Source organism: Vespula pensylvanica, chromosome 5 (assembly GCF_014466175.1).
Source record: "Vespula pensylvanica isolate Volc-1 chromosome 5, ASM1446617v1, whole genome shotgun sequence".
NCBI classification, from domain to species: domain Eukaryota; kingdom Metazoa; phylum Arthropoda; class Insecta; order Hymenoptera; family Vespidae; genus Vespula; species Vespula pensylvanica.
In genome coordinates, this window is record NC_057689.1 from 6149119 (window position 1) to 6381618 (window position 232500).

The window sequence follows — 232500 nt, forward strand, 5'->3', positions numbered from 1 at the left end:
ACGATGCTTCTCGTACCATTATGCGACGGCTGGATCTAGCTCAACGGGCTTTGAAAGAACCTAAAAGGTACGAAAAAAAGAGGGAAAGAAAGAGAGAGAAAGAAAGAAAGAAAAAAGATGAAAAAAGAGAAAGAGGGATAAAAAGAAAAATGGAAAAAGAGAGAAGAAGAGAAAAAGAAAGATAAAAAGAAAAGAGATTCAAAAAAGAAAAAAATGGAAATTCCTCCAACATACTCGAAAAGCTAAGAACCAAAATAAAATATCCTAATAAAATTCCTATGATAATTACTTCATTATTTAATCATAAATTGAATATTTCCTATTGACGATTGCCTTTACTGCTTTAAGAACAGTATGATTAAATACGTAAACTGAAAATATTACAACGATTAGCGTCGTCCCGTTGTGTTAATATTTTCGCTGCGAAATTTGTCTTTCTAATAAAAAAATAAAGGGAAAAACAAAACGAAAAAAGAAAAGACAAAAAGAGAAGACAGACAAAGTCGTTCGAAACGTTTCTCGATGAGTCTGCGTTTTATACATGCTTTCGTAAAAACATTCGCTAACGATGTCGATAACCAGCGTGTGTACGTATGACAAAAGTTTAAAACGAACAAATGCATCATCGTGTGAATGCAACGAGAAATAAAAGGATAGAAAGAGAAAAAAGGAAGGGAGGAAAGAAGAAAAAGAAAGAGAGAAAAAGAAAAGAGAAGAGAAGAAATAAAACGCAAAGCTGTACGTGTTACAACGCGCACGGAATGTCCGATTCGTAACAAAATCGAATTATAGATAACAAAGAGAAAAGAAGAAAAAAAAAGAAAAACAAAGTTTAATAATTTATAAACTTCGGAGAAGAGATTGTATATACACGTGTATTAGACGACCTTAAAAGGACGTACCGTCCTTGGCGCAAGGAGAAAATTCACAAAGGAAAATAGAAAAGAGAGAAAGAGAGAACGTAGGAAATCCTACGCACGCGCACGCGCATCGAAATCGACTGTCTCTTTTCACATTGAAAGCACGTGATCTCCCACGCGTTTCGTATCGTACGAGTTATCTCACGTGAAAGTATATTGTTACCTTTATCAAAATCAATCGCTTTCCTCCCTTCGGTGAAGATCTGCGATGTCCTCTTTGTAGTCCACTTTGTCTCTTTGGAGTATCTCGAAAATGAACGAAGAATTATGGACGAAGGAAGAAGAACGATTTCTTCTCGGTCTCTGCTTGGCTGCGAGGGTAGAACAAGTTTCTTCTATTTTAATAATACGATCAACTATTGTGTACGGTATATCTACGGCAAGGTATTAATATCGTATCCTTCGAATTCGGTATCGAACGCGATGCTCGAATAAGGCATTGAAAGTACCGACACGTTACCGACAGAAGGCCGCTTTACACTGACCCCCCTTGGAACTCCGGAGTCTCTATGTATACTACACCGACTCTACATTCTCCTACCACGGTTGCCATATTGCCTTCTTCATTGTGTGTACGTCTCATATACGTGTGTGTTGTTGTATATGTGTATACATATCTCTTTCTCATTCTCTCACTATCTCATTCTCTCGTTCGCTTTCTCACTCACTCACTCATTCTAAACAATTCGTTGGTGTGTGTGTGTTATGTATGTGTGTGGATTGTATATGTGTATGTATACGGTCGAGAGCCGGTCGGCTCGGTCTCGTGAAACACGCACTGTTCGCACTTACACTATATTATACTGTATATGGTTCGTGTTATATGTGCATGTGTATGTGCACGTGTTCGTGCTTGTTCCTACATCGCGTGCGGCGAGCCACACGCACACACCTTTGAGCATGCCGACTCAGGAGCGTACTTCGTACCGCAAATATAAAGTCAAGAAGTTATGGTCACTGTGGTTGTTTGATTTTTTCTTTCTCTCTCTCTGTCTCTCTGTCTCCGTCTCTTTTTCTCTGGTTTATTCTTGTTTTTTTCCGGCTTTAATATTAATACTCGCTTATCTATCCGTTTCTATATTTGTTAATTTTGTAATTTTAAAGTATACCTAAGTTTAAAGTTTGAACAGAGAAATGTCCGAATAGATATTAAAATTCGAAATATATACGGCTCTGCAATTTTCTCAATTTAACGAGGAGTTATTTCTTAGGATATATGATTATTATGTAATCGCATCGATAAGACGGACGATAATGAATGGAATTGTACATACTTATTAACGTACATATGTAACTGGACGATAAAAATAAGATTATATGTCTCTTTGACAATGAAATTCGTATATCAATTATTTAATAAACGATTCACAAACACGTAAAGCTTCGAAAGTCCGAGAGAATCGGAAATTCGTGAAATTGGCGGAAACTTTTTCGCATTTCCACGACACGCATTTCGTTAGAGGAAACGTGAACCGGATTAATCCGGAGATAAGCGGTAACCCAACGGATATCGAGTATGCGAGCCATTGTCATCCCGCTATCTCTCGCCTACCGTTGTCCAATTATCATTGTCCACGGTGTGTTAAAAGGGACGCTGAGAGAGATTAATACTCTCGGAGGTAATTTCGTCACAGTCGACTTAATACTTGACCCTACGAAATATCTACGTTCCTGAACTCTCTCTATCTCTCCCTCTCTCTCTCTCTCTTTCTCTCTCTCTTTCTCTATGTCTCTTTCTCTTTCGCTTTCTCTCTCTCTCTCTCCGTATCTCTATCTATCTATCTATCTTTCTCTTTCTCTGTCTCTTAAATACACACGCATATAATGATTATCGCGTGCCATTAAAATTATATTTCAATGTTATCGAGAGACGAAGAATGTAACTAGTTCCTTTTAATTCGATCGATTTTCCTTGAGAAATGACTTCATTTACAAAGTCGTTTTGATAAACGATTCGCGATGATTAAGCCAGTAAACCGCACTTATGTAAAATTCGTTAATAGTACCGTCTTTTAGTTACGTAAAGTTAATCCGTGAATCCGCCTTTCAGTCATTATATATAATAAATACGTTGCGTCTTGTAATCACGAATGTCGTATTAACTCGACGTTATTTTTATGAGATAGAAATGAGCACGTCCTCTTGATTCATTTCCCAAGGATCTCACGTCAATTCGAATCTATAAATCTCGATCGTATCTCATCGATTCTCTTTTGCTTCGTTAACTCGGAAAGAGAAAAACTTGAACTATCGTACCGTCGATAAAAAAAGAGAGAAAGAAAGAGAGAAAAAAGGAAAATTAAACTAGTATTTATCTTCGGAAGTATCATTGCGGTATAGCAATCATGCGTCATGGTGTATGGATATCTTTTCGCAGATACGGCTTACGGATACGTAGATAAGCGGTTGGTAACACTCGATGACATATGGTACGCATGTGTCAGACCTTGTATTCGTAGAACGTTTGAATTCAACTAAGTGTACAAAAGAAAATGAGACTAGAGAAATTCGAGTCGGAATACAAGGAAAAATGAGAAAAATAAAATAAAATAAAATAAAATAAAATAAAGGGAGAACAATGAGTATCACCGTAAACCAATGTAAATTCCAAAGTATTACGTTTGATCCCTGAGAAAGGATAAACGAAAAAAAGAGAAAAGAAAAAGTAAGGGAAAAAAGAGTCTATGGAGAAAAGCTCTTTTCAATTTCCCAAATCACAGCGTAATCCAGCGGAAGTTTTCGATCTTTTCCTCCTTCGCGTAGGTAAGTACACGAGAGGATCTCTCTCTCTCTCTCTCTTTCTTTCATGAAGGACTTCTCGTCGTCCTGCGTCGCAAGGATCTTCCCCCTTAGCACTCGCGTAATTTGCATACGATTAATCTTGATCAGAGGCACCCTCGTCTGAGTCTCGTCTCCTTCGTGATCCGAAGGAAAGCAGGTTAAATGGCGAACACCTACCGAGCCCATGATGGATCGTTATGTCTACGGAAGCGGAGGTTCCCGTCGGAGCCAGAACTACGATGGCGAATCGATCTAATTAGACGTACCTCCATCGATTTCTATCTACCTACCTACACCTTCATCCTTCTCGCCCTACACCTATCACCGTACTTATACACCTACGTACCTCCAAAACCGGCGCCATTACCATCAGACGCGCGCATTCGAGAAATTTATGCGAGAATCCATCGTATCCCTTGTTTCTCGAGTAAAATAGAATTAGATTCTGTGCGGTGCGTTCTATTACCAATGAAAATAAATAGACCCTTCGGCAAGGGAAAAAAATTCTTTTCTCGCGTGAGATTATTTTCTCGGCCTTTACCCATTCTCTTCTTCGGCTCTTGTCTCCTCCTCCCTTCACTCCCTCCGACCCATTCACCCTCCTATTCCATCTCTTTCCCTCTTACGAGGAGAGCAAATTTTTCCTACACAAATCCAATAACGTATATATTATGGTAATCGAGTTAGCATTCAACGCTATAATATTATTCAAGCGAAGCAATCAACTCAAAGACCGGTAGTCGTCCGGAGCTAAACCGAGAGGCGCGCGTGACTGGAAAACCAGATCCTGGCGGGAATTTCGAAATTTCCATTATTAACGACGAACGCGGGCGGTCGCGCGTCGTTCATGATTTTCCCCCTATGAGATCGTATAGTGAATAGGAGGAGCGAATTCGGCGAGACCGGACGGAATTTGTTCGGCCACTTTTTTCCTTTCTCTTTTCTCTTTTCTCTTTTCTTTCCTTTTTATCCTTTATCAGCACGAGGCGAATGGGGATAGGGGGTGAAACGGAAGAGAGACCGATTTAAAAACGCAACCTTTACGTTCTCGAAGAGAAAATTCGAATTCAAGGCCGTTTTTAATCCATTCCTCGTATGAATCTTTCATACCATATCAATTCACAAAGTTTAGATCGTCTTATCATCGTATAATAGGATATTTTACGTGAGAGAGAAAAGGTGCCGAAATAAATTCGACCGGTTTCAATTTCCGATGGTAATACCAAGTCGGTGCACCGTCTTTCCGTATATAACGGGCATATAACGCGAAATGCCGCGTTTATTCTCGTTTCGTTCGGTATGAATTATTCCGACGGTCGAACGATTTTACCGCCATAATTTTCATTTAACTCTGGCAGCCAGAGTATACGAACATATTACGTATTTATGTGTTACGTACATACGTGCATACGTAACACCTTTTGTTTTCATTTTTCCTAGCACGATTCGATTTAACGAGTTCGAAGTTTCGAACGAAAACACGAGGAATAAATTTAAATAAAAATAAAAAAACAAAAAAGAAATAAAAAAAATAGAAAAAAAAAAAGATATATCGGTTCGAACGAGTTCGAAGAATTATCGAACTTTTATCTCTTTCTTGCTCGTTAACTTTCCGAGAGATTTTCACGAACGTTAGAATCATTCGTTCTGTTTTCAACGATTTACCCATTAATAAAGTCGTTAATGGCTCAGCGTACGTGCTGACCGGCTTTGTTTCGTTTCGTTACTGTCCAATTTAAGCTGGGATAATTTGTCGATAATTAAAACTCAATCCGAACTCACAATTTACCGTATCGCATAAAAGTCCCCATTGAATAGATTACGTTTTATCTGCATAATTAATAATATTATTAATAACAAGGGATCTTTAAAACGGCATTTATCCGTAACAAACGAGTCACTCGGACGAGAATAATCCGATATGTGATCTGTGATGTATAAGAGAAAAAGAAAAGGATAATAAAAAATAGAAAGGAAAGAAACTCGAATAAGAAACTCGATAAAAGACTTCAAGGAAAGCTTGCGTGTTCGCCTTCGAAGAAAATCCCAGTGCAATGTGCTCGATGCATTATTCGATAATTCCTTACTTGATATATATCAGACATCTCAAGTTTCGAAAATCAATGTACTATCACTACTAAACGTTCCGAGCGAACAATATCGATTCAATGATGTTCCAATAAATCGAATCGAGAACAGTAACGACGATGCGTGTATGTGTGTATATATATACATACCTATCTGCCTACTTATCTAATTAGATAAAGGATGAAAAGATATCCGGAGCAGAACTTACGCGAAGAAATCGAGAATGACAGAAGAGAAAGAGACAGAAATAGAATAGAGAGAGAAAAGGAGATAGAGCGAGAGAAACTTGGAAAATAAATCGTCTTCATTGTTTTCTCTATCTCTTTATATTTATGCACCAACATACAATTAGCCGAGAAAGCTCGAATAATTTCGCCCTTCTAATTCATGTTAGTGACGTTTATCGTTAACGAGTATGAGCAATAACGGCAAACACGATCGAATAATTAATGATACCAAGATGACATCGATTCAACGGATGGAAGGGTTTGAATCCGTAGCGATTTGTCGTTCGGTTTGCCGTTCGAATCGAAACGCGTCGATTTCCGGACTAAGGATTAAGAGCGATATGTAATTTGACGTTCTCTCGAGTTAATTTCAGATTCGAAACTAAATGAGACAGAGAGATAGAGAGAGAGAGAGAGAGAGAGAGAGAGACAGACAGACAGACAGACAGACAGAGAGAGATAGAGAGAAAGAGAAAGAGACAAAGAGAGAGGGAGGAGAGAGAGAGAAACAGAGATAGAGAAGTATCTTGAATTTCCACAAGAAGCCAAGCGCACAACCACGGCCCTCCAAGATTAACCCTCTCGACTTATTCCCTCGGTCCGACTCGCTTTGAAGAGGGAGAGAGAGAGAGAGAGAAAGAGAGAAAGAGGGAGAGAGAGAAGGAAAGACAGTGAGAGAGTAACCCTAGAGGAAGCACTTGAGAGACATAACGCTGATAGAGGATCTGCATTCAAGAGAATAGACTCGTGCCGTGGCTACGAAGCCAAGAAGAGAGAAAGAGAAAGAGAAAGAGAGAGAGAGAGGGAGAGTATCCTGCCTACGTCTACGAGAATGCATCGGAGACATTCTGTGTACATTGTAACGCTGCCAAGCTAAGACCCTCCTACCGAAGGAAATCACGCTGATGCTATGGGAGAACTAAGACCTGCATACATACATACATGCATACATGCATACTTGACTTCCTTTACTATACGATGCTCTCGACGAAGAAAATCCTTCCGTTGCTACATCATTCTAATCGTTACTTAACTATTATGAGTATTAATAAACTATAAAGCGTCATAAATGTTATGATATTAATGGGAACAACGAGATAATATTTCAAAAGCTTACTTAAATCAAACGATGAACGAATTTAATCAAGAATAAATGAGAACATAAACGGATATGATTATTCTTTATCGTGTCCTTTTCCTTAGATACTTTTTTTCTATATTTAAGATTCAAACATCAAATATTTTAAATAGGGCTATATGCATGGCAGTCTTTCCAAGAATTGTTTGAACTTCTAAATCGTTTTATCCTCTATAAAAAAGAAAAAGAAAAAAAGAAGAAAGATAAAAGAAAAAAAAGAAAATGTTTTCTTTTCTTTTTTGTGAATGCAATAAAATACTTGGAGAAAACATACCAATCGAATCCCAAGCTAATCCAGATCGTGACCATGGGTACGATCCGAGTATCAATGGTGTATAATACATCACCGTACATACACAATGCGTTATTCCACATAACCAATACATTTGTCTATACAAATCAGTTCCCCTTCCCCTATTATCCCCTTCCTTGAATTTCCTCCAATCACCCAGATATCCTTCAGAAAACACAACTTCCCTCTTGAAGAATAAACTATCCTACTCGTTGGATACAAAGAAGTCAACTACAAATTCCTTCCGAAAGAAGTCAGTGTTCTTTTCAACGTTCAAACATAAAATGTTCTATCCAAACTCAGTCGAATTCTACCAATATTAATCATTACGATTCGATACATACATATATATATATATATATATATATATATATATATATATATAAGTCTAATTCATCAAACTAAACCTACACGAGCATTCAGTGACCTAATTCGACATATATATTTAATTCTCAACGTATAACATAATATTTATGATGTTTTTAATAAATAAATGTAATTGGAATCCGTAATATTACAATCACTTCGTATCAATCAACCTAAAATCATATCAATCTAATTCATCAATCCAATTAATTAGTTAAGTGAAAATACGGTAATCTAACAATATACTCTATCACGTTGACCAAAAACACAATCATTTACTTTGCTATTATTCACTTTACGAGATGTAGATATTACTTATAGAATTGATTTGCTTATAATTATTGTAATAATGATAAAAGCTTTTATCAAAAAGTTTTATATTTATAACATAAGAACTAAATAGGATTATGTGAGAATATTCAATCTCAAAAAGAACGATAAGGAAAGGATTAAATATCGATCTTTGTTTTTCTTTATGTCATCTAAATTTCTCTTTACGATTAAAACTTCATATACTGTTTAAGTTTTTAATAATAACATGTCAGTGTAATTTCTCTTCTTCTTTACTAAGTTAAGTCGTCTAAACATTTCTAAGGACGTGTTATCCTCGCAAGCATTAAAATTAGCAGGGAAAAGCAAGCGAGCAACCACTGGCACGTAGCTTAAGAATACGTCTCCGAGAGAAGCTTCTCTCTTTCTCTCTCTCTCTCTCTCTCTCTCTCTCTCTCTCTCTCTCTCTCTCTCTCTTTCATTCCTATTCTCTTTAGAAGGCTTCAGGAAGATTCTCAATGCTCTGACATACCGGGGTACAAGGATATGCAGGTATATGAGCCAACATCGTATTCTCTTCTCTTTCTAAGCCTCTACGAGAATGTGCACGCTCAGTCAAGGAAAGTAAGTCGTCGTCATCGTTCTCGTGGTGCGCATCTGCAAATGACAACAGTTGTTCTCAAGTTTCGGAAGGAATATCCTTTACACGCCGTACTAACCCTCACCACTTTAATATCTTCGGCCTACCAAGAAGAAACAACTCAGACGGAAGAATCACGGTAAGAATCTTATTTCGTATTACGAGAGAAACGTAATAATCCTGGTTTATTCGATTCGGTAAAATCCTTTAAACGATACATTTCTTTTTTTTTTACTTTTATCTTTTTACATTCAAGAGAAATAAAAATCCTATGCACGATTTAACGCTTCCTTTTTAAAGAGAAAAAAGGAACTGTTATTAACCGTAATTTGATTTTCCTGAGAAGATTAAAGTTGACACGTCTTACAATATCCTATTTTTGCTTTTTCTTATCTATGGTCGTAAAAAATGTAGATACACATAGATAAAAAGATCGATTTCTAAGCAAGCCCGCATACCGTTTTCTTTCACGCTCCATTTCGATCGTTAATTGCAACCCGTTTTTCGTTTCTTCGTCTCAAACCAACGAATGTTCCTGAATTCTAGAAATTCAACGGGGAAATGAAAAGAAGAATTTTCCCGAAACATAGCGCTGTTTATATCTCCAAAGACGATGCTACGAAACGTTCAAGATTTCCGATATACTTTAATCAAAGCGCAAAATGAACTCGTACTATACCGACTCGCATTCTTTCATTCTTTCTCTCTCTCTCTCTCTCTCTCTCTCTCTCTCTCTGTTTCTTCCTTTCTTTCCTTCTTTCTTCCTTTCTTCATTTCTACTTTCATTTCTCTATCTTCCTCATAGTCCGTAAAGCAAGAAACATTCGCATTCGTGGCTACGTAATTAACGTACTTACTCCAAAAAGTAATTAGACGCTCGTGGTGCGTCTCGCTGAGAGGAATTAGTGGTCGAGAAATGCACTATCGTACGGAATGCGCTCGAGCTATAACGAAGTTTTAAATTGGCCGTTTTCAAGTGCTTTTACGTCAGTGAAAGGTGTAAATATAGTTTTAGAAAATCTAAGAGGAATGAACGATGGAATATAGGAGTCAATAGCCAATCGTAAATTACTGACGTCATTATGATCAGCGAATAAACATCGAGAATCGATAGATCGTTCTAATACATAAACGTATATATATACACGTACGTATGTACACGTAGGTATGTATATAGGTATACTGTACACACATTGTCTCAGCTGAGCGAAGATAATGGAATTGCTTTCGCTTCGTATATGCATACAAGAGAGAGAGGGAGACAGAGGGAGACAGAGAGAAAGAGAGAGAGGATCGATTCTCCAAACGATCGAAATTTCTAGCAGAACGATATGATATCGTCTATTACCTCTTAGCACAACGCTGCAGTTCCTCCATCGTACATCGAAATGTTCGCAAATCCATATACATACCTCCTCTGGCAATTAAGCGAAACCTCTAGAAGATCCTCTTAGTGTTTCTACCAATTATTCTCAAACTTCCTCGTTTTCCGACTTGAAATCAAATACCGACCACGTCGGAAACAAGCCATCTTCGTGAGTTTATGCGGTGCTATTTACGCTTAAACCAAAATTTCGAACAACGATACGGAATATCCTATTTCAGTACGATCCGATCAAATCTCGCATTATAACGTTATTTCATGACACCGATCAAAACTACGATACCGAAGGCTGATAACAGAAATTTGTTCTGAATGATCTTATAGAAATACATATTCAAGAAGGAAATTGGATTTCTCTTCGTGCGATATTATAAAGATCGGATAGAAAATGAAATATAATACTTGTAAATACTTATGCGTGTAGTATTTGTGTAACGATATGCAAACGTACATACATTTATTTACATGTTATGTATTTAAGCGTCGGACAGAGAAAATATGAAGGATCAAAAAAGAAAAGAAAAAAAGATGAAAGAATAAATCCTGTATGCACAAGTGTAAATGAGAGAATGAAGAGCAGAAGATTAATTTAATCCGAACGTTTCGTCGTCCATGGGAGCAGAAAGATCTCTCTTGCGAACATTAATTCGGACTTTATCGGGCATGAGGAACATCTCGTAATGTAATATCGTTGGTTGCTGCGTGTTCTCGACAAATCCACGAATAATCATTATAAATAAAACAAAGGTAACGAGGTGAAAGAGAGAGAAAGAAAGAGAGAGACAGAAGGGAGAAGAGAAAGAGGGATGAAGATGAGAAAAAGGAAGGAATTGTAAGGCTGTAAGAAATAATGAGAAGGAACGAAAAGGTGGGCAGACGAGAAACGTGCGAACTCATTTGATAAATTTATTGTTCCTCGTTTAACGAGAACGAGGAACAAGATGGAAAAAGATTTTTCTCTTTTCCTTTTCTCCCCCTCAATCATGATATCACATCTCCTCGTACATTTTTTCCTTGCCCGATTGAATTTTACTCCAAATTTAAGCAACGAAAGTTATCCCCAATAGCTTATTAAAAATTCTTCAATGAAAATAATTTTCTGTTTCGTATGTAAAGAGATATCGAAAGAAAAGAGAAGAAAAGAAATAAAAAAGAAAAGAAACAAACAAAAAAGTATCGTCCAATTTTTACGAAATATCCTATCCGAAGATTAAACGTGAGATCGTCCTTTAGAAACGGATCTATTTTTCGTTGGCTACCTCGAACGAAGGGAATTCTATTTAACGAACTCCGACTTAGGGATGGGTAGAGGAAGAAGGGAACGTGATAAAACGCAGGTAAAGCCATGAAATGGCGAAGATTCTTTTACCCCTTTTGGATAGGAAGGTTACCTTGCTCGAAAGAAAAAGAGAAAGATACTCAACTCTCTTATTTTAATTTCCTTCGTGGCATTTGTCCTTTATCACGGTCTCTTCTTTCCCTAGCTATGTACTCCTTAAAAGGACTATCACGCTACTTACTCCGACGTCTGGAGACGACTGAAAATCTTATTCTTCGCGACGATAAGAAATGCGTTTTTAGCATTTCTCCTGCTTGGATTAAATCGTTAAAGAAAAAAGAGAGAGAGAGAGAGAGAGAGAGAGAGAGAGAGAGAGAGAGAGAGAGAGAGAGAGTGAAAAGAAAAGAGAAACAAAAAAAAGAACATATCTATTAAAAGAAAAGATGAAAGAAGCTAGAATATAAAGTTAAACGGAAATATTCTTAATCTTAATCTTAATTCCTTCTTCTGCGAGATAGGAAGAAATATAATCGAATGTTTTCCATTTTCGTTTAAGTTAAGTCGAACGATTTGGGTACATTCGATAAATACAACGTATGCATACATATACACGTATAACGTAATACCGGTGCTTTTCATCTCAATTTAAGACTCTTATCGTCGATCCATTCACTACAGTTAAACGGATACTTAAGCGATCGACCAATAGAATTCACTAATGGAGCGTGTCGTTCACATTCGTTTCGCTATTTCCGTGTACTATCGATCCTATTGCTTTGATTTCGAACCAATGAAATACTTTCTGATCACAAATTAGAAGAAAAAATTATGATAATACAATAATAATAATAATATAATAATAATAATAATCCGATACATAGAAAAACACACGTGTACGACATTACATCATTTTGTTCATACAAACGTTAAATCTAATTAATCAGAAGTAAAAGCTAACTAGTTTCTAACTAATAATTAGAAGCTAATTAAATTAATTACAGAAAGACAAACTTCCAAGTAACATTCTTTAAACTATCATATTTAATACTTACAAATCGTTTTTATTGGAGAAATACTTTATCTAAATCTTAAGTACTTGAAGTTGTTTTGTAATTACAAAAAAGAACAAAAAACGAACATAGAAAAACATGAAGAACACCACTCTGAGAGAAACACAGTATAGGAACTAAAATGCATATACAAAAATCATTTGACTCTTGAAAATAATCGACGAAGATAAGTTGTGAAGCAACAATGTCCTGGCATTTGTCGTTGCTCGTGGTACGTCTATTGACCCGTAATTGTGACCTTTTAACAAGAGATGTAAAAAAAAAAAGAGAGGAAAGAAAAGAGAAATAAAAAGAAAGAAAGAAAAGAGAAAAATGAAAATTTCGAATTATCACAGCAATCATTACGAGAAGTCGCTCTTTAGAAACGAAGAAGAAACGAATTCGCTAGGGACCACGAAATAAAAAGCTATTTTTTAAAGATGGAAAGAAAGAAAAAGAAAATAAGAGAGAAAAGAAACGTTAGATGGTATTTTCTGTTCCATCCTTAAAGCGTATCCATATGAATGATGTCCATGTTGAAGCAGGCGTTGGTGTAACCACTTCTCGTAGAATCGATCGTAGATTCGTCCTCGAGTTCCTCCGAGAAATTCACGAGAACCTGCATCACAGAGGAATAAATAGAAAAGTAAGGATAAAGTCCTATTTTTATAGTCTCATCTATATACTTCTCCTTCTATCTTTCTTTTTATTGTTAGCGATAGAAACTTGTTCGAAAAGTAGAGTTAAAAGAAAGGCCTCTTAGATATAAAACCAGAAATTGGCCATCGCAAAATCGGTTCGCGTCCATTCTCATAATGTTTTCCGAGTTGACAATTATTACACGAGTGTAGATTGTGAAATTCGAGAAACGGCGCGATGCGTAAACTTTTGGTCGTTATATCGTTGCACTCGCCGTTTATCGTATTCCCCACGCGTTCACCCATACGGTGAATACCAGGGGTGAGAGAACGAGAAGCGAGAGAAAAGAATAAAAAAAGGAAAGAAGAGGGAGAGGGAAGGACAGAGAGAGAGAGAGAGAGAGAGAGAAGAGAGATGGTAGTGGAAAGGAACGAGTTTTCTCCCGCTCTACGAGGACTCCCATAAAAATCTCGAAACTTTTTTAACGAGCCGACTTTGCCACGCGGTTTACATGAAAACGTATAAATGATATGTACGAATATATATCCTCTTGATGTTTAAATCGTGGAACAACTTTAACATCCAAAATCTATTTCTTTCTCTCTCTCTCTCTCTCTCTCTTCTTCTTTCTTTCAAAATTATACATAAATTATATGTAAAAAGGAAAAAAGAAGGAGAGAGAAGAAGAGACAGGAAGATATGTTTGTGTCGTTTCTTAAATGACGCGTGTCTCCACTTACGTTACTCGACTAAATCCTGACATTGTCAAATGTTTGCCAAAAGTTGTCTTACGTGTCCTGGGAAATATTCGCCCAAGAGGCTTTAAGCGTTCGAAGAGATTTTAGAAATTAGAGGATGTGAACACGTTTTTGCCTCTGCCTAGTATTTTGGTCACGTAAGAATCTCCATGGAGATCCCTTTAGGAACTTTGGATTTTAGTGTATCTCTCGTTAAGTTATGGGAAGAGAGAAAGAGGGAGAGAGAGAGAGAGAGGGGGAGGAAAAGAATATACGAATTTGTTCTTGGAATCATTCGATCGTGTTACCTCGATCATTTTAACCGATAAAAGCAAGTAAACGATCCATTTCAAACTACATAAAATAAAATGATAATGTTTAAAAAAAATCCTTGGACTCGAGATAGTTCATCCAGTCGAAATTTTATTCAAACGACTTCGAAACGGCGAATATGCTGAATTTTTATTCAACGAATACGATCCAACCGATCTATCGGAAGCTAGCACTAGTTCAACGAATCAACGATCATCCGTTTCAATAGCGTTCTTTCTACTCAATTCGCCCATCGGAGGATCCTTCCGTTGGAATTTTCAAAGAGAGTGGAAGAGAAGATCGTGCTCACTTTAGGTACCATAAAATCTACATATCTACACCGGCAATCTTGCTCTCGTGAAAATCAGACGTCTGATTTACGATCTTTGCCCACAAATGGCCTGTAGAGGATATCTCACGATTATTCGGATAACGCACTTAGATTCTCTCTCTTCCTCTCAAGCTTTAAACGAAGAAACAAATTTTAATAAAACGTAATAATTTAAAAGGAGAGATCTTCTTAATCGACCTAATGATCTTTCTTTCATCAATTCGATCAACGCCGAATAATCTAATGAGGAGGAAAAGAAAAAGAAAGAATTGAAAAAGTAAAAAAAGCAACAGAGAAAAAAGAAAACGTCAAGAAAAACTGTAAAAACTATCCGATTACAAAGAGAACGCGACGCCTCGGCTCGCCGTTTTTGAAGTCCACGAACTCCACCGGCCGAAGAAGAAAGTCTAATTAAAGCCTCAAAGTGGTGAAATCGGATAAAACTCCTAGAGACATTTAATTACCGAAGCTCCTCGTCCTCGTCGTAATCGTTGCCTGGGCAAACAACTTTAATTAATGACGCTTAATTAAGCCTCAAAGCGTTTGAAATTGGTTATTATGAGAGTAACAGAGAAAGAGAATCTCACCGATGCCTGGAAATGGTACGGAGGTTGAAGAGAAAGTGAGAGACTATCTGTAAGGTTGTCTTAATCTTGGAGTTTGAATTCCATGCATAGATAAACATATAAACTGAATTAACGAATCCTTTGGGTGAATCTTATTGTAATATCTCCGGGGATTTTAGAAAAGATTAATACGTACACATACAACTGTAGGTGAAAAGAAATAAAGACGGAATGAAAGAAACTATTAGCCAATCTTTTCTAATCTCAGTTCTCTCTTACGCCGAGAAAGTAACAGCTACATTATAATATATAATTTATTAAAAATATTCAATTTGGATAACTAAAATATCATCGTCTTCGCACATTTCTATTTTTGACTAATTCTATCTCTATCTAATCTATTCATTGCCAATCTCTATCTAATCATCCGTTTCAAAATTAGATTATAGATTAGAAGCGATAAATCTTTACGCGCTACAAAGCAAGCTTATGTTTTATTTCAATTATTTTTTGCCGATTATTTTTCGTATTAATATTTTTTTTTAATTTTTATTATTATTATCATTATTATTATTCGAAGCCAATAACGCAATTAATATCTTTGTGAAATTCCTAGGCGATGAAGCGAGAAAGACCGAAATCAAGAAATTATTGGAGGAGAGTTGACAAGTGGCAAAGATTCGTTTCACGTGTGACAGGAGAAACTCGACTTCAAAGGCACGCTTCATTTTCCACATTAATTATCTCTCAGCAAAGCGGTTAATTAACAACAGTTTTAGTGGCTGAAAGGGAGAACGAGGAATCTCGCATAGTGTCGCGAGACAAGAACGACGATCCTAGAAGCATTTAGGTGAGACTAGGAAAGGGACAGGAGAACATGAAAGAGACAGAGTTACATATATAGTCGTAAGTGAATGTATTTGTGTGAGAGAGAGAGAGAGAGAGAGGGAGGGAGAGAAGGAGAGAGAGAAGGAGAGAGAGAGAGAGAGAGGACCAAGCCGAGTTTCTGGCTGTTCTCGGCTGCAGACTGTAAACCATAGACTATCCCACGAGCTAGCTGAGAGCCGGGCGGTTCCATTAATATCCCTCAGGATAGGTGGTACGAAAGCGGGGATCGGTCTTGGTTGAAGGAGGAAGTGCAATGCACAGGCAGTGCATCATCTGCCGGAGACAAGAGCTCCGAATATTGCACGATAATATTGCGCATATCGGACTCCATAGAGAAAGAGAGACAGAGAGAGAGAGAAGGAGAGAGAGAGAGAGAGAGAGAGAGAGAGAGAGAGAGAAAGAGAAGAGATTTCTGCTGAGTGCGAGGAAATCAATCGTGGATTTATCGTTTATAGAGTTCGCTGACACCGAGTTACCAAGAAAAGAAGGAATGACTTTGATCGAGATGATCGGGTCCGTTCTAAAGAGGAAACTCGTCTCAAGCTTGTCATCTTTAGGTACCGACCTGATCCAAGGAACTCTGAGAGAACGTGTAGTCCGTAGCTTTGAGCTCCTCCGCAAGCATCTTCACTTTGGCGATGCTGTTGCTCAGTGCCATCTCCTCGCTCTTTGGCACCAGTAAACGTGCTGCAGTCGCTTGTCTCGAGGACACAACGGCTTGTGGAAGATGATTTGCAATGGCTCTCCTGAGATCGCTGACTAACGTCGGTTTGCTGAACCTCAAGAAAACAACGTAACCCTCGCCGAATCTGAAAGGTAATGGTCTTTCGTGAATTTGTTAACGCTCTAATGGAGAAAGGGGACCAGGGAAACGCGTAAAACATTTTGGAAGCTTGTAATTTTCTGGTTGGATAGCTAAAGTACATAGAGGATTTTATCGTAAATTTTTTTTTACTCTGTGGCGATAAGAGCGAACAACCAGATGAGAGAAAGATGAGAAATATGAAAGGGGTTATAGGACCCGTCCAAGGAAAGAGGAAAATATTCTACAAGACGCCTTAGGCGTCGGTGACTGCAATGGTTAAATATTTATGGCGCAATAGGTTATTCCAAAAGGTCTAGCCGACTCGATGTGTGTGCATTACAATGGACCAGTCGCGCATAGATCACCGCTCCGTACGTAATGTATCTCAATTAGAGCAAATAGCTGTTAAAGTGCCTCTCATCCTCCTCTAGAGAGGGAGAAATAGAGAGAGATGGGGAGGGAGACAGAGAGAGAGCCACGCATGTCTACTAAACTGGTTGAGCTGCGTATAGCATCTAAAGAGGCCTAAATGCGTTTGGAATGCCAACGTAAATTTCATTTCGGTGTCGAGGGACCTCTTGAATTCTCCCTTTCTCTCTCTCTCTCTCTCTCTCTCTCTTTGTCTCTATCTATCTATCTCTTTTTCTCTTTATCGGAACAAATACACTGCGAACCGTACAATAACTTTAAAACTAGCCAAGTTTTACGAACGAACAAACGAACGAACAAGCGAACGAATGAGAAACTCTTATGAATGAAATTCTTTCTTGTTTCGTGTACTCAACGATTACATCGGTGGACGCAGAAGGTTCGTTTAAAGAGAAGAAAAAAAGAGGAAATCGAAATGAGGAAGAAGTAGAATAGGGAAGAAAAGTTCTTGATGCTTTTGGGATATCCTAGCGTAATTGCGAGAGTAGAGGGAAGAGCTCTTTTTACTTGTGCTTCAAATGTTGCGGTGTTCCTATACACCTGAGACCGGCTTTGGCAAGAATTCCCACTCTGGTACATAAACTTTCGCAATCAGCGACACTGTGAGACGTTAATATCACGCTACTGTGATTTTTCGTGACGTGTTTAACCACACATCCAACTAAATCCTTCGTCGCTGGATCCATGCCACTGAAAAATCCAAATTGTTAAATTTACATATGTACGTGTTGGATCATCCTTTTAACAAAATCAAATTTTATAAAATTTTTAAAGTTACCTCGTTGGCTCGTCCATGAGAATCACGGAAACTGGGGCCATCACTGCTACGGCTGTACACAATTTTCTTTTATTTCCACCACTAAGACTGTTCACCCTTTGATGAGCGTACTTAAGAAGATCGAGCTTTTGCAACGTACTTTCGACTACCTAATCACAATAAAAATATAACGTTAAAGTTATGATTATACTAAAGATAACGTCATCGTAATTACGTTAAAAAAAAAAAAAAAAAAAGCAATGAACATTTTTTCTCTTTTACCTTAGAAACGTTCTTCAAACCGCAAACCTCCGCGTGTATCGTCAAGCACTGATGCGGTGTCAAGAAGCCGTCCAAGGCCTCGGTCTGAGGACAATAACCAACTTCACCGTTACAAAGAGGTCCAGAACCAATGTCCTCTTCCTTTAAGACAATCCTACCAGCCGTAGCAATAATTTCCGTGGTGAGCATCTTAAAGGTCGTGCTCTTTCCGGCTCCATTGACGCCCAACAGACCGAAACACTTTCCAGGTTGCACACCAAAGCTTAAATTCTGAACAGCAACGTTTGTTCCGTAAACGCTTCGATACTCCTTCCTCAATCTAATCGTCTTCAAAACGTCCTCGTGTGCCATGCCACTTTCGACCCTCGTCCTTTCATTGATTACATCCTCATCCTCTTCTACGACTTCGTAATTTACGTTCTGCTTTCGGAAATTCGGCAAGAGTCGGCATTCAATAATGAGATTTATTAGGAACAATAGAGCACCGATAATCACAAGAAAAATGTAATGAACGCCTAGAAGATCCCAACCCAATGGTGACTTGTAAGTATCCATATGGAACTTCTTCAAGAGTTCGGCAGTGATGTCATTCTTGGATAATTCTACGAGAGCATCGCCAAGGACGTATTGTGGGAAGATCATGAGAATTCGATGAAGAACGTTTCTGGCATCGGCAGCTGCTTGAGTCTTCCCAAGAATATCGATCACCAAAATAGTGGCGAGAGAGCTCACACCTATGAAGGTGTTCACACAAAAGAGAACCATGTTGGACAAGCTGGAATCGTCGAATGCCTTCTCGGCTAAGTGGGAGAACGGAATGGCAGCCCAACTGAAGAGAACATGCTCGATAGAATTCGAGAAATCTCAACGATTTACTTATAGTTCACACGATATACTTACGCGAAGAGGAAGAGTAATAAACAGACACCGGCTAAATTATCTTTCGAAACGTAAGTGGACAATCCAAATATTTCAAAAACTACGACAGCCAAACAAATGGAGCATCCAAAAATCTGTGGAAAGAAGATTTATGATTGGAAGATTAGAAGATTATGTTATACTCGAAAAATTTTTACGAAGCTTTTGTACGTGTACTTTTCTTTTTTAAATAAAGAACTATTGAACTTTCACGTAAAAATTTCTCCTGGTTATTTCTTAAAACCACTTAAAAGCGTAAAGCCATTCACGAGAGATCCTCTTTAAGGCTCTTTAAATCTTAACTTGATAATGTATCTTACTAGAAAATCCCAGATCAAGGCCGCCGTCCAGTAAGTCACCGGGTGAACTCCAGCCAGATAAAGTATTCTTTTTTCTTCCGAGAGTCTTTCTCTAACTAATTCCTTCGTTCCTTGTGCACCAACCAGATTAAATGCGATTAAAAGAACTAAGGCAATGCCAACGTCGGCGACGCGTTGCAATCTATAAGATAAATATAACAAATCAATTTTCTTTATGTTTTTTTTTTAAAGATTTGTTCATATAATCTTTTCATCTTCTTCGAGATAATTCCCATGAACGTAAGCACAAAAAAGAGCTTTTCGATCATTGGAAAAGAAAAAGAAAAAAAGGAAAGAAATATAAAAGCACAAAATTTCTCTACGATCAAAGAAGCTTAGATACGAGAGTATACACGTCGCTGCTGGGATATCATTAGTATTCACGAGGAGTTACGAATCTACGTAGAATCGTTAATCGGATCACGAGGAAAGCTTGCTGTCGAAGAGAGAGAAAGAGAAAAATAGAGAAAGAGAGAGAAAGAGGAAGAAAAAGGAGAAGCTTGTGAAAGCGCGAAACGAGTTATCCGCGTGTAGACGGAATCATATGGAACGTTAATTAAAAGTAAACGAACCAGGTAACACGTACGAGCAAAGAGTTCTCTTCTCTCGTTTTAGAGCTCTTAAGTATACCGAATTCATGAAAAGACGTAACATTCGTACCAGAACAAATTTCAATTCATCTATCGATGAAACCTTTTAAGAGCTATTCGAGCATGAATGAAATTCGTCTTTGAATATCACACGATCTTAATTTAATCGAAGATCCGAGAAAATGCAAATATTAGAGAAATGGATGGTTAGCGTTTAGCTTCCTTTTAGTTCTCGCGTAAACGTCTAAAGCTATTTCAATCGCTATATATCGACAACTCACAATGTGGTTCGATTCAATTGGTCCCTGGAAAGCTTCAACGGATGGTTCAGGGTCGTTAAATGTCCGTTGACTCCTGAAGCACGAAGTATCGCTTCGTTGAGGGCGTTAAGATAGGACGGCATCGAGTGATGACCTTTATTGTTATACCAAACGACGAAAAGGGGATCGTCCTTCCAATGTGAAAGTGACCATCCACCGTATCTGTGTTGAAATCATGGAACGTTATCGAATCAAATGAATTTGAGATACACGGAAACTATTCTCTCTAAGATGTATCTACCTTCTCTCAATGTATTCTTGATGAGTTGAAACAATCCAGTCAAGAGTAGGTCGACCAGGTAAAGTTTGCAGAAGTCCTTCTACCGCTTGGGACACACCTTGACAAGTTTGTTGACCGTCCACGCATTCGCACGTCCCAGTATCCTAAAATAATTTTTATATAACGACGACGTAAACTTGCTTCGCGACGTACAATGATTTCTCTTACGTTCGGTAAAGTTTGCCAAGCACCGGCATAGTCGTCCCCAAATCTATCGTGTAATTGAAGGGACACGTGTTGCAAAAATGGATCGTTGCTGTTATCGATACTGAAAATGACATAACGTTCGATTAGCAATATCATGAATAATTTGGAGCTATCGTAAAATATTCATTTCGGCAGAAAGATTGTAAAGTTGAATATATATTACACATACAAGTATATAATGTAATATACCTGTAGAAGTAAGTTGGATGGATATCGTAAAGCCTCGGGTTAAGTGCCAATGGTGGCTCGTCCTCGGATGGTGGTCTTATTAGAGAGAAGCCCATCGCCACGGCAACGAAGACGGTCGGTAAAATGAGGGTGGCCAATGGCGATCTCCAATCCTTTGCGAAATGCCATAGTCGCTTTTTCAATAAAGCCTTTGCTTGTCTGAACGCTGTAGGCTTTGGCGAGGGTTCTAAATCTATCAGATCAATCCCATCGTTCGACATGGACAATCCTTGTGGGGACAAATAAAACCTTATTAAGTTGATTTCGTCGTGATATCGAGTCGAAGGGAAACCAAGTAATTTCATGATTCATAGCAATAACTTTTACTCGATAAATACTAACCGATATGATTCACTTTGTCAGCATTGTTCAGGTTGGTTCCATTCAACATTGAGTTATTATCGGCACGAGCACATAAATCTAAAAAGACTCTTTCGAGAGTGTCACATTCCAAAGAGAAATGCATGAATCCTAAAAGTTTCTGATTATCTTCGAGTGCCTTTGCGACTTGACCTATGCTATAAATCGAAAAGAAAACGTTCGATAAATTTAACGATGAATCGTACCTTTTCGAATCAGAAAAAAAGAAATAAAAAGAAAACTTACTCGTTATTATCTCCATGTTTTCCTTGTAATGGTAGAGTAACGATGACTTCGGTTTCAGAGGTTTCATTAATGTTACAGTTAGGCACGATGCCTTCGATGATGTTTCGAAGTGTCTCCAAGCTCTTGTTCTCGATGGAACCACTAGACACATTGGTTGGTGGATAAGAAACATTCAATCTGTAACCTTTGCCATGATTCACTTTCAAAGTCAACGGTGACCCGGTGCAAAGGATCTTTCCTTTGTGCATGACAACAACTGTGTCGCTTAACATGTCAGCCTCGTCCAAATGATGAGTAGACAGAAGAACTGTCCTACCTACTCGATGTTGATCGATAAGTCGCCAAATTCTTCTTCTGGCTGCAGGATCCACTCCTGCACCTGGCTCGTCGAGGATCACCAATTTTGGTGACCCTAAGAAGGCTAGGGCTACGCAAAGTCGACGCTTTGTACCGCCTGATAAACGATACACCGGCTCGTGCTCTTGTCGACCTAATTCTAACGAACTTAGCATGCTAGAAATAAAGAATAATTATTGTCATTATTATCTAAAAACTGAAAAAAAGTAAAAGAATAAAAAGAAACTTAAAACAAGAACATCGGAATTTGAATGATCCAAATGAAATTGAAAATGTTCAAAGATTTCTTTCGACGATATTTAAATTACTGTCTCTTTTATTATTTATATTATATTTAATCATGTTAAAAAAATTGAATCGATTTGAAGTAATTCATATATAAAAGAATTGTTTTCAACGTGAGATCAATACGAATAATAATTCACGCTTACTCGTTAACATTTTTTTCCATATTCACGTTGTCTTTCTGACCCTTGAGCTTCGAATAGAAGATCATATGCTCCCTTGGCGTCAAAGTGCCGATGAGCACGTTATCCTGAGGGCACACCCCTATGTCTGGCTTACAACCCTCTTCACCATTCAAACATATTTCACCGTTGGTCGGAGCGACCATACCCGTCAGCATCTTGCTGAAATGAAAGCGTACGATTCGAGGAACCAATCTCCCGTAATACTTCCCTTCGCTGATCATGTTAATCGAATCGATTATTCTACCCATATAAAAGAACTTTCCTTTTTCTTTCTTTCTTTTTTTCTTTATCATTGACAATAAAGAAAAAAAATAAACGTTATTTAAAATAATTAATACATTATAAAAGAAAAAGAAATTTGCCTACATGATCGTTGTTTTCCCGGCTCCGTTTCTTCCAAGAAGGCTGGTCACTTCACCTTCGCAAAGCTTCAAAGTGAAATCATCAACGGCGATGATTTCTCCCATGTCTGTGTTATAAACTTTACGAACGTTGTCGAATCTCACGCCAATTTGTTTCTCGTTCACCGTCAAACTACTTATGTCTGAATCGTCCTCTATATCGATTTGGAAAAACAATCATCGATTTCTTTTATATTTTCATTAATCGTTAAAGGCTATCATGGATGCAATTGTTGAGATAAAATTTCATCCACGATAATATTATAATTTTTCAAATTAAATCTAATAAAACTCTTTCGGGACATCGTCGACATGCAAAACAAATACAATCTCAATCAGCGTTCGAGATACTTAGCTGTTATTCCACGTTTCGGAAAACGCATAGAAGAAAATCAACAGAAAGCGCTGAATTGTAAGCAATGCTTGAGACACAAAATAAAAAAATTAAAAAAAAAAGAAAATACACAGAAACACGATGCATCGATAAAAAGCGACGCTCAAACAAATAATCAATACATAGGTACATATGTATTTCAATTGGCATGCACGATTGACACTAACATGCTATACACACAAAGTTAAATCTCAAATTTGCTTGAAACAACAAGAAAAGATGAAAAACAAGAAAAAAGAAAGGAAAAAGCAAAAACATGAATACAATTTTTTAAACAATAATGGAAATAACATGGATGAATATATTGAAACATGCGAACGATAGAAAGAACGAACAAGAGAGAACAAACTCTAATCGTTTTCTATTCAATGTTAGTTAAGGTAATAAATTTTGAATTGTGCATATATAGTAACCAACAGATCGTTACTCGAGTAACGAACGATCGGTGCATATTCCTCTTCTTCGTTCTCCCTCTCTCCCTCTCTTACTCTCTTACTCTCTTTGACACGGAATGCAAATGAAGGTCCCTCGGAAATACGAGGACAAGCAAGATATCCGCTTGCGGCTCGTGTGCGTCCGCAAGCTGCGAGAGTGCGATACCTTGATAAGTGGTTGAAAGGTGCAGAACGTCGTTAGTGAAATAGAGGTTGTTGACGAAGGTGAGGTAACTGGGCCTGCCATAGAGAGAACGTGTGTTGGCCCACCATAAACTACGGGACCTCAAACCAAGAAAGTCCCTGCCTGGAAAATTATCGGTAATGCTCGGCCATTCCAAAAAAAAAGAAAAGAAAAAAGAAGAAAAAGAAAAAATAAATAAATAAACGAAAAGAAAAGAAAACAAGATAAGAAACTTCTCTCGTCTCCTTGGCGATCTCTTTTCTCTCTCCTTTCCCCTTTCGTTTACTTAAAGTACGTTTTTTTCTTTTCCTTCTATTTTCTCGCGAACTTTTTAAGACCTCTTAAAAGAAAAAAAGGGAAAACAGAAAAAAGAATGAATAACACGTTTCAACCGATCCTAATGTATTCTTATTAACTATTAATGAATTCTATGCCCGTTAATATTTATTTCTGCATTAACGAAAACTACACGAAAACAGAACGTGCGTTAGGAATAATGTGAATGAGCTCTTTCCCCTCGTTAATTATGTAAATGTAATTACGCGAGAACGTGTATTACTCGCATTGTAATATATTTCAAAAAATCTACCAATTGCAGGACGAATAATCCTATTAAGCGTTACAACCGTATGACCGAACTAATTTCTTAGTAATATTTCGTTCTTCTTTATTGGACCCTTATATAGGACCCTACACATTCCCATTTGTACATTCGCTACAGCTACAACTTTACGAGAAAATTTACATTACCAACGCTAGAAAGCATTATCCTTTTGATTACGAGACCATTAAAAATATATCTTTTTTAAGCAACTCTCTTTCTCTCTCTCTCTCTCTCTCTCTCTCTCTTTCTCTCTTTCTCTCTAAGATAGTCTAGAGCTATATTAGAGGTAGTATAGTCTTTACTGTTTCTGCATAAATCTACCGAGGATTTTTTTTTAAATCATAGAATTATTATTTTTCACATAAATGTAACTACGAAAAAAATCGAATAAAAATTCGATGGAATTTAATTATTTACAACGAGAGAGTATGTTTCTTTATAAAAAAAAAAAGAAATAAAATAGGAAAAAAATAAAAAATAGAAAAGAAACATGGAATATATTTCTCTATTATCTACCTGTTATATGAATGTATGAAAGATCGCGAACAACGTTAAACTAATTCGTTTTAATTGCCTTTTACAAGCACGAGTTGATTTTATACCGATAGTAGTAATAAATGTAGAATATTACTGTATAAAAATGGAATATGTAAAACACAAGCATGTAAATTCTTATTTAAGTTGACCTTCACCATAAAGAATGTTATTAGAGATCATGTTCTGAAATTCTGAAAGATAAAGAGTGTATTAAGAATTGTACTAACATGTGTATATATATATATATATATATATATATATATATATATAAAGTTAATTTCGAATATTAGCACAGTCTCTCAACGAGATAGATAGATAGATGCTAAAAAGTTTGCATACTTGAGAAATATTTACTTGATGAGATAAAGAGTAATAGTTTCCGTATTCACCAATAATAGTACCTTCACCCAGAACATGAATTATTATAGTTATAGTGCTAATAATTTGCTCTTTCTAATATGCTTTTGTTATTACGTATATATGTATGTATTATACTATATGTATATCTATGTTTGAAAATATCAAAGTTACCTGAATTGGTGTACTTCGTGATGAAGTAACCAATTAAAGCGTAAATGCAACCATCAAGAGCTATCATAAAAAGAATTAAAGCCATAGACATTGGATCACCAGGACTGGATTCTTCCCACATATTTTTCCATGTAAGACCAGTACCTTGTACTTCTTTGCGAACAATGTAAAGACAACCATAACAGAAACTAGTCGACATACTAAGACACTAGAAAAAAGAAAAAAAATTCAACAGTTGTATGAATGATAGAAAGTGTATGTACTTTTGAAAAAATTACTTACAATTAATAATTTATAACCCAAGCCAAAAACAGCTTCCATAGCGATAACGATGATGTATGGCATGTAAGTTAATAAGAACATGACTACTGTCGTAATGGCAGAAAGACTCGCTGAACTGAACATCGTCGATATCATGTAACTAAATAATCAAAAGAAAAATGAATAAACGAATTAATCGATAAAAATTCTTCAAGATTTGTTCGACAAGTAAGGAAAATAATTTACCAGAACGTTACGATGGAAAATACATAATCGAAGAGAAGAATTAGAACTAGCATAGGATTAGATCTTGGAAGAATTTTTCCAGCCAAAAGAATCAAGCTGATACAAAGTATCACGATTGATAGCTCGATGAAGGAAGTTATGTACCAAGCAAAAGTATTTCGCCAAGGCTTCAGTCCCATAACACTCATCACCTTAAAAAACAAAAAAGAAAAATAAATAAATTTTATCAATGTAATCCAAGCGATAATTGATTTTTTTCTTTCGTACCATAGAATTCCTAGATTCTCTTTCCCAAACGATATGTCGAACGATCGATCCAACGCACATCATAAGAGCGAAAAAGAAGCATACTTGAAGGCCTTGAGACTCGTAAAGAGTCGTTTGAAAGCTAAAATTCAATTTTTCATCTTACTCTTTCCGAAATCTTTTTGCTATCTATTTACTTTAATAATAATTAATAACGAAATGTTATGGATCACTCACGGTACATGCTTCCAACAAGGATAAGGCATTTGTTGCGTGAACGTCTTCCAATTTTGTTCTTTTTGAGACTTCACTTTAATGATTGCGCGATCGATGGCATCTTGAAGCTGTATGAAACCTCGAAGATATCTAAGATCCTCTATAAAGCTGCTTTCGGGTCCAGGGATCCAAAATTGATTCTTTAATCTTATAGTTGACGGAACATAATCTACGTCCATACGAATCTTGTACGTGACATTATCCGGTAATCCGTAATCCAATGATCTTTTAGACCTTTCCGTTTCCTTTTCCAAAAAGACGATTCCTGCTAAGAACTCGTTCGTCTCCATGAGAGAACGAGCGTACGTTTGAAGTTCTTCTTCCGTTGAAAATCCTTTCATTCGATCGATTAATACGCAATCCATCAGATTATTCAGCATTTCTACCATAGTAATCAGTTTCTTCGATCTTTTTAATCTCCATGCTATCTCACCGAAATTAAAGTTCGAAAAATCACCTGCAAATATTCGTGTTAGAAATTAAAACAAAACCACAACCTTCGAAATTATCTTCGATAATTTTATTAAGTATATAATAACTATGTAATCCTTCTTACCTTCAAAGTTTCCAACGCCGAAACTCTTGATAGCTATTCGCATAATTTTCGACGTCATAATATCCTGCAATTCGTTGAGACTATCACTCATTTCCGAAAGGCTTGCCAATGATTTAAGTGTCTCCACGAAACTATACATCAGCTGACTAAAGTGATCCATCTGTACGAAGGTATCATTCGCGATGGACATAACTTTCTTAATCACGACAGTATCAGGCGCGTAAAGTATCTGACCACGTAATAATGGTTTAACATAGGACCAAATAATCTTTCCAGCACCCATGTTGATCATACTTTTGTAAGTGTCCCTGCAGAAATCACCTGCAACGATGATGATTGTTATTTTCCTTTTTTTCTTTTTTAATTGCAATCAGACTAAATCGTTTACATATATTCATATAAATTATAAGTATATTACTTGGTAAGGAATCGAGCTCAAACTGATCATTTTGCTTCGTATTGTCTTGAATACTTGCAATCATTTTGTAAAATCTATTGTTGTTGTCTATTACCATTTTACCGCAAAGCATTTTGCTCGAGTCCGTAAGAAACTCCGAACCTATAATAATAACAATAATTAAATATTATAAATGCTTCTTGTCTCATCTTTGTGAAATTTATAACAATAGAACTCACTCGACATCATTTCTTCAGCATCGGATTCGTCTTTGGATTGTAAACTCTCAGCAGAAATTAAGTTCTCTGAAAATTTATCCTTAAAAAATGGAATTAATTCGGAAACGACTCCTAAATTATCCAACACCAATTTTCCTTCGGCTTCCGTTAAATTCGCGTTTGCCATGATGTTCTTTACATTTGCGCTTAATAACTATAAACAAGACTCTTGTTATTATACTTACAGCTACTTTGAAATTATGTTAGTTTAAACTTCGTTATCAGTACTTACGGTTTTGAGAATATAGTCGAAATTTAAATTCTTAATTAAAGTGATGGCGATATTTTGCGTTTGCGTATTGTTCAAGGTACAAAGAACCGTGCTAACTTCATCTATTGTTATATTAGTATGTTCAACGTTCAACATATCTCCCAACTTAGATGGCGAACAGATCGTATCCTTCAAACTCAATGCTCGTTTTTCCTTCATGAAAACCGATATCATGTCGATTTTAGCCTGACTCAAAATCGATGCCACCTCCTTCGATATACTTATCTTATTGATTAAATAAGTTCTCACTGTATCCCAATTATCGAACATATCGCTGATGACATCTAAAAGGAAGAAGTGAAAAAAAAATAAATTAATACAATTGAAAAGTAATAAGACAAAATAATCTCACGAAAATGGAAACATTGTAAACGTACATTTAACGTTCAATAAACCCAAGTTTTTAAAAATTTCCATCGACTCCAGAGAAACCATCACGTTATATAAATCTTTGATCAAATTTTGATCCTTCAGAAACGGTTCTACGTCCTCCAGAACCTCGTACATTCTGTAACAATGGTACGATTATAAGAGAAAAAAGAAATAGACTATAGGAAAAATATTTCGATCGAGACTTCCGTCTCATTACCCCGAAAATATTTTATCGATGGTCTTGTCCTTCAGAAGATTAACCATACCATCTACGATGTCGGGCATACCGAGAACGTTGGAAACATCCTTGAAATCTATCTTGAAGGCAACGTCCAAGAGATTACCACCCTCAGCGAGGACAACACTTAAATGACGTAAGATCTGTTTCAACCATATCAGATCCCACGATGCGTCTTGACGCCAATGTATTATTTTCTGTCTTATGAAAGACAGATCTAAGCTCTTCGCTAATCGATCGGAAATGTCCATTACCGACGGATACTTGGCTGCTTTGGGATCGTATCGTAGAACTTTGCCAGCCCTCTTCGAGCTTAAGAATCGATAGAAAACGCTCGCATTTTTACACTCGAAAATAGTTCGACATAAAGAATGATTTCTGTCATTCAATATAGCATTCACGTTAATCGTCGCATTCGGTAGGAAACTGTCAACGAGTTCTACATCGGACTTCTTCACGACTTCCTTTAATGGCTTCCAAATAGGCACATTTTTTTCAGCAAGATTCGTCAAATTAATTATATTCTCATGATATCTAGCAATATCAATCAAATGGGTATTCCTTTGTAGCATATCCAACGTGCCAGTAACAAATGTTATGTATCTTGAAACGTAAATAATATATTTGTATTCCTTTGCAATTATTATTAATTAGTGCACAAAAAAAAAAGAAAAAAAATAGAAGAGAAAAAGAAGATATTATTACAAGCCAGGTCTCGAGAACGCTGGTTCTCCGATGAACTCGTGAAAACAATGGTTGATTCTTTCCTTGTATGTTTCATTTTGAAAATCAACAACGATGTCTGCGATATAGTGAAAGGTTGCCTCGATACTAGTTATATATTCATTTAATGTCCTCTGATTGTTTAAATATTTGTAATTTTCGATCTGCAACGAAATGAAAAATTATTTATCCTACGTGTATATATGTATTTCGAAAGATCGATTATTTTTAACACCCACCATGCTCGCGGTTTTGTTCCAATAAAATTCGTGGATTAGTCGATTGTGAATTTCGGAATTGTTTAATTTATTCATATCACAGATAAGTTGCGCATAAAGCGCATGTCGAGATAGCTGTGAGTTTATGATGTCGATCATAAGCGTGCTGCACCATGAACACTCTCTGAAATAAAAAACTTATACATTAATTGACAACAAAACTTACACGAAACAAAATATTGATTAAAGATAATATTGAATGACTTGCTTGGCAGTAGATGATGTTTTCACAAGATTTTTAACTAAACTTCCTAATTTATTCACGACCGAATGAGCCAACGTTCGCAAGTCCTAAAACAAATCTCTCGAATTAATGACAAAGTTCGTTGCCCTTTGGAGAAATTCCTTTTAAACGCTTTACCTTCTTTTTGTATTGCAAAGAAAAGTCTTTGAGAGTACCCTCCTCGAAAGACGTCCACCAAGTTGGAACCTTTGGATTCTTGTAACCTTCCAAACTCACGCGAGTTAAAGTAAATACCAAACTATTAACTTCGTCGACAAAATAACTTGCATTCCAATGTTTTTCCGTATCACTGTTCGTAACAAAGTTTCTCTGAAAGAAACACAAACTGTGAGACTATATCTCGAGATCTTTCTTAAAAGCATTGAAGAAGGTTTTTTACAGGATTAAAAATACATTTCATCGGTACAAAGACAATGATATTTGTTTTTTTTATAGATAAATAACGTACCACGTTATCCACGCCGAGCGATAAAAAGTCCAAAACCGTGGGGAATTTATCGTTCGCAAGGACGTTTTGGCAAAAGTTAGTGATGCTCGAAAGAAGACCCTTTTTTCTTACAAAGCTTGGTGGTATCAAATACCTGTCGATGTCACAAGGATTTACTTGACCGAAGAAAAGTTTTTCTACAAAGTCATTTAATCTTTCTGAAGTGAGGAATGTGTCTACAACGGTGACAACGAGATTGGGCATGTCTTCGATCAGTGTCAAGATTGGTTTGACTTTCGTATTCTCGTAGACATTCCGTAGCTTCTGCCAAATGTCACCACCCGACAGAAGGTCTGCTAAGAAGTTTAGCAATCGTACCAATCTTATAACCTTTACGTACGGATAACTATGCGCAATAAATGGATTCGACAATTCGTCTAACTCCTCAGGGGGCCTTTCAAGTTTTATATTTTCGTAAATCCATGAAGCTTCAGCATTTTTTATAAGACCCCACGTGTCCAACGATAAATTCCTCCAGGTTGTCGAATTAAAGATGTTCGATCTAACGATTATATTATCGCTCGAGGATATGATCTTTATTGCTGCGTCCAATAATTTCATCAACGATAAAGGTAAAGGTGTTGATTTTATAATAACGTCTGATTTTCCTTCGACAGCTTCCTGGAAAAGAATAAACGTTGCATCTATAGTATTAAAAAAAATCAAGCGTTATATAGTATATTAGTAAAATGTCTTACATAAAACTCGGTGCTGGTAATAGATTTCAATACTTGATACGGATCGAAAGTGCAAACTTTCATTATAAAATAATTTCTATTTTTAATGGTCCAGTAATCAGAAATTAAATGAGGATCACAAAACGTCGCTCTAATATTTTTGAAAGGCATAACTCGAGAAGTGTTTTTGTCTAGCGTTAAGAGTCTGGCAGTTAATGCTATCGTTTCCTCAGGCGAAGCTTCCATAATTTTCAACAACTGTTGAACATCACCACTTTTCACCGCTTGCCAGATATACATTTCATCGTCCTTTATTTCCAAACTCTCCAAAGCTTCGGCAATATTAAGCAAAGCTTCGGAAATACCTTCGATGATCAGCTTGTGGTTTGTCCATATAGTATTTAACTCTACGATCTGAAAATACAGAACGAACACTTGTTGCGTTCAATCGAATAGAATTGAACTTTAGTCAATTTTCATTGATTTACCTTAAATGTAGTGGATTCGACGTGTTCCAGAGAATCCCTCAGCTTCATTAATACATTCTTGAAGTATAGTTTAGTAAAAGGTCTCTCGATAGTTATCGTAGTATTTAGTATTTTACTTATAGCTTTTCCAAAATCATAGATATCACCGATTACAGTCAACATATACAATCGATAACGACTGACTGGTATACGAAATATCTCCCTTTCGACTGCAGCGAAATTCACGTACTCGTTGAAATTTTCTGAGTCGAGGTAACACGTAAACTTTTCTAATATCGTGTATTCCTCGACACTAAGGCCGACTCTAACGTCGGACCACCAATCGAATAAATCGGTGCAATTGAATTTCGTGTCGTTCTTCAATGTTTGTAAAATTTTATTCTGGATGCTGCTATCTGCCAAGCCGTTCACCAACGTTGATAAAATATACGGTAATTTCTTGTAAATTATCGATATCACACTCTCGTGGTTGAAACCTAATATTGGCAATAAATTGATGTCCTTGGACCCTGTAGAAAGAGAAAAGGAAAGAATTTTATTAATAAAACATTTTTGTATTTAATTCGAAATTATACGTAATTCTGGACATAATCGAAACCGACCATCTTGAAGAATATTCGTCACAAATGAAAGCATTTTGTGGAGGACATGCGAAAGAAACTTCCCAAGGACAAGTATCCTATCGATCCCAGTAATCCTCGATTTCCATATATCACGCATCGTGAGATTACTTTGAAAAACTTTGATCGCCTCGTCTAATTTCAGATCGATGTAATTCAGAAAATTCCTATTAATCATTTGATTTCTAGTTATACTTTGCATTCTACCTTTCCTTAATTTTTATTCAACAAAAAATACTATCTTTACCTCCCAGTGTCTTCAATTTTTAATAAACGATCATCAAACATTTTCTTTATTTTCGGTTCGGCTGTCTTCACATATGGCAATAATTTTGGATTTTCTGCTAAAATTACTTCCTTGGTGTCGGAGATGAAAGTATCAAACTTTTCCACTAAACCACGAAATTTCGTGTATCCCAACGTCCAATTAAATGGTGGTAGTAATACCAAGGTATCGGATTGAATCTTTATAACAAAAACACATAAAGATACATAGTACTCGTTCCAACTTAAAGAAAATTGAATACGAAACAACGAATTCGACAAATCTCCTTGAAGTCAGATTTCAAGTGAAAATTTTTACTCACAATATTTCCAACTTTCATTATAATGGGTTGATTCTTCCACTCTTTAATAAAAGCTGTAGGCTCGCAAGTTATTCTCTCGAGTTCCCTTAAAAATGATCGACTTCCATTCCTTAATTCCAAAACTTCACCGATACTCTCATTATGCACACATGGCCAATCAGGTTCCCGTTCTTTATATTTATTGATAGCAGTCATCTAAAAAAAAAAAAATAAAAAATTCAATAAACTACGATATAATTAATACAGATATAGATACAAGTAACTTACAATATTCATAGGAAAGTTCGACGAAATCGGATCGATTACATCGAAAATGATCGATAACAAATTTCGAAGGAAAGTGTCCAATAAGATTTGCGTTTCCGGTAGATCATATAAAACCTCCGGGAGCTTAACTACACGATCGTTTTTACGGATATGATCGATAGTTATTTCTAAGTTGTCGAAGATCACCGAAGAAGCCCAAGCGATCGCATTGATATTTTTCCAAAAGGTTTTCTCCTGTATGTTGAAGATCGGCTTCTCCATTACGTTGAAAAGCTTACATAAAACACCTACGCTGCAAAGAAATGTAACTTGTCATCGAATTATCGGAATCTCGATCGGCACCTCTTCATTTCGTTAAAAATTAAACGCGTACCTGATCTCCCAAGCGTCCCTTGAAGTAAGATTTGTCGTCCATGCTGTTTTAAAATTAGATTTGAGATACTCCAATCTCAATACATCGTACTGCTCGTTCTTTTGAAATAAAAGATCATCTATGTATCCGTAAATCTGAATGATCTTCTCGTTGAACATCGTCCAGTTGAAAGAATTGTACTTTCCTTTGGGGAGATCTTCGTCGTTGAAATCGACACTGGTGATATTTACCATTAAACCATTTTCCACAGATCTCGAAACACGACAGATCAATTCTTTTAAAAGCTTTTCGTCCGATCCCTTCGGAAAAGCTATTAAGTTTGGTGGATTCCTATCGATGCAATACGATTTCGTAAAATTCGAGTATTCTAATATTTTCAATGTCTGCAAGAAAGACGAACGTTACAATGGTCGATCGGTTACTTTCTCTTTGAAGGATTTTGTAAAAATAAAAGAAGAATCGAATTACCACTGACCTTTTCTTTGTCCGTGACGGTAAGATAAAACGATTCTATGAGCTGATATTTCTGCTGACGAAACTGATCGATCCAATTAATCGGTTGAGTTTGAAGATCTCGCAAAATGATTCTAGCTAATTTATTCATATCTCGTAGTTTAGGTTTTACCGTAAAGTAGGATAAACTACGTGAACCATACATCTTCGCGATACTCAAATGAATTCCTAAACTGTTAAGAACATTATAATGAATTGGCATCAAGGAATACTATAAATTTTCTAATAATTCGTGTAGCATTTATTTATAAATGAAACTACTCACATGTCTGATCTACCTTTACTCCGAGTATTCTCGAAAACTTTCGACCACTTTTCATTGATTTCGAAAATACTCCAATCTGGATCACCGATGCTCGGAGATTCCAAATAAGAAACGAAAGCTCTGGTGACTTTGACAACTGTTGTAAGATTGGCTTGTTCGATTCCAACAGTATTTTTAAAAAACATATTGACTAACGTGGCCAAAGTGTTTTCTACCTGCAATATTTACTCATTGATCAATCGATATTATATGTCATTACGGGTTAATAGATTTTTTATTCCACGTCAAGCATAATTTTACGCACGATTTTTCCGTAATCTTCAAAATGAAAATTCGCATGAATATCGGAGATGAATTTTTTTCCCGAATCACTGCAAATTATATCCTCTATATTCTTCGATTGGTTTTCCAGATTCCGATAATTGTCGAATATCTCGTTTAAAATTTTGTTCTCACAAATAAATTCTTCCAACTTCTTATCCTTCGCACCATTCATTAATCGCTGAAAAAAGGAATACATACATTAGAATCGCATATTAAATTTAATCGTAAATATATTTAAATAAAATACAAATGAATTTACCTCCACAAAATTTAATCGAGAAAAGGATCGTATAACGGTCTGGTAAACTGTTGGATCAATATTTGTTAGAATCTTTTGTACTAATTCTTGATGATTTTTACAAATTTCATAAATATTCCTTTCAGTTTCCAAATGAATGACGGCCACGTGATGAGTCATTCGTACTATATTCTGAATCAACGAACTCGCATATGTAAGTGAGTTCACTATGTGCTCGGAGAAATAGTGTTTCAAATTATCGATAATACCAGCGGCTCTGTAAACATGATATGTATAATTAAACTATAAAATAGATAAAAGAAATACCAAAGATTCGTTTTGTTTGAATCGTTAGTAAAAATATCATACGTACAAAAGAATTTCATCGGAATGGTGAGTTAACAATCTTTCGGTCAAAGTCATTCCATCCTTCAAAACCAAGAACGCCGTATCTAATATGTTCGTAACTTGTATCTCTTCCGTTGTATTTAATGAAAAATCTTTGATAGTTTTTACGAAATTATCGAACATGGAGAACAAATCGTCAGACGATTCGATAGTACGATTATGGAGAATTTCCTTGACCATTCCAAGCAACGTATTCAACTTTAAAAATCCATGACGAGCCGTCGTCCAGTCATATTCTTTCTCGAAAATAGGATCTAATAGCTCTACAGATTTGTTTATACTGTAGAAAATAAACGTGAAAATGTGTCAATTACATCGTACTAATAGTGAGAATGAATTATGTTGTCGAGAAACGTGTACCATTACTCACAAAGTAAGATCGATCTCCTTGAAAGTGACGTTTCGAAAGAGCATTACAATGTTAGGTAGCCATTCTCGAATTCTAAGATATCCCGGCACGTATTTATCTATAGATTTCAAATTCACAATTGTTTCGACCGTGCGCCTGAGATCTTGGAAAAAATCATAATCACGAAATTTTCCCATCACACGATCGAACATGCCCAACAAGCCATTAAAATCAAGATGTTTCGAGAGTTCGGATAATATATCTGGAATTTTGTCTGCATTCAAATCACAAAGGATCTTCGAGATTTCCGCATAATCCTCTTCTTTCGATAGAATCATATACTTTTTTAAATTTTCCGATGAACAAACAATACCATCGACGTTCGTCGAGCCAAATGTTTCAATCAGCTGCAATAAAAAAGTGACGTTAAAAAAAGAAAATGATAAGAACAAATTCGTTGAGTAAATCAAAGGCAAAGAAGAAACGAATCTTATTGACAATCAATTAAGAAAAAATGTAAATTTTATATAAAATGGAAAAAAGAAAAAAATGTCTGTCGGTAATTATCGTTACGTTGCATAATAAAAATATATTTCGAAATTTTTTCCTTAATAAAATTAGTCGAATCTCCTATATATTGAAGAATGAATATGACTTTAGAATTTATTTACTTTTTTGACAGATTATTAACTACTTCAAAACACATATTCATTAACTACACAGAAACATCTACAATAAATAGTAGATAGGTAACGATGATTCAGCATTCCTGTACTCAATTGTGTCAAGATGCTCTTTAGACTCTAAATATTCTAAGTATTCATTAAATTACCTATACATCATTATCATACTATATCTTACAATCAAGACTTAACGATGAGTTTCAAAGATCATATTCATTGTCTTCATATTGAGATCGATACATCAATTGATTATTTTCAAATTAGAAAGATTTTCATTGCTGACCGTTGTTATTAAGATTGTACAAGTTTCCATTGGAGTTATCATTTATATCAAAATGTACTTACGTAATACAATCTTATTGACGATTCAAATAAACCGTCGATGAAGGTAGTACTTGCTCGTGGCATCTGAGCCCTTAGAAAGCTCTTGATCCGATCATGATTGTTGAAGAGGTCGCCGAGGTGAATACCTCTGTCTATAGACATTCGAAAATTCTGTCACTCGCCATCCTCCCCTTGAAACGATCAAGAGTTTCGAGAAGCGATCGCGTGTACTTACCAAACAACGCTTTGATTTCCGGTCTGGTGAGTATCTGCGCCATTGACTTAAGAAGTTGAATACTCTTCGGTAACGTTTTCACCGCAGAGAGAATCGTCTCGTTGCTGAGTATTGGCTGCATATCGACCACTAGAGGACCTAAACTGTAGTAACCAGCAAATCCCTTCATTGTTTATCTTTTTCTTCCTCAAATTTCTATTATTCTGATTTCTCAATATCCGTACAAAAACAATAAATCTATATAAATTTAACGATGTAAACTGTACGTAAATTGCTTCAGAAACAACAAATATTTTTAATTAAAATTCGACGTTTATTCATTGAGAAAAATGTATGCTTTAATAAAAAGTAACAAGTATCTTTGATTTCTACCTATTTCTATCATTCAAATTATTTAAATCAAAATAATTTCATAAGTACCTAGCATTCTTGAACGTTGGCACTTCCTCGTATTCCGAAAGAGGATCGCAAGGATTTCCAATACTACAGATAAAGCTCTGAACGAAAGGTAAAAGTCCATCCTGTGGCATCGATCTTGATGGGAAGTGACAAGTCGAATGATATTCTGGATCGACATTATCTCGGACTGTGTAGAGTATCATAAAAACCAGGATCGGCCATAAAAATATCAACGCTAGAATACCCTAAAATTATTTTTTATAAGAAATCGATGTTAATGTAAATTAATTGAAATGAAATGAAAACGATCAAAAATACTCACTGGTTGTCGTTTGCGGATGATATAATTTTTCCAAAGAAGTAGTGTGAGCTGATCGCAGCTCATCTTGCTAAAGTCAAGGATGATTCGTGCCTGGTAATAAATTATTTAAATTTATGCATTACCAAATGGCCACACAACATAAAATAAAATTTCACATTTCGATAAATGAACAGACTAACAAAGGAACGAACAAACGAAAAATCGAAACAATCAACTCGCAGAGTGATCCTACTACTGTGCGTCGTGAAGCACGATTGAACTTGGCTCGATAATAACACACAAAAAAAGAAATAATTAAATCGACGTCATATCAAAAGCGGAAAAGCTAGACGTACTATCATATACTGACGCCCCTTGGAACTATCCTTTCCTGAATAAAACATTGTCTTTAATTATGATAGTTATAGATCAAATATCTATTAAAGGGTTATAACAAAAAGGATCAGATAACATGTACGAGACGTGTTTTTCTCCGTTGCGAAAAAAAAAGCGAAATAAAAGAAAAGAAAAAGTTGACTAATGAGAAGAAAGAAAAATTTGTCTATAAGTGTTCACGTCTCTGCGAGTTGTTATTGTAGGTGCAAATATTTCTACGGATAAAAGTCCACAAGATGCATCCAGTCAGATAAAGAAGTTTCTTTATCGCTTCAACCGGTTGACCTCCAAATCACGTACACGTACACACTCACGTTTCTCTTACTTTTCTCGTAATATTTAAACCTAAATAAATACATAGATAAAAAGATAGATAGATAAATATCACGTCGCTAATGGTGATTATGTTCATCTGACGTAACACAAATCCAAAGTAATTATTGATTTGGAAATACCGCCATAGCTTTATCATTAAAGTAATAGCAGCTTCTTCCTTGATGCAGTCGTTCACTAGGAACTAATAACGTCTAAGTTTAAGATAAAACTTAGTTGACGTGATCGTTAAAAAAAACTTGATGGAAGGGTCATCAGCCTAGCAAAAGTGTCAGAATAGTTGGCTAATTAAGCTGAAAAAAAGGAATCGATTTCTGCGAATCGCATGTCTCTTCCTCATTTATTCAATCTGCAATTTTATCTCAATCCGCAAGGTAAATTGCTTTTTTTTATTCTATCTTGTCATAATATACGTATATCGCAAGGATAACCTTGAAATTACCGAGACGAGATTTTTTATTAATAAAAGTCAATGTCAAGACCCAAGAAAGAGGAAGGACAAGTCGAGAGAGTAATGCAAATAAAGAACAAAAAAAAAAGTGGAAACGTAATTTCAAACACAACGACCTATTGGACACGTTTCCTTCGCTTAACAGGCGACGTTTGTGGTTTCAACTTTCACTACGTTTGTGCAGTTATGCGAGCTACGGCAAGTGTAAATCACGAACGAGTACGTTTCGTAAGAACGTACAATGATTCCAACTGACGTAATTAGTTATATACCTCCTGTACTTTCTGTCGTTTATTTCGAAACTAAAATAGGTCTGAAGTTCAAGAGCAATGAACGAAAAGCATTTTGATACTAGGACCTATTTAATTTTACTTTTTATTTTCATTCCCTTTTTTTTCAATATTTCCGCGTTGCACGTATCAAAGAAAATATGGACGTAATAAAAGTCCCCATAGTTTGTACGTAAAGTCGTGAGATCGAGGAAAACAAATGAGATCAACGAGGGAAGAAAAGACAATTCCATTCTTCCGTAAATTCGTCCGAAAGTTGGAGAATAAAATAAATGAATAAAAGAATTACTAGTTCGCATGTCTCGCAAAACGGTGAAATTTTTGTTCGCTCTCGTTATTAATTAATTGTAGATGTGTAGGTATATATACGTAGGTATTTATGTGGTCCCGACTTGACATCTTAATAATAGAATCCTCGTTAATACATAGGAATTGTCTTTAGATGACAAGAACTGTTACGACACAGATCTCTACGATAAATGTTTCATAACGTTTCTTCTTCTCTCCTATCTTCCGGGATCATGATAATCATATCAATGCAGAATGAAGTATTCGTAAATGATAATATCGAGATATTTCTTTTTTTTCTTTACAGCGAAAAGTACACGTAATTACCAATACTGCTTTATATAAAAAGTTATTAACAATTTTTTTATCTCCATGTTAATGATTATCGGTAAAATATATGACGTTACTATATAATTAACAAGATCTTCTACAGGAGAAAAACTCTATACAATTTAAAATACAAATATTTTAATATCTATATACAAGATGCAAATTTCTCATCTCGAATGATAATTTTTCTTGTTCTTTTGACGATATTGGATCGCTTTCTCAGTATCAAGTTATAAAAAGTGCTTAGAATGACGAAGATTAACATAGTCTGCATCATGAAAGATGTTACGTATGATAATATATATTTTTTTGTAAAATACATATAAAAAAATACAAATCTCTCTTCGAAACGATTTTTATCGTAATATATATTATCAATAAATCAATTAATATCAACGATTCGTTGCTATAATAATCGTATTAATATTAAAAATCATTAATATTGTGATTTATTAATAATACAAATAACGAACTACTAATATAATTAGTATAAATTATGAGAGAAACGAAGATCGAATAAATTTTTTACAACGAACAATATTTAAGAAAAGACAAATCTCGTGGAAGATCGCGAAAGAGTGTAGAAAGGTCGTCTTCGTTTTTCTTAGAAATCTAAACTGTTCGCGAGGCTCCCTGGCGAGCTGGTCGAACAAGTTTCCCAACAATAACTCGACGATGCTTTGGAGGTTGTGCGAGAAGAAGCAGGAATCTTTTGAAGAATCGATGCTAATAAAATATTATTATGATAGACAAATAAAAAAGAGATACAACATTATAAAGGTATATTATTACTATTATTATGCACTGAATGCACTACAATTCAATACCTCTGAGTTTTTCCCATCTACGTTGTTCTATATGTGCATACATAAATCTTTTTTCAATAAATTTCCAATAAGAGTTATCGGATGTATTTTCTTTTAAATAAAATGTCTAAAATAAAAAAATTGTTTTAAATCTTTATTGCAATAAATATTCAATCGATTACAATTATATAATTATATATAAAACATAATATCAACCGAATGGCAGCCATAGCTCTTTTTGCACGACACGATCAAAATTCAGGAGCACAATTCTTTAATGAAATAATGACGTTGTCTGACTATCAAGATTGTATAATTTATCGATTTATAAATTATCTTTTTTTAGGCTTGGCAAAGATCAAATTTACATCAACATTTCGCAAACCATTAAAAAAATTGCAAAATAAAATTTAATCAGACATTAACGAAATTGAACCACATTTATGTAATTGTGTTTCATATATGATTACAATAGATTATACTGTATGTTACAGACACGATCAAGATAAAAAAAAATTTTTTTAATTTAAATATTTTATTCAGAAAAAAATATTCTGTAAATCTCTCTTATTGAAAAACCTTTTATGTACGCAAGTAAGCAAAAAGTGCTCTAATAAAAAAGAATGATTAACGTATGAAAAAATCGATTTTGACTGTTTAATATCTTTTTATAGACAGAAATACGCTCTTTTCAAAGAGACCAATCTCAATTCCCTAGAATAATTATTGACTTCAAAATTTATAATTACACAAAACCAATCAGAGAATTCCACTGCGGAATGCATAAATTTAAATGTATTTATCACGAATAGTTGTTTTCATACGTTAACCTATATCACATATGATTAACAAACAATTATCAAGATTCTAAATTCGACATTGATTGTTCATATTTCAAAGTATATACATAAACATAAATTTCAATCGACTTTAAAAAACTCTATAAATACGAAAACTTGGTTGAAAAATGTTTAAAATAGTTTCCTATGCACGAGAAGACATACGGAGCATAAGGAAATGATAAGATTCGACGAAGGTTCGTGGATGATAGATCCGTTCAGGATACAAAAACAAAAAGGGTAACCTTTGATCGAAGAAAACTTTGAAAGAGATAGAAAAGAGGGTGGATAAAATGGGGAAACTGAAAGTTGCATGTTGAAAAAGAAAAGTGAAAAGATAGGATAAGGAGAATGGTGGCTTACCTCTTAGAAGATCGACAACATGAGAGAGAACTCGATGAACGAAAGTGAACTCGTTCTTCTTCTTCTTCTTCTTCCTCCTTCTCTTCTCCTTCTCTTGCTTTCCTTTCTCGTACACGTTCCTCTTTCTTTCTCTTTCTCTTTCTCTCTCTCTTTCTCTCTCTCTCTCTCTCTCTCTCTCCCTCTCTCTCTCTTTCTTTCTCTGTAATGACACTCAAAAAAATAAAAGAAACAGACAAATATCTTAATAATAAAATTACTGACAACGATTACACGCACTTCGAACGACGACGGTCAGAATACGACTGTTGCCGCTACGGTGATCCACGAGCACGTGGACCTTCGGTACCACGACACTCCTTCGTAAATATTCATTTACGTGCCGTGCTCGCTCCAACACACTTGCATTCAAGCAAGGACGCGAGAGACGAGCTCGTTCGCTTGGTAATCCTTCTTTCAATCGATGGATGATCCTCGGAGAACCCTTCTCTTTGAATCTAGAAAAAGAGAAAGAGAGATAGAGAGAGAAAGAGAGGAGAAGAGAGAAGAAGGTACACAATGATTTATCTTTGAAAGATTTAGCGATTCACGCGATTTCAGAATTACTAATTCGCATCTTCACGGGACGTAAAGAGAATATCGACGAGATAGACGTGCGAGAATGTTTTTGTAAAATAGTATCTAGTTTGATTAAAGGAAGTCGAGAAATAATCGATCTTTTATCCTTCTCCTCTTGATTTATCTCATAGAAATGTGTAATTACATTTCTCACACATTTCTGTTCTTTTCCGTTCCTTTATGTATGGATAGTAATATTAGCGTTAGCTCTCCGTTTAATGTGCGTTTAATATCGCTACAATAACTCGCATTGCTTAGTAGTTTCGTATGCGTGTGCGTAAACGTCACATATCGAGTAAATCTGTTTACCAAATAAACTTGATCACGACCTCGACGATCGTCGAGGGTCGATCGAACGACTGACCTAACTTGCCTTAAGTATCCGTTCATCGAAGCAAGATATCAAACGTTGACGAAGATAGAACAATCGTATTAGAATTAACAAAATGAGAGAGAGAGAGAGAGAGAGAGAGAGAGAGAGAGAGAGAGAGAGAGAGAGAGAGAGAAAGAGAGATCGTTAATCTCGTAACGATTAAATATTTTCGAGCGATCATTAATATACAATTACGAAAGCATCGATCGACAAAGGCTAACAATACAAGTCAAAGTGAAATGCATAATAACCAGAGCATTCGACGCACGCAAAGTTTCCAAACGATGCGCGACTATATTCGTGCCACAAAATCCGTCCTACCTTTGTCGTATTTAAACACAAGAGAAAGTTCATTACACAATAGGAAGAGTATAGATAAAGATAGAGAGAGAGAGAGAGAGAGAGAGTAGACGATATAAAAAACATAAAATGATGAATAGAAAAAAAATTTTATCAAGTCTGTTAATCACGGCCTATCAGATTCTCCTCTGATTTCTTTGTATCGAAGAAAACTACATATGCATATATTATATATTTATATATTCTGTTTTTTTATAAACAGGATATATATATCACGTATATCGTAAAAATCAATGAACGCAAATACGTATACGCACAAGAAATCAAAGGATCTGCTATAAGATAGTAGTACGAGCAACAAAGAAATTTCCATTCGTGGGTAATCCATTTTCCATTTTCTTCTTACATCCTTCGCCTTTTTTTTCTTGTTGTCACGATGATTTCCATAAACCGGATTCTATTATCTATAAAACTCACCGTCCTATTTTTCAATTCGATGCTTTTTATTTCAACGCTGCTCTACCACCGTTCTCGTACTTTTATTCCTTTACCTTTCGTAAACATGATCCTTCCCCTTTCCTTCTCTACCTCTCTCACTGTCTTTTTCTCTTTCTGTCTCTTTCTCTCTCTCTCTCTCTCCCTCTCTCTTTCTTTTTCTTTCTCTTGGCATGCCGCAAATCCTTTTCCCTTCGTTTTATCGCGATCCCAAGAATAATTATTTCGCTATGCTCGTATATTTCCTGGCTTTATCTCTGCGGGATGCTCGTTATCGCGAATACTGCTTGCTAGCAGCAATGCTGCATCGTTACAGTTATCAAAAAGCTTTCGCAAAAAGAAAAAAACATGAAAATAAAAAAATAAAAAAAAGGAAAACAGAAAAATGGATAAAGAAAAATTCGTTTTCTTCTCTCCTCTCTTTCGCGCCTTTTTGATTTTTCTTTTTTTGTTTTACTACAATTTTTTACTTACTCGCAGAGAAATATTTCATGTATGTGACGGAACCTTTGCCCCGATCATTTTTGTAATAGATTCCTGTTTATGTTTATATACATAGTTTATATATTTTAATTTCGTATTATGAATAAATAAATTAATAATTAATAAAATCGCTTGTATTATATATATTCCAATCGATAACAAGTTCTTATCATTCTTAATGTAATGGATTATCGAGGTCGTATTTGTATGAAATCATTTGTGATGAAATAATCGATGGTGTATTATAATCTCGTTGTTAAATATTACGTTAAACAATCATAAAGAGTTACGTTTGTATGCAAAACCACAGGAAGGTAGACGAAACATTGGAGAGAAAAAAGAGATCAACTTTCTACATTTTTTCTCATCTTTTTCGTGGTTCTGGTCTTCTCTAAAAATACGACTTACTCGTGAGGTATTTAAAAAGGGAATTAAAAAAATGAAAGGACCTGTTCGGCAAGAATCTGCAACCGAACTACGTAGTAAAGGAGAACGATGTCTGTATATAAAAAAAACTTATGTGACCTTACAGGCCAAATTTTTACTCGCAGTTATGCGCTAAGTGAAATGTTAGTGCCATCTTTCACGAAAAATGATTTTCTTGCTCGTGACAATAATCAAGATTACATTGATCCATCCCGTTGAAGAGTAACTTGAACGAAAATAATCTGCACGAAGTTTGGGAAGAGTCAATTCTATTTCCATGACCCACTTCGATTTAGAAGAAAGAAATAACGATATATAGTGACAGAGAGAGAGAGAGAGAGAGAGAGAGAGAGAGAGAGAGAGAGAGAGAAAGAAGGAGAAAGAGAAAGAGAGAAACCGCAGAACCAGGTCAGCTATCTCTCTCTTTCTCTTTCTTTCTCTCTATCTCGTTAAGAAAATTCTAAAAAAGGAAAAACGCAACATTCGCTTCGAATTACGAGAGCTAGGTTTCAAGATTTCGTCGTAGCAACCGCGCAAAATGTTTCAAACTCAAGATTTAATTCGATTCCTGATTCGACTCGGCTCACAATTAAGGACAAGTAATTTGATGCTTCGGTAAATCGTATTTACGTATTTGAAAATACTTTTGAAAGGTCTTTTCAAGAGTATTTGTATGGATTCGATATATCGGTAAAGAATCGTGACGAAAGAATGAGAATACTAAACAATTAATCGTTACGCGTTAACCGACTTCTCAGGAGACTTTCAAACAATAATCGACTATTTCCCACGAGGAGCGAGCCCTTCCCATAAAAGAGAATCGTGTATATTATAACGTATGTATATACGTGGCACGATCGTCGATAAAACGGAAAGTGATTGTATGTTTTATTCAGAAAACGCCCACTAGTTCTTATTTTTTTGTTAAAAGAATTTTCACGTAGTTCACGAGCTTGTCGAGACCACGCTGATTCACTTCGTCATAACCGGGTATCTCCTTCTTGCACGATGCTAACCAATTTTCCAGATGGTGATACTTTCCCGTCGGTGGCACGAACAGCTTGAACAACGACGCAGATACGACGAATGTTAGAAAAAGAAATAAATGAAGAAAGAAAGAAACAGAGAGAAAGAAAAAAACAATTTTTTTTTTTAATTTACCTCCAAAGTGGAGAGCGTCGCAATGTTGCAAAGATCGGCTATAGTAATAGTGTCTCCGACGAGCCACTTCGTCTCCGAATTCGCTAAAATCGAATCGAATGTCTTATAAACGTTCTCCACACGATTTATTTTCTCTTTCGTAATAATCTTCTCCCCGCCGATAACCGGGTACTAGAAAAAAGAATCAAAAGTATAAGAACGATGTGGGATATATCATCGAAACGTCTATTTTATTGGTATCCATTCAGGAAACCAACAATTTCCGAGACGATCAAAATCTATCGATCTTCGAAAATCGTTTTGTGCTCTTCGACAATCTTATTTTCTTTCGATGTTCCGGAACCGTTGTTCCACATAAAGAAGGCCTCCTTTCGATCGGAGAAAATCATAGTAACGAGTGCTAAGAAGGAAAATCGACTGAAGGTAAAAGGCATTAATTTATGTAAATTACCGTCGGATTTCTAAATCGTTGTCACGAGGAGAAAGAAAGAGAGAAAGAGAGAACGTGAACGAAGAGGAAATCAAGATATATATATATATATCTCTCTCTCTTTCTCTTTATCTATTTTCCCAATAGAGTCAGGTTCAATGTCGATGATTACACAAGGATTACGTAGGTACTGCAATGCAATTTTCAATACTATTTGGAAGTTATACCACTACAATTATAGTTAAACACTAACAGATCAAACCGTAGAATTTTCTTTTACTATAATTAAGCGAAGCTTCCTCGTTGGATGCTTCTTTGCGTGTCCTACCTTTTATTCCAAGATTGACAGTGGTAAAATCCAATTTAGAAATTCTATTCACAACATATAATACATACGAGGATTACAAAACTTTAAGATCTAACTGGATATCTTCCTGTAATTGTAACATGAGAAGTACATTTATCAAAAAGATTATCATAGATAATATACTTGCGTGACTCTCGATTGGTTCTTTATTTGTCAACGCATATGCGTGAAAAATGTTCGCAATAAAATTTCAATACTTTACCACGATATTTTTAAATTCCGGATAAAGTATTCCCGTATCGAAATGCAATCTTTGATCAACCATAGCACGTTTTTTCGAATCCTTCGGATAAAGCGTGTCAGATTTTCCGTACTCGTGTACCAAGTATCCTGATATTGCGTGACTACAAAAGAAATGCGGAAAAAATAGGATATATAAATATATAAACAACAAAGAGAATGAGATAAAAAAAAAAGAAGAAGAAAGAGAGAAAGAGAAATTAATCAGTATTCTCAAGTTATCTCTTCCGGGAAGCAGTGTGTCCGGTAGGCGGTATCAAGTCATATACATACATTGTCAAATTGTATTGGGAAGCAGTAATGTCCACTCACGAGATCACGATACTCGTATTGTTATTTCGAACAACTACGATACGCCGGTATATACTAAAAAAGTTTTGCTTCCTCGGTGTTCGAAATAAACTAAAGAAGTGCATCGTATACATATTCGTGATAAAAAAATATTAAAGATACGAATCCATTTGCGATCCTCCATCAAATCGTATTAGACATTTAATGTTTCAATGATATAATTAAAAAATTCTTTTTTATCGCTCTTCTTAAAAAAATTTTCGAAGGATCTCCAGTGTATTTCTATTGGTCGTACGAAGTTTCATTTAAAAAGTAAGTTAGTTAATGTATATAGTATCGTTCGGAACGAGATATTACGAGATTAACGATGCGAAGATCGTGGTCATTTTATCGTTTTTTTTTTTATCCTACCTATCCCATAAATAGTAATCCTTGTCTTGCAATAATGGTACCGTTCCTTGTGGATTCATCTGAAAGATCGTTCGTCAAGTTATTAAAGGTATTAATGATATCTAATAACCATCAATAGCCATACTCGAGGTCCTCCGAAAGTCTTCAAATTCTCATTAAAACTTGCCTTTAAATATGCCGCCGTTCGTTGCTCGCCTGAAATTAAATTCACTTCTTTCTTGTACAAGGGAAGACCGATTATATAAGCCGTCATTAAGACCGATCTGACAGGTGGGGATAATTCGGTCATGTACAGCGTCGGAACAGATTTGTTAACGAACGTTTTAAGACTCATAGCAATTGGAAGGTATAAAAATGCGATTTATCTAGCATACATTTTACAACAACGTCGACTTGTCTGAACTTATTCAACGATCAGCTAACTTGACGATACACTCTATACGTATAGATTCGATGGATCGATGAAACTGTCCGTTCTCACTAAACATACTTCCCAACTTTAAAGTAACACGACAACTTTTATTCAATTATCGATTACTGTCGACAAAGCGTTTAAAAATCTGTTAAAAAAATCTAACGAACGTGGTCGCCTAAAGCTTATTGTCGTTAGACTTAAAAAATGGATAAACATAACTTCATTAACGTGCAAATCAAGTAATAATTGATTAAAAATATAACAACATATTGTTCAATCGATTGGATAAATCGATTAAAAAAGTTTCCAAAAAATCACGCGCTCATGACTTTCTGTTGGAATATTTCATGAAGTTGCTTGCTTCCTGGTGTATTGTATTTCTCATAACCCGGCAATTGTTCCTCGCATCGTTTTAGCCAAGCTTGAATGTTCGGATATTTGTCCCATTGCACGATAACCTGCAAACATTTTCGATAAATTTATAAGTTTAAGATTCAATGGATTCACCAACGATCTAATAAAAACTTACGGTCAATGAGGAGATCGTGCTGACGTTGCAGATATCGGCAATCGTGTAAGAATCCCCGACCAACCACTGTTTACCTTCCAAAAGCTTATCGAAAAGTTCCAAAGCTTCTTCGAGTTCGTCCATTAACAATTTTGGAATTTTTTTCTCCGACCCATAAAATATGGGTCTCTGCGATAATCAAAAATAATCCTCGGATTAAAAATTACGGGAAATCGAATCATTTTTCTAACAATAGATACACTTACACAAATTCTTTTAAGAATATGGAAAAGGACCGAAGCATCGAAGATAAGACGTTGCCATAATGTTGCTCTCTGCTGAGGATCTTTAGGATAAAGAGAATCATCCGCAGCATACTTCTCTACCAAGTAAGCGGCGATAGCATGGCTACAAAATTAAAACACTTCCTGTTTATTTTGTACGTATACGTATATATATATCTTTTTTGATAACAAAAATCACTTACCTATCCCATAATACGAAATCATTATCCTGTATAGTTGGAATAGTATGTTCGGGATTCAACTACAAGATAAAATTATATAAGAGTAATAAAAAATCAACTTTGATTCTTTCTTAAAAAGCGATAACTACAAAATGACGAAATGAAAAGAAAATGACTTCATTTTTCTAGCAAATTATTATTTATCGCGTATTTTATTCGTTTATTTCAAGATAATTTGTTAAAATTCTCTTTTTTTATGAAATATGACTCTTTTTTTATGAAATGATAACGTTTAAAAAATGCAATTCACTCTTATCAATGATTTATTAAAGTGTATATCTATACGAACGTAAATAGAATATTTCTATGAATCAATATACATCCGTTCAAAAATATATTATAATAAAAGCTTACTTTAAGAAAATCCTCTTTCTTATGATCATTGTTGATCAAACTGATTTCGTGGACATCAAAATCAATGCCAATGGCTTCTCCTACCATAAGCACGGCACGACAAGGTGGACTAACCAGTAGCGAATACAAAGTGATCTTCGACATGATTTCTGTGCTATAAATAAATATAATATATAATGTAAATAACAAAATATGACAAATAAATTCTTATAAAATATCACGAAGAAGAAATCTACACTCACAATTAATCTGAATATTTTATGTAAAAGTAAGCAAAAAATTGATAAATCAAAGATGAAAAACGAAGAGAACGAATAAAAAATTTCTTTAAAAAATGTTCTTTTTATGAGTAAAAAATTTGAAAGAACATAACAAGACATCAAAAAAATAACTATTTAATAAGAAAATCATTACTCTTTCTAAAAAATATACATACAAAATAAATACAAGTTGGTTACATATGCTGTTATCAATGATAATGAAATCATATTGACTCAGCAAAACGTTAAACTTATTAAACAAGTTATGTATTATATCTCAGTGAAACGTTCAAAATGATAATTATTATTCAAAGAATAATTAAGAGAGTTATTACAGTTATTTCACACAAAAATTACGTTAAAATAGATTATATTTCAATATAATTTTATATCATTCGAGTCGTACGAATTATATACGAATTTATTGATTTGGAATTACATATGAATGTTATTATTACAGAAAACAAAGTATACATAATATTGTAAAATTTAAAAATTTTCTTATTATAAAATTATTTTTAAAAATTTCTTTTAAAAGTGAATCTATCCTATCGTTTATAAAGAGATGAACGAACAGATGTTTTCACTTGATTAATGAAAATTTTGTTTCACTATTATTTTTGAAGTATGATTTTCGTTAAACTCTTTAATATTTAGCGAAAGAAAATTTGCATTATAAATAACACAAAGACGTACTCAATACCCAGTATTCGTTTGGATAGAATTCTAATATAAATCCTTAGCACGTCTGTTTGCTTACTTTCTTTTTAGACCTTACATACGATCGTATGTCCGAATAGTGAAATCGATATATGTATTTCTAACGAAAGACCTCAGTAAGGTAAATTATAAAAAGTCGTGGTGATGTACGAAAAATATAAATAATAAACGTAAAATATACTATATGACAAAAGAAGAGATACGCGTTATTTCGTAAAAAGATGTAGCGTTAATATTACTCACATGATTTGGTTCAATGAACCGGATAGAAGAAAGAAAAATATAACAATGACGATGATAAAGAAGAAGAAGAAGATATTTCGCTCAAACTACAGCACGGTCGGTTTGTTACTGATAGCCTGGCCCATTCGTACTAACAGTTTTATCGTTGACTATAGTTAATAAAGCCGGTTATACTTCTTGTTTCCTATATACGTTCACCGACACTATCTCATCAGCCTATGGGAATTGATCGAGAAGGACATATCATTCAGGGCCGTAAATAGCCGGTTCTCGAATTTTTCTCTCTCTCTCTCTCTTATTCTCACTTACAATTAATTTCTTTCTCAATTCCAATATAAACGAAACATGAGCAACAAATTTCGCTCCGTATCAATTCTTTTTCATTTACATCTTCATATATTCTATACGTTGACGCGTATATATGTATAGAAACATATAAATTTCTTTTCCCATGATTTCACATACAACGAAAGGAGAGAAAAAAAACAAAGGGAAAAGAATATTTCTATAAATGAATATCGGTATCCAAGGTTCGGTCAACGTGATAATTGCATTCGTTTCGATTCTAACGAGAGAAATCATTTATATATACGTGCATGTGTGTGTGCGTGTGTATGGGATAGGTAAGGATATATACATACATATATACATTTATATACACATTTATATATATATATAAACTCTGGCTTTAGCACTGTAGATTATTTTAAAAAATAGAAAACCTCCAACCGCGAAACTGAATATATGATAGCGCGTATCTCGAGGTCGCAGCTTTTCTATTTTTGAAAATAATCTACAGTACTAAGGTCAGAATTTTCTATTATAAATCAATTCTGTTACTTTGTTTTCTGTTTATATATACGAGCTGCTGCAAACTCTCAGAGAATATTTTTTATTACTGAAGAACGATAATATAAAAATCGAATAATATTGAGTGATAACCATACGAGTTAACTAATCAACAGTTCATATTTCCATACGTTAGTACGTTCAATGTTATGAAAGTGCTGATATTTTATCATCCATAATGATCCGATATGAATTCATATTACATGTATCGCAAAACATCTAAAAATAAAAAAAGTCCGCGGAGTATAATCATCGTTTGAAAGTAAACGTCATTCTGTTCTATTGTCGTATCATTGCAAAAAATCGCTCTTCAAACTTACATCTCAATTAAAACGACGGTACTCGTTCTTCCTTTTCATCGTAAACGCTTCCCATATTCCGCAGCATTTATTCCAATTTCTTTTTTAACGACAAACCATCGTCTTTTCTCGTTTTCACTCTTCCGATTACATCATACGTCTTCCAGCGCAAATTCGAATCGAATTAAAAGACTCGAAACGTTGAGCTTTCGCTTAAACGTGTCAGAAATTATTCTCCTATGTTCTTTAACATGTTCTTACATATGTTAGTCACGAGAAAAAGAAAGAAAAGATTAATTCGAAAATAAAATAAAATTTAAATGAACACGGTAACATCAGAGATGTATCAATGCCGTGATAAAGAAAAAATGGAATCATAAAAACGGAAAAGCAAGAAAAAAGAAATTGAAAGACCAGTTCATTTCGATGGAACGTTTTACAAAATCCAATGACCTCGACGAGAACATCGAACATGATTTCCAATTCGAAAGTTAATCATCGTTACGCGAAGTCGAACAATGAATTTGCTTTGAAAATATATCGTCCGAAGGCTACCCAAGCTATACGAGACCCACTACCCCTTGCTACACGGTGCGTCCTGACTAAGCGCATACACCTGTTGCATCGTTCTAGATACAGTACTGGATTACATGGCCCTTAATCGTACATAATGTCATGGGCGTTGTCTCTCCGTAGCTCGACGATGACTCGGCTAAAACAGCATCGACAGACTCAACGCGATGTTATTTTTCTCGTTGCATAATATTTTACAAATAAGATTTATACTTTTCTGTCTATAGTTGTACATACTAACTTTGTACACCCACACACACACATACGCACGCACGTATGCACGCACGCACGCATGCTCTATGTAATATACATGTATGCACATTGATACAGTGTGCACCAATGACGTCACATGTCGCTTACATTTAATCTCGCTAATCCGATCTGACGAATAACGCAATTCTAAACCCAATAGCACCTGCTTATTAGATATGTATGGATATGTATGCATGTATCTATGCATATATCGTATTATCTATGGATATTTATGGATATCATACAATCTAATAATCTCATTCTATATTTAGCTTATATAGATTTAAGTATACGATCGTAAGATCTCGTCAAATTTCATCGAATTTGTTTAATTCTTTTAATCGTCTTCTCTCTCAAATCGACTTATTTATCTTAGTCTATAGTCGTCGAACGAATTGCTCAATACTTTTATCTTCCTCTTGAGAATTTGTTATCTACAAAATAGAAACGTTTGTAATAACGTAGCTATCGTGCGTATGTATGTACAATTGGATAGAAAGAAGAGGAACGATAGGAAAAAATGAAATAGAAATAATGAAAAATGAAATAGAGAGGGAAAAAGGAAAAGAAAATTTTGATGATACGCGCATAGGATACGTGGTTTTAACTCTTTCTCGTTCTTCTTTTTTTGTTCTTCTTTTCCAACCGCACTCCACCGACTCAGATGGGTAACGAAATTAAAGCGAAGCATTTACTTCAGAGAAACTCGTGTATACTTGAAATACTCAACGATCTTTTCTTGTCTATCTTGCGGAGTGTGAATCGACGCACGTAGCTTGTTTACATCGAATGAATAAATGTTACTCGCTGAGAAATAAATACGATATAGTAAAAAAACAAAGTGAAAAAAAATGAAAAAATTTAATAAGAAGAGCACGCTTAAATTTATTTACTTCGACTAGAAAAATTCTGTGTTTGCTTACCTTGATAATAATAAATCGAGTAAATATATCTACCTGCTTATTACGTATCTCCTTCGACAGTTTCATGATCGACTCGATTAATGCAAAAATGAAAAAGATAAGACCGTCCGCAACTGCGAATCGTATGAATAATTTCTACGTCAATCCCAACGCATCTAAATATACGGAAACATTTCTCATCTTTGCAACTCGCGAAATTTGAAACGTATATAAGATATATGAGTGAAAACTATTCGATTGATTATGTTACAATTGATTGAATCGACTGAAATGATACTTCGTACTTACATTCGTAAAATCGAAATACGAGCATCTGTAATTGTTAATTAAATTAGTAATAATATTAATTATACGATGATATCTTATAATCAACTGTTCGTATAATTTCTATTGCAGGGATGGAATTATAAATATTATATTGTTTTTCTTTCCAGTCCTTTTATACGACTTTTTTTAACGCAATTCAAGAAGGACTGCGGAAATAAGACCAGTGTATGTTTCGTTTCGTTTGTCTACATATCTTATCTGTAATTAAAATATAAAATGCACGAGATGAAAAAGTTGTGCAACGGAGAACATCTCCTCGGATGTTGCCTAGAAAAGATACAAGTAAAATGAAGTCGGTCAGCCATTTTAGTAGGAGAAATTAGAGCTATCTAGATCGCAATTACGAGTATACATTTTATACAAGTTCCTCACAATGCTTTTTTATGCTGCAATAGATGTAAATATTATGTGTACATACATTGAGGACGGGAACGATAATACGTAGAAAAAGAAAGATCGTCGCTCCCTCTATGTTCCTGAGTTTTTGATCTTTGAATGTGCTTGATAGGTTAATTTGAATAATTTATAGCAATAATATTCTTATGGTACTTCGTAATATAGTATAACACATTCAATTACGATAACGAGATTGAATTTCGTTTATCTAGAATATATTTTCGTTTATTATAAAAACACCAATGATACATACCAACTCAAATAAATTGTTCGTTTTTACGATTGTATCCTATGATAATTATTACGATCGTATATCAGTTTAATGATTGTATTAACAAATGATATTATTACCTATGTATAATCGATGTTTCAAAATTAATGAAAGCACAGAATAATACTACATAATTATATGGAATCCGTAATTGATACTCACGTCTATCCTCTTCAAATGTTAATACTCTACTGATTTATAAATAATTTTTGTGATCGGTAACTCGGTGAACCTGATAACATCGCCATCTATCGGTCCCTCGATGAGTTAATACTTTCATGCGTCATCTAGCGATAACTCTGTGAACTAAAACCTACAATCGATCGATAGAAATAAATCATGTAAAAATAAAATTTTTTTAAATATATAATAACATCATAAATTTCACAGCGCATTTCTCAATTTTTTTTTTTAATAACAATCTATGCGATTATGCAAAAACATTCATTATAAGACTCATTTCTTTTAACTCATTGAAATAAAAATATATCAAAAGAATATATTTTTGGAAAATCATTATAAACAAAATTGTGATATGATAAAATATAAAACCAAAAGAAATATATTGAACATAGATAAAAATTTTAATGTTTCATACGCTCTCATGATTCTGATATTTGACTGCAAAAACATATAATTTTTCTGATCGGTAATTCGGTGAACCTGATAACATCGCCATCTCTCGGTCCCTCGGTGAATTAATACTTTCATACGTCATCTAGCGATAACCTTATGAACTAAAACGTACGATCGATCGATACAAATAAGTGATGTAAAAATAAAATTTTTTTAAATATATGATGATAACATAATAAATTCTACAGCACATTTCTCAATTTTTTTTTTTAAATAACAATCTATGCGATTATGCAAAAACATTTTTTATAAGATTCATTTCTTTTAATTCATTGAATTAAAAATATACCAAAAGAATATATTTGTGAATGATTATTATAAAAAAAATTGTGATGTGATGAAATATAAAATAAAAAAAATATTGAATAGAGATAAAAATTTAAATAAATTATACTCTCTCATGATTTTGATATCTGACTGCAAAGACACGTGTATAGAATTGATAGGTTTTATCCGCAAAAGCCGATTCAAACATATCGCTAACATATCACAAAGTATTGGAAATATTAAAATATTTAATTTCAACTAGTGTGTATAGTAGAGCGTTGGCTATAAGAAGGATAAACGCGTGTTCTTAGTCGTTCACTCTTTAGTCGCGCGTCAACCATCTATTCGACGACTTGTATCGCATGTTGATACTTATATCAAGATCGCGGTTAAACAAATGTAGTATAAAAATCGTTCCATTTTTTTATGATAAATCCACAAAATTTTTATAGCACGCACAGTGTTTGTCAAAACATATATACGGCAGATGCATCGTAAAAAGTTAATTTCATAGAATCGAAAGAAGCGTCAACGATAACTAAGAGAGAATGGCCTGTCCTTTATCGGAAACAATCACGTAAGTAAAATTATATAAATAAAAAATATATAGAGTAGCCTAAACGTTCCGAAGTTTTATAGAAAATTTAATTCTAAATAAAAAGTTTCCTATAAACTTATGAATGAAAAATACTTCTCTAAAAATCTCAAAAATCATATAAATATGCATTTTTTAAGTATTTTAAAAAGTACCGAAACGAGAATTGTATATTTGAAATCAATTGTCTTACAACTTAAGAAACATACTACAATCATTTTAATTGCATTTGAAAGATAAATTAATTCTCTATAATTTTTATTGAGTACTTTTTAAAAACATATATTTTCCCTGGTGTTCGTAAAAATGTATAAAGTAACTGTGATTTCGGAAGTTTTTAGGCGTTAACTTTTTAAGAAAACATTATTCAACCCATGTTTATTGGAACATTTTTTGTTTAGAATTAAATTTCCTATAAAATCTCTAAGTCTGGCTGGAACGTTTAGGACCATCCTATATAATATAAGATTGATCGTAAACAACATCGTCTTACATCACTTTTCTAAATAACATTCTGTTTCTTTTTTTATCCTCTTATCGTGGATCATTTACCCGCATATATATGCTTATATTTAAAAGGATTTTTTTAGATCTAATACGTAAAAAATCGATATAACATTAGATCTTCTCCTGGCTCATACTATGTAGATAACAATGAAAAAAATCCTAAAAAAGATTAGATTAGATTAGACAAAAATATTATACTTATAATTAATCGTTCTCTTACATCATATATCTTGACCGATGTATTGAATTTCTTTTTTTATTGTTCTTACCGTTACCAAAGAGAGTAAAATCGATTTGTCATTATTTTTCTTAGAGATGATCAGAGTCAAGAAGGTACTCAATTAACTAAAGGACCAGGCTTACTCTACGGAGAATATCTTCATTTAGATAAAATTTTATCCGCGCAAAGGCTTCTCAGCGCTGAGTACAATGAAGAAGTACACGATGAGCATCTTTTTATCGTTACTCATCAAGGTATTACAAAGATTTTCCTTGATATTAAATAAAATCTATGACAAAAGAAAAAAAAAATAAGAATCGTATAACATTTCTTTCATTTTTATCGCAGCATACGAATTATGGTTCAAGCAGATTATCTACGAGTTGGACTCGGTCAGATCACTCTTCACTTCCGACTCAAATGTTTATAACACTACCAATCACACTTCGAAGATTCAAAATGGAGTTCACATCTTGAACGAATCAAGGACTTTGGAAATTCTTAGACGACTCAATCGCATCGTTCTTATATTGAAAGTACGTTTCTGAAACTAATTCGTATAAAAACAAAGAAGGAGAAAAAGACATTAATTTGCATATAACTATAAGATGAAAAAAGATAAACGATAGTGAGAATAGTGAAAAAATTATTTCATTAACTACAACAATAATGTTACGTTATTGCAAGGCTTCTAATCTAATTTTCCTTACGTCAAGTTAATCAAATGCCTCTGACAATTAATATCAACGGTGATTTCTTGCTATGCGCCGAGCTCGAGTCTCTTCTGAGGTTGAGAGCCATGCAATGGAAGAAAAAAAAATTATACGCTCTCTGCAGAACTGGATGAAATGATACCGACACATACCTGACTATCCAATCCAACACATGACCAAATTCTTTTTTCCCCTTTCTTCGTTCCCTTCCTTTCACATTAACGATTGTCTCTCACGCACAAACGATATTGTACGGGGAACCACTGAAATAATACACGCACTCTGAGTAAACTAATACCCATAGATGATACGTGACACCTCGTAGGGGTAACTATAGGCGTAAAGAACTTGAGTAATAATCTTATTGCCGTTCATTCCTTACCGCAAAACATGCATGCGGTTATTTCCTATTCTCTACCGCCTTTCGATTCAACAATAAAAATACCATTCTCCATGGAGTTGAATCCATTGAGAAATCATTGCTGAACATTTCTCTTTAAAGAAAATAAACTTGACTTTAATACGAGAGAACGAGAAGTTCCTGATGGCATGGCTTATAGAAGAAATCTATAAAGAGTCTGACACTAATTGATCCATCGATGAACTTCCGTATGATTACAAGAAAAAGAAGCGAAGAAACGATTTGTCACCTTTAAGATACTTCACTGTCGTAGTAAATCCACAGTGACGAGTACAATAAGTGGCTGCACGAAGCAACCATATAACTGCGAATATAGCTACTGTCTAATCGATAAGCAATGTTTATGTATACTTGGGAAAGAGTTTCTCCTTTAAAATTATCTTGTTATAGTATACGAACAAAGTACCGATGGTAAAACATAAAATACGTACATTATGAAATATTCAATATTTTCTTTCCCTTGTTTTTCGCAGCTTTTGGTGGACCAAGTGTCGATCTTAGAGACTATGACACCGTTGGATTTCATGGCATTCCGCGATTATCTCTGCCCGGCTTCCGGCTTCCAGTCCCTGCAATTTCGATTACTAGAGAACAAACTTGGTGTAAAACAAGAACACAGAGTAAGGTACAATCAGAATTACACGAGAGTTTTCGGAAGAGATCCGAAAGCCATTGAGGAGATCAAACGTTCCGAGGAAGATCCCAGCCTCAGCTGCTTGGTCCAAAGATGGTTGGCCAGGACACCGGGTCTCGAATCTTACGATTTTGACTTTTGGGGAAAGTATAAAAGAGCCGTCGAACGAATGCTCTTCGAACAAGAACAAACTGCACAGGTAGATGTTTATTCTAAGAATTTAAAGATGAAAATTTGAAAGGATTTATCAAAGATCAAAGAAATAAACTTATTATCATAGGAACAATCAGAAGAGCAAATGAAAGTATATCTTACGAGCAATGTTCGATCTCGTCAAGCCATCTTCGAAACGATCTTTAACGAATCTCTTCATAACGCACTTGTCTCGAGAGGAGAACGAAGATTCTCATATGCTGCCTTGCAAGGTGCTGTAATGATAACATTGTATCGGGACGAACCAAGATTCAGTCAACCGCATCAAATATTGACTGCATTGATGGACATTGATTCTCTGATTACTAAATGGAGGTGTAAGATAGTCTATATTACCGACTGTTAACTGCATGATCCTTCTTTTCTACACGAATGATTAACAAACGCATTACGATAAGATCTTTGATATTTTTAGATAATCACGTCATCATGGTTCAGAGAATGATCGGTTCTCAACAACTTGGAACTGGTGGATCTTCCGGGTATCAATACTTGAAATCGACATTGAGGTAACTAATCATTATAAGGATTCTTATAAATGCTATATATACACTGGGTGTCCCAAAACTGAAAAGATATTTCGGCTCGAATAGAGAAATAGCCGACACGAGTTGTCGGAAGCTCACAAAAACGATAAGCACAAATTACATGCTTTCATTTATTTCGTGCGTTCCTTTCGTCATTTTATCGTTCGACCAATTTAATCAAATAATATTATGCTGCAATGCATACAGAATTGATCAACTTAATCGTTAAATAACTTACAATCGATAAAAAATAATTGGAGAAAAAGTGAGAGAGACTCAAAATTTTACCTTCTTTCATACACCGTCACGAATTATGAATTTTGTGGCATCCTGTATATATATATTCTATATGCTATATATAATGAAAATTTGATAAAATTTACTAACACTGTACGTTTCAATCGATAGTGATAGATACAAAGTGTTCCTAGATTTGTTCAACTTGTCTACGTTTTTAATACCTAGACATTTAATTCCACCATTAACGAAGCAAATGAAAACAAGACTTTCAATTTCTTGGAATGGTTGGAGTACCGATAACAATCAAAACAATGCTGAAAATGATATAAAACACTCGTGAACTTGTAATAATTTATGCGGTAAAATAATGTTAATATAGTAAAATAATACACGATTTTTAATCATTCCTCAACTATATATATAGATAAATAATATCTTTATTATAAATTAAAATACCTTGTAACATAGAATAAACTTGTAAAACCTATTTGACTTGACTTTTCATTTATCCTAGATAAAACTTTTATTTTATCCTAAAATTTTAAGTGATCGCTATTGCTCGAAACAGCTTAGTTATTAATTTTAATTAATACAATAAAGTGTGTGTGTGTGTGTATATATATATATATATATATATATATATATGTATGTATGTATGTATGTATGAACTCTGCGACCTCTACCAAGACTGATCAGAAATACTGATCAAATATATTCGTATGATAAATATATTTCAATTTATTCTTTATAATCAATCACAAATTAGTCAGGCACATTAAAAACTAATTGTTAACGATAAATACCATACATGTAAGTATGGTTATCATGAACTAACGTCATCATTATACGTTCCTTTATTTATAAATGATATCCAGCGTTGAAACTTGATTAGCGATACCTGGTAATATAAAAAAAAAAGAAAAATAATAAATTATATTTTATATTTTTATAACAAATATTAATGATGTAAAAACAATCCGTATTTTCATCTCACCGCAGAGATTGCTGCCAATAGCGATGTATATGTAACCTCTATCACCAAACGTTGGTCCCCATGAATTTTTGATAATATAATACGGTATAGTATCGGATTTATCATAACCTACTATTTGTACAGCATGATTCAAACTGGTAAAAGCACCGTCGCAATGATACTGTATTATACCACCTAAATAATTCTGCCAAGATAATGCATTCACCGCGGCAGCCACAGGACCGTGTGTGGCCAACGTTATCAGAAGCTCCTCTTCTGAATCTATAAAGCTAACATCATCTATCAGATAAATATTATTCACTCTTAAGCCGTGTGCTTACGGATGTAGAATCGAATAAAGGTAAGAGTTCATAAACGTTATGATTAGACTCAGTATTATACAAACATGCTAAACAGTCAACTTATATAATGAAATCTTTTTCTAATACGCGTTACATATATATATCTCGATTCTTTAAGATTGTATAACTATTGCACGATCTTCGCTGGAAATTCTAGAATCTTTACATTTGTTTCGAAATATATTCTTTCGAGCGTACGATAATAAAAACGAACAAAAGTTACATTAAAAATTCAAATACCTGTCGCAGGTAAAATCCATCACCTTGATACCTGCTTTCGTTTTCGCGATAGCTCTAAAATATATGAATATTAAATAACGATCGTATTACCAGGATTCTTTACGTCAATATTATTTAATTTAAAAATATACCCTTTTAGTTTGCACATGTCAGTCATTCGCGTGAGCGGATAATTAGATTCCGGTAATATCGGCGATTTCGTTAATTTCAACCACGCGAGCAAACTACAAATATCTCCACCTTCGCATCCGAGATTAGTATTCCTTGCACAATCAATCATCTACAAGTATTGCGAATTAAATATTATATAAGGTAGATTTACATTCAAACGACGCAAAGCATATTATATACTTAGTGAATCGATCGCCGCAAGTGTCCGCAACATACAAAACAATATATTATTATCGTGGTAGGGGAAGTATTATCAATTTTTTTAAAGAGTTCAGTAACTTACCTCTTGTACACTTAGCAAATATAGACTGCCATTTTTTATGGCATACATCGATTCAGCTACCTCGACAGTACTGAAGGCCCAACAAGCACCACAGGATCCTTGATTCTTTACAGGAGAAATTATACCTTTCTCTCGCCAATCTACTTTCAATGGTATTCCTGCAGCTCTTTTTTCTAAGTGATTCCTTTCTTTTCTCTTACGATGTTCCCGATGATAACTCGCGCTCACGTGCTTTTTTCCTGATCGATAAATAAAAAAAAAAAAAAAGAAATTTTTTCTTTTTATTGCAAAATACATAGAATTTTATTGATACGTATAATCGTCTTAAAAAATCCTTATATGATATTCTCAAATTTGTCCGAAATAAAACATTTCGTCGAAAACAATTATTATTTCGATCTAATCTCACCTCTTTCCGATAGATCAGAATAAAGGGTTTTCTGTAGAAATTCATCTTCCGACATGTCAGAAAATTTCGTAAGTCCGTATAAAGCACTTTTCTGCGACGATCGTAAATCATTCATTTTCTCGATATGTCGTAAAGATCTCTGAAAAAGTAATATTCTTATTTGTACATTGAAAATCGAATTCTTATCGATGCAATTCGAAAGAGAAAAAAAAATTCCAAGATTCGCGATAGGCGTATTCGAAATTGGTGGAAGGAAAGATGAGTAAGCGCGGGAAATTATAAGAATAAAATTCAAACAAACAAATCGCGGGAAATTGGTCTATCGATAAAGAATTAATACAAGCAAAAAATAATGATAAGATGAAACTTATACATCTTATCTTTTACCTGAAATCGCTCGAATCTGTCACTGTACTCGATTGGATTGTTTTTATACGACTTGTTATACCGCGCGACATAATTCTCGAACAACTTAATATCTTCACTATTATTGTCAGGGCCAACGCGAATAGGTATGGCAAAAAAACAAAGTGTCACTACCAATATCGTCACTGCAACTGTTCTCCATTCCATGTCGGAAACACAACACATAATACTCAATCCCGTCATCAGAAACTTGAGACCGACTGAACGAAACGAATTTTAATCACACGACTCAATACAAAGTATATGTTTTTATGTCGATAATACTTTCAAGACCGTAGAACTACTCATTATATTTATTGATAAATAATTAAAGAACAATGACTTAGTATACTACGTATATCGATAAAAATCGAAAATATCACTTTGACACTGACATGAAATTCGATTGACGTTGTTTCGATATAACCTCTTAAATCAAACGAGAGATATATTTGATTGAACCGTAAAGTACCGGCGATGATATTCCAAAAAGAAACATATTTTTACAAAATGCACGCTTTAATAATAAATTATTAACGATGATACAATGTTTCACGTATTTTTGAACATTCTTAATATTATTTCTTCTCAACGAACTATGTACTCATATACTAGTTAGGCTTATAAATTGAAACTGCTATCGTTAATCAACAATAAAACTGCAATTATATCTAACAAAATTTTAATTAATAACAAAATAATTCTTAAAATTATAAAGCCCATTGTTATTAAATTCTAATGATTCTGTAATAATATTTTTTATATCTAAATGCTGATTTGACTACTGAGTAGGAGAGTTTTACTATTTCCGCTTTCAGTCCGGTCTTTTAGATTCTTGCCTTCTCTCGTGGCGTCGCCGTTAAATATGGGTACTCGTTCTATTTCAAAGAAAAAGAAGGTTTGTGATTTATAGTGATTTCTAATGTATATTATCTGAAAATATAATATTTCCCGTAATCTTAAATGTTGTTAAAATAAGATTTTGTGCAAATATATAACAGTGAAACATACTAGAAAAGTGGATGCCATGGATATTTTTAATTGTTGTTCGCTCGATATTTCATGAAATTGTCACCTATTGAAAGTTTTCATCCTAATCTTAAAAAGAAAAATATTCACAATATTTTATTGGTGTTACAAGTAGATACATCCAAGTTAATTATATTTTTCTTTTCATTAAAGCGTTATATTTATCCAGTAAAATGTGAATTTTTAGGTTATCTTTGTACTGATGTCAAGAATCAACAATATACTAAACCTTACATTTATAGTTTGTAGGAGATGGAGTCTTCAAAGCTGAGCTCAATGAATTCTTGACTCGTGAACTTGCAGAAGATGGATATTCTGGTGTTGAAGTTCGTGTAACACCAACTCGTACAGAGATCATCCTATTAGCTACACATACACAAAGTGTTTTGGGAGAAAAAGGCCGTAGAATCAGAGAATTGACCTCTGTGGTACAAAAACGTTTTAATTTCAAAGAACCACAAAATGTTGAATTATACGCTGAAAAAGTAGCACAACGTGGCTTGTGTGCTATTGCACAAGCAGAGTCGCTTCGATATAAATTGATTGGTGGACTTGCTGTACGAAGGTTTGTTTACGAATAGTTGTTTATAGTTTATTTATAGTTTATACTTTAATCCTATTTCATATATTAATAAATTAAAATTTTTATTTCTTAGAGCATGTTATGGTGTTCTTCGATTTATCATGGAATCAGGAGCAAGAGGATGTGAAGTTGTTGTTAGTGGGAAATTACGTGGTCAGAGAGCAAAATCAATGAAATTTGTTGATGGCTTAATGATTCATTCAGGAGAACCAACAAACAATTATGTAAACACTGCAACTCGTCACGTACTTCTTCGACAAGGTATATTTCTAATTAGAATAAATATTAAACGTGAGATATTCTTTTTTACATCAGACATTAATCAATATTTTTTCTTATTATTTTATTTTAGGTGTATTGGGTATCAAAGTGAAAATTATGTTACCATGGGATCCTAACGGTAAACTTGGTCCAAAAGATCCTCTTCCAGATTATGTTTCAATAGCTGAACCAAAAGAAGAAGTACGTCCTTTACAACCAACTTCTGAAATAAAAGCCTCAAAAGACATACCTCAACCAGCACCACTTGTGTAATTAACATTACAATAAAAATAAAAATGGTATAAAACAAGAAATGTTTTGATTTCTGTACAATATTTTTAATCCTTACTACTGATCATTAAAAAAATTAGAAAAATCAGAATATTTTGCATATCACTGTAGGATTTGTATTATCTCTAAATACTAATAAAATTACATTTTCTATTAAATAAAATATTCTCAAAATCTTGTAACAAAAACCAAAAATTTATATTAATCTTATATTAAGCTGCTTGATAAAAAGAATTACATGGAAAATTGTTTACCATAACCATGTATTTAATTGGAAAAGAATACACAAACAACAAAAATATACAAAAAGATGCTTAAAGAAAGATAATACTTGTAAAGAATGAGTAAAATTAAAAGATATAGTTTACATTACTTATTTTACATATTTGTAACAATTACAATAACGCCACAAGTTAGACAGCATTGTTGTTATATCTCTATATAACTACAGTATACCTGATTTCTGACAACTATTAATAAATTCATAAATTTTATGATAGATTATAAAACATACAAGTTCACTTTGATAAATACTAATAAATAATAGACAATTCTTAAATATGTCTATTACTGTAAGATTCGATCTCGTTCGAATGGTAAAATGTATGAGATATTTGTAATAGATGTTTTCATTTATAACACTAATAACTGTATCTAGATGCACCTATTACATTTTTCGTTTATTTAAATTCTATATATTTATTAAATTATAATATACACAATTACCAAAAATGTTGACATCAGCACTCACTGTCATTATACTTAATTTTATAAAAATGTGGACCCTACAATCCAAAAACAGTTTCCTTGAAATGTTCAAAATGGGAATCAAATCAAAATATTACTGACGTACTGGTGCCATTTGTTGAGTTAAAGAAAGGAAACCTTCTATCATTTTACGAAGTATATCTGGCACTGCAGGTTTTTTGGCTAAAGTATTCAAAATACTTCTGATTTCATAAAACATATTACGCGTGAATGGGTTTCTTTGTGATGCAAGACGTAATTTCAAGAACTGATAATATATAATTGGTGTTAACAAACCAACACGTCCTCTGTAAATAAATAAAATATTTTCGTTTATCTATCTGTTTATAAACTTTGTATTTAATATATTATTAACTTACGTGAAAATAAGAAAAACTGTATATGGTAAAATTATGATTTCGGAAAATGCACAAAAACGCAAAATTTTATGAGACTGAAACTCAACCAAAGATATCATAAGACGAATTCCCCACCAGCTATTCTGTCCTAAACACTTAAGAAAGAAAGAAGTAGTATGTATTACTTTACGTTCACAATGACTTTGTAGTATTCTTACATAATTGCATGTTTAGCTATGACAAGATGTTTTCGTACTTACATCCAGTAATGTGAGTGAAAAACTGGCAAATTGCAGCATTGCAAACAAAAATATTGGTACAAGCACAACTAATTAAAGGTTTAAGAAAAATATGTAACATGTCTTAAATAGTATCACACAGGTATAAAAAGGAAGTAATAAATAATATAATACATCATATTATATGAAATAAAACAAAGATTAAAAGGATACTTGTTACTGGAAGAATATAAAGAAATATTATAGAATAAAGTAAATAATGGCAAGAATCTTCGAGAAGTAACATTCCCAAAAATTGTCTACTAAGTTGTACATGTGGTAGTCTTTGGTGAAGACGCAATGCACTGGTTGCTGCATAGCTCATTAAAGCTTTGTAATATATATTATAAGAGTGTCTAAAAAATAAAAAAAGTTATTCATTTATATTATGATAGAAATAATATACTTGTAATTATACGTAAAAACAAAAATTTTGTTGAAAATAAATTTATTTGATACAAAAAATAGCAACTTACCCGAATATTGGAATAATATAACTTATTGTAAATATCATAGTTAGTAATCTTGTAAACCATAATCCAGCTCTAATTTTATTATCGATTACATGTTGTTTTAAAGCTAACCATCCTCTTTCTAACTGTGGTGATGAATCTCCTGAACCTGTAGTATCTGCCATCCTATATATTATAAAATAACAGAAACCAAAAATATATTTATAAATATAAATACGAAAATTATAATAATATTTAAATTATACATATATATATACATATGTGTGTCTGTGTGTCCAAACACAAAGCCAATACACACAAACAATATAATAAATTATATATATATATATATATACAGATATATACACATACACACACATACACACGAATGATAGTAAATTATTACAAATAAAAAAGCAAATAAGATAATTACAAATAACCTATATACGCAAAATAAAATCCTAATATATGAAAATCAATTTGTTTTTTACAAACGTAATCATCTATATATGTTGATTCAAAAATTAATTCTCATGCTAATCGACGTTTCTAATAGAAACTCAAATATATGCAAACCTTTAAAAGATGCACTTGTCTCTTTTGTAAAACTTACCTTTCTGTGTATTCCTTATAAGAAAATGAAAATTATTTCCTCTTAATCGGATAAATGATTCGATGCAGTTTCCTTGATCAATCACGTTTCTTGTATGTACTCTAAAATATCTACGTGTAAATTTGATGAAGAACCGTATAATCGTGCTGAATATCGTTTTTGAAGTTCATTTTTTTTCTGATAGATGGCGCACTAGTGATTCGTTATTATTCTTTATCAACGAAGTATATTCGTTTCGATTGCATTTTAAAGATATTTATATTACATATTGTAAATTTTACATATAATACTTTCAAATTATTCTATAATATATCTAGTTAATTGTACCATAATTGATTTTAATATGATCGAATAAATTTAATGACATATGACGACTTATTCTAACCAATGAAAAGTGTGGAACATAAACCACAAACGATGAAGTAAAGAATTATTTGCTTTTTTTCTATTCAATCAAATTCGATAAACATTTAATAATAATATATAACTTTTCTATATAAATTAGAGAATGATCTGAATAAATTAACAATAGAAGTTATAAATTTTCTAAATTAACTTCAAGTATTTGTTTCAATAAACTTTCATTTAGACTATCTTATGTAATGAATATGAAATTATTTTATATGAGAAAACTTACAAAATTTGCATATTATTATAATCTGATCCAAAATATCTTATGATTATTTATAGATAGTTATTGATTTCAATTTTTTATTTATCCTGCATGCAAGTATTTTTTGGTTGACTATATTATTATAAATTTCGAATAAATCTATATTTTGTAATAACAACATGTTATAACATAAATATACACAACCATATCTATTTAATAAATAATCAATGACATAGTGAATGCCGAAGTGAGTGTATCTATTTAATAAATAGTCAATGACAGAGATAAGAAAATGGATATAATTCTCTATTGCTCATTTGACTGTTTACTTTAGAAAGCAAAAAGCGCGGAAATTCAAATAGTATTTTTAAAATTATATGATGCGCATATTCACGATTTAAAGAATGTTGATTTAAATTAGTGTTATTATTTTAATAAGTTAAAATGCTAAAAGCTTTCCATTCTAAATTTCTAAAAAAGTAGGTATTTTATTTATATCATATTATAGTTCAATGTTACAATATTTTTATTCTAATTGTTTATTGATAAATAAATACTAATAATTTCAGAATCGTGGATAAAAAACCATGGTAATAGTATATGCAATTACATTAGAAAAATACATGAATATTAAAATTTTCTTATATTATATCAGTGTGTAATTTTTTTTTTTTTTTTTTTTTTGATTACTTTAATAAAGTTGAGTTTTTATTCTACATATTGAGAAATTAATTGTATTTGTTCAAGAAATAAAGAAATAATTGTTCTTGAATAAATTTGTCAAAAGCTATAGTTTGTAGCTACAGTTATAGTTTATGCTATAGTTTGTGTTTCCTTATAATTACTGATGTATATGCCACTATGTTATTTAATTTTATCGTTTTTAGTTGGATATATTATTGTCATATATTTTTTGTTCTAACCTGAAATTATTAGAATTTATTTTAATTTATTTGTCAATAAATAATTAGAACAGTATAAAAATATTATAACATGAAAATATTTCAGTATCTTTATTATATATTTATTAAGAAATCTAATTTTAGTTAAATCATTAAACAATTCTAAAGAGATAGAGCTAGATGGAATAGTAGAACTATTTAGAAGGTTTAAAGAATTACATAAAGTAAAATATTTGTTTTATATTGGTGACAGTGATAGCAAAATGTATAAAAGTATCGTTGTATCATAATCACATAATGAAAATGTTGAAATAAAAAAAAGGAATTTGTTGACACATATATTAGCTGCTTTTTTCAGGTTGTCATAGTAGTCTATCCCTTTAAATCATTAAACAGAGTCGTATTTATAACAATTGTTGATTAATACACATAAATTGAAGAGTTATATACTTTTAATTTGATCCTAAGTATTAAAATATGAGAAGAACTTAAATACATAGATACATATAAAAAGAACATTGGTTCTGATCACAGACAAGATATAATTTAATAGTATGCTCTACAATAATTCTTGATTTCGATTTTGTAAATACAAACTTTTCACTATGTAATTTGTCATATGTTATATACATACATGACATGTAAAGTGTGGCATTGAATACAATAATGAAAAACATTTATATTAAACCTCATATTTTACATAGTAGGCATAATATAATCATGATATCATATTTATTGATTACAAATAAGACAAGAGAATTACTTTTAAGATAAATATAAACACTTCTATTATACCAAATACATAGAAGTTTTTCAATGAAATGCCTATATTAGACATCACACATGTTTACATGTAATAGATACATCTACTATTAATTATTGTGATCACAATATAATGCATCTAATGATATATGTAAATAAAAGTTTCTATATCATCTATGTATTATAGTGTCTGTGTAAAATAAAATAAATGCAGAATAAAAATAAATTATTTAATGAAATTCCTGGGAGACATGACAAATTGATATGTATTTATTAGCATTTACTCAAATATGCACTTATGTCATGCATTGTAAAATTGTATACCATATTATTATAGTAATAAAATTATTTGATATTGACAAACTTAGTAAAATTTTTAAAGATCTGATTTATTTGTATAGCATTAATCTATTAACTTTATATTAGAAAATAAGATGAAATGAAATAATTTTGTATTGGTCTCAATATTTTTCAACAATATAACACATAAATCATCCATTTAAAAAGCAATCTAATAATATATAAATCCATTATTTAATAGTACTCTTTAGAAAAATGTAGCCCTTCTTATTCTTCTGTTTTTGCAATTGATATAAATATGTATTACTCAATTTATACAAATTATATGTAACAAAAGAATTAACAGGAGAAAATAAATAAATTATGATTAATGTAATAATGAGAAAGAAAGATCATACAAATTTTAGTAGTCTTAGATTCCTTATATCTAACCTGTAAAAAAAGCAAATCTTGAGACTAGAGTAATGACCTAAACAAATTAATAGATAGCTTTGACAGCAAAAATTAATACTTTGTAAATAATTTTTATGATACAACATTGAACAATACGTGAACAGAATTAATAATAAACTATGATGTAAAAAACATGATTAAAATATGGAATAAATGTAACAAAACTTTGATTACCCAAATATCAGTAATAAAACAATGAAGAACATGTGTTCTTTATATTTATAACAATGTCTAATAGAGAGAAATTTATCTCAATCATATTATTAATATTTCGTGAGCACTCTATGAAATATTTAAATATTTATATATTCAAGCTAATTCTTAATTTTTAAATTAGCATAGTAAGCACACATCTGTATTGCACATTGGATATTAATCTAGAAAATTGTCAGTATTTTGTTTTAGGGCATAAACATTATCTTCTCTATAAAAATCCATCAAAATTCATACATAACTATTTGTACTTTTGAAGCAACCAAAATCTTATAAAAATGATGACAGATCAGTCAGACAAAGAGTATTCTTATAAAAATTTAACTAATCTGATAGTCTGTCATTGAAGAAAGTACTAACTATAACATTGTAAAAATCAACTCACTCTAATAATTAAAATAGTATATAGTGTTTTTGCTATTTGCTAATATATAATATCAAGTGTGCGAATAGATTAATATTGTCTGAGCTGTGAAACATCGACTAGTATTGCATTTAATATATGTGTTGAAAAACGTATAATCTTATTCTATAATATAAATATCCAATAACTGACAGTTCTGCATTCATACAAATGACATAATATGATTGCCACAAATATTTAAGAAAAACGACTGCAACCACAACTATTAGTATCACCAATTGATGTAGTTTTTCCATTTATGGAAGTAGCATTTGTTTCATATCTAGGCAATTCCTTACTACGTGCTTGCTAAAATTAAATAATTAATTTAATAATGAAAAAATATAAAAAAGAAAGAAAAATAATACTTACATCCATAAGTTCGGCAGCTATCTCCATAAATAACCGTTCTACATTTTCTGCCTCTTTTGCTGATGTTTCTAAAAAGTACATTCCATGTCTTTGTGCAAAATCTTCACCTACATGCGTTGGTATTTCCCTATCTTCTCGATCTATTTTATTACCTTCAAATGATATAATAAAACAAATATATTACAATCAATTTTGTTATCAATGTACTAACATATCAAAATATTTTGTAATTTATTTTTATATTTACCTACTAATATCCTTAAAACTTTGTTATTTGCATATTCTTCAATTTCTCTTAACCAATCAGGTAAGCAGTCAAAAGTAGGTTGACAAGAAATATCATATACTAAAATTAAAGCATGAGCAGATCTATAATAACTTTGAGTTATTGAACGAAATCTTTCTTGTCCAGCTGTATCCCAAATTTGTAACTATAATCAAAACAAATATATACTTAGTTCATACAAGATACAAAATGTATTCATAATTTTTTAATTTTTTATACAATATGTATACATATTACGTATATATTTATATTTAATTATGAGATATTACATGTATATGCAAACCTTGACTTTCTCATTTTCTACTTCTACAGTTTTAATCATAAAATCTACACCAATTGTTGCACCTTGACCTGGAGGAAATAAACCCTGTAAAACAAAAAGATATTTGTATAAAATAAATTTTTTATCTTTTCTTTACGAAATAGCAATAATCGTAACATATGATATGCGATTGGTAAGTATATTGTTCAGTACTTAGGAAGTGAAATCATTTCTTAAAGTTAGTTCGATGATGTCATACGAAGAACGTAAATGAAAATTGAGCGAACGATAGTTTAGATAAGAAAATATACCTGCGTAAATCTGCGTACGAGGCAAGTTTTTCCAACACCGGCATTGCCCACCAGGACGACTTTGAAAAGAAATTTGTAGTCCTCCATCACATTTGCACTGTGGTTTATCCCAAAACAGTTTTACAAAAGCGAGTCTACCTATACATTTGCAAACATAACACGCGCACTTTCTACACTTTCCGATTACCTTGACGGTTACCTTCGAATTACAACATACTTTGAGAAAGAATTTCGCAATATCTACCCTTTTGATATCACGAATGAAAATGCATCACGATATTCGAATATGTACAATTAGTTTGTATTTAATTATTTCACTGCAGTGTTCTAATTCTGTGCAACTCAAAGAAATGAACGATTAATATTTGTCTTACAACAGGTTTAGAACACTCGGCCATTCTGTCAAAACGACTATTTTATCTATAGTTGTTACTACTAGATCTCAATGAGCGCTTTCTATAATTGCACACACACGTGCGTTACACGATATATGCACGTAAGTATGCAATACATACATACAAAGATATAAATGCACACACGACGGATAGAAGTGTTTTTATTAGTAAAGTATACTTGGATTGGATAAATGAAATTCACGGTAGAAGAGAACCGACAAACCTGACTCTTATTTTATAATTGGCAATCATTACTATTTGGTATACGAATTAAAGCTATTTTCAAAGCTGTTTTTATATCATAGCCAATAAAACAAATGTATCCATTGGATGACTTATTACATCGAAAACATTATATACTAAATACAATGTTGAAATATGGAAATTATATGAAACTCCATATTACTGATTAATTCGAAATAATTAATCATTTAAATTTATATTTCTTTTACCACTGAGATAAAATCACACTCTCATGAAAATATCTTTTTTACTAGCGACACGTACGGCGAGTTATCGAATTATAGTAGAGAGTAGAATAGACTGATTATATGAACTTTGAAACGAAAAAGACGATTGGTTGTTGGTCCAAACAGAACCTACACACGATTGATTTCCACCAATGGGCGTGAGCGTTACTATTTCATAATACCGTTAGAAGATACAAAGGTATGGCAGCCATTTTAAGTGAATGTCTCGTCCTGCGTAAGCAGTAGTGTGCGTGTAATTTTCGCAAAGAGTCAAAATAATTTGTCTCGTGATGCTTCTATATCCGAAAATGTTTTAATAAGGTAAATTTTAATTAATGTTATTTAATATCGAAAGCGACAGTTTTTATAGAACGTGAAAAATTATTGTTTTCATTGTTATTAAAATTTTTTGCACGGGCGTTGAGGAAATCCAGATGCGTGGTAGTTATTCTTACGCGACTAATATTTCTCTCGCGTTCTAGAACATATAATTGTGTTAATGTGAAAATTCTAAAAGGACATATAGTGTGCGTAAATTTATTAGTTTATAAAAATAATCGATAAATGTACCAACAAAATTCATCAACTTCCAAGGAGTTCCAGATATTACATAAATAGAGATACTATTGTGCTAATTTCTTTTTCGAAGTTAACTGCATAAGGCGTAGCATCATCTTTTTAAATGAAATAAATGATTTAAAGAAAATAGTGTTATTTTTGTTTTATTTATTTAAATATAGTGAAAGTGAAATTTTCTTAAATTCATTATTAAGCCAATTTCATCATATATTTATATTTAAATACATTTGGATTGTTAGTGTTTTTATAATAGTGAAATAAATTAATATTTGTATATTAATATATAAATCATCAAAGTAAAGTAATTTATTTGGAATGTACTTGTTTAGTGTACAAATGTAGATGTTTATATTTTGTGAAGAATTTATTTATATATCATATAGTGTATTATTTACGAATTGATATTCGTAAATATTTTTTTTCTGCTGTGCAAAAGATCTTATTAAAACTGTTATTACATTTTATCTAAAAAAGTAAAAATTAAAAAATCATAAATAATTATAGTATTATATATATTTTATATATTTTTTCTGTTATGTTTTTTTATCATACTATAGTGCGGTAACCGTGATTACTGGGACAAGGAATTGGTGCATTTATTTATTGGCAACTCGTCAAAATGACTTCAGCAAAATCTAAAGAAATAGCCGATGAGTACATCTCATCGCTGTCTGATCTTACGATTAATAGCAAGCCGCTTATCAATATGCTTACTATGCTGGCAGAGGATAATGTTGAACATGCATCTGCAATCGTCCAAGCTGTCGAAAATCATCTACAAAAGGTTATTTATATTTTGTAGTTATTCTAAGGAAAAATTCAATATTTTTGTCAAACGTTCTTGTAATGAAAATTATTTTCTATTTTATATTCTTGGATATCACATATCACCGTATATCCATTTGTTATAATTCATGCTTATTACAATGTCATGAACAATTAAGATAACTGTTTCTTTCTATATAATAATGCAATGATTATTTTAAAAATTTATCTAAATTATCTCCATATTTTATAATTATGTATAAAATATGGTGATGCGATATTTTTTTAATCAAATGATACAATTGTGTACATCTACTTAATTATTAATCTAGTTTCATGTTTCAAAACCTTATGTCTTTAAGGTAATGACTAATTAATTTATATATAATCAATTTAGCAAAATAAGATATAATTTTTTCTTTCTTGTCCATTCTGTGTTGAAAACAAATGGATATATTGTTTTTCAAATATTATAATTACTTTTATTAATTTTTCTATATAAATATCATAGTATATTATGTAGTAAACAGATAAAGAAAAAGTATTTTTACAATTTACAATATTTATACAATAATATTGTACAATATACATATAGTTTACAACTTTTAAAAATTTCTAGATCATAATTTGTTTCATTACATAAAAATAAACATATTATATTTTTTTCTGTGACAATTTTTTTTTTTTTGAAATATATTAAAATATTATAGTAGTGTCTTCTATATGAGAGCGAATAAAGCTTTGTAATTTCATGATTAGCTACATAATTATTGCAATTAGGTTATATGAAATGTTAGATTGCAGTGAAAGAAACAATTTTGATCTTTTCTTGTAAATGCGATAATGTTATATGTATTTAACAAGATATGAGTTAATATTTATTTAAATAAATAACAGAATACTAATTAAGAAATTAAATTATATGAAGTCAGATACTGTGATAAAATTAAAGAATATGTTTTTGTGATATTGAGTATTATGAATATACAATACTAGCATGGAAATAAAATACTGTTTTATATTATTGACCTCTATGATGCAATCATTTCATTGTGAATATTTTATGTCTTGTCTCTTTTTATAAAGTAAATCTTAATTATAATTATAAATTATTTTCAAAATTCAATATATGATAATGAAATGTGATAGTATTTATAACATATATAGATATGCATATTTCATTCAGGCTCTTAAATTTAGGTTGCTATTTGATTTATCCCAGATATAAACATTCACTTATATGTTTAATAAGTGAAAAAATTCATATCTTATAAGTTTTATGATCTTAAAGTTTTGTCAACAAAATTTTATATCTTTGGAGCCTTCTTTAATATTGATTATCTTTATAAGATGTTTAATGTATTTATTTATTTGATAATTAATATCAGAACATCTGAAATAATTGTAATACAAAAAATAGAAGGATGGTGTGTTATTGTTTCAATAGGTGAGGAGTGATATCAAGCTACCTGTACTTTACCTCATCGATTCTATTGTGAAGAATGTTAATGGAACTTATCTAAATCTCTTTACCCAAAATATTGTGAATACATTTTGTGGAGTTTTTGAAAAGGTATTGTTTTGTATTTGATTGAATTTATCTTATGTTAATAGAAAAAATGATTATAAATACTGTGATTTCAATTCTATAATTTTATTAATTTAAAGAAATGAATTGTACATATATATAGAGAGAGATTTCTTTTTCTGCTTAACCAATACAGGAAGTTAAAAAATATTTTCTCAGTTACAAACTTCTGCATTCAACTTCATAGAAGCTTCTCAAGTGTTGCACATTTTATGCTACTATAAGATAATGGTTTCATCAATATGGTATTGAACTCACAGTTCCATAGCAAAGGTTTAATATGAACTCTTGCACTAGAGTATAACATTTTTTATTGCAGGATAATATTATGAAGTAATTTCATTTCAGTTGATATTACTTTGTTATATTGCATATAATAAATAAATAAAATCTATTTATATTTGCAATTAAAAGCTTATTTTTGCTAATGTTTTTCTAATAATTCAGGTGGATGAAAATACTAGAGCTAGTATGTGGAAGTTGCGGCAAACCTGGAATGATGTATTTCCTGCAAAGAAGTTATTTTCATTAGATGTACGAGTACAAAGTATTGATCCTGCTTGGCCAATCACTGCCTCTCCTACAAGTATATCTTCAGGCTCCATTCATGTTAATCCTCGTTTTTTATCTATGGTAAAATTATTAAATATTTAAAATTGTATAGAAAATTTTCATTCATTATTCAAATTATTCGTTATTTAAAATCGTTGATTATTTCTAGCCTCAGCAAACAGCAACATCAATCGTTCAACCAATTGTACCGCCAGTTAAGTTACCACCAGGTGATCCAGTATCTACCACAGAAGCTGTAATGCGAGAGCAACTATTGAAGAAGCAAAGAGAATTGTTAGAATTACAAAAGAAAAAAATTGAATTGGAATTGCTTCAAGCCAAAGCTAGTTTGGAACAACAACAGAGGCAACTTGATAAACAAACTGGAAGCTTAAAAACAGACATAGTATGTAATAATAGATATAGAAATAAATGTTGTTTCTCTTAATTTATAAAAATAAATAATTTATATACATTCATTTAATTTCTATAGGTTGTGCCATCAACCACTGTTGGTCCAAGTACAGAAAGTACTACTCAAGGAAAGCCTACAACACCCGTTGTGTCGAATCCAACACCAAAACAGGTTACAAAACAGGTAATTTCAATCATGAAAAAATAGAAAGATAGCATCTAACTATTTAACAAAATGTTCTTAAACTTAAAATAAAATCTTTTCTTTCATAGAAACTTTATTCTATTTTTATATAATTTGCAGTTTCCAGCTGCAGCTGCATCATTGTTGAAAAATGCAGGCACGAATAATGGTCCTCGAATTGCACCAGCAAGTAGTATAGCAGTAGCGTCTGCTAGGCCAATGTCACGCGATCCTCGATTGAAGACTGCATCCGTTCAGGAGGTGACAACCGCGGATCCGCGACAGCGACAGAGTACGACCGGCCAAAAGGAGATCCGGAGTGGTGAAGGCCAAACGCAGTTAGCGCCAAATATAAACACTGTACTTTCAGATCAATTAAAACACCAATTACTTCCGAAACAGGCTGTGACTAGCACTATCAACAAGCCTCCGACAAATCTTGCCGGCTCCGATACACAAACGATAAACGCTAGTAATAACACTAATGCTAATACGAACCTCAACAATAATAATAAAAGTTTCAGTGGTAACGCAAATAAAGATGCTGTCTCGCATCGAACAAGTCAAAAGAAAGACCCTCGATCGTCTAGTAATAGTAGCAATAACCTAAACAGTAATTGCTCCAAAAGTGCCCAAAGTTCGTCAGTCAATAGCAGTTCTTCGACTTTGTCAACAAGTAATAGGGGAGGTGGAGGAAGTGACATCAAGACAAAAGATGTGAAGAGTTTAAGTTCACGAAGCTCTTCATCGTCTACAATTGACAAATCTTCCACTTCCTCTAAATCCTCATATAGAAAAATAGGTAACAAATCGCGTTCTAAACAACCTCAATCGTCCCCGAGTAAGGTGCCGAAAGTCGACAGGGATTCCAGTCCAGTTAGGTCTAAATCACGTGAAAAAGACAGTGGAGACAGTTCACCATCTTCGCGTACCTCTCCTCAGTCCTCTTTCCAAACTTCTAAAAATCGCAAGAAGATAAAATCGAGAAAGCGCAGTCCAAGTTCCCCGTATAGAATACCCCGGCGTAACGACACAAAATCCAATTCAAGCTTAAGCAGTTCAGGTGGTGTTACTGAGGAGGAACAATCCGGTTCATTAATAGTATCTCCTCCTCATCCACCGACATTTAAAGAAATCAGGCCAAACGCTAGACAAAGAAATTATGTACGTCGAAATAAGGATGATAGTCTTAGTCCAGAACGTTCACCTGTTAATTCTGGGAACGTTCAAGTTACCACAGAACCAACACTGGAGTCATCCAGTAAAGACGAAGACCTCAGAGCTACATTGCCCCTTCCTGGTACTAATACCACCGTAGCTGAAAAGAGTGAGTCTATATATTGTGTTCAATTTTTTATGTTGCTAAATTATAATTTTCAGATGATTGTATCTTAAATACTTGATACAAAAATTATACATAGTGTAACTAAAATTAATTTTTAATATTAAATTATAATTATAATGCACATTAAAGGTATCTGTAAATTTATTGATGATATAAATTAATACATTTTATTTTACAAGACAAGCATTTTTAGTGTGAGTTTAAGACTCACACTAATCGCAATTTTCAACATAATCATCTATAATAGAAATTGACAAAAATGGCCTGAAACCTTAAGCTTATATTACAACACGCCACGTTAACGTCTATTATACTATTTTCAATTCTTTACAGAAGAAGATCTAGATCTTCGTGTCTTGCCACCAGTTAATACAAATAAAAGACAAAGTACTGAGCATTTGGAACCAACAGTAATTAAAAAGACAAAAGCAGAAAAGTTTGATGCGTAAGTACTATCAAAATAAATGTCAAAAAAAAAAAAAAAAAAAAAAAAGATTTAGAACTGTTTTTAATGTTTACTTTATTATGGTAAATAGATTATTTGGAAACGAAGACGTTGATTTGAGAACATTGACGCATCCTAAGGCTGGTCGACCACCGACACCACCACCACCAGTGATTTCCGGAGAAGATGGCAAAGACAGTTGGGCAAAACTAAAAACTCCTTCAAAGAATGACAGAGAAAAACAAGTGAATAATAATGATGACAAACGCGATAGAGATCGTAATAGAGATAGATTAGGTCGTCTCAGACTTTATAATAAATTGCCAGACGATCCAAAAGACAGACGAAGAACGTTGTCTAATGAGGATCAGGATTCTCGACCTGGTCGAAGAGGACGCGAAAATGATAAACCAGAAAGAAACGAGGATCGAAATATTGAAATAATAATGAAACAAGCTGCAGAACAACTTAATCAAGGATCGATTACAAAAACACAATATAATACATTAATACAAGAGGTTTTGCATATGAGTGAAGATCGAAAATTGAGAGCAGCGCAGCGTAAAGAAAAAGAGGCAGGTTCTATAGTATGGGAAAAAGGAGTATCATTGGATATTAATGGTCCAGTTGATCGTACATCTACTTTTAGCCCATCTGGTGAAAAAGAAGTCATAAGGAATAAGGATCATCCTATTCCTAGAAATCCAAATGGTCCAAGATGGCAAAGCCAGCCATGGCAGCAGCCAGGTCCATGGGCACACCCACCAGGTCCTCCTTATGGTGGCCCTCAAGCACATTTTAATGCAGATTTTAGACCTGTAGGACCTTGGCAAAATCCAAGACATTTTGGCCCAATGAGGCCAGATTATCCGTATCATGGTGCTTATAATCACAACATTGGTCCAAATCCTCGACTAGGGCCTGGTATGATGGGTCCAATGGGTCCTAATGGTCCCATCATGTCTAATCTCTTACCAAATGGACCGATTGGCCCAATAGGTATGCCAAATCCTTCCTTGTCATTATCAGGTATGAATGGACCTGGAATGATGATGAATAATGGACCAATTCCAAGTTTAATGTCGAATCCAAATATACCACCTCTGAGTACTGGAAGAAATGTTTCACCAAATGCTACAACAACAAAATACGATCTTGAAGATGGAGATCAAAATTATAATGCTGCACTGCCGAAAAATCAAGGTCCGCATAGCCGTGAACTACCTCCTCCAGACCCGCAGTTATTAGACGAAATTGCACGAGATACTATGAAGTCTATAAATATTGATAATATCCCAAGAGAAATCAGATACTACGGTCAAACTGGTGTAGTTTTCATGAATTGGGATGATCCGAGAGAAATCGGATTCCAAGATGGTGTAAGGCGAATTTTAATAGATGATAAAGATACTATAACTTGTGCATTCAATGATCAGTATAAAGAATTCATTTATGATGGAGAAGTTCACAGGTATTTCCCAAATAAATATATTGTTAATCTTGTATTTACACGTTATATTGACATGTATTTTATATTTATATGTTATTATTATTATATTCTGTTTCCAGAATAAAATTGGGTGCACCAACAAGAGAATTGTACGTTGATGATCGTTGGTACGAATGTTATTTTGGTGGAATGCCTGTAACTATAGAGCTTGGTGGTAAAAAAGTAAATATAAAATTAGAAGGTCCTCCGCCGCAAGTAAAGATTGGTACTGTTAAAAGAACAGATTTAGTAGTTGCTAAAATTAATCTTATAATTAATGCTAGAAATATGGTGCCTGTCTTTTTGGATGCAAAACCACAAATGTAAGTAATTTTGAAATAATGTTGAATAAAAAAAAAAAACTTACACGTTCACGCCGGCGCGTACCATCGGTGGTTCGCGCTCGAATTTTATATACGCTTGATTTTCCGTCAGAGTGAGCGTATCAATAAAAATTTAGTTCGTTTAGTAACTAGAAAAAATTGTCATACTTAAAATTTCAATAATGGATGAAGAAAAGCATTAATATGAGCGCCGCCCCACAGAGAGAAACGCAAAAACAAGTGCCGGCGTGAATGCGTTAAAACAATCATATATATATATATATGTTATGTTTACTTATAACATAATTTTTATAGATTTGAAATTGAAGGCAAGCCTCATACATTAGAATTCATAGACGCTTTGCAAACGGTACTTTTAAATGGTCGACCGTTTAAAGTTGAATTTGGAGGATTACCTAAGCCGATCATTGTAAGAGATAAAAAACATTTTATTAGATTTTCTGTATTACCGCGAGGTATACGTGCTGGATACGTTAAGATAGCAGGAATGAGAGGTGAAGAACCCATTGAAGCACCATCAACTCCACCTTTATTAAATCAAAAACCTAAAATTGATACTACTCCTGCTCCTACTCAGCTTCCATCTATAGAACAGGAATCTACATCTCAAGATGGTTCAGATCTCAGAACTACACCAAAACCAGGTAAGTATTACCCAAATTTATTTGTTTAAATCTATTATCTGTTTAGTTTCTTCAATTGAAAGCTTCAATATCTTTGTAGAACGAATCGTAAGTACTTATAATATTTCATTTTTGTTGTAGTAATAAATCGAAATATTACAGATTTACAATTGGATATTCTATCTTCTGTTCTACCATCTGCCATGGCACCATCGTCTGGTTTGTCTTATCAAGCAGAACCGGCTGAAAATCCTCCTACTTCGACTCCAGCTTTATCATTGCCATTAAATATGAATGAATTATTCCAGCGTTTAGTTGAGACTGGTATTGTACCAAATCTTACAGAGAAAAAGAAACAGGAAGAAGAAGAGAAAAAGGATCCAGAAATTATTCCTGTTTCTTTTGATAAGCCAGAAACGCTTAAAGTGTACGAATTAATGTTACCTACATTTTTATTACCGATATTTATTATTTAAGAAGCATAAAAAAATGTCTTTTTTATATATTCATTTGCAGGAAGCAATCAGCCATAGCTGCTGCTTTGTACAGTGGAATGCAGTGTAGTTCCTGCGGTGCAAGATTTGCACCTGAATTAGCAACGCGATATAGTCATCATTTAGATTGGCATTTTAGACAAAACAGACGTGAACGAGATTCTGCGAGAAAAGCACATTCTCGACCGTGGTATTATGACGTTAGCGATTGGATACAGTTCGAGGAAATCGAAGATCTTGAAGATAGAGGTATATATATACTCATATATATCTTGGTTTAATTAACACGCAATCTCGACATTGACTTAATCAATTAAATTTAGCTCAAAGTTGGTTTGAAACGGAAAAGCAAACAGCAGAAATAGAAGGTATTGCTACTGAGGATACACCACAAGAAACACAACAACCAAGTGTTCCTACTGGCTCTGATGAAGATTCTAGATGTCAAGTGTGTCACGATGCTTTTGAGCAATTTTACAATGAGGAAAAGGAAGAATGGCATTTAAGGCCAGCAATTAGTTATGAAGGAAAAAATTTCCATCCGCTATGTCTTGAAGATTATAAGGTATGTTTCTCTTTTTCTGTTTGTATTATTCTAAATATTATAATTTTCAGTTTTACGTATCTGAAGACGATGATTATATTGATGTAATTTTATTAATAAATTTTCTGTTTGTTGCATTCGTACGAAAATAGGAAAAAAGTCTTGTGGTATGTGCTTCTTAATTAATATTCGTATGTTGCACTTCCTCAAGTGTTTAAAATATTCGTAGAACTAGTATGAACAATCTGTACGCCTGAACTTGTGATAGTCCAAAGCATCTTTTCTTTCCTTTACATTTCCCACTTCATGTTCATTTTATGCATATATGAAGTGCAAAACACTTTTATTTGACAGAAAATGCACTGCCTAAAATATAGATGAAAATATAAAACAGTATATATCTAAAACATTTTCTTTCTTTTTTTTTTTTACTATGTTCCTGTAATAAATTTTTTTTTTTTTTATTCTTTACCTTTGTCTGTCTTACTGTTATATTTTATAATGTCCAACTTTTATAGTATTATCTTTTACTTATTATACATATACGTGTGATGTGTATAATAAATGTAGGTACTTTTTAGATCAAAGGTAAAGCACTACACTTATATGTATTACCGGATATTTTTATTGTATATTAAAATTTAGATAAGCATCATATATAAATTTTATGTTTTCTCTGTGTATTTTCCTAATTAAAGAGTATACTTAATAATTCATGTAATAAACCACTTTTTGTTGTTTCATAACTTTAGAGAGCTCTGGAAAAAACTGCTTTGGCACTTGAGGAAACAATCGGAGAAATGGAAGATGAAAAGAAAAGTGGTGTAGAAGAATCTATTGTAGAAGAAGAAATTAAAATTCAAGTTTCAAAAATAGAAAGTAATATTATTGAACAATCGACTATTCAACAAGAAGATACAGTGCTTATAGAAGAGCAAAAAGTTTCTGGAATTGAAGATGCAGAAGATTCTACGAGTTTAAAAAATATGGAAAATCAACAAGATGAAGAAGTGGAAGACGAAAAGATCGAAAATACAGACAATGACAAATTGAAGGTAGAAGAATTAGAAAAAATAGAAATACATTTACGAGCGGACGAAGAAAAATCTCAAAATGAATCAATCGAAAGTAATTCATTCGAAAATATAAAAATCAAAGAAGAGCCATTGGACGAAATCGAAGAGCAAATAGAAGAACAATTTGACTTTACTAATATAGATATTAAAGAAGAACCTATAGAACCTGAGCCAGGTACGTATTATTTAATTATATGGAAAGGATTATCAATTCACAGAAAAAAAAAAATATTTAAATTTGTATAGAGATTGTACTTGATCGTTTCTAAAAATGGTACCTTAGTTAAAGACATTAATTTTCCTAATGAAATTTGTCTTTATTATTTTGTTGAGTCTTTAACGAGATTGTTTTATCAGATCCAGAAGAGAGCATAGTAAGTGAACACGCAACGGTAGACACAACGTATGCAGCTGTGAAAAGTTCTATTGATGGAAATGTGGAATTGGATTCTACTCCGGCAACATTACCAACAACACCATCTCGTATTAAAATCAATATTACAAAAGCCTTGAATACTAGCAAGGAACCTGAAGAACCAAAGGAGAAACAAATTGTGGAGCCTCAAGTTGAAGAGCAAACAGAGCCTTTAGTGCCTGCTTCTATCAAACCTACTTTGCTAGGTAGAAAATTATCTACCTTACCTCCCGTAGAAAAGGGACAAGAATTATCTGGACTCTGTTCAATAATGTAAATAGTATCTGTAAAATATTTTACGCGAATCTATGGACACCCTAGCGGTTTGTGTGAAGTATGTGTTCGCGAAGGAGTTTGATTTATTCATAACACCTTTTAACATTAAGTTCGTATATTGTATATCACCTTTTGTGCGGCTCGTACGACATGATGTGAAATGTTTATTTAAATATTTTAATATCGTGCGTACAATAATAGCCATATCTTGAAATTGTTATTTATATATTTTTCTTTTTTTCTTCAGTTTCAAAATTTTAGGTAAAAATTTTAATACGTGTATCATTATACACGATAATATTTCATTTATTACTGTCGACTACGAGATAAAAAACATCACGTCGTAAGAGTTAAGAATACTTTGTAATATGTGCAAGTGTGAATGTGTATGTATGAATATTTGCCGTTATATGTAGTATGAGAGAAAAGTTGCATGTGTATGATGCAAGTGAAATGATTGAAGTGAAGTAATAAGGTGATGTAGCATTCCTAATAGTATTGAGTGCAATCACAATTCGTGACATGTCAACAAAGTTAGAAATGTCATGAAGATTTACGATGGTCTGCACAAGACTTATTGAGAATTTCGTACCGTTTGTACTTTGTAAACTACAAATTCTGCATAGGTTAATTTATAAAATTACTGTTCGTTTAAGAGGTGCTTCGTGGAACTATACACAAAAATCATTGCACCTAACAGGATTATTTATAAAGAATCGAATTTGCCCGAATCAATTGTTAAAAATGTACAAATTGTGTGATATGTGATTGTCTGTTGCATTGTACATACTTTCAACAATGATATGATCACAATGAGATTAGGTAAGACACAAAAATTAGTACTAGAGTCATTATTTTGTTGTATAAAAGAAGACTTGTTGATTATTCGGGTTTTGACTTCCTCTTTCGTTACTTATTATCCTATAGTAACCTCTATAATATCCTTTATGATAATAACAGTTGCAGCGTAATTAATTAGTGATTTGGATTTTTAGCCATATCTAGGAGTACTTGGAGAAATAAAAAAAAAAAAAAAAAACAAAAATGCTAAAAAATTAGTCTAACTTAGTTGAAAATCTATCTCAATATTCAATAAAGGATTTTTTAAAGATAAAGATGACTTGTTAAATCTCATCACATTTTCCATCTTAGACTTTTTACTGTTGCAAAATAGTTATTTCAGACTTGTTATATTATGTATTGTAAAAGAAATTGAATATTATTGACAAATTTTACTAACGATGTTTGAAGGAAAAAAAAAACGATATAGTAATGGATTATGAGAGAACCTAAAATAAATGAAAATTTTGTATAAAATAATTGATAATAAAAAGATGATGTAAAATTATCGTTTTTGTAATGCATCATTGAATGTTTGTCTGTTAATGCGATTATTCGTTTTTATCCACTAAAATATTTTTATCATTTTCGTTTTACTTATAATTCATGCATCTAAAATTACTTTCCATTTATATGAAAAGTAGTCTTATCATGTGAGAAGTAAACCAACAACAATCCTGTAACTTTTATTCATAAATTGCAATTATGTGGCCATCTTGGAAAAGGAATTGTATCCTTAATATTTGTTATTCCCAAGACACATTGCAAAAATCTTTCAAAACCCATCCCAAAACCACCAGTAGATACATTGCCGTATTTGCGTAATTCTAAATACCATGATAAATTATGATTAGAAGGTAATTTTAACTTCAACTTTTCATAATTATCTTCGCGAATGCTTCCTCCAACTAATTCTCCAACAATTGGTACTAAAAGATCCAGTCCTGCAACCTTTGAATCAAATTTATAAATCCAGAAACAAGTATGTCTATCATTTCTTAATAATTAAATATTACTTACTGTATCATTTATATTATCTTACCTTAGAAGAATCATTTGAACACTCTTTCATATAAAAAGGTTTACCCTCTTTTGGCCAGTTTATAACAAAAAGAGGAACACTATTATTATATTTTACTAAAAAAAGTTCATGTTCTTTGGTCAACACATCTCCATATTTGATAGGATGCTGTAATTGAACTGCATGATCATTCAAAATATTTACTGCTTCATCATAAGTCATGTATCCAAATTTGCTATTTAACCACTGTGGTTCAGTAGCACCAATATGATGGAAATCAAGGGAGTTATGATCAAGCATATCTTTAGTTACAGTTTTCACTAAGAGTTCAATTTCTTCTGCTATTTCTTCAATATTTGAAACAAATGCTTTTTCAGCTTCTACCATATAAAATTCTGATAAATGCAATCTTGACTTTGAATTTTCAGCTCTAAATGTAGGTCCAAAAGTATATACCTTTGAAAGAGTCCTAAAAATACCTGAATATTTATAGATTTCTAAGATTTTCTATACAAGAAATAATAATAATACATTATTCATATAGTTTTAATCACCTTGCAAGAACTTCTAACTGTAATTGTCCAGACACAGTTAAATATGCTTTAGAATTAAAATAAATTTCATCTAATGACATACCATCTTTCTTCATACTCTCAAGAACTTCTTTGGAATCAGGTCTTACAATAAAAACTTCACCTGCACCTTCACAATCATTGGAAGTTATTATTGGTGTATGAATATGTATGAAATTTCTACTTCTAAAATGATTATTAATATTTGCAGTAGCTATGTCACGTAACCGTAATAAACTACTGAACTCCTGTGCTCTTGGCCTTAAATGTAAATATTGTCTTAAATATTCTGCATTATAAGGTTTCTTTGGTTGTAATGGATATCCTTTGGTAACATCACATGTACCAATAACGTGTGTCTCATTTACTTGTAATTCCAATCTACCATTAGGTGCTAAAGTCACTATACCTTCTGCATTAATACTACTTCCATAAGTTAAATCAACTGGTTTAGAAGATTTAGGTATAACAACCTGGAGCATTTCATTGGTTGATCCATCATTAACATCAAAAAAAATATTATTTTTCATTTTCCTGATTGCATACACCCATCCCTGAATAAAAAATGCTATACTTTTTGACTATTAAGAAATTCTTTCTAATAGTAATGTATTGAATATATATATAAAAAAATATTAAATATAATCTAAAAAAAATGCTTAAAATGTAGAATGATCGATGTATGAAAAATTCGTAATTAATAGGATTCTATTATGAAAGAGAATAATTAAGTACATATAACAATGGGAAGCTAACCTGTACTTTTGTACTTTTTCCCACGGGTTTCTCCAAAATGATATCTAAAATTCTTGAAAAATGACGTGCATTGCGCTTAAGAAGATATTTCTGTATAAACAATAATCGTGTTATATTTCTAGAAAACATATTAAGAGAAAAATATCTTCTAAATCACAATCACAATAAAAATCAAATTTCTTTCGTTTACACATACGCAAGTACAAGATGGAGTCTTATGACAATTTAGTAACGAGTTATTCCTGAACAATAGATACCAGATGGAGCTGTAAAATTGTGAAATTTTCCATTAGTAACAAAATTATTAATTGTGTTAATAGTTTTTTTTATAACAAAGATATGATAAAGATATAACAAAGGTATAACAAATAAGTAATAAGAAAGTATAAATGTTACAGGAACAAAATACGTATTTTATTTATCATTAGTCGTTTTCTAACACATTCTCAGGTTTGCATCGCACTACCGACAGAAGGTCAAAATAAAATAATGATTAAAACATTGTCCGCTAGATACGCTTAGTTCTTTTTTCTATAGACATCACTTCCTATGCTATTTTAATTCTATTTTATCGACCTCGACGTGTTCGCTATAAATATCTTAATTTCTTTAATTGTTTTCAAAAAGTACAACATTTATAAATTGTTTATAGTTTAAAAATAACAACTGCGATACATAATAAAAAAAACTATTATTTCATTTGTCAATAAGTTAAAATATCGATGTAATCACTTTTCACTTATTATAGTAGGTATATTTATATCACGTATTTACTCATTATGCTTTGTTCCAGTTAACGAAATAAAAAAAATTAACCTTCATAACTACAGATTGAATACATGCCAACCTGAGTAAAACTATTATTTGTTAAAATCGATTCAAAGTAATACGATAGTAACACCTAAAAACTGTAAACATTTGCGTAGTTTAAGATTCCTTGAATTAAATTGTAAACAATTTTCTCTTTTCGCTTTTTGCTTCAGTATATAAATTTATATTATGGTTTTGAAAGACTAGATTATGGTATAGTACTCATTCAACATGAGTAGTATGAATTACTATTAATGATATAACGTTATTTGACTCATGCAATATATAGAAGAAAGTATGTTTAACTTGAATCTAATAATAAAACGTAATCATTTTTGCCAAACCTGTAGGTGTCGCCTAATAAGTGCAAAGTAATGTAATAATAATCTGTAGGTTATAATATACATAAGACTGATTCTTTCCGGATAAGAAAAAATATATTATAAACATATACAACAATGATTCTGAAAGCAAATGACAATAATTATTTATGTATTTTCTCCGTGACTGGAAAATTTATGTCACAGAAAGAGTCACAGTGTAAATGAGGGGAGATAAACAAATCAAGTGGAACTAACCGACTAAAGCCGAATAAGCCCGAATAGAACCGAGCGGACTTCGAGCATGTTCGCTTCTGGACGCGAGCCTCATTCGTCGCGCCTCCTTGGTCGAGTGTAGTGAAGTAATATCGTTGTGTGGTGTTCTTTTATTTATTCGACAAATACGCATAAATTAGCATTCCCGCGTTGTGCTAGCATTGGTAGTAAGAGTATAATATCTTTATCTTTCAATTTGTTTTGAAAACAATTTTCTAAAAAATGGCGGTTGCGAGCGATGCTCTATATAACGCGAGGATGGCGTCTTACGTATCGTCTAGCGCGTATTACGGTTACGTACCTCTCTGTACAAGAGAAAATATGTTCGATCATATCAACGAGTGTAATAGCGACAGCAGTGCACCTAGTATCGCGAGTAACCATTTTGGTTCAGCTATGGAAACGGATGATGATGGATATGACTATTCTGCGGCGTCATGCCGTCTGAATAACCATTACGTGATTCCAGAGGCGTCGTTGAGGAGGTGGCACGAGGTCGACAATAGACAGCAATACCACTGTTTATCACCGACGGAGCAACAACAGGCGGTCCATGGCGCCGACACGACGCGACGCAGGAACCGGAAACGATCCAATAACGATAGTGGTTCAACGATAGAATTGAAAAAATGTCGTAAAGGTAGGAAAGTTATATATTCTTGGGAATCTCGAGCGATGAGAGTACGTTTCAAACTTTAACAACTGCTTGCACGTTAAGTGATAGTAAGGAAGAACATGCGTATATTATTAGTCGTCCGTTAATAAATAGCGATGTGTTGTTCCAATTTGTATTCGTACGTATTTCAAACAATTCTTGTTAGAGGTCTCTGTTGGAATCTATTTTCTCGACGCGGGAGATTATTTAAACAGAAGAAGTTTGTTTGAAAACATTAATATTTATTATTCAATGTAATTGATATATTTGACAAGCTTACTCAAACGCTTGCTATTACATTTTAGTCACTATATGACGTAAAAATTTGTATATTATACATTTTTGCACATTTTTAATTATTTGCACTTAAGGTTACCTATGCATATACATAGGCATATACATAGGTAAATGTGTATCAAATGCTATGCACTTAGTTTTCACAATAAAATTTTTAACATTTACCGTTTACATATTACCTTGGAAAGGAAAATATCAAATTAGCTTTCGTTTATGGGCTACTGTATTTACATCTGACTACAGATATTTGCAGTTGACCCAGACATTGAATTTATTTTAAAGCCTGTTGCATCCTGTCTTCTACTTTACAGTGGGTAAATGGTATGTGGTGGAAAAGATAGATGCAAAATTTTTTCATAACCTTGTTGTGAAACTATTAATATGTTTGGTCTTTTTGTACTGGTAAGGATACAATCTACCGATGCAATGGATGGCATAGGAGATTACTAATCAAATTAGTTGATAAGTTAGTGGGTTTCGTTTCAGAGGCAGCTGCGTTTACTATGGTACAGGGAGTGCAAAGAACTATGGATTGGCCACAATGCATTATGAGTCAACGTCATTATGCTTAAATTCCATCAACGATAAAACCTTGGATCATTCCTTGGTTATGACTGAAAGCTGCTGCAGGGCAGCAGGTAATCATAGTTTAATATGTAATGCAGATTATAGACATTTATCACCAAGCAATGGTTCTAAGTCGAGTGACAGCAGTGTGGAACTTGGGGAATTATTGTTCGAGACTCATGGATGCTCCATATATCATTATTACAGACAACAATTTGCAAAACATGATATTGAAACGGAATTTTAATTAGGTCGTTTAACATAAACCGTTTTTCATATCTTTCACATTACATTTGTACTGAAGACCATATTCTTTGTTACATATTTATACCCTTCCCCCAATATGTCATTGCTCTGTTCGTGTGGATCAAAATAAATATTTACTTTTTGATAGATAAAAGTTTATTTTTTTGTTAAATATATCCTGCAGTATACATCCTTGAATGCATACTAAACATGAAGTATTAAATATAAAGACAACTTTCACTGCTTAAATGTTACCAAAAGATTTACCTCGTTACTTAGACTGGCTTTCAATTGCTTAAATATGTGTATGTAATTTATTTTCCATTTAAATTTTGATGTTTATACAGAAAATAAAATACATACACAGTATTTTAATTAATATTTAAGCTTTTATATATTATGCAGTTTTTGCAAATTCATAAAACTCTGCAACAGTAAATATAATGAAATAAATACTTATTATACAGTCACTGATTAATAACACCGACGGTATCGTCTAGTAGTTAATTTGCCTCTGTCATGTTCATCTTTTGCAGTTGTTTCATCATCATCACTTTCTACTAGGGCTGCTTCTAAAGTTCCTAAGGCTGCTCCTAATGATAATGCTACATCATCTTGCATTTGTTCATTATTTTCTTCATTGTGATGAATCTATAAGAAACATTTAAAATCAAATTTCACATAAAAATTCTTTTGTATTAATGTAACAATAATTTACTTGTTGATTGCCAGAAGATTCAGATCTTGATTGATCAGCTTCTGCTAAGTCTTCATTGCAACCTGGTTTAAGAGCAGATGCTGAAGCAGGAGCATTGTCGTTGTCAGGGGAACTTGATGTCTAAACATTGTGAATAAGTATACATAAAATTATTTTTTATATCTAAACACGGAATGCATTAAACTTATATTCTGCATGGAATAAAAATAAACTTTTTTAGATATGTTTTAATAATTACTTACAGGTATTTCTAAGCGATCTATTAATGGAACTTGTGCCATAGGAGATGATGAAGAACCAGCATGAGTTGATGCAACTAATTCATTTAATGAACACTGATTTTCCAAGTTAAAGCCTAGTATAGCACCCACGTCTGAATCTTCGTCACTTGATCGACAACTATCACTCCCTGTTTGATCAGCTACTTCATTCTGTTTAGATATATTAATTAATTAATTTTGAGTAAATCTCGATTAATTTAACTCTTTCCCATCGTAATAGTTGTAGGTATAGATATCCTTTAGTTTCGACTTATTTTCATTCAAACAACGAGTGACGTACGTTCAATTAATTATAACTTGGAAACCTTAATCTATAGGATTGTTTGGCTTATTACTAAGAACTTTAATCTGAGACTCATCTTTTATTTATATTATACTTGGAATACTCAATTTCAACAGGAAAGAGTTAATCTTGAATAAAATAAAAAATATAGATATTACAAAAAAAAAAGGATAGATATTTTACAATACTTAAATTATAGAAATATAAAAAAATATTTATACCTGAGCATTCTGTAGTGGTTGTGTATCTTGCAAGAAACGAAGACTTATTAATAAAAGAGGAAGTCTTTTGTCTTCGCTTATAGCTGTAATCTCTTTTAAAATAGTTACTAAATTATCAGGTCTCTTCTTATTAGCTACAACGAGTGACTTAATGACTTCTCTCATTTCAGGACTGTTTAAAATATATGTCAAATTTTTATCAATTTATAAACATTTTTTATAATTCTTAATTATTCAACTATAGTTTACCTTAAATTATGTAAAAAATTCTCATCATTAGTTGCATGTGGGAGTCTAAATGAACTATGGGCTTCTTCTCCCGAATTGTCAGCTTGTGATACTTCATTTGTTATGATATTACTTCTCATTGTAGTATTTTCTCTTTCTTGTTGCTGTAAATTAGATTGTTGTTGGAGATTTAATGAATATTGTGTTTCTGCTATCATTAATGATGGTAAAGGTAAATTATCTGCTCCCTGTTCTCGATTTCGTTTATCCTTCCTGAAAGCAAAAAGATATTACAGATTAATTCAAAAGAAGGCATATATATATATATATATATATATATATATATATATATGTATGCATTATTTATTACATTATAATTACATACCCAAGAGAAGTATGAACTGCACTACTTGCACTATTTGCAGAAGTAGCAGAATTTGAAATGGATGCTGTGGTAGAATCAGTTACTGTTTTTGCACTTCCAGAGAGTAAGTTTTGTCTTGAGTAACTGAAAAAATTGAAAATGCAGTATAAGTACAATTATTATTTTTTTAAAGACATGTTTATAATGCTAGAAACTCAGTAATTATAACAGATTTAATTCTCATCGGAATTACAACACACTTCTGTTTAGTATAATGGTCACATCACAAAAATTTATTATGATTATAATTTCAATAACATGCACATTATTAATGGTTATAATTAAACTGATGGAACATCCTATTTTATGAAAAATTCGTTGGCAATTCAATTACATACCCTTGTGTTACCTACCAACGTATTTTCCTTAACTAGTATAGTGGTAATTAACCACAGTGCTTGTAACTAAACAACAAATGACAAATACTTGGTGCAAATGGTTTCAATAATAAGTAAAAGGGAGAGTAATAAGTAAAAAGTATAGATCGTGGAATTTATTATTATATATGATAATACATTAGATATAAAGAAACACAAAAGATGATAGTGTGCAACCTTGTCAGTGAGGTACTAACTCAATGGTGTTGACAAATTTCTGTTAGAAATAACATATACTTTGATGGATATTTTTTATAATGATTCCAATTCATGTAAAACTTTTCTCAAACGTTAATGAAGTCTTACAATTAGTCATTTGTTACACCATATATACGTATATAAATCTCAATAAATATAGTTCTTAAAAATTTGAATTATTTTTTTTTTGTAATGCTAAAATTTATATTTTTTCTGTTTATACTAAATTTATGTATATAAGGCTTTGATTACCTTCGAAAGTTATCCCAGTAGTTGTTTGCTCTATTTCCGGGTGGTACTTGATTGTTCAATTGTTGTTGTTGATGTTGTTGAGAATTAGTACCTACTACTGAATGAGAAAGTGCAGGAGAAGTATTAGGTAATGAAACAAGATTCGGTAAAGAAGAACTTGGCGGTAATGCTGCATCTAACGTATCAGCAAGATGATGCACACTGCGGCTTAGATTAGAATATTCTTCCTGATTTTCGGAGTTATTGCTTCTTTGTACTGTTTGAGATTGTCTTAACTGTAACTGTAGCTGAGTAATTGCTGTACGCATAGATTGCAATTCCCGTTGTTGTACCCACAATAACTGACAGCATTGCTGTATAGTTGTACCCATTACTTGAAGTTGCTGTACTTGGAGTTGCTGTACTTGAGAATTTAATAGCAAATTGTGATAGTATTCCGCGGAACCTATATTAAAATCAGTATGTGACATTAAATATTTCAGTTGATAAAAATTGTTATTAAAAATCTTCGTTATATTACCATGTTGCGATTGATTCATAGGTACTGGTGGATATCCCCAATAATTTCCCGTAAACCCATTTTCAATCGTTGTTGTTTGAGGACCAACATCCATCAAATTTTCTAACATTTCATCTATATTTTGTTCATTAGTGCCACCTATATGGATATTAAATTAAAGAAAAATTGATATTCGATTTTTAAGATATTTCATACTTAGTACCTGTAGCAGCAATTGGAGGCCACACATTTGTAGGTGTGCCTGTATGACTAATACGTGAACTAGAACTTCTGTGACTATTCAAATCTGTACCACCGACATTGCGATTAATACTAGATGTTTGACCTTGATCCTACATTTCAATACATAATTAAATTAATTAAAAAAAGTTAAACGATATCAAATGTAGATATGTATCGCTCTGATTAATAATATAACAATATAAAAAATACATAGCTTACTTTTTTGACAAAATCTTCTATCTGGCGTCTTTTTGTTTGAACTGGTTGAATATCACTAACATTATTACTTTGCTTTTTTTCAATATTAACTCCTACCAACGAAGGAGGTGGTGTTGATCCAGGGAAAATAGATACTGGTGGGGAATGAACAGTAGAAGCTACTAATGGTTGTTTTAAACGCTGTAACTCCGCTCGAGTTGCTTGCAATAATGCAGATTGTTCTTTCAGTTCTCTTGTAACAGCCTAGTAGATAAATAATAATACATATAATTTTTTTTAATATGATACTTTGCCAATGAATCACTTATTGTGTTCATACCTGAACTTCTTCAACAGTAGGTCTTTGTCTAGAATTCCTAGTTTTTTCACGAGTTACATCATCATTATCCATTTGATTTTCCAATGCATTACTCGAGCTACATAAACTACCACCTTCTTCCTGGGATTCATTTTCTTCTGCTCCTTCGCCATTAACATCCACATCAGGTTCAGGCTCTGAAGTAGAATCTAGACATTCTCTGACTCTTGTAGCTTCTTCCATCAAAGCTTTTAAGTGGTTGAGTTGCGCTTTCATTGCTTCCAATTCTGCTGCTTTATCTCTAGTCACATTCCTAGAGCCATCAGAGCTCTAAATATAAAGAAAGAAACTACAATAGGATAAAATTTTTTTTTATAATAATAAAATCACATACTAAAATATACTAACACAACTGGCTCTGTCTGACATTTCCACGACTTGTAATTCAGCTAAAAGATGGTCCATATGCTTTTTCTTGCTCTGTAACTGAGTAAGTTTACCTCTTAATGCAGCTGTTTCTGATTGCAATTCTTCAACATTTGTTGGTAATGGTGCAACCAAACGATTATTGCCTTCCCATGTAGAAGTTCCAGCAGCTTGATTTTCTTGTTGCAATAAAGCTTGTTGGGCTTGTCGAGCTTCGTTTAATCTTTCCCTAACACGATGTTGCATTCCAACTAAATTTGCATGATATTCCTGCAATTGCACAAGTTTTCTTTGAGATTCCTCCATTTTTCTACGTAATATCATTTCTCTACTGGTATCAGTATTTTCTTCTCCATCCTCTTTTCCACTATCGCCATTCTGTGATAAAATAATACAAAATTATGATTAATAATAGTTACATAGATCTTTCAGAATGTGTTGCTGCACGATGGCCAAGTGAGGTGACGAACACCTCCATTCCTTATGTTGTATATAGACATTTCTATGGAGCATTCGTGAGTAAATAGGTTTAAGGACCTGGATTGGTACAGAATAGTTGACCCGAAAGCAAAAGATCCCAATCCAGAGCATACAGGCCCAATTCTTTTCACGAATCCTGCAATCTGGGAGCAAGTTACGGGATGGAGGTAAGAATCGTCACGCTTAGAAATCGCGCAGCAACATGAAAAGAAATTAATAACGTGAATTTAATGAATATAAATAATTAAATAGATTACATAAAAAATTAAATAGATTCATAGTAAAAGGGGAATATTACGAATCAATGACACAAAAGTTACACGAGTGATGCTCAGCATCCTTGAAAATTTCAAAGATTAAAAAAAAGAAATGTATATTCAAGGTCTTAGTCATATAAATTTTCTATTCATAATCTAAAAATATATAAATTAAGCTTGATATTTATAAAATTATATACATATGTCTAGTATTTCTGAATAACAGACAAGAAAATTGAACCAAACATATTTTTTTGAAACAAATTCAAGCTTATAATATTATAAATTTTTAATTGTGTCTGCATATAATCTGAATTAAAATATTTAATTTAAACGATTATCAATATATAATTAGATAATAATTTGATGTAGAGATTCCAATGTACATATTATATAGAGGAAATAAGAAATAAAATTTGTATATCCAAATAAATATTAAAGTAAAAAGTATTTTTTCGATTGCTTTTGCGTTTCATAATATTACTAAATGAGAAGAGCATGCCACTGATGTTAGTTATTTAAGATCATGTTAAAGTTTTGTGGCAATAACCTGATTTGTAATCCCATGATTGTGATATGTTTCCAAAAGTTTCGCCAATTTTGTTTCACTGTCACGAAGGTCCTCCACCATTCTGCTTAATTTTTCATTCTGGGTTTGAGCTCGCTATAGTAGATTTATAGTGGACAATGAACATGGACAAATGTTTGAGTAAAAAAGAAAAAATGTAGCATGCTTTTAGTACTTAGAAATATGTTATACTTACTGGATCACTAGATTGACTAAGAGAGTCCATCATCGTTGAAGTAACTCCAATATAGTCACGAATTTGATTCAAACGACTTTCCACTTGATTTCTATCAGGCTAAAGGATATTTAATTTTTTAGTGAAAATTGATACACTTTCTTAATAGATTTATAAAGTTCATTATTATGTAAATTCATATATAATCATTTTATCATACCATTTTATCAACATTGGATGGTTTAGTTCCCTGTAAACATGAGGGTGACTGTGTTTGAGATTCCGTTGGTAATACCATTTTTGGCCAAGATGTGCAATCCTCAGTTGAATAGTTACAATGTCGTCCACTACTGTGTGATACTGTATAAAAAATATTATATAACATAATAATTATGACAAAAATCATTAGAATAATTATTTTCTAGAAAATTCTGGATACTTACCAAACTCAGATATTTCCTGATAAGACGTGGAAGGAAGTGATGAAACTGATCTGGTATTGCTATTTTTTGTCGTTCTTAGAGGTCCTCTTTCACTTACAAGTTGCCAATCAAGCTGGAACTAACAAACAAGTTAAGATCTAGTTCTAAATATTCAAATCTAATTGAATTATTAACAATTTACAAGAAGTCTAGGACAGCTCAGTACAGACGACTCAACCACGCTAAAGTAACAGCTTTCCACATATTGTATTCTTAGAACAAGTATCACCCCACTACTCAACAGTATATTAATAGGCTACATCCTAAATAGTAAAGTATGGCTGGCATAAAATAAGCAGAAACATAGTCTTCTATTGGTTACATTCCAATATTAAAAAAAAAAAAAACAGCTTCTACTAAATTCTTTTATTGATTTTTACACAGTTAATATACTGATAGTTAATGTCAAAAAAGTTCTATATAATTGTTCTCCAATTTTTTCATTATATATGCAATAAAACTATAAGAATATATTAATGCATAGTTGGTTAAATAAAATTTATAAAGTATAGATAGTATATAGATTAGTACCAAGTTATTAGAATGTTGTTGTACATGTCTGTGATAAGCAGAACGATTAGCCATTTGTTGATTAGCGGCGGATCGTTCTCTGTTTCTATCGCTTCTTCTATTACTTTTTGGAAGAGTGCCTGTGTTACGGGGACCATCGTTCACGCCTGACGACATATCTTCGTTTTGTATGTCCTCGTACAATCGCTCATATACTTTATTAAAACACAATTTTTATTGAAATATCGTACACCAACAGCTCATCGTTATAAATGAAACTTATATCGTATTATTTTCTTGGGTGTAGCTACAAAGAAAATGTCCACATACACCGAATAGTGAGACGAATTTACAACTGAAGAAAGGAATGTTTCGAGCGATAGATTGACCACTTTGAAAATATGTAACTGCATCCAAGAATGTCTTACGTCAAAGTAGTTGGCAGGCTAATAAAAAGAATTGATTACTATAAATAAAGTTAGGCCATTGACGCATTCGTTGCAATGATCAGCAGTACATTGGCTGCGACTTTAGAACACTGATCTAACAGCAGTCCGGTCTGCGGCCATTTTTAAATACAGGTTGACATTTTGTTTATTTATTGCAGTGTTCCTGCCGGTTAAAAAAGCACGACCTTTCTTTTCGTACACGATTAAATCATTGAAGCATGTACAAAGAATATTAACAAATACATTAAAGTTTACGTTGCATTTATAAACTTTGTAGTTCTAACAATCGTTAGGACACGTCCGCACACACGTACACATATCAAGTAGAAAAATATTATTAGTCTCGGAATAAGTTTTAATAGCTAGTACATATAAAAATAATAATTAATTGTTCGGAAAATAATCACTGTTTGGACGAAAAAAATCGTCGGTTGCTACACCAACGATTAAACTGTTGAAAAAATAATTTCATTTTTTTTGTTAGGTGCTGCCATCTATTAACGGCCATTGTTCGTACTCTTCGATCTGAAGTGCGATGTATTTGGACTACGAAGATGGCGTCGTTTCGCGCCGTTACCAAGCCGTTTTTAATAATAAATACATGCAGTGGATGTCTACAGAGCAAATGCGAAGAATGTTTATTTTGCCGAGCGTATAGCAGAGCGTAGGCGTGTTTAAATACGACGAATATGGATGGCAGCTGTGCAAGGTATGGTACTCATTTGTAAAAAATGAGTTAACTTTATGGTGGTTAATGTAAATTTTCATCGAAATAGTTACACGCTTTGAAAGAAAAGCAAACAAACAAAAGATAAACAAAGAGCAAACAAACGTTAGTATCGGTAACATCGTCATAGGTTTGTATTCTTCGTCCCAACCCTCGACCTCTTCAATGTTATTCCCTCTCCTTGAGCATTGGTCTTACCTGTACGATGCGCACGCTAGTGGTTGGAGAGGGGGGAGACGTGTTGGGGTAAGAGACAGTTTTGCGCGGCGATCGTGAGTGTTCGTAAGCACGCGCGGGCCGCGACATTGTGTGTGTTTTCGCTTGCTCATTCGCTCGTTAGCAGCGTGCGTGCATCAGTGTGCGTGCGCGGGTTTTCCTTGGGACCCTTTTATTCCATATTTTTTAATCTCTTACTATCTGTGAAATGCTGACGAGCTGGCGACATACCTATGATAGTATAGTCATCTCGGAACGCACAGCTCCATATTGGTGAGTTTTATATCTCTTTGTTTATATCGATAATTTCTCGCTTTATCTTTTTTATTTTACGATAGAACAAAAGGAGAAAGAGAAAGAGTGTGTGTGAGAGAGAGAGAGAGTGTGTGTGAGAGAGAGAGAAAGGGAGGAGAGAGAGAGATAGAGAGAAAGAGAGAGGGAGAGAGAGGATTTGAGGTTAGGTCGAATACTCCGCTGTAAAAAATGTTTTTTGAAAATTTAAATAAGCTAAGGAAAAACGAAGGACGATGATATCGTGACAAATTACGTAATAAAACCACGTGTAATATCGTGTTTTCATCTTCTCGTTTTTATCTGCCTTCTTTGTTCTATAATTTTTGTCTTTTTAAAAGAAAAACCGATTTTTTGTTCCTATGAATTTATTACTACCAGTTCACGATATCTTTGCAGGAAACGTATTAATCATAGTAATCGTAGTACGAAATGCGAAAACAACTAATAAATCCTATTTCTAAAAAAATCTTGATCGTTCTTCGAGCAGCACGTGCTTCTCTGTCATAATAGACTCGACTTCCGACGAGTATTACGTTAGACGTCGGAACCTTATTAACCTCTCGATTAAACATAATTGTAAGTTCGTGTTACGAGGGAGATTATTTAAAAATTAGTGCAAGATTTAACACGAATACGACCGATATTATAAATTAGTTTTATGAAAAAATCGGAGGTTACAACAAAGGCAGAACGTAAATAGCTAAGACTATTGTCGAAGAGGAAAATATATCTCAATGTGAAAGTTTTTTTTTCTCTCAAGGAGAGTTTACTTTTGTGACCTTTATATTTATTTATACGTATAGCGTCTCTACTTTGATTCATCATTTGTATTTAACGTCGAAGAGAGAAAGAGAGAGAAAGCGAGAGAGAGCATCAAGGATATACAGCTGCGTTTACCATAGCTAGAGATCGACGTACCATCGTGGTGTTTTAAATTATGTAAGAAATGAAAATAGAAACGAGATTCGCGATATTATATTGTGGGGAAGTTTTGATGTACATATACGTTTGTTGTATATATCACTTATGACTTGCTCGTTGACATTTTCATTTCGTATATGTACAACGGTGTTGACTTGTAATATTTTACCCTAGATCGATGGAAATCGATCAAGCATAGAATAATCATCTACGAAGTGATTATAGAAAGTTATTGTGGTACAAGTCAATGCTATTTTCTTTTAGTTACGTGTTAGTAGTTATGTATACCCAAAAGATCGTGATAATTAGTTCGTTATCCTGTAATTAGATAGGTCATTCGAAACGATAGAGGAAGTCAGATGCTGAGCACGATGGTAACGACTTATCTGGCATTCTTCATCCTTAATTAGAGCGACACCCATGTAACCACTATATACCGAACCTCGAGGTCGAGAAAGTATAACGGCGATTGCACTTAAGACTAACTACTTGTTGCATAATGCATCGATCCCTACCGAGTAAGCCCTAGCCCTCCAAAGTGTCTTTTGAGAGTTACCTTAAAACGGTATATCGTGATGTTTGAACGTGATCGAGCACGTGCGAACGCGACACGCTTTACTATTCCCGTACATGTACACGTACATACATACATAAATGTGTATATTATGCATATAGATGGAAGTTAAGTGTACATAAATATAGACACGTAAATGTAACAGCAGGGAGAAAAGTCGATATGTCCGGCTGACTTTTCCTTCATTCACGAGAACCCTCATCTGTCTCTCTCTCTTTATGTATATGTATCATCTCCGTGTATATGTACTGTATGTCTAGCAGAAGGCCTTGCTTTTATATTTTAAAGTGAAGTATATGATCGATAGCGGTGTGTGTTAGGCACGTTAAATCCGGAAACTTTACGTGATCCATTCTATCGCGTGTCCTCTTTTCACGGTTATGATTTTCTCTCGCGTGAAATTAACTTCCGTGACGAGTTCAAGACATTTTTATTATTACTACTTCACTCTTGGTAACACGCATTGACGCGAAATGTCGCATGAGATTCGTATCGTCGTTGCTTCCCGTGAGAACATTTGGATCTTCGAGAAAAATAAAAATAACAAGGGACATACATATGTACAAAGTTAGCCCGCACGTTTACGTATATACACTTTTATACGTGTTGATTTTTGAGAGAAGCAAAAAGTCGTCCCCAGAAAGTTTACACTAAAAATATCGTTGGACGACTTACCACGTATGTTCTTCGGACCGAATGGACGCGTTCGACGAATCTTTGTTTCGTTACACTCCTTTTGCTTTATTTATAGTTTTAATAGCGAGATCGAGTAACACATCGTACGAGGATTTTTCAAGGTGCGTGCGATTATATATCACTCACCGAGCACCGGCCAGCTTTTCATTCCGTCCGACCCAATTCGTACGGGTTATTTTTGCAAAGAATGGGAACAGTTTGAAAGACGGGAGTCCGAAAATCCTTTTCGTAAATTCCCGCTGGCCTAGCATAAAAAGAAAAAGATAGAGACCTGATTTTTTACCGAATCGACACCCTCGTGTCTTCTCATTGTTCTCCGTTGATAAAGAATCTTAGAACTACGTCTTACCATGCATTTCTAGTCTTATGGTTAGATTAAATTAGACGATAAAAATATCTCCAATTCAACGTATATTATCAAATTTAAAATAATGGACTCGTTTATATGACTTCTACGATGTCCTAGAACATTCGAGGAAACAGAACAGCTTTCAATGCTGAAAGTGAAAGTCGGTCAAATACACGAAGTCTTATCGTCGATAGAACTTGTAACACAATCAACGTGCAACATGTATGTCGTGAATAATAGACTGCCAAAACAAATAGATTATATTAACCGGCATTTCCTTAACTTTTCATTCTCGAGTCACATCATCAAAGGAATGAAAGATCGCCAGAGATTATCGAATCTTCGTAATCCTCTCTTACAGGTGTATCCGTAATTTTACGTATGTACGTATGTAGATTATAAATATGAAAGCAAATAACATTGTATGAACGGCTGGCATTTTGACGACTTTCGATGTTTACAGAAATAAATTATAGCCCGTTCGGTTGACCGCTATGAAGTCCACGCGATTCGAACATATATACTTAATATACATATATATTTCTAGATGCAACCTGTTTCGCCGGTACTTTATACGCATTCTCGTCACTCTTCTGGCAATTAGAAAGTCACTCTCTCGGACGTGCCAACTGTGGTTTACTAACTCGGTAGCATCGAATAAGAGGGATAAAAGTTGCAATGAAATTCGTTGCGATCTATTTAATAGATCGGGACAACGTAACGTCCATTACGTAATAGGAATAAACAAATTTTCTTCCTTTTCTTTTTACTTTTTGTTATTTATATTGTTCGTTTCGATGGAACTTTTACAGATCGATTTTCGACCGATTAGATTCTATCGAATGTTCGTCCTTAATTTCCGGAATAGCTCACAAACTCAGTAGTCTTTTTGATAGTAAACTCGTTGGTCATGCTAAAGGTGTGTGTGTGTATATATATATATGTATATATATACATATATATATATATATATATATATATATATCTACACTGACCATCGTTATTTTCCTAGGATCGATGGTCAACTTGTGAATACGATTTCAACCGAACATTATCTGTTTATATGATGCCTCACCTAGCTGAGTGACAATCATTTTTCATTAGTCTTGTCGACAATGAAGGACAGAAAAAGAAAAAAGAAAAGAAAAGGGAGAGAAGGGAGAGAGAGCTGAATAATAGTGTTATGGTAGCCGGTAAGGGAAGCAATGGAGAGATATACGAAGTGCGTTTAATCATGTTATTCTTTTGAGGGAGTGGCTGGAGACACGACAGGGTATTCTCAACACCAAATAAAGGCCTTGATAAAGGCCTTCCCTTACGATTGGAACGCGAAGTATTCAAAATAATGAGAACGATCACGCAAGGGTTTGAATGAATGAGCGACTAATATGAACCTAAACTTATACGAATTCATTATCGCGAGTTATACCTGTATCTAATTGAAAGAAAAAATAGATTGAAATGTATAGCTTTGATTATTTTTAATATCAGAATCGAAATGAAATTCCCATGAGTTGGATCAAGCCTAAAGCCGACTTATCGTATTGACTTCGAATATATCTATATATGTATATATGTATTTCACAGAATGTGATTTATAGAGCCGTGTCGTTCTCAACGATGGAAAGAGTAACATGAAAGCTTATTCAGAGGAAGGGTGCGGTGTTATTATGTAGGTGTTTTTTCTGTCGAGGTTCCAACATCGTTTGTTACCAATTGCAAACACAAAGATACACGGTACACGCCTTATTTTCGAGATAAAGTGCCACACCTTATTTACCGTGGCTTATCATATTTTATATACGATTCGGGATAATAATACGAGAAATCTTTAAAATTCGAATCGATTAATCGATAGATCACAAGACGATATTTTTTTCTATATCTTACTTCTTTCTTTTTGTTTCTTTTTGCTTTTTACATTTGTTTCCTTTTTTATTTTATTCGTTTCTGATCCGAGGCAACGAATAGAAATGAAATCATAATTTTATTTCTCTCTTTTTATTTTATTTTTCTCGTTTCCCGGTCCATCAGCAGGTATATTTTCATGATTGTAAATTCAATTAAATCTTAACTCATTTATATACTCTAACTGGAATATACAACCAGAAGGGATTTTCTCTAGCGTTGAGAATATTTTATATGTACATATGTATATATACTAAAATACATATTTACATATAGAGATCTGTTTTCATTCAAAGAAAAGTAATAATCACTTCGCACGATTGAACATTCGCATTAATGACACTCCAGAGAATTGACATTTTCACGATTACTAAGCGTGATATCCTTCGAGGGATATCTTTGTTCCTTTAAAGGGCATCCTTTGGCGATTGACCTCTAAGGTAGAGATAAGGAAATAAAAGGAAAATAATTTAACTGAACTTTAATATACTATCGTCGATGGCGGTGGTATTTCAGACCTAATAACCAAACACGATCGATCCTTCTCAATTATTTAGCATTTGACTAGTTGTAGGCAATTTTCACGATACTCGGTAACCGCGAAGCAATTTGTTATCGATACATCAGCGTTGGTTCGTGTTATACTTCGATATGTATCTGCAATATTCGTATCTATGTTCCCTTCGAATCTTTTTATTACGATGAATTAATCAGTATAAGCATAACGTCTCTTAGAATGATAGAGATTTGTAAAATCGCTCGTGATAGATAGCTTCTATTTCTTTATTTTCGTCCTTCGACATCTTCGATTTTATCACATTTAAGCTTTCGTGCTCTGACGCTATCTTTTATTACATATGACATAGTATACTTTTATTTTACGTATATACATACACTTGTCCAATACGTTGCTCCAAATTGATTTCGTTAGCTTTGAACTTTTCTATATTGAATTCTTTTCTTCAAGAAATTTGATAATATCATTTGATTAAACAAAAATCGATTAAGATCATATAATAATCAGCTTTCGTTCGTCTGAAAAAGATAGAATATAAGAAACGTGAGTTTCTCTCGTTTTAATATACAGACAATCGATATTTTTATTAATGATATAGAAGATAATTGTTTCTTCGAACAAACGTTTATCTTGCCGACATGACCTTTATAGAATAATATTTATCAAAAAATAAACATATTAATAGAATTATCTATACCTATGTTTCACGTAAAAATAGAATAGAAATATGCATTTTCAGTAGTATGTATCGCTTGTATAGATAGATAAAAGTATATTAATGATATAACAATAGGAATAATATAAAACATATAAATGTATTCGTAAACTACATATAGTGTTCCAAAGGATTTAACTTATATTTATCATACTTGAGAAACATTTTTTTTCTTTTTTCTTTTTTTTTTTTTTTTGAGCTCTTACGACGTACCCTCGAAAGTTTTATCGCTTATCTCACTAGAGAATCTCTGATCTAAACGAATTATGGCATGCAATGAGTTCATCGATATTATATTCCTTTAGTTTGAAAAACAAATGATAATGTATTATCTTCTGATTAGATACACACGTTACAATCGATTTGAAAATGTTAAGTGTTTCTTCCTTGATTCCTCGAAATTAAAAAAAAATTAATTTATCATACAAATTCGTAGATTTTCAGGACGATGAAACAAAATTCGATCGATCGATATGATCGAATTGCAAGTTTGTTTGGATTCTCTTTTTAGCTTTAACTCTAGCTCTCCTTTTCTTTCTTTTACGGTAAAATCGATCGTATTCCCTTTTATCGTCACGTTGCTATCGGTCGACGAAGCGCACGATATCAGGTTGCACATATGTATCTATACAGTGACTTTTCATGTTCGTGAAAAAACATTAGTCTTTGCCGCGTGTTCCATGATGTTCGTCGTCGTCTACGTTGCGTCGACGTGTCTTTTACGTCGGTTATCACGAAAGACGGCAAGGAAGGCTTTGCGACTTTTCGTTTTATATCCAAGAGGAGAAGACCTTAGGGAGTTCCTCTTCCTCTCTCTTTCTCTCTCCTTTCTCTCTCTCTCCTGATTCGTTAGAAATTTCTTCAGTCTTTTCACGGCTAGCCAACGAAAGACGCCGCGACTAGCAGCGGCGTGTCAGTTTTGTCGAACACGCGCGAGTGACGAGTCGTTCGAGTGCTATTATCGAAAGATAAGAATATCTCGCTTTCTTGGTTTCTTCGTTATATATATATATAAAAAAAAAAAACTGGAAAAAGTAAGGATCTACGATGAATTTAAAGGATCTCTTATAGGATGCAACGACGTTAAATCGTTATTTCTGAAGGATTTTCCAATTACGAACGAAATGCGAAAATGTCGTCGTCGTAAAGTTTCACAAGGACATGTGTCGGAAATATTCGTGGTTTTACATTTATACAAAGGACGTTGGTTTACTCCTTTCTTGTTGAAAAATGTTTCTAAATAGGAGTCGTTTCTGCTATTTAAACCGAGACATTTCAAAAGCGTTTTCTGACGAGAACTAGTTTGTCCAGGTGACGAGCCCCGTACGTACATTTTCCGTGACATAAAATTTCTTCCAACAATATCCCACATGTGCCCATGTGTTTCGAGTTTAGTTGCTTTGGCAGGGCTCACGACAGGGAGAATGACTTATTTCCGAACGCTGGCGTCATTAGCGGACCGATAGAAACGACAGTAGGTTTGATGTGATCAGGATCGTAAAACTTATCGGAGGAAGGATGCCATTTAAAAACACACTTCGAACGAATCGTTTGCTCGTAGTGAGTAAAAATTCATCCTCCTTCTTCTTGTTCTTCGGAGGAATCCAATTTTGCTCACGTTCATTTCCCTCTCACTTTTTTTTTCTTTTCTTTTCTTTCTCCTCTTTCCACTCAACTTTTACTTTGCTTTTCCTTTTGTTCTATGCTCGAAAGTTTCTTCTATTCCAATTACAAACTGAGATCGCCGCACAGTAGATCGGTTACGAGCTTTCTTCCTCTATTTTGTTTCTCTTTTTTTGTTCTTTCCAAATTATTACCATAAGTAAATGAGCGATATGTTATTCTAGCTATCTGCACGCGCTATGTGTCTATATACATACATACATACATACATACATACATACATACATACATACATATACATGTCTAGTTGGCTGGCTAGCTGATTGCTGGCTAACTAGTCAGCACTTCCATCGAAAGGAATACATTAAATGTCATCGATATTCTGTCATTTAATTATTATCTAAATAAAAAAACCTTGACAATAATGTTAATGAAAATAATTTATCGCGTGCAAAAGATATTTTTTATAATTGTCGTGAACTTTTGTTCCTCTTTTTATAATTCTTTTTTATCTTTAATTTGAAACATCTTTTAAAAGTTGTTGACATCTACATTGTTATATAAATTAAAAAAATGAAATTTGCTTTGAAAGTAATACTTTTCAACAATTTGTAAAAGTCATTCGGGACATGTCATGTTTCGAGATCACTCATCCGAATGAAAATAATAGCTACGGTTGTGGCATTTAGAACGAAGAAGATCGCTATCGCCGCACTTGCGGTGGTCGCGTTTCCGCGTTCTATTTTCACCTGCGAGCTCCGAAGGCCGCGAATTTCGCGTTAAAATTTATCTTGAAATTGTAACGAAAAGAAAAGAAACGAAAATATAACGATTCGTTGTAACAGTCTACTTGAACAATATGTGTATAGGACGTGTACATGTAGTTTAATTCGATTTTGATATTTACAATGTACACGTCAGCTTATTAGATCGACAAAATGCTTATATTCGATTTTTAAGAAAAGAATTTCACGAAACATACTCTATATTTTTAATCGTTTGTTACTGCTAATCGCCATTATAACAAACATTACAATAATGATTTTTTGTATGTGTAAGGAGTAAATTATTAAATAGTTTTAACATAAAAAGCTGAGTGAACCTTTTACATTTATAATTATTAATTATTATTTACGAATAGTGTATTATTACGAATATAGTCAGACGTTTTCTGGTTATGTAATAATATACGTCTACAAGGATAATAGCAATAACTATCGCAAAATTATCAAGTTAAGTTAGACTTTCGTAGATTTTATCTTTACGTGATGCTTTCCGATGACAAAACGTCAGTACGTGTTGTTCGCGAAGAAAAATTTACTCGGAAATATGCGTTATTTCGCTCGTTAATAATACATTCATACACGGATGATGATGCTTTCATACCTAGCTGTCTCTGAGTGCTTGAAAATATATATATATACATACATACATACATACACATATCTGCAATGCTCATTTGAATAATCGATATATAAAAGATATTCCTAATTTTTTTTTTACATGAAAAGAAATAACGTCGCGAATATACATACTTATCTATATTTTTATATATAGTACTTAATTCTTGACAAGCTTTTACGATAGTTTTCGAAGGTTACTGCGTATCCATTAAATGACTCATAAGATTTATCCTAAAACATTATCTAAAAGTACAATGATAACGTGTTTAAATATGTAATATAAGTATTATAATATGGTGCATAAATATTAATATTATTTTTTCTTCTTTTATTTTAACAAGATGTTTTTTTCGTTTCCGTTTTCAACTCTCTATTCGAAAGAAATTGTAGGCTTTGTACGAATATATACATACATATGTAGGTACATACATACATATGTACGTACGAATGAGCTTTTATTCGAGCCTCCAATTTCAAAGGCAAAGCTTACGTAATTAGCGGATCATCCTAATGACGAACGTTTCTGGTGTTTGCTCGTTTTAGGCTCCAGCTCGTTCAATGCCACCACCCGGCAGGGGGAACCCAAGGGTTCCTAGTCCTGGTCCCTTGCGACCATATACACCACCAGACCTTTCTTCCATCCCTCATATGGACGGCACACCATCGTACAACAGCAGCGATTTAATCCATAACAACGGTTCTTTATCGTCACCAACGGCGAGTAACAACACTCGAACCGACGAAACCTCGAAGGACAATCAACCTAACGTTGGACCTTATATCGTTGGTAGTCCAATCGATTTAGGAAATATCGATAACGTCGATAATATCGGCCTTCGTCTCGATCCTGTTTTACGTCGTAACGTAAGAGGAAGAACTCGGGAACACATCGAACTTCAGGAAGCACCTGCATCCGAGTTAAATTCGGAAGGTACATTATTTATTCCTTTATTATTTCTTGAGTCTATTTCATACGAAACGATAGTAACAGGGTTTTAAATAACAATCTCTCACGCTCTCTTTCTTCCTCCAATAACTAATCGTTATTATCGAACGATTAGATAAGTTGATTACTATCGCTATTTGAAATAACTTTGTTTTCTTACGATCTTAAGGAAATATTCTATAGGTCTTAAGGAAAATTATTTTATGTAACAGGTAGGAAAAACATTTGATTTATTCGTTATTTTATATCGAGTATCTTATTTGCTCTGTTACATGTCAAAGTTAATGATTAAACAATATTATCTCATCTGGTAGTACTAGTCGTCAGCTTGTGTAATGCTAATAATTCAAATGAAATTTTTTTTCGTAAATGAGAGAATATTTTTTATCGTTATATATATATATATATATATATATATATATATATAAAGAAAAAAGAAAGGATAAAAAAAGACGAGTTTCGTACGGAATAGACTGGTTATTGGTAGACATGACGTCATATGGCAAAGATTATTATCGTTTGCATGTTTTAGATACAGTGCAGACCTTTAATACGCATTTATGTTACGCCTACGACAGGTCGATCTTCGATAGTAAATAATTTTAAAATCGTTTTGAGGATATATATATCGTTTGCGATTGTCATAATAGATTTTGCAAAAATTAAGAACGAAATATTAAATGTATTGATTTCGTGAGTTTCATCTTTAATATTTTTTACGAAACATAGCGAAGTAGTATCGAAATAAGGTCTGTATTTGTCCTTGATTTTATAAATTTTAATTGCGAGATAGAAACAGAGAAGGATATAAAGAGCGACGCATGTGATATCTCGTTAAAAAATACACTTGTTGAGCGAAAGGCGATCGATCGATTCTTTTGTGCGATGTAGATATTCAAAAATAATGGACCTGTCGGATGGGAAGCATGATTGCACGCGATAATTGCAAAATTTTCTAGTATCCACGATAATCAGCAATTACGAGTAGAGTTCCTTTTGAGATAAGTAATTACGAGTAATTGTTTCCAAGATCCGATATTTCTCTATCTTATAATTATTACCTCGTAACATTGAATGTTAACGAAATAGCGTATTGATTATGATAACTCTGTCCTATTCCATGATTTTTATGAAATTTTTATCAAAGATACAGTAGAATTATTCCAATAATTGGAATATTTATATTACTAATTTGTAATATCGATCGTATTATTTGTTTCATCGTAAAACATTATATTCGATGTCATATTAATTATGTGATCTTTCATGAATTCGGTATTCTTGAATTAATTGATTTCAAGGCTCCCGCGCAGAAGAGTCGACAGTTAAAAGCAATGTTGTCCTTGGCCTATCGGCTTTGGGTGTTCGTCGTGTGTTTATCGACGTCACACTGGCTCGTACACTCTCTGTGCGACACATATTCCTTTGCATACAATAGTGTAGGGAAGACAGCAGCAGCAGCAGCAGCAGTAGCAGCAGCACGGTGCTGACGCCAACTTGTTGCCTAAAACGAACGCATGCGCGTTCGTTAATCTGCAGGGCTGGCTCATCTTCATAAAGTAATCCCACATTTGTTATATTAAATATTGCAGAGGAGGTTATCGATCAATTACATTGTATAACAATTAATTTTTCTTTCTCTCATTGTCGTTCTTCTTCTTCTTCTTCTTCTTTTTCTCTATTCTTTGAGAGCACATTTATTTTACGTTGGTAAACATGAGAAAGATCGACCAATCATGGCAGATGATTAGTAGAAAAACTTTCTTACGATTCGTACTATCGATCTATCGAATATTCCACATTTCTACGCTGTTATCCGCAGTAATAATTAATCGATTAAGTTCTCGACTAAAATTTCTTTCAATCGTGTTTGAATTTGATAGAGGGCACTTCGACAACAACGTACAGCCCTTGTTTTCGCGTAGTAATATCGTCGTTGCGGTGTTCGTTCTATATGATGCATAAGCCGTGACTATGAAGAGTGAGGAGGTAGAGAAGTCGAACAGTACTAGTAGAAACGGGAGCCGGCATTCTCGCGACAAAATACTTTAATCACGCGTTGTTATTATCGAATGTATTTCATATTATTGATCTTATTAAGTTCGATCACGCGTTGAAAGTTCGATTTAACGATTCGAGTCTCGTCGTTCTATTGGATATCTTCCTTCCTTCCTCTCACTCCTCTCTTTCTCCCTCTCCCCCCCCCCTCTCTCGTTCTTTTCCTTTACATCTTTGGGAAAGCCGATCGTGCGTGACGCACGTGCACGCACGTACGTCGGGTCATCATGCGAACGGGGGTGTGGCAGCAAGATTCGCGAGATTTCTTTTTCCGGCCGCTGTTAGATGACGTAAACCGATCGTCGTCGTCGTCGACGAGTTTGTTTCGTTGTGTGATGGACTATCCAGTCGACTCGTCTCATACCCGTTGGGAATAATTATCTTTGGTGGGAGTTAGATAAAGATAGAGAGAGGGAGAGAGAGAGAGAGAGAGAGAGAGAGAGAGAGAGAGAGAGAGAGAGTGCACGAGTCAAGTGCGTCAGTGTGCATCTAGCGTGGATGTTTGTTTGTGAAGCACGAAGAGCGGTGCCACCTTCGAAGCAAGGCCGTGACCGTGAAGCAGAACGAAAGGTTTGAGATCGATCGTAAGATGTCGAGACGAGTCGTGAGACCAGATTCTTTTTACCTATTATCTCGATCCTATTCGATTTCATTCATAAGTTATTGTTCTTTTACTTTTCTTTCTTTCTTTCTTTCTTTCTTTTACTTCTTTTTTATTCATTCGTACATGAAAAATATCAAATACATTTTGCGAACGAGTTTTCTTCTTTATTCACGTAAATATATTCGTATTCATTCGAAGCTTCGTTAGGAAGATTGTATGTTTTATCGTTCAACACTCTAGGGGATAAATTTTAATTAGCTTTAATTAAATAAATTAGACGTCGATTGAATAAATTTGAATTGTACGTTTGAATATCAACGAATTTGATGAACGAGGAAGAAAGTTTATATCCGATTATGAAATAGGAAGTTGGTGGTATTTCTAAAGGAAATGCGATATCAAAGAGAATAAATTACACGTAGAGACAAACAAACGTGTATGTTTCGTGGTATGTTTCGTAACCAATAGAAATGTAAGATCGTATTTCGCGCGAAGCTTTTGACGTTCTTTTAAATGCATAATGGCGTCATTATAGTACGTTGGACTTGGCGGCATCGGTTGCACAATCGGTTAATTCGATTTGCGGATGATTTTCTTTGACACTTTAGATGTTACCGGTTCCGTTCACTTGCACTATTAAAGGAACGTTTATCTTATCTCTGTTTTCTACGACGATTCGTGTCCAAGCAAATGACACGCGTTCGAATTAAGACGACGAGAATAGTTTGATAGTGCTTCTTTGTGCATGTGTGCGTGTGTTCGTGGGAAGAAGGTAAGAGATTGATAGAGTAAAAGAATTGTTTCGAAATCATTGATCTTATCGAATCGGAATTAATCGTATTATAAGAACAAAAACCGATAAGTCTATAAAAGTGCATATTAGTGACCACGCCTTTCTCAGGGATGCAAATTGTCCTACGAAGTACATACGTTGCATACATGAATGTGTGTGTTTGTATGTGCGCGTCTCTGTGAAGTAATGCGACCTTGGATCGATCGCAGAGACATTCCAAATTGCTAGATATATCATGACTCGTTTCACTTCATATATATATATATATATATATATATATATATCAAATTTATTATTATTATATATGACAGTATTTAAAGTAGATCATTTTCTCTGATCAACAATTTTTCTTGTGTTCCATGATAATAGACCTTTGTGCGATTATCGAAATAATTCTAGTTCGATTATCGAATAAAAATCGATGATCGTCGCGAAGTTAACTCGTGTCGCGACCAATCAGATTTAGTTTAAGTGAAGAAATAAAAACGTTTAACTTCGAGTCATGCAAAATTTAATCAGTTGTCTCGCGTAATAGAATTCTTTTTATTCTTCTTTATTTTTTTATTTTTGTTCTTCGATGATTTTGCAACTTCGATACATTATGATCTTTACGTTTAGAAGATGTGTTGGATTATCGATTGTTATCGATTGGACTTTAACACGGATCGTTTTGTTTCGACGCAATAACACGGTAATCAAATTCATTGTAGGATTCGAAATATGCAATTCGACAATGTTTGACGATGAACTTCGTTTCTCTCGTGAAACGAAAAGAAAAAGAGAAGACGTTTTCTCGTTTATTAAGATATATTTCGAGTGATCCGCGTTCGTTGGATATATGTTATTGGTTATCAAGAAAATTTTGCTTCGTGTTACGTATCAGGAGAGAGCACTTATATCCATTGGATTATTTTTATTCGTGAGTCTTCCTCTCGACACTATTGCATTTTATGCGTGTAGAGATCGAATCAAGGAACGAGAAGGATGCTATGAGAAAGAGAGAAAGAAAGAGAGAAAGAGAGAGAGACAGATAGCCGGCCGTCATGGATATCACGAGTACAAAGCTGGTGCAATGGTTCAACGAACTCAGATCTCGTATATACCTTTACTTGCACGCTCAGAACAGTAAGTCGTACTTATTTTTGCAATTGGAAAGACAAGTTTTATTATATCCACTCTTTTAGAAGCATGTTTTATTAGAAATCATTTTCGTATGATTTTGGTGTTTCCTTCCAAAAAAAAAAGAAAAAAGAAATAATAATAATAAAAAGAATAAAAGAAAAAAAGAAAAAGATTTGTTTTCTGTAGTTTTAACGGCCATGTTGTTTTTGTGGATTATTTTTTTATTTCGCTTTCTCATAACCTTACTTCAGTCGACCGTATACGTATTATGTTTTACGTGAAACGTGATTAAATGCGTGAACCACCTATGTAATTGCCACTTATATTGTTAACGAGAAAAATAACATACGTTCACAATAAAGTGAGAAATTACATGATGGAAATTACTTGGGTCAAATAATGTGTTACGATGACAATGGGAAGATCTACTTGTCGTACGGCTTGAATCAATTTGTTTTCAAACATGTATATACTTTCATTCTTTATTCATCAGTAGGATATTAAAAATAATTATTTATAACAGTAGGGCCAATAAGAGCGGAAAATGGGGGATCCCAAGGTGAAGACCCATCGTCGCATCAATACGACGCTAGCGACGAGAGAGTGGTTTTCGTCAACGCGCCTCATCAGCCCGCAAAATATAAAAATAATCACATCACTACGGCAAAATACTCGATCCTATCGTTCATACCTATGTTTCTTTTCGAACAATTTCGTCGATACAGTAATTGTTTCTTCCTCTTCATCGCAATTATGCAGGTAAGATAGTTGTAAGGTAAACATAGTTATTTAAAAATGATCGATGCAATATCTATACGTATTATTTATTTATAATATTTGTGACGTTTTAGCAAATACCAGACGTATCGCCAACCGGACGTTACACTACTTTGGTCCCATTGTTATTCATTTTGAGCGTTTCAGCATTGAAGGAGATCGTTGAAGATATCGTAAGTTTATCGATATATCTTATAATATCGAATAACAACGTGTTAATTTTGCGTTATGAAATATAAAAGAAAAAAAAAAAAAAACTTGTTTTAGAAAAGACATAGGGCAGACGACGAGATAAATATGCGAGAAGTAGAAGTATTAAGAGACGGACGATGGCAGTGGATTCAATGGCGTAACGTTGCTGTCGGAGATGTGGTTAAGGTAGTCCATTATTTTCATTAAAATCATCAACATGGTAATAATCGTTAGTTAGGTTGTTCCTGCTACAATCGCTTTTTTAATATTCATAGGTTCACAACAACAATTTCTTCCCCGCTGATTTGATCTTATTATCATCGTCGGAGCCGCAGGGTATGTCGTTCATAGAAACAGCCAATTTGGATGGAGAAACAAATTTGAAAATTAGACAGGCTCACACCGATACAGCAATTCTTTTGGATACAGCCGAATTAATGAATTTTCGTTCAAATATACAGTGTGAACCGCCGAATAGACATTTATATGAATTCCACGGAGTACTTCGAGAAACTAACAAACAGTAAGACTTCTTTTCGAAGACGAACATTATTGTATAAAATTATTCAACGTGCTACGATTTTATTTTTATTATAGGAGCGTACCTCTGGGACCTGATCAATTACTTCTCCGTGGCGCTATGTTAAGAAATACAAAATGGATATTTGGTGTGGTAATATACACCGGTCATGATACTAAACTTATGCAAAATAATACAACAACTGCACCATTGAAAAGATCTACATTAGATCGACTGACTAATACACAAATTCTCATGCTGTTCTTTATGTTAATTTTGTTGTGCCTTCTTTCTGCAATATTCAATGTTATATGGACGAATTCTAATAATACAGGACTTTGGTATCTGGGTTTAAACGGTAAATATAAAGGTCTCTCAATTTTTATCTTTTGAATTTATGTAAATCAATGTATGTTTCAGAGGAAATGACAAAGAATTTTGTTTTCAATCTTCTAACATTCATCATACTCTACAATAATTTAATACCAATCTCACTTCAAGTTACGCTAGAAGTAGTTAGATTTGTGCAAGCTACGTTTATTAACATGGATATTGAAATGTATCATGCAGAGACAGATACACCTGCAATGGCTCGCACAAGTAATCTTAATGAGGAGCTTGGAATGGTCAATTATGTGTTTACAGATAAAACTGGTACACTCACAAAGAATGTTATGGAATTTAAAAGGTGTTCTGTTGGTGGCAAAATATACGAGTGAGTTATGAAAGCATTTTCTTTTTACTAAGAATGTCTTAGTATTATTACTTACACAAGAAATGATTCCATAGCTTTCCCAATCCAACAGCCGGTATTGATAGTCCAGGTGTTAGTAATAGTGAATTAGTTAAAGATATTATTGAAGGAAGGGCGATGAAAGGTTCATCTCGCCCTACTGATAAAAAGAAATATAATCATTCTATTATACTGCATGACTTTATGATAATGTTATCGGTTTGTCATACAGTTATTCCTGAAAAGATAGATAATCGTATTATTTATCATGCAGCATCTCCAGGTACGTTATATGTAACGATTTAAAATAACAATACAAAATTTCATTTAATGTGTTGTAACTTTTCTATAGATGAACGAGCACTAGTTGATGGCGCACGTAAATATAGTTATGTGTTCGATACCAGAACGCCTGCTTACGTGGAAATAATCGCCTTAGGCGAAAGACAACGATATGAAATATTAAACGTAATAGAATTTACGTCAGCTAGAAAGAGAATGTCTATAATAGTAAGAACGCCAACAGGAAAAATTAAACTTTTATGTAAAGGGGCCGATTCTGTCATTTATGAACGATTAAATCCACGATCACCGAGTGTATCTGAAGATGATTTTCGCCAAACAACTTTGGAACATTTAGAAATATTTGCGACCGATGGATTAAGAACTCTTTGTTTTGCTTCTACCGAAGTACCTGAAAATTTATATCAGGTAAATTCATTTTTTTCAGCTAAATATTCGATTGCATCTTAAAATACAGTGATAGTTCGTAATATTTTTAATAGAGGTGGCGTGACACTTACCATAATGCATCAATCAGTATGACAGATCGTGAAAGTAAACTGGACCATGCAGCAAATCTCATTGAGAACAATTTAACTTTATTAGGAGCAACTGCTATTGAAGATCAATTACAAGATGAAGTATGTATTGCTATTTTTTTTTTAATATTTTTTCGTTGCTCTCTTATATCGTGTTTTAATTTGTACACGATATCGTCTAGGTTCCAGAAACGTTACAGGCTTTACTTCGTGCTGATATTAACGTTTGGGTGTTGACTGGAGATAAACAAGAAACAGCGATTAATATTGGCTATTCCTGCAGATTAATCACACATGGAATGCCTTTGTATATTATCAATGAAACTTCTCTAGATGTAAATAAGTTTATAATGCTTAAAAGTTATAAGAATTTTCGAATAAATGATTTTGAATAAATGAGGCAAGAAACATTTTGCAGAAAACAAGGGAAATCATTGTTCAACGTTGCCAAGATTTTGGGGATGATTTGAAACATCAGAACGAAGTGGCTTTGGTAATAGATGGCAATACTTTGGACTTTGCCTTGTCATGCGACATTAGAATGGATTTTTTAGATTTGTGTTCAGCATGCAAGGTAGTTATTTGTTGTAGAGTTTCGCCAATGCAAAAAGCCGAGGTAATTTGACTACTTTATTATTATATTATTTGATTAATTTAGTTTTAAATGAGCTACGACATATGAAATTTTGATTATTAATATATCAGAATCTTGCAGGTTGTTGATCTCATAACAAACAATAAGAAAGCAGTAACTCTTGCCATTGGAGATGGTGCAAATGATGTAGCAATGATTCAGAAAGCTCACATAGGCGTTGGTGCGTAGAATAAAATATATATTTTTATTACGATTGACAAGACAAAAAGATCTGATTCGATAAATATTTTCAAATTAGGAATATCCGGTGTTGAGGGTCTACAAGCAGCCTGTGCATCCGATTATTCTATCGCACAGTTTCGTTTTCTGAAACGTCTTTTATTCGTTCACGGTTCTTGGAATTATAGTAGAATGTGTAAATTAATTCTATATTCGTTTTACAAGAATATTTGTTTGTATGTAATTGAATTATGGTTCGCAATATATTCCGGCTGGTCTGGACAGATTCTTTTTGAGAGATGGTCTATTGGTCTTTATAATGTTGTAAGTTCTTTTTTTTAAAAGATAATTATTATTTATTCACTGATATTAGACATGAGTTTTTTAATAAAATTTACAATATTCAATTATAGGTATTTACGGCAGCACCTCCTCTGGCTATGGGTCTTTTCGATAAAGTGTGTTCAGCAGAAACTCATTTAGCTCATCCAGGATTGTATGCAACAAAAAATACTGGAGAGTCATCTTTTAATATTAAAGTATGATTAATTTTAATTCAAATAATGATATAGATGGGATATAACGTTTGATTTGCCAATATAATCTATATATTTCATAGGTATTTTGGGTATGGATAATAAATGCCTTAATACACTCATCCTTACTTTATTGGTTGCCACTCATGGTTCTTAAACAAGACGTCGTATGGTCCAACGGTAAAGATGGTGGATATCTTTTATTAGGAAATTTTGTTTATACCGTAAGTTTACATAGTTATATTTATCTTCGCGCTATATATCAGAAAAATAATTTTATTCGTTAGTATGTTGTAGTAACAGTTTGTGGAAAGGCTGGATTAATAATAAACTCTTGGACATGGGTCACTCATGCAGCTACATGGGGATCTATTATACTTTGGTTTTTATTTATTTTTATTTATAGGTAAGTTCCATTTATATATCGTATTAAAAAAAAAAAAAAAAAAAAAAAAAAAAAGAGAAAAGAAGAAAAGGGATGATTTTAATATCGTAATTCTTTTTAGTAATTTTTGGCCTGTATTAAATGTTGGAGCTGTCATGCTGGGTAATGACAGAATGTTATTTTCGTCGCCTGTCTTTTGGTTAGGTCTTATACTTATTCCGTCGGCGGTATTGCTTCTTGATGTAACTGCAAAAGCGTAAGTGCAAAGCAGTAAGAATTATTTCTATGATCTACGATCTTATAGATAAGATTTGCTCGTTTAATATTATAAATTTTTTCTGTAGAGTAAAAAATACAGTATGGAAATCTGTCACAGCAGCAGCTAGGGAAAATGAAATTAGAAAATCTGATCCTGGAGATATATTCAATGGTCAAGATTATAGAAGCTCGTAAGTATACGTATAATTTTATATAAATTGTTTTTATAATATAAGTTTTAGCGTCTTCTATACAAGTGATCGTTATAGAGCATATATCAATCTTTTTACGAATATGAGATTACATCTATCATCTTTGAAGAAAGGTTGAGAGTTATACATTTCATCTGCTCTCATTTTATCAATAACGTCATTTTATTTCAAACGTCTAGTTTTGTTAGAATGACACATGATCATAGATAGTATTTTTTTTTTACCAATACCATTGTGAGAAGGTGCCAGTATAAAAGTAAATTGCATGCGATGCAGCATTAATTAATTAGATAAACCCTTTTTAATTTTTCCATTAAATGAATTGTGCATGGCTTTAGATGTCTAACTAAATAGTTATAGATACAGTATAGGTTTCCATCTAGTAAATGAATTTTTTTTGTGGAATTTCTATGGATGGTTGGTGTGACTAACCATGAAAATTTCTTTGGATAATAATATCATGGATTCTGATAATATCTTTGGATAATTTCTTTAAGATAATTAGTACTAACTTTTCTATATGAATCTATCCGATTAAATTTAATTCAAGCATCTTCTATTTCCTAAAGGAACCTTTAATAGAATAGAATAACGAAAATTATAGCAGGAGATCGAGGTCCACGAAGAGACGATTAAAACGACATTGGTTCTTGATAAAGCCATATCGAAGACGAAATCGGATGAAAGCAATTCCTTTTGAATTTACATCAAATGATTCGTGGTTTTCGTACCATTCAACAACAACAATCCATACTACATATACTTAGTAGAACGTTTTCATTTATGAACTCATATACATGTATACAAAACCTGTGATCATAGTACAATTTATAACTTTCTAGTCGTCTTTGATAAAAAAGTTATACTGTAGATTTAACAATATATATGCATATACACACACATACACACACACACACACAGACAATATAGCACGGTTACTTTACGTTTTATAATGAAAGTAAAATAGTGTATTATAGTAAAATACGATATCCGTTATCTTAATCATAATTTATTAGATTACTATTACCGTCCTTGTAAAGATAGACGATGTTTAAATACTACATTTTATTCCGTTTCTGTTAAATAAAATACAGTTTAGAATTTTTCCATACTATTTATACAATTGGTATACTAATTTCGTTCTTTAGTAATCAGAGAAATAATGATAACGTTAACGATATTTAGGAATATTACTTGAAATATTTATAAATCACAAGACATTTCAGAGTCATTGAAAAATCAGGGAAAAGAAGAGGATGAGATATCTTCCTAGTACCATATCATAGTAATCATTTGCTGAATTCTAATTAGAATCAATGAATTGCTGTTGCTAATGCAGTTTTTTGGTATGTTTTATTCGTGGTATCCTGTGCAGGCCTGTGCATGCCATCGCCGACCTTGCGAGGTGTAAGTACTCCCAGTAGAAAGTAACCGAAATTGCTATCGTTGTTCACGCTTGAAGCAAGCTATATATTAAAAAAGTAACATGACTTGTTTTGCATATCTTGATGGTTTTTTTAAATTGCTTGAAACAGTATGCACGTGTGTGATCCATCACTTTTTTTTTGCACCATCACATGCGAAATATAGAGAAAGTCGAGCATTTTATCGTAAAGATTATCACTTCTGTCGGCACAATATTTGATGGAATACGTTGTACGGCGTAAACTAATGTTATTAGAGCTTATGCACTTTTTTATACACGATATGTTTGAGGGGAATATATTTTCCTATAGAGGTATATATATATATATGTATGTATATATAATATTAAATAAATTAAGATGATGCTTGTGTGATTTAAAAAGAATATAAAGGATGGAAGTGATAAAAACTTTAGTGCTATACTCATTCGGATTTCTGTACATTGATTAATACTCGCACTCATCATCGATATAGCTAATGACAACCTAGATCATTGAAAAGATATATAAAGAGCAATGACTGAAGAATATTCCTTGAAAACGGTACAATGATCGAAATTGTTGAGAGCAGAACAATAAAAATGATTAGAACTAAATAAAGTGCATCAAATTATTGGATGATGCAGAAGGACAAAAAAAAGTACATTAGAATAGACGAGAGAATCTTTTAAAAAATTGTTGAATGACCGGCTTTGCAGATTGACGGAGACGGCGCGGCTTCTGAAAAACGTTAAAAGTGTTTTCACCAGGCGATCTAACGCCACTTCCAGAGCGAATGTCGAGGTGGAGCTATCACGTAAGTTTATTTCCTTTACAGGTTGCCGTGTTGGACACTTTTACTTCATTTCGAGTTACGGATCGTGAGTCGCATTGTAATTATTGGAAATTGCCACATATGATTTAACCAAACAAACGATCTATACTATCTACTACTACTATCTATATTCCAGCTCGCTGTAATGAAAAGTTCTTTGTAAACTACATATTTTTTTTTAATCTTGCACTCACGTATCATTCGTTAAGAGCACACGCTTCGTTGAGTCCACTGCTTTAGCTAAAACGATACTTTGTAAAGTTAACTCGAAGCATAATTTCGAAGCACTTTTACTAGCAATAATTACTAGACTTTTCAACTTCATTTTAACACATTTTTTGTGTATATATATATATGTATCTTTTGTACATAATATATATATATATAATATATATATATTAGAAAGCACTAATTGTATTTAATCACATTTACTTGAAACTTAAATATCTTTCTATCTATCTGTCTATCTATCTACTTTTTCTATCAGATTCGAAAAAAAAAACACTGAATATATTACACTTGTTTCTTGTCTGACTAATCGATTTTAATAACTGGTTCGTGCCTTTTTTGTTCTTTTTTCGTGAATACGATATTTCGAAAGATCAAGATCGTATGGAAGTATTATTACGTATAACAAAGAAGCTATGATTTTTCGGCATGCACGTTTAATAATAAATAAATCATTTCTGCGACAGAAATTAATAGTTTGCGTCGTTTGTTATTGCGCATGCTGCGTGATGCAGATGGATTCGCATTCTCCCAAGAGGAAGGAGGATCAGTGACTCAGACGGATGTGATCAGAGCTTATGATACAAATCTTCCAAAACCAGGCGGCATGTAATCTTAATATTATAGTTAACAAATTGCAAGGCATCGGCTACTTTCTTTTTATAAGTCGGCCCGAAAGTTTTTCGAGAGCGATAGATATATAGCTTTCGACGTATGCCCTCTACGTAACGCCCGTTTTCTGCACGATTTAATTATTCGATCCTTTCAACGTATTTGATACACTTTGAAGAAAAAGTTCCAAATCTTGATCGATAGTTTCAATTATATCAATAAAACTCTCTAAACGTATAACGAATTTCGTTAGGCAACTTAAATTCTTTCTAAATCGATAAAATTCTAAATGATCATATACATGTGGTATAACGAAGGAGAAAAGAAAAGTAAAGAAAAAGTAAAAAAAAATAAAAAGATAGAGAAATGAACTTTTATATATTATATAATATATATATATATATATATTAAAGTATTTTAAATATTTTAGAATTTGTTTTTTTTTTGAAATATTATATGAGAGATAGAGAGAAAGAGAAAGAGAAAAAGAGATATGTGTGTAGTATGCACGTTTACATAGATTTACGTGTATCAAATTTGATTCTTTTCCTAGAATGCATTTCTCAGTAAACTTTTTATGGCTAATTCAGCTTTTATGATTAGTAACGTTGAGTATATGTTGTTTACATCTATGAAAATTACTTCTCGATTTTTGATAATACAATCAAGATACGCTTATAAAAGGAAAAAGGAAATAAAAAGCCAAAAACGAAGATAAAAAAAACAAAATGATATAAGTTAAAAGTGGACCGGCGATACGTAAGACGGCAATATTATTAAATGAATTTACGACTGTGAATGTTAAATAATTTTATTTATCACCAGTCTGAACGTTAGTATGCGAATTTATCCGTCGAGGAGCATGTATTATCGAACAGGCTCTCTCTGGAAAGGAGTGGATAAGAGATGCGAATAAAATGAATAAATGATTTGTACATTTCCAAAAGGATCCTTTGATCGTATTACGGTCGAAGAAGAAACACGTTCGACTTCGTACCAGAAAAAGACTGTTCCCTTTATCCCCACATACGTTACTATATAATTTCTTTTTTTGTTTCTTTTTGATTAACATCGTACATTTCATTACTGTACATACACACACTTCGTTGTTATCTAGTCAAGAATATTGATACATGGATCTTTTCGTTCGAGATTCACTCTTCCATCCATCAACACTTTTTTTAATTTTACGACTGATGGTATTAACAGAGTTATATGCATATGTATAGTAACAATATTGTATACACTATGTTCGGAATAAAATGATAAAATAAATGAGATTATTTATTTATATATTATGTGCATACATATATATGAGATAAGTTTTTATACGTATTTTGAAAGGATCAATAAAAGGGATAATTTTTTCGCCAAACGTATTTTCATTCTGAATTACAAATTTTTGTAAAAGCATGTGTGTATGGATTGTATATGTTGCCTATATTCTGGCGTACTGCCAGTGTTAGTTCGAACACTGCCGGTAGACGGCGCTTGGATCGAGCGCTGTAGGCCATCTGTACGAACGGATGTGTTTTGCGTCGTAATATCTTTCTTTGAAATTTTCATTAAAAAATAGGATATTATATTTTATAAATAATTTATTATCACAATAAAATGTAAACAAAGCAAAGTATAAACAGGTATTCCCATAAGCAGAGCCGTTCGTGTATATACGCCATACAGCAGTGACATTACAATTAGGTACTTTTTATACAAAGAGAAATAAAATGAATTTCACGTTATCGAATATTCTATATAATATTACTGTGTTACAAAAAACAAATATATATATATATATCTGTAAACTATATTATTTGTTAATAATCGGAGATATCGTTTTATATTTTAGGGTTAGAATGGTCTTTCGTAAAAGGATAAGAAACGATGCTGATGCTGATTGGATCGTTACAAAGGTAAGTGTTAATCATTATGATCGTCGTCATTTTTTTTTTTTTTCAAGTATCAGGAGGTTCAAGTTTCAAGCTGATAAAAAAATTTTCGCGATCCTCTCTGTAGCGTGCTTTTAACAGAAATTCACAAGCGAGCGAATGTCTCGAAAAATTATATCTTCGTGCAAATCTTTGACAATCACCTAACCAAATCGATAGATCAAGGACTCGTTTACTTTTCGTATTCATTTTCTTTAACTTCTCTTCGTCTTGTTTTTTGATCGTTGATTTTAAAGTTATATAATTCCAACGATCGAAGTATTTTCGTGCCAATTGCCGTTGTCTGAACGTAATCGGAAAATCTTCTTTATTTAAGATATTTCGATATTTCGTATAATTGAATTTTGCTAGGGTAGCCACGAGAATACGTGTACTTAATTTCTGTTTTTGCTCGTTGGGATCGATAGAAGACTTCGTATAATTCCTTTCGAAAGATTTATCTTGTAAAGATCTCATGGAACTCGATGTCGGTAAGATCGTAGGGTTTTTCGATAGAAAATATTTCGAATTAGTCGATACGATACTTTCCTCGAAATATTGGGAAACATGAAGACCGAGGAGTCTGATTATGAGATCACCGATGTAAGGCATGCAAGGAGGACTTCGTCTTGCCTTTGCCCATGTTTTTCGATACAAAGAAGAGTCGGGACTTTTATAAATCTTGCAGAGTCTCTCCATAATGGCATATCTAAAATTGAAATTTCTTCAAGGTTACAACCATAGAATGTATCTTCGGTTGACGTTGTTTAACGAACGAATTTGATCCTTTGCACTATATGGGCTCGTCTCTGATATGACGTTTCATTTATTTGATAAAACAAATCGGTAAAAAACAAGTTAGTTGAATTGAATTAAAGGAAATAATTACAGTGCAAAGGTTTAACATCGAAAGAACGATAATAGATAGATACCTGTTGGCATGATGAACTCGTAAATAGGACCAACTCGATTTCAGCCGATAAATCGGTGGTGCCTGGAGACCAGCTAGAATAGATCTGCAAGAGTGAAAATTTCCTATGTCGAAACATTTGTTCGCAGCATTGATAAATCTAACCATGATCCTAGTTCTCATATCGATCTTCTTCACAGCGAGTATCTCGCTGATCGTTAAGCAAGTTATTCTATGACCGAACGCAACCCAGGCCCCAAGATTCGGTGCATTTCTCGATGACTTTTGAAAGACGATGATCTCGATCTCCGAGATAGGTATACGAATAAAGAGATCTCTATCTATCATAGTCAATTGTTTGGCCAGAGTATTGCTGTCCAAGTCCCATACAGTGACACGCATTTCCATTTTCAGAAGTCTTTTCAATTGGTACATCGTACTATCATCGTTCTCCTTGCATTCCTTCCTCTTATCCCTTTTTTTGTTAGGTCCACTTGTAGAAAAAATTCGTTTTAACAGACTGCCTGATTTTTCCTCCAAGGAAACGTTCGATTCCATCATCATCATCTTACCGGGAAGGGATTTCTTGCAAACGTAGAAGAATCTCTTCTCGTTTTTCTGCCGTTCTTTCTTCTGTCGAAAATCTCTGATCGATGCCAGGTGTCTTCTGAGTTCTCTGTCATCGATCACCAATTATTTTCGAGGTAATACAGTTAGACGAGGCTAACAGAAACTTCCAAAAAAATAACCTGTAAGCTGTGATCGCTGCTCTGGGTCTGTACCAATATTCCGGAGTCCAGAATAGTATAACTTGGTCTCTCGTTGCCGGACCAATAGCACTGCATCCTCCAGGTTCCAAAGCGCTGCAGGACACGCTTGCTACGAGCTGACGGCGAGAGACAGGCAATCTTAGTTCAGGTTCCACGTATTGTCTTCTTATGTTCACTTCACTCAACGTTCTACGACCTTGAACGGATTCTCGTTCTCCGGATTGAACGGACCAAGGTCCGAGAGCACGAAAGAAGTATGCAGCTGTGATCAAGCCGTATCTCCTCAAGTGTCTTCGATTTTTCCTTGGCCTAGATCGACCCTTCTGCCGATCCTCCCACATCCTGACGCTACTCTCGATCAATTCGTAGATATCTATTGGATTCTGGTTCCCGGTCAACTTATTGTTGTAACGACAACTTCTTCGAGACGGACCTAAAACTAAAGCCGAACTACACTTCTCCGGTATACCGAATCCAAACCGTGAGACTTTCGATATCAAGATGTTCGGTTGCTGCTGTTGTCCCTTTTTGCAGATAAATTTTGTCGGTTTCTTTTCTGAATGTTCCGTCGATGGGTTCATTATTCTATTCGAACTCTTCGTAGTTTCTAAAGAAATATGATATTCTATAAAACGAAACGCGTATTTGATTTTTGATGAATTAAGAAAAAATCTTAAGAAACCAACCGTGACTTTCTTTCCATCGACCTTCGAGTAATTTTTCCTGAGATCTGCGATGATCGCAGGAGGAGCAATTACAGCTAGTAAGGATCTGTCGATCTTTTTCTCTGATGAACAGAACATCGCACAGATCGTCGCCATGTTGCGTTTTTCTTGTATACTTGACATTACGACACTCCGGCCAACTTTGGCAAGGTTTCCTGTTAGCAATTCTATTTAGAGAATAATCAGCCAACGTATATCTGATCTCTTCTAAGCTAGCCCCAGCAAATCTCACAGGAATAGGAGTGTAATAACCGAATACTAATTCATTGTAGGATGGACCAAGGTAGAGATCTTTGTGTGGCCAGGTTGGGCGAACGCCATCACCAGCACCTCCGTAATGAGCCCAGACTCTGCACTCAATCGTTAGTTTTTCTCATTTATCTCATTGAAGAAAGATTACCTAACGATCATGAATTATGCTCACACCTGTATACGTTCTTTTTCTTTTTTCCAGAATAATTATCATCAACTTCTATTTCGGACGATAGAAAGTACACGGTGGTTGTACTCGAAGAACTCGCAGCACTGGTCTCGGACAACGAGCTGCTCTTTGTCTTTCTCGCGAGCAAATCCCGTACCTGATCGCACCAAATTTTCCAAAAGAGTTCCCTGCGATGAATCCCACCGAGCTCGTAATAATGTGTTCTGCCGTCTATCAGCCTAAGAAAGATTCCATTTTTATTCGAAATGGCTGATCGAAAACAATGAATCTAAGAACTTGGATCATCCTAGAAAGGATCCTACTTTTACCCGAAAGGATTGATCCAAGGCAATGAATTCAAAAGCATAGGTATGTATAAGAACTTGGATGTAATATTTCTCGTAATATCGTATGTGTACCTTCCTTTTAAAGTTTTACGTTGTCTTCTCGCGAATATGCTCAACGTTATATATTCCAGAGGATACACAGAGACGAGCTCGAAACTCTCGATGCTTGGATCCAGGTCAGCCGGACAGAGAAAATTATCGGAATTCTTTTTGAAGACATCAGCAGCTACGATCAATCTCTGAGGTGTCAGGCCGAGTGCTACTTGACGCAAACCGTGTCCATTTCGAGTGGTTTCAGCGAAAGGAGATTCAACGAGAACGGTATCAGAAAAATCACAATATTCAGATAGTAAGAGTTTCTGGATCCTGTTGTTTTCCGTTTGGGCTCGTTCGTATCGGCGTGAGAGGCAGGTGGAGTCGTGCGAGGTTCGCATGAAAGATTTCTCTTTAGATAACGGGTGTCAAAGAAACACTGGAACTTCGTGTACGAAACGATCGAATCGTTTAGGTATGTTCCAAACAACCGAACAATTTGTAAACTTCCGAAGGATTTGTCTGCCATGTGGAATGGTTACCTACTGCTTCGTCGATGCCAAGGTATAACGATGACAACGCGTTGGTCGATTTCTCGATCGATTGGAGCTGCAACTTCAGGTATTTAGAGATTTCCTTTTTTTAATTCGAATATCGATGCTCGGTCAAAATTATCGGGATAGTTGGTCGAGCTTATTGTCCTCGCTACGAGTTTAGGAATGAAAGGATAGAATAATCGATATTGATTTACTTTCGTGATGCGTTAAAACGCCTTTATTTATCAGTTTGATACTTAGTCTAGGTTTCGTACATAGCCGCAGTCGAAGAAGACTATATTTAAAGGCATGAACCCAGCGTGTGCGGTAAATGGTGTCTCACGCGGTGTCTTGCCTCGATTAATAAGGATTAATATTTCGTTCCTTATTCGTTATTACGATATTGGTAATAAATAACATATAAAAAAGACGTACGCGTAAAAAAGATGTTCACCGATTCGGTGGAGCGCCTTTTTTTTTCTTTCGTTTCTTCTCTATATATCTATATAATAAAGTCGAATCAGGTGTGCTGGAACGAGGTGGAAAAAAATGTACAAAGTCTCAAGAGCTCCGCGATATGCATGTGTATTTATGTACGTTTATATATCCTCTTATCGGCTACCGTCCTCAGGATTTATTCTGATCGTGACTTTGTTGCCTAGTGCCGAGGCTAATTTTTCTACCGTGCTCTGAGGAAGCTTGTTGGGTTCTGGATTCGTTGTCTCTTTCTCGGACATCACCGTGTTCTCTGGTATTGACTTAGCAGGCGTTTGATTCTCCTGTAAAAAAAAGAATGTCAAACGTAAAAGTTATGAGAAAAAATGTGTCCTTTAAAACAATCCGAAGAACTCGACTCGTTCGATAAAACATAAATATAAATTCTTACTCCTTCCGTCTTTCTTCGTAGGTTAGATCTCTGCAAAGTAGCAGCCAGTTCGTTTTGGAGTCTGGACACAACCGGTCCGTTAGCTTCGTCCGTTCCATTCTTCTCCGCTCGAGGTTGTTGCGCTAAGAAATCAAGCTTGGCAGGTTGTTTAGCTTCACCTTCGTAAGCACCTATCCTAATGGCGACCTTTCCAACGGTTGGCTTAGGCGGACCGGCAGTACCATTTGGCGAAACAGCGTTGTTGTTTGCAGTGGAATTTTTGTTCGTCTCGTTAGCAGGACTCGTCGATGGATCCTTTTCCTTTATTACCTGCGTCTTGTTTCCGGTAGCAGAGTGACGTGGACTTCCGTTAGACGCCGGCGAGGAAGAATTCGAGAGCGGGAAGTATGTCGGTGGTGGTTTAGGTATCACTGGATTTGGTGTGTCTTTCAATTTAAACGATTCGATACTTTGCATCTCCACGGAGTCCTCGCTCGTCGTAGTTTTTATTGGAAGAGGAAGCGGAGGTGCTGGTGGTGGAGCCGACGTTGTGCTGTTATTCGTATTGCTCGTTGTAGTCGTATTGCTCGTTGCATTCGTTGCATTTGTCGCGTTGCTTACATTCGTAGAATTCGTGGTGTTGGAGCCATTTGTGAGCACCCTCTTCTCCTGCTCCTATATCATTTCAAACGCAATCTTTAGATTTAACATTTAGACAAAATATTCTAGTCTAATCCAGACTAGATACCTAATCAAATAATTTTCTTAGAATAATATCAATCTTTTTTTTTTTTTTCGTTTAGCTAGTATATGTACTAACGGTATAAGGTGTGATCGTGACCAACACACTCTTTTTTGTCGATGTCCTCGTTGATTTATTCATCTTCGAATATAAGTCTTAATCATCCACGAGCGTAGAAACTTTATTCTCGAAAACTCATAGTCGAACAACAACGACAACAATGACAACAATAATAATAACGATAATTGTCACGATTATGAATGCGACGACACAACTGAGATTTTTCCAAACTCTTTTTTGATATAATTTCCAAGTCCTACGGATCAGGTTTTTCTAACGAATAGGGAGAAAAGTTCGATCACGATGTCGTTAGATTCACAGCGTGTTATTGCCAATCTTGGAACTCGTTAATCGTAAAAACCAATTCTTGCCGGACTTCCTGATACGTTCGAAGAATCGGAAAAGGAATGAACGAACAGTTATTATTTCACAAAGACACCGAGTGAGATGACATTTTCCGATAAAGATGTGCATGTATGTATGTTTGTACGTATATATATTTCAGTCAATGTATAAAAGTACGTACAAGGCTACCTTGAAACCGATCGCACAGCGAGCTCAGTTCTCGCGTAACTGAAAACAGACGCAACCGTTTCTTACGTCGCGCTCCTTCGTGTTCTTATGTAAGAGCCACCTATTATTTTGCGCGTCTGCCGCAATTCGCAAGAAACTGACAATGCAAGAAGATAGAAAGAGAGAAAGAGGAAAGAAAAAAGGAGAGAGAAAGAGAGAGAGAGAGATAAAGAAAGACGAGTAAATCGAACGAGAGGAAAAAGAGATAGACTAGACGTCCGTTCGCACGCGTGGACATCGAAGGACTGAGCTTGCTTATCCGATTATTATTACAAATCGATCGGTCTAATACACTCGCACATACACACACGTAGAGAGTATCCGACTCACGCTTCGATAGCACCCAACTAGTCGACGATAAGAAAAAGCAATGACGATAATACGTTAATAAGAATCTCGTTAGACTGACTTTTACATGCGTTTTCTCGACTTGCGTTAGAGTTAAGCACTGTTGTTGGATTGTAAGGAAAGGAAGAAAGGTGTCGATCGGTCTACCGAGTTTCACAGTCTCCTTTCTTTCTCTCTTTTATTCAACTTTTTCTTTTTCTTGCTTTTTTTCTGTTCCTTTTTTTTCCCTCTCTGATCCTTTCCACAGCTGACTATGAAATCGATGAACTCGGAGAAAGTCGTCGAGGATGCTCCCGAGAGCGTGGCGGCTCGTTAATCGCCGTATTTGATAGAAAAATAGAAAGAGAAAAGAGTTCGAGTAATTATAACGATCTCGTTAATAAAGATCGATAGGATTGATTCTACCGAATGGACGAGACATCATCGATCTCTATGTTCATACACTGTGTTCACCCATCTACACGCGTACATGTACACACGCACGCACACGCGTTAAGTTCATTTTCAAGATGTTATTTACGCTTTTGACGTGAAATAATTAATCACTGTAACGCTCGCGTAGAGTATGCGATACGATAAAAGGAGAACTTCGTTTATCGTCGAATTTATCTTTTCGAACGGATCGTCGGTGGTCAGTTTGTCTTTCACCGATTGAATTGAAAGAATAAATAAGAAAAGCGAAGGAAGAAAGAAAGATGGAAAGGAAGACAGAGAAAAAGAGAGAAGATGCGTGACAAAACGATGCAATGCTCGTGACTTTAAGGTGCAAACTACCTCGCTCTATCTCGTGAACGTCGTTTCGACGGTACCAACGTCGCAACTAAATAATCGTATCGCGAGGAAACCTGCAGGCGTGTATTTGCGTGTAAACCTATATACGTGTACATTTATTCGTGTAGATGTACGTTCGTTACATCCTCCGCAAAGTTTGTCGTGGATTTCGTTCCACACGACTATACATTTACAGAGAGAGGGAGCATATTACGGTGACTTTATAATTTTGTGCTCTTATCTGTTTGCTCCGGCAGGTCCTCACTAACGTAGACTGTGTAATTAAGAGACCGCGCGCGCGCACCTACTCGACTTGACTCGACTAGAACGCAAAATCTTCGAAGCTCGTTCCACTTTGTCAACGAATGAATCTATCTCTCTTACTATCTCTTTCTGTTTTTGGAATTTGGAAACGATACTTATCGTTTCGTAAGATCATTCGTCGTGTTAATTATCGCGATGATGATATTTGAATCAAGTTAACTTCGTATATCCGATATATAAGTTTAATTAAATCGATATTTCGTTACTTATTAATGATCATGTGATTTTAGGTCGGTACACTTTTTATAGTTTTGTTAATATATTTTTTCTTTCTTCTTTCTTAATAGATTTAACACAGATCGTTGAAACCGTAGAATAAGTTGGAGAGAGAACAATTTATTTCATAGGACAATTTAAAAATGTCTCTACAAATTTGGAATATGTTCGACGGTGACACGAAATTTGATATGTAATCGCGTCGCTCAGCTCGTATGTATGAATCACTATCTCTGTGTATGTTATTAATCGTAAGTACGATTGCGAACGTTCGTAACAATTGACGATACTCTTTATATTCTTGCTTTCACTTCGTTAAAACTAAAATTTCACTTTTTAGTCGATCTTTTCGATAATTAACTATTTTTTAAAAAAAGAGAAATAGAGAAAGTCTTCTAATATAAAGTACGTACGATTTACGTCGTTAGTAACGATTTGTACAATAAAGTGCTTGCTCTACTGAGCATTCACGAAACTTTGATAAACGAACGTCTTCTTGAGAGCGATCGATGATTATCGGAAAAAATAATCAATCGAATTCGATCGCGTTTGTCACGACGTAATACGAACGGTAAACGAAGGGTATCTGTTACGGTAGCTGTTATATGCTCGATTTAACTTAGAGATAATATTTTTTTTATCGCGAATGCAATGCTATAGTATAGATCACTGATAATAAATAGCATATGACGTTCGACATTTAGGTCAACATCGTGTAAAAAGTCTTTTCTCGAGGTTCTTCGATGATTCGATTAAGTCCATGAAATCAAAGAAATATGCGAGTAAGAGACGGACGAACGGAGAGTGAGGGAAAAAGAGAGAGAGAGAGAGAGAGAGAGAGAGAGAGAGAGAGAGAGAGAGAGCGTAAGAGAACATTGACTTTATCATAAATTAAGGACGATCGATGATTCTCTTACCGGCTCGGTAACTTGATCTGAAAATTGGACCCTCTGCTGCGCGGCGTTGAACATCTTTCGATGCGCTCGCTTGAACTCTTCCATTAGCTGAAACATATGATACAAACGAAGACGAGATGAGGAAAATAGGAAAAACAACGTTTCACGAATGATTTACTTGTTAAATCTACCGTATTGATCGGTTATATTCGTTTTTTGTTGCTTTTAGATCATGAGAAAGTTTTAATTTGATTTAGACAATGTAATAAACGAACCTTGTCGTGCGTCACTTTTTGTTCCTGCGCCCTAAGTGCTTCTGGATTTGGTGCTTTCCGAGGTTCGGATGTTTTCTCCTTCGAAGCTTCCGTTTTAGCTGCGTTCATACTTCTCTAAATAAGGAAAAAAAAGAAAAGAAAGAAAAAGAAAATGCATGTAACTGGAAATATACATAGATTTATCAAGAATTTTTCATCGATCGCATCTCGTGTCTACCTACGCAAAATCACAAACGATAAGTCATGCTCGAAAAGAGGATGTTAACATTTGTGAAATTCCGCATACCAAACGCACGCGGTACTTGGCGAGAGTCGCTCGTAAAACCATCGTACGATCGATGTTTACAACGTTAGGCCTCTAATCCTCGATTTATATGCTTCGTACATACACATGTACATGTATATGAATCGAAAGAAGAGATAAGGTAACGCGTAAGAGTACGGCGTGGCTGCGCAAAGAAATAACCGACATTTTCTTTACACTTCATTAGAATGTGATTTGTTTCGAAATGCTAATAACGACGTAACGTTGAACGTATTGCGAGGCATCCTCGCCTTTCCCTCCTTTTCTATCGCTGCCTACTCCTTCGATTACCACGAGGGAAACGTTGAATCTTCGTAGGAAATCAGAGGAGAATGTCAGTTCCTACTTCATCATAAGGAAAGAGAAGGAGAGAGAGGGAGAGAGAGAGAGACAGAAAGAAAAGGGAAATAAAGAAATAGATAGATAGATAGATAGATAGATAGATAGATAGATAGATAGATAGAGAGTTAGTATCAACGTAATGATGGAACCAACGGAATTTCCCTTATTACGATATTTGTTTTTCTCCGATCTCTGACTGGGATCGAACCCGTAAATGGCGAGTCTCTCTATCGTCGCCGCCATCATCATGATCGTCGTCGTCGTCGTTGTATTTCTTTCTTTTTCTCTTAATTAAAAGTTGGATAATGATCGGAATAAACGGACGAGACGTTGAGTACCTGTTGGGCTCGCCTCTGCAATTCTTGAGTTATGGCAGTGCTTAGATCTGTGCTGGCTATAGGCGACGTTCGTAGATTCGATCCACGTGTAGTAATTGACGAGCTTTCGTTGGTCTTGTTTGATCCAGTGGATGCGGCAGTGGTTGAACCAAAGGAGATAGTAGAAGAGGGTGGCTCGCAGGACGACGTTGACAAGGACGAAGAAGTGGATGCCGAATCCTTGCTGCAGGAAGACTCGAGACTGGATTCGGTTTCCGTTGATCCTGTGCTACCCATCGACATTGTGCTGCCCATTTGCATTCCCATCGCGTTCATAGGCTTAGCGTCTGTCGAAACAATGAAAAGGAAAGGATAACGTAACGTCCGAGTCTTCTCGTTAATTTTTTACACTTTCTAACGCGAGTTTTGATATACGTAATACGTTAGGTTTCTTATACAGTCTTGTTCTCTTTTTTCTCTTTCCATGCACAGATATCTATATATCTATATAGGTTATTTATAAATCAACATAGCTCATAACGAACCTGCTGGCCATTTATATGGAAGAGGTGGTGGGGGAGCCGGAGGACAAATGGATTGATGAACCTCCACAGTCGTTATCGTCTTCCTCTCCGTTTCGTTCTGTCTCTGCACCAATTGCAACTCTGCCAATCGATTAACATCGTGGTGTTCGTTTTCCTAATAAAAAGAAGTAGAAAAACGAAGGGAAGAGTTAACGGAAAGAATTATAAGGTACGTCGATGAACGAAAGGAAGAATAAGGAGAATAAGAAGAAGAAAAAGTGAAGAGGACGCTCCGAGCGAAGCAATAAGTCGAGGAAACTTGTATTAGGAAGTCTATTCTAAAGGCTTTAGGCTAGATAGGAAGAAAAAGTTAGGTACTTTTTTGCTTACCTTGGAAGCATGATAAAGGGGCAATTCGTCCGCAGGGCCATCGTAAATGACGTCCTGCTGTCTGATGTTGTCGCGTCGATAGGCTAAACGACGATTGGCTTCGTCCCTTGGATTTGCATCGAAGTCGTGTACCTCGTAGTCGATCCTTGGTGCTACAGGATCGTAGAGAGGCTCATTGTCGATCTCGTCTTCGTAATTCCCACGGGAATTCAAACGACGATGACCCGGTGGTACTTGTCTGTGATTTTGATTCTGCACTAGCCCCTGGTTCTGGTTCACACGAATGACAGTCGTGTTATTCGCTTTTCGTATCCATTCCTGTGCCTAAAAATCGAGTTTCGATATATTTTCTGTTTCGTTTTTTCTGTTCCAACGAAGCTGCTTTCTTTTTCTTTTTCTCTTTGGCTTTCGATGAGGCAATTCGATATGAATTAACTTACGACCGTCGCTCGTACTCCTCGAGAATAAAAATAGAGAGGGAGAGAGAGAGAGATACAGAAGAAGATAGAGAGCGCAGATGAACAGAACAGACACGAGTTTCGCATGGTATATGTATAATTGAGAGATATTAGAGCGAGAGCACTTGGTCGATGATGAACAACCGTCTCTCTGTCCCTTACCTGATCCACGTGAGACCATTCGGAGGAGGTGCAGCTGCTGGTGGACAGTGCGAGGGGGCAGCAGATCCTAATGGCCGAGAAACAAAGTATGAGCTCACTCACATCGAGACTTTCTAATCTCGATAAAATGAATCCCGTCGGAAGATTTATGTTAGTAACGCTCGGTTAGAGCCTGGCGGATATTCAAACGATGCTTAGGAATCCATCGGTTTCACGATAGTTATCGTGAAATGTCCTATTAATAGGACGAACTTTCTCTCGATTCGCGTTCATCGATCGCGAATTGATAATACAACATACTCAAAAGAAGATATATGACTAATCGTAGAAACATCCCGTTGGTATGGTAGACTATTCAACAATGAACGAATTATTCCGAGTCATCGATAAGCTTCGATAATCTTGATTACGCTCTAATGCATTGGCGTTATCGATCATATATATATTCGTGGATCGATTAAGGATAAAAACGAAGCTTTATCGTCTCGTAACGATTTCGTTGAGATCATCTTACCTGCCGTTTCGATTGCAGTTATCTTCTCTTGGATATCGTGCCTGCATTCTAGGATCTCGATGATGTTGGGGAGACGAAGAAGGATTTTGTAAAGGTGACGGACTAGTCGCCACGATGCTCGAAGTTTCGGAATCGTAACCGCTCGAACCTCGAGTCCAGAGTGGTTCCGGACAATCGTAGAGATGATTGGGTGCTGGTCGCTGAACGATCAGATCAAGGACAGCCGATCCTCTCATTACCTCTATGGCTCTCTCGAAGGGAAGATCCGTCAGTCGTTGTCCGTTGCACCAAACGATCACGTCACCAGCTTTCAAGCCAGCTGCTCGAGCCGGTCCACCTTCCCTTGTACCCTGTATGGTCGTTCGAATAATTTTGTCGTACAAGTTTTTTCTTGGTTAGTCTTAATTGATCGCGTTTACATTATGATCTCAATGATACGAATCGATATCAAATGACGTAAGCGCATTATCTCCTTATCTTACGTTACGTTATATATAAAACTAACACGACGTTCTTGCAACGAGCGATATATATATATATAGCATCAGTTTTGAAAACAGTTCGTTTTATGTGCATAGATTCATCCAACCTGAACGGTGAGGCCAGGTACGATGCCTCGGCAAACACCACAGCCAAGACGACCTTTCTCACCGACGAGTATTCGGATCCTAACTTCACTGTTTGAAACGGCTCCCACACCAGTCTCGTTGTACTGCAGCTGTTGTTGCTGCTGTTGCACCATGTGCCAGGTAACCGGATCGTTTGGATTGCTTTACGAATCGTAAACGACTTTTAGAACGAGAGAATCATCGTGGTGGATTTAATACACTCGTTGAACTTTTAATTAACGATTGTTACTTACTCTTTCACCGGTATCATCCCTACGCCTGCAACGAAAAGAAAATTGAGATGATATTTCGTTATTTCCTACTCTCTCTTAAAAAAAAAAAAAAAAAAAAAAAAAGAAATAAATACATTTTCTCGCAACTAGGTTCAACTAACTTAAAGTTCACTTGAGAAATGTGAATAATAAAATAATATAATTACTTCGGATTTTCAGCACGAGGACCTGCTGATTTTTCACCAAAAGGGCAACTTCCTGATGTACGGCATCTTCAACTGGATATCCATTTACCCTGAGGATTTGATCACCTACCTATAACGAGTAAGTACGAGTCAATTAAATAGAAATTGAATTGATCTTCTTAATCACATCATTTAATTCGACCGACCCTCAATCCGTTTCTATGAGCTTCGCCACCAGGTTGAACGTTACTGATGTAAAATCCAGCAGCGTATTCTCTACCACCTCGCAATGAGAAGCCGAAACCGGATGCACCTCGACGTCTCAATCTAACGTTCCTGGTAACGCCGATGACGGCCATTCTGCCGCCTCCCACCGGATTTCCAGGACCTGCACCGTTCGATGATCCCGTTCCAGCACTAGATGCGCTGGAAGAGCCACCGGATCTGTAAACATCGAAGGATGGATCTTACCTGTTCTTACATCATAAACTTTTGCCTACATGTAAAAGAAGAAACGAATACGTATATATTTTCGTAGGACGTAAGTATATATCCATAACCAAAACGGACGGGTAATTAATCTCAACTTTTTCTCCTTAGAGTATTGCATAAAAGAGACTTTACTTTCTCATCATAGCTTTTCCAGTACGATGGTACTTTGTGAAATCGTGTGTGAAACTCGTCTGCTTGATAATAAAAATAATGATAATAATATAATAATTATTACTATTATTATTATTATAGAGCAAAACGATGACAATGAAAACGACGAATTGTCGTGATATTCACAGAAACTGTTCGTAGAAAGTTAGAGTAGGTATTATTCTGTTTCTGTATACCTTTCGCAGGTGGTTGGCAGTACGACCGCACATTACGTACATTTCCGATTGATTTCCGACCTTTCCCTATGAACCCTATGCCCATGAACAATCCGGATGGTGAGTTCTCTATTACTATATCTATACGTGTAATAGACGATCAAATTTCGTCGTATTTCCTACCTGTACGCATGTCCCTCATATTTGTGGAAAGATAGGAGGATCGTATTTCCGCGTAACTAAAGTCATTAAATGTGCGGCCGTATGTCGTGCTCGACTTATCATTAAATTTTAAGTAGATACTTAGAACAGGATAAAATAGTATTATTACGTATTTGTTATCTTTGGTCTACCTTTAAGCATCGTTATCTTATTGTACGTTTTCGTGTGTTCAAGAATTTTTAAGTTTTCGATAAGGTCAAAAGAAGTAAAGAAACAAAAGGAATAAATTGAAAAATAACTTGGGACATAAATCCTTTAAGGAAAATAAATGTATATGCATATTTACTTATAATGTGTATATATATATATAGTTACTATATATTTGATATATTATATATATGTGTATATATCTTATAGAAAAAATATGTATAATATCTTTTCCTTATGAATTTCATCGACGAATAGATAGATAGATAAAAAAGAGAGAACAAAGAAAGAGATACTATACATATACCATACTACATAATAAAACAGAGAGAGAATTCATTTTCTCTTGGATATCGAAAAGATTATGCGCAATGATTGTTTGTATGAGAGATCGTGGGATGCTGTAGGATGATAGTAAATGACTATCATTAGAAAGAGTTGTAAACACTGCAACGAAGTTACTAGCTAGAATTTATTTTCTAATATTTCCTCTTTCTCTTTCATTTAATTCCTTATTTCCTTCAATTTCTTCCATCTCTCTTTCTCTTTTATTTTATATACTCATGCTATAAAATATAACTAAAGATATTTATACATACACAAACGCATACACGCATACATATGTATTTTTATACGATTCCCTTCTTTTTTTTTCTATTCCTATCTATGTTTGTTCCTTGTTCCTTCCTGTTCTCTTTCTAGTTCTCTCTATTCTTGAATATCGATGAAAAAAGTAGTAAGAGTAGCACCACTCCAACCGTCTGCTATCTTCGACAACTATCTCTCCCTCTCTTTCTCTCTCTTTCTCTTTATCTATCTCGAGGGGAACATCATTTTTCTCGTAGACGTCTCGACTTCTCTTCACAGGGACCGAAAGTTCGACGATCCATCCTTTCTAGCTTTTTGGCACGAGGGTAGACCGCGGCTGGTATCGATTCTTTCGTTTCTCGGCACGCGAATACCTTTCGACGAGTATAAACCGAGTAGCTTTCGACGTGACGTTTATCTCTTTCCCTTCTTCTATTCATCTTCTTTTTCGAGAAACTCGAAGTATCGTATCGACAAAATCAGACAGACAGACAGATATCTCTAAACCGAATTCAATCGTTTCAAAGATATCGATACTTTTCTCCACCCTTTTCAAACATCATTTTTCAAATCAAGAAGTACAGATTGCAATCATTTCTCGAGCTTATTTTATTTGATATTTTTCTTTTTCTTTTTTTATTTAGGTACAATCAAAGAAAATTCGTTTATTAAGAAAATGGGAAGAAACGAGAAGAGAAAACGGTACTGGGGCCTTGTATTTTGCGTTGATTGTTCATGGGAAATGTAGATAGGCGATGTCAACCGGAATCATTGTGTAACATTCTGACAATGGAGAGCGATAGAAGAAGCGCTAATAAAAACGGCTAATTTTTTCTCCCTTTTTTTTCGATGGAATTACCCATGACTATTATGATACTAATAATAACGAGCATTCGCATCCGTTCATAGAGAAAGATAGAGAGAGAAAGAGAGATACAGAGATACGTGTACATAGGTACATACCGTTAGCATCGTCGATATCGCCATTTGACGATCGAGCTCACGAAAGTGTTACGACTGTTATACGTCTCTAAATCGGCACGTACCAATGCGACATTGACTTCTCGCAATATATAGATATTCACATACATAGGTTATGTATTAATCTCAATTATCGACATTCTTCTCACGGACATTTATGCTAAAAAGTTTCCACGATTCGTTCCAAGAGTTCACAGCACTCGAAGAGTCCGACAAAGGGCAGACACCATAACAATTCGTTTCGTTCCGTTCGGAGTGTTAGCACATTACTCGTGCATAGAATCGAAAGCAAAGTTAAAGAAATTCGATAGGAAGGCTGATTCTTGTGTTGCATATCGTTATCCACTTATATGCAGTTACATACACATATGCGTATCTATATTATAAATATATATATATAATAATCTATATTATTAAAATAATTTATTTATACATTATATATGTATAAATTATTTCTTATATATCTATCTATAGGTAATATATATGTGTATATCGATATTCGTATTTACTTGTGTATCAAATATTTCTGTCTCTCTCTCTTTCTCTTGAGAATTTAATTCGAACCGGTTTAACGCGCGAATCTACTCTGCTCTCTTTTGAAATTGAGCGATTATACGGAAAGGAGGCCCTAGTTGGTTATAATGAGACTACGATCGTAGACGTATGACGCGTATTTTCGCGCGATCTTCGGAGAACAAAGGGAGCCGTGTGTTGAAACCGGTTCCACTTTATGGGTATAAAAGAGGAAGAAGAAGAAGTAGTATTAGTAGAAGAAATTAGATATCATTTCCGTAAATTTCGTGAAAAAAAATTGATTATTCTCCATCGAGGATAAAGGATAAAGAGGAAGATCTTTTAACGTGAGCTTATCGTTGGTATATTATCGAAAATTGAAAGTACTTATGTATCTCCCGTATAAAATTACGTTCGTTTATGCGACTTGAAACAAAGCGGAGAAAGCAATCGTTTTATTTAAAAATCTCTCGCGATAATCGTAAATACTGAAACATAGCAATAGATTCTCTCCCAATTTACCGTCATGATGACCGCTTGCTTCTCACTCTCTTTCTTTCTCTCACCTCCCTACCTCCCTCCCTCCCTTTCTCTCTACTTTGCATCGTAACGTCATCCTATTTACGAGGCACGTAATTTCGATTACAAAGTTACGTTACACCCTCTTTACTCTACTACTATGTATTACTACTACTACCTATCCATTATTAGAATGCATCGTAGCTCGTTCCTCTTCTTATTTGCATTCCATTCGCGTATGCATCGCTTACGCGTGTAAGTGTAATAATAACAGTGGGCCTGACTCGTATAGAAAATAGAGAGGAGTGGGAGAAGGGGGAAATAGTGGGGAGGGAAGGAGGGGGAGGTTTCAATTCCGTCCACGGTCTATGATAATTTCACGGCATGCACGAGGAGGCCGGGGACCGGTCTCGAATAGAATCGAACGAGGTAGAACTCGCGAAGCGAGAAAAGCCTGTAAAAGCAAGACGAGCATTTGAAAGAGAGGGAGAGGAAGAGGTAGAGGGAGAGAGAGAGAGAGAGTACGCGTGCCCGTGCTAAGGACAGAGATTAATCTCGCGAGTATAATATAACAAGCTACTACTCTCGGCAGCAAAGCTCGACAGCGAGTCGAATGAATTTACGATAGATAGAAATCGAATTTTTTTTTTTATATGTATAGTTTTTATTGTCGTCGTCGTTGTTGTTTTTTTTTTTTTTTTATATCAGCAGCAGCATATTAACGACGAAACGCATCGACGATATTATAGTTTGTTGTCCCTCTCCTCTTTGAATTCCAAACCCCACTTTCCAAACGATCTAATCTCCTATAGAGGCACATGAACGAGTTTCACGTTCCTCCTTTCCTGTCTCTCTCTCTCTCTCTCTCTTTCTCTCTTTCTTTTTCTCTGTCCCTGTTCCTCCTCCCCACCCTATCTACCCTTTTGCCTCTTTCGGAACCCGTTATGGCGAATCGCGCGTGGCGTTACAATTTCTCGAATAAAATTCGTTTTCGTTACGGCCGAATTGGCACGCTAAGTACCCTCTCGGCACGAGGCTCTCTTGTCCAATGTATACATAGGGAAAATAGAGAGAGAAAGAGTGAGAGAAAGAGAAAGAGAGAGAGAAAAAGAAAGCGCGATAGTGCATCGTTCCTCTTCTTCCTTTTTTTTCCTTGTTCTTCTTTATCTTTAGAATTCGTGTCGATTAAAGGTAACACGTATGATTAAAGGACGTTGGAAATCCATTGGTATTCCATTCGTATTCACCTTGCATCTCTCGTAATAATGCAAATTAATGTTCTTTTTCTCTCTCTTTTACTCTATCTCTATCTGTTGTAGGCGAATAAGTAACCGATCGGTCGGCTAATGAACTATCGTCAACGTGAGTCACGCGAGTGTTCAGACTTTCGCGAAATATACCTACTTCCTCTACCGGTTTTTCGATTTGCATGAAAAGCTTTCCGTTCGATTAAATGCCTTCGATAATCCAAATTATAATTTAAGATCGGCAGGATTAACGATACCCATTGCGAGTAATCGAACACGTAAGCAATTTATTATTTAAATAATTTGTCAAGTTCCTCTATGACAAGCGTACAACTCATGATTATAGTATTCTTTAAATTCTATTTTATTTTATCGTCGCGAACTTAATTATTCCATGTCCGATATTTTTAATATTTAAAAAAATATAAGATGTACTTAGTAGCAGGTATATAATATAATTCTACTAACACGAGTAATTACATAATATTATAAGTTTTGTATGGACGCGAAATAAAATTGAATTGTAGAGATCTAACGGGTTCTTTTGATTACGAACGAATAGAATTTCTCGAAGCGTCCTTGAACATGCTGATAAGTAAATCTTATCCATGAAGTAGAAACGAGCTAGTATATTTTTAAGAGCGTCGTTCTAAATAGAAACTTGTTTTCTTCTATGTCGGTGTCGCAACATTTCACGATATCTTCGCGAGCTACGTCTCAAAACGAAAGGAAACGATTGAAATATATCGAGTTTATAGGTGAATCGTGCCACCTCGCCTTTTCAACTTGCCACGAATCTCTTTTTCTTTCTTTCTCTCTCTTTCTCCCTTCTCTCTCTCTCTCTTTCTCTCATGGTAGAGAAGGTGGAGCGGATACGATATATACTAGAAAGGACGAGAACGCTCGTCCCAGGGCGTGCCTTTTCCGTGTTCTTTCCAGTCTTGCATCAGCTTTCTCCACATTGTTGCCAAGGTGGACGTCCCGTATGACCCTTTGAATCTCTCGGTGACCGACTAAAATAATCTTAAAGTATTATAATTCTAGGCAAAATTTCTCATTGTTATCGATCGACCTTCTAATTCTATTATCCTTCAATTGATTTTATTTTATTTGTAAAAGTCCTTCAATATTACGACGAGTTAATCAATTTTATCAATGTCGGACCTTCATCGAGACTTTATCAACGAGTTTCATTGCTTTTCGAGACAGTTTAATGGTTACGTTCAAAGAGATAGACGCAACTGCATTTGTAGCCATCAACAAAATTCGATTAGTCGGCCTCCTTTGATCACAGAATCGTCGCTAATTAAACCAATCATCGTTCTCTTTACCTCTCTCTCTCTCTCTCGTTTCTTCCTAATTTGATATTGAAAGGCGAACGACCTGCCATCGGAGAGATGCTTTCCGATATTTCCGTATTTATTGGTGAGACTTCGGAGGAAATCGACGAGTAAAACGAGGCCGTTCGTTGCCGCGGGTGGTTAACGTCGATTCTTCGAAATCGTTCTCGTCTCTTTCCTTATCGTCTTCCCTCCTTTCCTTTCCCTCCCTTTCATTCCACTCCCTACCTTCCGTTCTTTTTTCATTCTCTTTTCTTTCCTGCTTTTTTTCTCCCCTCATTTTCTATCTCTCATCTCGCTTGCCTTGAAATTATTTTTTTACAAAACAAACAATCCTTCGAATTTTCGTAGTAAACCGATAAGGGATAATATCTATTGTTTCTTTTCAATGCAACAAAGAGAATATGTTAGTCATTGTAATGAGTGTTTTGCAACGATAACAAATGATCTCTTAACGAGATCAATTGAATAAGTAATTTCATGGGTAAAAATATATTTTTCTCTGATATTTTTTTCCAACGTGATTCCAACGATTTATTAGATTGTAAATTATGTATGTAAAAAATTATCTATGTGAATTTTTAACGTTTTGAGATTTTGTTATCATTGAATCATTTTCGAGGAATTATCTTTCTTGCCAACGTTCGTTATGAAACACCTTGAACATGTAAATAAACATACACACACACACACACACACATACGTACACGTATATATAATATAGGTACACATGTGTAAATACATATCTGTAGTACGATGTAATCATTTTTGTATCGATCGTACGAGCCACTTATACAGATAGACACGTAACATACCGGTCGAAGGTTCAAAGTCAATGACAAATAAATAGATACAGAAACGACGGATGTGTGGCATTGAAGCGAAACGGAAAGCAAGAAAAGCCGCACATTCGATCGAGTCTGCGGTTTATTCGACTATCGTATTCGCTATAGAAAACTACAAAATCGACTCTCTCCTTTTTTGGTCTTTTTCTATTTTTTAATCATTCGATTCGCGAATGGTCATCCCCTATGGTTAATAAGTTTCTCATGCAGAACGAATCGTTTGAAGTATAAATTATTTTCGTGAATAATAACTTTGATTGCTTTAGCGATTTCTTTGTCCTTTTTTTTGATTTCGTTTCATAAATGAAAAAAAAGAGGGCTGATCGTATCTCATTCGTACGTCGATTTTGGTTCCTTTCTGTTTACAAGAAAAAAAGAGCAACATAGAAATACAGAGAAGGAGAGAGAGAAAGAGAAAGAAAGAAACAGAGAGAAACACAATGAAAGAGATGAAGGTGACAGAACTACAAGGTCAATCGTCGTGTTTGCGGTGAACGGTAACGGTGATCGTCTCTTCGCAGTAAAGTTTTAACTCCGTCAGTCTTCTCTAGATTGCCTGCGACGAAGCACCGATCCACAGCTGGATTATTCCGATCTACTCTAAGAACGTAGGAAATAATTTTCTCGCAACGTTCTAACGGGAACGATTTTATTTATTACGTGAAAAATCATCTCTTTGTAGGTCGTAATTTTTTTTCTCTTTTATCGTCTGTATATTCAAAGGAAATCGAAGCTATTTGCTTCAAGTTATTTCGTATTTTTTCAAGAGCTATCTCGAGTAGTTATCTACCAAACCATTTTTTTGTTTTTACTTATCCTTCTTTTTTTTTCTTTTTTAAAAATAATGTCCACTCATTGTTGATAAGTTTGCGCAAGAAAGAACAAAAAAGAAGATATAGAAAAGGAAAAGAAAAGAGAAAAAGCGAAAGAAAAATGACTTGAAATAGTTTTCGAGCACACGATAACCCACGAAAAGACATTATTCATTCGTCGGAGCGAACGAAGCAGTCGAGGTAAAGGCGGTAATAACGAAATGGCCTTCGAGTCGCGTACATTGCTCATCGCTTTTACGACGTTGAAACCGACCGAATGATTCCGACTCGAACGGCAAGGAAAACGCGCTCTCCTCGAACGAACAAGCCTTTGCGACGTATGTAACGTGTGCTGGAACGAACGTTTCGTTAATGGTCTCCGTTCTTCGTCTTTCTTTATCTCGCTTTCTCTTTCTTTCGTTTTGTTACTTATTTCAAACGAGACGGAACGGAACTCGGACAGACCTACGAGAGAGTTTGGCGAGCATCATAAACGATATTGCTCGCCGCCTCAGAAATAATTGTCGCATTTCTCGTGGAATAAATTATGCAAGAAGTCTCGCTATTTTTTTTTTTTTTTTTTTTTGGTTTTTTATCCCAAATAAGAAATCGATGGTAACAGAGGGGAGAGAGAGCACGAAGTTTCGTCACACCGAACTCCTTTCGATGATTAACATCTATAATTTTTTCTTTCTTTGTTTTTGTAATATTCTCTCTTCCAGCTCATCGTGAAATATACGAAAGAGATATCAAACCGATATCATTCTTCCTCGATCGATAATTCTTTTGTTCTTTCAGGAACGTCCACTCCTCGATGCAAAATGTGGATATTCTTCGATGGATCCTCCACTCAAACACTTTACAGAAGGTTCATCGTACGATGAAAGGGTTTCTTTTCGTCTCGATTCTTCCTCTCTTTGGATGAGAGGACTCTCCAAAGTGATACACAAAGATGATAAGCTAGCCAAGCTATTTTACTGTCTCTCTTTCTCCGACTTTTTTTTTTATTTTTTAAATATCGATTGAATTCCTAATTTCTTCGTACTTTTTAGAAAAGTCGATATGTCCGTTTTATTATATGTTTTAGATAGGATCTCAACTTCGATTTAATTTTGGATCTCGTTTATAGCTAGCATGTATCTGTATCTACGGGTTTGCGATCGTTAAAGTCCAATGGGATCTTTTTATCATCGGCAACTTTCGTTTCTCCTTTTTCTACCTCCATTTCATCGTCGTTCGAACGTCGTTAATCGGCAGAAATATTGACTCTGAAAGACGTCACGCCTTTCGAATCGTCACGGATATCGCCATGGCCGAGAACGTGGATGGAAAACCGATGGAAACGAGTAGCGGGATCATCGATAGGTAAGTTAGAATGAACAAAAGAGTTGGTGTAACGTAGGATGATTGTTAAAACGATATATGTATGCATGTACGAACTTTCATCGTCGATCTTGTAACTGCAGTTTTAGAATTTACATACGTACCCATGTATATTCTAGAATACTTTAAAATATACAATTATCGCGTATAAGATATATATATTATTAATATTTTTAAGAATATTCTAAGACAAAATATTATAATATAAAGTATAAAGTTTTAATAGATGTAAAATTAGAATATGGTATCAAAAAAATAGTTAAAGAATGTATTATAAAATACTTTTTGAATATTTTAATATATATATATATATATATATATATATATATATATCTGTGTATGGATATGTAAGACGTTCTTTTCGACGACACGCTGGTGCGTAAGAAATGTGCGTGCACTTGAAAGATTGAGAGAGAGAGAGAGAGAGAGAGAGAGAGAGAGAGAGAGAGAGAGAGAGAGAGAGAGAGAGAGATGTGTGTCAGCGGGTCACTGACATCCATCAACGCCAACGAACTTCGACGTTTGCCTACTTCTTATACGGCTAATTTCTTTTCATTAGGAAAAGCATGCTACTCGACCGACCTATCGAAGCATCTTATCCTTCCACGAAAAACTTCTCTCTTTCTTTCTCTTTCTGGAAAAGTCTTTTCCATCGATTTTCAAACTGCAATCATATAAAATACATTCGCATAGCTTTAGCATGAAATCTCTTAACCCTCTATAACATTATGTAACTTTAAAGTTTCATATTTTTTACGATTATTACTTCATATTTGTAGTTTGAATGTTTTTTAAGTAACACTTATACTCACTGGCGAATTTAGCCTTCAAGAGATTCAAAGCGTTATATATTTTTAGAGTCCCTTTTTTAAAATAAATCAATTATGCAAAATATATACTTTCTCGCTTCAATTGTTCATGCAAATGATAAAGTGAAGAGTACAAATTTGATTATAGTCGTAAATAGAAAAAGAAAAATTATATATCGACCATCAGATATTAAATTGAATTTATTGTATAACATAAATATATATTATCGTGTGCGGACCCTTGTCTTACGAAGCCCGAGGCGACCGCCTCCACTGCTAGTGGGTAAATCCGTCTGACTGATTATACTTGCAATTAGTATAGAGAGTTTAAACTGTATATATAGTTTAGTTTATTAAAGTTAAATTTGCTATGGTATAAATGCTATACAAAATATAATACTCATACGTATTAGTATAAATTATACGATAACTTTTACATCACATTATAATATTTTTGTAGTTAGGAATAAAAATTATCTTATAGAGGGTTAAATTAGAAAAATTAGTTACGATCAATTATCTCTAATATTAATCTTAATTAATTTATTTTCTCGATTGTTAACTCGACTAATCGTACTTATTATTAATTATTCATTTTTTGTTTCATGTTCATTTCCTATTTGTCTTCTTTATGACTGATAAAAAAAAATAAGAGAAACACGTTCATAAAGACGGCATATGGCGGGCGAACCGCCTTAAGCCGTTTCGAAGGCACGCGTTTCAATTCAACGTGCAATTTTCGACAATAATGGCACGTTCTCTCGTTCTCGCGCTGCCCTCGTAGCATAATCGCGAACATCTGCAAAGTCGCTCCGACTTAAGAGGAATCTCAAGAGAGTCGTCCTGGGTACGAGACGAGAAAAAAGAGAAAATGGAAAGAAAGAAAAAAAAATGGAAGCAGAGGAAGAAGAAGAGAGAGAAAAGAAAAGAAAAGAAGGAAAATGGAATAAATGATAGTTTTGTTAACGTAAAATACGGACGGGAAATTTGCGAATAAATTTTGTAGTTCGAAAGAAACCGGAAATTTAAAGCGTTTTGAAACTACCGACCGTAGAAATTTCGAGGAAACTCTTCTACGAAATATCCGCATTCTCTCTTTCTCTCTTTTTCTCTTTCTTAATTCTACGACAGGTTCGTTAAAAAAAACTACGGCGAAAAAGAAGGCGGGGTCGAGCAGCGCATTAATGTTTTTCAATTTTCATGTATATTCAAGACTCGCCTGGCCGCCGATCGTTCCAGTTTCGCGATACTAATTGCGCTCGTTTTGCCCGTACACGGGCTCTCCGAGCTACCGCTATCGCTACCACTGCTGCTGTTGCTGCTGCTTCTGTACATACTTTCGAGCTAGAGGGAGAACGCACTCGGAACTCGTTGAACTCTCTTTCGAGTATGTACTTCGGGAAATTGCGACGAAATGCGATGTGTACGAAAGAAAAGGAGCAAAGGAAAAAATAGGGAAAAAGAGAAAATGTGTAAAAGTGTCAATGGAGATTGTAGGAACTTGATAGATTTATCAAATTTCAAATTACGATGTTCGATCAAATCTATGATCGAGCAATATCGATCTCTCTTATTTCTTGGCATAAATTCACGAGAGAGAAAGAAAAAGAGAGGGAGAGGAGGAGAGAGAGAGAGAGAGTGCGAACAAGCGATCACTCGTTCGTTTTTCTCGGTGAAAGCCATCGAAACTCGACTCGAATCCCGGAGGCACGTTCTTCGCGATCCTCGATATTCGGATCGACAATTCGGCTAACGAGCAATTATCCTCTGTGTCCGATATATGCACGGTATTAAAGTCGCATCGCTTCGATGCACGTTACGCATCCGCTGAGAGAAGAGATCCCATCGTAGGAATTAATTGTTCAGAAACTACAGTTATCCATGGTATGTATGTCGCCTCGTGACCGTAGATATTCTCCTTCCTTTTTTTTTTTTTTTTTTTAATTCATTTATTCACACAGACCGCAATTTGTAACTTCAATATTGTTAAACGCACTTTGTTTCGTTTCGTCTTTTATTCCACATCGAGTAGTATATATAAAACATTCTCTACAAATTTCAATCGTATCAATTAGTGCGATAAGTTATTAGAGTTACGTCGAACATTTGTTGCATTGAGATCATTTGCTTCGCTTCTTTTTTCATACTTCTTCTTCTTACCAACATTAATTTCGCGCATAAAGCAATTTTACTATACGCATTTTCGCAATAGCATAATACAGGACGAAAATTACAGGAGAAACAAAAGGTGCGATCTTGCGTGTCGTAAAGTTCCGAGAAATCGTTGGATTCTTTTCCGCGCTGCTCGGCACGATTCCACTTCCCTTTATACGGCGAATAATTGTCAGTTGTATATATCCTAATCCTAATGTGGCTGAGCGCGCGGTTTTCACCGAGTTCATCGTATAAGGAAAGGAAAGTTTCTAGGCGTCAATTGGTCGATCCGAGTTCGTAACAAGCTTGTCGTTGTCTTTATAGTAAAGTTTGAAGGATAATACGTAAGATCAATGCGCGTTATATAACGTTTATATATGTATATGTATACATATGGTTAGATATATAAACGCAAAGTTACGTCTATTGACGACGACGAAGACGACGACGACGACGATTCACTGTACATCGTCGTATGTACACATAATTTAAAAGAGATATAATCTCGGCAAAGAATTCGATTCACAAGTCTTCGTCGATCCTCTCAAGATCATCGACCTCTTTCCGTCTTCGAGTTAACCTTGATCTCCCCTTCCTTTACTTTCCGTCGAATCGGAAATCAACTCGTTTCTCTCGAATCATCGAAATCCTTTTGGTCCTCCAGTGAAATTAAAATAAATGAAAAAAAGAAAAGACAATGAAAGAAGAAGAAGAAAAAAAGAAAAAAAAAAGGAAAAAAAAGATCGACTCTAAAAGAGAACGTCAAGAAAGTTTCACTTTCCTTTTCCTTCGTCCTCGCTAACGTTTCTCATCTGTTGGATTTGATCTTTCACCGGAAGACAGGAACAGCGAAAGTTTGCTGGACCATATCAACGATCCATCCATTCGAAATTAATAAGATGAAACGAAGTAAAACGAAATGATCGATTCCTTTTTAATATATATACAGTTAATATATACATAGTCAGCCTTAACAAAAATAACGAAACAACAATGAATCTGGTTTATGATAAAAAAAAAAAAGAACTGTATACATATTTATATAAAACTCCGAAGCATTCTAGCGAGGAACACTAACGCGAGTCGATGATCACGAACGGAGTGAATCGACCTTTAAGCTCGATTCTCTCTAAGTATTATTATTGTAAAAGCGTTCAGGAATGGGCGTTAAAAAGAAAATGCGTGAGGCAAGGTTTAATTACCGATTTATTCCCAGCCACGATTTCGATCTATCGATCTATCGATCGAATCTTGTTTCTTTGAAACATATTTCATCGTCATGGTAGACTGAGCTTGGAAAGTTAAACTGGAGATGCTCTCTTGGAAAAAGAATACAAAGAAGAAGAAGAAGAAAAAGGAGAAATAGAAGAAGAAGAAGAAGCAGCAGAAGAAGAAGAAGAAGAAGAAGAAGAAGAAGAAGATGTGGAAGAAGAACGGCAAACGATCGGCACGGCGGTCCTCTTATCGGTGTGCGATCCTAACGCGTCGTGGATATAATTTCCATTCCGTGGCATCTAAAGAGATAACCGACTGGGTTCCACTCGAGATTCCGCTAATACTGCTTGCGCGAACGCTCAGTGTGAGGTAAGATTTTTAAGTGACCTTTCCCATGACACACGTACGCTCTCGTGTATTTGTATTCCAGCTGTTGCTATATAAAACGATCGTCGAAGCATTTTACTCGCTAACGTGTAAGCGTACATATGTGTGTATTCTCCTTCGCGATTCCACCTGTACATGCGTGAGAAAGAGACGGACATTGAAAGAAAAAGAAAAGGAGAGAGAGAAAGAAACTTAGCGTCACTCTCTTTACGAATACGTATATATATATATGCGTTTGTTCGTACGTATAAGTACATCTTCCTCTGCTTCACTTCCACTTTTCGAACGACGTAACACCGTCCTCGCAATCCGTAATTATGCAATATTCCTCTTCTTCGTAACTTCGTCATCTCTCTTCGATATCTCGAATTTTCTCACGCACCTGAATTTCCAATACGGCCAGTGGAACACGTTGCATATTATATATATATATGTGTGTGTATATATATATATATATATATATATATAAGTATGTACACGTGTATGTTTGCAGGAAGGGTTTAAAGACAGCTTTTACGATCGACTTAAACGCGTCGTTAAACGGGAACTAATGAGTTTACCCTTTTTACGCAGGTTAGACTTCGTGATCTACTCGTTCGATATACCAATCTCGAAGCGACCTTTTATAGTATTGTTTCGGAACTCGCTCGAAATGCGAGAAGAGAAACAATAGCCCGTTATACACGGGTGTTACAGTTCCGCCAATCGTTCGAAAGATCTCTGTCAGAAAAACGTGGATTATACTGGCGTGAAATAGAAGAGGTAGGAGAAAAAGAAAATGATGACGATGATGAAAAAGAAGAAGGAAAAGAAAAAGAAGAGTTGGAGGAGGAAGAGAGAACGTGGCTCTCAGAATTGTCGAGCGAATGGTGCGGCAGGTGTTCGAGTTTCGGACAACAAAAGAGGAAGTTGCTGTTCGATTGCACGTGCAGTCGACTGTTCGTTACTGAATAAATTTCTATTTTTTGTTTTTAATTTTTCGTGCTAACAATAAGCTACGGATGGTATTTATCTATCAAAAATTGGATATATATATATGTATATATATATATATATATATTATGCGAGAGATATATTTACGAGAGGTAAATACTGGAGATAAATCATTTCTAAATTACTATAATCGTTTTATTTTTCTAGGTATTTTTATAAAAAAGAAAAAACGAACGAACGATAGAGAAAAGTGCTCGCCGAAGTTACAACAAAAAAATAGAAAGTAAATCATCGTGGATGAGTTGAAAGTAATATCGAATCGGTCGTCTCGTTTCAATTTATTACCGATTTCCCGGCGTCTCTTGAACGATCAGTGCACGCTAGCGCGCGCGGAAAGAACGTCTCGTCGTAAAGTTTCGACGTTTCCCACGTCGCCGGCTCGTAATTCACCACGGGAAAAGAAGTGGTGGCCGACGATTATGAAAACGGTGAGTGTAAGTAGGTACGCGTGAAAATCGCTCGTAAAATCGCGACTGGGTAAATCGAGTGTAGTACGTTGTTGTACGTACTTACATAGGTACTTTGCGTAAAATCGTTTTTATAGAAAGCACGCATTTATAGGGTCTCTCTCTCTCTCTCTTTCTCTCTCTCTCTCTCTCCGGTTTATCGAGCGGAAGTAAGGAAAACGCGGACGATTAAATTCGCGATATAATTGTCGGAACTTTCGCTCGGCAAGAGATTTCAAAGGAAAGTTAACAAACGTTATATCGATTGAAAAAATCGAATGGAAATTGATTCGAGAATGATCGAAGATATAAAAAAAGTAAAGGACAAAAAAACGAGGGAAGACAAGAAAGAAATAAAGAAGAAAAAGAGGAGGATGATCTCGAAAGGACTAGGAAGAAGGAAGTTACTGGAATACGTCGAGAGACGTATTTTGAGATAATCGCATGCGGCTATAGTCGTTCCTCCAAAGGATGGCGTATCTCCCTTGACTAAGGCCAATTTAAATACCTATCCTTAGCAACGTTCTCTTCTTTTCCTTCTTTCCTCCTTCTCCTCCTCCTCCTCCTCCTCTTCTTCCTTTTACCTTTCCTCTTCTTCGTCTTTTTCGAGCTCCCGCACGGGAGCTACCATCTTCGGCTCGAGCGGATAATTACGCGAGTTAATAATGACTTACGAAGTGCGGAGATTCGTTCGTTTGCTTAGTACCAATGATATGCGTGCTCGCCGTATGTGGTTGCGTTAAATCCCATCGCGCTAATCTCCCTTGAAGCACCCTGCTTGCTTTGCCCTTTCCTTTCTTCTCTTTTCTTCTACTACTACTTCTTCTGCTTCTTCTTCTTCTTCTTCTTCTACTACTTTTTCTTCTTCTTCTTCTTCTTCTTCTTCTTCTTCTTCTTATCCTCGCATACCTTCGTTCCTTTTAACGTTCTCCTTACGAGGTATACTCTTAAGTTTACTCGCGTTTCTCACGGCTCGACGACGTAGAGACGTAAGAGAGAGAAGACGTAGAGTCGAACGTATTTAATTTTTATTCTTCTTAGACTGGAATCTTACATCTTCTTTTTCTTTCTTTTTTTCTTTTTCCTTCTCTCTCTCTCTCTCTCTCTCTCTCTCTCTCTCTCTCTCTCTCTTTGTCTCTTTTTCTCCTACCAATTTGAATCGCTCGCCATTGTCATTTCTCATAAATATGACGGACGAAGTAGGCCGACACTTTTTCTCTTTCGGCTGGGTTGCACAGCTTGGCCCCAAAATCACCGCGTGAATTACGAAACTTACGGCCTTTGCGGCAGTCTTGACTATGCAGGAGGACCTCTCTCATTATACGTCCTCCTTAATGCATAATGTCGCGGTTAATGCACTGTTATTGCCACGATCGTATACACGTTTCCCTTCTCCCTTATTTCTCTTTCTTTCTTTCTTTCTTTTTCTCTCTTTATCTATCTCTCTTTCTCGTCGTTTAATAGCACTATCTCGTTCATAATCCCATTCCTCCCTTTGTTGTCGACTCCCTTCGAAACACTAGTTAGTCGAAACGATGAATGCTAATCCACGTCAGGGAATGTCGTTCTATCACGGAAACATAATTACCGTTTTCTTTGCCATTCGACTTGCTTCGAATATCGAGAGTAAGAAATATCTAAGAAGAAATAGATAATTCCGCGTAGCGTAAAATAAATGAATCGTCAAAATCGGTATTATATACATGGTCATTTAAAATCTCTCTTATGATTCTTCTAACTTCTATTAATAATAGCCTTACGGTCTTAGAAAATAATAGGATAATGCTTGGAGATCGTAAAAGCGCATTAGGCTTGCTCGACTCGCTTTTACTTACGTAGCACCGAGTGTTATCATGTCAGTACGTTCGGATAATCCTGAAGGAGATATTATTAAAATGAATAAAACAGCTTTTAGAATGTGAGCGATCGTTCGTCGAGAAAGATTATATCTCCGTCAAATAATCGATAATAATTTTAAAGAGTCAGTGAATAAACGAAAGAAAGAACGAGAACAAGAGAAAGAGAGAGAAGGTTCGTGTGGTCATCGACGTGTACTAGACAAGATCGTTTTTATTTTCCGAACGACATCGAGTGTGTTTTACGCTTATGAACGACTTCCTCTCCATCGATCTTCCGGGTTTGCACGATAAATGCTCGAGACGTGGGTCGTTTCTCGAGCGAACGACGTTCCTTGCGTTCCGCGCCGTGCTCGGAGCATTCCCGGAGACCGCTCGGAAATTATACATCGTTTCTCTTTGATTTCCTCTAACGATCCTACCATTTCTTAATTCTCCGTCTTAAGATTTTCTCTGGGAAAATTATAAGATATCAAGATTATACGAAGTTTCGTTATTCAAAAGGATCGAACTTGAACGTATGAAAAATTTTTTTAAATTGTCCGGTCGATCTATCGATCCTACGTAGACATTGATTTTCTCTTTTTTTTTCCTTTTCTTCTTTTTTACAATATAATAGGATAGGGTTTCAATCGATCTATCGATCTTATGCGAGCATCGATGTCTCTGATTTCTTCGATAAAGTTTCAATCTTATCGATTTAAAACCTGATTGTATAGATATATTGATATATGTACATCTATACTTATATTTATATATATATATATACACACACATCTGATCAAGATAATCGTAGTTGATCGTTTAACGGTCATTTAGTAGCGATCCTACGTTAGATCGTAGAAAAGTCAAACACCTCGGAAACTCGTCGACAGGAAATATCTCGTAGCTTCGAGGCCGTACCTTTCTGCGAATCGATCGCGAGATTTCTCGATGCGTCGACTTATAATAATCCTTCTCTTCCTTGTAACTCTCTTAACTCTTCTTCGACCCGTTCTATCAGTCTTCTTCTTCTGCTTCTTCTACTTCTTCTTCGTCTTCTTCTTCTTCTTCTTCTTCATTTCTTTGCTCCCTCTTCCGGGTTCTCTATACTAGTAAACATCATCTACCGATATGGGTATTGTTCCTTCTAAGGTAGAAACAATACCACGAAAACTCTCTGCCTTTCTATTCTAACGGATATTAAAGATTACGTCGATTTCTATTTTTTTTTTTTTTCCATAAAAACTCACATATTTAGATAGAACATTTCGTATTTTCTCCATATATTCCTTGCTAATCTATTTCTTTTCTATTTATGTATATAAAATATTTATTTCTAAAATACGATGGTATTTCGAAAGTTGATAATTATCGCTCTTCCATTTTATCTTAATAAATGTCTCTATTAAATATAATAAAATCTATTTCTTCCATCTATTTCTACTTTCTTTCTTAATCGAAAGGAAAGTAAATGAAATTTTTTACATAGGTAGATATGTAAATATCTGTTACATATTATTCTGCATAGCTATGTTCCATATTATCTATATACAGTGAGAAACTTCGCTATTTGCACAGTAGAAATATGAAAAATGTGGAAATATATTCCTATTGTGCAAATACTTAAATTCCGCATTGTATATAATAATATCTTACATTACATATCTCTCTCTCTCTCTCTTTCTCTCTCTCTCTCTCTCTCTCTCTCTCTCTCTCTCTCTATCTATCTTACATTATTTATATATTATATAATATGTAAATATATTTTTAGTTTAATTAATAATTACAATAAATGCATATATAAATTACTTTAGGATTGAGCAAGAGTCTGACTTTGAGAATGTTCTCAATTCGTAATAAACGAAGGACATCGATAAATTTCGAGGAACGGAAGCAGATATTCGAACTTCGGAAGAATCTCAGGAGTTCGCAGAAACTTCGTGGACCATTTCCGTTTGATCAATCTTCCGGGTGGCGCGTAAGTAAATACAAGAACGTTCCTCGTCCCGGTATTCGATATCGTTCGACGAGTAAAACGAGTTTCGGTACCGACATAAACGGACCAGACCAGGCTGAGCTCGCTCTCATGGATGTTCGTGTAATCCTATAGGAAACCTTCCGCGAGTTTCACTTTGCAGTTCTCCGTTACCGGATCGTCGTCGTTCATGCTCCCTATTCGTCAAAGATATATATGTACGTGAATGCTCTCGTGCATCGAAGAAACAAACGTGATTAAAAAAATCTAATGGCTTTACAATATTCTTCCAAGCTAAAAATTGAACAAGCCAATATAAATACTACGTAAATCTAATCGCTTCGTGAAAATTTCACAGTTAAATATATTACGATTTAATTGCTTTTATTTTCGAAATACTTGACTACGTCGAAGTAACAATCGAAATTAGAAAGGATTTAGCGATGTTAAAAAGTTTTCAACGAAGTTAAAAATTCTATTACGAGTATTTCATAAATAATTTATTACACCGAGATTAAAAAAAAAAAAAAAGAGAGAGAGAGAAAAGAGAAGGAATACTACAGCTGTGTTACGAAATTCCCAAAGAAGATAAAAATTTAACAATGAAACGTAGTTTTTCGACCTTCCACTTTATTTATGCAGAATTACATTATGTTTGTATAGAACGTGTTACTCTCACGATCGACTAATTCTACTGAAATAAAACGAAATTCACATCACGAACCGTGCTGCAGATACATACTTATTTACGTGCCGGTAGCATCGGAAGTTTCACGAAGCTCTAGCTTCGTGTGAATGCACTTTTAACGCGTCTAATGCGGGCCTAATACCAGCCGTTGACCTTATTCTTTCCGCAACGCTCAAAGTATCACGTTCTTATCTCGGCAAACCAAAGAGAGAGAAAGATAGAAAAAGAGAGAGAGAGCAAGAAAAAGAAAGAGAGAGAGCGCATGACCGGTTACCGTAGCCATGACTTTTTTTCCATCGTCCTCCAGCATCGGTGCTCCAGTTAGACGCTCATTCCTGGTTCTTCGCAAGAAACAATGTTCTACGTGCCTTGACCGTTTTAAATATCGAAAATGTAGGAACGTAAAAAGGAAAAGAAAAGCAACTATTCTCGATTTGCATTTTGAATGGAGTTAACGATAACTCGGCTACGTTAAAACGTATTTCTTTGAAAAGAAAGAAAGAGAAATAGGATAAAATAGTAGTTATCTAATAGAACGACAGTTAAATATAAAGCTTTGATAAAATTCATTGTTTCATCTAAAATAAAAAATGTATTTATTCGTGCAACTCGGACGATATACACGAAAATCAGATGCAACCCAACGCGCGATGTAAGCCCTTACAACTATAGGTCCATATATGTATATAATATACATACGTACTATATGTCTGCAGATAGATATATATATTTAAGTGTCAGGACGAAAATCAGACGCAACCCATATATATATATATATATATATATATATATATATATATATATATATATATATATATATATATATATATATATATATATATATATATATATATATATATATATATATATAGGTGTGAGGTAACGCACGATCAGTAGATAGATATGCGCAAGGAAAATGCGAACGGAGCTTCGATAAATTCCAGCGCGCGATCCTCGTCCCCTACATCTTGTTGTACCGACGGAGAAATTTATACGTCGCCAAGAAAGAAAGATGAAGGTCGAAGGACTAGTACTTACGTTCCTATACCACTACGATCAAACGATTTGTATCAAATGGATTGCACTTTGCCGGACCTCGTGTTTCTTTAACGATTGAGTCGTAAAACAACGGAGGACTTATCTCGATTGACTGCCTATAGCTGCTCGGAAAATTTAAATACGATGTTGTATACGGTGTAATTCAATTCTGAAAAATTCTACTCGAATCGGAAGCAAGTTTCAATCTTCGAAATCGATATATAACGAATTAGTCGGATATCGAATTGACTATTCTTTTCGAGCAAAAGAGAACGACAATATAAAAGAGATGAGCAGAGAGAAAGAGAGAGAAAGGAAGAGAGATAGGAAGAGAGATAGACTCGTATCGATTACCCGTTTGGTGCCTTTGTATGTCTCCGTACGCGTCTCCTCCGCGTTGCAGTCATTCTTATCGATTGAAACACGGGGATGCACTTTGGGCTCGCAAGTGGGGCTCGAAGATAGGAGGGTAACGTGGTGGGAATTAATGCGGAGAGTGACTAAGCGCACCATACTCGGCCCCCTTCGAACGAGGGGCCAGGAAGGCTACGGATCGTTGTTGTTTTGCGAACGGCCATGAAAAGCTTCCAAGAGATTAGGATAACGAACGTAATGTCTTTACTTTAGCGTACGTTATCGCCGTCATGGTCGCATAATTTTTTTTAATTCGAGCATATATTTCTCATGAGATATTTTTGAACAAAAAAAAAAGAAAGAAAGAAAAAGAAAAAGTAAAGATAAAAAACTCGAACAAACAGAAACGCCTCATATGCTCTTCGTATGTATCTTTTACGTTAGACTCGTTCTCGATTCAAATATCGCTTCGTTAGCCTCTACCAGCCACGACCTTCATCAGTTGATATTTCCCGTAATTTTATACGGTCGCACGCGGAGCAACGTCGTAACGTCGATTCGTTCTCTCAAACGATCGTGATACACAACGTATCGCGAAACATATAGATAGATATTTCTACTTACACACACATATATATATATATATATATATATATATATATGCGACGAAGAACTTAGTAGTAGACACATATAGAAGAAGTCGATGGTTGCACGGAATGCGGTATCTTATTTTGCGCGATGCGTAGTAACGATTTTAATCTGTGCCGGGATGATCGCGTCTCTCGAAAGCGTATTCCCGACTGGAAAGAGATGGTAATAAAGAAAATGTTCGAAAAAAAAGATCGAGAGAAGGGAAGACGGATAGAGTTAGTGCGAGCGAGAGAAAGAGAAAGAGAGAAAAAAAGAGAAAGAAAAAGAGAGAGAGAGAGAGAAAGAGAAGGAGCGTACATACACGCCCCTTCGTCACGGAGAACAGGAAAGAGTCGCGGTCAATGGCTGCGGTATCCGCAGGTTCAAGGAAAGCGGGCTGGTCCGATTCGACACTGTGTTGTTCCAAGGGAACAGAACAGGTGACGGTGCTCGTGAAAATGCAGGTTAATAGAATGCCGTAGACTACCAAATAGCCTCTTAGTTTCTCGAACGTCGCTCGTAAGACGTTGCTTCTTATTATCTCTATCTCTTTCTCTTTTTCTCTCTGTCTCCATTTCTCTCTTTCTTCTCATCTTACCATCTTTTTCACTACAAAAAACTCCAACGTTTTAACATTAGAATACATTTTACGTTTGCGAAACTTTCCTCTCCCACCTTTCCTTCCTCCTCTAACGAGAATATCTGGAACGATATTTCCGCGTAATAATTCTCGCGATCGAAGCATTAGCATTTATTAACAAAGTTACACGTGCGTTCGTTCGTATGTAAAATAAATAGAGAAAGAAGGGAGAGATATATACATTATATATAAGGAAAGAGAAAGAGGTGTTATTTGCGTATTAGTCGCATTTCACGAGGCACGTTGTACAAACGAGGGCGGTGACTCTGAAACCGAGAGGAGGATTGAACGAGGCACTTGTCCCGACAAAGCCGAGAGACCTTTATGAACGGATAAACGCGATTTGGGAAAGGTACTAGACGAAAAAAAAAAAAAGAAACCTAAGGGAAAAATAAAAATGAAAGAAATTAGATACGACTTCATAGTGGTTAATGGCGAAGTATCCGTGGTATGTTTCAATTAAAAATGGAATCTTTGCCAAGGGTGGACGACGATGACGACGACGACGACGACGACTGAGAACAAGCTCGAACGAAATTGTGGCGCACGCACTTTTGGAGAAAGGGACACACCGGTCGTGTAGAAGCCAGCGCGAGTTCATTATCGACCGCGTATCGCTCACATGGAAACAAAATACACGACTCTTCCTTGTCGTCGTTGCGTCGTCGTCGTCGTCGTCGTCGTCTTTGTCGTTGTCGTTGTCGTTCGTCAACGCTAAAGAATATGATAAAAGAAACGATAAAATGCCATAACCAAGGTTATAGCACTTGACGCAACAATCGAAAAACGGAAGATTTTGAATTATTGTTATTTGCGACAATATTTTTACAGCCGTGGCTGGTACCGCCAAAACGGCATACCTCTGCATAGCAACAAACAAGTAACGAGTCTTTCTCTTTCTCTCTCTTTCTCTCTTTCATTCTCTCGCTTTCTCGTTAACTCGATCTCAAAAATTTCATACATCTTCGATTTTGATAGAAAAGGTAGAACGGGCAAATGTTTGGGGCGCGGACAAGGAACAGGAAGCCATAAGGAAAGGGAGAGAGGGAGAAAGAGAGAGAGAGAGAAATAGAGAAGTTATCGATCTAACTGAGAGTTCCCATACCGGTGCATGAAGGCGGCAGTAGACATGTTACTATCCATGGGGTAGTTCCATATATATCTTGGCCCTGGAGCACGCCCTTGTTAACACTCCCAGACAGAAGAAGAAGAAGAAGAAGAAGAAGAAGAAGAAGAAGAGAAGAAGAGCTAGCTTACGTTCGTCCGTTCGTTCGTATGCGTGTGTGTAAAAAAAGATGAGAGACAGAGAGAGAGAGAGAGAGAGAGAGAGAGAGAAACAGAAAGACAGAGAGAGGATATGTCCTCTCTACTCACGACGATACTCTCCTCTCCTAGAAAAAGTTCACTCCGATGTTGTACCGATTTAAAAAATTTTTCATCGAACCGATTTCTCCCGACCGATTAACAGACCGTTCTACCGACCGATCGGCCGATCGATAGACAAACGATAAACTCGTCGAAAGTATGCGAAATATAAACAATAAAAAATATGAGGGAAGAACGGTCGCATCGACGAAACGATTCTATTATTCTCCACGCCTGCCAGCACCTGTGCGACCTGACAGGTTGAAACCGTCGGCTGGACTGAAGTCAGAATGCGCATTCGTCGTCGTCTGGTCGGTTTCCATGGTGGTGGCAATGGTGGCCTCCTGCCGGTGCCACCGCCGATGGAGTTGGTAGTGGTGGAGGTGGTGGCGGTGGAAGTGGAGGAGGAACGGTCTGTTAGTAGTAGTAGCGATGGCGATATTGTTGATGTTGGTGGTAGTGAAGGAGGCATTCGGTAGCGACGGCATCGTACTGGTGGTGGGGGATTGACAGAACCGTCTGCCTGGCACTCTGCCGCGTTTGCAATCAGACACCCGCGCGAGCCTTAAGGTTCGTTGCTGATGTATGAATAGAAAGAAAAAGAGATGGCAAAGTCCAATAGTCGTTGGAAAAAAATTACCGAGTCGGCAAATTGAGAAAATGCTCCTCTCGAATGTCAGATGCATATATATATTTATACTTATATAAATGAATTTCCTCAGCTTGGAAACCAGCGCTAATGAGATTTTTCTCGATCGTTTCCTTCTTCCTATCTATCCTAGTAATTCTCTTATATCTCTTCTTAACAAATTCTATTTTCTTTCTCTCTTTCTTACTTTCTTTTCTCAATTAAGATAACGTAAATCACTCGTGAATGGATTCTCGTATTTCTGTGCTTTCTATAGTTCTGGATTCAAGCGGTAATATCGCATAACATTTTTCCTCCTGGTCTATTCATCTTTTATCTCTCTCTCTCTCTACGTCTCTTTCATCGGTAGAAAGAAGATAAGAGAGAAGAAGAGAAATAAACGATTCTCGTTCGTAATAAGAGATCTACTCGCGATCTCGGTCGATCGCTCTTAATCACATCTACATCTTTAACGGAACAGTTGATAACGAGCTTTCCTGTCCGAGATAAAAATCTAAACTGTCGCGAGTTTGAGAGCGGAAGTCGATCCTCGTATTTTCACGACTACTCTTTCTTACATCTTCCTCCTTCTCTTCTTCGTTTAGAAGAATCGAGAGACAACTATCATAACTCGAGAGATCGATTTCTTCCTTCCTGTTACGTTTACCCATCGAGAAATGATTTATCGTCGGGCGTTTTTCACGTCACGAGACATCGAGATGGCCGATTAGAAAAATCGTATAACTTTCGTTCTCATTCATGTCAATTGGAAATCCAAAGACCTATAGATAAGTACCTAATTCTAGAGGGGTGAAAGCAAAGTAGTACGAATTTGCATCGGCTACGAGAAATCGCAAGCCTGTTCGATCTGTTAAACTCACGTTTCCTACGTCATAATCGTTTTTTTACCTTCCTATGCCCACCCATAATATCTCCTCCTACCCTACCGTCTATAATTTATTATCTCTTCGAAAGGAGCTAGCGTTTTATTTACATATAAACGGATAGCTGCTTATAAAGATGTAGGGTAGAAAATAGGCAAAAAAGTTATATGTATATAATATTATGTATAAAAGAACGGAACTTTCCTATCGCGTATATTGTCCACATATCTTTTCTTTTATCTCTCATCTTTTTTCTCTTTGCTTTTCTCAATTCTTTTTTTGTATCTTTGCTTTCCTTTCAACATCTTTTATCGATCGTTAAAATTCCAAATCCCAAAGCATCACGTAGTAATAGTAGTAGTAGTAGCGCTAGTAGTAATAGTAGCAATTCCTTTCTAAATATTCGAAAGATTTTCACCGGTAGGTAGATACGTACATATGTACAAGCTTTACGTCTGGTCGACGTTGAATTTCTCGAAAGTATCTTTTGTTCGTGCTTCTTTCCACTTTGAACTTAGGGACGTAAAAAGGAAGGAAGAGAAAAACGTAGAAATAGAAAAAGAGAGAAAGAAAGAGGAAGAGAGAGAGAGAGGAAGATAGATAGGAAGAAAGATGCATAGAGCGTGAAAAGGACTCTATTTTTCCTTTTTTCATTAACGGCAACGCGTAATAATCTTTCGGCTCTTTCGAAATCAGCCTCCGTCTGGTCTTCTCGTTTCGCTTCTCTTGTTCTTTCTCCTCTTCCTCCTTATCCTCCTCCTCATTCTCTTCCTCCTTCTTATTCTCCTTTTCCTATCTTAGGTATGTACGTACCAAATATATATATATATATATATATATATATATATATATATATAGCTAAATACCTAGCTCTGATTTAAGCTTGGGCCTCCTTCATAGAAGCCGGAACACACCGTGCCCGTGCGTGCACTCACCTCGACTGCTCTACTTTCCGTGTTTGCGATCTTTCTTCTTCCACTTCTTCCTCTTCTTTTTACCGGCACGACTGCCGGCACTGTCTTATTCTTTTTTCTTCCCTCGTCTCGGAAGAAGATTCTAACGCTCGACGAGATGCACTTTTGTATGCCTGTACGAAGGCCCGTCTAAGTCGCCCTAGGTTGTTTTTTTTTTCTTCTGCTTCTCTTTTTTCTCCTCTTTTCTTTCTCTTTTTTTTTGTTTTCTTTTTATTTCCACGCGGAGCACCCCTCGTATCGCGAATTTTGTTTCTCTTTTTCTTCCTCTTCTTGCCCCCTGCAAATTTTTCCAGCTCTCGTTAAGGGAATCGTCTCTTTTCACGAAAATTCAACGAGCGAACCGAAGAAGAGATGCGAAAGGAGAAACGTTTGAAAAAAACTATCTCGAATGAGAGTAGATGACGACGACAACACGAACGGCGAAGTCCGCGTAGTCATAGGAAATTTTGCTTTTTTTCCGAACATGAAAATTAATCGAGAAAAGTGCTCGTCACGAACAAAAGAAACGCTTTCGACGATACGTCCGTCGGCGTATTTCTCTCTCTCTCTCTCTTTCTCTCCCTTTCTCCCTTTCGATTTAATTCCCGAGACAGAATCGATAGAAGGATCTCTTTCTCTCTCTCTCTCACTTTAGCTGTCCCATCCGCATTTTCCCACTTCAGCAACGATTTCCTCGTTTTTTTTTTTTTTTTTTTTTTTCAATTTTTTCTCTCGAGGTCCTACAGGATCGGAGAAGAATGCCGATAAAGAGCGTGTTACTATCGAAAGAGTTTCCAGTCTCTATCTCTCTCTCTCTCTCTCTCTCTCTCTTTGTCTCTCTGTATTCTCTATCTTCCAGCTTGACAAGCAAAAAAATGCAAATGTGACGCAGCTTAAACGATTTTCTCGACCGGACCATTTCCCATCAAAGGAGAATGAGAATTTCAAATCCGATGGAAACGGCATGCCTCGAGGAAAATAAAAAAAGAGAAAAAAGAAGAAAGAGAAAAAATCGCAAAGCCTAGAAAGAAACGTCTCTAACTCTTCTCATTTAGCGATTACTGAATGCAAAGAGCATAATCTCTGAGAGCGAGCGAGAACGTTTGATCAGATTCGCAGAACTCGTTCTTCGTTATTGCAAACCCTTTCCTTTTGTAATAGAACGCGTTAATGTAAGAATTGTTCGCAGCATGTGAGTTTATATTGGTAAAGGAATAGTTTTAAATCCATAAAACGATCATAGAGTCTGCAGAAAAAACGTAATCGTTTATTTATTAATAGGATTTTATTTCGATCGAACGATAATAATATAAAATAAATCAATTTCTTTCGAGTCATAAAACTGAATGAAATCGGTTCGGAAAAGAAAAAGTTTGATGATCTCAAACAGAAAACTACGTGAATCCAGGTAACCGTAAGAAATTTCTCTTTTTTTTTCATCGCGAAAGCTACAGACGACGTTTGCGCAAATCGCAGGTTTTGTGCAAACAAGGTGTTTGCACAGTAGCCGGCTCGTCTACTTACCAAGCAACGTCTGCTGGATAACGTTAAACTGAGAGAAACGTGAATAAGAGCGAGATAGATAGAGAGCGAGAGGGAGAGAAAGAAAAAGAAATATACAGAGATAAAGAGAGAGAGAGAGAGAATACTATACTCTTCGTCTTTCGTGGTAGCAAAGCGAGGAGGGAAAATTGTGTGCACGCAGAAATGCGTAGAGCGTGCTTAAAGGATGGCAGCCAGTCACGCCTCGCTCAGAAAGGACGCGCGTGCTTAGGGTGACGCATACGTGATGCTTAGGGTGAATAAACCGAAGGGAGATGGACGTCGAGTCACCACCCGTTGTTGATACAGTCTCTCGGAAAGAGAAACGGTACCGCAGACGTGATAGGGTTTAAAAAGAGGGAAAGAGAAAGAGAGAATTTTTTATTGAAATTAAAGTAGTTTCTTGTGAGTTTAAAAAATCAGATATGACAACGATAAGATTATCATCAAAATTGGGGCAAAGACGAGTAATTAATAATCTTAATAATAATAATAACTGATACGAAAACTTCATAAATAAAAACATTATGTTATACGAAAAAAGAGAAAGATGAATATAAGATAGAAAATCGGTAGAAAATAAATTAGATGGTATTAAGGAAAGTTAGTTACGTTGGTAAGTCAATAAGTCGAAATGAGATCTGCTAACGAGACAGGAGGAATAATTAGAAGGGAATGAGAATTCCGTGGATCGATCAATGTATACGTTCATCTTTGTTAGACGCCTAAATTAAGGCAACCCGTCGTGCTTTAATGTACGTAGGCGTCTCGATAAAGGGTTCCGTATGTAAACCAAGTCCAGGAGGATGGTAATCGTTCTGGTGGACCAACCACGTCGCGTATGCATAATTTCTTTTCAAAATAAGCTGTATATTAAAAAAAAAAAAAAAGGACGAACGTCGATGAAAAAATAATTAATTGAAAAAAAGAAGAAAAGCGAAGAAAGTATTCAACTTTAAATTGGATAAATATTTTTCGTTGAGTTAATATATTCGTTCGGCTAATCTCAAGTTAATCCTAAATTCGTTTTAAATGATAAATGAGATGATTTAAGTAGACGATGATCCGTCGACCGTTTTCAAATGCGATGATCGTCATCATCTACTTGATCTTTCTCCGGTGAAATAAGCAATGCAGCTCGAGCCTACACGGAAAAATCCCTTAACCGGTTTTCTCTCTGTCACTGTAGCCCTAGCTAGATAGGTAGATAGGTAGGTAGGTAGGTAGGTAGGTAGGTAGGTAGGTAGATAGGTATATAACCTCTGGATTCTCACCGGCACAGCATCGAACATCTGTTCCTCCGGCTCGCTGGAAACACGAGACGTTCTTCGTGCATCGCTACAGAGAAGGGAATTTCTTCCGCGCGTTCTGCCACGATTATCGGAGTCTTCGCATCGCATCCTCGTGTCGGGACTCGTGCAAACGTTTTTCTTCTTTTAAGAGAAAAAGAAAAAGCAAGAGAGAAAGAAAGAGAGAGAGAAGGAGAAAGAACAAATATTCCTTTACTTTTTCATTTATCAATCTCACGTTTATCTTATCCTCTCTACGTGTTTTGTGATCTTTCAAATTCGTAAAACAACCAATACGTTCGTACATGTAACATCGTGTTCGAACGTGAAAGATAGATATGGAAATCGCGAATCGAAATTCCTGCAATAATAATGTATCCGGCCGTGCACGTACGTTTGACGAAATTAAATAACGATATTTTATATCCGCTATTAAATCATCAACGAATCCGTTCTTTATTTAAACCGAAACACACACATCTAATAAAATACATGACATATATTTTCACATCTCCGTTGTTTCTTCGTAATCTTTTTTACGATACGTCTAAACGAATCATTTACGATTTAATTAATCGAAGTTGTCACCGATTTCAGAGAAACGTCGAAGTTCGACATATCATTCGAGTGACATTCACATACAGGGGTTGCCAGGGGTGACGACACTCGGCTTGGTTTCCTCTTTTTTTTTTTTGTTCTTTATTAAGAGTATCGATCATCGGAATGTGTAGAATTCGTCCCATTGTTCTCGCGTTGATAGAAAATCTAGCGAAGTTTAGTCCACAACGAATCTGTCAACCGGAGCGGAAAATATTCGAATGAATGACAATAGTTATCGTTATGTTCGAACAATGACGATAATGAGAAGGATCGAAAGAAGGTAAAATAACGAAGAGAAAGAGGTACGAGTCTAGTATTTTATCGTAGTATTTTATTATTACAGTTTACATAATATATATCTATATAATCGAAAGTTTTGTAGCTAGAAATGTAATAATTACAATATTCTTAAAATACTTTTCTTTATAATACATAAACATCGTACATCGATACGTTACATATAATTGTTAACGTGACATAAACGCAAAAAGGACATAAAAATATGATTCGCTAAAATACGTAAGAAGAATTCTTTAAATAACTTGTATATATTATATATTTATATGTAATACGTATACTATATATTATATCGGTATAGATATAATGAAATAGAAAGAAAAAGTATATGGATACAACGATTTATAAGAGTAAAATAATAAAGAGACGAATGGCGAGAATTTGTTATTGAGATACACATCGAGGCAGATTTATTAATGACGATGATAGAGATCCATCGTCGTGTGATTCATAGCAGGAAAAATCGTCGAGTATGCGTTGAAGATTTTCATTATCTTCCGTGCTTGTCTCGATCAAAAGAGAACTCACGAGATGTTTTTTACACGCAATAGTCATTGCTTTGTCATTCTATCATCTTGAATAATGCACAAGAGAATATCATGCCAAAGAACTGAAAGCAAAAACAAAGAATTATAATTAGCATATTATATAATTTCTCTCTTCTTTTTTTTAAACTTTCATCGATATAATGCTTGTCATCGATCATTGTAATAACAGTTGTTATTTATATAAGTATATAACAGCATTTCTCAAACGTTTCTGCTGTGCAGCCTAATACGTTTATTTGTAATGTTCATAATATAAAAATGCTTGTGATGCAAATACAATTGTCAAGAACCTGGTAGACTGAAGTCATCGTATATTATTTTAAACATATGACTTTTACAGCAAACTATGTCTCTTACAAATTAATCATTTTTCTCGCTTTTAACGTAAAGTAGCAGCTTTAAAATTGTTTGAGATACGCTGATATATAATATATGGAATCGTTATACTAACGTTAATCATTACATCGTAAAATACAAGATGTATACATGATTTTGACGGAGAATTCGATGACAACAATACTTACCATGAGACACGCAACAGCAATACCAGCGCCACCCATAACGGCTGCATGCTGTTGCATATAAACTTGCGTTCTGTTTAGGCAACCTTCCAGATAAGCGTTGGATGGATTCACTGTGTCAGCACCGGCACTGCAGTTAAATCGCTAGAAGCATATCAATGGTAAATAACCGGCGGTATCGTTTGAGAAAGTTGATCGAGTGAAAGCGTGAGAAAGCGGATAAGATAGAAAAGTATTATTAGGTGAATTAAATAATCGCGAGAAGGAAATTAATGTTGTTTGAAATAGATGATAGATAGCAGAGTGTTTATAAACACGAATACGATAAATAATATGAATTCACGAGTCCTGGCAAAGTCATTGATGAATCATAGTGTAATAGTAGTTATCATTGGTCGATGAAGGACACCTATTTAACCGGCCGTAGACACTCGTCGTATTAAACAATTCTTTTATTATCTTAACATTCTTGGAATTTATAAGAAATCCTTAACTATTATGTTTACCTGTCCGGGTTGAACCTCGCGACAACAGCTTTGTGGCACAAGGAGACCATGAACTCCCCAATCTCTCCAGGCATACACACCGCAACAATGGAGCTTAAATTTGTAAACAAGATGTATAAGTCTCTTCGTTTGAAAACATCTTTTTTGTTTTACTTTACTTTAACTATTACTCACTTGGGTCTGCGTAGTATCCCAAGCATCACGGACGGATTTGCGGTGATCGTACAGTCTCAGACTACCAGACATTTCACGTTCCAATGTGCTCAACAATTTTTCACGGAACACATAACCGAGAACACCGCCGATTAGCATCGTCACGAACAACAGGAACACGATTATGAAGTACTGAAAGGTAATAATTATTTTTATTGGCTTAGGTCATCTAGAAAAGAAATCATTACAATTCAATAGGGACTTACTGTGACTAGCATACACTTGACTTCGCGTGACGCACCCACACATCCAAAGAAAGCGATAATAGCTACCAAAATTCCACCAGCTAGTAACACATAAATAGCACCTGTCAATAAATCGTTTCCGACCAATTCGCCTATCCAAGGTACTTTATCGACGAATGCCCATATCGCTAACCCAGTTATAACGACGCCGCCGATCTGAAAACAATAAAAATTAGTTTGATTAAACGGAATTGGCAACGGTTAAGCTAAGCTTTATCAAGCGATAAAGCTTGATCTATACTTACGAAGATGATGAAATTTGTAAAGAACAATGAGTACTTCATAAAACGACCGCAACCGTCCATCTCTGTACCGTATCCCATCTTAGATTAATCTCTCGATCTAGTAAAACAACAATAAGTATAAAAAAACGATAATTAAACGTGAGAAAGCGAAATTGTTTAAGTATAATGTCGAAACAAATCGAGAAATCGAGAATCTCGTAACACGCAAACGTAACACACATATACATGTGTATATATATATATATATATATACGTACATACATATACTTTTTTTTAAGAAATCTTTTTCTCTCTTTCGGTACATTATTTTCCCTGACACGTTCGACGTGTACATCCTTAAGAAATCCAGGAACCATTTTATAAATCGTGTATACGTTATCCGAATTAGGATCGATCGCATAATCCACGCGTAATTTTAATTCCTAAAGGCTCAAGAGGACGTTTTAACAAGTGTTTCCGTCTACGTTTATACGCGTACGCTTGCCTTCGCACAATTGCACCAAATTTTTCATTTCCATTCACGATTACGAAAGAGAATTAAAACGCGTGAAATATTGGACGTCTTTACGATTCAACCTATATTAAGAATTTTTATATTCATATCGTAATGATTTCATATTTCTTTCTTTTTTACCTTCTCTTTTTACTTTCAAAATTAATGAAAATTTTTTTCAGGATTTAATGTTATTGCGTATTTTATCAAATGTGTCAACAATCGATTGTAACTTGAGAACCTGACTATAGATCCTGTGATATCAAATAGCCATTCGGAAAAAAACAATCAATGATATAAACATGAGCGAATTTACATTGAAATCACGTAGGTAGAATATTCATTAACCAAATGATACGTTTTAATAATATCGAATTAGTCATTACACTTTCGATATCGTTCGTATTCATTACGTTTCGTTCTTATTAATTACGATCTTAAACGATATTAACCATAAAATAAAACATTAAACAATAAAACATTCATTTAGATCTCGGAAAGATTCACATTGGTTTTGAAAAAAAGCATAATAATATTCTAACGTAATAATACACGTGTAACACATTCCTAGCATAGTCACGTTAACAATCACGCAAGAGTGTTACCTTAAAAAGACGTTATATGAGAGAGAGAAAAAAGGAGAAAGAGAGACACAGATAGAGGGAGAAAGTGAATTCTCCCTTTACATTAAGTAATCCATGGCCACTGTAAAGTCTAAAGGATAAAAGTAGGGTAGTGCTTATATATATATATATATATATATATATATATATATATGCGTGACATCATCATCGAGTTTGGGTTTGCTTCCTCATATTGCGTGGAGGACTCAAGTTAATAATAGTGATAATTTCATTTACCTTATCTTCCTTTGTCATGAAATCTACATAAGGATTATTAAACTGCTTTTTTAACAATTAATCACATTCGTTATTTCCTAATTATTACGGCTTGAACAAACTTTATTATTACAGGAATTTATTCAAATTATCAATAAAAAAAAATAAAAAAAAATAAAGAAAAAAATAATACCAGCTCAAGTTATCTTTCAGACACATAATTCTTTCCTTTTAGTTTTGTTTTCTCACTTCTATTTCAGGCTAGTAAATATATTATTATTGTATTATTTTGTATTATGTATTGTATTATTTCGAACGAACACGTTACAATTAATAAATAGCTCGATTGAGTCATCGGCATTCAGAGAAAATCCTTCATATACGAAATCTGTCTAGCATGAGATCATCATCATTTGTAATCCTCAACGCGACGAGGAATTTCCAAAGAGATGTGCGAGAAGTGCATAAGAAAATAATAGTCACGTTCGAATATAGTCGAAGAAAGTTCGTTCGCAAAACGAAAATTATGATAATGTTCGTTATCATTGAAGATCATTTCTTTTCTTTTTTAATTTTTTTTTAATTTCTTTTTTTTTCGACATAACAATAATAATACCCATAAAAAGAATTTGGAGATCGAAAAGAGCTTGTTATAAAACATCGTTAGATCGTCGTCGAAAATCATTATGGAAAGCTATGAAGGAAGAAAGAGAGAGAGAGGAAGAAAAGTAGCACAGAAAGAAAGAATTCTTCGAAGTATGGCGCCATGGCACCTGTGGCCCAAGACACGTGTGACGAAGAACAAACACGCGGGCGGGAATTTCGAAAGAAAAAGAAATAAATGAAAAAAAATATGACTTCTTTATAAACGTTGTTTGCATTGGTTCGCGCTTAACCAATCAAACTATATCTATTATGCGTACGTAGAATATTACGGATAAATTTTCTCCGTTACGATTGTTTGACAAACTTCATTTGTTTGCCTTTTTTGTTTTAATTTCATCTCATTTAAATTTAATATTATCCTATTAATATTTCTCTTTACGAATGAATTCGTCTTCGATCAATGCGTTTTTCTTTTTCTTACGAATAAAAATGAATTATTTTTATATTCGTACAACGACCGAGACTATCATCGAATTCGGTGTGAAGCGAGCTTAAAACACGAAGTGCTCGGTTTGAAACGATCGTAGGCGCCGATTGATGGGACACGAAGGGGTTTTTAAATGCAACGAATTGACATTAATTTAAGTCTCTTAAAAATACTAGAGAAGTACGAAAGCATTATCGAAAGTCGTTCCAACAAATTTTGATACTCTATGTCTAGGAAAAACAATTGACCCAGTTCGTTTTAAAGTCTCGTTCAAAATAATACATTCGTATTTAAACGTGAGACCTATTATAGGACTTTGACAGTATGTATTTATAATGATCGATAATAAACGTATGGAAAGAAAAACTTAATGATTAATCATAGATAATAAAAGTGATTGAAACTTGAATTGATTTATAAAACGATCTTAATCTTGAAAATTTAATGGAAAGACTTTGTAACTCGGTGTAAATGCACCTTTAAGTTGGCGACCAACGACGATTTCTCAACGATAACTCGTACGGTGATACTCTAGTATATTACGCGTGAAACGAGATGAAAGTAAAACCAACTGAGGCTCGTACGACTCTTTATAAAAATGCGCACAACTTATCCAGCAGAAATTTCGTTCCTCGGACGAAAGAAAACGAAACTTAAACAAAAAGGAAAAAGAAAAGAAAAAGAGAAACCTCCTACCACTTCGTCGACAACTTGACGAAAGACGATCAAATATAAACACAATGTCAAAAATACTCACTTTCGACTTCTCTTCTCGAAGAGTCCCAACCAGCGATTTCCAAACGTTAATAGTTTATCGAGTAATAAAAAGAATGGTTGGTTCTTTATCCAAATCGTAAACGTCTTTTCTCCTACCGTCCTTTCTCTTACCGGTTCTCTTAGCCCTTTTCGACGATGTCCAATGGCTACGGTTTCAACCGGTTTCGAAATTCAATCGAGGCGCGATCACTTCTCGCGTACGTACGATTTTGAACGTTTACTATCCTCTTTCTCCTTCTATCTATCTCACTCTTTTCATCGAAAACACACGAAACTATAATCGACGAATCGAAGAATAAACGACGATGATAATCGATTGATATGAAGGGGGACAAATCGTTGATTATATTGGACGATTTTTCTTTTCTTTTTCCTTTTTCAATTTCTCTTTAATCTCTCCTTTGAAAGACAATTTGTACGTATGATTTGAACGTAATCAAAGTCTCAAAGGATGATCAACAAGACGAAGATGGGGAACGACGATGGTACACTACAACGTGACGACGATTACGACGCTCTCTTAGTACTGTATGTTGCCCACGGAAAATTCACGCTCTCGCTCTCCCTCGAGGCCGCCAAAAGTGGGGAACCGTTCTCCTCGCGTCCTTCGCGACGAAGACGCGATCTGAAAATGCGTTGCATTGCGCGCGTTCTTCCCCTCTTTCTATTCCCCTTCTCTTTCTTACCCTTCTCTTCTCGTCATTTCTATTTTGTTCTCACTTCACTCACTCCATCCTCCTCTTTAATACGCACAACGCGAATCAACGTTCTCTGTTCGAAGAGCCCGCGAACGATCGATCACAAGGTCTATTATCTTTTTGATCTTCCCCTCTATTTTTCTGCTTTCTCTTTTTTCTTTCTTTCTTTTTCTCTTTCTTTCTCTTTTTTGTCCTTCGTACTACGGCATAACTATAATATTTTATAATACGAATTCGTCCTGCATTGTTAACATGTGATTATCGAATGCGTATGTAACGATCGGTCGATAAAGAAGGATGATCACTTATCGATAAATGTCCGTGAACATAGGAAACTAAGATGGCGGACGACCATCTGCGACGTACGTTCCGTGATCGTAATTCGTTAATGATAAACGTATATATGCAGTTTGGTTCGTTAAGACCGTCGTCGTTGATTTTACTGTTTACGTGTTTACTATTCTTTTTTGTGTGCAAAAAGCGAGGACGCGTTACGTTCGATCGTAATCTCCTTATTTTCTCGTTTTCCAGTTTCCGAGGACGTGCACGCTGTGCAATTTGATGAATCGTAACGAAGGATTTTCGTGGCACGAGTACTTACTCGTTCGTAACCTATTATTTCGCTCGGAGATAATTGTTTTAGCAGGGTCATGCAGTTGAAAGAGAGGGAGAGAGAGAAAGAGAAAGAGGTTATGAGACGAGAGATATGATTCTCTTTTATGCTTTACTTTACTCTTATAGAAGTTTCATCGATCACGTTTCACTCATTATAATGTTTTCAAAGTTACGAAAAAGAGTAATGATATACGATAAAAAAATAATAATCACGTAAATGTTTTCGTTGATTTCATATATTTTTATACAAAAATTCTTCATTGTTATCATTAGTTATGCTCGATAAAGATTATTCGTATGGAAAAACAACTTTCTCCTTTGAATGGAAATCGACAGAAATTCGTTACGATTCGTTCGATCGTATGTACGTATTTATGTACTTACATACGTATATATACGACGATATGATCGAATGAATGGTAAAGACCATTAAAGAAGAAAACTCAAAATTACGTAGAAAAAGGGGGAAAAAAAGAAAAGCAATATATCTACGTGAAAACAATCTCAATATGGGTGGGTCATATGTCCTTCGCGATGTTTTCACGTTTCTGCCATTCGCAAAGTCGATTTCCACGCGATCGGTATAATTTCATTATTCGTTTAAACAGAACTACGCCCAAGTAATAATCGTAAATCTAAATTGGACTAATCAGCGGTTAAGCTTATAATCATTTATCTTTCATAATAGTTACGGGTGTGACAGCTTTGACCAAATTAATTCGTTGTAATATTTGTATTATTCGCGTGAAATATGCAAACACGAATTTTGTAAGATTAATTAGCCATCGATCGATTGGATAAAATTATTTTGCTTTTACGTAGAAAAGGTATAACGTTTTGTCAATTATTTGCATTGAATATGATGCTTTAAAATGCAAGGGTAATTTAAACAGAAATATAGGTTATATTAAGGATATTCATCTTTCACTCAAAACGTGTGTAACTTCAGCGACAACTATGGACAAAAAATGAACTACAAGTGCAAGCTGAACCTTTCCCACCATGTGCCTGTCGTGTCGGTGTATAAGTTTGATATAAGAGGTTATACTCTTACGTATATATCTCATATATATATATAATAATCGGGTTCGATAGGTAATATAGGTAGTGTTACATGTATACTTATATATTATATCATTTTAATATAAGTTCTATGTGTGTTCATGATGTGTTGATAGTTTGCGCGAAAAACGATCGCGTAAGATGACACATTCTTTCTTCTTTTATTATACATTATCATATTACATATAATAGCAGTAGTAATAGGAATAATATAAAGTGGAGACTATTCCTATAGAGGAAATAGTGCTTGGAGAAAAATCTCGTAGATATAATGTTTACTTTTATAAAAATATAATATATAATATGTAAGTATATATTCTCTACTTATTATTTTTGATAAAGTAATCAACATATGTATTGTACTTTATATGCATTTATCATTAAACAAAATTATATCACTGCTGTGTCCGTTTTAATCTGCGACGTTTGCTAATCTGTTATATATTCTTTACAAAATCTCTCTTTCTAATATATAAGATATAAAAGGAATTACAAGTTTTTATCAAATTTTTAACAATATCTCCAGAAACTTAGATTCATCGACACGAATAGTCGCGCACGTATTTTCTTATTTTTGCCATAAAATCATTTGTCCGAGCAAAGTTCGAGATTAAATTTTCGTCCTTAAAAAGAGAGTTTAGTCATCAAAAGAATTATGCCTGTTTTCATTGTTGGCATAAACTATTATAAAAACGGCAGCCTTAATAATCGATTATAAGAGGTTATGTTAATTTGCGATCAATCGAATTATTACGTTACTATCGATCATTGGATTCTCGCATGTTTTACGATAAATAAATTTTGTTTTAACTTTGACAAAATATTATTTGCTTAGCGACATTTTTTTGTCAAAAAAGAAATTTATATAATCGGCATTGTGTTTCATGTTTACTATAAAAAATCTAGACGGTCTTCTCCGAAATATAAAATACAAGTCTCCCTGGTTTTCATAGTATCTGTATGACCTACTTTTGAAAACGTTTATGATCTTAGTATTGCGAGGAGAATTATTTTTGGATGGAGCATGTATGTATATTCTCATCGATCATCTGTCATATTCTCTTCGATCAATCGAGCTTAATGAGTTACATATATGCATATGTATGCGACGATACTTGTTCTTCGTAAATTCGTGTAAAAACTAAATCAGGTTCTTTTTATTTTTTAGAAATCTATTTAAAAACATGAAAGAAAATAATCAATTATTCATAAGAATTTGAATATCTAATCTATCAGAGTTTAAACTTTGATGTGTAATCACGTTAGTAAATAACCAATTAATCAACATCGTTCTATGAGTCTACAAAAGTTTCATCAATTGCAAAGAGATATGAGTTATAATTTTATCAGTAATTCTTAATTAAACATTACGTACTATGTCGTACAAATTTTGAAATAATTTTTCATTTTAAAGAAAGCATTTATCGTATATAGAAAAAAGTGCATCAAAAGCAGTGAGTCGTCAATAGTGCAGTACGAGAAAATAATTTCAAAATGAAATCCATTCGATTGGAAATTATTTAGCGCGACATCTGTCGTTGGATCTTGATGATCGATGTAACGTTTTCAAGATGGTGGCAGACGAGTTAGATTTTAGTAGGCGCGGTTCTTTCGTTCGATCATTCTTTAAAATTGCACAGTAGCAAGACATATAAGGATCGAAGAAAAACATTCTAAAAATATTACTTTGTCGTAATATCTTAACGGAGTATCAAAAATTTCTAACTCTGATTTATTGTGTCAGCTGATAAAATGTTTACCTACGTTTCTGCAAATGCATTGCATATATCTCTTACACGAGATATTTTGTAGTCTAGATATTTGTACTCAAAGATTCGCAAAAAAATAACGACGAAAGTACAATCCTTTAAATCAAAGAATTTCTTTATGTAAGAAAAGTGACTGTGGCTACTATGGAAAAGTTAAAAGAGCATGGCTGGTAAGTTGCATAGTTGATTATTGCTTTGCTGTCTCAAGGCCTTTTATATATATAAATATTTTGTTGAAGTATCATGTGTATATATAAATATGTATGTGATATATATTAGCATTAAAGTAACAGTGCTTTGTGAAGCATCGTAAAGTTTAACTAAATATTTATATTAGGTACCTTTCTAACCACGGATTTAATCTTGTCAGCGATTCTGGAAATATCAATGACTTGGAGAAAATATTGAGACGTTGTCTAGATGTAAGTTTTTGAAATGAAATCTAACTGATATAGTCTACATCAATTCTCTCTCTCCTTTTTTCTTCTCTTTATAAATCTTTATATCATTATTTTATAGCTTGATCTAAAGGAAATTAGTAGTGGTCAAGGAGATATTCATCAAGGAAATATTATATTACAAATACAAAAATTACGTAATGTTGCTGCCCCTAAAGGTAATGAAGAATCTCGTGGTGCACCACGCATGTTAAAATTATCTTTAACCGATGGTAAAAATAATTACCAAGCTGTAGAAATTGAACCACTTTCTTCCATAAGGTAACCGATAATGTAAAGGTATTCAAGCCTGAATTTAAATGTTATTTAATGAGGCTTGTGTATTCTTTTATAGTTTAAACACACCTCCTGGTACAAAACTATTGCTCAAGTCAGGAAGTATACCCATGTCGCATGGAATTATTTTATTAAGACCCTCGAACATAAGTCAACTATTAGGAGGAAGAGTGTCAAGTCTTGTAGAGAAATGGGAATTAAATAAAGTAAATAAAAACTTTTTAATTATATTAATTATATTTATATTTACTTCTAATAAAATATTCATTGATTATGCGTTATAGAAATTAGCACATCACTCAAGGGTAAGATCTGCAGAGGAAGGTGGTCCTCCACCATGGATACCGTTTGGAAAAAAGATTATCAAAATTTCTGATCGGGACAAAAATTTCAAAGCATTGGTAGAAAAGGATAAAACTAGTAAAGAAAATGCAGAATTTGAAGCACAACGTAAAGATGCAATAGCTGAGGCTGCTAAGCAAGGTAGCAAAAAAGTTTTTGGTGGTGGAAATAAGCAGGTTAGTTTTAGAATATAATTCTTTTTCTTACACCAATTTATTTCTTTATTGATTATATTATTATCATTTTATTTCACAGCTATTAGATCATAGTGTACAAAGGATAGTAGAACAAGGATTTTCCATAGAACAAGCTGAATATGCTTTGCGTGTGAACAGAAATAATGTTGATAAAGCAATCAAAAGTTTACAAAGGACTAATAATAAACACAAGTATATTTTATTCTTTTTATAATAAATAGTTAATTGTTAAGTATTTTATAATTATTTTATATTTATTATAGAGAGTCAAGAGAACCAAGAGAACCAAGAAGTAAACGTTTTGATAAAAAATCTGAGGAAAGTAAACCAAGCAGTGGAAAGATATCTTTATTTGATTTTCTTGAGGATAAGTTGCCAATTCAACCAGAGCCAGTAGAAACTACTCAAAATAATTATGTACAAAATAATGAAAATAACGTTGAACGTCTCGAATCAAAAGCGGATACACATAATACTAGAGGAGGACGGTATGCGTATTATAGAATAATAAAATAGTTTAGAAAATTAGATTCTATATTTTCTGTTGCATTATAGATCTCAAAGAGGAGGTCGTGGGTATCAAGCTCCACCAAGACATAGTGAAGAAAATAAAGCAAATAAAAGATTAAGTAATAATAATAATTCTGTTGCTCCACAATATTCTCAGTACAATGGAAATAGTAATACTCAACAAAGCAAACCACCAAGATTTCAACGAAATCAGGATACTCATGGTTATTATCATCAAGACAATGCAAATAGAAGTGGTCCTCAAAAGAGTCATAACGAATATAAAAATTCTCTTCCTCAATCTCATTCTGGTATGGGATACACTGATGATAATGTAGGTTGTCATAAAGGTCAACATGAACATCAAGGAAAAAATCCTTCTAGTAATAGGAATTATAATCATTATGAATCAGAAACTAGGAATAGACATCTTGCTGACAATTCCTATAATAGACATAATCGAGTACAGGAGACAGGGACTAGAATTTATGGAGCTAATATACCTGATAGAAATTATAGAAATCAGTTAAATAAATATCAATTACATGATAATGCGAGTAATAGGGAAAACATTGGATCTACTGCTCACAAAAATGAAAATCATAATTTGAATAATCAAAGTACTAATGTTCCTGCCAGTACTCCATGGGGATGGCAAATAGGTGACAAGTGTATGGCTAAGTATTGGGAAGATAACAGAGTATGTATTTATTTGATTATCTATTTATATTCTTGTCTAACAAAATAACTATTTTTATGCTCTTGTTATTATAGTATTATAATGCTGAAGTGACTGCCGTATCTGAGAGAACATGCGTTGTACAATTTAAAGGTTTCGAAAATTACGAAGAGGTGCTTCAAGTAGATTGTATACCCATAACGGAAGACATTCATATGGTATCGTAGTTGTAATATTGGAATAACTTTATCTATATATTTGAAATATTTTAATATTAATGCATTATTAAACTAAAATATGTCCTAGGAAAAGAATGATCGGGGAAGGGATCAAAGAGCGAATAATAGACAAACTCGAAATGAGCAAAGTCAAAATAATATTGCGGGTTAGTGATAGTATTGATTTGAATCAAACTTACTGTACATATACTTAATTAAAATAATTTTTTAGCGGGTATGGAATTCCGTAGAAGTGGCAATGGACCTAGTTCTGGTAATAAAGGATATAATAAGAAGAGAGGTCCAGTACGTAGTACTCAGCCAATCTATCAGCCACCGGCACAACGAAATCATTATTCCATGCCAACTAATATACAAAATAATTCTCTACTCTAATGTGTGTAGTACCAATAATTTTCTTTAGAAAAGTAACGGAAGCTCTACTGAATATTCAGTCATAGTTTTGCTGCTGGTTCAAGACTGACTCTATGGAGCACCACATACTTTCCATACGTGCAGAGATAAATTCTACATGTGCAAGTCCGTAGATTATTTAAGGGATAATTAAATGAATTTTTTGTGTGGCAAATGATTTGTACTCAACGTTGAAATTCAATATGTAATAACTGTATAATTATGATACAAATTGTTTCTTTATGTGGTATGTGAAGAAAATGGAAGCTAACACTTCAAAAATATATATCGATATTAAAATATTATTCCATATTCCTAATCACATAACACATAATTGAGTTGAGATAATTAATGTTATCCTTTATATAAAAAAAAAAAAAAAAAATGGAAATACATCGTCAAAAAAGTCATAGAAAGGCTGAATAAACATTTTTTTTTTAAGACTGTTCATCACCTTTTTCTCGTAGCGCGTGCGACTACAGCGACACGCGTGGACAAAATATGAACTACAAGCGCAATATAGAACGCTGTCATATCAGTTTATAAGATTGTATAGGTTGTACCTTTCGCGCGTAACGATCGAGTTAGGTTAGGTTAGAATAGATAGTGCTTGTAGGTTGTGAATTTATAATTTTTATTCTCTCATATTTATATCCTTCTTTAATGATAGCGTACCTTTCGCAGTAATCCACGATAAATACGACACAGCATAGGTATGCATTTGTTTTACGATATAAATCGTAAAACGAGTATAAAATAATAAATATAATTGATACGAAAATCAGTGAATTTATATATCAAATATTATTTTATACAAGTATAAATGTATTTCTTTTTGTACTTCTTGTCATTATTTTCATTATTATATTATTATATTATATATCATTACTACGTTAATAATAGTAATAATACAATATAAAGAGAACTACTACAGGAGATACTATTTATATGCTCACTGGAGGAGGGTCAGTTCCCGCTTATGGATAGTAGGACTCACAACATCGGAAGCTCCAATCATCATTATTGGACACGACAGTCCGTGTTTTATGGCTTTTTAGAATTAAGAAAAAAAAAAAAAAAAAACTATACATGAATAATTTTCGAAGAAACACCTTTTTTTGACATGATTTTTACCAAAGCAAATCAAACTTTTTTAAAAATTCGAGAAAGCCATTTTTTCGCTTAAATCTTTGTCTTTAAAATGAGATATTATTCATCAAAATCGATGAAAAATTATGCTTGTATTCATTATGGAAACAAATGTGATGAACAGTCTTAAAGTACGTCTCCGCACAAAACTATTTATTTATTAAATTCAATATGCGTCATATTTCTAAGTAATTCTCTCTCTCTGTCTTTCTTTCTTTCTTTCTTTCTTTCTTATTTACGTATGACTCATATATACGTACATAACTTTTACCTACTACAAAATATAAACATCAAACGTTCGATGGTTTAACCTACCTTTAAGGACGAGAGCACTTTAGTCTATCAGTGTACTTCGTCGTATAAGCATCGTAGTTTTCGTAATAATTATTATTTAAATAATATATATATATAATTAGTAATATTACTTTGTACATTTATATATATTATTTAAATTATTAGATTATTACCATCGGAGACGTACTTTACGAATTAATTAAGTATTTTATCGTTAGATAGCGTTGTCGTTCACAAATCTTTAGTTCTGCTTCCTGTGTTATTACTGGCGCTACAATTTCATTCCGTTAAGTTCCTGATAACATTCTTCGTAACAAAAATGGTAAGCAACATGGACGAAAAGTATTTAATAGTTGTTAAATCTATGATACGACTCGTTAGCGTTAAAAGATAATGCGATATCGTAGTAGACGAAAAATATACGTTTAATATACTATCGAGGTGTCGTTACGTCGTTATATTAATAAGAAACAAACAAAACCATTTTTTCTACATAATGGCGAATGATCGAGAAGTTTTAAGGGAAATTTGGGATGGTAAAATTCCCGTTTGTTTTACGCTCGATACCGAGGAAACGTGCGAATTACAAGGTCCTGATCCGTTTTATCTTATGGTGCCTAAATTAAGTTATTTTCCAGTGTGCACAGAAAAGGTAGTAAAATTTGTTATCTTACCTGCGTTTTTTAAATATTCTCATTTATCGATGTTATTGTCAACACTATTTGCGCTATACAGGTGAGAAAACATTTTATAAAACATATAGAAAGCGATAGCAAACAGGATCACGAAATGTGGTTAGAATTTAATGGAATTCCATTAAAGTGGCACTATCCTATTGGTGTATTATTAGATATATATTCTAATGATATTCAATTACCATGGAATATCGTCGTTCACTTTGATAAATTCCCAGAAAACGTTTTAATGCATTGTCAGAACAAGTATGTAAATCTTCTTAAAGTACGACATGTTATTTTTGAAAGTATGTCAATTTGTAAAAATTGGATTGCAGAGAAGTAGTAGAATCACATTTTCTTGCTTGCGTTAAAGAGGCAGACGTTTTAAAACATAGAGGACAGATTGTATCGGCTATGCAAAAAAAGGAACACAGTAGTTTGTGGAATGGATTAATTACGGACAAATTCGATCAATTTTGGTCTATTAATCGAAGATTAATGGAAGCAGCTAATAGCGAAGAAGGATTCAAGTATATTCCTTTCCGATGTTACACAAGCGAAGATAAATATATTCAAAAACTTGTTAAACCGGTGAATGAAGAAGGCCAAAGGAAAACATTGAAGCATTTATTGAACGAAGTATTTCCAGATCAAGAAAATGGTACGTGCAAAGACTATGTTTAATTACTTAAAAGAAAATAACCTCTTAATTAGATTTTATATCTCGTAGTTGAAGTGCGTACTCATGGAATTATACCACCACCAGAGACACCATTGCAATGGATGTCAGAACATTTAAGCTATCCTGATAATTTTCTTCATTTAGTTGTGACTTCCTCATAACCTACATTGAGGGGATGTGATAAACTTTAATTTTAGTGTTATTATTTAATGTTGCTAGTGATTATTTATGAGAGATTCTTGTATCATGGATCATCTGTATACAAATTATATTTTATTTTTTATTTATTTTCTAATGATGTTAGATGGCACATTTTTTTTCTTATTATAAGTAATACACAAGTGTACTGCTTTGGTTTTGTACATGTCTGTATAAGGAAAGCAAGGGAAAAATATTTATGGAAATTAGTCGCTAATAATAAAACAATTTTAATATGAATCAACTGCTCCTGCCGATTAAATCGATCGTGTTTCGAGTATAAAAGTATCCGTGCATCATGTATTACGTAAAATTGTTTGTAAATAATTTAAAAAATGTTTGACATTGAAATTTGAAAAACTGAATATATATTAATTTATTATGTACGTATAAAGGAAGCGTCATATAATATTTACGAATATATTTATTAAATTATTTTTAACATGATTTAAGCTATAGTACAATTCTCATGAGGCTTACGATACATTCTCAATATTCGCAACGGCAAGGGATCATTTACGTCCGAAACTTCGAGAGGTCTACGTATTATTACCGGTTGATTTCCATAATTGCTATACTCCATAGTCCTACGACTTGCTCCAAAACTCAAATAGTTCACCTCTTTCTTGTTCTGTTGTTCCTGTAATAAAAAGTAAAGGTAAGCAGCTAGAATTCGTTTATTTAGTATCGAAATAATGTAAGATACGAAATGACTCATCACGCCAAGCTTATGAATTACTTTAAATATAACTAATGCCGTATCCTGATATCTTTTCCGTATATCCTCTTTCGTCAATACAAGATCGTGTTCAGGTGGTTCATATCGTGTAGTCATTTACGATCTTCGAATGTACTGTCTTTGTATATCGTTATTTGTATATCGTATCCATTAACAATACGATTTTAATTCCAGATGTTAATCGTAGAACGATAGATACCCTTTGATTTTTCTTTTGCGAACTGAAAAAAGATTGTTAAAAGATTTTATAAGAAAACTAATCGAAATATTATTAGTTTCGATAGCCATATCTTTTGATTGATGTATCCAGAAGAAAAGGATTAAAGTGAAGAAGAAACGAGCGGAAGAGAGAAGAAAAAGGGTAGAAAGAAGTTAAGAAAGGCACGAGCATAGGATAAAAATATATACGTACAACTTCGCGTTGCCTTTCGCAACGACAGAAACGAGACAAACGACGCTTTTTCTACTATACCGAGGGAAGGATCACGATGCGTGCCTTTGTCTCCATCTTTCTCTCTCTCTCTCTCTCTCTCTCTCTATCTCTGTCGTTATGCGCCTTCAAGAACGCGTGTTCTCGCTTGTCCCTATCTCTTTGAGTGCAAGTGCGCTTTATAATTAGCCGCCATCGTGAAAATGACTCTCGAGAGCGGCAGGAGCGTTCGCTGAAGGTTTTCCCAGTCAAATTGCTGCTCGAATGTGACGGTCGTTTTGATGTCACGACTTAAATTATTCCACTCTAATCGCGGTTCTTCCTCGGCTATCCTTTGGTATGTATTCGCTTGGTTGCGTTACTTTTTGTCGACTTTTTCAAGGAAAAATTGAGAAAAACGACTTTTCTTCCTTTCCTTTTTTTTTTCTTTTTTTCTTTTCTTTTTAGAAATTAAGAGATTAAGAGAGAAGAAGAGACAAAGAGAAAGAGTATAGTTTGCGCGGTAACAATATGTAGAAACATGTCTCGGAAATTAACAACGAATTGCTTTTATTTCGAGATTTTTTATTTTTTCTTTTTTTCTTACCCGTAGAAAGAAGGATCGACTCGAAGAAGACTAGAAGAATAATTACAGGAGAGCGGATCTTTCGTTGTACTACCGATCACCCCTCGCTTTGCTGCGAACAAAATCAGTCACGTTACTTGAGCTTTGGAATCGAGCCAGGAAACATTTTGTATATCCCTTTCGAATTTCCGCTAGACAAACAACATTTCTAGATTTATCAGGAAGACTTTCTTTTCTTTTTATATTTAATTCTTTTTTTTTCTATTTGATAGGTAGAGTATCCTCCCTCCTACCGTCTCCGTAGGAAAGGTGATTTTGTAATCGACAAAAAAGAAATCTTTGAATAGTGAAAAAGAATCCGGAAACAATTCTAATTTCTTTCATTGAATTTGATTTTTTATTATGATTATATTTCGCGAGACTCGTCATTAGGAGTTCGTTCGATCTCATGGAATATTTTTCTACGCGCCGTTACATCCTTTCTAACTGCATTGAAAAAATGAAAAAAGGGTCGCGAAAGGATTCTATACATTTCTTCGAACGAATAGGATTTTCTTATTAATTATATTCTCTCCGTGACTCGTCATTGAGAGTTCGCTCGATCCTATGGAATATTTTTCTACGTGCCAGTGCACCCTTCCTAATTGCATTGCACCAGTCTGTGACATTTATTGGCGTTGATTGACGCGTTGCATCAGTCTTGCTCTACGATTCAAGGTTCGACTTGTGCGCGTGCGCGCGAGCTGCATACACCCGCGTTCATATACAGTGGCCTCAATAAAAACGAGTGGTGTTATTTATCATCGCGATATATGTATAACGTCGTAGCTTTTGGCAATCGGTTTTTGCTTGGTCGTCGTCCTCGTAGACGAATGTAGATAGAAAGAAAACAAACTCTGAACGTGAAAATAATCGGCTGGAATTTACGAGTCAATTTATTCAAAGACGAATTTCCTTAACTTTATTTCGACTTTTTCATTTACGATTTAATGAACTTGTTGACTCGGAAATCTTAAAATTCTATTTCATACGTGTTATATATTTCTTGTAGAAATCGCAATAAAAATGTATGAATATAAAGAAACATATAAAATGTATAAGAATGAATCGTATCACGAGAATATAGTAATTTTAATCACATTAACGTATTGATTACGACTGTCGAAGTTCAAACGTAATAATAATTAATTATACTAAGAATTTTTACATTTTGTCGTTCGTAGAAATTTATCATAAACGGGGACTTAAATCATGTTTGTGGAATCAAACGCGATATCGATAAACTCACGATTCTGCTTTATCTTCGAGAGCAAAGAAGCGATCTACGGACTTCTCTTCCTAGCAGCAGCTTTGTCCGTTTGTTTTCAAGACGATCATTCGACACGTGCGTATTTAACTTATTTGAAACGAGTGAACAGGCCGCCGAACAGATGTCGATCGAAATAAATTAAGTTTTATTTGGTATTCGTTTGATCGCGGTTAACTCGAATTCGTTCCAGGTAATTTCCAATGTCCGTAAAATAAAAGAGGAAGCGAAAAGAAAAAGAAAAAAGAAAAAAAGATCACGCTTAGAAAATTGTACAAAAATATATTATACCTTGTCATTATTTTCTTATATAAAATATACAATTAGTATACATAATATAATAGTGAGCAAAAGGAATCGTGTTAATAGTACATATGTAAAGAGAGAACCAAAGGATGCCCTTAGCAAATTCTACAAAAAAGCATCGCGTCAATTAAAATCGACGTAGTGTAGTTAGTAAGTGTGCATCGTCACGGTGAAAGCGCCAAGTGCTAAGGCGAGACCATGAGCGAGCAAAGCTTCATTCTGATACATACAAACTTATCTATATACGTACATACACATACGCAAATATATACACATATACATGTGCACATACATACTTACGTCTTACGTACGTACGTATGATGTACATACACAACGATCACCAATCGTTCTTATCTCGTAACGTAGTCACATCATTTTCCACCGAAGAGCCGAGCATAAGCGTGACTCTTTCCTAGAAACTGACAGCCCATTTTCTTTTTTACAGATATCGATTGCGTAATCTTCATTGGTGTTTACTCATTTTTCCAGAAGTCTTTACCTTTACCTTCGTCTAACGTCACGCTCGTAAGAAACAAACAAGTAAAAAAAGGAACAAAAGACAAAGATCGACTAAGTAAAATTTGGAACTACGCGAAATTCTAATTGTCAGATTAGTATTTAAAACGTCCTTGCGTATTTAGAAAAGAAATTTTCGTTAGTAACTAAATAAACTCGAGTACGATGATGACGTCCATAACGTACGTCCGTCCTTCGGTCAATGAGAAATTGTACGAGCTTGGCATTATGTATATCTTTATACGATACTTAGAATTTAGCAAGGAACTTTTAAAATGCATCTTGCATTTATCGAATATACCAACAGTTTATCATGTGCGTCAACGTGAAGAAGAACGCGCTTGGATACGTTGGGATTTCATTGTGCGTCGATACTTACTACTTCACGCTTAGATGCGTATGTGTATGTACTTTTCTCTATGTATGTATGTATATACATTATCTACGTATATGTTATACATATACGTATACGTAGGTATCTAAGTGCTTAGCGTGGCGTGCTTAGAAAGTTTAACGAGTACGTGTATGACCGTCGCTCGTTCACGCTGCCAATCGTCCGCGATAACGGAAATAATGCATCGCTGGTGCATCGCTCGTGCAACTTGCAGCCGGTTGACTCTTACTTATCTGTAGTTCTAATGTGTACTCGTAGATCGATCGGCACGAGATCGAGGAATTCGAGAAGCTCTCTGTTACTACTTTGAAATATCCTCTCTCTTTCTCCTTCTCTGCGTTTCTTGTTTTTTCAATGGGAGGAGAGAGGAACCATCGGAACGTCGAGTTCTTCTGGAATTTAAAAAGAAACGATAGATAGCATCTAGATAACGAGAAAGACAAAAATTTTCTTTACTTTTCGATTCTTTTAATACATCTTAACGATTAGATTCGAAATAGTTTTGTTTGTTGTTCTGAGGTTCATTTCTAGGATAGATGTTCGAAACAGCGAAAGTAATTTCGCTCTTCGATCGAGTATTCATTCGGAATGTAAAAAGAGAGAAAATAGGATTTAGAAAATAATTAATTTGTTGGACTTTTTTTTTCTCTTATTTCCTCTTTCTTTTCTCCTTGTATAATTATATTCTAAACGATTTATTGTAAGAACCCTCGTAGACTCTTGAAACGGAGAAATGAATTTGCTTTGATCGAGATCTTCCAAGTAGATATACTAAAAGGGAACGTTTTGATTCGCTCGTAAATTTTTTCTCGTTAATTTTTAAGATTAGTTTTTAAAACAACATGTATCGAATCGTTTTAGGATTATAGGGGAAAGGGTAAAATAATTGATGGGGTAAACACAGATTCTTTTAAAATAATCTCTTATATTTTCTTTTAAATTCGGTAAACCTTCTAACATCTCGTATGAGATCTATGCGTTATTTTCCGCGTTTATGTGTATGTATCTATATAATATATATAATATATATATATATATATACATACATACATTCATACGTACGTACATATACATAATACAATATTTTTAATACAATGATCTTGCGTTACGTTTCAATCTAAGAGAAGGAAAACGTTATCAGTAGCTTTCTTTCTTGCACCAGATCAGACAGACAATAAGATCGTAATTTTCTCTTTCATTCTCTGTTTCTCTCTTTCTTCCTCTCTCACATTCTTCCTCTTCCTCTCGATGAATCACAATGACGGATATGGTCGTTTCGGGCGAATCCCGCCAATGGAAAAGGATACGATCGCGTTCACGAGGACGTGGATAGAAATGTAACTATAAATATATATATATATATATATATATATATATAAACATATATATACACACACATAAACGTTATAAATTTATCGTTGTTTCTTTTCTCTCTTCCTTGCTCATATACACATATATATTCTCAAACGCTTCGCATACTTTCATTTTTCTCTATCTCGTCTTGGATAGTCTCGATTGTTTTATAAAGATAAGGCGATAAGTTTTTGATTATCATATTATAAATCACACATTGAAAAGAGTCGTTCGCTTCTCGCATCGAAAGAATCGAATTTTCTTCTCTCTTTCTCTTTTGTTTACACATTAGAGAAGTCAGGAAAAATCAGGACACTATATGTAAGGGTAGTAAGTAATGAAACGAAGACAGGAAGACGGACTTCGTCGTGGCATGATCGATCGACGTTCTTCGAAATTATCGAGCGAACGTAAATACGTGGAATACGACACGAGACAAAGGAATAGGGGAAACTTTTCCGTCTAATGTACTTTTACTTTATTTCCTCTAACAGAAATAATTTTATATATATATAACATTATAAATATACGTAAATTCCGACAATTTCCTGTAGCAACTTTCGTTCGATTCTTTCTCAAGGCGAGTTAAAAGCGATAAGGCACTGATGATCGAGACACCCTTTTTAAACGATTGATACGTTTTTCACGTTTTATTAAAATAGATTTTGTGTTCATTTTAATTGCGCGTATACATATATACATACACACATTTATATATATATATATATATATATATGTATAGGGAAGAGAGACAAAAAAAAAGAAATAGATACTACTTTCGCTATTATCTCACTCGTTGCTACCGATCGAGCATACAATCGTACGATTTTTTGTGCGTTCAAGACAGGAGCGGAATCCTCGCGACGACGTACGACCCTAAAGAGCGGGGGCTCGCCCACGGAACCTCCGTTTATGCACTTAAAAATATTGCTTATATACGCTTTATGCCTCGTTAATAGACTCTTGTGGGCTGCTCGACACACACTCAGACGCATAAACGCATATATTCGATCTAGAAACACACAAACACACACGCACATATACATATGTAAGAGAGTTAACGGATTTCTTTCTCTGTCTCTCATTCTTTTTAAACTCCTATATCTATTTCGTTCGTTCTATCAGGCAGGCACACGTACCTTTCCGATCGATCTCGTTGAACTTTATATATATATATATTTTTTTTTTATTATGTAAAACGTTATGGCATTATGTAATTCATTATGGCTCACGATTATTCTAAGACTTTATTGTACGTTGCCGCCCTTCGTCGGCACCTATATATTGTTTTTCATCTTTCTTTATACGAGCTAAGGCGAGACTTTTCTATTATTATTATTATTATTATTATTATTATTATTATTATTATTATTATTATTATTATTGCTTTTATTATTATTAATAGCATCGTGTCGCGACGAATAGTCGAACGATATTCTCATGATCCCAAAAATTTTGTTTTATTATTTTTTTTTATTTTAAATTCCATTGACAAGAAAAGAGATATATAACGGAGTCTCGTATATGCATGTATGTACATATCTAGACATTTTTATTAACTCGACCTTTTAAATTGGAGAGAATTATGTACTACAAAAAGAAAAAGGTTATCTCTACTCAGTTACAATATCGCAAAGATATTGATAAACAAGTGCGTTCAGTGATTTGTTTTAAAAAGCCGCGAGTTTTTCAATTGCATCAAAACGTGAGTCATATTTATTACTTTCTTCGGCCGATGACAATAAAGATTTGATCGAAACCATGCAAAGATTAAGAACAAAGAAAACAAAAAAAAAAGAAAAGAAAAGGAAAATATGCTTATCGATTTGATTGTTGGATCGTAGAGACGTCGAGCTATCGATTTCCGTATTGCAAGGACACTTGTAATAGTTGTTAACAAAAAAAGAAGACAAAAAAAAGAGAGAGAGAGAGGAAGAAAAATTAACTTCATAATGTCATTTTAAATAGACTTCCTTACATATGTATATATGTATAACTTAGTGACGTATCTTCTTCTGTATTTCTCTCACTCTTTACCAATTGTCTTTAATGTCGATAATAGTTCTTTTCTAATTATAGTATCGTTCGCTTATTCGCATAGAAAATTTCAAAGAGTTCTCCTTGCTCATCATAATACGGATATAATATATCGTGTAACATAAGCAATTATACACACAAAATATGCATAGTACATTTTCGATCTGATAATACAACTGGAGAGAGGATTTTATATGAAGAATGAGAGAATCTATATGAAGAAATAAATCGAAAATGTAGAATGATATTTTTTCATACGAGGACTCATTTCCGAATACAATATAATATATTATATTTGTACTTCGCATAATTCCGAAAATGAGTGTTAAAGATCTTTTTATGCTTATACACGATCTCGTTTGTATCTACATACATTTAACAGATATCATTTTCTTATCTATCTGCATATTGATTTTCGGATTATTAACATTAGATAGTAAAGGAGAAATGAAAAATGAAATAATGAAATAAATTTGGCTTTTTCTGCCAACAAAAATTTGTTTTTATTAGCGTAAAAATTATTAGGGATGACAATAATTTTGTTATCGTTGTTTACTAATTCATAAAAATATAATTAAGTGAGTACGCGTGCGTACTCGACGAGTCTTCGGCATCGATTTATTCGGAAATGAAGTCTAATGCGAGAAAATGTCACTCGACATTTTCAACTTTCTTTTTTTACGTAAATGTATAAGAGATTTCCTCGTCGTACTATCAAATCGGGAATATTCCGTATAATAATTTATAGTCTCGCCTTATTTCGAAACTACTCCTTTCTTTATCCATAGCGTTTTCAGTTTTACGCGCGATTTCTTATGTGAGGTACATATACGTCGACAAACTTTAATTCTTCCTTAACGATTGACTACTATTTAAGGCACGCGACTTTTACATTTTTTTCTGGGATTTTTTCATTTTTGTTTTTTTTTTTTTATATTATTATATTATATATATATTTACATATGTAAATCATCGTTGCGATTAACTCGTTTTGTCTTTTGCTTTTATAGGTAATTCGCGACGAGATACCTATAGATCAAGTAAAAAAAAAAAAAAAAAAAAGAAAAAGAAAATGACACGAGCGCGCGCGCACGATGAATAAAATTTTTCCTATGTATACATATATATATACGTTTTTTCTTATTTTACAGATTCATAGTATAAAATATATATGTTTATATATCCTCTTCAATCTAATATACATATAACATAGGTACATATAATTTTCTTCGCGCACGTGTGTGTGCATTAAACTTACATATACACACACCCACACACCCGCGCGCGATACAATATACATCGAGAAACGTTTTCTGTGCTCTTCGTTAAATCGATGACTAAATAAGAGAAAAGGAAAAAGAAAAAGAATAAAAAAAAAAAAAGAAAGAAAAAAGAAAAGGAAAGGCACGCAGAGTGATCATTCTCGAACGGAAGCGATGGCTGCTACTGCTGCTGCGACAAATCCTAATTCTCGGCCATTTTCTTCGCACGTCAACCATTCTTTCTATTTTCTTTTTCCTTTTTATTCCTTTCTTCTTTTTGTTTTTTTTTTTTTTTGTAAGTTTTTTCCTTTCACTCTCTCGTACAAAAATATCTTCGCTAAAGCCGAGAATCGTCTCTATCTATCTCTATCTCTCTATCTCTATCTCTCTCTCTGTTTCTCGCACATATTTCCTCTCCAAAATTTCTCCTTATCTTGTAACGATCACGTGGGCAGCTGACATAATTCCATAATTATAGCATGAGTACTCGACCTCTAAACGGCCTAGCTGATAATCACCAGGTTTTAATCTCGGAAAAGTTAGCCGGCGTTGATCGGCGTTGAAAAAGTCGGAGGTGATAGTGGAGGGAAAGAGGAAGATATTAAGAAGAAGAAGAACTCGAAAGACTCGATCCTTACTCTCGACCAATGGCCGATTACATTCTTATCGCGACTACGAGGTGGCCGTCGATCCGCGGAAAAGATAAGAACGTTCGTTCGGTGTCGTCTACGTGTCGTAGATCACGTACGGATCGATCCTTCATCATTTAATGGACCTCTTTCCCTTTTTACCTCGTGTTATTCTTTGATCGAAAAAATATTATAGCCCTATCGAAGATTGAGCTTTCCTCTGTTATATGTGTATTATGGTATATATGTGTCTATAATGACTATTATTACGAAGTCGTTGCACGTCCCATACACCTCTTCTATTCTTCGTAAATAGATAAAATTTATATTGGAAAAATTCGTCAAAGGGAAAAGAAAAGAAAAAAAGAAAAAAAAAATAAACGAAGATAAAGATGCGAACGGTCACAAGGGGCTAGATGTAGTGCGGACTAGCCGGATACCTAACGAACGCGCTCCTAATCGGTTGGAAGTCGGTATACAATGTACTAGGCTGATTCCTCCAAGACAACGGTACTTTAAGATTTAGTTCGAGAGCGTAATCGTGCCCACCTCGGTCCTCGTTCAAATTGCATATACTCTGGCAGTTGTTATTGTCGTGGTTAAGAAGATTCTGAGGCGAGAGATCGCGATAAGCGCTGTTCTCCTTACTAGGTTTACTTATGGGATTGTCTAAGTAAGGCTTGAAGAGTATGGCATCTTTACTGTTGGATGTCGGTGGCGGCGGTTGTGGGGCCGGAGGAGTTGGAACAGTACTCGTAACTGGTTCTACAAGCGACGGAGAGACATCGCGGAATCTTTTCGGCTTGACCAGACAGAGTGGCATCTCTTGCGGTGGTGTTTCGTCTGCATCCAGACGAAGTCGCTTCGGCGAGGAAGAAAACTCGTCGTAGCAGCAGGATAACGTAGCTGTACATCGTCGTCGTTTCGTTGGCGATTCCTCGGTCGACGTTTCGCTTGGAGATGAGTAGCAGTAAGATGATGGTCCGGTTAAAGAGTCCGCGTAGGAGGATCCTCTGGAGGAGCGTAATTCTTGATAACAAGAGGAATTTGATGTATCCACGCAACAGGGATATCCGCAGATCCTCGAGGATTCGAATGTTGGTTCAGGCGATAAATCAGCTATGCGATTGTTATAATAAGAAAAGAGGTGCGTTGGAGAAGATGCCAACTCGCAACAATAGAACTGTTGACTCTGCGGAATTTGCGGCGGTGGAGATCGTTCGATGTACTCAACGTCGACGCGTTCCTCCTCGGCGACAGGCGAAGCGAGGTAGTTGGTAGTTCTTAGATCGACTGGTGTGTCCACGGAAATGATCGTTTGATCTTGGCTCGGGCCGAGTCGTTGTCGAGCATTACCCCTCAACGCAATTTCGCCTCTTAATTCGCTTTCCTGGCCAAGCCACTTTTGTACCTGGCGACGATTTATACCAAACTTCCTCGCAGTGGCACGTTGATTTCCCGCTACCCCAATGTCCCGATGGAAAGCATCGAGTACGTCGAGTTTGAAGCGCAAAGAGAAAGATCTCCTGCGGCCCAGATCGTTCGAGGAAGTTCTGGCCTCGTTCGAAGGGCAACATTCGACGAGACTGTCCATCTCACTATCCGAGCAACTTCCGCTGCTGGATCTTGCCGAGCTACTTCCAGGCTCAGAATAGGTTCCCTCTTGATCGTCCTCGGGGCTTCTGGAGTCAACGTGAAATGAACTACGCCGAGCGGGATGAGAATCCACGCAGGAGGATACGCCATCTTCGCGGATCTCTTCCTCCTCGTTCAATCTTGATTCTTCTTCCTCTTCGTCTATCTCTTCCTTTTTGATCCTTACGCCGCAGAAGAATCTTCTTCGTCTCTCCTCTTCGTCCTTTTCTTCTTCGAGAACAGCCGATACATTTCTTCCAATTGGATCGGAACACTTGTCCGAATTCAAAGATTCTCGAGCACTAAAGAGAACGGCAGACGTGGAATTTCCAGCGCAGCAATCGTTAACATCTCCTCGCGTAACCTGTTGAGGAGAGAGAGGTAGACTTCGCGTGCACGTCGCCACGGAGTCTGGACTAGCTCGTTCTGTCTTTATCATTGACGGCGTTAACGCTCTGCCGTAAGCATTTCCGTCCATCGAGGATGAGTCGGCGTTACCAAGAGTAGTAGTAGTAGTAGTAGTAGTAGTAATCGTTAACGCACCGACCTCGATCGGTGGGTATGGGAGATCTCGACGAGACGGTCGGAAACACGTCGTCAACGTTTCGTATATCTTCGTCTCGCTATCGACATCGTAATGAGTACTTTCAAGATCGCGCTTACGTTGTTCCTCGGCGTTATTCCAATCATAATAGCTCCTTTCACGTTCGATCAAAGCGGAAACTTGCTGCATTGCTCCGTTCTCGATTTCAACGTGATATCGTGGATGTTGATGTTGATCACGTGGAACGTACCCACCGACGATTGTCATCGTCGTCGTGTTCGTCGTAGCTGGCAAAACGATTTCAGAGTTTGGATGCGCGTACCGCGGTGACGAGGGCGAATCTCGAGTCAGAGAAGAACGTGGCGGAAGAGGAGGTGGGGCGGGCCGGACGGCCGACTCGTCGCCGTGCAGTCTGGCGAGACCGAGGTTCAAGGCCGGCGCCGGCACCGCTGGAGTCACGCCGGGCATCGTAACCCCTTCCGACGTCGACAACGTCACCTCGTGCTTCGAGATCACTGTTGTCGTCGAAGTTGGCGATGCCGATGACGACGCCGACGACGACGACGATGACGACGATAATGATGATGACGACGACGACGACGATGATAACGATGACAACGGTGACGACGATGAGGAAGAAGAGGAGGATAACGACGGTGACGACGTCGAAACTATCGAGTTCGAATTACTTGTTTCGGCGCAACTGTTCCTCAGATTGTCCTCGCACTGCAGCCACTTTTGTATCTGTCGACGATGTATTCCATACTTTCTAGCTGTCGCACGTTGATTACCACGACAATCGATGTCATTTCTATAAGAATCGAGGACCTTGAGCTTGAAGGACGGCGCGAATATGCGCCTGCTGCCCATCGCGCTTACAGACTTCCGTACGTTCTGTTGCGGCGATTGCTGTGATTGCTGTTGCTGTTGCTGTTGCTGTTGCTGCTGCTGATGATGAAGTGATCGCTGATGTTTGCGATGCACCATATTCACTGTAGTTCCTTCTGGAAGTAACTCACTAGTGCCACGAGCCATGACGCGAGACAAGCACGTAACGGACAACTATCTCGCACGTCGTTCACGACGAGTCGACGGCGTGTCGACGAATAATCACACGTTTCTTTTTTAACACAACGATAAGACGTGGTACGTTCACGAGGGTGAAACACTACAGGCACTATCAACGACGGTAACAAAAACGACAACGATGACGACGATGCACGGGGGTACCTCGACGCGTAACATCGCACGAAGTGGTCTGACCGCACGGAGTACGGAGTTCCTTTTAGGTCTTGGTAGATGCCGTAACTAATTTTCATCCCCTCTCACACGTCCGAGAACCGTAGCCGCTTCCCACCGAAACGCTCTTTTCCCCTTCCCTTTGATCTCCCTCTAACCATCTCTCTCTTTCTCACTTCGACGGTATCCCCACCGCTGTTGGTCAGAATGCGACACCGGCGCTCTCTCCGTTTCGCTTTGTCTCTCCTCCTCTCTTCGCCTCTTCTCTTAGCTGTACCCCCTCTCTTCGTCTGGAGCTTAACTCGGTTCTTCTCGAACGAGCGCGGCCGGCTGGCTGGTCCACCGACAACGTCCACCGTCCGTTCTTCTTTCTCTTCTCTGTGCATCGTAGTTGTATGTGTGCTACCGATCCTCTTTCTCTCTCTCTCTCTCCCTCTTACATATACGTACACACATCCTACTCATACATAAACACTATCCGCCTGCCTGTCTCTCTCTCTCTCTCTCTCATTCCCTCCCTCCCTCCCTCACCCCTTCTTTCTCTTTCTCGCTCTCCGGACCAGCAGGAGCGTAGGCGCCCCACCCGCCGCCCCCTCCACCGTCTCGGCCGTTCGCACCTCGCTCAGTAAAGCTCCGCCATATTGCAGGCCCGCTTCCGTCGATGACGCGCGCGGGAAACGTCACAGCGGCGTGACGACGCTTACCCGGCGCCATGTTGTCTGCCGCACTCTCGTCCAGCCGTCCGCCGTCCGCCGCCGCCACCGTCACCGTCACCGTCGTCGCCCTCCCGGTGCACGGCAGCCAGCGCGGAGCCTTCATTTTTGCGGGCCTTTCTCTCCTTTCAACCTCCGTCCTTCTACAAGCGAACTACCAGTTTACGTTTTCATACGTTTCACGCTCTGATCTCTCTCTCTCTCTCTTCCCCTGTTCTTCTCTTTTTCTTCTGTCTCCATCTTTCAGTCTTTTTTCGTTTACCACACTACATGAATTTTCGCTCTCCTTCAGAGACGGACCAAAGGGAACCGTTTCAAGGAACGATGCGTTTTGGATAAAATTAGCGCATTTGCATCGCCGTATGTATATTCTTCCCGTTTCTAAGTCAACCATCTATCCTGGGATTGGATTCGCAAGAAAACCTAATAAGATTATTGAGTCTCTTTGGAGTCGTGAGAATAAGAGATGCATCTAGGCAAACGCAAATTCGTTCTTTCGTTTCTTAGTTGGATGATATAACGATGATGCAGAGGTATCGTGACAAGAAGAATCGAAAGAAAATAGTATACGTGCATTGGATAGAAAAGGTTCGGATTGATTCTTCTTCACGTACCGTACTTCCTCTTTTTTCTTTCTTTAAGTTCAACTTCCGTCGCGAGATCTACGGACGATGGATATTGGGAAAATGGTAATAAAGAACATGCATCGATCTCAGCGCTACGAGAGTGGAATGGGAAAGCTTTGCTTTACGTACATAAAAGAGGTGGTGGTAAAGAGGAGTGGAAGAGAAGTGTCAGTGAAGAGAGGTAATGGTCAAAGAGAAGTAAGGGGATTTTGCCTTCCAGGAAAATGCCCATGACCGTCTAGGCTTACCGAGCAATGGTAGAGTCATTAGGGTAAAAGTTGTCCCTATTATTAAGTTGGTAGGTCAATGGAATCCGTATTGTCCTTTTATTGGTGTTACCATCATCTTTTCGTCTTACCGTTAGGTTTGCCAATTTTATGATGGCACGAAAGAAGAGTTTCTTTCGTTGTTTCATTCTCTTTACAATAGAGAGGTAACCTTTCGTCGGTGGAAATTGCGGGACTTCTTGGAAATCAGGATATCAGAGGGAAAGAGAGAGAAAGAGAGAGAACACGAAATGCTCGCATGAAACACGGATTTCTCGGCGTATGCGCCGCGAAATGAGATCATGTTGTTTTTGTGGCATGGAGTCGACGGTTAATACGTTTAGCTACGCGTCCGCGCGGTTGCCATGCTTCTCTACGTCTTGCGCGTAGGCCAACTCGCGAGGCGATGACGCAAGCTGCGCGTTGGCACGTATACATACTTCTTCGACGAAAGAGAGAAGCGACAAGAGGACACGACGGACGAACGAACGAACGAACGAACGAACGAGCTAGCTAGCGATCGACGTGACTTGGAAAGAACCGAGAGAAGAGAGAGGGAGGTAGAGCTAGAGGTAGAGGTAGAGGTAGAGGTAGAGGTAGGTAGGTAGGTAGGTAGGTAGGTAGGTAGGTAGGTAGATAGGTAGGTAGGTAGATAGATAGATAGATAGATAGATAGATGGATAGATAGAGGAGAGAGAGAGAGAAAGGTAGACAGAGATAGAGAAAGAGAGAAACAAAAGAGATAAAGAAAAGGGACGGGTGTCGTAAATTTCCACGATTCGCGTCACCAGCTTTTGAGTATAGAATTGTCGGTATCCTCTAGGTAATTCCCAACAGAAAAGTAGCCTTGCCGTCTTCCAAGAATTCGACGGTTGGATCGGAGTCAGGCTTTCCGAAGGCTTCCGGCGCCGATCGACGGCCACGACGAGAGGAACACACCTGCTTCGTCGTTCGATCCGACCTTCGTACCGCAACGACTCATCGTTTTGGTATTCGGCGATCGGATTCTCGAGTGATGATTACGATCTTTTCACGCGCCACGGAGAATTTCATCATCATTTCGGATAATCGGATAGATATCGCGGAAAAGAATGCTTTCTTATTTTTGCTTGATAATTTTTCGTTCTCGTGTAAATCGCAATCTAAATCCTGTTAAATAATAGAGTTGTTGAATGAAAGGAAAGGATAGATAGAGAAAGGAAGGAGATAGAGAGCGAGAGAGAAAGAGTAGATTGATGCGACGGACGTGGCGCAGCAGCAACGGCAGCAACGGCAGCGACAGCAGCAGCAGCAACGGCAGCAGCAGCTAAGTCAGACCGGCAGTCGCCTAGCGCGCCACGACGGCTGGCACGGCTCGTCGAATTTGTCCTTGGGATCGAGAAGGTAGGCACAGCCCAAGGAAAGAGATGTGGCAACGTGGCAGGCAGCAGGCAGAGCTCCCCCTCCTTTGTCCGTCGTCGGCCGGTCTTGCCAGACAGGGTGTCGCCAGCTCGGTCGGCCCGGTCGGCCGGGTTTACGCGAGGGAGAGAGGAGATCGACGGGTGAAAGGAGGAAAGGGGCAGGGGTACGGGCTGAGGCAGCAGGAGGTGGAGGAGGAGGAGGAGCAGGAGGTGGAGGAGGAGGAGGAGGAGGAGGTGGCGGGGGGAGGGGGGTTCCGGTATGTGTGCTGCTAGTCGCGGGGAGGGCAAAGCGAATCGTGCTCGTAGAACGGAGAAGAGAGTCCGGGGATGGATGAGAAGGAAAGAGAGAGAGAAAAAATACAGAGAGAGAAAGATACGACTCCGCTCTCTGCGTATCGTAGGATCGGTCGTGGACCTACATTCACGCGGGTAGCCATGTTTGAAAACTCGCGTCCCGCTGGAATGTGCCTAAGGGGGCCCCTTCCCCTCTCTCCTTTTCCTTCCTTCGCCATTCTACGGCTCCGTCGACGATCTTCCGATGCCTTTTGCTTTCCCCTCCATACAAGAGTTGGCGCCCCAAATGGTCGCGTAACCAGAGACGCGCCTCTGGCCTGCCCTGGTCGCGCCAGACTTCTCGGCGCCCAAATGATGTACGCCGACCATTCCCTCTCTCTCTCTCTCTCTTTTTCTTTCTTCCTCCTACTCGTTCTATTCGTCTCGTTCCCATTGCTTTCCTTTTTCTTTCAGTATATGTACGATACCTATAAACCTTCCAATGAAGTCCAAAGAACCGAACGCACATTGTTTAACTTTTTGGCACCTCCAATGCAGGAATCTTCTTTTATGGTACCAAAGTCGAAGTCCTTTGAAAGAGAACAGAGAACACGTTGGTGTTTCGGCTGTCCCGTAACACATTGTACGGGAAAGGACAGGGTACATAGTCAAGGTTCGTAAAAGTTGTTGAGGAGAGGAGACCGATTGGTCGCCAGAAAGAGACGAACGCTTTGTTAACATAAGAGAGGTCGACGGCAACGAATTGAATTTCGTCTGATCGTAGTTCTTTCTGGATTTTACGAGCTTATTTAGTCAGCCCTCCGCTTTTGCATTCTTGTTTTCAGTTGAAATGAATTTTCTAACGTATCTTCCCAAGTCTCGAACTTCGCGTTGTTCTTTGTGCCGGACTTTGAAAAGACTCCGCTATCAGCTTATACGAGACTTCTTATCTCAAGTTTCCTTTGAAAAAAAATCACTGCTCGAGAAACGATGAGTCTGTCCTTCGTAACCGCACGTACGTACGTAATGTACGTATGTCGTTCGGTAGATTACATCAGTAGCTTGTTAGCTCGATAACTAGTTAATAAAACTAATAAGAATAATAATAATCCATTCGTTCAATGAAGAGAAAGAGAGAAAGAGAGAGAGTCAATGTTCTCGTTAACGACATGGTAGATCGTTCGAATGTTCTCCTTAAATGTTTCCATTTACTTATCCAATAATTAGATATGATAGTTGCGAAAGGAGATAATACGCATCTTACGCGTATTTTCTTTCCGATAGGGTGAAAAGTGAGTTTTCGCTGGCTGCTCTTTCAAATCGCGAACTCGAGTTTATACTTTAGTTTATTTATGTGCACGCCGCCGACTGGGAGAGCGCCACACGTGCAACCACGTACACATATGCGTCTTGTATTCGTTGTATTGGTTCGTTTATCGGTGTGCGCGTTTACGACTTCGTGCGTAGTAGTGCGTATTTCCCCACACATTCATGAATCAAATAAGTATGTGCGCGTATGGTGTCGAACCTAATCGCGCTTATACCCAGGGACGCATCGGCCATATTACATTCTCACGAAAATTTATATACCATGATATAACAAGCTCATAGTATATAGCTTCGATAAAGAGAATTTCTTCGTTTTATGTAGAAAGAATGTAATAGGGGAAAAAAAAAAAGAGAAAAAAAAACTTAAGAGAGTTTGCAAATCACAATGGACGCGAAGAAAGAGAAATGTCCACGTGACGTACATAGCTGGCAGTTCTACGGTGCTCTGATGACTTTCTCTGAAAAGAAACTAACCTATGTTCGTATGCAAATAAGAAAAGAACGTGTTACGAGGCTCTATATCGATCGATAACCATTAGTTTGGCCGTGAAATTCAAATACAATTTTTATTTTGTACGTATCAGTAATATTATTTATAGGCATAATAAAACTTTCATAAGGTCAGTTAAGATCGAACTAACTTCTCTATCGTGTCGACTTGCTTTCTCTTTTAAGATCTCGTCTCGTAACGAGTAGCACAAGAAAGAGACGAAGAATGCAAAGTACATTTAGAATTCGTTTAGATAGGGAGAGAGGGAGAGAGAAAGAGAAAGAAAGAGGAAGAGAGAGAAAGAAAAAGAGAGAACGTCATATAGTCTACCGTCCAACATTCCTATATTACCGATACGTAATTTCGTAGAGAGCCTTGATGCGTCCCTGATCGGGTGGTTCGCGTAGGTTAAGCGTCACACTTGGCCGCACCGCTCGTTTGCCTACGTACGAACACAGAAATACACCTTCTCCGTGGGCGGTCGCACGATGGCGCCTACTCGCGCATACCTGAACACACCGAGCGAGTGAGAGAAACAGAGTAAAAGAGTGAGAGTGAGAGAGAGAGAGAGAGAGAGAGAGAGAGAGAGAGAGAGAGAGAGAGAGAGAGAGAGAAAGAGAGAGAGAGAAAAAGAGAGCTTAAGAAACCTCTCCGTTAAGAGAACGTTTCTCTCCTTTTATTACTCACGCACGATCTCGTACGTGTGTTCGGCTCTTCTTCTCCTCTTTCATCTTCTTCCGCGATAACACGTGGAAGACCAGTGGAAATAATATAATGATAATGATAATGATAATGATAATAATAATAATAATAGTAATAATAAAAATAATAATAATATAATACTAATACTATTAATAATAATAAAATAATAATACTAATAATAATAAACGTCTTATCATGGTGAAATACAGCTTTACGAACAGTGTGCGCGCGACTACGCCTACGTTCGATTCTCCCTCCTCTCTCCCCCCCCCTCTCTCTCACTCTTTCTTTTTCTCTCTTTCTCTCTTTCTATCTCTATCATTCTTTTTCTACATTTCATGCATATACAAGCTAACCTTTTATCTTATCATTGGCGAAGGCGTATCGAGGCTGACCGCCATGCGTTTTGCGAACGTTTTCGATGAGGATGCGAAGACTTCGTATCCCGGACCTTTCATCTCTTCCCTCGATTTCTTCCGAATACGAACGGAGAATTCCACGATACGGAAAGACAACACACGTTAGAGAAACGACGTTCTGTCTCTACGAACGAAGCAGCGTTCCTCCCTTTTGTTTTATTTTCTAACAAAATGTCGACGTTAACGTTAGTGTGGCGCGCGCTTCGATTTTACCGACGTTACCGACCGGCCGATAAAAATGAACGTACGTATCCTATACACGTATAAGTTACTCTCGTTCTCCCTGTTTTATCCATAGATATAAAACCTCTAAAAGGATCATCTTACATATATACGTATTTGAATTCGATCGTCACGTAATAATCTCTTCTATTCTCGTTAATTAATCTGGCGCAGAGGTTTAACGAGGTTATCAATGAGGTCATCAACTTCGTCCACACGTCGATACTTTAATCGGACTTTCTTCGAAGGAAAAGGAACGATAATACGTATTGAACTTTATTTATTTATTTATTTATTTTTTTTTATCGAATTTACATACCATAAATTACGATGTTTTTTTTGATTCTCCGTACAAGCAAAATCATCATTTTGAATGTAACAGACATGATTTACATATATATTATAACGAGATAATAACGGAATATCATTAAAATGATGCATTTCTTCCGTTAATATTGCAAAATATTTTCGTATCGACGATCGAATACTTACGTATGTATTTAAATACGCACATACGTACATTCATACTTATATACTTACATATATCTTTGAAATAATCTCGGCATTTGCCATGACTCCGAGCGCTGTCAAGCTCATTAACCTCGTTATCCGATTGATCTCAAAGTTTGCTCTGTCGTTATTATAACGCGATTTATGTCTGATTTAAGATTTATCCTGCTGTATCGAATTGGATTAATGCCGAGCGAATGAAGAAATTGAATTTAATTGAATATTCCTATCGAGTATATCACTCGGTGATTATATACGAAAAAAAAAGATAAAAAGAAATAAAAAAATATCGTACGCTTAGGTAAGCGAGGGAAATATCGTTATTATTTTTATAATCGCTAGTACGATCAATTTTTTGTTTTTTTGCTTTCGTGGATCAATAAGATCTATACACACTTAAGTGGGATATATGTATAAGATAGCATGGAATTTGATTTCATTTCCATTTCATACGTCAACGGTGTTATTTTTAAAGGACGAAAGAATGTCAAGTGATGTTTTCTTACCGCACGATGTGTCAAGTGATGTTTGCTATTATTGTCGTGTAACGCCAAGCGTTACTTGTCTACGGTAAGCCGCCATATGGCAAACACTAAACTAGCAGGTTCGATCTTTAAGAACTCATCATTGGCTGATCGCCGATTTTATTCTGATATGTGTACACACATATATATATATGTATATGTATATATAGATTGATTATAAATTAAGGGTCAATTGAATATCTCGTGTGTTAGGAGCAATAGAAAAAAAATGTATCAAGAAAAGTTTCATGATTTTATATGATGAATCATGATGAATGGTTCAAAAGATAAATGGTTCAAAGTGGATTACTTATTCGTAATCAAAGTTTTTTCGCAATCTTCTATTCACCGTCAAATGTGTTCATTGAAATAATGTAACATCGTCTTGAGCATCTTTTCTATAAAATTTAAAATAACGGAGATATTTGAGACGATGATTATTGGACCACCTTGTATATATTTATATTTCTCTTTCGTTTCCATATTTTAAATTGGAAGTGTCTTGACTAGTAGAGAACGACTCCTTGACATTTCGAATTTTCGACAAATTTTACCGGCTTTGCATAAGAATGATGAACGAAAAAAAAAAAGAATTTAATTTTATCTTCCTGTTAAATTTTCACATTTCTCACATGAATCTTTTCGAGAAGTAGGTATATTAGCAAGTAATAAGTTTCAATAATTCCAATGTATTTTGTTCTTTTTTTCGTTCCTAATTGGCTCTTAGCAACGAGTAACGTACGAACGTGCGATAAATTATTTTCAGCGAGTATGCACCGAACGATCGAACAGAAACGAAGGATATTTTAAGTAGGTGGAAAAAGTACGGAGGCGAGAAGAGGGAAAGAGAAAGAGAGAGGAGAAAAAAGGTTGCTACCGAACCGGTATTGTTGACGGACTCGCGTGGAAAAAATTCTAGCCGACATTGATCCTCGCTTGTAATTAATAATAAAAAGACATTCATTCTATTTTCGTATTGTGTATACACATATATATATTTATATATTTATATTTATAAATAGAGTACAAATGCATATGATATTGATAGTAATGTGTTTTGTTCTCTGAACGCTTAATACAATAACTTCGTAATATATACATTTTGTATTTGTTTTAGCTCTCGTACGATAGCCCTTTCGTAACTTTTCTTTTCTCATTCATTATCAATCACTTGAATTTGAATCCTTTGTATAAACACTTGATTCGTTCTGCTACACTAACGATAAACAAAACCATAGAAAGAAAAAGAGATATCCGATATCGATTAATAAATAAGAATAATCATTTCGACGATTAGTGTAGCCTTTCTCGTTGACTTTTATAATTCAAATAAATTTAATCTTACGGGCAACGCGTAAAGAACTCGAACTCTAAAGAGTAAGCACCTTAACCGAAAGTCTTGCTGCACTTCAGTCGATTCACAAGCATACGTTAGTAAATCTTTCCTTTTTCAGCGCGATATTTAGATTAAATAATCGCACCGGAAGTATCGAAGAATCATCGACGCTTTGCGAGGAAATATTCTTCGAAATTCGCATGATCGTGAATAGACTGTAGTTCGTTATTAATTGAGATAAACTTTACGTTACGTTGTTAAATCTTATACGATTAATGGAATGCAATTTCCATGCGCACCACCAAAAACTATGAAACTGTACGAAGAGTATTTCTTTCGACTTTGAGAACGCATGTATACGATATTATCGTCGTCCTGTTTGCTAATGCACGAGCGTCAAGAACGAGATCGAGAATATCGATCGCGTATATATGTACCAGTGCTTTCTCTCTTTCTTTCTTTCTTTCTTATTTTTCTCCTATGCTCGCATACTTTGCTTAATCGCTACCTTAATTCTATCTGTATCGTTAGAAACGTTAGTGAAGCGTGAACCTTTAAATATCGCTAGTCTTGATACGGGTTATAAGTCGACACTTGTGGAAAATAATAAAAATTCGATCGTTATTCGTCGTTTATCTCATAAAACTTCTTCGAATTTACGTCGATCGAGATTATCTTCTTGCAACCCGATCAGAAGTAGCCACGAGAGAGAGGGAGAGAGAGAGAGAGAGAGAGAGAGAGAGAGAAAGAGAGAGAAAGAGAGAGAAGTATGAGATAGTTCTGTTTAGAAAATCTTCTTAAATAAGTAGTATACTTATTTCTTTCTTATCGAACCTAATCGCTCATCAATTAAAATCGATAAATACATATGAACGTATACGACACTATGTTTATGCGCGAGCGTGAATGTGAACGTGGAAAGATAGATTCTTAAATTAGTGTACTTGAGTAACACATCAACAGGATCGAAAGTCGTTAATACGTTGCACAATGTTCCGTCTTGTGACTCTCCCGTGCGAGCAAAATGGTGGTCGATACGTTGAACGTTACTTCGAAATTATTCTATAATTAGTGTCACTGAATATTATTGATGAAAGAGGTCGGCGCGTGTTAGTACTACGATCTCGTGACATTTTGTATGGATCTCCTACATGTCGTTTGCGAGTCTCAAAATCGTTTGTGAAACAATGATATGTAGATTCATTTTAAGGTAGAGCGATTAGGTTCGACGATTCCTCCTTTTTCTTCTTTTTTTTTCCACTTTTTTTCATTTTTTTCTTTTTTTTTTGTTGTCTCGTTTGACAAATATCGTTGATTTTGCATCAATGATATTTCTCACGTGTGCGACATATTCGTATTAGTGTATGATATTAATGTCGCAGGTAAAGTGTACTTGTGTGTTGTGTATATGTGTATATCGTATAAAAACACTTCCTCTACTCGTCTTTTGTTCTATTCGTTTTTGCAGGAACGAAACGAGTTTTTCAAGGCATCATCTTCCGCGGTGATAACCATTTCTTCATGTAGTAGCAAAAGATCGTGGAGATGTAGATAAGAACCAGAAGAGCACACGTGACTCCCAATGCAAGTACCGACGTCTTTGTCGGGCATGGTTCTACGATGGTTACGGTTTTGTCTTTACAAAAAGGAAAAGGAAGAATGAAAAATGGTTTCAGTGAACATTAATCCGACGTACAAATAGATTGTAAATCTTTCTTATGGCTTTTACCTGCTTCATTGAAGTCTATGCTGGCATCGCTTTTAAGGAAGTCCGATTGTTTTTCATCACCGAAATCCAAGACTAAGATCTCCTGAGAAAGAGTCATATCCTCAGCTTTCTCTTCGGTAGTATTCATGACATTCCTTCGACGTCTTTTGCCCCACGATTCAACGGATTCACGTCCCCACTCGCAAACAGCCTGTCAACGAGCAACACGAAACGCTGTTAAACTTTTTCCCCCTTTCGAGTTTCGGCACGCAAGGTATGACAAAAATATCTCTTTATTCTGGAGCTCGAGGAGACGTTAATAAAGTTTTTATTACCGGTTCGCATGGTCCGAGACAGTACTTGACGTTACATTGGAAGATGACACCATAAGATTCCGTGAACCTGAAGGCTTCGTAGACCGATTGAAGGGCGTTACCGTCTGGCGTGAAGCTCGGGAATATGGAGGGATCCACTGGACATCTAAAATTACATCGTTCCGTGAGATCCCTTTTAGATAGATCAGTTTCGATCGAGCAAAAAATACTAACCCTTCGTCGTCGATTATTTGGAAGGTGCTCTTAGAGTCCTTGGCCATAGCAACGCAGCTGCGAGCAAAGATTCCGTAAGGTGCTGTCATCAAAATAAAAGAAAATTAACGTTTATCATTGCGATAGTATTAACGCAATATTTCAATTGGATTTTTACGGGCTACGATACTTACTGTCTTCAGGTATTTCGATCCTAAACGTCAATTTGTCTCCGATTCTTACGGTTTCCACTTCTCTTGATCTGCTGTCGAGAATACGTATCCTTGGTGGTGGTGCCTCGGGCGCACTAGTGATGCTAATCATTTCCGGATCTCTGATTGGCATCATCCCGAAAGTGATGTTCTTCGATGACATATCGTAAGTACACTTCACCTTGTAGATTTTATCAGCCTTTGTCATGACCACCGAATGATGTTGGAGTACCACTGTGTTCGAGTAGATGCCAGTCTGAAAACCGTCACGCTGCCATGATGAACAGAGAGTTTGAGGAAAATTTTGGGACACGAAATTAAATTTCCGTGAGATTTATTTTTTTTCTTCTTTTTCGTTCTTTTTCCTTTTCTTTCTTTTTAATCTTTTGCCATATATGAAAGACACTTACCACGCTCTGTGTATTACAGTCCTGTCCACTCATCGTTAAGTCGAGTCTGAAGAGATCGCTATTGATAACGTCGATATTGCAAGTTTCAGAACGTCCGAGGGCGTAGATACGACCATTGAATGGCTTGTTTGTACGAACTTGTACGGCGATACGTGTGTCCTTACAATCGACGGATACTGTAAATGTGAAGTGATTACGATGTGAGGGACTTTATCGTTTAATCTTATATTTATCGATGAAGAGAAATCACTTTTGAGAATTACCATCGTAACAGGTGCCAGTTTTATCGCAGTTTATATCGTTCCTTGTCAGATTATTCACTGTAGGATCTTCTGTAGTTTCGAAGACGACCGGAAGCGGATCTGCGAGTGGTCCGGTACCTTCTGGATAAATCAAAAAATAAAATTATGTATTAAAGATTTAGGGTTAGATAAATATTTGAGAAAAGATTCGTTACTTACTCTCGCAAAAGTTTTCGAAATAGGTTCCAACTCGTTCACCGTTATCGATCAGTGGTCTTTCAGCGTTGAGATAGGTCGAAGGTCCATCGGGTAGAGTCCAATGATCCAAATGAAATAGATGACAGTTGTAGGCCGATCCTTGAGGTGCACCACGATAAAGGAACGATCTGCAAAGGAACTCGTTCTCAATTTCGCAGGCCAATCTGCATGCAGATTCGCTTTGAACTTGAAGCTCTTTATCGGTATAATAATGAAGACCAGCGTATTGAGCGACTTTGTCATCGGCGACTCCGATTCTAGGAATTTGGAAGATCCTTTGAGACTTGCAAGCTTCTTTTCCCTTCAAGCAAAGATTTTCGAAATAATCGACCCCCTGAGCATCGACGAATTGAACGTATTGTCCGGTGGTTCGTCGATCGGAGTCACTGAGATGACATTGAAGAGTAACGTAGTTGTATTCGAGAGATCGACAGGTAAATCTGTGTTCGTTCAAACAGGCAGCGAGACAGGCTTCCTTCGTTGATGTATAAATGAGTGCATTATCCAATCCACGAATCATTTTGTTTGGGATGCGTTCGAAGGACCATGGTCGGAGACATACGTTTTCTGTAATTGTCAAGAGAGATTATTGGTTAGATATAGATATCTACATTTAGAATAAATTGTCTTTCTTCTGATTCGAACAAATTTGTTTACGATATTTAACTATATATAAAAAGAAACGAAGATATTTACTTGGACAATTAAAAGAGACAGAAAAAGAACAGAAAGATTCTCTCATACGTTTGCTTGAATTCGGTCGTCACGTTAAACTTCTCGATTCGACGATAATTTCTCGGATTATTCGCAAGATACCTGGGGAAACTTTTATCGAACTGCACTCAATATATATCCTCAAGGTTTATGATCGTTTCATAACGACAAAGTGGAACAGTAATATCGTGTGAAAGAAATCAATGTTCGTGGTACAGTTATCTTCGTTGCTGTTGGCGAAGCAGGATGGAGGAGGATGAAGAGTGGATCAGAAAAAACAAAGGATCTCGTGGTTCATCGATCACGCGATTTAAAAACAGGCGAGACCAGAAAAGGCACGTCCGTTTTGAAATCACGAGTCGAAGACACATGTGACTTGGCAAGTCGACCATGCCGACGATGACGCACGCTACTCTTCTTTACGACTTTTTGGCACGCGAATTAAGAAAGAGAGAAAGAGAGAGAGGGACAGAGAGAGTGATAGAGAGAGAGAGAGAGAGAGAGAGAGAGAGAGAGAGATGATGATGATGTCGGTGCTCACCCGTTCCAATTTCTTTTCCTTCGAGGAAGCCTGCCGCGAAAAGCGGCGCTTCTCAAATTGTTACTTGGTGCCAACGAACCGATGCGTGACTTCTTCACGGATGATTCACCGTGTCGTATGAATCCAAGATCGTGCATGACAAATCGCACGTACGACCGCGAGAAATTCGAGTACTTGATTGTACCGTGATGGACTAGCATATATAAAATGGAGAGATAGAGAGAGAGAGAGAGAGAGAGAGAGAGAGAGAGAGAGAGATAGAAATACAGAGATAGACAGAGAAAGAGAGAGAAAGAAAGAGAAAGAGACAAACATTCTTAACTATTTTTAAACTTAGTGACCCGTTAAAAAAGCTTTTCTTCTTTCGCTCGTTATTTATATTTAGAATTTATTTTGCTTTTAATACGTTTAAAGAGGGTGTCTTCGAACTTTACTTTCTCTTTTAGTTATTAATAGAAACAGATATACGTATAACTATCTGTGTATTTGTTGTAAGGGATATATAAATTATTTATTATTGTGTAGAATTAGTTTCTGAGATATTTTATTATCTCCTCTTTCATTATGTCTTCTTTAGGTATTGATCGTGTAGAATTTATTTCAAAATAAAAGTCTTATTAGTTCATAGAAATTTTATCGTTCATGAAATTTTCTTTCGAAGGATTTTTTACAATTGACCTCTTTTTGACGAAAATAAAAACGGGTAAGGATCTTATTCATCAGAAATTTTTTATATCGGAGAAATTAAAGTTAAAAATTTTATTATATTATCATCATAGCGTTGTCTTATCATAACGTTACCTATAAAAAAAGGAACTAATTAATTCCGGGTTTACGTGTAAAGATAATTTGCGAATAATTATGGAAGACAGAATTTTGGCGTGAAAATTATAAAAAAAGAATATTTCAAGGATTTTTTTTTCGTGAAATTTGACCCGAAAGTAAGATAATTTAAAATTGATTGCGGTTCTTAACGATCGTTGAATCCTCAGCTAAAGTCGCAAAAAGAGGCGCCTATCCAAGGGTTTTCTTAAGGAATTCAAAGAAGCACGAAGCAGTAAAAGAAACTTCTTTGAAGTCTCTTTGATTGTCCTTTCGAACGTGACTCGACGATTGTAAGGACTCAGTTCTTTCTTTCTCACTCTCTCTTTTTTTCTCTTTCTCTCTCTCTGTACTTTCTATCCGTAAGATGATAGAGGGTACATTTTACGAGGGTTTTAAAGCGTATATAAATCTTCGAAGGTTTGGTACCAGCAGATTCGTTAAACCAATATTAAGGATTTTTTTTAAATCCCTTAGGTACATTTCGCCACCTCAAAGAACATAGGCTATGCCTGGCAGCTATTTATAGTCTACTTTTATTTCTGGACTGTACCCTTCGTACTAACATCCAGGTACCTGCAGGGTCTCTATTGTTTGTTCACTTAAATTGGTGGACCTTTTGCACGTACAAAAATTATTACTGATTGTCGTGGCCACTCATAAAATTTCTTTTCGTATCTTTAAAGACCGATATTTTCTAGTCGTTAACTTTCCCTTCATCTTTTCTTTCTCTTTTGCCTTTTCTCTTTCTCTTTCTCGTCCTCTTTTTTCCTTAGACCTTTTTTAATAGCTTTCTTGCCTATTGCCTTTCTTTCTAATCCCAAGCAATTTACCTAAGATCCTATTTACCTAAATCCTATTGATAGACCAGGGAAAATTTGGAAAATTCGCTAGTAAAGTCTGATTAAAAAATTTAGGTAGATCTTTAGAAAGGAACTTCGAGTAGATTGGTCGATCATCTTTCATTTTACGATAATTCTGTACAAGACGTATCACTTTTTAAAATTTTCTATGTATTTAATCGATAACGAAAGACTAACCTGATCTGATCTGCAATTTCGTCATATAATACATGTTCACAGCACGTTGAGGTTGAGCTGCTGGATTGGTAGCTGCTGTTTCGTTTTGTAATTGGCACAGAGTGTCCTGCATCGGTGCTAAAGGATTTACTACGAAGGAGAAAGCTGCAGCTTGGCATTCAGCTTCCTCTCGGCACCAACCTTGACACTCGTAAAGCGATAAATTTCTAACGCTGTAATAAGTCGTTCCTCGGTAATCGTAATCAGTTAATTTCTCGAACGCTGTTCTTGCTGAAAGAAAAAAAGAAGAATATGATAACATCACGTTGATTCATTCGACATGAGAGAATAAATAAATCATTTCTTTCTCGATCGATAAAGAAATTTTCTTTTCGATCGATTGTATTCCAGACTGGTAAAAGGAACTTGGGTCGAGATTGTTCAGAGAATAGCAGGTATGCTTAATCTGTATTCCAGTTGGAATACTTACCCAATGCAGCGTGACCACCGCTTAACATCGCCATGACTATCAGTCCCGCAGTTGCAGCTGCGGCTGTGCCGATCCCGAACGAGCCCATCTGTAAGAGAAGAGAGAAATTACCTTGTAAGATCTTGATTAAAATCTGTCGTGGTACGAGTCCTCACCACCATCACCACCACCACCAAAAACAACAACAACAACAACAACCACCGCCATCATCATGATCATTGTCTCATATTTCTACGCGGATTCTCTTGGATATCAAAGCGAACTCGATCACCCTCGAGTGACGCAACGTTTGCGTTTCCACGCAGCATTCCTGATCGTATTGCGTGCAAGTATTCGAGAATGCGAGAAGTAAAAACTCATAGAGATAATACGCAAGCTTTTGTTAATGATTCTAGATAATTATTTTGCAAATAGTACTCGAAGTACTCATTGCTTTTTCTCTTTCTATTTCTCTCTGTCGTGTTTATTAAATTAATTCGTAGAAGGTGAGATTAATGGGATATGTCTTCTTAGGAAAATGTAGAAATAAGTGTAATTATTTTTTTGGAATATCAACATTTATTTGCATAAATATGATTCCTTACATATACATAGTTGTCTATACATCAGATATTTACAATTTATTTTTTAGTATTCTATATATAAATAAATATTAAATTTTTTTTACCGATAAATTTCGATATTACTTACAAACAAATAGTAGATATAGTAAATATCTAAAGGAAGAAATTCTCTATTGTAAATATTGAAAATCCAGTTAAAAAATTCTTACATTACTTATCGATCAACGCAGACACTTTAATTTATATTACGTCTACAGGATTGATATATCAAATATTTGTTGGACAAAAAAATAAATACACGAAGAAATAGGCTGGTTCGATAAAGAGGGCACTTCGACAAGTAGATACGATCCTGTATTAATCATCGGGGCCGGTTCACCCATCGAGTACTTGAACGAGTGGCAAGAGTAGGTTCATGCTTCATCGGCGCCCGCTGAGAACGGGTTGGTTTATAAAAATTCTTTAAATACGATCCGGTGATCGAAGAGAAAAGGAAGTCAGTGGATGTTCCTCAACGCCGTAGGAGCAATTTTCATGTATGTACGTGTGCCAGTTGGAAACATGTGGAGCCGCCGACTTCCCTTCTTTTGCGTTTTGTTCGCGTTTTACGAACTCCTCCTCGCTTCCTGGATTACTTCTTCTTACTAGTTTTTATTTGTCCTTGAGAAAGTACCAACCGCTTATCCAGTTGCTTTTTTGCTTTGCTTGCTACTCATCTTCCACTCGGCTAACCGGCGTATCTGGATAGAGAACTTTTTTCTATTTTCTGTCCTTCTCTATCTATCTATTTATCTATCTATCTATCTATCTATCTATCTATCTATCTCTCTATCTCTCTATCTATCTATCTATCTATCTATCCATCTATCTTTTTTCTCTCTTTTCTTATTCCTCCTTTTAAGCGACAGATTAAGCGATCATCCTCGCGAGAGTTCACACGTATCGAAGTGGAAGTTGAGATTAAGATAAGCTCTTTAAATCGTACGTCGTTATCTCTTTCTTTCTCTCTTTTTCTCTCTCTCTTGCATGTATGTTGTTCCTACGTACCAAAGTATTTTACGATTACGAAATGGCGAGTTTCACTCGGTAATTTTAACCAAGGATAAGCTGTAAAGTTCGCTAGAGTCGTCCTTCGGCTCATTTACGATTCGCTTCCTGGATTTCTTCGTTCGTTCCTCCTAAGGCTATCCCATGAACTCATAGTATCCTTATGGTCGTTTTCTTGTAGTTTTCTACTACGTTTATATAGATATATTACGTCCTCGTGAATTCCAACGGAACGTTAACGTTAATTCGACATTAAGCAATCGGCATATTTCGATTCGTTAATAAAGATTTTGCCTGAACGACCGAGGAAATTAGAAAGATTCAGCACAATTCTTCGTCAGATTGCATTTGAGGTCATAGTAAGACGACGATGCGAAAGAGAGAAAGAAGAAAGAAAGAAAGAGATAGCAAGCTTTGTCGTGGCTGGTTCCGAGGTCAAAGGTTCATACCTTCCCCTTCTTCTTCTTCTTCTTCTTCTTCTTCTTCTTCTTCTCTTCCTTGCCATGACCTCCACCATCGTGGCAAAGTCGGCGCTAACAATGAGGAATGTGCTTAGGTTCACGAGCGGGCGGGTTGATGCACTGTTACGAAGATTAATGCTCTTACTTCTCTCTCTCTCTCTCTTTCTCTTAAAAGAAAAAAGCATAGATTTCACTCGTGGTCTTGCATAAGGTCGTAGTGGCACTTTCAAAGAATATTATTAACATAGAGAGAAGAGCGAGAGAGAGAGAGAGAGAGTTTTTTTTAAGAATGTCGCAGAATCTAAATTAAGTATGTAATTATGGTCACTTCTTTGGACTAACGGTGCTACTTGTTGATAGCAACATCGAGAATGTTTCGGATTCTTATGGGAAACTTCAAGTGCGGTTTTTATGAGCTTCTAATGACTTCGATAATTTTGTCTAGCGAGTGAAAAAGAAGAAGATAGAGAACGAGTCAAGTACAAGATAGCAAGAGTGCAAACTTTAATGTCGCACTATCTACGGTAGTCGTAGCCTGACCTTTACGTCACAACCGGTCTACGGTGGTCGGAGGAAACCTGGTCGACGAGTTCACTCGAGATGTTCTACCTCTTGGAAAGTCTCTCTCTCGCTCTCTCTCTCTCTCTCGAAACTCTGCCGTGCAAGATCATCTTCTTCGTTACGCTACGCTTCTTCGTGATTCCGTCGTTCCGTAACTACAGAGATCGAAGAGATATGTATGTACCTAATGAAATTGATCGACGATCGAGAGAGATTTTTGTCAGCAAGAAATTCGTTGATCTCTTGGAAGAAAATAGATTTGTTTTTTTTTTGCAAGTATCGTCGTAAAAATGACAAGTTGTTACGATTGTATCGATTAGGATCGAGGTTCGTTTGAATAAATTATTTTATCATCTTACAATCTCTTCATTCGGCATTTAAATCGTTACGTTAATTATCTACGTCGTAAGTAACATAATTGAATAATTTCAAGTTATTCACGAAAGCTGCCAATCGATAGATGCCAGAGAGAGGTAGACAGATATTATCTTTCATCGGTGATTATATGGAAGATCACGACCATGACGGCAGATCGTGAAATCTCCGAAGCGTTTATCCGTTTACGGTGAAACCGTGTAACGCCGTAAAACGATACTTTACCGAGAGCGTTGAGCATGATCGTAACGTAATTCAAGGTCTAACCACCCTTACGGGGCGTGTTTAATGAACTGCGACATTCGTTCACAAAGATTACCAACGATTTCCTTGATGCTTCAAAATTAGCATTCTCTGATATGAGAGCAATGGCCTGTTGACCGATGAAAAAAAAATATATAAAAACGGCATCGATCGTTTCCTTCCGGAATGGCACCTTTTCAAGGCCATCTTCCCATGTCTTCGGTCATCCTACGGCTATTGGCAACGATCGAGATAAATTCCAGTTTGTGTATGATCGCGATCATGATCGTGCTCTTGCGGTAAGTAGCAAGGATGCTGGATGCTTCCTAGCTTGGACCGACTACTGGAACATGCAGATTTATGCTCCCTCGAACGTCACCGGCAAGGGGATTAATGGCTTCCCTTTCGAATCGTCTGCTCCTAAGATGGTACCGTGCTTTATATTCTATCCAACTCGGTAAACCAAAGGAGTTTGCTAGCAGATAGATACTATTATTCGTTACTCGTATCCCATCAGAATTCTTTCCTCTTAGGACGAAGAATCATCGGGAGCCCATCGGAAAGGTAATATGCGATCGTGACTTTCAGCTTCGACGATCGCCTTCCGGAACTAATCCAAGATTTATGGAAAACTACCTTTTGTTTGGGAAAATCACTATGCTTATATGCAATGCTCGGTGTATTACGTTAATTAGCTCTGTTGTTAAACAAAGATACTGGGAGGGTGGGAGAAGAGATTAATGAAAATTATTCTCTCCACTATATTTTCTATAATTAATTAGCTCTGAGCCAAGTTCGCACGATTTTCCATAGGTTAGTAGACGGTAAATTGGAGTTGGTGTTGGAGTTTGGATAATTTCCTTAACTCCTTTCGCTAGGAAACGTCCGATTCGCGTCAGGATAACGTGGGGGTTATCGTAATGGATCGGGCTGCTTGTAGGTGGAATTTGCGTGGGGTAGGAAAAAGCATAGAAGGAAGAAGAAGAAGAAGAAGAAGAAGAAGAAGAAGAGAAATAAATACTGTTTCTTTCTCTTTTTTTCTTAGCTATAACACATGCACACATAAACATAGTCAGGAACATCGACTCGAAGATAGGGAAGGGCTATGAAATAAGTTAGATTCTATGACCAACCAACAGGCGTCCGGCTTCTTGAGAAATCGCGTTGTCCAACAGTCGGTGTGTAGCCAAAGATCGATAAGGAAATCGCTGAATGGTGGAGTCTCTAACAGAAGAAGGAGAATGTTTCAAACTTCTTTATCTCTTTCTCATAGTTCATTCCTTTTTTATCCCATTTCAGTCACTCGAGCTTCTCGATCGTTTTACTCGAGAGATTTTCTAAGTTGCTTTATTTTATTTATTTCAAGAAAGAAAAAGAAACAGAGAAAGGGAAAGAGAGAGTTTATCGTTCTCTCTTTTCCATTGAAATATTAAAACGTTGTCGTACGTAGTTACTTACGTAGATACTCGGGTCAAGAGGAACCGCGATGAACTCGATGAACTCGATCTACGGGCAAAGCTCATGGCGTTAGACGGTAGCACTCTCGGCTCGCGCGGATTCATAAACAATGAGATCGAGGGAGCGAGACAAGCGAGAAGAACGCCGGTTGGTCGCGACGACAAGAAGAAGAAGAAGAAGAAGAAGAAGAAGAAGAAGAAGAAGAAGAAGAAGAAGAAGAAGAAAAAGAAGAATAAGGAAGAAGGGAAGAAGGGAAAGGAGCAAAGAGAAAGGCGAACGTGGCCAGGTGGTTCTCGTTTAAAGCGAGGGATTCATAAACAATGAAGGAACGTAAATCGGTCTGGAGCTTCCTGTTGGATAGGTGCTCTCTTCCATGTATATATATAGGAGAGCATAGCTAAGGTATATCCAACTCTTGGATCTCTCTTTCCTACGACGGCAGTCGTTGGCCAACAACCGACTAGCCACTCTTTCAACTACCACCTCGTGGATCATTTTTCCGGCTGGTTTCGTCGATCCTATAAATCACTACATCACCGTTGGAATTTACAAGAGGAAGTTGGCCGTGTAAATATAGCGTGAGAAGATAGAGTCCAATAGATGGATATACTGCTTTCTCTCTCTCTTTCTCTCTCGTTCTCAATGATAACGATCTACTGTGCATCGATCGATCGATCGATCCAATGCCAAACGATCCCGATAAATTGCTAGTAGTAATTAGCAGCTTGAATCGTGAGTATTCGACGACGAGGCATTAAAAGAGCTCACTGGGAAGTAGTCGTAGGAACGGGGGAGGTAAAGTAAGAAATATGATTATGTTCGTAGACTCTCTCTCTCTCTCTCTCTCTCTCTCTCTCTTGCGATCTTACGTGGTACAACGACCTCTCCAAGCCCTTGACTTCCCTTCTCGCAATATACCCACGCCGGCACAAGAAGAATTATAATCCACTGGTGTATCCTTCGACTTCGTTTTCTTACCCGACACAACGTCTCGTCTTCCTCTGTGTTATTAACTTGGATTAAAGGGCGAACTGGCAACGAAGACGTGCTGCCAACGAACCAACGAATGAACCAACGGAGACCTATTGCCTTTTGATAAACGTCTATTCGAAGAAGTTGCTATTCGAGAAGAAGGCAACAACATCTTTTCTTCGCGCTAGCGTGCGAAGGATAATTCACTTTTTTTACGATGATTAAGGCCTTCCCGATGATGACGACGATAAGGATTCGCTAAGTTTCGCAAGAGAAAACAACTTCATCCGCCGTTCTACTTCTTCTTCTACTTCTGCTTCTTTTTCTACTTATTCTTCTTCATATTCTTTTCCTTCTCATCCTTCATCATCAACCTGATAATCGTCATCATCACTAGAGAGAATGCTCGAGTCTCGAATCGTAGTACTTTAACCCAGCAAGAGATCAAACACCGGATAATGCAAGGAAGTTGTCAGGTAGTTCGACAAAGTGGCAGTTTTGTCCGGTACTCGTGAGAGAAGGAAGAACAAACGGAAAGGAAAGAAAGACTCGCGTGCGAAGAAAAACTATAAAATCTGACAATGAGATAAGATATCCAGAGGGAGAGAGAGAGAGAGGGGAAGAGACAAAAAGAGAAAAAATCTCTTGAATTACATCGGTCACGAATAGAGTTATTGAGATCGGAAATTCTCTCCAATTATATTTTCCGCTTTATTTCGCGAAAAGTATTATCGAAGGACGATCTTCCTTCGTGCTTTAATTATCTCATCGCTTATTCATATAACGCGCTATTTAGCCTACGTATATATGTATATATGTAGATACGATGTAGGAAAAACGCGTCGGTGTTATTTTAAAAGAGAGATAATAAAAGGAATAAAATGAAAGTCAAGGATGATGAAGAGAGAAAAAAATACCGGAAGGGAAGGAAAAAAGAAGAGTTATAAATGAGTTGTTATATATAGATACATGTATGTATATATAATATTCGCTTTTATATATACATATAATTCCATTTAAAATAGATAAGTATATATATACACATGCGTATGTATAAATATTCATAGTTATCGATAATCCAAAAAGAACATCGATATTACGTCAAAAGAGAATTGCATCATTTATTTAGCAGATAAAATGGAGAAAAAAGATAACAATCCAAAGAAGGATGAAGGGATAGAAAAAAAAGACAAAAATTGAGATAGAACGAGTTAAGTTAAAAAGGAAAACGAAACGAGGGAAAAAAACGCAACAAAATCAAAAAAAGTAACAATAGAAAACAAAAAAGCAAAAGAGAGGAGAAGAAGAAGAAGAAGAAGAAGAAGAAGAAAAAGAAGAAGGAGAAGAAGAAGAAGAAGAAAAAGAAGAAGAAGAAGAAGAAGAAGAAGAAGAATAGTTGCACCTTGCTCAACGAGCCAGTGGTTATTCGTTGGGGTAAAGCAAAGTGGCTCGCGGCCACTCCCGTCTCTTGATTCGCGTGAGATAGTCGCCGTAGTCTTTCTCCTCTTTCTCTTCTTACTTCGAGCGAAGAGGAGGCATCCGTGAAACGATAAGCGAACGATAATGGATGAAGGCGAAGAAGAAACTTACGTTGGAGGATATACCGGAAATTGGATGCATAGACGACGCGTGGCTCCGGGCGTATGTATCTACTATCTATATAAACATGAGTGTATATGTACATTTATTTATATACATATATATATATATATATATATATGTATGTATATATGTATAAACGTACGAATGCTAATGCGAAGGAATTTACCGAGGCGAAATGTGCGCTTCTTCGGCGAACGATAACCGTTCAAGTTGCTGAAGCGTTACGAATTCTGTGTAACAGGAGCGTCGTGAATCGTCAAATCGATTCCTTTCTAGCAGGTGACAAGAAAGTCCGTGAGAAGTCCATAGGAACGAAGATCATTTCTTTTCTTTTCTTTCCCTCGTTTCGTTTTTTTATTATTTTTTTATTTTTTTGAAAAATAAAAAGAACCTTTGATAAGAACATTGGGAGAGAACGTTAAAGGAAGAAGTTCAGCGATCGGAACGAAGATGATATTTTTCGAGGTGAGCTATGTGAAATGATCCAAAAGAAAAACGTAGGCTCGTTCGAACGAGAAATGATTAGGTATGTTAAATAGATCGAGGAAGAAAGAAGATGATGTGTGTTCATTCATTGGAACGAACGATCGTTAATTATTCTGACATTTTGGATTAATCCTTGAGATTCCAAATTTGGATCAATCATTAAGAGAACTATCTTGTTCTAGGAACATGAAAAACATGGATGAATGAATCATCGCAAAAATGAATTTTTCATTATTTCCATTTAATATTAGATAAATAATGGATATTCTTTTAATCGAGTTTCTTTTTCTTATCATTTTCTAAAATAAATGATAATATATCACGTAGAAAATTTATTAATAATAATCTTTAATAAAAAGGAAGAAGTCGATCGAGAGTAGTAATAAGAAAAATATTATTTTGTATTAATTGAAATTTTATTCTAATGTTTAAAAACTTGACGACTGATAATATCATTGATTTCTGTGATATATTTCTTAAGAATTAATATTATATCTTGATGACAGTTTCCTTTTTTTATTAAAAACTCAAGATCGATAGACGATGTATATATCGATAAATAGTATATCGTAATTCGTTCTAACAATCGACGAAGATTCCGTTATTTTATATTATAATGATGTGAAACGTTTAGTTCGAAAATCAAGAAAGAAAAAAAGTTCACGAAGAAAGAACAGAGGAATCCTGTCGTTTACAGTTACATCGATGTACGATCTCTCGTTTATCGCATCTTAGCGGTAAACGTGTTACACTCGATAATCGAGATAAAAAACGAGAGAAGGTAACAGAATTAATTCAATTTATTTTACCTTTCTTCCTTTTTTATTTCGCATGAGAACCATTAATTAAATATGTATCTATGCAGCTGTCCGTTGCATAGCTTTACTCTTGCATTTTGCATAATTGTATTTTTCGTATTACGTTATCAACGTAATTACATTTCTTTTTATTTGTTATCATCGTAATTAGGAAGTAGTTAAAGCTCGATGTATTGATTTTTATATTGATTTTCAGATGAAATGAAAATTTGTAAACACTGTAGAAGGTGAATACACATAAACATATCGTGAATGTTTACATCGTACGAGAACGGAGATTTAACACGGCAGTCGTTGTTAGTTCGCCGTAGCGAACGTATCGTTTGTATTCTCTTAGAGACGATATTAAATCTTTACTCGATACTTTATCATTTCTTTTACATCTCTTACACGAAGCTATTCTATTCTCTCAACGTATAATATAAACGAATAAATATAATAGTAGATAGACATAATATTAGAATTTAAATTCTTAGTATTTAGATTCTAAGAAGTAAAGAAACTTTTGTAAATATTGTAAAGATGTACTTGAACTAATGTCTTCACAGTGTGAATGTTTACATTCGACGAGATCAAAGGTGTAACTCGGCGGCAGTCATTGTTAATTTACCGTAGTGAACGCACTATTAGGATTCTCGCTGCGAGAATATTACGTTATATGAGCAGTAACACGTAAAATAAGTTAACACGACACTTCGTCATTTCGTTATTATATCTTTTACGACAAGTTATTGCGTTCTCTCCTCGTATATATAATTTTGTCGAATAAATATAATAGACATTGAATAAGATTTTCTCCGAAGTATTTAGGTTCTAAGAAGTGAAAGAAATTTTGTAAATAATTCTAGGTACTTGAACTAACGTCCCCACAGCGGGAGTGTTTACATTCGAAGAGATCAAAGGAATGACGCAGTATACGTTGTTAATCTACCATAGTGAACGCACTGTTAGGATTCTTACAGCTACGATATTGCGTTATAGGAGTAATAATACGTAAAATAAGTTAATGCGATACTTTATCATTTCGTTATTAAATTTTTTAGGAGAAACTACTGCGTTATCTTTCCGTATACATACATATATATGTATCTGTGTGTATGTATATATATAATTCTTATCGATTAAACGTAATAGATATAAGAAATAAGAATCACTTCGTAATATTTATATACTAAGAGGTACGGAAATTTTGTAAATAATTTGAGATATTTGAACTAACGTCTTCACAGCGGGAGTGTTTACATTCGAAGAGATCAAAGGTGTAACTCGGCAGTCGTTGTTAATTCACCATAGAGAACGCACTTCTCGCAGCATGGATGTTACGTTATAGCTGTAACAGCACGTAAAATTATCTTACACGACATTTTGCCTTCTCGCTATTGCCCTCTTCTGCCACGAGTGGCTGCCTCTTCCTCCGTGTTCGCAATTTTTGCAAGACTCGTTCTAAGCGGATCTCAGTTCTCTTTCCTCCTCCTCCTCCTCCTTCTTCGAAGAGGAGGAGTCCTCTTTTTCTCCTCTCGCTTCTTGTCGGTCGATGCAAATGGAGTGGCCAGGAATAGAGAGGAGGAAGAGAGGAAAGAGGAGGAGGAGAAAGAGGAGAGGAGGAGACAGAGAGAGTTAACGGCAGGAGGCGGAGGAGAAGGAAAGATGAAGAAGAAGAAAAAGAAGAAGAAGAAGAAGAAAAAGAAAAAGAAAAAAACATCGAAGAGGAACTGGATGTACCGCTCAAGGACACGATCTACCTCAACGGCCAGTCTTGTGACGAGGATGTATACCGAGAGAGAAGAAGGAGGGTAGAAGTGGCCGGACGAGGAACGAAAAAGAAGAAGAAAAAAAAAGGAAAAGAAGAAGAAATAATCGAAAAAGAAGTCAAAGAAGAAGCCACAGCTACGGCAGGAGCAGCAGAAGAAGACGAAGACGAAGAAGAAGACGAAGGGATTGGATCCTGGCGCGAGTTCGTGTTTACATTAAACCAACGCTCGCGATCTCTTTTTACGTTGATCTCGACGATATCGTGGTACTTTTGAATCCAACGATCGTGCTGAAGAAACGTCGTGGGATATCGAAAGAAGGGATGGCTGAAGAAGAGGAAGAAGAAGAAGAAGAAGAAGAAGACGACGACGACGACGACGACGACGACGACGACGACGACGACGACGACGACGACGACGACGAAGATTCCTTTGTCTCTTTGCTACGTGCTCGATAAATTAAGGACTTGGAAAGACGTAATCCGCATGGAAAACTTGAGTATATGCTAATTTCACCATTAATACTCTTAGTCTTTCTATTCGTTAGTTCGATCCTTTACCATGGGACTATATTTAACAACGGGAATCGTTTTAACTTTCCAGTTTTTTGTATTCTTAAGAAACATCATTTTACATATATTACGATCCATGGTATTTTAACATTATAATGCTTACAAGAGAAAAAATGGCGTTCAAGTTTGCATCTTGTAATCACGTGAAAGAAAGATTCGAGTCACGTTTTATAAGAATTCAACGTGTGTCCTTTCATTCCAGAGATTAGAAAACATTATGATAATATCGTTTTATCGTTGCTCCTCTCGTTCTTCATATTTCTTTTCTTTCTCTTTTTTTTTATTTATTTTTTTTTGTCGGTTCGTAGTTGTCGTCGTTATTGTATTACTTCGTTCGTATATTCTACGAAATTATGGGTAACGCGTACAATGTTTTCGTTTCTAGGAATGCGATGTAACGTTAAGGTGCTGGGATGATTATCGGTAATTGCTTTTCAGCTTTTGCGTTTATGCGCCTCTAGGCAACTATCAAGAAGACTTATGTTAGCAACAGCGGCAACAGCAGTACCAGCTTTCCTTCCTATTCAAATTCCAACCCTCTTCGGATACGCACATACACGAGGATAATTATAGATTTAACGTCGCCATATTCCTGGAGCACGAGTATCCTCGTTTTCCTTTTCTGTGTCTACGACATCCCGAATCGCTTAAGTTTCGTGTCCGCCATTTGCATTTATGTAAATGGACCATTTCTTCGATAAATGAAATACACCTCTTGTTTTATTTTTATCATATCTTTTTAGCACGATCACATCAATATTAAAAGTAAGATTCGATAAAAAAATATTATCATTAAATAAGTATCAATAATTTTGTAATAAAATAAGTATAAGTATTAATATTATCGTATAAAATAAGTATTAGTTTTACTAATATAGAGTTTTAATTTCTGCATATATAATATGTCGTATTTCGCTAAATTACATCATAATTTTTGTTCGAACGTCACGGAGATGACAATTTCCGTGAATGGGTATTAACAAGTTGCCTATTAAATGAAGAAATAATAATAATAATCGATATAAGCATCGTTAAATGCGTAAATCCTTTTTCATAATTATCTTGATTTGAATTTTATGTAGAAATACGACATGAATTATGTATTAATTTTAAATTAGATGGATATCGAGATTTATTCAAAATCGATTTAGAGTCAACGTAACATTTGAAGCTAAAGAAATAATACGATCGCTTTCAAGATTATCGTAGGGAACGATTGCATAAGAGAATGCTTGTATTTCTTGTGTAAACTCTCGTGTTTTATTTTCACGGTCGCGTAAAAAAGAGGGTCAGTGTCGAGAAAGGTAAAGGAACTTTCACCGCTTTCTTCGCTTTGAGGTAATCCATGTTGGACTTATGTAATGTTGAAACCACAGATCAATGATCAACTAAGACGATCGTTGTTGAGATCTCGATGAAAATCGATTTCGTAGTGGTTAGTAATTTAAGATGAAAATAAATAAAAATACGCGTACACACAAATACATACATGCGATATGAGAGTGAGAAATACTCGTTGTAAAATTAAATTTATGATAATCCATTATGATGATGAGAAAAAGATATAAAAGTCGTATACTCTCCGTGAGAAGGTGCAAAGAAACGTGCACGTTTATTTCCATTTGAAAGATTCTCTCTTATCGGACGTAAAACCGTTCATTTAAATTTAAGAATCAAATTAGTTTATCTAAAGATATAGTCTATCTAAAAGGTAATTAATTAATTAATTTATGTGATCTTTAACGAAGCGAATAATTAATTAAAATCGATCGTTGTTGCACAATATCGACGAACTCCATTCGCATAAGTTTCTCGATTTAACGTTTGCCCTGTCGACCCTAAACGATTATTCGTTCTTTTAGTCGGTTGGAAAAAAAATTGAAAGGGACTAATGGTTCATAATCTTTGATATCAGCCGCGGAATTACACGCTGTAGAGAATGAGAAATGTAGACAAGAAAGAGAGAGAAAGAGAGAAAGAGAGAAAGAGAAAAAGAGAAAAAGATAAAGAGGAAGAGAGAAAGATATTGCAATAAGAGACCCGCAGGACCGGATTTAGCCAATGAAAAAGTTTTAAATAAACATTCCGCAGAGCAATCGCATGGCTCTTTCTCTTCGCAAGCTTCTCGAACGATTCTCTTCTCATTTATTTTCTTTCGAGTGATCACAGAAGGGAGTGTACAGCGTGCAGCGGCACGCCTGCACGCCTGCATAGCCGTTAATCAATCTCCAGGCGCTCGTTTCGTGATCTTTCGTTTTTTTTTTATTCGTAGTCGCTCTCGAGGACGACTAATGATACGCTGTCGTTGTTGATTGACCGATGATGATTGGTCATTGTATCTTATTCTCTTTCTTTCTCTCTCTCTCTCTCTCTCTCTCTCTATCTATCTATCTTTTTATATCTTTTTCTTGTTTATTTTCTAGATACTTTATATTTTCTGGATACAATTTGATTCTTTGGAGATGTTCAAAGTTAAAAAATTATGTTTTATTAAAAAATTGTTTGACACCGACTTAATAATCATCCTTTAAGAAAACTATTTCATTGTTTCAATGTTTTGAGAAAAATGTAATGATAACGATTGAAATATTTTTTCTTATAATTCTCAAGAACGTTATCAATCACAATTGAATTTGAAAACGCTATTACTTAGGAGACGGACAAAGAAAGAGAAGAAGAAAAAGGTGAAGATGAAGAAGAAGAAGAGAAAAAAGAAGAAGTGGTTTCGTAGCTGCCACAATCTATGGTTAGAGGGATAACTCTGCTGGTGGTCAAATTGTTTTTTCGTTCTTTCTCTCTCTCTCTCTCTTTTTCTTAGAAGCCACAGAATATCGAACGGTAGGCATTAAAAATCGTCCAGTGATAACCGTTTTCCGTAACCGCAAATACAGAAAAACAGGATAAAAAGGTAAAGTAAAATGGAATATATAAAGAAAATGGAAAAGAATAGAAAAAGAGACCCGTTCCAACCGACGTACCATTTTTTCTTTTAGAACTTCCACCTCCGATTTTTATCGGATCTACTGTCTAACGGTATTCTCATACTGAAGAATTCGAAAAAGAACTATCTGTAAAAAATCGAATACCAATTGAATAATCCTTCTTTCCGAATAATCATAAATTTTATTTTTAGTCGGATTTAACACCTAATAATATCGATTATCTTTAGTATGAGAAAAAAATCTATGAGATCTATTAGTAATATTAATCTTGATCTTAAATGATATCGATGCAGTTTGCTTTTTTATCTTGATTTTTTTGTCAAACGTTTATAACTTATAATATCTTATAGTTTTAAGTTGTCTTATTTCTTTCTTTTTTCTCCCTACAAAATTAATCGTTAATTTATATTTAAAAAGATTAATATTCTTTAAATATAAGTTAGACATATTATAGTTTAATATAAGTTATACCTATCATAAGTTTTATATTACATTTTTACAATTTTGTTTTCAAATGTGAAAAAATTATTGACTCTTTAGAGAATTAAATAATTTTTACATCGTGACTATTATTTCTCATTGTGATAAAACATAGAAAGTGACAAGTGTAAAAGAAAAATCGAACTATGTCGGTTGGTACTCTTATATTATTAACAAGATAAATATGTATAATAATTTGTAATAGTATGATAATTTCATCACTCATTTCATTTTAATAATAATAATAGTAATAATAATAATAATAATAATAATAATAATAATAATAATAATAATAATAATTTTATAAATGACTTGAATGTTAGCACGAATTCATTAGGGATTTAATGAGAGTTTTGAAGATAATTATAGGATCGTCTTTTAATCGAATTAACGCGGATGCTGTGTGATCCTTCGTAGATATCACATGTTAGGTGATAGAAAAAAAAAAGAAATTCTAACGTTCGAAACATCAACCAGTGTACCGTTCTAACGAGTCACGTTAGTCCGAAGGCATCCCGTACTGCGAGAAAAAGCAATAACGTGAACGGCGAATGTATCGCGCTCTCAACCGCGATAGAAATCTTCTTTCTCGTGAAGGAGATCACGTTGAAAGAAAAGAGAAGTGGGGAGAAGAGAAGCTCGTAAGAGCGCGTGCACCTTTGATCTCTCGCAGGAAGATGGAAGCAGGAAGTTACTCTTGGCATTGAGCTTTTTATTGAGTCACCGAACGGTATCGTTCTCTTCGTAATCGTTTACTCTCGATTTAACATTGGATTTAACACGTTCTCTCTTGTATTGTGATCATCGATTACCAGGATTTTGATATTTGTTAAAATAATAATAGTAACAACAACAACAACAATAATAATAATAATAAAATAATAAAAACAATAATAACGAGATAAAATAGCGAGGTCAACAATCGAAAAGTGATTCTTTTTTTCGTGTAACGATTGTTAAGAGATCGATTGTAATAGATCAGATGAATAATATATAACTCTTTGTTCGGTCATCCGAAACTGGTTTCGATGTATCACTTCAAGCATGTAAAGTTATAAATTCTTGCGTATCTGTTTATCCATTTGTTTTTTTTTTTTATTTTAAAGAATGACAGTGTAATAAATTAAATAATGTTTTTTTATTGATATTGCTTTTTACTTAACGACGACGATTTAATTTATTGCGTTATAGTTATTTTTCTAATTACTTTCACGATCAATCAAATTTTTCAATAGAATTATTTATTTTATGATCTGAATGAAATGTCACATCAGAAACGATTAAACAGTTATATAAATAAATAATATTATTACTCAAGTAGTGATATTACAGTAAAAAAGATTTAATGACGATGACAATAATAAATCGATATCAATAAAACATTATTATCATTAAGGTACATCGGTAAGAAAGAAAAAGAGATTAAAAAATAATTTGTCAAGGTCTCAAACATTTTTTTTTGAATATGATTTGTATCCTATTCACGAAATTAGGCCTAACCCAAATTTTGAAGATCACGTTTTCAATGACCTCGAAGTTAAAAAAGCACCAAGAGGATTAACGTCGAAAAAAACAAAAATTGAGAATGTCGTTCGAGTGAGTTTTAAGTGGTTTCTAAGGAGGTCGATTATATTTCTTCGTTCTAAATTCCTTCTTTTATATGTTCTTTTCTTTTTTCCGTTCGAACAAGAAACAGTCGGTTCACGAACGAGACGTAACACGAGGGTAAGGAAGAACGAAGTCATGAATGAAGATCGTAAAGAATTGGGATTTGCGTGCGGGAAGGTATCACGATTTAAATTGTTATTTTTAATGCGGAATAAATCTAGCACGCGAGAATACATTGAACGTATAACAACGAAGTAATTCAAGAGTCTCGCCAATTTATAGCAAGGCCTTAGCAACATCGATAATCGTGCTAAATTAGACGGATGCAATTAGCGTGTCGCTATATCCCGAGTAATTTTAATCGAAGTAATGAGAAAGAGAGAGAAAGGGAAAAAAGAAAAGATAGGGGAGAAAAAATGGAAAAAGAAAGAAAAATGGAAAAAAGGAAAGGAACAAGTTAAATGAAAAGGGAATTCGTCTCGTTTTAAAAAGGAACTTTTAATCGTATTCCGAAAGGATAAAGAAATTGAAAGATAGAAAGACAAAAAAGAAATAGAAAAAAATTGAGTACAAGAGTTGAATAAAATACTGGTTAGTAGGAGAATGACTTAGGAGTCTTCGTAAGAAAGAAAGAAAGAAAGAGAGAGAGAGAGAGAGAGAGAGAGAGAGAGAAAAGGAAGAAAAAATCGGTCATCGTCGAATAGAAAGAGTACGAGATATCGAGGACAACGCATTGTTTCGAACCTAATCTTATAACGGGATTAAACTTCGTCATTCGTCGTCGACTCGTTTCTGTCGTTGTAACGATCACACGTAATTTATTAACGACTCCCAGCGTTAACCCGTTCCCTCGTTTCTCCTTGTATATTTTTTGTTTTCTTTTTTACGAAAATTATTTTTTCTTCTTTATTGTTTCGTTCCACCGTTCGTAGCACATATTCTTCTTTCCTCTTTTCAATTTATTTTTCTTCTTCAGAAAATTCCTTCTTCCCTTTGTTATTTTTAAATGACATCCTTTCGTGACACTGTTTTAATGGAATTCTGTTTCTTTTTTTATTCTTCTTTTTAGTCTTTTTTTTCTTTTTTTTTTCATTATTAAACGACGCTCTTCTTGACACATTTTTTAGTAATTATTATTTTCTTTTTTCGTTTCCTTCTTCCCAAGATTATTCTTTTCTTTCGTTTTGTTTTTTTCTTTTTTCATTTTTCAATAGCACCCTTCACAATACGTCACGTTTATCGTACATTCTGAAAGAAATTCATACCGCACGTGTGCGATACTTACACATGTATTCTTCCCATAGAATTTATCAGCTGCATAATTTCCAGGCTAGAATTTCTTTGCTCGAGTTAGATTTTTATTCTAACGACTCGATTATGTGTAGATCGTCTTTGTAAATATCTCGCGGCGTGACACGTATCATGGGATGAATGAACTCATCAGAGTGTAATAAATTCTTCGATAATATCCACAGAATGAATATATGATAATGTGTTTTCTTCTCTCTCTCTCTCTCTCTGTCTCTCTCTCTCTCTCTCTCTCTCTCTCTCTCTTTCTCGTTCAATTTTTTTTTTATGCAAATAGAAATTTGTCAAAAATTCGTACGAAGTCGAGCGGAATATCGCGCGAAAGAGAAAAGGTAAATATAATAATAAGACATTCGAATAGAAATTATTTGATCGAGTTGAGGGAGATGCATGATATATTATAGTGATTTCAAGAGGAAGTTACCTATCTCGTCTCGCATCTGCAGTTATAACGGTGCATCTCCCCGTTGGCAGTTAAAATCACACCAACGAGAACGATGGTAACGATCCAGATATACTTACGTCATGATTACGGTGATTTTACATTGTGCGAAATTCACGGGAATGATTCGTCTAATCCAAGCCTTAAATCATAGATTACGTGTCTGTTATTCGTCCCGGAAACGGCGCTAACGCGTACAACGAGCGAACGAGCGCGAGAGAGAAAGATATAGCAAAAAGATCGTCAACCTTTTAAATCATGATCGATCATATTGAGTTATAATAAACTCATTAGCGTTAATGGAATCGATTTTTTTTTTAAGACATTATTTCGAGGAAATAAAATTTTACTAATCGAATAGTATAATGATAGCGATTATAATGATATTAATAATAATAATAATAATGAATGTAAGTATTGAATAATAATATTAGACACAATTATGTCGTAAAAATAATACGCATTAAACAATAACAAATAATTACGAACAAAATTGAAGATAATAGAACGATGATAGTACTTGAAAATGATCGATACAAATTGTATTGAGATATAACAATACGTGCAAATAAAAACCGTATCATACAATAAATCAGATGTAACATTAGAGGATAAAAAAAGAAAAGGCTCACATACATCATAGAGACGTTAGATGTACCATTAGATGCAAATATAATATCAAAGTAGAGTGAAAAGATTATACAAATACGTACCATTAGCAAGAGAAATAGAAAGGATATGGAAAGAAAAACAAACTGTAATAATTCTACTGATTATCTTCACAACCGGTATTACATCTAAATCGTTCATACAGCATATTAAACAACTGCCCTCGGCTCGGTACGAATATAAGCGAACATATTTAAAAATCCATCATTTTAAAGACATGTAGTATAATCTGTTCACTCTACAAACAGGAACAATAAGAAATGATTTGAAATTTTTTACAAACTCGTTTTAGAGGAAACAAATCGTTCGAATAAAAAGGAATAAGATTATACAAAAGAGAGAAAGCTAATAAAATAAGATAAATAATTCATTATGATTAATAATAGTTTTAATAATAATAATAATAATAATAATAATAATAATAATAATAATAATAATAATAATAATAATAATAATAATAATAATAATAATAATAATAATAATAATAATAATAATAATAATAATAATAATAATAATAATAATAATAATAAAACGATGTATGGTTCGTCGCATAGCCATCGAACGACAGAAGAAGAGGAAGAAGAAGGAACATAAAGGAACGTTATTTAAGTATATATCTGCATATTGTATGATAAAATAGGAAGTTAAGTTAAAAGAGCGCGCGCCAGGAAGATCGTACACGCGAATGTCAGCGGTAAATAATCACGGATCTCGAGGGAGATTTCCCGTTGACAATCAGCGGACCGTCAACGCGTACAGACTATTAAATCAACGATCTTTTTCTCCGTTTATTCTCTTATCCTTTAGATATTCTTTCTTCTTTTTCCTTTTTTTTTCCTTTTTTTATGTAGAAAGAATGCGAGCTCGAAGATGGCGCATTAATTTTACGATTTAATCTCGTAAGAGATGACTCTGGCTTTACGATTATCTTTACGAGGCATTAAGGAAACGTTTAGTAGAAAATGTATGCTTATTTCTATATGGGTATCTCAAGTGAAGTGTTACAAATAGTTCTCATAAAAATCTCATTTGTCTAGATATAAATAGGTAATAATAAAAATCGATCAATGTTCAATGTAAAATAAAAAAAGAAGAAAAGAATAAATAGAAAAGAGAATTATATAAAATTTGATAGTTTTCAATTATAAGTTAATAATATATTAATAAAATATAATTCATAATATAATAATTAAAATGTATAATGATTAATAAAGAATAATCTTGTTTGATATATATTCGATAAAATAAAATAACAATTTTTTTCTTACTTTTTAGTAAGAACTGTTTATAACACTTTACGTAAAAAATATTCTATACACAGGCGCATACACAAACGTGTACATGTATGTACTAAAAGATTCCTATCTTCTCGATCGTATTTTATCTCTCGTTCGTGCAACGTCTCGAATGGAATTAATCTCGAATGGACCACCCGACGGATGCTGCATTTATCTTTTCGTTCGACGATCTAATGTACGATAAGTAAGACAAAGAGACATGCAAACATCCTTCCAAGCTGAGTTTCCCATTTTAACGGATCATTAAAGACTAGCTACTAAATAGGATTTCTTTTTCTTTTTTTTTCTTTTAACGATAGATTCGCGTTAAATTGCCAACCAAAGGAAATGATGCCATTCCGGATAAGGTGGATCGCGTGCTAGGAACGATCTCGTGGAATTCACAGGACCGATATTAGAGAGAAAGAGAGAATCGTATTGGTCGAGAACGTTGAGCCGGTAAATGGCATTCTAAATCTCCGTGTGTATTTCTAGCTTCTCGGCAATAATTGAATCGGATTAAGAGCGATAAGCTTCTCTCTTTCATCCACATACGGTCAACGTTCGTACCTACGTCGTATTTCGTGACTCTTTTTTCATCCTTTTCTAAGCAAATCGTTTCGAACGAACTCGAGGAGATCGAAATCGTTTTCACGCGAAGTCGGCTTGGAAGGAAACGTAATTGATAATTTCGTTACGATAGTATATTCGTTTTCTTCTTTTTTTGAAAAATTATCAATAAGAATGCTTTATCGATGCTTATATATCCATTCGTATCTTATCGTTTAAAGAGAAGAAAAGAGAATGGCAGGAAGATCTACAGTAACCGGAAAATTGCCCAAGGCCTTAAGTAACTCTTGAAGGTGGAGGTCCATCGTTAGCGCTTGCTCAAGAGCAAGACCACCGACGGTATAAACTCGAGCGTTTTATGGATTCCACAACATGGACGGCCATAAGTGTAACGGTGTTCGAACGCAATGGTGAGAGCCAAAGAGGTACGGTTACCGTTGCGCGGTCCACAAACTCCGACTAGCCGATATCCTCTTTTAGTGAATCGAGTACATCGCAATATCTCTCTCTTTCTCTCTTTCTCTTTCGCTCTTTTATTTTCTTCTATCTCTCTTTTATTTTCCTCTATCTCTTGCCTCTAACTTCGTCCTTTTTTATCCTACTTATGTCATCTCTCTAATTTTATGATTATCGTCGGAAGCAATAAATCATTTTCAATTCAAGCCAAATGGCCATCGGTATATATTATATCGTACTTGTAAATAATAATTGAAAGGAATTATCGAATCGTCATAGAACGATGGTGAAAATTATTGCAAACTGTGTCGGTTCAACATCTGTAGCACGATGAAATCGCTTTTACCGTTATCCTTCGTAAATACGTATAATGAAGAAGTGCACGCGAACGTGGTACGTGCAGAGGTCAGTTGGACGAAAGTACCTAATGTCACCGTATCGTCTGAACTTTCCGCGTATCGATTTTAGCGAGATCGAAGAGAGTACCGTTATCAGTATTATGTGATACTTTTCCACTTCTTTTGGAATTTGCAAATAATGTGATTGTACCGTTGGATAGTACGAGGAAGAGAATTATGAAGCAATGTTTATTATATTAGAACAGTATGCTATTTCAATATAAATTATGGTAGATATACCAGATGAGTTTAAGATCAATTTACATTTATTGTTGCGTGAGCCTTTTCTCTTTCTTTTGAAACGTTCAAATATGCGAAAATACCCTAGGATAATATGAGGAAAATAAGGAGAAGCAATATTTATTATATTAGGAGCAGTATGCTATCTCAACATAAATTATGGTAGATATACCAGATAAGTTTAAGATCAATTTAAATTTATCGTTACGTGAGTCTTTTCTCTTTCTTTTGAAACGTTCAAATATGCGAAAATACCGTTCGATAATATGAAGAAGAGAAGGAGGAGAAACAATATTTATTATATTAGAAGTAGTATGCTATTTCAATATAAATTATGGTATATGTATAAGTTTAAGATTACTTAACATTTATCGTCGTCCTTGTAGATCGATTTATTTTTAGTACGTACATATACGTAGTTTGAACATACCAATCGTTGGTATGTAATTTAAACGAAGATTTAGAAATTAAAATGATATTTCAATGATTTTCATTGAGATGATCAATAAACTTATAGAAGCGTGCATTGAGAAATAGAAAGAGAGAGAAAGAGAAAGAGAGAAAGAGAAGTCGACATCCTGGTGTTCTGATGAAACAGTAACACAAAGTCAAACGTGTGGGTTCTCTATTCTATCTCCTTTCTATCATTACTCTTATCCTTTACACAGAGCTACTACCTAAGACGA

The 232500-nt window shown here is 35.0% G+C and overlaps 21 protein-coding genes and 3 long non-coding RNA genes across 54 annotated transcripts in view; 9 read left to right on the forward strand and 15 right to left on the reverse strand.

The window, feature by feature from the left end:
* Positions 1-1411, reverse strand: part of LOC122629579 (multidrug resistance protein homolog 49-like) — a 57804-nt gene extending 56393 nt beyond the window's left edge. The window contains exon 1 of one of the 2 annotated variants that reach the window (XM_043813142.1): positions 1084-1411. The gene's annotated coding sequence lies outside the window, so the exon portion shown is untranslated. The remainder of the gene's footprint in view (positions 1-1083) is intronic. The other variant, XM_043813144.1, reaches the window with a different exon arrangement.
* Positions 1412-10998: 9587 nt separating this feature from the next.
* Positions 10999-41725, reverse strand: LOC122629549. Of its 3 annotated transcripts, XM_043813084.1 has the most exons (50): positions 41621-41725; positions 37546-37635; positions 37245-37468; positions 36825-36967; positions 36611-36741; positions 35604-35989; positions 35199-35513; positions 34847-35102; positions 34568-34765; positions 34264-34478; positions 33961-34171; positions 33486-33868; positions 33113-33404; positions 32846-33040; positions 32506-32723; positions 32241-32425; positions 31639-32147; positions 31172-31564; positions 30435-31094; positions 30104-30295; positions 29951-30033; positions 29704-29866; positions 29447-29628; positions 28721-29344; positions 28509-28639; positions 28093-28415; positions 27822-28014; positions 27604-27744; positions 27186-27506; positions 26591-27086; positions 26375-26495; positions 26108-26298; positions 25883-26021; positions 25601-25808; positions 23911-24051; positions 22882-23071; positions 22477-22674; positions 21689-22201; positions 21425-21600; positions 21044-21311; positions 20816-20915; positions 20609-20751; positions 20329-20529; positions 19419-19599; positions 19081-19193; positions 18181-19009; positions 17920-18068; positions 17649-17831; positions 16473-16716; positions 10999-13053 (listed from the first exon to the last, which is right to left on the reverse strand). In XM_043813084.1, exons 2-50 carry the CDS (start codon positions 37606-37608, stop codon positions 12940-12942), a joined length of 12228 nt encoding a protein of 4075 aa, XP_043669019.1. In that variant the 5' UTR covers positions 37609-37635; positions 41621-41725; the 3' UTR covers positions 10999-12939. The 3 variants fall into 3 exon arrangements, with proteins under 3 accessions (XP_043669019.1, XP_043669020.1, XP_043669021.1); XM_043813085.1 differs by lacking the exon at positions 23911-24051; XM_043813086.1 differs by lacking the exons at positions 37546-37635; positions 41621-41725 and having other exon boundaries at positions 36825-37061; positions 37245-37359.
* A 2289-nt stretch (positions 41726-44014) lies between these two features.
* Positions 44015-50454, reverse strand: LOC122629402. Its single transcript, XM_043812787.1, has 11 exons — positions 50239-50454; positions 49016-49169; positions 48623-48681; positions 48402-48543; positions 48157-48324; positions 47945-48085; positions 47379-47573; positions 47213-47271; positions 46473-46614; positions 45474-45644; positions 44015-45372 (listed from the first exon to the last, which is right to left on the reverse strand). The coding sequence occupies exons 2-11, from the start codon at positions 49157-49159 to the stop codon at positions 45226-45228; spliced, it is 1368 nt and encodes a 455-aa protein (XP_043668722.1). The 5' UTR covers positions 49160-49169; positions 50239-50454; the 3' UTR covers positions 44015-45225.
* Positions 50455-53172: 2718 nt separating this feature from the next.
* Positions 53173-58046, reverse strand: LOC122629555. The gene is made up of 3 exons (XR_006327288.1): positions 57219-58046; positions 56120-57137; positions 53173-54441 (listed from the first exon to the last, which is right to left on the reverse strand). It is a non-coding gene; the product is annotated as an uncharacterized LOC122629555 (long non-coding RNA).
* Positions 55470-59488, forward strand: LOC122629550 (tryptophan 2,3-dioxygenase). Of its 2 annotated transcripts, none has more exons than XM_043813088.1 (7): positions 55470-55608; positions 56447-56607; positions 56702-56889; positions 57961-58320; positions 58402-58651; positions 58750-58843; positions 59270-59488. In XM_043813088.1, the coding sequence occupies exons 1-7, from the start codon at positions 55580-55582 to the stop codon at positions 59439-59441; spliced, it is 1254 nt and encodes a 417-aa protein (XP_043669023.1). In that variant the 5' UTR covers positions 55470-55579; the 3' UTR covers positions 59442-59488. The 2 variants fall into 2 exon arrangements, with proteins under 2 accessions (XP_043669023.1, XP_043669022.1); XM_043813087.1 differs by having other exon boundaries at positions 58402-58649; positions 58733-58843.
* A 274-nt stretch (positions 59489-59762) lies between these two features.
* On the reverse strand, positions 59763-62519 carry LOC122629552 (cathepsin O-like). Its single transcript, XM_043813089.1, has 7 exons — positions 61927-62519; positions 61540-61678; positions 61131-61369; positions 60808-60956; positions 60677-60730; positions 60096-60364; positions 59763-59999 (listed from the first exon to the last, which is right to left on the reverse strand). The coding sequence occupies exons 1-7, from the start codon at positions 62146-62148 to the stop codon at positions 59956-59958; spliced, it is 1116 nt and encodes a 371-aa protein (XP_043669024.1). The 5' UTR covers positions 62149-62519; the 3' UTR covers positions 59763-59955.
* A 203-nt stretch (positions 62520-62722) lies between these two features.
* Positions 62723-64131, forward strand: LOC122629554 (40S ribosomal protein S3). Its single transcript, XM_043813091.1, has 4 exons — positions 62723-62842; positions 63216-63538; positions 63630-63817; positions 63909-64131. Exons 1-4 carry the CDS (start codon positions 62810-62812, stop codon positions 64088-64090), a joined length of 726 nt encoding a protein of 241 aa, XP_043669026.1. The 5' UTR covers positions 62723-62809; the 3' UTR covers positions 64091-64131.
* A 223-nt stretch (positions 64132-64354) lies between these two features.
* On the reverse strand, positions 64355-66716 carry LOC122629553 (Krueppel homolog 2). Its single transcript, XM_043813090.1, has 6 exons — positions 66558-66716; positions 65969-66130; positions 65667-65848; positions 65475-65542; positions 65236-65369; positions 64355-65163 (listed from the first exon to the last, which is right to left on the reverse strand). The coding sequence occupies exons 2-6, from the start codon at positions 66127-66129 to the stop codon at positions 64950-64952; spliced, it is 759 nt and encodes a 252-aa protein (XP_043669025.1). The 5' UTR covers position 66130; positions 66558-66716; the 3' UTR covers positions 64355-64949.
* Positions 66717-68297: 1581 nt separating this feature from the next.
* On the reverse strand, positions 68298-72270 carry LOC122629316 (ras-related protein Rab-30). 2 transcript variants are annotated; one of them, XM_043812632.1, is made up of 6 exons: positions 72053-72270; positions 71435-71633; positions 71145-71228; positions 70823-71006; positions 70576-70727; positions 68298-70512 (listed from the first exon to the last, which is right to left on the reverse strand). In XM_043812632.1, exons 2-6 carry the CDS (start codon positions 71519-71521, stop codon positions 70402-70404), a joined length of 618 nt encoding a protein of 205 aa, XP_043668567.1. In that variant the 5' UTR covers positions 71522-71633; positions 72053-72270; the 3' UTR covers positions 68298-70401. The 2 variants fall into 2 exon arrangements, with proteins under 2 accessions (XP_043668567.1, XP_043668566.1); XM_043812631.1 differs by having other exon boundaries at positions 71435-72270.
* A 213-nt stretch (positions 72271-72483) lies between these two features.
* Positions 72484-84317, forward strand: LOC122629309. Of its 2 annotated transcripts, XM_043812602.1 has the most exons (17): positions 72484-72620; positions 73436-73662; positions 75091-75216; positions 75679-75864; positions 75953-76189; positions 76277-76381; positions 76502-77708; positions 78060-78171; positions 78263-79642; positions 79741-79983; positions 80299-80648; positions 80790-81054; positions 81144-81370; positions 81445-81686; positions 81818-81832; positions 82418-82916; positions 83099-84317. In XM_043812602.1, the coding sequence occupies exons 2-17, from the start codon at positions 73498-73500 to the stop codon at positions 83431-83433; spliced, it is 5694 nt and encodes a 1897-aa protein (XP_043668537.1). In that variant the 5' UTR covers positions 72484-72620; positions 73436-73497; the 3' UTR covers positions 83434-84317. The 2 variants fall into 2 exon arrangements, with proteins under 2 accessions (XP_043668537.1, XP_043668538.1); XM_043812603.1 differs by lacking the exon at positions 81818-81832.
* Positions 84318-84942: 625 nt separating this feature from the next.
* On the reverse strand, positions 84943-86853 carry LOC122629313 (probable asparagine--tRNA ligase, mitochondrial). Of its 3 annotated transcripts, none has more exons than XM_043812625.1 (4): positions 86622-86852; positions 85848-86419; positions 85315-85762; positions 84943-85223 (listed from the first exon to the last, which is right to left on the reverse strand). In XM_043812625.1, the coding sequence occupies exons 1-4, from the start codon at positions 86748-86750 to the stop codon at positions 84963-84965; spliced, it is 1410 nt and encodes a 469-aa protein (XP_043668560.1). In that variant the 5' UTR covers positions 86751-86852; the 3' UTR covers positions 84943-84962. The 3 variants fall into 3 exon arrangements, with proteins under 3 accessions (XP_043668560.1, XP_043668561.1, XP_043668562.1); XM_043812626.1 differs by having other exon boundaries at positions 85848-86433; positions 86622-86757; XM_043812627.1 differs by having other exon boundaries at positions 85056-85216; positions 86622-86853.
* A 1072-nt stretch (positions 86854-87925) lies between these two features.
* Positions 87926-91498, forward strand: LOC122629314. 3 transcript variants are annotated; one of them, XM_043812629.1, is made up of 4 exons: positions 87926-88667; positions 89468-89617; positions 90525-90647; positions 90755-91498. In XM_043812629.1, exons 1-3 carry the CDS (start codon positions 88250-88252, stop codon positions 90542-90544), a joined length of 588 nt encoding a protein of 195 aa, XP_043668564.1. In that variant the 5' UTR covers positions 87926-88249; the 3' UTR covers positions 90545-90647; positions 90755-91498. The 3 variants fall into 3 exon arrangements, with proteins under 3 accessions (XP_043668564.1, XP_043668565.1, XP_043668563.1); XM_043812630.1 differs by having other exon boundaries at positions 90525-90639; XM_043812628.1 differs by having other exon boundaries at positions 87931-88667; positions 89468-90647.
* Positions 89931-97344, reverse strand: LOC122629311. Of its 4 annotated transcripts, XM_043812618.1 has the most exons (18): positions 97215-97344; positions 96953-97146; positions 96383-96500; positions 96160-96299; positions 95961-96059; positions 95747-95860; positions 94442-94837; positions 94055-94363; positions 93736-93978; positions 93497-93626; positions 93295-93432; positions 92775-93219; positions 91909-92031; positions 91545-91796; positions 91296-91467; positions 90753-90941; positions 90511-90630; positions 89931-90443 (listed from the first exon to the last, which is right to left on the reverse strand). In XM_043812618.1, exons 1-18 carry the CDS (start codon positions 97342-97344, stop codon positions 90267-90269), a joined length of 3489 nt encoding a protein of 1162 aa, XP_043668553.1. In that variant the 3' UTR covers positions 89931-90266. The 4 variants fall into 4 exon arrangements, with proteins under 4 accessions (XP_043668553.1, XP_043668555.1, XP_043668556.1 ...); XM_043812620.1 differs by lacking the exon at positions 95747-95860; XM_043812621.1 differs by lacking the exons at positions 96953-97146; positions 97215-97344 and adding an exon at positions 96564-96758.
* Positions 97345-97369: 25 nt separating this feature from the next.
* On the forward strand, positions 97370-122452 carry LOC122629310 (probable phospholipid-transporting ATPase IA). 13 transcript variants are annotated; one of them, XM_043812607.1, is made up of 23 exons: positions 97370-97512; positions 97865-98089; positions 107867-108254; positions 113370-113605; positions 113698-113796; positions 113891-114001; positions 114091-114338; positions 114413-114693; positions 114756-115050; positions 115125-115351; positions 115421-115779; positions 115854-115991; positions 116072-116224; positions 116308-116505; positions 116605-116704; positions 116783-117027; positions 117117-117242; positions 117323-117463; positions 117527-117645; positions 117746-117880; positions 117969-118073; positions 120217-120314; positions 121028-122452. In XM_043812607.1, exons 3-23 carry the CDS (start codon positions 107882-107884, stop codon positions 121171-121173), a joined length of 3933 nt encoding a protein of 1310 aa, XP_043668542.1. In that variant the 5' UTR covers positions 97370-97512; positions 97865-98089; positions 107867-107881; the 3' UTR covers positions 121174-122452. The 13 variants fall into 13 exon arrangements, with proteins under 13 accessions (XP_043668542.1, XP_043668541.1, XP_043668545.1 ...); XM_043812606.1 differs by lacking the exons at positions 97370-97512; positions 97865-98089 and adding an exon at positions 98361-98596; XM_043812610.1 differs by lacking the exons at positions 97370-97512; positions 97865-98089; positions 120217-120314 and adding exons at positions 105338-105857; positions 119470-119501 and having other exon boundaries at positions 121076-122452.
* A 490-nt stretch (positions 122453-122942) lies between these two features.
* LOC122629403 lies at positions 122943-126556 on the reverse strand. Its single transcript, XM_043812788.1, has 6 exons — positions 126548-126556; positions 125932-126215; positions 125467-125855; positions 124760-125387; positions 124033-124686; positions 122943-123809 (listed from the first exon to the last, which is right to left on the reverse strand). Exons 1-6 carry the CDS (start codon positions 126554-126556, stop codon positions 123128-123130), a joined length of 2646 nt encoding a protein of 881 aa, XP_043668723.1. The 3' UTR covers positions 122943-123127.
* A 44-nt stretch (positions 126557-126600) lies between these two features.
* LOC122629317 lies at positions 126601-145675 on the forward strand. Of its 2 annotated transcripts, none has more exons than XR_006327243.1 (4): positions 126601-126927; positions 135502-135672; positions 135984-136490; positions 144780-145675. It is a non-coding gene; the product is annotated as an uncharacterized LOC122629317 (long non-coding RNA). The 2 variants fall into 2 exon arrangements; XR_006327244.1 differs by lacking the exon at positions 126601-126927 and adding an exon at positions 135195-135317.
* Positions 127053-159771, reverse strand: LOC122629312. 2 transcript variants are annotated; one of them, XM_043812624.1, is made up of 14 exons: positions 159637-159771; positions 136156-136393; positions 135971-136079; positions 135786-135810; positions 135513-135693; positions 134924-135273; positions 134410-134476; positions 133790-134059; positions 133421-133574; positions 132897-133222; positions 131913-132026; positions 131659-131745; positions 127729-128382; positions 127053-127621 (listed from the first exon to the last, which is right to left on the reverse strand). In XM_043812624.1, the coding sequence occupies exons 1-14, from the start codon at positions 159672-159674 to the stop codon at positions 127454-127456; spliced, it is 2781 nt and encodes a 926-aa protein (XP_043668559.1). In that variant the 5' UTR covers positions 159675-159771; the 3' UTR covers positions 127053-127453. The 2 variants fall into 2 exon arrangements, with proteins under 2 accessions (XP_043668559.1, XP_043668558.1); XM_043812623.1 differs by having other exon boundaries at positions 133790-134113.
* A 6677-nt stretch (positions 159772-166448) lies between these two features.
* LOC122629602 (CD151 antigen) lies at positions 166449-171850 on the reverse strand. The gene is made up of 7 exons (XM_043813181.1): positions 171550-171850; positions 168368-168464; positions 168084-168278; positions 167839-168009; positions 167665-167757; positions 167162-167302; positions 166449-166699 (listed from the first exon to the last, which is right to left on the reverse strand). Exons 2-7 carry the CDS (start codon positions 168443-168445, stop codon positions 166652-166654), a joined length of 726 nt encoding a protein of 241 aa, XP_043669116.1. The 5' UTR covers positions 168446-168464; positions 171550-171850; the 3' UTR covers positions 166449-166651.
* Positions 171851-175139: 3289 nt separating this feature from the next.
* On the forward strand, positions 175140-179112 carry LOC122629600 (tudor domain-containing protein 3). The gene is made up of 11 exons (XM_043813178.1): positions 175140-175883; positions 176051-176135; positions 176233-176432; positions 176506-176653; positions 176732-176965; positions 177045-177178; positions 177250-177474; positions 177542-178196; positions 178271-178393; positions 178482-178560; positions 178626-179112. Exons 1-11 carry the CDS (start codon positions 175858-175860, stop codon positions 178787-178789), a joined length of 2073 nt encoding a protein of 690 aa, XP_043669113.1. The 5' UTR covers positions 175140-175857; the 3' UTR covers positions 178790-179112.
* A 1310-nt stretch (positions 179113-180422) lies between these two features.
* On the forward strand, positions 180423-181896 carry LOC122629601 (autophagy protein 5). Its single transcript, XM_043813180.1, has 4 exons — positions 180423-180902; positions 180986-181191; positions 181263-181588; positions 181658-181896. The coding sequence occupies exons 1-4, from the start codon at positions 180747-180749 to the stop codon at positions 181768-181770; spliced, it is 801 nt and encodes a 266-aa protein (XP_043669115.1). The 5' UTR covers positions 180423-180746; the 3' UTR covers positions 181771-181896.
* Positions 181897-182213: 317 nt separating this feature from the next.
* Positions 182214-201142, reverse strand: LOC122629603. 3 transcript variants are annotated; one of them, XR_006327302.1, is made up of 4 exons: positions 200918-201141; positions 186293-186455; positions 183563-183653; positions 182719-182767 (listed from the first exon to the last, which is right to left on the reverse strand). XR_006327302.1 is itself a non-coding variant. In XM_043813182.1 (3 exons), exons 2-3 carry the CDS (start codon positions 182640-182642, stop codon positions 182256-182258), a joined length of 288 nt encoding a protein of 95 aa, XP_043669117.1. In that variant the 5' UTR covers positions 182643-182767; positions 182959-183401; the 3' UTR covers positions 182214-182255. The 3 variants fall into 3 exon arrangements, 1 of the variants encoding a protein (XP_043669117.1); XM_043813182.1 differs by lacking the exons at positions 183563-183653; positions 186293-186455; positions 200918-201141 and adding exons at positions 182214-182447; positions 182959-183401 and having other exon boundaries at positions 182547-182767; XR_006327303.1 differs by lacking the exon at positions 183563-183653 and having other exon boundaries at positions 182632-182767; positions 200918-201142.
* Positions 190990-195261, reverse strand: LOC122629598. Its single transcript, XM_043813175.1, has one exon. The coding sequence runs from the start codon at positions 194556-194558 to the stop codon at positions 191757-191759; it is 2802 nt and encodes a 933-aa protein (XP_043669110.1). The 5' UTR covers positions 194559-195261; the 3' UTR covers positions 190990-191756.
* Positions 201093-206356, forward strand: LOC122629604. The gene is made up of 5 exons (XR_006327304.1): positions 201093-201224; positions 205041-205554; positions 205606-205907; positions 206011-206185; positions 206268-206356. It is a non-coding gene; the product is annotated as an uncharacterized LOC122629604 (long non-coding RNA).
* LOC122629599 overlaps positions 204805-232500 on the reverse strand; it is a 32308-nt gene continuing 4612 nt past the window's right edge. The window contains exons 2-11 of one of the 2 annotated variants that reach the window (XM_043813176.1): positions 210516-210603; positions 210047-210316; positions 206891-207496; positions 206693-206812; positions 206430-206605; positions 206002-206290; positions 205829-205910; positions 205616-205760; positions 205302-205491; positions 204805-205208 (exon numbers count right to left, since the gene is read on the reverse strand). In XM_043813176.1, the coding sequence (XP_043669111.1) occupies positions 205057-205208; positions 205302-205491; positions 205616-205760; positions 205829-205910; positions 206002-206290; positions 206430-206605; positions 206693-206812; positions 206891-207496; positions 210047-210316; positions 210516-210603 (2118 nt within the window). In that variant the 3' untranslated portion in view covers positions 204805-205056. Of the gene's footprint in view, positions 205209-205301; positions 205492-205615; positions 205761-205828; positions 205911-206001; positions 206291-206429; positions 206606-206692; positions 206813-206890; positions 207497-207673; positions 208125-210046; positions 210317-210515; positions 210604-232500 lie in introns of those variants that run through there. The other variant, XM_043813177.1, reaches the window with a different exon arrangement.

Bases quoted from the DNA above. Each gene is read 5' to 3' on its own strand.
- LOC122629552 (XM_043813089.1), bottom strand. From the start codon at position 62,148: ATGACGGGATTGAGTATTATGTGTTGTGTTTCCGACATGGAATGGAGA. The intron at 61,370-61,539 runs GTGAGATTAGAT...TTTATCGATCAG, and splicing joins TTCTGATCTATCGGAAAGAG to GAAAAAAGCACGTGAGCGCG. The intron at 60,000-60,095 runs GTGAGATGAAAA...TTATATTACCAG, and splicing joins TATTGGCAGCAATCTCTGCG to GTATCGCTAATCAAGTTTCA.
- LOC122629311 (XM_043812618.1), bottom strand. From the start codon at position 97,344: ATGCAGTTACATATTTTCAAAGTGGTCAATCTATCGCTCGAAACATTC. The intron at 96,501-96,952 runs GTACTAATCTAT...CTTGTTTGTTAG, and splicing joins AACAACATTCTAATAACTTG to TTCCAGCTTGATTGGCAACT. The intron at 92,032-92,774 runs GTAATCAAAGCC...CAATTTTTTCAG, and splicing joins TACTGGGATAACTTTCGAAG to TTACTCAAGACAAAACTTAC.
- LOC122629549 (XM_043813084.1), bottom strand. From the start codon at position 37,608: ATGAGCTGCGATCAGCTCACACTACTTCTTTGGAAAAATTATATCATC. The intron at 29,867-29,950 runs GCAAGTCATTCA...TTTTTATTTCAG, and splicing joins AAAACATCATCTACTGCCAA to AGAGTGTTCATGGTGCAGCA. The intron at 26,299-26,374 runs GTACGAAAGAAA...TTGTTTTTTAAG, and splicing joins GAGAATCTAGGAATTCTATG to GTGATGAGTGTTATGGGACT.
- LOC122629550 (XM_043813087.1), top strand. From the start codon at position 55,580: ATGGCCTGTCCTTTATCGGAAACAATCAC. The intron at 56,608-56,701 runs GTATTACAAAGA...TTTTTATCGCAG, and splicing joins TTTTATCGTTACTCATCAAG to CATACGAATTATGGTTCAAG. The intron at 58,844-59,269 runs GTAACTAATCAT...TTCAATCGATAG, and splicing joins TACTTGAAATCGACATTGAG to TGATAGATACAAAGTGTTCC.
- LOC122629316 (XM_043812632.1), bottom strand. From the start codon at position 71,521: ATGGAGGACTACAAATTTCTTTTCAAAGTCGTCCTGGTGGGCAATGCC. The intron at 71,229-71,434 runs GTATATTTTCTT...TTTGTTTTACAG, and splicing joins TCGTACGCAGATTTACGCAG to GGTTTATTTCCTCCAGGTCA. The intron at 70,513-70,575 runs GTAAGTATTATT...ATTTAATTTTAG, and splicing joins TAGCTGCCGAACTTATGGAT to CAAGCACGTAGTAAGGAATT.
- LOC122629402 (XM_043812787.1), bottom strand. From the start codon at position 49,159: ATGTCGAAGATCACTTTGTATTCGCTACTGGTTAGTCCACCTTGTCGT. The intron at 48,325-48,401 runs GTAAGTGTATCT...TGATTATCGCAG, and splicing joins ATATTCTTAAAAGAATTTGT to AGACCCATATTTTATGGGTC. The intron at 45,645-46,472 runs GTAAAGTATTGA...TCTTTTTTCTAG, and splicing joins CGGAATTTAAAAATATCGTG to TACCCGGTTATCGGCGGGGA.
- LOC122629553 (XM_043813090.1), bottom strand. From the start codon at position 66,129: ATGGCAGATACTACAGGTTCAGGAGATTCATCACCACAGTTAGAAAGA. The intron at 65,543-65,666 runs GTATCCTTTTAA...ACCTTTAATTAG, and splicing joins TTATATTCTTCCAGTAACAA to TTGTGCTTGTACCAATATTT. The intron at 65,370-65,474 runs GTAAGTACGAAA...TTCTTTCTTAAG, and splicing joins TTTCACTCACATTACTGGAT to TGTTTAGGACAGAATAGCTG.
- LOC122629313 (XM_043812625.1), bottom strand. From the start codon at position 86,750: ATGTTTTCTAGAAATATAACACGATTATTGTTTATACAGAAATATCTT. The intron at 86,420-86,621 runs GTTAGCTTCCCA...TTTTTTATTCAG, and splicing joins GAAAAAGTACAAAAGTACAG to GGATGGGTGTATGCAATCAG. The intron at 85,763-85,847 runs GTGATTAAAACT...AGGTATTTTTAG, and splicing joins CAGTTAGAAGTTCTTGCAAG to GACTCTTTCAAAGGTATATA.
- LOC122629310 (XM_043812604.1), top strand. From the start codon at position 105,816: ATGCCATTTAAAAACACACTTCGAACGAATCGTTTGCTCGTA. The intron at 115,051-115,124 runs GTGAGTTATGAA...ATGATTCCATAG, and splicing joins GTTGGTGGCAAAATATACGA to CTTTCCCAATCCAACAGCCG. The intron at 116,705-116,782 runs GTGCGTAGAATA...TTTTCAAATTAG, and splicing joins GAAAGCTCACATAGGCGTTG to GAATATCCGGTGTTGAGGGT.
- LOC122629314 (XM_043812628.1), top strand. From the start codon at position 88,250: ATGGCGGTTGCGAGCGATGCTCTATATAACGCGAGGATGGCGTCTTAC. The intron at 88,668-89,467 runs GTAGGAAAGTTA...TTCGTTTCAGAG, and splicing joins ATTGAAAAAATGTCGTAAAG to GCAGCTGCGTTTACTATGGT.
- LOC122629598 (XM_043813175.1), bottom strand. From the start codon at position 194,558: ATGGCTCGTGGCACTAGTGAGTTACTTCCAGAAGGAACTACAGTGAAT.
- LOC122629312 (XM_043812623.1), bottom strand. From the start codon at position 159,674: ATGGATAGTAACATGTCTACTGCCGCCTTCATGCACCG. The intron at 132,027-132,896 runs GTACTCAACGTC...TTCCTTATTTAG, and splicing joins TGCAGAGGCGAGCCCAACAG to AGAAGTATGAACGCAGCTAA. The intron at 131,746-131,912 runs GTTCGTTTATTA...CATATGTTTCAG, and splicing joins AAAAAGTGACGCACGACAAG to CTAATGGAAGAGTTCAAGCG.
- LOC122629602 (XM_043813181.1), bottom strand. From the start codon at position 168,445: ATGGGATACGGTACAGAGATGGACGGTTGCGGTCGTTTTATGAAGTAC. The intron at 167,303-167,664 runs GTAAACATAATA...ATATGCTTCTAG, and splicing joins GCGAGGTTCAACCCGGACAG to CGATTTAACTGCAGTGCCGG. The intron at 166,700-167,161 runs GTAAGTATTGTT...TTTTGCTTTCAG, and splicing joins TTGCTGTTGCGTGTCTCATG to TTCTTTGGCATGATATTCTC.
- LOC122629309 (XM_043812602.1), top strand. From the start codon at position 73,498: ATGACTTCAGCAAAATCTAAAGAAATAGCCGATGAGTACATCTCATCG. The intron at 76,190-76,276 runs GTATGTAATAAT...TAATTTCTATAG, and splicing joins GAAGCTTAAAAACAGACATA to GTTGTGCCATCAACCACTGT. The intron at 78,172-78,262 runs GTAAGTACTATC...TATGGTAAATAG, and splicing joins AAAGCAGAAAAGTTTGATGC to ATTATTTGGAAACGAAGACG.
- LOC122629554 (XM_043813091.1), top strand. From the start codon at position 62,810: ATGGGTACTCGTTCTATTTCAAAGAAAAAGAAG. The intron at 63,539-63,629 runs GTTTGTTTACGA...TTTATTTCTTAG, and splicing joins GGTGGACTTGCTGTACGAAG to AGCATGTTATGGTGTTCTTC. The intron at 63,818-63,908 runs GTATATTTCTAA...ATTTTATTTTAG, and splicing joins TCACGTACTTCTTCGACAAG to GTGTATTGGGTATCAAAGTG.
- LOC122629603 (XM_043813182.1), bottom strand. From the start codon at position 182,642: ATGACTACACGATATGAACCACCTGAACACGATCTTGTATTGACGAAA. The intron at 182,448-182,546 runs GTAATTCATAAG...TTTTTATTACAG, and splicing joins CGGCATTAGTTATATTTAAA to GAACAACAGAACAAGAAAGA.
- LOC122629403 (XM_043812788.1), bottom strand. The intron at 125,856-125,931 runs GTGTGAGCATAA...GATTGAGTGCAG, and splicing joins AAGAAAAAGAACGTATACAG to AGTCTGGGCTCATTACGGAG. The intron at 123,810-124,032 runs GTATCTATCTAT...TTTCAATTTTAG, and splicing joins CGAGTTCATCATGCCAACAG to ATATGCCATTATGGAGAGAC.
- LOC122629601 (XM_043813180.1), top strand. From the start codon at position 180,747: ATGGCGAATGATCGAGAAGTTTTAAGGGAAATTTGGGATGGTAAAATT. The intron at 180,903-180,985 runs GTAGTAAAATTT...TGCGCTATACAG, and splicing joins TTCCAGTGTGCACAGAAAAG to GTGAGAAAACATTTTATAAA. The intron at 181,589-181,657 runs GTACGTGCAAAG...TATATCTCGTAG, and splicing joins ATTTCCAGATCAAGAAAATG to TTGAAGTGCGTACTCATGGA.
- LOC122629600 (XM_043813178.1), top strand. From the start codon at position 175,858: ATGGAAAAGTTAAAAGAGCATGGCTG. The intron at 176,433-176,505 runs GTAACCGATAAT...ATTCTTTTATAG, and splicing joins GAACCACTTTCTTCCATAAG to TTTAAACACACCTCCTGGTA. The intron at 177,179-177,249 runs GTATATTTTATT...TATTTATTATAG, and splicing joins AGGACTAATAATAAACACAA to AGAGTCAAGAGAACCAAGAG.